Below are 284,135 nucleotides of genomic sequence, written 5' to 3' on the forward strand. Positions count from 1 at the left end.
GAAAGCTAACTGGAAAGCATACATCCTGACTACTAGACTGAAAATTAAAGACATTCTGTAGAATTAGCATTACCATATATACCTAAAAGATAGCTTATTAGCACCTATGGAAATTCCTTCCGTGGCTTATTAATACTCATAGAAATTCCTTCCTTCTTTTTGTATAATTATTCCCCCTCCCTTTGCCATACATACCCTTACCTTTGTCTTCTAAATGGAACACTATTTGGGTGTCTGGCTGAATAAGTGCTTCTAAGAATTGTAATTTCTTTTAATTTCAAATAAACGCTTGCTGCCTTTAACTTTAACCTTTTATTTTTAGATTAACAAATGATATAAAAACCACATTTGAACCAGGAAGAAAGAGAATTGACTAAAAAGTAAAAAAAAAAAAAAAAAAAAGTGGAGAAACAGCACAGAGTGTAGTAGAAAAGATATAACTCAAAGGGAAGAAAACAAATGAAAATAGGTAACTGAACCTCTTTCTGGTACAAACTTATTCTCCTTGTCTTCCTGAGCACATGGTTGCCTAGCTAGACTCTATTTTCCAGACTCTCTTGAGGCTACATGTGTGGCCACGTGTCCCAGACCTCACCAATGCAATGCGAGTGGAAGTGAGTTATACAAGGTACTTGCTTGAACAAGACTTTTGCAGATTTGCACTGTAGTCTGAGTCGGTTTCCATGCAATCCTCTTTATATCCCACTCTCCTTTCTGAAGTATCAGGCCAGTGTTCCACCTGAAGGCTCTTCCTGCCTACTCACTCACGAGTACCCAATCTAACTGGAAATGCTTTCAGTGTTTCATCATTGGGTGTGATGTTTCTTTAGAATATTCTTTCAGGTCCTGTCTGTTTCTAGAAGTTTTCATCATGAATGAATGCTGAATTCTATCTATGTAAAGATATCATTTTTCTCCTTTAGCCATTCCATGTGGTTAATCATATTAATTGCATTAATCTATCCTCTAATATTTAACTGTCCTTGAAGCCAGTTGATCATGATACTTTTAGAAGTCAGAATCCAAATGAGCAGGAAACACACATTCTTTAGAAACAAAGTAATTATATATTATAAATCCATTATATATTTACCTACACAAAATGAGCAATATATGGATATTAATTAATATTTTACAAAGTAGTTTTTAAAATGTTTTCATTGATTTTTTAGAGAGAGAGGAGAGGTGAAATAGAAACATTCATGAAGAGAGAAACATTGATCGGCTGCCTCCTGCACATCCCCTACTGGGGATAGAGCCAGAAACTCAGGCACGGAAACCCTAACTGGGAATTGAACCAGGACCTCTCAGTCCATGGGGCATTCCTCAATCCACTGAGCCACACTGGCTGGGCAACTGCTAAGTAGTTTTTTAACTTGAGTTGTATCTTTTATTTCTTGACCTCCACCAGTAATACAGTTATTTCTGTAATCAGTCAACAGCATTTGTTGAGCATTCACTATCTATGAATAAATGCCATTCACTCTTCTGGTACAAACATGACAAAATTTTAACCATTGCCATTAAGGAGCTCATAATTTAAGTGTGCGTATGGAGTATGTGTATGTGTGTGTTTTGGACCATTAGGATGAGGTTGGCACAGAGAGGTAGTAGAAGGAAAGGTAATGGAAAACATATATAGTAAATATACTATAAATGAATGAAAAAGTGCTAATAGAACTGGGAAGCACTTCCAGTCCCCATTCAAATCTTTGGACTTTAATCTTGAATAGCGATGCATGTTTATCACAAAAATGATGGTGCATAAGGAAACATTTGCAGACATTCGTGCAGGGTGAATATTTATCGGTATGTGTCAAGACATTATGGCCTTGGGGATAGTGAATAAATCACAAATATCTCCGCTGTTTTTGGCTTAAATTCTATCACCAACGGGAAGAAACAACTTGCGCAAAGAAAGGAATCCCCTGCTTAGGAAAGTTTTTGTATGAGCAATCAATCAGCAGTTCTGGATGATACGCCGAGCAGGGATACCCGAAGCGGGCTGCCTACAGGAAGACCATGCCAGAGTTTCTATTTATAATTTAGTTTAGTATGTAACTTACAAATTATTATCTGTACATTGGGAGTGCGGGCTCCAGTGCGGGATCCCAGAGGAGCTACCTACCTACCTATATATAGTTGTTAATAAAACAATTGAAAAAACAAGTTCTTAGACGTCGTGTGCGGGTTTGGGCCGTCACTGAGAACAACTCCAGTTTTACTTTGCATGTGTTCAGACACCGACCAAGTCGTGCTGGTTTGTGTTGCTCCGTACGTAATGCACAAGATCCGCCAGGTACAGGGTCCGAGCCGAATACCTGTGCACCTGGCGAACTCGGCCCCACGAGAGCAAAGAGGTTTCCGGCCGGTCAGCGCGCCGCGAGACTTCACTAAAGAGCCTGGAGCGCCCTCCGGTGCCAAACCCTGACCAGCCTGGGCCGCATCACGTGCCCTGCGGGTGCTGAACTCGCGCCTGCGCGCTGCTGTCCTGCACGCTGCTCTTCGACGGGGCAAACCCGCCTTCCCGCCGAATCGTCACTTCCGGCGGACGCTCAGCGTCATTGAAATCGTAACTTCCGGCCGGTGGCGGTGTGGACGGTGCGGGTCGAGACCGCCGGTTTTGTGGTTCTCCCCCTCCCCTACTTTCCTCCCTCCCTTCCTCCCTCTCCCTCCCGCGGCGGCTGTCGGTCGCTGGTCGCAAACTCCCTGACCCATCCCTAACCCTTTCCTGACCTCGGTGCCACCGGGTTGGCCTCCCAGTTCCGTCTCCCGGCCCAGCCCAGCGTCAGGGCCGGGCCTTGAGGAGCCGCAGGCGCTGCAGTTGAGAGAAAGGAACGAGAGGACCCCTGCTCCGCGCCCGCTCGCTCGGTTCGCCGCCGCCATGGCAATGAGGCAGACTCCGCTCACCTGCTCCGGCCACACGCGGCCCGTGGTCGACTTGGCCTTCAGCGGTATCACGCCGTACGGCTACTTCCTAATCAGCGCGTGCAAAGGTAAGCGGGGCCGCAGACCGGCCGGGGGAGGGGGCCGCTGTCCGGGGCCGGAGGCGTGGTGCGGGGCGCGGGGCGCGGCCTCGGGGCTGACGGCCCGGGGAGTCGTGGCCGGGATTCCGCCGCTGGCGCCCAGAGCAGCTCTCCTGACGCCTCTAACGAGGCCAGGTATTGCCTCCAACGAAGGCTTCTGTCCTTTTATTGCTGTTCCTGGAGAAGCGGGCAGCTCGCTTGTCGAGACGCGCCGCCCAGCACACTGGGACTCTCTCTAAAGGCTTGGGAAGTGGAGAAACGAGGCCAGACTGACTAATGCTTTACCTTGTTTTACAAAGACTTGTCACTCCCATTACCTCATTGGATGTTCCTTTGTGGTGCTAGCCCCATTTTTCAGATGGACACTGAGGTTTAGGTTAGCAAGTGTGTCCAAAATAAAACTCAGTTCCAGATTTTGATGCAGATCAGTGTTCTTCCCACCGAATTATGAGTGCTTCCCAGAGAACTCAGTTCTTCAGTTAATTAAGTTAATTTATTTAGTCAACTTATATATACAGGGTGGGACAAAAGTAGATTTCTAGTCGTTGAGTACACGAAACAGTTTATTATTACTTATTAATTGCATTCTTTTCCATTCGAAAAACTAAGCCTACTTTTGCCCTGCTTTGTAGTTAACTGTAAGTTTATTTATTTCTGGATGTTCCTTAGTGACCTCAGTGAGTAAGAATAGTTAGATAGCAAACGCAGTTTTTCACTTTGTCATTGAACATGATCATTTTGTGTTTGAATCTAAGATTTTACATAATCTAAATCACGTGTCTTTTAAAATATTTTTTTAGATGGTAAACCTATGCTACGTCAGGGTGATACAGGAGACTGGATTGGAACTTTTTTGGGTCATAAGGGTGCCGTTTGGGGTGCAACATTGAATAAGGATGCCACCAAAGCAGCTACAGCAGCTGCAGATTTCACAGCGTAAGTATAGCCAAAATGGCCAGCTTTGGAGGCCTCTCTGAGTTGTGTTCTGAAGTAATCAAACTTCCACCTCATTTATTCGTAAAATTGTGATTCAGTACCATCTAGACCACATGATGTTTGTTCTCACCAAAATTCCATCCTGATTCTGTCTGCTTCTTTTCAGTGGTTGTCAACATTTTCAGACTTAAGTGACTTTTTCTGCATGTCTGGGTTGGGACCTAGGAATCAACATTATTAACAAGCACTCCAGTTAGTGACTGTTGGTGGTCTTGTTTACAGATACTGCTCCAGTGTTTCCTGAGTGATGTACACTCGTATGACTTCGTAGTGTGCTGATGGCACCAGATTTTCAGCTGAATCTCACTCTGTTTTTGTTAACTGGCTTAAGTTCTTGATTTTTCCTTAACATCCAGATTTCTTTATCTTTGTTGTTTCTACTAGCAGAATGCTTCCTCACTACAGTGTTCCTTATGCCTGTACCACTGCCTTAGTTCATATCCCTGCCACTAGTCTCTGTCTATTCATCTTCCATAGTGTGGCCAGTTGTCTTCCTAAGAGCAGAATTCATCATGTCACTTCTCTCTCTAGTAATATTTCCGTCTTTCCTCTGCTATTTCAGTGATTCGTGACCTTGGGTGTACATTAGAATGACCCAAGAAACATTTAAAATATTCAGATGCATGTATCCAAGAAATTCTGATTTGGTCTGGGAATGGAGAGCCCAGCATAATTTTTTTCCCCCTTAAAGTTCTAGGTGATTCTGATGTGCAGCCTTAGAATCACTGGCCTAAAGGCTAAATTTTGGTTGCTGGCACTTTAAAATTTGGCCTCTTCTTAGTTCATCAGCATATTCTGGCACTGCACATCATATGCCCTACAGTCTAGCTCTATTGCTTGTTACCAGAATACACATTACCTATTTTGATTTTTGGCTTTTGTATATGTGATTAGAGTGGCTTGCAATACCCCACTTTCCCCTACTGGGCATGTATCATATTTATATAATCTTGGTATCTGTAGTTCCTAACTGTGTTTATGACATAGCAGACACTTAAATGTTTAAACTAGTAAAGCCAATGTCAAGAGCTATTACAATAGATTTTATTAGACTTTAGAGAGTAAAAGTGGTCCTGTTTTTTCTTTCTCTCTCTCTCTCTAATTGATTTCAGAGAGAGAGAGAGAGCGAGAGAGAAAGAAACGTTGATCTTTTGCACCCTGACCGGGGATCAAACCTGCACCTGGGTATGTGCCCTGACTGGGAATCAAACCGGCCACCTTTTGATGTACAGGATGACGCTCCAACTAACTGAGCCGGGGCTAGATCTTGATTTTGCTTCTGGAACATAACATTGTCATTGGGAATGAATGTCATTGATTTTATACTAAAGGTAGAAAATTGGGATTAGTAACTTTAGAGTTCAGATATTTATTTAAGTGGGTTTTTAAAATGTCATTGCTGAAACTAGGTCTCAGTCTGGTGGTGAAAAGTTAATATTTAGTAAAATGGTATTTTAAGTTAAATATAATTAAGTTATAAATGTAACAAGATTTTAGACTCTATGCATATTATCATTAAAGGAGACAAGGTCTTTTTGTTTGTTTGTTTGTTTGTTTCTGTATTTTTAGAGAGAGAGGAAGGGAGAGGGAGAGAGATAGAAACATCGATGAGTAGGAACATTGATTGGCCGCCTCCTGCATGCCCGCCACTGGGTATCGGGCCCACAACCTGGGCATGTGCCCTGACCAGGAATGGAACATCTGACCTCTTGGTTCGTGGGTCGATGCTCCACCACTGAGCCACATTGGCTGGGCGAGGAGACAAGCTTTTGAATTATAGTTTTGGAAAGATCATTTTTGTTAACCTCAATTCTGTGTTATCTGGCCTGTTAGGAAGGATGCCTGTCTATAAAATCTGTGAAGACTCTCAGCTGATACATTTGGCCAAATTGTAAAGCCAATCCTCAGGAAAAGGAATAAAGAGCATTAGATAGAAATTACTGTTCATGCGATAATTACTCTGAAATGGAAAGAGGAAAAAGTTGTGAAAAATGGCACTTGAGTCATGAAAAGAGTAGTCAGGATTTTATTTTGGTGTTAGAGGAACAGTTATCTTTGTTTTTAGGTCACTTACAGAGCATTAGTAACCAGAATCACACATTTGAAGATACGTCTGTGGATAGGTATTCAGTGTTGTTTCTGTGCCTTAACATTTCAAGTCTGTATCTGTATTTACAACTGGTATTAAAAGCATGAATGCTGGTTTAAACTTGAATTTGTACTTCATTTAAGAGCTCTGTATTTAACCTTGCTCACTTTCATCATCTGTAAAAATGAGAATAGTAATAGTACTTACCACATGTGTTGATTGTGAATATTAAATGAGTTTATATGCTCCTAATATTTAGAACATTGCCTAAAATCTAATAGCTATTTAAGTGTTACATGTGTAAGGTAACAATGATAGCTATGACCACCCCACCCCCCAAGCCCCAAATCATATATGTTACTTTGTAACTCACATGGGTAAAGCCATAAAACCTTTTGGTTTCATGCAAAGAAGCTTGAGTAGATATAAATATCAAGAAGGAATACTCTTTCTCCCCCAGTTACGGCTTTCAGGTGTCATGATACAGTGGAAAAGATGTAAGCCTTCACATTAGGCCAAACTGTGTTTCCAGTTTGATCATGGGATGCTTCTTAAACTTTGGTTTTTGTATCTGTAAAATGGGTGTATGACCTTAGTAGTTATGGTGAGAATCAAAGATCTTTCTCCACTTATATCCCTGCAGTCTGGCATAGTGTCTCTTACCTAGTAGGTGCTCTATAAATGGTAGCTGAGACTTACCCCATATTTGTTCTCTGTGGGAGTGTGTGCATTCATTGTCTATATTCTCCTCTCAGTGACTTGTCTGGGCTTTGCTTTTTTTTTTTTATCCTTACTCGAGGACATTTTTTTCCATTTTTTGTTCGGGGGGGGGGAGGGGGAGAGAGAGAGAAACATTGATGTGAAAGAGACACATTGAGTGGCTGCCTCCCGCACTGCCAGCCAGGGCTGGGGACAAACTGCAACCGAGGTACGTGCCCTTAGCGGGAACCGAACCCGGGTCTCTCTGGACTGCAGGCCGACGCTCTAACCGCTGAGCCAAACCGACCAGGGCTGGGATTTGCTTTTATGGAACTTGATCCATCTAAAGAATTGCTCCCTCAACTGACCTGATTAATCACAGTTGGTATAAATCATTTTTAGGAAGAAGTTTTTCCCTACTTCATTCTTATGTTTCTTAGAAAATTCATGATGTCATGTTTATCCAGGGGTAAATTTTGTTCTTGTTTCTTGTGGATAAAATATATTCTGCAGGCCGATCTGTGGGTCATAGACTGTTATCTTGGGATGATTTGAGTAGTCAAGTCAGGTGATGAGTACACTGTCCCCGAAACACCATCCTCTTTATGTTTTTTTAATTCATAAAGCTACTGTTGAGATTATGATTGTCTATCATGATCATCTTAACCTCCACTTTTCCTCCCATCAGTCATCTGAGAAATTACCAAGAGTAGAGAAGATTCTTCTGCTCTGTTCCAGAGAGTGTTTGAGTAGACCTGGGGTTGGGTCCAGGAATCTATACTTTAGATAATCAAAGTGTATGATTACTTTTTCTTTATTGTAAAAGTAAATAGATCTAATTTTTCTCTGAAAGGTTCTCAATAAGTCAAAGGTAGTATTATTTCCTTTTTTATGACTTGGTCAACATGGTAAGATAGGCAAATTTTTCCCCCTCAAATACTTTGTTTTGTTCAGGTTTTAAAGATGTTAAAATAGCCTCTCTTTTGAGACTTTTCGGTAAGTCCATTGTCAGAATATGAGAAGTATTGAACAGATAGCATTGATTATTGTGTGCAAGAAACTGGGGCTATAAAAGGTATCATTAGTTTAAGAAGATGACAAGTACTTCATGAGTTGTATATAAAATAAATGCTTCATCAGCTGATGAAAGGATATTGGTGATGATGCTTCATTATCTTGATTTGCATTCTGCAGCCAACTAGTTAATACCAGTCTCTTGCCTGGAGATAGAAAAATACATTAGGAATCATTTAGTTTATTCCAGTTTCTTTTGAGGACTCTAAGCCCTTTTTAGGACTCTTACTGTAAATTATGGAAATATGCCAAGGTTAGTACACGTGATAAGAACATGCTCTGTCAGAGTGTCATCCTCAATTTTTTAATAGTATTTTCGAATGGTGGCGGGGTAGGGAGAGAAGAGCTATACAGTAGGTACATTGCCCCTACTGGAAGATAACTGCTTTGCTCATGCCTGTTCTTTTTTCTTCACCTGTGAATGGATGTGGCTTAAGCAGAATCTTAAGATTTTAAGGAGGTTTTGAAGATTATGAATATATTTGAAATTAGTATTTCAAAGGACATTGCCCAGAGTTTCTTTGAGACTTGGTATCATTTGAATACCTAGAATAGAAATTTCAGGTTTGTTTGCTGTTTTCTTCACTTTTGACACTTCTGTCATCCCAATAGTCAGGAATCCTAATCTTTGTGAAATCTTATCCCTGATTTCTTTGAGATTAAAAGTAACCTTGCTAAAAATGAAAGCAAAGCAAAATTAAACACATAATCAATGTAAGCTGAGTTCTGTGGAAGAAAGGAAGGAATGGTTACTGGAGGTGAGGTAAATAGGTTTCATAAAATGATCATTTGAAATGATAGCTCTGAGGATGAGCAGAACTTTGGATAGCTGAGAATAATTTCAACAAAGACATAGGAAGAAAATACTGGCTTGTTTGAGAAATGGTTTATAATCTGGTATGACTAGATCAAGAGAAGTAGTACAAAATGAGGTCAGAAAGTAGGTTTGGCATCAAAGAGAGAGAACATTGGCCGCAATTTGCATGCCCCCTTTGGGGATTTGGTCCACAACCTGGGCATGTGCCCCGACCAGGAATTGAACTGGTGACCTCTTGGTATGTGGGTTGACACTCAACCATTGAGCCACACTGGCTGGGTAAATGCAGGTGTTCTCATCCCATCTTCCACTCTGTTGACACTGTTTTCTTCTTTTTCCCCAGATTCCTACCTTGCTCCTCTGCTATGCGTTTTCTTCACAGCGCAGCTTGCTGTCTATTGCTGAAAATGATTATAAGCTCTGCATAATATTAAGCTTTATTGTGATTATATGTAGGTTTCTTTTTTAAGCATACCTCCACCATTCTAGGGTCAAAGTACAGAATAGAATGCTATCTTTTATTTTATTTTTTTTACATGTTTCTTTTACTGTGTGTAAAAACTAGAAGTCTAAACCAGGCATGAACCTATTCAGCATTGACTATAATTGAACACAGGCTAAAAAGTATTGATGGGAGAAGTGATGGAGAGCACGAGTTCAATCCCAGGCCCAGGTTGGGGTGGTATGGGAGGCAGCCAGTCGATGCGAGGGAACTCACATTGATGTTTCTCTCCCTCTCTTCCCTCCCTTTCACTGTATGTACAAATCAGTGGGAAAATATCTTTGTGTGAAGATTAACGATAAATGAATAAATAAAATTTTATGCAGCTTGTGTCAGGGTCTTTTAGTCTCCTGTAAATTTTAATTTTTTTGCTTTGCATATATAGGAGAGTAGAAAATGGAAAAAAATGGAAAATTGAAACTAAAAATTGGTTAAAATGTTTGGCAGTCTTGCTAAAATATGGGCTGTGGGCTAAAATAAAAGTAAGAATCTGTTGGTTCATGAATCTCATTTACTTTAATTCAAAGATATTTTCTACTGTCAGAATTAGATTGGTTATATGGCTTTTACAGAGAAACTTCTTTTACCTTAGACTTATTTAAATATTTTGTCAAGCCCTGGCCGGTTTGGCTCAGCAGTTAGAGCATCGGCCTGCGGACTCAAGAGTCCCGGGTTCAGTTTCCGCTAAGAGCACGTACCTTGGTTGCAGTTTGTCCCTGGCCCCGGTTGGGGTTGTGTGGGTGGCAGCCAGTTGATGTATCTCTATCACATGTACGTTTCTCTCTCTCTCTTCCCCCCTCTCCCCCTCCCGCTCTATCTGAAGATAAATGCAAAAAATGTCCTCGAGTGAGGATAAAGAAAACGTGTGTGTGTGTATTTTGTCTTTGTCAAATGAACTCTAACAGTGGTGGGATATTAGAAATAAGGGAGATTTACAGTGCATTCATGTAACACTTCACATAATTACTTGGTAATTATCAAAATTACCATTATATTTACATTTTAATTTTACTTTCCATTTTTAGCAAAGTGTGGGATGCTGTCTCAGGAGATGAGTTGATGACCCTGGCTCATAAACACATTGTCAAGTCTGTGGATTTTACGCAGGTATCAGAAAATGAGTTTTTGGTTTTTTTTAAGGAGTTAAACTGCTGTTTGTATATATGGTTTATATTTGGTTTGTGGTTGGGGGGGATATTTTGTGTCTATCAGCTTATATTTGATATGATTGTAGGTTAAGCTATACTTATTTATTTATTTTTGGTTATTGATATGAGGCTTTTAAAGTACCCTGGAACTCTTGTATCAATTCTCTGTCAATAGCAACGGACATATAAAATATCCAAATAATGTTTTCCTACTACTTTGAGAAGGGTGAGGATAAATTTGAAATCATTGAAGAACTGCTACTCAGGAGAGTGGGGAGCAGGATCAGGGCAGATTGAGCATATTTCTGTAGTAGGTTGTGTCACACTTTCGGACGAGGAAGTTTAAAGGGCTTTGGCATTATGAAAAAGATGAGTGCTCTACAGTGTCTTCTCAGAAGTAATTGGCATGTGTTGCATCTCTTTGTGTTTTCAGGATAGTAATTACTTGTTAACTGGGGGACAGGATAAACTGTTACGCATATATGACTTGAACAAACCTGAAGCAGGTAAGCATAATTTATATGTTTATGGTTTTGCTTTTTTGTAATTTAAATTATTTTTCCTGATTAATTCATATTCAGTACTCAGATTTGGAAAAAAATGAAAACATAATTCATTATTCAGTATTAATCACTGTTAATATCTTTAGTTTTTGCTTCATATTCTTCAAGTCCTTTTTTCTGTGCAAATATATATTTTAGTATTAACTTATTTGCTATTATTATGCTTGTATATTCTTATAGTTTAAAATTTATACTGATAAAATTTTATGATATTAAGTTTTAAAAGATATTACTACCTTTTGGTAAGAAAGAATACTATCTATAGAAGGCGAGAAGAGGGAGAAAAGTCTCTGCGTACATAAAAGATTTTTAATGCTCACCTGAGGATATTTTTCTATTTATCTTCAGATAGAGTGGGAGGGGGAGAGAGAGAGAGAGAGAGAGAGACATCAATGTGAAAGGAACACATTGACTGGTTGCCTCCCGCATGACCCCAACTAGGGCTGGGGACGAACTGCAACCAAGGTACATGCTTGGGTCAGAATCGAAAACATGACTCATTGGTACGTGGGCCTACACTCTACCGCTGAGCCAAACTGGCCAGGGAAAACATTTAGATTTTTGAACCATGTGAATGTATTAGCTGTTCAGGAGAACTTTTTAAATCAGCTCTTAATAATTTTTTCATGTCTTTAAATATTTTGTCCACTGTTTTTAATGACTGTATGGTTCTTCATCCCTATGAATAAGTGAATTAACCAATCTTCTATTATAGCCTATTAGGGCTATTTAATTTTAAATGTAAGCATTGTTATCCTTAGCATCCTTATAGTTGCAGATATTTCTGTAATTGTTTCTGTACGATAACTACATAGACATAGAATTGCTGGGGCAAAAGGAGGTATACTTGAAAGCCGTTGATAGATATTGCCAGCAAAGTATAAAAATATATCTATAGCTAACCTTTTCCAGCAAACACTGACAACTAATTTTATCTTTGCCAATTTAATAGAATAAAATGCTTATTTTATATTGTATACTTTAAAAATTATTTATGAGATTAAAATACTGTTGAATTCCATTGTAATGTATTTCTTCATTTGTGAACTTATTGGTGGTTCATCAAGCCCTTTGCCCATTTATCTGCTGTGATATTTATCTTTTCTTACTGATTTTAAAGTTTATTGTTTTCTAATTTTGTCATTTGCTTTTAAATTTTGTTAATAAGGTTTATGATACACATATTTTAAATTTTTTGGTGGTGAAATCTTTTATTTCCTTTATGAATTCTTCCCTTGTACAGAAGTTGTAAGACACCATATTTTCTGTAGCCCAGATATTCTCCTCTATTTTGTAGTATTTTAATGCTTTTCTAGTCATAATATATACTTTTAAAGCTACCAATATATGACAAACAGAATTTTGTTGTATTTATTATATATTATCTGGTATCTTAAATGTATCATGGGCATTTATTGTGTATTCATAAATCAACTTTTGATGTTTGTAAGAAAGTCAAAGCTATATTGGAAATTATGCAATTCTCAAGATAGTTTTTCTAGAAGCAATTCTAAGGTGAAAACACAAACTAGATTCAAAGATTGCAAAGAGATTTCCTCTTCATTCTGTTTGATAACTTGATGCCTAGAAGAGAGTAAAATACTCTGATCACACTTAATCAACGTACCTGTCTGACTCAGCAAGGTATTTCAGGGCTTAGGGGATATTTGGATCTTCTCTTACCTTTCTCAGAGCTACGTTTTAAAGCAGCTCTTGTCGCTCTACTGGCAATAGAAAGAATAGCAATTAACTGAGCTTTTACTGTGTGTCAGACACCAAGTTAGAAATTTTAGATGTATATGCTCATTTGATGCCTAAACTCAAACTATGAGGTGTAATAACAACTGTTACCATTTTACTGTTGAAAAAATGTAGTCTTCAAAGGTTAAGTAACTTGCCCAAAGTCAAAAGTAGTGTTGAATGCCATTGCCTCCAGTATCTGTTTTTCCCAGAGATGATAAAGAGTGTTGATTTTTTAAAATCTTTTGAAGGGAAAGCTTCAGACAGAGAAATATTTCTGTTTATTTTTTGATGCTTTACTCTCCATGTAGAAATACAGGATGCGGCAAAAGTAGGTTTACAGTTGTTCATGTAGAAAATAATACAATAATTAATAAATAATAATACAGGAATAAACTGTTTTGTGCACTCACAACTGTAAACCTACTTTTGCTCCACTCTATATTCTTGGGAATACTGTATTTTTATTATCCTTTTCTCCTTCCAGCCTCTACAGTGCCCCCCCCGCCCCTTTTTTTTTCTGTTACTACTTACAGAGGCTTGGATGAGGTTCCAGGATTACTGATAGTACTAGGATTTGCTCAGGCTGTCTTGTTCATTGGTCCATGTTCTTATTAAATTATGCCACATTAATTATTTTTTTATTGTGATACAATAATGCTTTTGAAAGTTGAAAAGTAGCCTGGAGGGAGTAGTGTATTTACTTTTGCTACACAAAGCAGCATTGTTCTTGGGTTCTTGGTCATGCAGAAAAATGTTTGTTCCAATATAGAAAAATAAGGTGTATTCTATGTAGACAGTAAATTTGAATTGTGCAAGGCTTTATAAAGTTGCAGTCTAATTTAACGTGTTTTTTTCTTTTCTTCTTACATATTTAATTGTTCCAGTATTGATCAATTTTAGAGATCAAATGTTAACAAATGTATTTTAAATTGTTTCATGTTAAGAACCTAAGGAAATCAGTGGTCATACCTCTGGTATTAAAAAGGCTCTATGGTGCAGTGAGGATAAACAGATTCTTTCAGCTGATGATAAAACTGTCCGGTAAGTAATTTTTCTTTAATAATTTTAAGTTTGAAAAATATTTGACCTTTCTCTGGCCGGATAGCTCAATTGGTTAGAGTGTCTTCTCAGTACACCAAAGTTGCAGGATCAATCCCCGGTCAGGTACACGTTAGAATCAACCAATAAATGTATCAATAAGTGGAACAATAAATCGCCGTTTCTCTCTCTCCCTCCATTCCTCTATCTCTCTAAAATCAATAAAAAAAAATTTTTTAAAAAGAAGAAAAATATTTTAACCTTAGAGCTTATAAAAAATGTATAGCTATTATGTAGGAAGAATTATCCCTGAACATTGAAACATCAGTAGCACATATGTCACATTCTTCTGGAGGTATCCATTCACTATTATAAATAGAACATAATTCTCAAAACACTTAATTGAAACTACTGACAGATTTATAGGTAGGTCAGAGACAGGCTGGCTATAGGGGGTCAATGAAACCCCTGAAATTCTGTACACAATTTTGTGTGCTGATGCCCAATGTAGTTTGATGATGGCTGTTTCAAATTGACAAAAATGTCAGAACTATTATTTAGAGCCCCACTGAAGTTAATTAGATTAGGGCTAAGTGTTGTAACAGGGCAGTTTTGCTTAGTTGTTGGGGAGTCTATATAAATACTAAAATTGATTTTAACAACAGACTACCAAATAATTTGACCTTGTGTAGGAACCCTAAACTTCTCTGTGTGTCATCTGTAATTTATGAGTTGGAATGGAGATGATTGTTTAATCTGCAGGTGTAATTAGGATTTAAGTTTCTTTCTTAAATGAGTAAATACCATCATATTTTCTTCTTTCTTTTTTTGCAGCCTTTGGGATCATTCTACTATGACAGAAGTGAAATCTCTAAGTTTTAATATGTCTGTTAGCAGTATGGAATATATTCCTGAGGGAGAGATCTTGGTAATAACTTATGGGCGATCTATTGCTTTTCATAGTGCAGTAAGGTATGTCCAAGATACACTTTCATTTTATTGTTTTTTTGGTAACAAAGGACAACCTAGGGTACTTAAAAATTGGAAGCATATATGAAAAGGTATTTAACTCTAAAAGGCACATTTTGGTCTATGCTATAATAGCAATTTCAACCCTTTTCATCTCATGGCACACACAAACTAATTACTAAAATTCTGTGGCACACCAAAAAATATATCTTTCACCAATCTGGCAAAAATAAATAAATAAATAAATTCTAAGGGAAAAGAGGTCAATGCCCCTGACTAAATAGTCAGGTATAGCATGTTTTAAAAATTCTGAGGCATAACAGTGTTCTGCGGCACAGTGGTTGAAAATTGCTGCTATATGATATGGAGGGAAATGTTTCTATACCAATAATAATGTATTTTTATAGATTTGGTATAACCCTGGCTGCTTTGGCTTAGCAGTTAGAGCGTTGACCCGCAGACCACAGAGTCCTGGGTTCGTTTTCCGCTAAGAACACGTACCTCGGTTGCAGTTTGTCCCCGGCACTGGTTGGGGTCATGTGGGTGGCAACCATTTGATGTATCTCTCTCACATCGATGTTTCTCTCTCTCTCCCTCCCGCTCTATCTGAAGATAAATGCAAAAATGTCCTCAGGTGGGGATAAAAAAAAAAAAGAATTTGGTATACTTTAATCAGAGGAATTGGTCAAATTAATTTCTAGGTATTTAGGACATTTATTGGTAAAATTTAAGTTTTAAATTATATATTTTTTTAAATGATCACTGGACTGGTGCTATAATTAATGTTGTTCATTACTGTATAAAACTGATGTGACCTTGATTCTCCTATTTCCACTTTAAAATTAGTGATTTTTCCCCCCTATTTCCAAGTATGTGTAGACCTAACAATAAAAATAAAAAATAAAAAGATTTAATTTTTGTGACTATAAATATAATGAATGTTCTTGTTGAAAATTTGGAAAATACACTTCAAAAAATTTTACCCACAATGCTACAACCTTAGATTCTAGAATATTAATGGTAGCTATATTTTCTATGTCTTTTTTCTTTGTTATATGTGTATTTATATTTGTGGGGTTTCCCCTGCCCTTTGTTTACTAGAATCCCAATGAGTAATTTTTATTTTAAAGTATTCTTAGCCATTAAAAATTCTTGGAAAATATTTTTACAAGGTATATTGCACTACAGGTTGCACTAAATTATATGTCAGTTTCTCGACTTGAACACTGCTGTATTATGGTGCATCTCTGAGTGTTTCCTTACAGTAGAATTCTATAAGTAGCCCTAGCCGGTTTGGCTCAGCGGTTAGAGCATTGGCCCGCAGACCAGAGAATCCTGGGTTTGGTTCCTGCTAAGAGCATGTACCTCAGTTGCAGTTTGTCTCTGGCCCTGGTTGGGGTCGTGTGGGTGGCAGCCAGTCGATATGTCTCTCTCACATCGATGTTTTTCTCTCTCTTCCTCCCACTCTCCCTCCTGCTCTATCTGAACATAAAAAAAAAAAAATGTCCTTGGGTGAGAATTCTGCAAGTAAAGTTCAAAGGGTAGCAATATGTTTAAAGTTTTTAGTATACATGTTACTTAATTTCTATAAAGATTACACTACATTATACTCTGATCAGCAGTCCTAAACTTTTGTCTAAAGGGCCACTTGTAGAGCTGAATTTCACTGAATGACAGAAGGAAAGAGAAGGTAGTAAAAATGGAGGAGAGCAATTGAGAATGAAGGAATTCATACACACATGGTGAATTGATAAAAATAGAGTACTATTGCCCAGCACCATTAAATTGCACAACTACGTTAATTGGTCACTCCTGGATTTTGGCAACATGCAGTCCTGCTGTAGCCTGTTGCATAAAGTTGCACATTGGTGGCAGAGGTTTGCTGGCCTATTGAATATTCTAACATTTGAGCTGGAAAGTTCTATTTCATGATAACACCAAAGTCATGGCTAACTTTACTTTTCATGCTTTGTAATGTGTGGGTGTGGTAATAGGATGACGGCATTTAGGAGCTGAAATGCACTAATGTTTTGTTTTGGAGGCCTTTCAGGAATTTTGTGTTGGACTGGCAAAGAGCCAATGTGCAAACTCATTTATATTCGGGTGAAGCTGTTTTATGCATTGATTTTTATTATATAGCTTATAGTCTCAAATTTAGTTTTTCTTTTATTGCCTGATTGTAAAAACTGAGCCTGTTTTAGCAGTTTTATATTTTATGGGATTGAGAGCTTATTCTGTTGCAGAAGCTTTATAAATTCTCAGCAATTGAGAATAATGTATAAATAATCCTTTAATTACCTACTGTAAAAACATGTTTTTTGTTTACAAAGATGTGTGCTTGTTGTGGAAAAATCAAACAATACAGAATTAAATTTTTTTCAAAGCAAACATCCCAATATATTAGCCATACTATTTTAATTAGCCAGCACACACATTTCTAGGAAGACATCCATCCACTGCACAAAATGTGGATATCCCTCTATTGAAATGTCTTTGTGTTCTGGGATGAACCCTACTCGGGCATAGTATTCTTCTGAACTTTTCTTGCTAATATTATTTAGAGGTTTTATTTTTGTTTGTTTTAACATCCCTGTATTTGACTAAATGAATATTTACTTGTTCCTAGGGTTTCAGAATTTAGAACCAGTTAAGCATAACAAGTTATTTCCTTGTATTATTTATGCAATATTCAGAATTTATAAGTGTTCATTTAAATTTGTTCCAGTTTGGACCCAATTAAATCCTTTGAAGCTCCTGCGCCCATCAATTCTGCATCTCTTCATCCTGAGAAAGAATTTCTTGTTGCAGGTGGTGAAGACTTTAAACTTTATAAGTATGATTATAATAGTGGAGAAGAATTAGGTAAGTTGTCCTTTTTTTCCTCTCTTAAAATGATGTTACTTTTATCGAATGTTAGGTTTCAGTAATTAACATCTCAGCAAATTTTTCAGCTAGCTAAAGCCGGTAGCTTCCAAGTGAAAAAGTAAAGAATTTTTATCCATTTTGAGTTAAATTGTTTATAGAACTATAAACAAAGTATGCTGAACCCAATTTACCTTTTTCTTTTAAGTTCACCTTATTCTGACATTCTGTACAATAGTGTAGTATATTTTTGTGGGGAGGGGCAATCTTGTCAAAGTCATATTAAACAGATGCAAGGAGATTTGTTCTTTCTGAAACATAGTGCAGGTGTGCCTCATCTACCTAGCTCCCCCTCTCTTTACCAACATAGGAATCTCTAAGACTCTATAGTGAATAGTGTAGGGGAAAATAGCTATAACTTATTACAGGGATACCTTAAGGGTCTGAATTGGAGGAGGGTATTTTGGTTTGTTTCTATTTTTATTTTTTTGCAGTCTTGATTTTTGCTTCCACTTTCATAGTAGTCCTTAATAAAGGAAAAGGAAAGACATGTAGAATTAATTTGAAGTTAATGCACATACTAACTTTACATATATCTAACTAACTATGTATTTCATAGTATGGTTCTCAATATTTACTTTAGCTTTCCCAAATAGTTTTTGCTTTTTAACTAATATATTTAGTTTTTATACTTTTTTTGTCTGTAAGTTGCCACTTTGTTTCTAGCTATCCTGCTTTACCACCCAATGAACTAAGCTTGTTAGAATGCTACATAAAGAACCAAAGACAATTCTATGTTTTCTTGGAGAAAGCTGATGAATTTGGGTTGGATAAGTGGAACCTTGGTGGACGGACCATATAGGATCTATTGTAGTTGCTTACAGTTCACCTTTGCTTGAATATAAGTGACTTTTGTAAGAGTTTCTTTTTTTTTAATTTAATTTTTTTATTTAATGTCAGTTTTCAAAGTTTTAGAATGTTTTGGCCACATGTATTACTCTCTTTCAAAAAAGAAAAGTAAAGTTTTTGCCTGATATCTGAGGTCTCAGTGGATAACAAACCTTGGGCCCAGCCATTCTCATTCTAAACCTCTTATTCTTTCTATTCTCATGATAATTTTTACTCATGATAAATACTCTTAGGATATTCTCTGGTAGGACAGTGATAGGGGAAGATGGTGCTTGAAAGTCCTTGAGTTGCATAGACATGGAGACAGATGAAACATTGGTCCAGTAAAGAGCTTTGAAAACTAATAAAGTGATGAGGTATTGGAAAATAAATGAGGAAAGTTCATAAATAAGGGTATGACTTAAACAGACCACCACCACTATTAATATGTACATTTTTTCATTAAATTCCATAGAGTAAAATATGTAAGGATCAGTATTGATCCTGTATCTCAGTGTTCTGTGACAGGACCAGTGGACTCTAGATAGTCTGGTAGGAAGTTTAAGGGACAACATGTGTGAAAGAGCTCCATCTAGTGGTTCTGCATAGTCATAATTAAGAATTGGTTCCCTGGTAAATGGGCAGTGAGTTTAGGATAGGGAAATTGAGATTATTTTCTTAAGTATATCAATACCTAACCCAATACTTATTAAATTATCTAATAGCCCTTCTCCTTTTTCAGAATCCTACAAAGGACACTTTGGTCCTATTCACTGCGTGAGATTTAGTCCTGATGGAGAACTCTATGCCAGTGGTTCTGAAGATGGAACTTTGAGATTATGGCAAACTGTAGTAGGAAAAACATATGGCCTTTGGAAATGTGTGCTTCCTGGTAAGAATTTTTATTCAGTTATCAAATTAAACTTTATGATTTTGTGTAATTTTTAATCATTAATTTTATTTCAATGTTTCTCCTATAGATTTTAATTTATACGATATGATTTACGCAAAGAGAAGCCTATGATTATAAATTATCTACTGTGTTCTTTTGTTTAAATTTTTGTTTTTTTTATAATCTATTTTTGAATTGATATAGTGGGTCATTTGGTGAATGGAATAAACCTAATTCAAAACTTGTCAGGGCAAATATAAGGAATTTTTAAGTAAATATATTTAATCTCTGAGTAGCATTACTCCCTGGTCCTTACTAACAAAGTAGGCATTTTTTTTTTCTTTTTGCTATGTGCCCCTATTGGGAACCGAACCCTGGGACTCTCTGGTCCACAGGCCAACGCTCCAACCGCTGAGCCAAACCAGCCAGGGCTAAAGTAGACATTTTTAAATAAAAATACTTAGTTATTGGTCCCAACATAGTTGTATGAACCTAAAAGTAATTTTTGAGGAAAAACATACTATTATAATTACTAAAAATGTTGCGGTTCCTGTTATGTTTTGTATCTCATTGCTTGGAATAATCTTGTGTTACTCTTCTTACTTATTAAATACTTTCTATTACTGGTAATACTGTAATTCACATCATCATCATTACTCCTTTTTGTTTTTTTAGAAGAAGATAGTGGTGAGCTGGCAAAGCCAAAGATCAGTTTTCCAGAGACAGCAGAAGAGGAGCTAGGTAAATACTAATGAATTAACTTTTGTAGGCTCCTAGGGGACTTAAAATTGAAGAGTGATGTGAGTTTTACTCACTGACAAAAGGAAAGTTATTAAGTGAGAACATACTTAGTGGAAAATTTAAATATGTATGTATCTATTTATCTACACACATTTGTAAAACAAATATTTAAATGCCTACTGCAAAGTAGTAGTAGGCACAAGGATATATTATAGATATGGAGATAACTGATGGGGTTACTCTTGTTGAACTTAATATTCTAACTTAGGAGGCAAATGCTAAAATAAATAAACAAATTGTTACAATTGTGATTGTTATTTAACATTGATTAAACACTTATATACTAAGTGATGTTCCCAAATCTACAATTACAAATTGAGTATGCCCTGATTATATCATATTGTTTAGAGTTCAAATAAATAAATAAATAAATAAGGAGTCAGATCTTTCAAAGATATGATAGAGTCATTGGCGATTTGGATGAGGAGAGGGGCCCCTTGGAGGTTAAATTAGGGTGTAAAAGAGTTAATGGGAAAAACTCATTGCTTGTTCAGTGACATGAATCTAGTCATTAATGGTATGTACACTTACTCTCTTAAGAGTCTTCCCTCACCAGAACACTAGAAGAAGAAAAAAGTTTTTTATTCCTTCATTACACAGAAATGTAGATTTGCTTCTTTCCTTTATAGAGTTGACTAATACGATATTTTTGTTTTATAATTGTAGAAGAAATTGCTTCAGAGAATTCAGATTCCATCTATAGTTCAACTCCTGAAGTGAAGGCCTGAGTATCATGCATATGCCTCAAATAGTATGCAACGTACGGACTGAAACGAGCAAGCAGAGAAAAGCATCCGCCTTTCAGAGTTGGTCTCTGCTTAAGACAAACATGGAGCAGTAAATAATGAGGAGTATGAATTAGCTCCAGTGTGGACCTAACTAACTTGCTGTTACCTGTAAGTGAAAATGCAAGAGTATCAGACGAAGGCAGGTGGAGTTATGCTCTAGTAGTACGATGGCCTATTGTCTTTTTAAAGAATACATGCAAGCCAACATCCAATTTCTCTTATTACAGTTAGATTTCTTGTAGCTGTTTATGTTATTATGGAGACGAAAAATATATTGGCCTATTTTTCTGACTTTTCCCCTAAAGCAGAAAGCCTTTTTTGTGCTTTCATTGTAAAGAAGAGGGGGAATACATGATAAAGTAACAGGTTTTATTTCTCGTTCATCGTACACTGCTTCTGAACATCTGATTGTTTTTTAGTTGTCCAAATAAAATGCCTCTAAAATAAAACAATGTTTGTTTCTTGGGAAAAATGGATAGATTTGAGTTTTGTATGTGGAAATTGCCTACATCATAACTGTATCAAAACAATCTGATTAAAGAATCTGTGGTAAACATTGTTTCCTAATTTTGAAATTTAATTACTTGTACTGAATTTTTGAAATTTGCTGTGGTTGATTTACCTCCTCCTTAGACGAGATAGAAATGCTTGACCTGCCTTTAAGAAAAAACTTTCAGAATAGTGACTTATTTAAGTGATACATGCTAGCTAGAAGAAAAAAAATTCAGAATTAGCAGAAAGATAGCAGAAAAGTCATTCAAAATCCCACCATCCCAAAAATCTATTAGAATTCAGTGAACATGCCCATTAGTGCATCCCTGTGTGCATATAGACATAGATAGAAAAGGTTTTATAAAATGGGATAACTGCAGTGTTTATTTTATCCTTTAAGTTCAGATGGCATTCAGAAAGCCTTGTTACCAAACTTCCAATAAAATGGATCAACCGAATTTAAACATATTTATTTTTTAAATATGGAGGGGATATTAAACTAGAACTTTGGAAATACTTTTGAACACTGAATAACATCTCTGCCAAATTGTTTTCTCTCTTCCTATTCATCTTGTGAATGACCCTTGATATCTTTCCTTTAAAAGAAATAACCAACCAAAGAATATAACTTTTTGAAGATTTGTAGTAACCAGAAGAAAGCACTGGCTTATAACCACCTTGGAAGGCCAAGAGAGGTTTGCCAACTTACTGCATGTCTAGTCTCCTGCTTTATCAAAGCAGTATTGTCACTGCCACAGGTTGCCAAACTCTAATTATAGAGTCTTACTTATCCTATATAAAGTTGAGATTTATATGCACCTGATTAGAATCATGAAGTACCTTGGTATTTATGATCCAAGGTAATTTCTTTTGCTTAGACCCTATACAGATACATGCTGACACCATCACTGGGTGGCACATGACTTAGAATCTATAAAAGTTGTTTTGAGGTAAGATTGCAAGTTGAAGAATTTCCGGCCGTGAAGCTCTGTCATAATATGCCTTATACTAATGCGACTAGAATGTACATGTTGGTCAAATCTCTGGTTGATGAATTGGATAAGCTGTCAACTTGTGCTTTTAGCACGGTTTAAGTTACAGATTTCCCAGTTAAGTCATTTTAGGTTTCAACTTTTGCCCAATGAATAGAGTTGCTTATAATCATTAACTACTTTATAATCATTAGCAGAGGGTATGTTTTTAGGGATTTTACTAGTTTTAACTCTTTAAGGGTGACCGTGTTTTTCTTTATAGCCTTGTGTATCCTTAGTATCCAGACCACCTAGCGTGATGTAGGAACAACCAGTGTTTGGTATTATTTGCATATTGATTTTCTGTTGCTGCTGCTACAGTTGACTGCATATTTGGGGCTTAAAACAATACACATGTATCTTAGAGTTGAGGTCAGAAGTCCGAAATGAGTCTACTGGGCTAAAATCAAGGTGCTGACAGGGTTGCATTTCTTCCTTGCCCAGCTTCTAGAACCCACCAGCATTCCTTGGCCGATGGTCCTTCCCTCTGTCTTCAAAGCCAGCAGCACAGCATCTTCAAATCTGTGACTCTTCTGCTTACCCTCTTTCACTTAAAGTATTTGTGGTTACATTGAGTCCACCTGGGTAATATATAGCCCCAGTTCAAAATCCTAATTTAGTCACCTTTGCAAAGTTCCTCTTGCCATATAAGATGACAGTCACAGAATAGGACATGGACAGCTTTTGGAAGCCTTAGTCTATGTACCACACTTAGCAATGAATCCTACAGAATTTATTTCATCAAAAAGTTCAAGTGTATATCTACTATAATTGCACTGGTGAAAGTCTCCAGTGTTCATGTTTTATAACCCAGTGATTTCTGTCCTCATCTTACCAGCAGCATTTGGTATTTGTCTACTTTGTTTTTGAAATATTTCTTTCACTTCTATGAAACCATATTCCTGGTCTTATACCTTTCTGACTGCTCTATTTGCTATTTCATTTTCTGCTTGATTTCAGGTCTGGTCTATACCCTCTAGCTCTGTTCTCACCAAAGGAAAATAAAAGTCATCATTATGGCATTCCATGTCTTCTGTCTCTTCCAAGTTTGTGTATCCAGCCTGCCTTCCTGAGCACCAGCGTTTAATGGCATATTGAAGTGTTCCACCGTAACCTCTCATAAGCATCTCGGACTTACCTATCTAAAATATTTTAACTTTTCAATCAAACCTGTTTCCTTCTCAACTTCTTACCCATTCCGGTAACTGGCACTACCTAATACTCATTTGGTCAAACTAAAAGACAAAAACGTCCTTGACTCCACTGTCTGCAGTCCCCACATTTAGTCCACGTGGACGTCCCATGGGCTCTTCTGAAATATCTTGCCTCATCTGTGTTGCCACCAAGGCTGGGCTAGCTTCATTTCTCACTTAGACTTTTGCAGTGCCTTCCTTACTTCTTTCTTGTTCCTGCTCCCCCACCCTGCCTGTATCCCATTCATACTCTAGGAAAAGTAATTGCTTTAAGGTTTGAAGAGGCCAATTGACTGCCTCATTTACCTCTGTAGTGACTTCTCATTGTACCATATTTTCACTATGATCTGACTCCAGCCTTCCATGACCTTGATGTTTTTCCCTTGCTTGTACTGCTTTAGCCAAAGTTGCTTTATTTCTTTCTCAAGGCCTTTTCACTTGGCTTGCTGTTTCTGCCACTTGGTCCCCTCTTTTCTAAATATTTGCATGGCTAACCCTTTTGTGATCCAGGTCTCAAGTTCTGTATCCCTTATTTTGTCATTATTTTGTCTCTTCTTATTCATAGTTCTATCACTGAAGTTACCTTGTATATGTTTTGTCTTCACTAATACTACCTTTGCTTAGGAAGGGGGCAGGTATGTTGTGAACACTCAAAAGTTGTTGAAACAAGGCTGTAAATTAGCACCACATTTTATCAGACCAGGATGATTATTTTCCAGTTATCCCCCACGCAGCACACCATCCTCTCCACTGAAGAGTCAGACATGGCAGGAACCTACCCAAAGCCCTTGCTTCTATGAACCCTTCTGCCAACTTGAGTCACAGTTAATTACCCAGGAGTCCAGCTTGTGTGATGTAGTCCCCTGGTCTCCACCCACTCGCTCCTTCCCATTGCCTTCTTGCCCTGGGGCTTCCCTTTTATGTTCTATTGTCCAGTAGGTCATGGTAGCTCAAATTCCTGCCTAACTTTTAGTAATTTATGAATCATGACTTTTCTGGTTTAGTGTTATCCAGAGGTTTCTCCCAAGAAACCAGGATTGAGTGTGGTCCATCAATTCTCTTAAGTGCTTTTCCTGTCAGTAAATAAAGTTTAACAGATCCTTGTTTATGGCTACAAAATAGTATAGTAAAGATGTACCATAATTTATGTTAAATTACAGGTTACATTTTTAATAGTTTAAGTTCAATGAAATTATTAATTTACTGCCTTTTCTTTGAGGCTAAGGTAGGGGTGGGGAAAGGGATGTCATTTTTCAGAAAGCAACACCAAAATGGGGAGTTGAAAGTGCAGACCAAGGGAAAATATGTTTTTGGTTGGTAGCTTATGTTGTATAGCTGGATGTTTTAAAACAAAAAGTGCTTCTTAATGGATTACCATATATATTACATGTTCTCTTACTGGAGGGGAATTCCTGAAGAAGAGTCACATAAGCCAAGAGCATTCTCAGGAGGTTGGCTTCCTTGTTTAGAGGAATGCACACTTTTCAGTGTGACATCGTGTCACCTGGGTCAGTGGTACTTTAAAATCAGCAGAGTTCCTGAAGAAACAAATTTATCTGTGCAAACAAGGTCAAAGTATGCAGCTAACTGATGGCTAATGAGTAATATTATAGGTTGAATCACTTTACATGTTTAATGAGAGAATGGAACTTGGTCCAGTGGAAAATAACTGATTTGAGTGTACACACTGCACAGACGACGGTAGTCCCATAAGATTATAATGGAGCCAAAAAATTCTTATCGCCTAGTGACTCCTTGCTGTCTTATCTGTTGTAGTGCACGGATTACTAACGATTGTGATGCTGGTGCTAACAAACCTGCATGGCCAGTCACATAACTATAGCAATACAATTATGTACAATACATAATACTTGATACTAAGTGATGTTACTGGTTTCTGTATTTACTTATACTATGCTTTTTATCATTATTTTCAAGTGTATGCTTTCTACTTAAAAAAAAAAAGTTTGCTGTAGAACAGTATGCCATGCATCCCCAGCAGCAGTCTCATCTCGTGTTTACTGCATCTCTCTTAGATTACTGGTTGAGCTCGGCTGGTATGGCTCAGTGGTTGAGCATCAATCCATGCACTGGGAGGTCACCAGTTCGATTACTGGTCAGGGTACATGCCAGGGTTGTGGGCCCAATCCCCAGTGAGGGGCATGCAGGAGGCAGCCAATTGATGTTCTCTCTCAGCGATGTTTCTATTTCTTGCCCTCTCCCTTCCTCTCTCTAAAATCAATAAAGAAAAAAAATTTTTTTAAATACTGGTTGACAATCCATAGTCTAAGTGGATTGACTAAGTGGAATGACTGCTCTGAGAAATCACAGAATTAGAGACTACAGTCAAATGAAATTGGACTGGATAAAACAGTGGGAACTGTAAGAGAAGAGCACAGTACCATGCAATCATTTAACAAATACAGCCTACTATGGGCCAAGCGCAGTACTAGACGCTGGGTTTGTGACAAACTCAGCCAATAGTCAATGCCCTTCGCAATTTTACTCCTAGCTCACAGATGAGGTAGGTTCTTGAGGCTTCAAGATAAATATGACATATTCCTGGGGCTTTCATTTTAATTGAAGAAGGAGTGGGAGTGGGAAGACATAATTTATATGGCAATTTAAATTTTTTATTAAAAACATCAAGAAGGAAGGATGTGCAAAATCTTTATGGATTAAAATAATAAAGACAGTTTTACTCTTGGAAGAGTCGATTTGGGCTATAGTTCCAGATTGGCATGCATAATTTGCTCTCCTCTGCGTCTAGGTTGATGATTCTTTACATTTAGCTTGCATAAAAAGCATTGGAGGGAACTTGTTAAAAACAGATTCCAGGGCCCTAGAGATTCTGAAACAGCAGGGCTGTTGTGAAGCCTGGAATTGGCTTTAGAAAAAAACCTCTTGGGAGATTCCAACGTAGTAGTGGTGGTCTATAGATCCTTCTTTAAAAAAAAAAAAAAAAAGTTTTTTTTTCTTAATCCTCACCCAAGGACATTTTTCCATTTTTGTTCAGATAGAGCAGGAGGGAGAGAGAGGAAGAGAGAAACATCAACATGAAAGGGACACTTGGAGTGACTGACTGTCACCCACACGACCCAACCAGGGCCAGGGACGAACTGCAACTGAGGTACATGCCCTTAGCAGAAAAGGAACCCTGGTCTCCCTAGACTGCAGGCCGACGCTCCAACCACTGAGCCAAAGGAGCTAGGGCAGTTTTTTTTTCTTTACTGACTTTTAAAGAGAGGTAGAAACATCAATAAGAGATAACATTGATTGGCTGCCTTTTGCATGCCCCCTACTGAGGATCAGGCCTGCACCCTGGGCGTGTGCCCTGACTGGGAGTCAGGGCCAGCGACCTCTTGGTGCATGGGTCAACGCTCAACCACTGAGCCACACCAGCTGGGCTATGGATCTTTCTTTGAGAGGCCTTGCCTTAGGCAGTGGTTCTCAACCTTCCTAATGCCACAACCCTTTAATACAGATCCTCATGTTGTGGTGACCCACAACCATAAAATTTTTTTCATTGCTACTTCATAACTGTAATTTTGCTACTGTTATGTCTTAGGTGACCCCTATGAAAGGGTCTTTCGACCCCCAAAGGGGTCGCGACCCACAGGTTGAGACCCGCTGCAGGGGTTCTTCAGAAGTTTCAGAAGGCAATATATTTAAAAGGGGAACTCGCAAAGTGAATTGTGGCAACATTTCTCCATTAAAGAATGATTGTTGTTTTTTTTTTTGCATTCTATTACCAGTCTCTCTGAATACTGCCAATTTAACATACTTGCAAACTATAGACATTAATTCCAGATCAGTACTGTATAGCAGGTAAATTTTAGGGAAAAAAGTCCTTGAGAAACTCTTGTCAGATATTTTGCTAAAATGTTTGCTGTAGCAGGCTGTCCTCATTCAGATTTCCCAGCTAAGTTGGGAATCTCACAGCTTTTTGTTTTGATAACTTTACATTATACATGAATGTGTAATGCATGGCTTGGAATTTGGCTTAGAGTTGTATCTACCCCTAAAACTAGAATTCTATTTGTTGTCTTTGTATCTTTTAAGGATGTCAATGCTTTCCATTCGAAGACCACCAGGAACACACCTGTAGTTGGATAAATTTGGGTTCATTGGCTTATTGCAACAAAGGAGAATGCTTACCATGGGGAAACTGTGAGGTGTCTCAGAAAGAGGATGTTAGGAGTGACATGGGATTTGGCCTTGTTTTGTGATTTCGGGAAGGTTCAAAGAAGCGTTGCTCTGGATTGGGTTGCTGGCAGGAAGTGGTGATAATTCTATGACAAAGCATCTTAATTCTTACCTAAAATACAAGAAGAATGGGATTAGGCTAAAACTAATGGGTAAAGAAGTGTGACAGTCATGCCCTGGCCGGTTCGCTCAGTGGTTAGAGCATTGGCCTGTGGTCCAGAGAGACCCGGGTTCTGTTCCTGCTAAGGGCACGTACCTTGGTTGCAGTTTGTCCCCGGCCCTGGCTGGGTCGTGCTGGAGGCAGCCACTCAGTGTGTCCCTTTCACGTCGATGTTTCTCTCTCTCTCTCCTTCCCACTCTATCTGAACAAAAAATGGAAAAATGTCCTCGGGTGAGGATTAAAAAAAAAAAAAAGTGACAGTCACATATTAGCCAGGATAGGAGGAGGCCGTTAGGTCATTTTTGTGGTTTGGGCAATGTTGATGTATTTTTTTCTGTGTTCAGATATGATTATGAGTGTGTGGGGTCCACAATGCCTCGGTTGATGTTGGTGTTCTGTAAAATTGTTTATGTTTAACTGGAGAGCACAATTGTTATTGGTGAAAGTGGGGTATCCCTTTTCCCACGGAGTGCTGGTGGTAGAGTCCTTACGATATCTTGAGAAAAAGAATTTTCTGAGACTTGCATGGGAGGATGAATGATTTTTATTTCTGTAGAATTATATCTCTGGGTTTTTATTTTATTTTATTTACCCTCACCCGAGAACACCGTTGCATTCATCTTCAGATAGAGCGAGAGGGAGAGAGGAAGAAAGAGAGAGTGAGAGAAACGTCCATGTGAGAGAGACATGTCAACTGGCTGCCATCCACACAACCCCAACTGAGGCCGGGACAAACTGCAATCAAGGGTGTGTGCCCTTAGCAGGAACTGAACCCGGGTCTCTCTGGACCACAGGCTAATGCTCCAACTGCTGAGCCAAACCAGCCAGGGTTAACTCTGAGTTTTTTAAGTCCCATTTCCCTTAGTCCAGTCATAGAAGATGTGCAGCTGGGGATTCAGTGGAGCTAAAAGCAAAACCAGTGTTCAGAGTGCCTGTTCCATGTTGCCGCTGGGTTCAGTTCAGCATCAGGCTATTGTAGTCCGTTAGACCATTGTGTGTGGGTGAATGCAGGGGGGGAGGCGAGAGAGTGTGCCCCCTGCAACAAGGGTCCCAAGAGAACCAACAGCACAAAAGAGCAAACTCCTTTATTCAGGGAGTTACGTATCTCAAATCTTCCTGTCCCTGCAGTGGCCATGCCCATTCTGGCCAATGACCTATTCCCAGGTGTGAGTGACAGGCACATACCTTCCCTATGTCACCCAGACTTTACTGGACATGTGTTTATTCTCCCCACTGTCCAGTCCCTTCCCCCAGCAGTCTGCTGGGAATAGACTGGTGGCTCCCTAGAGAGGGTAAAGCTGTAGCTTTCTGGTGAAGCTGCCCAAACAACATGCCTATAATATTAGGCCTTCTCTTGTTACTCTTCTTTTATTAATGACTGGGTTAATTACAACAGTATCATGATGACGCAGTTGTGCCAGGCCAGCTCCAGGCTTTTAGGGCCTGCTTTTCTCTTCCTCAGGGTTAAAATTAAAATAAAGGGAAAATGTTATTTTATGGGTATGAACAGAATCTAGACACATCCAAAATACCACAATAGTTATGTGTGGACAAGCCTGAGAGGCAGCTCAGTGTAGGGGAATAAGACTGGGATTACTTTTCCTATTTAGTCCCCAAATTGCCCTGTGAACCTGACAATAACATTAACAGCTTCCATTTGCTGAAGCCTACATGCCTTGATGTGTCCTAGATGCGTTAGACATATACAACCACTTTACAAGCAAGTAATTTTTGATCATCCCCATTTTTTCAGACAAGTAAACAATAATCCTAGAACCACCTAGTTATTAAGTGGAACTGCTGGTATATTAAGGGGCTCTATGCATTCCGAACTTACTCAGTCTCCACTACACCAGGGTGCCTCAGAACTCCGGTCCCTGTAGGTATAGCACTGGAGCTATAGTACGTACTTGGCAGGACAGTTCTGAGGCGCAAATGCTAGCACGTGGTGCAGTAACTGTTCGTGGCAGACAAGCCATAACTAAGTTTTCATCCGGGAGGTCCTCCGATTGTGAGTACAGATGAACTGATTAGTGGCCTATGTAGAGTGACTTCAGACCATTTTACTCTTTGGTCACAGAAGTCAGACTGAAAAAAAAGTCTTGGTGCCACAGATTCAGAGTTTAGAGCTCCAAGACGCGTCAAGGCCATGTCTCACAGAGGAGGGAAAGGAAGGTGTGCAAGGCACTGGAGGCACCCAGTGTCACAGTGTCGGAGCGAGGCGGAGAATCCAGGCCTTCTCACTCCCGGGCCCTTTATTTTTCAGGCCACAGTGCTGCTCCCCTCCTGTATGCAATCTCACAGTTAGGAGTTTCTGAACGTCGTTACTCCGTGCACTCAGCCGCTGAACTCTTTCGAGACGGGTTTGGGTAGCGTTCCTCCCGGGAGCTCGGGCTCCGGTTCCGCGAGTGGTGGAGACGACCCGGGAGGAGGGGCAGGGTTTCCTCGCAGAGCCCCAGCCTAGGGTCCCCCGCGGCCCGGGGGCGCGGCCCCGCCCCGAGAGGGCACGGGGGCGGGGCGATCGCGTCCTTCTCGCGAGGCGGCGGGAAGGAGGAAGGCTGGGCCGAGGTGAACCCGGGCGGAGGAGCCGGCGACTGCTGCAGCGGCCCGCACCATGTCCGCGCACAACCCGGGCACGGAGCTCGGTAAGGGCCCCTCTCCTCGCCTCCCGCGCCCGCCTCCAGCTTCCTGCCTGCCGCCTCCTCCCGGCCAGCGGGCTCGCCGCCGCCGGAGCCCCGGTCCCACGCGGGCGCTCGCTCCCACCGCGAGGCCGAACCCGGGAGGACTGACTCTCGGGGTGTTCCGCCGGCCCCGACGCCCAGGCCTTCTTTTGCTAAGCGGAAGGAGTAGGAAAGGGCTCCACTTTCATCTGCCCATTTACCCCTTCACCGTCTAGCTCCTTGGTGGCAACGAACAAGATCCCGGACCCCAAACAAACAAAACCGGTGGGAACCTCCCTTGCCCACTTCCACCAGAAGCCCGGTGGATCCGATGCTGGGTTTCCACGGGGCACTTTCACAGCGGTATCCCCAGAGGGGTCTTGCTGGCGGAAAAGCCAGGCCTCTGTACTGCATAACCTACAGAAAACTGCGTATGATTGTAGGTACGAAGATTTGTAAAAGGGCCCCGTGAATGGTTTTACCATTTTTTATTTCATTGATAATATTAAATACTACTGGCAAGAAAACTTAGTTCTGATTTGTGAAAAATGTGTAATTCAAACAGCAAAGTCATGATCGTCCAAAGGTTGAGGATCTCGGTTTAAGCATTATAGCCTCGAAGTCTATATCCTGGATCTTGAATTCAGCTGTGTGACCTTGGGCACATTAGTTACTCAGTGCTTAAATTTCTTGATCTGTAAAATGTTTATAATAGTATTTACCTCATACAGTGGTTTGGCGATTAAATGAGAGAATGTAAAGTGTGTGATACATTGTGGATACTTATAAAGCGTTAAAAAATAATAGTGTACATAGAGAGTTCTGTTTTTAGGGCCTGATTTTGAGAAAATTACGTTTAAGTTATATAGACATACAGGTACTTTTTTCCCCTTTAAAAGTTTCTGTTCTAATTAAACAATCTAGATGTGGTCTAGAACTTACAGTTGATTTCCTTGCCAAATTGATTCCCCTCTTATGAGATTATGTTTTAAACTCTAGTTCTATCTATGGAATGTGGACTTCAGTAATAAAGGAATATTCCCTAGGTTGGAAGATCCTGAAAGATGGGGGCTGGGGGATAGGGATGGGGTGCAGGTCTTACCTGATAGCTTCAGGAATGGGACGGTGAGACTTTGTAACAGAGGATGCACCATTATTTCCCCTAAACTTAGAAGTTTATTATTATTTTCTTTCAAGAAGTACAGTTAAGTGCTCGCTTCGGCAGCACATGTACTAAAATTGGAACGATACAGAGAAGATTAGCATGGCCCCTGCGCAAATTCGTGAAGCGTTCCATACTTTTTTAAAAAAGAAATACATTTAAGCCATTTTTACTTTCTTTTTCAAAAATTTGAGATAATTGACATTTTTGCGTTCTTAATTTGCAAGAATTAGAATCATTTCCATTTGTTGAAAAGAAACAGTATAGACAAAAGCAATTGCTATGTAGAATAATAGTAAATGTGTTTTTTATGCAGTGATTTAAGTGATCATAGTTTTGTTTGATTTTCTTTTAAAAAAAAATAAAATCAGATACACAAGAGTGTTTTTCCTTCACTGATATTAATCATTAATCTATACAGGGATTTAGCATAAATTCTAAAATAAGTTACTTGAATTATTTATGTACTAGGAAAGAAATAATTCACTACTAATGTATGCAGTGGGTTATCTGGTATCTAATATAGTTTTCTAATTAAGTCTTTTAAAATATTATAATGTTTTAAAAGAAATTTTTCTTTTACAAGAGGAACTCATGTTTATTGGAAAATTTTTAGAAAATACAGTTAGCACAAAACCAAAAATTATTACTAATCCAATCCTATTTTATATTTTAATGTATATACTGCTAGTCAATAGATTTAAAAAAAAAAAAAAAAAAAGAGGTTTATTTGATACCGACCCTCATGATAAAACCCGTCAAGGAAAATGTTCTTTTACATAGCATTTGGATATGTGAAAGAAAGAACAAACCCTCTGACTTTAATGTTAACTTTAATGTCAGTGATTAATGATGATGATGAGTACTGTGTGCATAAGATTTTTTCTACTTAAAATGTTAATTTCTGATTTTCTCCAACTCAAACATGAAGCTAAAAAAACCTCTTTTTTTGGGCAATGTTTGCCCTATGTGAGTGGATGAGAGCTTGAGTGGTTTGTAGTCAGAAGGAAAAAAACCCTAAATTTGGAACTCCCACTGAGTAGCCCATGGCTCTGGCCAAGCTACTTGATTTCTTTGATCTAGATCAGTGGTTCTCAAAGTGTGGCCCCTGAACCAACAGCATTCACATTATTGAGGAGCTCGTTTAAAATGCAGATTCTCAGGCCCCATGGAGATCTTAATGAATCAGAAGCTCCTGGGTTGAGGCCCAGCATTCTGAGTTTTAACAAGTGTTCTGGGTGGTTCTGAAACACACCCAAGTTGGAGAACCACTGGCGTAGTGATCTCTGGCTCTGTGGCGTGCTTCTGGCTCTATGTGTCCTATTAAAATGGACCGAATCTCTTCTCTTTATTCTAGATGCCTCTGAAGTTTTACCTACAGTGTAGGGGCAGCATGAGCAGTGATGTTTCTTCTGTTCACTGATGTACCCCAGGCACCTAGAATAGTGTCTGGCACAGAGAAGGCCCTCAAACATCTGTTGAATGAAGGAATGGATTTAAAACTACTTGTTTGGCAGAGTTTAGGCAATCACCTGGGCAGATGTTGTAAAGTACTGGAACCTCTCCCTCTTTTCTGAGTATCATTGAAATTCAGTTTTGTTACTTCTCTCTTTAAAGATATCTTAAGAGGCTTATGAGGGATATTGATAGAGTAGTTTCCTTTCAAATGTTAGTTTCTTTAGAGGCATCTATAAATGGGGGTGTTGCATTAGGTGACTTCAAGGATCTCCCTGCCCTGTATTTGTATACCTGTAAGCTCTTGTGTGCAAAAAGGAAAATTTAAAGGATATCTGAAAAACAGGAAAAAGTAATTGAAGACTGATTTTTTAATTGGGAGAGATGGAGACTATTCTGTGGATTTCCTGTATTGTGTTAACAAGAGATTGTTTTAGGCATATATCCATAAATTGAAATCATCAGAGATCACCATTACTAGGAATGTAAAGATTATTTTGCTCTGTATAGGCGCTTTCTGTAATCCAAGTCAGAACAAAGAAAGAGCAGTTTATTTGTTTCAAACATGTTAAAGGAGATCAGCTTTGGCTTGTTGCCATCTGAGAACCATGATGGGATTTTGTATTTTACAAACCACATTCAAGAAGTAGTTATTGAGTATCAATTGTGTACTATGTCTTACTACCCTGGGTTCTGGGCATAAAAGGTGGACAAGGATAGTCTCCGCTTTTAAGGAGATAGATCTGGTTCAATATCTGGGCATCAAGCCAGAGCTATAATGAAAATAATTGCAAATATGATATGTAATTATTTTCCATTTTTGTCTATTTAAGAAATTAGATGTCTCTGGGAGTAGTACTTTGAAACTGTTTAGGTATCCTGTTACCCTGCAAACTTCAATTTATTTATGTTTGTTTATATTAGTATGTATTTGAGGTTTCCTGTTTCCCAATGGGTTATAATTGTTACTGTTATTATTTAATATTCAAATTGTTTCACATTTCGTTAATGGGACCCCCTTCAGCCTGGCTTTTCTCTGTTGTTTTGTCATGCTCCATTATTTTAAAAGTACTTCCTTATCTTCTAGTTTAACAGATATTCCAGGCTTATTTTATTCTTTCCCTGTCCTCACATTGGAGTCAAGGAGCATTTCTTTCAGTGGATAATGGATTTAGAATCCAAGCTGGAGCATGTATGTACTACACACACACACACACACACACACACACACACACTCACTCTTCTGTATTTATCTACCTGTCATCTGTCTATAGCTCTATATAGTGAAAACCGTGAATTCACATGAAACATGCAGTTCCAGTCCAACACCACAGGCTTTATTCCATTTTTCCCCCTTTCATATTTGAAACTCACATCCTGGGCGATACATACCCCACCCCAGTAGACATTCCTTTCAGTTTTCCAGGCTCTGACTCCCTTTTTCTGCTTGGGCTCTAACTCTCTGCACAGGCAGCTGACTTCTTTGATGCCCCCAGTAGGTCTATGGCAGTCTGTCAAGCTGTGTCCCCATGTAGATAGCTTCCTCATCATGCTCGTCTTTACTTCCCTAATTTGGCTGCCCTTTGTGCAGACTCCCTCTGTGTTATGAGTGGACTGTGGGCTACCCCTGTGTATGAGTGTCCCCTCACTTGTTTAGGCCCCTGTACCCCTCTGTGGGCCATAGTGGCTCCCCACCTTGGCCTGGCTCGAGTGTGTGCCTTGCTCACATCCCCTTCACCCCACACCAACATTTAGAACAATTGTTCAGGAAGTGAGAAGGGACCAGAATAAAATTTAAATTTATTTTAATATATTACACACATTTATATAAAAAAATTTTTAAAAACAAACTTAGGTGGAGTGCCCACTGTTCCTGGCACTTGTTATTTGTTGCTCATGCTGATGGTTGGGGTACCAAAGTGAGCATAACCCGGTCTCTGCTCTCCTGGAGCTCATAGTCAGCTAAGGAGACAGTTTTAATCATTACAGAAAGAAAAGTGACCATAGAGTGGTCAGATTGGAGAGGAGTTCACAGACCCTAGGGGAGGTCTTCTGGGAAAGGGTATTTTTGATGGGGGGCGGGGAGGAGTAGTTTCTGCAGAGAAACTGAGCAAAACCAGTCTGGCACATTTTATTAACTATAGGAACCCCATTTTCAGATTTCCCTTGTAATCTTCTCACTTTGCTCTAATGACAAAGAGTAATATTTTATTGAATAAAGAAGAAAACTCATATTCCGTATATTCCGTATATACACACAGTCAACACAATGATTATGGACATTTTTAGATTTTAAATTGGGCATCCTTTTATGAAACCAACTTTGATTTAACTTAGAAGTCTTTTTCTGTTTGATTATAAGCATGACTGATGAGGTTGTGTTTTATTATTCTGATACTGTTGATAAATAGGAAAAAACTACAAAGTAATCACTTGGGTTTGTTGTATAATTGAATAACTAAAAGTCCTCCATGGTGCCTGCTAAGTTAAAAAGACAATTTTTTTAAACGCACCTAAGCCCTACGGGTTTTAATTGTTAGGAAGGAAAAACGAACTTCAAGCACTCATTTAAAACAGGATGCCTTTGCCAGGAAAGAAAGACTAATAAATGAGACAGCAGATGGAGCCCTTGAGGATGCGCTGTGAGCGTGTCACTAGAAATTGTTTAAGTGGAGAGCTCTGGCCCTTTTAAAACACTCTCTGTCACTTGAGGATTAGGTCACCTTGAAATGTGTTCATCTTTGAGTTAAAGGCATAAAAAGGCACTTTGAAATTTTCAGTTAACTTTGGTGTGTGTTGTGTGCGTGTCTGCGGATGGACTTCTCCTCAGCCTGCCTCCGCCGTCAGTCAGTCCCCTGGAACCAGGGAGAAGGATAAATGTTTCATGTCTGCTCTGGCAAACTAGACAGATTTTTAAAAAATGTTGAGACACTCTGGCTGCAACTTCTGACTCTCTTTGTATAGGCAGGCCTACTCCCTAAAGCAGAGTCTCAGATGAGAGTAGCCCCTGGTAATTACTTCCTAAAGAGGTGTCACTTCACTGGTGCTTTGGTTGATTTGGAATGTGGTTAATAAAGATTGTGGTACTTTCAAGTCTGGTAAAAGTAGCCAAATTGGTGATGGAAGGAGACTTGACTTGACTTTGAGTGGTGAACACACAATACAATATATAAATGATGTATTATAGAAATGTACTCCTGAAACCTATATAATTTTATTAACCAATGTCACCCTAATAAATTCAGTAAAAAATAAATAAATAAATAAATAAATAAATAAATTTTTTTTAAAGTAGACAAATGAACTGTTCTTGTACTCCAGATTCAGATAGCTTTTTCACTGAACACATGGTGGTCATATTCTTTACTTCATGGCCACATGGGGAGTGTGTGTGTGTGTGAGAGATTAAAATGTCTAACATGACATTCAGCTAGGTATCTGGCATGCTTAAGGTGTACAGACTCTTATCTCTAATGTAGAGATCCTTGAATAAACATTACTTACGAGCCCTGGCCAGTTTGGCTCAGCAGTTGAGCGTTGGTCTGCGGACCAGAGAATCCTGGGTTCGGTTCCCGCTAGGGGCACGTACCACAAAAACAAAAAACAACAAGAAAACCCCCAAAACATTACTTATGAATATTTCAAACCCTATTTTCTGGAAAAATAATAGTGTCCACATTTATAGTTACTTTATTTTTTTGTTTTTTGGATGTCACAGTTTCATAGCAGGAAAGCATCTTAGCCATCAAACACCTTTCTGTTGCAGATGAATAAACTGAGATTCAGGGAAGTTAAACCTATGGTCCCATAGCTGGTTAGAGGCAGTACTGGAATTGAAACGCAGGCTCTCTCTGTGCTGGTTTATTCCGATGCTTTGCGTTACTTCTCTTGCCATTAGCTTTGTAGGGTGCAAATGGGCTGTGGCCCGGGAATTCGAACCACCTGAGATGCTTATTAAAACTGCACGTTCCTGAGCCCCATAATAGTTTCACCTGTCCAGGGGCTCATGGATCTGCATTTTCAAAAGCTCCCCAGATGGTTTTTAGGAACACTGCAGATTCAGAAGAACCCTGCAATAAGCTGTAGAGTTTCCCAGAAATTTGGAGAATCTTACCCTGGCCGGTATGGATCAGTGGTAAGAGCATCACCTGTGGACCAAAGAGTCCCCCGTTTGATTCCGGCCAAGGACATGTACCTCGGTTGCAGTTCATTCCCGGCCCCAGTTGGGGTTGTGCAGGTGGTAACCAATCGATGTATCTCTCTCACATCGATGTTTCTCTCTCTCTTCCCCCCTCTCTCCCTCCAGCTCTATCTGAAGATTAATGTAAAAATATCCTCAGGTGAGGATTAAAAAAAAAGAAGAAATTCGGAGAATCTTAAATTATTATATACTATTTTTTTATAAATCCTCAGTCAATTTTACCTTTATATTAATTATTTTTATTTTATTGATTATTTTAGAGAGAGAGGAAAGGTGAAGGAGAGAGAGATAGAAACATCGATGAGACAGAACATCGATGAGACAGAACATCGATTGGCCACCTCATGCACGCCCCCCACTGGGAATTGGGCCCACAACCTGGGCATGTGCCCTGACTGGGAATCGAACCAGCGACCTCGTTCGTGGTGCATGGGTTGACGCTCAACCACTGAGCCACACTGACCAGGTTTTACCTTTATATTAATATGTTTATTATATTTTAAAATACTTGGTTAGCAAAGTTTTAATAAGCAAATTTGGGGAGAAATTAGCCTTTTATTTTCTGATTAAAATAAGTGAAGAAATGTGTTAAAATGAGTGTGAGAAAATGGAAAAATCAGGAGGGTGTAGTAGTCAAGCAGGTGCGTATATCTGAAAGGTGCATTATGTTGGAAAAGGAGCATATTTTATTCAAACAGTGCCAATGGCCAATGGAAATATATAACCAGTGTTCTTCATGATGATTTTGGAAATTGATATGAGTGTGTCTTCTCCATAGTCTCAGAGACTGGAGAGGACAGACCCTAAAGATCTCCTATTACCTGAAAATATGAGGTTGTCTAGCAAAAAGTCACTTAGTTAATTTTCTGATAGAAAAAGGAACATTCGTGTTTCCTTGAAAAGTATTAAGTTTATGTTGTGGAGGAAGGTAGGTTGTGGCAATCCTCATTATAATTGTACTTGTTGAAGGAGTTTAGGCTCTGTATATTGTAATGTTTTGTGGGGAATTGTTTTTTCTTCAGTGTGTAGAGAAAACTTAAATGCTTCTGATAATTTTCTAGAGAAATAAGAAACATACAGGATGGAGCAAAAGTAGGTTTAGAGTTGTGTGTAAAATAATACAATAATAAATAATAATACAAGAACAAACTCTGTTTCACATACAACTGTAAGCCTACTTTTGCCCCACCCGTATTTAGTCTTGTACTTTTTTTTATAAGCAGAGTTTACTTTCCTTTTTAAAAATTTCAACTTGCCCTGGCTGCTGTGGCTCCGTTGGCTGGGCGCTGTCCCGCGCACTGAAAGGCTGCGGGCTCCCCAGTAGGGGGCGTGCAGGAAGCATCCAGTCCATGTCTCGCTTATCACATCGATGTTCCTCCGTTTCTCACTCTCTAAAAATCAATTTAAAAAATCTTTAAAAAATCGAGTTGACTCTTTAGGAGGTAATGGTCACTGTAATCTTAGACTCTTCCATTCAGCACGTATCCAGGGAGAGTGCCCCCTGGGTTCTCAGCACCGGCCACGTCCTCGGGAAAGGGACAGGAGCCCTCAAAGCTGGGAAGCCGCCCGCTGAGAACTGCCCTTCACTGAACTGGGAAGCGCACTGCTGTCCTCTCACCAGGAAAGCGACTTCGCTCGTCATCAGGATGCACAGTAGCCCTGTTTCAAGTGATGACTCAGCCAACCTTGTAATTTGTATTAACCTTTGAGTAATCATTGAAAAAATGCTGTGGGAAATCTCTTGAGCTAGGCAAAGATCTAACATGGGTGTTTATGAGTAAAAACACCTCCAGAGATCTGGCTCCAGGAAGAAAAATACTGCAGTTTCAGTCTGGAGACGAATGTTCTAACTGGTTGTATCATCGCACTAGTAATTACGTAATGGAAGCCATGGGGCGGTGAGGATGAGGTTGTCGGGTCCAGACAGTAGGCAGTGGTGCCAGTGATACCGAAGATGTTTCAGAGAAGAGCAGAGTTTACTCCCTTAAAGAAGGTGAAATCGTTCTGGTGCTTGACAATAGTGATTTTTACAGAACAAGTTGCAATTTGGCATCTACAGAATGAATGTCAGAGAATCCGTACTTGGCCCTTATGCTTCACCTAATGCATTGCGGTGTATCTGGAAAGGATAAGTAGGATCGGGACCCAGGCATTTGGTTCCAGCTGACAGCATCTGGCTGTGTGCCCGTAGGCAGGGGCTTCAGTGCACCGGTTTGTACTTTTCAAATCTAAACACAGAACCATGACGGTGTTGGTTCATCACCCATTCTGGTGGGGATGTTGGTAGTGGGGGAAGTTATATGTGTGTTGTTGGGGGCAAGGGGTAGATGGGGGATCTCTGTATCTTCTGTTCAATTTTGCTGTGAACCTAAAACTTCTCAAAAAATGAGGTCTTTTTAAAAAACAAAACAGAGCCTGGCTGGTGTGGCTCAATGGTTGAGCATATAGACCCATGCACCAAGAGATTGCCAGTTCGGTTCCCGGTCAGGGCATATGCGCAGGTTGTGGGCCGATCCCCCGTGGGGAGCATGCAGGACACGGCCAGTCGATGTTCTCTTTTATTAATGTTTCTGTCTCTCCCCGTCCCTTCCTCTCTCTCTCTAAAATCAATAAAGAAAAAATTAAAAGCAAAACAGAAAACTGACACATGATCTCTGAGAATCCTAGTTCTGATTTTTTATTTTTTGGAGTTTTCATTACTTAGAATTGCTGTTCTGTGGGATTGTAGGTTGTTCCCTGTGCTGGAAGTCAGCCTTTTCCTTGTCTGTCCATTCCAGTCCTCTCTGGCTTTCAAGGCTGTAAGTTCCAGGGATCAGTTTACAATCCTCCCCCTTTCTCTGATGATTGAACATGATTGAATACATTGTTATATATTTTCTCTTTCTCTAGATGGTTCATTGGTGCACATCTTGACTTCATAAATCTTTATGGAAGCAGAGCCTTTATTTTGTATTTGTTCCTCTGCATAGTATTGATTATAATCTTCCTCCTTCCTTCTATTCTTATGTTTGCCTTGTTCCATCACATACCTAAGTCAAAACGGTGGCCTTGCCCTGGCCGGTTTGGCTCAGCAGTTGGAACATCAGCCTGCGGACCAGAGAGTCCTGGGTTCGGTTCCTGCTAGGGGCACATACCAAAAAAAGAAAAAAGAACAAAACGGTGGCCTTGTACGTAGCTGATCTCTCTACTTCTGGTCCGGTCTTTTAACCAAATCTATAGTTGGTTAAACTTTTTCTTGTTGTTTGTTCAAACAGTACAAGTTGTAGTTATCTTTTCAGGTTTGCTATTTTAATTATTTGGTTACTTTAGAATACACTTCCATTGCATGTAATCTTAATCAGATTAATGGCATCTGTATCTCTAGTAGAAAGTAATGATTGACTTGGTGGGGACAGTCACATTGTGCTGTGAGGAACTGATGAGATGACTGTTAAATTCTGTTAAAATTGTATGTCAGCTAGATGAAATGCATAAATACGTTTTTCACTCTAAAGGTTGTATATACAGCTTTCTAGAAATAACTTAGGTTTGGAATTAGAGACCTGTTTAAATCCTAGCTCTGACACTTACTGTGTGACCTTGAACAAGTAATTTAATCTCTTTGAGCTTCAGTTTTCTCATCTGTAAAAGGACCTAAAGCCCACGTTGCAGAGTTAGTGTGAATATTCACTGAGAACATAGTTAAATCACCCTGAGCATGATGAGTGACCAATGAATGGTAGCCATTATTCCAGTAATATCCCTAAAATACTACTTTTATCTCCTCCAAGGCTTTTTGTTGTTGAAAGTATTACAGTTGTCCCTCCATTTTCCCCAGTGACGTCCTCCTACCTGTTCCCACCCCGCCTCCTGCCTTCCCCAGCCTAGTGTCCATGTCAATTGGTTGTGCATATATATAAGTTTCATTGTTTCTCTCTTCCCACCCCTTACCCCCATCCCTCTGAGGTTTGTTAGTCTGTTCCCTACTTCCATGATTCTGGATCACTTTTGGGCAACAACTTATTTTGTTCATTATGTTCCACAAATAACTGAGATCATGTGGTACTTGTCCTTCTCTGACTGGCTTATTTCACTTAGTATAATACTCTCCAGGTCCCTCCATGGCATCTCAAAGGGTACGAGATCTCTCTTTCTTACAGCTGCAAAGTATTCCATTGTGTACATGTACCACAGCGTTTTTATCCACTCATCTTCTGATGGGCACTTGGGCTGTTTCCAGATCTTAGCTATTGTAAATAGTGCTGTTATGAACATAGGGGTGCATATATTCTTCCCAATTGGTGTTGCAGGCTTCTTAAGATAAGAGGTTAATATCCAAAATATATAGAGTACTCATACAACTCAACAAAAGGAAGAGAGTCCAATTAACAAATTGGCAGAGGACCTGAATAAACACTTCTCCAAACAGGACATACAAATGGTCAAGAGACATATGAAAAAATGCTCAACATCTCTAATCATCAGAGAGATGCAAATTAAAATGACTATGAGATATCACCTCACACCTGCCAGAATGGCTGCCATCAACAAATCATCAAACAGTGCTGGCGAGGGTGTGGAGAAAAGGGGACTCTAGTACACTGCTGGTGGGAATGCAGACTGGTGCAGCCGCTGTGGAAAACAATATGATGTTTCCTTAAAAAATTAAAAATTGAACTTCCATTTGACCCAGGGATCCCACTTCTTGGAATATATCTTAAAAAGTCTGAACCAGTCAGGAAGAATATATGCACCCTAAGTTCAAGAAGCTTTTCTTTGTCTGCCCTGTCGGACTGTTCTCCACTCATCTCTCCAGGTCCTTTGCCTTGTCTTGTAGCGCCTACTGATTTCTGCCTTGTGTTTGCATATTGTGGTGATACTTTATTAATAAGCCACTGAGGGTAGGATCTGTGTATCCCTCATATCCCTTAGAACAGTATTTTCCATGAGTAAGTAATTGTGTTTATCCGTGTTTGCTAAATGAATGAATAAAGAAGCATCACTGCCATCTCTAGGAACATACAATGGCTTTTCACTGCCTTGGGTGCCAAACCCAAACACTTCTCCGCCCTCCGTCTTTGAGGACCTGGGGTCATTTGCACCTATCCTGGTACCACCTCTCCATCCTGGCAGGCAGCTTGGTCTTCGTTCTTTACCAAAGTTACTCCTGTTTGAATACCTATTAACATTGTTCTCTTTGCCTATGGGAGGTGATCTTTAGCCTTGGAGGTCAAGCTGAAATTTACTTCCATGAAATCTTCTCTTACTCCTCTTGTTTACGATATATTGTTTAACGCTTAATTATTTTGATTTTTTTTGTAAGTTTTTTCTCACTGTTTTGATTACGTTTGTTAACACCAAAGACCATTTCTAGTACATCTGGAAACTTTGGAGAATGAATTAATGTGGAGGTTTTAATATTTTAAATATGGAAGAAAAAAAAAGGCTAAAACTTATGCCATCTGGGATGAACTCTTTCTAAAAATTAAGTATCTTTAAACATTGTTTTTGTCTAATTATAAAGGTAACGCATAGTCACTATAGCAATTTTTGAAAATGTATAAATATAGGGAAGGACATTAAAATTGCTCAGGATTATCCCGTGGAGAGACAGAACTCGGCAGGTTTCCCCTGTCTGAGCAGAACTGAGTTGTTTGGGTGACTTGGAGGACCATCGTTCCAAGCATGTAATTCTAAGTGCTCAACATTGTAAGTACTCTGCAATTACTAACTTACAGTATGAAGGGTATAAATGGACTCCTGAGGCTGTTAGAGACTCATTGCTCTAACCCAGTAGCCAGGCTGCTTTGCTTCCTGGCTCACTGAGTGTGTTTGAATAGTTTTCTGGTTCCCCTCCTGCCATCAGGCTGTAACTCCTCTGCTGTAGGGATCCCCGCCTTCTGATTTGCTGTTTGCAGTGTGCACTGGGCTAGAAACAAGAGAACCAAGGTCACTAGAATTGTGAGCAAACTAAGAATAAGCGAGTTCGGAGTGGAGGTTCTAGTAGCCTACCACAATTGAGATCTGCAGGAGGATTAAGCCATACTGCCCAAGCACATCTATGAACAATGAAACAATACGTCATTTTCTCTTTTATGCATCTGGAAGGGTCCTAGTTTTCCACGGGGGGGGGGGGGGGGGGGGGGGGGGCAGGGGATGAGGAAATAGTCATTCATATCGTTTTTTAAAATATTCTCTGACTCAACCCTGGGTTGTTGGCTCAGTGGGTTGGAGTGTTGTCCTGTACACCGAAAGGTCTTGGTTCCATTCCCAGTCAGGGTGCACACCTAGGTTGTGGGTTCTGCCCCAGGTTGGGATGCTTGTGAAAGGCAGCCAGCCGATGTTTCTCTCTCACATTGATTCTCCCTCTCTCCCCAAAATCAATAAATATATCCTTGCCCAGTTGGTATGGCTCAGTGGATTGAGTGTTGTCCCATACACCAAGAGGTCGCTCGTTCCATACCCGTTCAGGGCACATGACCAGGTTTCGGGCTCAGTCCCCAGTAGGGGGCATGAAGGAGGCAGCCAACCCATGTTTCAATCTCTCTCCCTCTCCCTTCCTTTTTCTCTAAACATCAATAAAAAAGGTATCTAAAAATTTTTTTTAAATCAACAACATATTCTTGGGTGAGGATTAAAAATAATTCTCTGGTTCAGGCGAGGAACCCTGGTTGAGAAAGGCTGCTGGGGCTCTTTGAAGGAGTCAGGAGCATGAAGCCATGTCTGGACTCTGAAATCTCTATCTACAGGTCAAAGTCCTCGTCTTTACTTAGTCTTTGGTTCTTGGCAACATGCCGGAAAGGTAAGGCCGATGCCTGCTCGGTTCTTTCAAACAACGATTAATTCTTACCTTGTGGCACCAGTCATAAATTTAGGCCCCTAGAATGTTCTCAGTAAATGTATATTGACAGGCCAACTGATTATTTTTGACCTTTCATTTGAAGGTTTTCAAACATTCACAGGAGTGGAGAGATTGGTGCAATGAGCTCGCGTGCCTGTTGCCCAGATTCGGCAGACAGCAATTCGCCATGCTTGCTTTACCAGCCCTCCTTTCTGCTGCAGTATTTTTAAATAAATGCAAATGACATCATGTGATTTTGTCCCTTCTACTTTGAAATATATGTCTAGATAAACATACTGTTATATAACTACTTGATCGTTATCTTGCCAACAGAATTAACACTGGTTTACTTAAAAGGTTTTATATATATATATATATATTTTGTTGTTGTTGTTTATTTGTTTTAATCCTCGCCAGAGGATGTTTTTCCATAGATTAAAAAAAATTTTTTTTTTTCTTTATTGCTTTTAGAGACAGAGGAAGGGGGAGCGAAAGAGAAATAGAAACGTTGATGAGAGAGAACACTGATTGGCTGCTTACTGCATGCCCTCGGCTGGGGATTGGGCCCACAACCTGGGCACGTGCCCTGACCTGGAATCAAACTGGTGACCTCTTGGTGCATGGGTTGATGCTCAACCATAGCCACACCAGCCGGACTTTCCATTGGTTTTTAGATAGAGTTGGGAGGGAGGGGGAGGGAGGGGGAGAGAGAGAGAGGGAGAAGAAAGAAAGAAAAAAAAGAAAGGAAAGCGTCAGTGTGAGAGAGACACATCGATTGGTTGCCTCCTGCACAGCCCTGGTCGTGGCCGGGATCAAACCTGCAACTGAGGTACATGCCATTCACCGGGAGCTGAACCTACAGCTTCTTGGTCTGCAGGCCAATGCTCTAACACGGAGCCAGACCAGTCTGGGCTACTTAAAAGGTTTTTAAAAGGGTGACTTTCTTGCCTTCATGAAGATGGTAGTATGAATATTATAATAAAAGTTAATAGTTATCGAGTACTTATAATATTCAAGGCATTGTGCTAAATACGTGCATTAGCCTGTTCTTTAGTCCTCCCAACAACTTTATGTAGTCCCAATATTCTTTTTTTTTTTTTCATGATTTTGCAAATGAGGAAGCTGAATTTGGGGAGGTAAGGCATCTTGCCTATGGTCATATTGCCAGCCCGTGAGTGGTGAGTCGAGACTCAGTCTCGCCTGTGCAACTCTAGAGACTGTGCTTAACCTGAAGATTATATTGCTTCTATGTGCTCGTGTTTTTGGTTTTTAACAAAATTTTTTTTCTGTATTGATTTTTTTTTTTTTTTTTTTTGAGAGAAAGGAAGGGAGAGGGAGAGAGAGATAGAAACATTGTTGAGAGAGAACATTAATTGGCCCCATCTTACATGCCCCCACTGGAGATCGGTCCCACAACCTGGGAATCAAACCAGCGACCTCTTGGTTCATGGGTTGACACTCAACCACTGAGCCACACCGGCTGGGCTGTACTCATGTTTTTTATTATTCATGTAAACTCATAGTACATATATGACCAACTGTTCATTTAATTTTCTCAATTGAAAACCCAAATAGAAGATATATAGGAAATCTACAGATAATCTCCAAGTGTTATTTTAATTAATAATGTTTAAATTTCTTGCTCATCAGTCCTCTTATAGAGATTTTAAATTAAGAAAAAAATGATTAATATTTAACTCTTTATATATTTGCATTTGGACTATGTGGTAGACATGCCATGGGTAAGGAGTGGGAAGAACAGGAAAGACCAGCAACTTATTTGGATCGTGAACTCCTGAGTGAGGAGAGTCCGCTGCTGATAGAGATACCTCTTATGAGACAGGGGCAAACTTCTCCTCTGGGTGTGCTCCCCCTTGCTGCATGCTTTCCCCACCTATGAGGAGTCTACTTTGAGGGCGCCTTTTCCCCTTATTTAAAAGCTGTCTGGGAGAACAGAAATTCACTTCCTACCAAAATGTGAGCGATTGATGGTATAAAAAACTACTTTTTCTGGGGAAGGTGAGTTTAATCAGAACCAAGGAATGACACTTTAATTGTACAGTTGAAATACTTAACCATAGGATGTTGGGTGGCAGAGAGCCTTCTTGCTATGGCTGAAATCTTTCCATTTTGACTTCTGTCCACTCTGTTTGGTATAGTTGACCTTAGATAAACCTGTCAGCCTTCTAGATCTGTAGCTGTGAAATCCCACCCAGCAGGCAGGAGTCTTCTGTGAAAATTGAACAAGACCGGCCTCCTTTAGAGAGCTGACTCTGTCATGTGACTTCCATGGCTGATTCGGGTTCACCTGGCTCCATGAAGGGGAGGGTGGGAAGCCTGTGCTCCCGTTCTACTCCACAAGAGGGAGTGCTTCCAGACCAACGTGGCCCAGAGATGCTACTGTACCCTTTTGGACTTCTTTTGGAAGTAGGGTGGTGGTGCTTTAACATTTTTGATGACTTGTCACAGAGCATCTGACAGCACAGGGAAAACCAGTCATCACCTTGTCAAAACCTGTGCCACAAAAGAACCTCTTATGGAGAAACGCAGAAGGAGATCAGGTGTTGTGGGAAGCAGTGTTTTGAATCAGCACCCAGCAGGTGGTGATTTCCACTCAAATTTGGTTTTAAACAGATATTCCCAGACAGTGTTTTCAGTCAGTGTGCTGCATAATGTATCGGGGGTTTGTTTGTTTGTTTGTTTGGGGACAATATCAGCTCAAGCCCTGTCTGTTTACAGTCAGTATTTTAGCACCTTAGATGCCTGCTGTTTAAGGGATATACCTGCCTTCCAAGCTCCTTCTGCGTGTGTTTAAGAAACATTTAAACACAGATAAAGACAATACTGGAGAGCATGAAACTGGTAGGTAGGGATCGGAAAGCATTTGCTATTTTCTGCAAATCTAAGGATAGCGAGAAGGTGACATAAAACATGGATGATACGTATAGTACCTACACAATAAATATTTCTTTTTTTATTTTATTTTTACTTTACTTTCAAAACTTAGTTCACTTTGGTTTCAAAGCAGGATCTCCTGCCCAAGATTGAGAATTTGGTTATGTAGTTCTAGACTACCCAGATTAAAAATTTCCTCAAATTAATGCATATGTTGGGATGGTTACCGATTTAATTAAATACAGCTTCTTTTTTGAAATTGGACTTTGAATTCAGACTCCATGAGATATTTACAAGTAGAGCGACTGGCATGGTGCCTGAAAGGTAGTGAGCTGCAATAAGAATTATTTTCACAAGATTTACTAGGAATGTTGGGAAGTTCGGACCTCAGAACTAGAGAATAACTGATTGTGAACAAAGGTATTTGCTGAGTGGAGTATAACATAGAGTTGTGAGAACTTCGAAGGGTCGCAGGCAGTGAGCCCCATTGTATGGAGTGCAGTGGGATACTCAGTACCTTTCTAGTGATTTGCTTTCCTTCCTATGGGAACATATTAAAGGTATTTATCGTTAGGGGTTGCCCCCACCAACACGCGAATTTATCCACCCCAAGTTCTTTTGATTTTCTAACTTATTTTTGTGATCAATATCTTTAAAATTGATAAATAACAAGACTATCGAGTAAGTGTTCATTTGATAAGTCTTATTGGTGCCATCCTATGACTATTTTAGCTAAGTAATCACAGACGCGTGCTTATACAGTGTTACTTGAGAACTAGCAGTGTTTTGGGGTGAAAGTAGACACTGGTTTCAAAATTTAAATATACAAATTTTAATTGCAGAATTGGAGTGAGTCTCAGTAGGTCATTTACAAAATAGGTGCCCAAAAGCTTAGGTGTCAGGAATAACATGAGCTCACAAACTTTAAGAAATACGTCAATACCCCTCATAAAATATGTCATTCATAATGTACTGTATCTTAGAGGTCAAATGTAAAAGTAAATGTTCCTGGGAAAGGTCCTATATTAACCTCACTTCCATGGGTTTAGTATGAGTGACTGATAATAGGTTTTTCCTGGAATGAGGTTTAGGTGGGATGGAGTGCTGAGACAGCAGGAAGGCACTGAGTACAGGGCAGTGGTAATGGGGAGGAGGTTTCAGGAAAAATAAGTACAGATTTTACGTAACCATTAAGTTCCATGAACATCTTTATTTTTTCCCCTGGAGCTTAATATTTAAATTTAAATACAGTAGTTTTTATTATAACTTTTTGTTCTGTTGTGTAGTAGTTAATTGATGTTTATGGTATTTTGACAGGATTAATTGTGTGCAGATTTGTTTTCTCATGTAAGTATCCTTGCAGACTAACTTTTGTGATAGTACGACATCCGGCATGGGTAGCAGCTTTATGAATACTATTTTCTATTGATTTACCATGTGAACTCAATACATAAGAGGGCATTTTTGGACATTTTCAGATTTTAATTTAGGAAGTCTGTCATCAAGTCTTTCTTCGAGAGGAAAGGCTTAAATAGGTTTTCTCTGAAGCTCTTAGCTCCTAGAATAATTGACCAAATCTTCCCAAAGGGCTGAGAGTTGGATCTTTACTGAGCAGGGTGCCCAAGTTTTCCAGCTTCTTGATGAGTTTCTCTAAGGTCTAAAGATTCTTTCTGAACACTAGGTACTTTTAGGGGCTTGGAGAAACTTTGATCAGAGGTTTCCCCAGAATACATTAAATTGAAAGACTATATATTTGGCATTCCAAGTTTGGTTTAGTAAGTCTTATGGTGTATCTTTTTATTTTTTTTTTATTTTTTATTTTTTAATCTTTATTGTTGAGTGTAAAATGTATTACAGATGTTCCACATTTTTCCCCCATTGACCCCCCCCCCCACTCCCACCCCCAACCCCACCCCCTGCCATTTCCCACACTATTTTGTCTGTGTTCATTGGTTATGCATATAAGTTCTTTGGTTTATTTCTTCCCACCCCCCCAACCCCTTTCCCTTTGAGGTTTGTCAGTCTAGCAATGAATTTGTACTTCTTAATCTCTTCACCTTTTTCACCCATTCCCCCAAACCCCCTCCCAACTGGCAACCAACAAAATGTTCTCTGTATCTATGAGAATGTTTCTGTTCTACCTGTTCATTTTGTTTGTAGATTCCATTGTTGATAGATATGTATTCATTGCCATTTTGTTTGTTCATATATTTTATCTTTTCCTTCAAAAAGACCCTTCATCATTTTATATAATAACGGTTTGGTAGTGATGAACTCCTTTAACTTTTTCTTGTCTGGGAAAGTTTTTATATGGCCATCGATTCTAAATGACAGCTTTGCAGGATAGAGTAATCTTGGTTGTAGGTTCTTGCTTTTCATCACTCTGAATATTTCTTGCCACTCCCTTCTGGCCTGCAAAATTTCTTTTGAGAAATCAGCTGACAGCCTAATGGGAACTCCCTTGTAGGTAACTAGCTGCCTTTCTCTTGCTGCTTTTAAGAGTCTCTCTTTGTCTTGAACCTTTTGCATTTTGATGATGATGTGTCTTGGTGTGGGCCTCTTGGGGTTCATCTTGTTCGGGACTCTCTGTGCTTCCTGGACTTGTATGTCTGTTTCCTTCACCAAGTTAGGAAAGTTTTCTGCCATTATTGTTTCAAACAGGTTTTCGATTTCTTGTTCTCCCTCTTCTCCTTCTGGCACCCCCAAGATGTGAATGTTGGCACGCTTGAAGTTGTCCCAGAGGCTCCTTACACTATCCTCATTTTTTTGGATTCTTTTTTCTTTTTGCTGTTCTGATTAGGCGTTTTTTGCTTCCTTATATTCCAAATCGATGGTTTGCTTCTTGGATTACGTACTCTACTATTGAAGCTGTGTAAATTATTCTTTATTTCAGTTAATGCCTCCTTCAATTCTAACTGTGCATCCATGATTTCTGACTGGTCCTTTTTTATGCTCCTGAGGCCCTCACTAAGTTCACTGAGATTCTCACTAAGTTCATTGAGCATCCTTATAAGCAGTATTTTGAACTCAGCATCTGTTAGGTTGCTTATCTCCATTTCGCTTAGTTCTTTTCTTGGGGTTTTGTTCTGTTCTTTCATGTGGGACCTGTTTCTTTGTCTCCTCATTTTGGCTGCCTCCCTGTGTTTGTTTCAGTGTATTACTTAACGAGAGGTATAGGGCTAGCTGAGACCAGATGCTGCTAGTTCGAAAGAATTTAGGAAAAACCTGAAGCAGGATCCAAGACAGGCCAATCCTATGGTCAAGCAAGTGGCAACAGCTTGGGTGGGCCTGAAAATTGGGTGGGGAGGGGCCTCAGGGAGTTACCAGGGCGGGGCTACCAGTGTGAGCCAGGTTGCTGGAATCCCAGATAATGGTGGCTGTCTGCCGCCCCAGGGAAGGGCTCACCAAAGGAACAAAGGCCTCTGATAGCACATTTGTCCCGGAGAAAGCCCCCTCTCCAGCCCTCGCTCCAGTGCCAAACAGCTCAGTTCTTCCCTGTATGTCTCTGGCGCCCCTCGAGCTGCCTCCCCTCCGAGCTTAGAGGGAGAGAGTCCAATAAGTCCGTGTGCGGGCCCTTTAAGGAGCTGCCTGGGGCTCCAGCCGCTTCAGCTTTCCTGAGCCTCAGTTCCCGCTGGTTTTTCCAGCCAGAAGTTATGGGGACTTTTCTTCCTGACACTGGAACCCTGAGCGGGGCACCTGGTGTGGGACAAGGACCCTTCTGTCCTCAGGAAGGACCTTCCCAGCTGAGGTGTCCTCCTGATTTTTATCCGGCACACGTGGGTGTGGGACCAGCCCGTCTTGCCACTGGCCCTCGAGCCTCCGCCCCTCAGCCCCTCCGCCCCTCCTACCAGTCTGGATGTGGCTGCTGCTTTAATTCCGTAGTTGTAGGACTTCCATTCAGGATGATTTCAGGCGGTTTTGAATGATGGTTGTTCTGTAGTTTAGTTGTAACTTTGATGTGGTTGTGGGAGGACGCGATACCGCGTTTACCTACGCCGCCATCTTGACCGGAAGTCCTTATGGTGTATCTTTTTTTTTTTTTCTTCTTTTTCTTTTTTAATCCTCACCCGAGGACATTTTTGTTCAGGTAAAGAGGGAGGGAGAGAGAGGAACAGAGAGAGAGAGAGAAACATCGATGTGAAAGGACACATCGAGTGGCTGCCACCCGCACGACCGACCAGGGCCGGGGACAGACTATAACCAAGGTACGTGCCCTTAGCGGGAACCGAACCCGGGTCTCTCAGGACCGCAGGCCGACGCTCTAACCGCTGAGCCAAACCGGCCAGGGCTGGTGTATCTTCATGAGAAAGTATAGTAGTAAAATCAAGATCTGGGCAATAAGATGTAATGGGAAATTTTGTCTATTAGCAAATTTATTTAAGATGTTAATTTGACTGAAAAGCATGAAAGAACTAATTTTTAGATGACAATTTTTGAAGGTATTGTCAATTTGAGGATTAACAACAACAACAAAAGACTTGTCTATAAGCATTAATACAGCAAACTCCCATCCCACCTTCTACATCCATACTTCCTGCTCCCCAGAGGAAGCCTTTCTTCTAGTATTTACCTCCATATTTCTAAATAACATGCTTGTGCCGTTCCTCTTAATTTTCCAGTTTTAAATTTTATTCATTGACTTTCTGCTATGGAAGATAAAGATTTAGCTCTCTCGTACTGTATCGCCCCCTTCCTGCCCTGGGGTCCGTCCCTATGCCATCCTCTCATTATAGCTATATAATTTTAGTTAGATAAAATTTCAGTGTTTCTATTATTATGACTGTGTAAATACTCATTTATAAGCCATATGGTGGACTGTGATTACATTTTATTTTTTGAATATATTTTTATTTTCTCTGGAATTGTCTCATTTGTTCAGTTTTCAGTGTAGTTATTACTAGTTCAACCCTACACCAGCTGTCAGAGATGAACCTGCTTTTATGGTACATTCAAAGAGATTGTGTAATTTATTAGTTTTGTCTTTTCTTGGAGACGTCCCCCTAGTGTGCTCAACTTGCCTGCTTGAATCCAGCTTCTCTGTAGTCCTGCTGCATCCCTGGTACACTGGGCTCCCCCTTCCCTTCAGCCAGGGCTTTCTGGTCACATCACTATTATGGGTCCCCTGTTTTCCGGATTCCATGTCTTCCTTTTTGTGGCTTCCTTCCTGACTTGATGGAGTATAACCATCAGCGACTTCCTGGAAAGAAGGCTTCGAATGTCAAAAATGCTTTTATTCTTCACTCACATGTAATCAATAATTTGGCTGAGTATAGAATCCTGTGTTTCAAATTGTTTCCTTGGGAATTTCAAGGTATTCTTCCACTGCATTTGGCTTCTATCCAGGGTCCCTCTTGACCAATTTGATGTTCTTCTTGCCCCACTTTGTAATGTGACCTCCTTTATTTTTATTTCTGGAAGTTTAAAATTTTCCTCATGACCTTTGGTATTCTGAAATTTCATAGTGATATTATATACTTTGGTGTGGGGGCCCTTTTTAACTTGCCCTGTCCACCTGATGGGCTTTTACAATTATGAACCATACTTCCTTTAGTTCTAGGAAATTTTCTTGCATCATTTCTCTGATTAATTTTTCTCTTTCATTTTCTTAACTTTCTACTGGAATTCCTATTCCTTGAATGTTGGACTCTTTGGACTGATCCTTTGATTTTTATCTTTTTCCCCTTCTGTTTCCTGTCTCATTGAGGGAGAGGGGAAGGGAGGATGGGTTGTAGGGAGATAGTCTTCAATTTTATCTTCCAAGTCTTCCGTTGCACTTTTTATTTTTGCTGTCACATTTTTAATTTCTAAGAGCTCTTTAGTTTTCCGAATATTTCTTTTTCTTAATAGTGTCTACCTAAGAAATGTCCAAACCTGTAGAGAATTTTAATAAGAGTTTATTTGAGCCAAACTGACAACATATGCCTGGGACCGAGATCTCAAATGCTCAGAAGAATAAGAGTTTAGCAGCTTCTTTTATGCATTAGAAATTAAGGAGGGAGCCCTGGCCGATTTGGCTCAGCAGTTAGAGCACCGGCCTGTGGACCGGAGAGTCCCGGGTTCAGTTCCTGCTAATGGCACGTTCCATGGTTGCAGTTTGTCCCTGGCCCCAGTTGGGTCGTGTGGGAGGCAACCACTCAATGTGTCTCTCTCACATCGATGTTTCTCTCTATATATTCCCCCCTTTCTCCCTCCTGCTCTGACAATAAAAAGAGAAAAAAAAAAAAAAAGTCCTCAGGTGAGGAGAAAAAATAAATAAATAAAATTAAGGAGGGAAAGTAGGAAGTTTACCTAGAAGTGGGAGAAAGTAAGGTGGAGATTAGATTGCAGGATAGTTAATAAGATTATGTTCTCTCTTGAGTGTGGTTATTTCAAAGGTATGTTAACTTAGATCCACAGAAACAATGGGCAGGGCTTGCTTAAGGGAGAGATCAGCCATTTACTAAAGACATTATATTGTTTGCTGTGACTGTTCACCATCATATGCCTAGTTAGGAATTTATGATCAGATCACTCTGAGAGGTGACTTTCCATAGAATCCCCTTGGTTCCCCTGTCCACAATAGCTTTCTCCTCTTGTTTTATGGATGCCATTATTTATAGTTATTCTCAAGTTTTCTTCTGCTTCCTACAATGTTTTGTTGCCTCCTAGTGCCCTCTGCTCCCTCTACTCCGGTCCTGTTGTTTTTACTCTGCACCTTTTATGTTAGAAGCTTTCCTTCCATATCAGGTTGTCCCTTTGTTGTCCCTTCCTATTTAAGAACAAGGCATTTATATAGTAAAGAATTTAACCTTGTCCAAAGAGAGGTCTGGAACCCTTGGTTCCTGGAGGTAATCTCCAAACCCTTGGACTGTCCTGCCTGGTAAGAGTGTCTCTGTTTCCCCAGGGTACTTCGACCCAAGCAGAGAGTCTGATAGTGTGATTCCTGGTGACTGCTTGGGTCTGGTGTTAGCTCGACCTCCGCAGGGGCTGGCAACTGACTTCAGCCACCTGGAGGTTGACCATCTGTGTGACCAAGAACCACTACAAGCTCTGGACACCGAAGCTCCGGTGAGCTTCCTTGGTGGCAGTACTCTGTGCGTATTGTCACGCGTGGCTGCCGGGAGGAGTCAGCACTGTTCATTGCTCCGCTGAGAGGGGATGGTCGGAAGCCCTGAGCTTGGAACTTGTGCTGACATGTTCATAACCCCATAATTGATGATTGGTAAATTATTGTGCTGACTTGTTTATAGCTCCATAATTGATGATTGGGAAAGTCACTGTGTGCCCTCTAGCTGAACCTGTTTTGTAAAGAATTTAATCAACAGGATAGAGATCAAAATAACCTCAGTAAATTGGAATACTCCCTGAACCAAGAAATTGTTGGGAGCCTGCTATGTGACTGACAGAGTCCACAGAGCCTGGAGGTCTTGAGTCAGAGACTCGACCTCCCCCACAATCTCAAGGAATTAGGCTCCCAATTGTGTTTGTGCGGATCAGGGCTAAGTGTGACCCAATGTACCTTGAAATACCTGGGTGTGCCCCGTTGTTCCTGGGTGGGCCTGGGTGGGCCTGGGCGGGACTGGGTGTTACTGTTATCCTCAAGGCAAACTAATTCTATACAGCATTGTTGTAGCCCTAGGCATTATATCAAGAATAATCCTAAAAAAAAAAAAAAAAAAAAAAAAAAAGCAAGCCCTGGCCAGTTTGGCTCAGCGGTTAGTGCGTCGGCCTGCGGTCCAGAGAGACCCGGGTTTGGTTCCCGCTAAGGGCACGTACTTTGGTTGCAGTTTGTCCCCGGCCCTGGTTGGTCGTGCGGGTGGCAGCCACTCAATGTGTCCCTTCACGTCGATGTTTCTCTCTCTCTCTCCCTTCCTCTCTCTCCCTCCCACTCTATCTGTACAAAAAATGGAAAAATATCCTCGGGTGAGGATAAAAAAAAAAAAAGAAGAATCCTATTTTCTTATATCAGTACACTTGTGCTGTAAGGTATAAAAGGCATGTAATAAAGCATATTGAGGCTGACCTCCGAAGACTGTCACAGGGTGTTCTGAATCAGATGCCAGCTGGCTAATAAACGGCTCTTATTTGGACTTCAATTCTCTAGTGGTCTTTCTCTGACTCTGTCGCACCACAACAGAACTCACCTGGACTCTGCCTCTTATGTGTCTTCCTATGGCTGGTTTCAATCCATATCCTTTCTTTCTGTGATAAACTGTAAGTGCAAGTATAACAGCTTTCCAGCTTTCACTGAGTTCTGGAAGTCTTTCTAGCAAATTGTTGAACCTGAGAGTGGTCTTGGGGACCCCCCTTCACAACTTATGATTGGTATCAGAAGTGAGGATTGTCTTGGGAACTCCTCTAAACTTTGGAGCAGTGTAACACACATTAAAAGCTTTGGGGCACGAATGGGGCTTATCAAACATAGGATGGCCCTGGCCGGTTGAGCAGTTAGAGCATTGGTCCACAGACCAAAGAGTCAAGGGTTTGATTCCGGTCAATGGCATGTACCTTGGTTGCAGTTTGTCCCAGCCCTGGTTGGGTTGTGCGGGAGGCAACCAGTCGATGTGTCTCTCTCACATTGATGTTTCTTTCTCTCTCCCTCCCTCCCTCCCTCTCCTTTCCCCCCACTTTATCTGATGATAAACAGAAAAATATTCTTGGGTAAGGATTAAAAAAGATTAAAAAAAACAAAACACAACACAGGATGACCTTGCTGGCCCATTTCATTGCAAGACTCCCAGTTCAATATCTGTAGGTTTTTTTCTTGGCCTGGTCAGTTTTGGCAGAGATTGTCACTGGACATGCAGGGACTGGGCTCAGAGTGGGTCTGTCTTGGGCTGGATGGTAGTGAGTGGCTTCTTGACTGTGTGCAGAAAGATTTCACGAGACAAGTCCAAGTGATTTTGAGAGTGTGTTTAGTAAAGCTGGGGACAGTGAGACAAAGGGAGGGCTCAGGATAGAAGAAGCAACAGGAGGGAGCCCAGGCGGTGCTCTGCTTTGGCTCCCTAGAAACATCATAGGAAAGAAGTGGGCCATGCTGGGCTGCGTGGACTCACCGAAAAGTAGAAGTCACAGTGGCAGAAGTGAGCCAAGGCGGGCTGCTCTTAGCTCACTGAAAAGACAGAGAAAAGAGGGCCTTGGAGACAGGTTCAGGGGGTTAGCCACTGCCTATTGCTCCCCTGCTTGCAAGTCACATGGGGACCCTTAGAGTTAGAAGAGAAAAGTGAAGATGCACACCTGAGAGGGAAGAAAGGTGTGGGGGTGCTCCAGAGGGAACCGAGGAGGCTCTTTGTCTTGAGGGTTCTTCTCTGTTTTCTAAAGGTGGGAATTTTAGGGGAGCATCAGTAAAATATTCATCAGCTTGATGCTGATGCACCAAAACACGATTTATTCCCCTGACTTCATCTGTCCTTGGGTGTGGTGGGATTTCTGTTATCCATCTCCCTGAGTAGAGTGACTTAAGCTATTTTCCCTCTGGTTGGGGGAGAAGTGTAATACATTTACTCTTAGAGTCCTTGGTTAGGGAAGATAGGATTGTGCAGTTTACTAGACGGCTGTAAGCTGCTTGGCCATGTAGCTGTCTGTCTCAGTTTCCCTATTCCACTTGTCCTGGCTCACTAGCTTGTCTCCGGAGGAATCCCCTAGTCTTGTGCCTGGGGGAACATGCACCTGACTGCTAGTGTTCTCAGTTGAGTAGTGGAAGGGCCCTGGTGACAGCACTGAATATCGACTTTCCCTTATTCTCTTCTCTCTATGATAATCTTGACAGCATAAGCCGTACAGGGCGTTGAGGTCACACACGAACAGGGACGCCTGATGGATGAGGCATCAGGGAGAGCTTCGTAGAGAATGTTTAAACTGGTAGCTGAAGGATGAGTGGGAGCTCCCTCATGAGAATGGAGGTGTTGGAGCTGGTGGGAACGGCACCAGGTGTGAGACCGCTGGGGTCGGACTGAAGCTGGCTTCAGCAAGCTCAGTACTTGAGTTCTGGCTAGGAGAGAATTCAGAGCGAAAACCCAAATGATAAGTGAACATTTATTTGAAAAATTACAGAGGTAAAAGAAGTAATTTGTAGAAGAAATGGGTTTAGGAAGCAAGTTATAGAGGGAAAGGAAAGGCCCTTGGGTCTTAGAAGTGAGGAAGGCAAAGGTGGTGACTGGCCTAGGGGGAGGGGGAGACCGAGGGGGAGGGAGACCGAGGGGGAAGGGGAAGGGGAAGGCATGGGTGTGCTCCTGGGAGGGAGAGTGTACTGGGTCCTCTGTTAAGGTTTTAAGGGTGGGGATTTTGGGGGAGGTCCCAAAGGAATTTCTCAGTAGAATATTCAACAGCTTTCCAGGTGTGGCCTTTCTGGGTCTGGAGCCCCACTGATTGATTGGTTGGCCAGGGCAGGGGATCATTATCCAATGCAGTTGGTCCTGAGGTTAGCTGTCGTGTTGCTTGGGCCTAGAGCTGAAATACAATTGAGGCCTAAATGTTATCTGTTGGGAGAAAAGGTCAGGGGGTCCAAACCACATGACCAACGATATGCTAGGGAAGGAAAGGTCACCCTGGGGGTGAGGTCCCACCCTGCAATTTTCCTTCCCTAGGCACCCGGACTTTCTGCCTTTTGACCTTCTGTACCTGACCCATAGTCCTCGCTGTGCTCACCCTACACAGAGGGGATCATATTCTAGGCATATGGCTCATAAAAGTACTTGACTGGATGTGTCAGTATCACTTGGGGAAGTGGAGCAAATAAGGAGTCAGTTTGTCACAATGGTCCATATAATTGGAAAAACAGCACCAGGGATATAATACCAAAGGCTGTTGGTGGTTAATTATATTAACTAATTTATACCATGTCCTTTTCAGCTAAATAAATAACAGCAGTGAGGTTCTAAATGAAATTTTTGCGTAAGAGTCAGGATTTAAAATTGCCACATTGTGTGTGAGAGGTTTGACTTTGTGAAGACGTAAATGTTAGTCATATTTTTTTTCTTTATTACTATTAGAGAGAGAGAGGAAGGGAAGGGAGAGAGAAAAAGAAACATCAATGAGAGAGAATATCGGTTGGCTGCCTCCTGCATGCCCCCCCACTGGGGATCAGGCCCACAACCTGGGCATGTGCCCTGACTGGGAATCAAACCGGTGACCTCTTGGTGCATGAGTCCCAGCTCAATCACTGAGCCACACCAGCCAGGCTTGTCATAGTGTTTTTGTTAGTCATAATGTTTTGTTACTTTGTCTGAAGTCCTTTGTTGACTTTGCCCTCCAGATGGCATTTGAGGTTCTCTTTTTGGTAATGTTGTTCTGACCAATGAGAGTAGTTTTAAGTAGGTACTGACATTTAGATTCGCTGTTGCTTCTACCTAAGAATTGATGCAACAAAGGGATGGTTTGAAGAACCTCTGGGTTTGCCTCCTAGAACACTAGGCCAGATTGTATTGCACTTTCCAGGTTTAAAACTCTCAATGTCTCTTATTTGTCTGTTGAATTTAATAGTTTCAATCTACCAATCTTTGCCTTTCATGATCCTTCAGGCTTTGTTCTGTTTCTCTCTGATAAGGACTTGATTCTTCAGGAAAAAAAGTGAAAACAAAAGTTGTTCTTCCTGAACTAAATTTGAGTTCTTCCCCCTCAGGATCGTGCTTGGGGTGCAGCCGCTCTTTGCCTTCTCAGCCCCCCCCCCCCCACTCCTGCACAGCAGGTGGCGTAACTTCCAGAGGGCTGTGTGTTTTTGTTGTTTGTTGTTTTTTCTCCTCTCTCACCAGGCAGACTGTCTGTTTCCCTCCAACTCCAAAGCACCGTGTGCCTCATTTACTGTGATTTCTCATTAAAAATACAGAAGATGGGGAAAAAAAGGCATAGGAGTCCTTATTTTTACTCTTATTTTCACATCTCTAGGCTGCAAGTCATGTAACTTATTTTGGCGCCCAGCGCGATGGATTTGGTTTGTGTTTAGCTGACTTGAATTCAGATTACTGGTTATTTTCTCTGTGATCTTTTTCTGTAAGTTCTTTCAGCCCATGTTAGAAAATGATTATACGTTGATCTAAGTTATCCTTTTTCTAAATATTCCATCAGAATATGCCCATTTTGTTTACATCTTTGTTTGACGTAGTTTGCTATCAAAGGTAAAAAGCACATCAGCTTGGCCCTGTTTTCCCCCCTGGCTGTTTACTGTTTTCTTGTAACCTTGGCACCCCATGGCCCAGTCCAGTCGACACATAAAATTAACCATATCTAAATAAAACCAGCTTTGATGTTCTCCCTCCCAGATTTTCAAAGAAGTAAATGTACATTATACAAAATTGGTGGAAACTTTTCTGTAGTTTTTTTCCCTTTTCATTCTACCTTATATACCAACTGATCAAATAAACGAATTGTGGTCCTTCAGTATTTCAGGTCTCAAGTCCTGTGTCAAAATTGCAGGATTTTCTGTGATCTGAGAAACCTGACCTACACAACCATATTATTACTCCCAAACATAACTTTAAGAAAACTTTTGTTTTGGTTCTTTTCTTTATTAATTTATTTTTGTTACAGATATTTCTCCTTTTTCCCCCATTGACCCCCTCCTCCCGATCCCACCCCCACACCTGTCCCCAGCATTGTTGTCTATGTCCATGGTTGTGCATACATACATGTAAGTTCTGTGGTTTATCTCTTCCCTCACCTGCCCCCTGATCCCCCTTCTGAGGTTTGTCAGCCTGTGCCCTACTACTATGTGTCTGAGTCTGTTTTGTTCATCAGTTTGTTTTGTTCATTATATTCCACAAATAAGTGAGATCATGTAATATTTGTCTTTCTCTGATTGGCTTGTTTTGCTTAGGATAATACTCTCCAGGTCCCTCCATGTCATCTCAAAGAATAAGAGATCTTTCTTTCTTACAGCTGCATAGTACTCCATTGTGTATATGTACCACAGCTTTTTATCCACTTATCTACTGATGGACACTTGGGCTGCTTCCAGATCTTAGCTATTGTAAATAGTGCTGCTGTGAACATAGGGGTACATATATTCTTTCTAATTGGTGTTTCAGGTTTTTTAGGATATATTCATAGAAGTGGGATCACTGGGTCAAATGGCAGTTCAATTTTTAATTTTTTGAGGTAACACCATATTGTCTTCCATAGTGGCTGCACCAGTCTGCATTCCCACCAGCAGTGTACTAGAGTCCCCTTAAGAAAATTTTTTTTTTATATTTTGATTACAAGTTTACATTTGATGGTGTGTTTTAGTTTTGGGTATACAGCAGAGTGGTTAGACAATCACATACTTCATTAAGTATTCCCCCCAATATTTCAAGTACCCACCTGGCACCGTACATAGTTGTTACAATATTACTGACTATATTCCCTGTGCTGTACTTTACATCCCCGTGACTGTTTATTTTTCTTTTTTTTCCCCTTGTGACTATTTTGTAACTACCAATTTGTTCTTCTTAATCCCTTCAACTTTTCCACTCAGCCCCCCACCAAACTTCACTTTTGCCATTGCTATGTGCAGACCATAACCATTTCCCACTTTGTCTTTATTCATGTTACCCCCAATATCCGAAATATCTTCCCTCTCCTTGACTTGTAGTTAATTCTTAGTCATCAGCACTGGCCGGTTTGGCTCAGCAGTAGAGCATCGTCCCGCAAACCAATGAGTCACTGGTTTGATTCCGGCCAAGGGCACGTACCCTGGTTGCAGTTTGTCCCTGGTCCTGGCCGGGGTCGTGCAGGAGGCAACCAGTCGAGGTTTCTCTTTCTCTCCCTTTCTCTCTTTCACTCTCCCTCCCACTCTATCTGAAGATAAATAGAAAAATATCCTCAGGTGAGGACTTAAAAAAATTTTTTTAGTGATCATTAGGGCAAGTAGGCTTGTTGAAACCGATGGCCAGCCTAGTCTCCTCATGGTGGCAGAGTTGGAGCTACAACCCAGCTTCTGTCTGGTTCTGCACTGTCGTGCCCACTGTTTAGCACTGATACTCGGATGGATTGATTGATTGATTGATTTTAATCCTCACCCAAGGATGTGTTTGTTGATTTTAGGGAGTCAGGATGGGGGAGAGAGAGAGACATCGATGTGAGAGAAAAACATTCATCGGTTGCCTCCCCATGTGCCCTCATTGGGGAGCAAACCTGAAACCTGTGGGTACACTGGACGATGCTCAACCACCTGAGCCAGCCGGCCGGGGCTCCGATCAGTTGAGTGGTGACTGTCACACCAAGCTGGCTGGTTCTTTCCTCCTTGCCAGTGCTCTCTGACCCTGTGATTGAGCTCATCAGAGAAGACCTGCAGCATCATACCAGCTGTCCTATGGAAAAGCATAATAAGAAAGCTAACAGGGACCTGGCAGAGTCACTGCTCCATAAACAGTTGTCTTGGTTTTCCTGCCCAAACGCCGTGGTGACACATACCACAGAACTAGCCGTGGGATGCCTTTTCCCAGCCATGCTGTTACCCACGTGCCCCCGGGGACGTCTGTCCTTGCCCATCCAGGCCAGGCTTCAGTGGGTGGCTGTCTGTTCGGATGTGTTACTACTGTGCTGATAAAGTTTTACAATAAACTCACTTGGAAGTATAGTAAATTAAGAACAAACTGGGTGGGAAACTATTGGATGTTTTAGCTGCCTCTTTCTTTGACTGCTTGATTCAAGCCAAGAGTACATTTCTCAAGCAGCTTTGATATGTGGATTGCTGAGGAAAACTCTCTAGTCCCAACCTGGCAGGTTAAGACTCCTTTGAAATTGTTAATGAAATGCTGCATGCTGGGAACCTGGTGGAAATACTTAGTTTCTGAAAAACCATTTTATAATGCTTCCCCTAAGAGTTTAGGAAAAACACCAACAGAGTAAAAAGTATTGCTTTTTTTTTTTTTTTTTCATAGATTTAAACAATAGCAAAAAAGAGTACAAGGGAAAAGCTACTGTTCATTCCCCAGAGAGGTCAGTCATTGGTTGATGCTAGTGTTATTGTGGCAAATGGTATTTTCAATGCTAACAGAACTCTTTGGAGGAGAGCTTAGAAAAATGATTGATGGACATCAAGTTAAAGATACTTTGAAAAGCCAAAAATATGTTATCTTTGTAAATAAATTGAGCTGAATGTGAAAACATGGGTACCTGTTGCTATGCTAGTCTAACCTAGAATTTTACTGTATTTTTTAAATAACTATTTAATTGAGGTATGTCTTACTTTGTTCAGGCTGCTATAACAGAAATACCACAGACCGTGTAGTTTATAAACAACAGAAACTTACTATTTTTTTTATCCTCACCGAGGACATTTTTGCATTTATTTTCAGATAGAGTGAGAGGGAGAGAGGGAGAAAGAGAGAGAGAGAAACATCAATGTGAGAGAGACACATCGACTGGTTGCCACCTGCATGACCCCAACCGGGGCTGGGGACGAACCACAACCGAGGTACGTGCCCTTAGTGGGAACCGAACCCGGGACTCTCTGGTCTGTGGGCTGACGCCAAACTGGCAGGGCAAGAGAAACTTATTTCCCACAGTTCTGGAGGCAAGGAAGGCCAAGAACAAGGTGCAGGTGGATTTAATGCCTGGCGAGGCCCCACTTCCCCATTTAGGGCTGTCATTGCTGGAACCTCACAAGGCAAATGGATGAGGGATCTGTGTCCTTTTTAGGATTACTGATCCCATTCATAAGGACTCCACTCTTATGACCTGATCACCTCCCAAATACGATCTTGTTGGTGATTGTGTTTCAACATACGGATTTGAGGGGAGGGGCATTCAGACCATATCGAGGCACATATATATACAGTCAATTCTACTAATCTTAAATGTATAACTTAGTCTGTAGTATAATTTAATTTATACATTTGCATTGGTGGAGTGTTAAATAATTATATTTTAAGGTTTGAGAAGAAAAAAGTAAAATAGCTCCTAATTTGCCATATTATACTTGTGAACCAGTTTGCTAGTAAAAGCTTATTACTATGAAGTAAACTGCTTCAAAACTTAGTGACCTAAAACAGCAATGAGCATTTATTGTCTCATAGTGTCTGTGTGTCAGAAACTGGGAGTAGCTTAGCTGGGTGGCCCGGGCTTGGGGTCTCGCATGAGGGTGCACGTCCCCCAGGGCTGCTCGAGTCTGTGTGGCATGGCCCCTGGCTTCTCCCTGAGAGGGTGAGCCAGGATAGTAAGGCGAAAGCCACGATGTCTTTTATTAGCAAATGTTGGAAGTCATACACTGATATTTCCACAATATCTTGCTGGTCATATCGGTCATGCTATTTATTGTAGAAGGAGCATGAATACCAGGAGATGGGAATCACTGTGGACCCTTTCAGAGGCTGATTGCTACAGGCTCCCTTATTCATTATGTTATTTATTTTAGCTTGCTGTTGTTTTATAGTTTCTTTTTACAATTTTATTTATTGACTTGAGAGAGAGAGAGGAAAGGAGAGATAGAGAGAAACATGGATTTGTTGTTTCACTTATTTATGCATTCATTGGTTCATTCTTGTATGTGCCCTGAGTAGGGGTGGAACCCGCCACCTTGGCGTATCGGGATGACCCTCTAACCAACTGAGCTACCTGGCCAGGCCTATAGTTTCTTTTTACTACTAAAATTGTCAAATGTTCAGGAAAGTAGAAGGACGAATATAATGATCACTCATATATACCGATCATTTAGACTTAACAGTAGTTAATAATTTACCATTTGCTTTGGCAATGTTTTTCTGAAATATGTTAAATTAAAATTATAATCATTATGATATCACTCATAAATACTTGTTTGCATTTTTAAGGAATAAAAATGTTTTCTTATACCACTGTCATATTAACCAAATTTGAAATAATTCCTTGATATCATCTAATACCAAGTTCATATTTCAATTTCCCTAGTTGTCCCCAAAATGTACTTTATAACTGGTTTGTTCAAGCCAGGATCCAAGTAAGGACTATCGTGTTATATTTAATCATTGTATTTGTTTCCCTTAATCTGAAACAGAATCCCTTTTTTTTATTGAGTTTGGTGATAGTGGGTTATCTGACCTATAGACTGCCCCTGCTTGTGAATTTATCTGATTATTTCCTCATGATGTCATTTAACGTCTTTCTCTGTCTTCTGTATTTCCTTTCATTTGGAAGTTGTATATTGTATTGGTCATTTCTCTAGAGAAACATAACTAGTAGTAGGTAGACAGATATAGATACATATAAAGAGATTCAGTATAAGAAATTGGCTCACACGATAATGGAGACTGAGAAATCCGAGACCGGTAGCTGGCAAGCTGGAGGCCCAGGAGAGCTGCTGCTCTAAGTTCCAGTCTGAGTCCGAGGGCCTGAGAACCAGAAGAGTCAGTGATGCAAGTTCCCTTTCAAGTTCAAGTCTGAAGTCAGGACTAGACCAGTGTCCCAGCTGGGTCAGGCAGAGAGAGAGAGAATTTTTTCTTACTATTCTGGCCTTCACGGCATTGGATGTAGCCCACTCACATTGCAGAGGGCAATCTGCTTTCATCAGTCTACAGATTCAGTGGTTGATCCTGTCCAACACCTTCATGAGACATGCCCAGAAATAATGTTTAAACAAAGACCTGGGCACGCCATGGTCCAGTCCAGTTGACACATAAAATTAACCATCCCATATCTAAAGCTTGATTAGATTCAGATTAAGCAGTTCTAGTAGGAGTGCTTCATTAGTGGTGCTGTGTGCATTTCAGCATGTCATGAGGCACACACCCAGTGTCTGTTCTGCTGTTACTGACGTTGAGTTCGATCATTTGTGTAAAGAGATTGCAGCTACATCTACTGATTGTTTAATTTCAATTTACCCCTTTTGACCTGCAAGTGATGTATGAGACTGTACTTCAATACGGTGTGATTATCCAGTTTCCCCCATGAACTCAGTGCCTTTCGTATCCGTTGATAATGCTTGCCTGTATCAATTCTTTTATTAAGGGTGACAAAATAATGTAGTTGCTTTAATTTGAGTCTTTGTGTTGTTAAATCACCCATTTATTTCTCCCTTCCCCTTTGAGGCTAGCACTTCCTCCATCATCTTTGCTGTGTTTGAATCCTCCTTGTCCCCAGATGTCCCTTCCTTCTTACGTTTTCTTGTCAAATAGCAACTATGTGATGAATCTGGGTTTGATTCTGATATAAAACCGTTATTTTCTGCTTGTTTGTGAAATTCTGCTTCTGGAGCCAAAAATAGCTACTGTTTTATTTCTTATACACTCCAGGAAGTTTGCATGTAAAACGAGCAATATTTAGAGCACTCATTTTATCTAAAGGGAAAGTCATGCTTCAGAGTTTTATGTAGCTACCTTCTGAGGCTGTATTAAATTGTCATCTTTAGTCATCTTTAGGCACAGGCTTCTTAACATAACAGCTAATTTTTGAAGTACCTACAGATGCTTTTTAGCAAATTTGGGTCTTCTTGCAGTCAGTGATATCTCTGTAGAGCTATGTTGGCACGTGATAAATGTTGAAAAGCATTTTGTGCAAATTATAGATCATCAGCTTTCCTGAGAAATGGAAATTCAGAATTTAATTGTTCATTAAACATACTTTTTTTTTTTTTAGTTCACTGCTGCGGATAGATCTTGTTTTTGCAAAATAAAAAGAACCTAACCCCAAATAAGTAGTTTTAGATTTAGTGACTAGAAAAGTGACCTAAGTGTTGCTTTCCGTCTGCTCTCCTCAAGGATCCGAGAGATTCCCCCGACATATTCCACGTTGGCCTAACCTACGGGTTCAAGCGATTCTCGTGGCCCCACTGGCGTGTGGCATGGTGTGGATGTAGCTCTTGCAGTTTGGGGCTCAGGCCGGCACAGGTGGCTGCTCTGGCAGAGGGCCGCGAGAGACAGCAGCCCGCACACTTCCCGCCATCACCCGGACGGCAGGACTCGGCTGTTGCCAGCCACAGACACGTGCCCTCCGCTGTCGGTGAATGCCCTGAGTGCCGGCAGTGTTCGCTCTGTCTGTCTGGGAGGGTGGAGAAAGGTCAAGCTTTGGTTTCTTTCAGAGCGGAGCACACGTTGGGTGAGATCCACCCACGGCGCACTCTCCAACACGTTACTGTTGCAGACCATGGTGGAAGCTGGGGTCTGCCAAACCAAACTGGCTAGGTTTGTTTAAAACGAAATATACGAGACAAATGCCAACCCAGAGGGACGGGTTGTCCGCTGGGCACGTCCTGGTTGCCCAGGATGCTGTGGGCACCCCCGTGAGGACTGAAAGCTCAGCAGGTGGAATGTACTGGGAAGAGTGGTTAGATTTCACTCCAGTAGTCAAAGTGTGGAGAGGCTGGGGAAGGAGGCAGAGATCGGCCCTGATGGCTTGTTCTCATCTGTGAATCTCCACGTATCTGAGGATATTTATGGCTAGAGAGCAGGGGAAACTTCCTTGAATTTTGTGCTTTGTGAACCTTGGAGCTGCTTCTGGAATCTCAACTTTTCTTGGACGGTCCACTCTCCAGACGGGAATGATAGCACCAGAGAATGAGTAGCTCTTACTTGTCTGAAGGCAGATTTTGAAGGCAGACTAGAGCTGCTCCAGTCGGCGGACTGATAAAATTTTGCTCCTCTCTCCAGGCCACTGTTCTGGTTCAAGCCACCACCTGCTCTTGTGTGAGCCTTTTAATTGGCTTCCCCACAGCAGCTGGAGGCTTTCTTTTAAAATGTAAATCAAATTCTTTTAGCCCTCTGCCCGGAATTCTCTCAAGACTTCCCATTTCATTCCTAAAGTCCTTTCCATGCTGAAAGAGCCCTACTTAAGGGACTGTCTAACCTGGCCCTGTCGCAGAACAGGCTTTGTATTTTATATTGCCACACAGTACATGCCTGCATACATGTGATTAAAACAGAACTTCCGCAGATGCCCCACCTGTATTACATACAGCGTACCCTGATATTTGCTGTTTTATTCTGTCTCTTGTATGTTTTCTTGTCAGAGACTTTCCCTGACTGTGCCCATTTCTTTCTTTTTTTAATCCTCACCCAAAGACATTTTTACATTTATCTTCAGACAGCGTGGGAAGGAGAAAGAGAGAGAGAGAGAGAAACATCAATGTGAGAGGCACATCTACTGGTTGCCACCTGCATGACCCCAACTAGGGCCGGGGACGAACCGCAACCGATGTACGTGTCCTTGTCTGGAATCAAACCTGAGGCTCCTTGGTCTGTGGGCTGACACTCTAACCAGTGAGCCAAACTGGCCAGGGCCCCATTTCTTATCCTCTATAACTTTTCTTATATTCAATATCTGGTTATATGTTTATCTGTTCTCATTAGAAAAAGCTTCGTGAGAATAAGGACTTTGTTTTTTCATTCACTGTGGAATCTGCAGAGCCTTTAGCAGTGCCTGGCACCATTGTGGGGTACCCCCCTTTTGTGTTTGTTGACTGAATAAATGGAAGTCATAGTCAGACCTGGGAGATCTCTCTAGGGCATCCATGTCCCCGTTGGACACTGACCAATTTTTTGAACATTCCGAAAGCGCACTCTAATGCTTGTAGATGTGGATACAAGACATACTAGAAATGACAGCCAGTTGGAAGTATAAGCAGAGAATAGACAAGGTTGGGGCAGAGGGGTCAAATTGGCTTTTAACTTGGTGCCAGCAATTTTAGTTGAAGTGTTTCAGAGGGTGTCATGAACTCGTTACTCACCTGAACTTGGATTGATATCCTAAAGAGTGATCTGGTGGGTGATATATGTGTCTGGGAATTAGCAAGGAGGAGAGAGTGGCCCTGGGAGAGGACATAGCAGCAAGGCTCTGTGTGCTGTGCCAATATATGTAGTCAGGTTGCTAGTGTCTTGGTTTCTAGGGCATCTCTGGATTCTAAGGACTGCGCTTACACAGTTGAATGCTGGAAGAGCTGGCTAATGTCCAGTGGGGGCCTGGATGCCCTATAGTGGGCTCACTCCGGGTTATTGGATACTAGGCTTTGGGGAGAAGACTCATTCCAGACCCCACCTGCTGGTAAGGATCAGGCTCCCAGCACTGTCTCCGTCTCGTAGCTTATTGGCTCAGGAGCTGGGCGAGGCTGAGCCTGCTCAGTTATATAAATTGAATTATCTTCTGAGTCTGGCTGGAGCAGGTATCTCCTGATATCCAGGACTCTTTTTTCTAGCCAAGCTAACTTCTTCCATGGCTAAGGTGGAAAGACTAGATGTGTCGAGTTGATAGCAAGTGTCAGCGTCTGAAGTTAAAAGTAAATGGACTGTGACACTGCGGACTGTTGAGCAGCCCTTTTTGTGCCTGGCACTTGTACACAGGGGCGGGGGCGGCGGATCCTGGAAGTTGCAAATTAGAATTGAAAATAACACAGAAACAACAGACAATTAGGAAGAGGTCCTCGGTAATGGTCTGGTACGAAAACTGCACAAGAACATATCAGAAAATGGCTGGAGGCAACACTAGGGAACGAATTCAGGTGGGACCATGACATATAAAAACCTGGAAAGAATGAAAAGAGAAAACATGGGAAATTTGATCTTTTTTACTTTTCCAAAGTTTGGGGGTGGGAGTGATGAAAAGTCTCTAATAAAGTATCATAGTTTCTTTTTTCTCCATTAGGAACAAAGGTAAACTCGAAATACACAGTAAACCTTCTCTCCCAGCGTTATTGGTGTTACATGTTTTACATTGTGAAGAAGCACAAGAATATCCATGGAAACACCAATGGGGGTGATGGAAGGGCTACAAAGTAGATTTTTGGGGAAAATGATCTGTTTCCACTGAGACTCAAACAGGAAAAATAATAATAACAATAAAGAAGAGTATTTGAGAACAAATTTTAACTGACAGAGAGCCTGAAAGGCACCAGATGATATAATAAGAGAAACAGTGGGAATTTCTTCACTGACGAGTGTTAAGAAAAGAGTATTATCGCCTTCCAATTATGATTTTATATCTATTCTCCCCAAAGACACATGTACTTGAAACCCCTCCTAGCCCCAGAAGAGTGGATTCTATGGTCCTGATGAGATTGTGTGCATTAGAATCACTTCTCCTGGAAAGGAGACGCTAAAGGGTACTCGAATAAAATATTAAAAATTATGAAGGACATAACAAAGGCCAATCAGTTCTTTCTTTTCCCCAGACCCCGTAATATGAGAACAAGGGTTATTTGATGAAATTAAAGAGTAGCAAATTAAGTGCTAATAAAATGAGATAGTCACTTATAATTCATTACCGTGGGAGGTCACAGAGGCAAATTCTGTGGCTAGATTAAATATGGGGCTGGATAATTTTATGACCACTAATGATATTTTTAGCAGTAGAGGCCGATATTGTGAGAGAAGTAATCCTATCACATCCTCCAGGAGATGGCTGGCAGGGACCTCTGGCAAGTGGTATCTGGGAAGCATGAGCATAGGCCTTGCGGGTTCTGACCCTTGTTGGGGAATTGTACTAAAAATACATTTTTCAGGGGAATGTTTTTAGGTATCCCCTTCACGCTTCAGTCCCAACGTTTCCTCTGGAGATTCAGAAGTTCTTTCTAATCAGAAGCAATTGGGCTACAGAGTTTCACTGGACAAGATCCTAAGTTCTAGAGATCTGTCGTACAGTAACGTGACTGAAGTTAACCATGCTGCATCGTCTCCTGGGACAGTGTCATAGCATAGGTCTTACATGTTCTGAGCACACCCGCAGAAAAGTTAAATGTGTGAGGTGATGGATATGTTAATTACCTTGATTGGGGAAATTAATTTACAGTGTGTCTCAAATGCATATCAAAACACCAAGTTGTACACCTTAAATATATATCATTTTTATTTTTTAATTGCACCTTAATAAAGCTGAGGGAAAAAAGAGGAAACAGTAAAAAATAAAATAAAAAAGAAGCAACTTGGAAAGACTTCCAGAATTAGATTACTTCTGGACTTTGGGAACCATTGAGCTAGTTTATTGAATACCATCCATGTATTATGCACTTTGCTTGGATTTCTAAACACCTCTCTGGAGAATGAACATGTAGAGAAGTCAGTGCCCTTCAGCACGAAGGGGACTGTACTAAGATAGACTGCAAAGGAGCCCATGGAAGAACAAAGAGGCAAGAATAGTTCAGCCTTGGTGGTTCAGAGGAGGCTCTCGGAGAAGGTGGCATTGGGACTGTCTTTCCTTAAATTGAGGTATGATGGAGATAATACTATTTTCACGGGTACAACATAATGAGTTGATAAATGTATTGTTGTGAAATAATTACCACAATAAAGTTAGTTACTATTTATTACCACACAGTTATACTTTTTTTTCCTTGTGATGAGAACTTTTAGGTGACTTTTAAATAGACAGCACAGCATTATGAACTATAGTCACTGTGCTGTACTTGACATCCTCGTGGCTTATTCTTTTGTAACTGGACGTTCGTAGCTTGTGCTCCCACCTTCACCCATCTTACCGCCCTCACCACTGCCTCTGGCATCCACCAGTCTCTTTCATCTATCTATGAGTTCAGTTTCTTTGTTTGTTTTTTTTTAGCTTTCACATCTAAGTGAGATCATACAACATTTGTCTTTCTTTGAATGAATCCTTTCACTTAGCATAAGGCCTTCACAGTTCATATACAAATACTACGACTTTTTTTCTATGGCTGAATAATATTCCATTTCATTCATATATATATATGGCACATTTTCTTGATCCATTCATTTGTCAGTGGACAGTTAGTTTGTTTTCATATCTTGGCTACTGCAACTGATGCTGCAGTGAACATGGGGATGCTGATGTTTATTTGATTTAGTGATTTTGTTTCCTTCAGGAAAAAATTCAAGTGGAGTTGCTGGATCATTTGGTAGTTCTGTTTTTCTTTTCTTTTCTTTTCTTTTCTTTTCTTTTCTTTTCTTTTCTTTTCTTTTCTTTTCTCTTTCTTTCTTTCTTTCTTTTATTTTTTTTAGTAACCTTCACACTGTTTTCCATAGTGGCTACACCAATTAATTAATTTATTTGTTAATCCTCACATGAGGATTTTTTTCATTGATTTTTAGAGATAGTAGAAGGGAGGGAGGAATGTGGGGGAAGAGACAGAGAGAGAGAAACATCAACTGGTGCCTCCGGCACATGCCCTGTTTTGGGCCAGGGATCAAACCTGCAATCCAGGTACATGCCCTTGACCGGGAATCAAACCCTCAACCCTTCAGTATGTGGGCCAACACCTAATCACTAAGCAATACTGGCCAGGGCTGCGCCAGTCTACATTCCCACCAACAGTGCTCAAGGGTTGTCTTTTCTACACATTCTCACCAACACTTATTTCTCAGTTTTTTGATAATAACCATTCTGACAGGTGTGAGCTGATGTCTCATTGTGGTTATGATTTGCATTTCCCTGATGATTCGTGATGTTTAGCATCTTTTCATGTACTTGTTGGCCATCTGCATGTCTTCTTTGGAGAAATGTCTGTTCAGATCCTTGAACTGAGTCTAAGAGGTTGAGTAAGAGTTCACTGTACAGGTAAGATAAGGGAAGACACCGCAGGCAGAAGGAACCGACAGCATGCACAGGTCCAGAGCCGGGCATGATGGAATGTGTCGGTCAACTCCCACTACTTTGGAAAGCCTGTGCGACAGTGTTCGATTGGCAGAGAGGGCGAAGAGGGGCATGAGAGGAGGAGGGAGTCAGAAGTCAGAGACTGGGATTGCTAAGACCTCTTCCTAGCAGCAATGGCCATGGTGGGTGGGGAGTAGGAAGAGGTGGGGAGGAGCTTCCAGGAAGTGTCCCATGAAATAAAGGACAGCCCCTCAAAACCTGCCCACAGTCATAGACTTCCTTCTTTTAAAAATATATTTAAATATGTTTTTATTGATTTTTAGAAAGAGAGGAAAGGACAGGGAAAGAGAAAGAGAAACACTGATGTGAGAAAGAAGCATTGATTGGCTGCCTCCTGCATGCTCCTCCTGGGGGTGGGGTATCTATCCTGAAACCGAGGCATGAGCCCTGACCAGGAAGCAAACCCACCACCATTTGGTGTGCAGCACAACGCTCAACCAACTGAGCCACACCAACCGGGGTGCCTTCCCTTTTTTGACCACTGTCAACAGCTGCCTGGTGGTGAGCATTGTATATCACCCAAATGTTTGCTTCACTCAGTTTTACAGTCTGCCTGAAACAGTCTTTAGTGTGAAACTGATCACCATTATTAGTACTTAAAAAAGAGCCCCCTGCCTTTGGTTAGAGGGAGGTTCTTACAGGTCTCAGATTAATTGGGATGAGTCCAGTATTTGTCTCCAGTGTTTCTATTCCCTTGGGCTGTACTGGGAACCAAATCAGTTTTTGAGTGGGGAGGAAGAGGCAGATTTTATTTGCCTGACCTTGGACTCCCAATTCTCTGTGAAGTTGGTTCAGCAGACAAGCAGGAAAACATACAATGTCTTCGAGGAACAGATGGATTGAAATGTTAAAAATCTGTTTCTTAAACGATTTCAGCTAACAAAATAATTTAATTAGGGAAAAAGACACCCAGACTATGTTCCTTCTTCAGTGATATTTAAATAAGAATATCATTTCTAATCACTCAAATGCTAACTTGGAATTTCTACACCATTAAAATTGATAAGAAGAATCAAATGGAAATGAGAGAGAGAGAGAGAATGACTGTCTTTTGTAGAAACTGGTTTTCTTTGTAGTTTTTTATCTTTTTGGTGGATGCAAATAATTTATTTGTCTCAAACTGCAATCAGCGGTTTTCCCCATCACATTATAAATAATTGTTGAATTGTGACACATTTCCTAATGAGAAGGCTTTTCCATGGTAGTCCTTCAAGGCCCTTCTGAAAAGATTCTTTACAAACGTGAGGTTACCAGAGGGATAGAGAAGTGAGGTTAGTTACAGAAGGTGAATGGGTACATGCTCGGTTCCTGGGAGGCCACCTGTGCTAGTGTCAGGAGGTGCAGTTGAAATGCATGTGCACTGGACGCTGTGGTTTAGACACCCAAAGGTGAATAAGGTCATGACCCACAACATAGGAAGTACAAGAGACAGTTTTACCCCAACTCCAGTATGAGCAAAATACAAGTTCCGTAGCAGAGGTATATCCCAATGTCGGCTCTGTCTGGGAGAGCTGGCAGTGTTTTGACAAAGAAAAACATTTGGGCTGGGTCTAAAGTAGAAACTGCAGTCAACCAGAGAGACTGGAGGGTGGGATGGAGGTAGAAGAGAGCATTTCAAAATCGAAGCAACCTGGACTTTTGAGCGGCTGCTTTTCCGTTTTCTAACCTCTGTTCTATCAATGTTGTAATTTCTAATACATTCTGAAAAATTCCCCTTTGAGAAAAGAAGGGGCTGTATCATATCAGCATGTAGTAGATATTAATCATGTCAGCAAGGGGGTAGTGATCACGGATTCCTTTAAGCCCCAACATCAATTCCCTTAAGTGTGTTTTGATCATTTGCTCGCCTGGCCTGGGCACTCACACATAAGTCTTTGCTGTCAGAAGTGAGGCGCGTGGCCTGGGTAACACAACATTTCCCCCCACTGTCAGACGCGTCCGTGGGATGAATCAATCCAGGTTCTTCTGGTTCCAGGTGTACTTAACTTGACACAAAGTATGCCTTTTCACGACTGGGCTTCTTTCCACAACGTTATTTATTTGTAGTTGTGCGAAAAAGAAACAAGCTTTAAAAGACCTTTGATGCCAAATGATAAATATATCCTTTCAAGAATCATATTAAAAAAAAGGGGGGGGGTGAATATAATAAAACTTTTAAGTTTTAAAAAAGTATTCTTCATTCCCCTTTAGACCTCAGCTGGATCTCCAAAATGCAGGTGAATCAGCCGGCGGTTCTGCGGCGCGCACAGCAGGTCCAGGCTCGCAGGCCGGTGAAGAAGGAGTGGCAGGTGAGGGTCTCTGCGGGCCTTCCGCTCCGGGGCTCCGGGGCTCCGGGGCTCCCGTGCTCCGGGGCCGGCCTCAGCCCTCAAGGCCACCGTATTGAATTTCGCTCAAGATGCATCTGAACTTAAAAGATTGCAGCTGTCCATGACTTATTTTAATAATTCATAAATGATGATGATGGGTGGGAGAAAGATAGCACATTCATCCAAACAAGTTAAAAATGTTATCACTCTTGAGTGGCAACGCCGCAAAGGATGTCGAGGCATCTTTATTCATGAGTGTATTAGACGGCATATTTTCTCAGCACATCTATTCAGTTTCTTAGACATGCCTTCTTCGGATGTCTTCTATTTTAATTTTTAAACTAACATCTAAGCCTGGTGTGCCCACTGTTGAGGTCCTTAGGTGACCTCCTTTGACCATCGTGTTTCCCTTACTATTGATTTTCATAAGTCATTTTTCAAAATTCAAAAATGATGTTTTGTGGAGTACTTGGGGTAAGTGTACTCTCCCATGGATAACAACCCAGGACGTGCTGTGCATCGCAGGACTAAAAGGAAGTGAGAGTTTGTTTTACAAAGGAGGCGAAGTGTTGTGATTGGATCCTCTTGGCTGCCACCCCACATTTTGTTCATCTTTGGAAATATTCCGATTGAAAAGTTAAAAGGAAATTAATCAGAAGGAGTTGTGAAATATGAATATTATTTAAAAAATGGAATTGGATTTCATCGAAACAAACAAAGAAATTAGAGAATCTTTTTATGATGACTTATCTCAGAGGGAGATAAAATGTAAGATAGAAGTGCTCTTGTTTCTGCATTCTCCCACAATGGGGTACCCGTGAGGGGCTTCTTGTGAATGAGATGGAGAAGTCAGATGTGGGGAGACTTGTCCTATTAGGGATTTCAAGTTGGAATATCTATGGGAGAGACAAAAATTAAGGCTACTCTTTCCCCCTTTTACTTTATTCTATGTAATATTCATGTTGTTGGTCACTCTTAGCAATATTTATATAAGAAGGATATGCCTTTGAATAGTATAGATGTCAGATTTTAGAATGTGTGTTTGTCTAGTGGTTCTCTACTAACTAGCTGGGTTGCAGATTAATTTTGTTAACCTTGTTTTTATTTTTCTTCACACCAGGCTGCTTGGCTCCTGAAAGCTGTTACCTTTATAGATCTTACTACACTTTCAGGCGATGACACATATTCCAACATTCAGAGGCTCTGTTATAAAGCCAAGTATCCAATCCGGGAAGATCTCTTAAAAGCTTTAAATATGCATGATAAAGGTAATGTTACTGTGTATAATCTGTCTGGAGGTTACCTTTTTACAATACCGATGACTAAATCTAAGAGGATTTAAGACAGGATCAGCTGCTGAAATGATAACAGCAATAAAATCCATGATAGAATTGTATACACAGACATATAATTGAGATTCTTCTGTGAAAGACAGCAGGGAGAGAGTCTGAGTCTTATGTTTAAGTCAGTTCTTTCCATCATCGATTGAAATTGTTGGTAGAGAGTTTCTTGATTTTTTTTTTCCATTTCTTCAGTTTGGGGAATTTTCTGTCTAGTGACTCTAAAACACTGATTCTGCTTCTCTAACCACATGTGAAAAAGCTAGTCTCATTACTTAATAATCACATCTCATACATAAAGTATTTTCTGCGAGTAAATGAAATACTTTTGAGAATAGAATGCAAATGGGAAATATTGTATGCTTGTATATTAAGTTAGATCTTTTGAAAAAAGTTGTATTCGCTCTCTTAGTCTACATGAAAGAACTTATAGCAACTTCTTAAAGTTGCTGTAAGTATAGAACTTTAACATTTTAGAAATGGAGGAGACCTTTGAGAGTCGATCTCCTTATTTATAATGAGGAAGTCAAGACCTAGAAGGTGAAATGCTGGTTCCATGAAGATGTGCCCTGTGACTGTGCTCTGGTGTTAGGAGCCAGATCTTCCCAGGGCTTCATCGTTCCCGAGTGCGCCTGTCTGTCATGAGTGCAGCTGGAGATGTTGCAGTGGCCCAGTAATTGTAGACCTAAACACTCTGCGGCATTGTTTTTTAATCTGCATCTCCATATTCATTGCAGCACTTTTTTTCTTTTTTGATTTTAGATAGAGAGGAAGGGAGAGGAAGAGAGAGATAGAAACATCAATGAGAGAAAATATCAATTGGCCGCCTCCTGCATGCCCCCCACTGGGGATTTGGCCCACAACCCAGGCATGTGCCCTGACCGGGAATCGAACTGGTGACCTCTTGGTGCATGGGTTGACACTCAACCACTGAGCCACAATGGCTGGGCAAAACTCTATGGCTTTTGAAAAATATTTATGATGTTTCTGTTGAGTTGACAATAAAAACAGCACCTCTCAGTAGCACTTACTGGTAACAGCTTTGGGAGAGACGGGTTAAAAAAAGTAACAACTCTGTATAAGTCTTATGCTATTATGTTGTTTTGTTTTATAATGGCTATTTGACTTTTTAATTTTTTGTTTTTGTAAGAGCTTATTTCTCAAAATTAGGGTTCTAGATTTATATTTTATTATTTCTTATAAAAGAGGGGATAGGATTAATTAAATATCATTTTGCTATACTACCCTGTAAGATTCACTTATATTTTTCTTCATCCACTCTCAGAACGCTGTACAACTCTGGACTTTGCTAATTACATGACATAAGATATTTTTGTTGACCCAAGACCACCAAGTTTATTGTTTAAGAATTGGCATTATGTTAACTTCAAAAAACGATGTGTCACAGTTGTCTTATTCTATGACTGCAATGAGGAGAAAGTGATCCATGTTGTCAGGAACTAGAAGGGAATGTGGAAAATCAAAACCTTTAAATTTTTTGCAGCATCGTGGGGGGATTATTTTTTTCTCTCATTTTGATTTCTGCCAGTGTTGTAGTATAGTTCATAATTAAAAGCATGTTGCGAGACTCGAACTTCACATTCAGGAGGCTGCTGTGATTTCTGTCTTCATAGGCGTCACTACGGCTGCCGTGTGTGTCTACCCGGCCCGCGTGTGTGATGCGGTGAAGGCGCTGCAGGCCGCGAGCTGCAGCATCCCCGTGGCATCAGGTACCAGCGCTGTGGCTTCTGTCGATGTCCTGTGACAGGTCCCCAGCTCTTCCATGCAGACACCTTGGGGTATTGCGTATAGTTTTACAGTGTGATTTTACTTAGTTTTATGTATTTGGTTGGTTGTATTTATTTATTCCTTCTTTTAGTATTGATTAATCGCTTTCTAGTTAGCAATGAATGTTAATTAATTCATTACTAAGTCCTTTAATCGAAGGGAATCATACTCATTCCCAAGAGTATAGAATTGTATCCCTCTCCTTAAGGAAACTTACTTGTTTTGGAAGAATAGTCAAATTAAAAAAATCATAATGTCAGGTATGTAGTATGTTATACATATGTAAAATGTGATGATAAAGATTTGTGGAAGAGCCCTGGCTAGTTTGGCTCATCAGTTATAACGTTGGCCCTGGACCAAGGAGTTGCAGGTTCGATTCTGGTCAAGAGCATCTATCTCAGTTGCGGTTCAGTCCCTGGCCCTGGTCGAGGTTGTGCAGGAGGCAGCCAATCAATGTGTCCCTCTCACATTGGTCTTTCTCTCTCTCTCTCTCTCTCTCTCTCCCCCTCCTACTCTGTCTGAAGATAAATGGAAAAATATCCTCAGGTGGGGATTATAAAAAAAAAAGATTTGCTGAAAGTACAGTTGTAACTCCGAGTGGGGACTGATTTATTCTGCAGAGGGTTGTGACCCTCAGAGGGTAAGGGACTGCATCATAGAGATGATGATAACTGCATGGGTCGTAAAGGGTGAGAGGCGTTTACAGGGCCGATAAAGCAGGGAATGGCGTTTTAGATGGAGGAGAGAGCATGGGAGAGGCGCAGAAGTGTCCAGGGAACTGCAGGTGGTTCGCAGTTGTTGGATCCTAACCTGGGACACAGCGGGAGCTGTAGGAGTTGAAGCTGGAGATCTGACTGGGAGACTGTGCCAGGATGCGGCATTGGGGCTGTGTTCTCATGGGGAAGGTACTGAAGGGTTTAAGCAGAGGCAGGCCATGATCCGCTTCATGATGTACCGAGTTAGGGCATGGCAGTGGACAAATTGGAGAGGGCTGATTGGAGTTAGAGAAACTATCACTGACCATGTGGGAGATGATGAGAGCCACCCCAAAGCCTGGAGGATAAAGAAAGGGGGCATATTCAAGAGTTACAGACTTGGAATAAGGGAGAGAAAAGTCTTTTTAAAAGCTTCAATGTAAGTGTGTGTGTGTGTGTCTGTGTGTGTGTATGTCTGTGTCTATCTGTCTGTTTGCCTCTTACTAGGTGGATGGGTGGATAGACGTAAAATTAGATTCTACTTTTAAAAGATGTTGGAGGAATATCTTGATGCTTTAAAAAAAGGAATCTATAAAGATTATTAATTTATTTCATTAGAAATACATCAAAAGAAACATAATATACAGTATTTATATACCACCCATTTGTGAAGATTCCCAAAGTATTTGGCAGCCTCACCTTTATCGATGTGAATTTTTCAGCAGCCTCGGTTAATTCAGCTTTTCCTCTGTACAACAGAGAAACATGCTTTCTTCTAAGGCAGCAGAGCCAAGGAATTCAATAACATCAAGGTAACAAAAGATTAGCTTTAGACACCAGATTGGAATTAATGATGCACATGTAAGAAATGTTAATACTGTCCTGACCAGTGTGGCTCGGTTGGTTGGAGCATTGGTATACTGAAGAGTCTTGGGTCCGATTCCTGGTCAGGACACATACCTAGGTTGTGGGCTCAGTTCCCCAGTTGGGGAGCATGTGGGAGGCAGTTGGTATTTCTCTCTCACATCGATGTTTCTCTCTTTTTCTCCCTACCTCTCTCTCTCTTAAAAAAAAAATTAATACTTTTTCAAAAGTGTAGCTGTATTTTCATTTTTCTTTTATTTATACTTGGCCCTGTTCTTCCCAGCTCTGTCCATGTCCCAGTTTTGTTGACTGATCAGGTGATTTTTCTTTATTCTCTTTTCTTTATTTCTATCTGCTTGGCTGGTGGTTTTAAAATAAGCGGTGGGAGGAACCTACATTACAATTTGGTTACAATGGCTAAAACTGTGAATAATAAATCAAGAATACATTGATGGCCAACTGATCAAGAGTAGGATCCATAATTAGTGCCCATCAAGATAGGGCTGCAGCTACTGTTTTATGAGCATCATTGTGATGATAACCTAGTTTTAAATTGCTACTTACTCAGCACCCTCTTGAGTATCTCTAAAGCAACTTGATTTCAGGTCTTAAATGTCATTAATGCTTTGGTCTCTAAATGCCCATTTATTTTGTCTGAAATCCTTTATTGAGGTACTGATCACATGAAATTCCTTTCTTTTTTATTTTATTTTTATTATCTATTAGTGGCCACTGGCTTTCCAGCTGGACAGACTCATTTAAAAACACGATTAGAAGAGATTAGACTGGCTGTGGAAGATGGAGCTACAGAAATCGACGTGGTAATTAACAGGACCTTGGTGCTGACAGGCCAATGGGAAGGTAGGTGCATGTTCTGACCAATGAGGGAGACACAGTTCTTTCCTGGTGGATGAAATGGTTGGGATCTGGTAAGAGACAGCATGTTTTCGAAAGTATTGATCCAGATCACAAGACATTGGATCAGAGGGTGAACGTAGGAGAAATCGTGGCTAAGATTACTCATCCTTGTGCCCCTCACAGATCTTGGAAATTGCCTACCTGCACAAGCTTTTTAGATTCTTTTGAGTGCTTAGGTGGATAGTTATTTCCCTGCAATAGATTATTAACTTTTGTCCTATTTTGTATTGTTTTGTTACTCAATGCAATAATCGCTCTAGGCAGGTCTTTCATGCAGAGTTTATTTTAATATGATGAAGGAAATTTCCCTTTTATATGTTAATCTTTGTGGATTTTTAGAATGTGAAATTGTTAATGTCTGCTAAGTCTGTTTCTACTTCTTTATTTTTATTTTTTCCTTTATTGTCTTTAGAGAGAGAGGAAGGGAGAGGGAGAGAGAAACATCGATGAGAGAGAACATTGATTGGCCCTCTCCTGCATGCTCCCCACTGGGAATCGGACCCACAACCTGGGCATGTGCCCTGACTGGGAATTGAACCTGCGACCTCTTGGTGCGTGGGTCGATGCTCAACCACTGAGCCACACCAGCCGGGCTCTACTTCTATTCTTGCACATAACTCTTATGAATATTATTTCATGTTCACCTTTGAGATTCATGATTTACTATTACACTGATTACAATAAGATGTTTTCTATTCCAGTAACACTGTTGTTTTTTATAATTAGATAGCAAAGAAAAAATATTTTACCTCTATATATATCTTTTTAAAATATATTGTTATTGATTTTAGAGGAAGAGGAGGGGAGAGGGAGAGAGAGAGAGAAACATTGAGCGCATCCCAAACAGGGATCTAACCTGCAACCTGAGCATGTGCCCTGACCTGGAATTGAACCAGCGACCATTTGGTGCACAGGACGATGCTCAACCAACTGAGCCACACCATCTATGGCTGTCTTAAATATATTTTGTATACTAGAGATCATTGATTGCTAAAATAAGTATAATGATCTGTTATTATAAAAATTATAAAAAGTCGTTTAAAAAATTTTAACACTATCATAAGATAAAGCCAGAGTGATAAAATGTCTCTTTAGCTATTTTATTCTAATTATGGAAGTTATACCTGCTCACTGTTAAAAACAAAAATTCCAACCAGTAATAAGGAAGTGGATGTTCCAAATACTCATCCCCTAGGAATGACCCTGCAGTGTACAACTTTGCAGACTTTTTTCTCTTCACATACATACACATGCAACTCCCACTCTTTTTAAAAGTTTAAGTAAGCCTGGCTGGTGTGGCTCAGTGGTTGAGCATCAACCCATGAACCAAGAGCTCACCGGTTTGATTTCCCAGTCAGGGCACATGCCCAGGTTGTGGGCCCGATCCCCAGTAGGGGGCATGCGGGAGCTGCCAATCGATGTTCTCTCTCATCGATGTTTCTGTTTTTCCCTCTCCTTTCCTTTCTCTCTAAAAGTCAATAAAGAAAAAAATTTCTTTTAAAGTTTAAATAAAAAGGTAGGATTATATTTAATGTACCTTTTCTTAATCTACTTATTGGGCTTGCCAGTAACTCCTGGATATCTTTCTGTGACTCATTCTATCAACCCGTTTTTCTTATTGTCTATAAATTCTAATTCCATTGTTTATCCATTAAGAATTGCTTTTGGTTATGGAGTAGTAAAGATTGAGTTAGCGGTTTGAATATGTAGTGATTTATTCTCTAATGTAAAGTCTGGAGGTTATTTCAGGAGCATTGTGGCAGCCCCACAGAATCCTTGGAGAGCTGTGCTACTTTTATCTTCCACTTCTAAAGCCTGTGGCTTCTACTGTCCTGCTCAAGGGCACTTCATTGTCTAAGGCAGCTTCTGAAGGAAGCACCAGCCTTTACTCTCATCTGCTAGACAGCAGGAAAGAAGGGCTTGCCCTATCCCCAGATCACACACTTACTGACACCTCATTGCCACGCTGAGCTACTGGCCACGCGTGGCTGTGAGTGAGTTGGGAAATGTGGCCTTTTAACTAGGAACTACATTCCTGTGCATTCTTAATAAATGAGCTGGTGTACATTTCCGTGCCCAGATGGGAAGGAGTGAGGGAAGCGTGCGCACGAGTGAAACAGGATGTGACAAAAGCTTCACAGTGAAGGATCGGCTGAAACAAAACCAACATGTTGAAATAAAAAGATACATGATACATGAAATAAAAAGATACATGAAGTCCAAAGGCACAACACTCTGGACCAATAGCGATGAGCCAAGTCATGTCAGAGATTTCAGCCTCCGAGATCATCACTGTTCCAGGTTAATACAGTCAGGGTACAACAGTTCTGAATGTTCTAGAAAAAATGTTAGGGCCATTCTCATTGCCTTATACTCCCCTGTATACTCATCAATTCATTTTAGTCCTTGCCAGGTTTAAATTCTTGACAGTTCACAAATATCTTTTTACACCTTTGATTTTTGTTCCCTTTCTTATGGTCCATGTGTGTTTTGGCCTATTGCATTAATTCTTAAAAGGCCTATTTGAAATAGATGTCCCTTGTTTCTGTATATTAATTTTGCTTGTCTGGTTTTAGTCACAGATTTCAGTTAAGATTTAAGGCTGGAGTAAGAGAAAAAATGAGTACATGTAATATTTAAGATAAATTTATATGATTTAGTTGGATAAAAAACTATGCCCTTTATTTATGTCTTTTACAAAGAGTCATTTGTTTTTACTCTGGTATGTGGTATAAATGTATAATATTCAAATATTATAACTGCAGCTACTACAAACAGCCCTCTACCTATCGTTTGTTGGATACCTACTCATTTCTTCTGGGTGTACCACCTAGGACTGGAATTGCTGAGTCACAGGGCAGCTGTTAACTCTGAGAACTCGTGCAGTTAGAAATAGTTTTGGTAGGTTATATATCGGTTAGGCCAGACTGTGTTACAAATAAGCCTCATAACTTACGGTTTAATGTATCCAGTGTCTTCTGGCTCAGACAAGCCTGCTGGAGGTTAGGTAACTCCCCAGGGCAGGTGTCTCCCCTGTGGCCACCCAGTGATCGAAACTGCTTCAGTCTTGTGGCTTTGCCATCTCAGAAAGGCGGAGCTCACACCTCTGTCCTCAGTGCTTTGGCAGGAAGTGGCACATGTCACTTTTGCTCACAGACACTTGATCAGAACACATGGCCTCGCCTAAGTTGGAGAAATCTGGGAAGTATAGTCTTCTGGGCACAAGGAAGGAAAGGAAAAACAAATATCGGTGTAAGTAATGTCTACTCCACTCACATATCCAGCAATACCTCTTTCTAGTGTCACAGAGAAATGCAGGTTTGTCCAGGTGTTCAGTTCTAAGTACAAAGTAATTATTTTTTTTTTATTTTTCATCATTATATTTTTGTGCTGCTTGGTGGAAGATTTTCTCAACTTTACTTTCCAGTTATTTTATTGATTTAAAAAATTGTCTCTACTTTTATCTTTGTAATTTGTGTGAGGTTTTTGTTTGTTTACTTATTCTTCTTTTTTTTTATTTTTTATTACATCCTGTTGTTTTGTGGATGTTAATTAATAAAAGGTTTTATTTTTTAAGTTAAAAATAATAAGTGTAGATGTAGAAGTATAGTTTATATTGTAACCGGTGCATTTGTCTCTAGAATACCACTAGTTAGAAAATTAAATACAGTAGGCAATGGGTTTTGATGTAAGTGGCAATCCCTTAATGGACTAGGAATGGGTGTTTATAAGAACTGGTAATTTCCCAATAATAGGCATTCATGCAAAATATAATAACACATCTTTGGACTAGGAATGGTTGTTTTTAAGAACTGATAATTTCCAATAACAGGCATTCATGCAAAATATAACAGTACATGTTTTTCCTAGACCATACTTTTCTATTAACCCTTTTTTATGGTGTTAATAACCTCTTGACCCAAAACAAATTGAAAAGGAACATTTAATACTAGAAATTTAATTCTAAATCGAAATCAGCAATGACTTAGGATTTTCTCCACTGCAGTATTTTATCTTACTTTAGTTCTCAATTTGATTACATATTGTATTTTTTCAGTGTCATGTTTTAATATTAGCTGTTTATTAAAATATGAGTCTGAAATTGATTTCTTGAAATTTGCTGATGGGGATGTCTGTTGGGCTATTACACATTCAAATCTAGGTCCTTCTCCTCCATGCACTGAGAGTATGTAGGACTCTGGTTAAAGAGAGAATCCCATTTTAAAAATCTGGCCTTCGAAGTGCATCTGAAACATTATTTATAGTCCCAGGAATCGACAGGTTAGGATATGAACTCAAAGAGGGACCTGGAGGGGCTCATACTCCTCATCTTGGATTCTCCATGGTGATGATATAACGTCTCTACTTTTCTCAGACGTTTAATTCTTCTACCCATCTTGAAGCTCCTTCACTGACCTACCTGCTATTTCTCAGAGAAGAGAAACACATTTGACAAGGCCTCCCTCAAGGTCCTTGCATCGGATCTGCTTCTTTCTTTTCTTCCTCCTAAGTCCAGTCCCTCCATTGTGCCATGGTTCTCATTTTCTTCCACATTTGCAAAGGCCTTACTCCATTTTTTGGCCATTTTTTTTCTCCTGTATCTTTAGCCTCTCTCTACTTGCTTCATCCTCATCAGCATCTAAACAGATATAAGCTTTTCTTATTCGTTAAAAACACCCACGTACCAGCAATCCTCTTCATCCCTAGCTGAATTTCCCTTTCTATTCTCCCTTGATGGCTAAAATTCTTGAGCCAAATTTACTTGTTTTTTTTGAATCACTTCTAATCAAGATACTAATGACCTCTCATTTTGCTGTGCCCAGGGGATACTCTTCAGCTGTTTATTTTACAAAGTGGTCCCCCTAATATTTCCAGTACCCACCTGGCACCACACATAGTTATTACAATATTATTGACTGTATTTTCTATGCTGTACTTGACATTTCTTGTAATTATTTTTAACTACCAATTTTTACTTCTTTTTATTTCATTGTGGTATGTGCCCCTAGTGGGAACTGAACTCAGGACTCTCTGGGCCGCAGGCCGATGCTCCAACCGCTGAGCCAAACTGGCCAGGGCCCAGTTTTTACTTCTTAATCCTTCCTTTCTCACCCAGTCCCCCAACTCCTCCCCTCCACAACCATCAGTCTGTTCTCTGTGTCTGTGACGGACAGACATTTTCAAACTACTTCCCAGCTCCTCTCCTTATAGAATCTTGCTCCCCACCCCGCCAGGTATGCGTAGTGTCACAATTTGGGGTTGGGTGTGAGGGAAGAGTAGGCTCCTTGAGTGTGAAAATCACTTCAGGTGATGTTGATTCCACTCTCCCACCCAGAGTTCTGTGGAGAAGCCCTGACTTGCAACATTTTTTTTTTCATTTCTAGTTCTTGGTTCCGCCTGTTTTAGGTGCAGATAATTGAAGTGTTATTGAATGAACATACTGTTTAATTTGTACAAATCATATTTTCTGTATATTTCTATTTAGTTTGCCTGGCTCTTCAGTTAGCTGTGCACAGCTTTAGGAATAAAGTGTTACTGTGGTGAGTTTAGCTAAAAAGTGCATCTACTCCTGTGCTCGTAGGAAAAAGACAGTTCCCTTCCCCTGGGAAGACTGTGCTTTGGGACAAAGGTGGCAGCTCGTGGTGGGGTGGGGAGGGGCTGTGCTGGACTGCGGTGGAGGTGGGGGCACCCAGCCAGCCAGGGAGGCCAGTCATCGTGGGACTGAGTCAGACCCAGAACTGACCCAGATCGTGTACACTGTGGAGCAGCAAGGGAGGTGAGTGCCGGGAGACAGGAAGAGTCGAGAGCCGAGTCTCTGCATTAGACTGACCTCGGATGCAATCCTGGCACTGCCATCAGTAACCCTTTCCTCTGGGGCAAGTGACTTCTCTGTGCCTTCTGTTCCTTCTGCAAAGGAGCAATAATGGCATCTACTTCCCAGGGTTATAATAGGGATTAAATTAGATAATCTGTGTAAATTGATCATCCTGTTGCGTAGCCCAGATGACTCTCTCCAGGCCAACTGCATTTATTCTCTCTCCCCCTCTCCTTCCTGCTGAGGATGGTGTATTGTCAAGGGAAGGACCCGTCATACAGCACATGTGTTGATCCAGTCAGTGAAGGGGAACTCTGAGGGCTTGGGTTTTGGTCTTTGTAATTTTGCTAATTTACACCTAGTCTTTGGGCAAACACTTCTGTCTGGTTGCAGTTAATTAAGCTACCAATGAGGGGATAAGACTTCAGGATTTCTACAGCCTTTTAGAGCTACAATGGCCTGTGATGTTGTATTTGGTGTTTCATTGTCTGTGGGTATTATTCTCATGATAAGTGCTTGTAATATTGTGTTTTTTAATGATGATATTGAAGTTGACATCTAAGGTGCATCTTTAAACACTTCTTGGATGAAAGCATTCACCGGAAAGGGATTCATCATTTCATAAATCTTCCTGAGCAGGTTTCGAAAATTAAATGCATTCTATGTTCTGTAAATATACAGAGGTGTTCATTTTTTACCTTTTTATGACCTCTCTCAGCTGCATGTATTTACCTAATATATTACCAGTGACGTAGAAATGCTATCAGATTCTGCCTCATTCAACAGTCTTCTAGTTCCTTGAGCTCAGGACCTAGAGCTGGCTTTACTAGTGTTTAGAAACCAATTTCACCCTGGAGCACCAGCAGAAATGACTCCAAAGGCTGCTTCGGCTGAGACATTTTCCCAGAACAGTGTGTTTAGTGTAGCAATTGGAAAGATTGTTTGTCTCCTGTATCCGGAGCCTCACGTGCCTCTCACCCTCTCCAGTTCCGCAGCCCTGAGTTGTTCGTCTAAACTTGGTTTGTGAAGTACATGCCTCCCGCTGTCAGGCGTTTTAGGGTGAGAGAATGAAATATTCGGGGCAAAGCTACAATGTCTATCAGTGTGTCCTACGCTGGGGGATCCTGAAAATCTTGAATCTGGGCACTAATTTACTTGCTTATTGTCACATAACAGGGATGGTAGGAAGAACATCCCTTAAAAGGAATGGGTGTTTTTCTTCGTTACATAGAACTGTTAATCATACCACATGGGAAAAGCAATCTCTGCGTCTGCGGATCCTTTTTGGGGAAGAATCACATCAGCCATGATCTGTGCTTTCTCTGTTTTGGGGGTTGTTTATACCGGACAACTTCTGGAGGTACTTCTGGCAGCTGTATGCTCTTACGGTTTTTGTTTTTATGCTCTGATTCTTCAAAACTTCAAATACTATTGACCAAAATGTATGTGTTATTTCCTGTAGGTTATTTTACTGGCTGGTGTTTTAACTCATCTCTGTTTTACTCATACAAGATTAATTAGATGTCTTGATGGAGGAAAACTGTGCTTGAACATTTTGTGACTTTTTTAGTTTAAAAGGTTTCTGTACAATTTTATATTAAGTGTTTTACTGTACATATAATTATCTTAAGAGTTATTTTCAGGCCATTCTTGTGCAGTGTTGAACATCTTCCCGGTACTCAAAAAATAATTGCTTAGATATGTTCGTTAACAATTATTTTTTAAGTGCCTTTGAATAGCATGAACTATAAAAGGAAATCTACTTTATGACTTTTAGATAGGAAATACAGTCTTTAAACACTTGGATTCTTACTTAAATCATAATTTCTATATATGAAAGCTTTACTGACATAGTTTTCTGTCTGTAGCAGTGCTTTTCCAGAAAACTTAACAGACTGGCAGCAGCCTGAAGGTTAAGAATATATTCTCCTTTAAGGTGGAAGCTGGAGAGAAACAAGATAATTTTAAATAAAGTTAAAATGCTATAGATGCAAGTTCCTGCTGATACAGGGAGGCAGAAGGTAGAGCCAGTTCCCACCTGTTTTGGATGCTGTTTAAAACAGGTGCAAGGGTGGCCCTCACTGGGTATCTCAGTTGCTTAGTGTTGTCCCAGTATGACAGGGTTTCAGGTTCGGTCCCCAGTCAGGGCACATACAAGAAGCAACCAGTGAATGCATAGATAAGGAACAACAAATCAATCTTTCTCTGTGTGTGTGTCCTCTCTCTCTCTCTCTCTCTCTCTCTCTCTCTCTCTCTCTTTCTTTCCCTCTCTCTCTAAAATAAATTTTAAAAAAATTAAGACAGGTGCAGGAGGACTCACTCCACAGCTTGGATCCACATCGTCATGCACGTAGACCTTTCTCAGTGCAGCTAAGTTCTCCGATCCCCGTCCGTGAGTACTCCACCCTCACTCGTTTTTCAGCTGGGAATGAGGAGCAGAAGGCCAGGTTGTGACCTCCATTTCTCCTCATCCATGGGGCAGTAGTAGGAGTGCTGAAGAGGGACAGAAAGGAGACAATGCCTGCAACTGGTTGAGACACTATATTGATTAAGCATCTACAATGTAATATATCCTGGGTTTCTAGTACACCCACTTTCGCTACTCCTGAAAACCTCATTATAAGTCAAAACATTTATTATCAGGTTTTTAATGTGACATCACTGTGCCACTTCTCTGGTGTATGTGTTTTGTTAAATTTTGCATTATTCTAACTAATTTGCAGACGTGGTGTTTGAATTCCATTTTCATTTGTCAGTCATCTTTTATAATAGCCTTCCAAATTATTATTTTTCTGGTACATGCAAGAATTGTTTTTTCTTTCTTTGTTTTTAATGGGGAATTTTCAGTTTCTGTAATGTTTGAAATTTTAACAATGAATATGTATTATATGTGAGTCTGTGAGCAGAAAAGTTAATAAGTACTCCCGGGAATAAGGTCATGATGTATGCACAGACTTAACAGTAAGGATGTTTACTAAAGTATTATTTATAAGAGCAAAAAATTTGAAACCTTAAATATTCAGTCGTAGAAAAATGATTGAATAAATTATTTATGACCATGTGATGGAAGATTATATAGGGATGTTATTGTTTCTAAGTCTTTTCAGTGGACAGATCTAAGAAATACATGAATATTCACATGTACACAATATGCCCATGCAAACACACACACACCCGTACATATATTCGTCTGTCTGTCTATCTATCTATCTATCTATCTATCTATCTATCTTGCCAGAACCCATGAGTTCACACTGACAACTTTTATTATAAGCCAACATCACATGGTTTTTTTTTGCCTCTCCCTTCTATATTTACATCTCTCTTATCAGTGAGAAATCTTGCTCCCATTATTCTCAGTGTATTTACTTATTTGATCAATTTCCTTGTATATAACAAGCTCTTTTTCCTGGGAGCTGTCTTCTGGCCCAGACCACGTGCTCAGGCTGGTTATGCTTACCAAGTCCCCCAGAATTCCCAACCCTCACTGGCAAGAGTGTCCCTCGATGCATAGAAAAGTTTGAGAAGTTTTAAAGGAAGATGCTTTGAAAAGTTAGGGTTTTTTTTTTCATTCTTTTGAGTGATTATTCTGCATGAAGAATTTTTTTGAAAGAGGATCTCTCATACTTGTTACTTCGCTGGTACGTCACCCCACACGTAGAGTTCAGTCGCAGTTACATAAATCCACATCCTGCTGTCCTTCCTGATGATGCAGAGAAAAGCCACCCATTAACTTCCCTGTTGTTTTGCTTGTTTATCTTGAGGGGAAAGTGACAGTTGAGTGTGTTAAAAGGCATTATGATTTGAGATTGACTGGGTTACATTTCAGCCATCAAGTCATTTGATTTGCATTGATCATCTATCTAGTTCCAAGGTGTCTATCACCGTGACGCTAGGATGCTCAGAACCATCTAGACACTTCTAATATTGCTTCTCGTGGATTCTGTGGCTTGTGTTGGAGTGAGGTGGTCCATTTCTCTCATATGTAAGATCTATAAATTCAAATTATACTCTCCTAAATATTAGGGCAGTGCATGCTTTGTTTTGTTTTTTAAAGTTATTTTTGCATTTCTGGAAGTATGTGAGGAAAAATAATGGAAAATTAGTATCGAATGGCTAAATGCTTTATGCCAGGTGCTGTTCTAGTCCCACGTCTTCTTTTATTTAACCTTCACAAAAATGTGAGCAAACTGTAGCTCCCTAAGTAACTAGGCTAGAAAAATTGAGTAATTCCTACAAGTTTACAGATCTAGTAAGTAGCCCAAACTTTCTTATTATCTCAGAAGTCTATGCTATCCAAAGGAGCATGGGCTCTGAGTTTTAAACAAATTGTTTGTGACAGAGTAAACATTTTCCCCCAAACTGCTCTTTCGGTGCCTGGGCGAGCTGTGTGCACGGAGCAGGTGCCCTCGGCCTGTGCCAGCCGCTCTGTGCTCTGCCCGATGCGCTCTCAGCAATACAATAGCAGCGCCACCGCCGCTGCTGGCAACAGGGAAAGAAGTGGCTGCCGTTCCCCGAGTGTCAGCTGTGTGACAAATACTGTCCTTGGCACTTTATATGTATTAACCTATTTGATGCTTGAAATAACTCCATGAGCTGTTCATACCTCTATTATCCCCATTTTACAGATGAGGAAACTGAGACAAAGTTTGAGTAACTTACCCAAATCAAACAACAGATGCTTTTACAGCTAGCATGTAGACGCAGGCAGTCGGGCACCCGCTGTTGTCTGCTAGACCATCCTTCCTCAGTAAATATTTGGTACACTAGACTTGTCAGTTGGAAACAAATAAAACCGGTTCTGATTAAGTTAAGCTAAGGGGATTTATTAGGAGGATATACAGTAACTCACTGCGTCAGTAGGAAGCCTGGACAACCAGGCTTGGAAAACAAGTAGGATCGTGAAAGACTGGGAAGCAGAGGATATAGCCAGACTGAGCCCTGGGAAGAACTCAGCCACAGGGCTACTGCTGCTGCCGCCACTGGAGGAGCTCAGTCACAGGGCCACTGCTGCCACCACTATAGGAGGAGCTCAGCCACAGGGCCACTGCTGCCACCACCACAGGAGGAGCTCAGCCACAGGGCCACTGCTGCCACCACCACAGGAGGAGCTCAGTCACAGGGACACTGCTGCTGTTGCCACTGGAGGAGCTCAGCCACAGGGCCACTGCTGCCACCACCACAGGAGGAACTCAGCCACAGGGCCACTGCTGCCACCACCACAGGAGGAGCTCAGTCACAGGGCCACTGCTGCTGCTGCCACAGGAGGAGCTCAGCCACAGGGCCACTGCTGCTGCTGCCACTGGAGGAGCTCAGCCACAGGGCCACTTCTGCCACCACCACAGGAGGAACTCAGTCACAGGGCCACTGCTGCCACCACCACAGGAGGAGCTCAGTCACAGGGCCACTGCTGCCACCACCACAGGAGGAGCTCAGCCACAGGGCCACTGCTGCCACCACCACAGGAGGAGCTCAGTCACAGGGCCACTGCTGCCACCACCACAGGAGGAGCTCAGCCACAGGGCCACTGCTGCTACCACCACTGGCCAGTACGGCATCATGCTGCTGGCTGGTGGCTGCTGGACACACATCTGCTGCCATCGCTGATGCTGCAAGACTAATAAAAATCTCTGACTGTTCTTTCACTTTGTATCACTCATTAAGATTCAAAGGCCCAGGTTGAAGCATTCACTTGATGGAGCCCAGGCCACATTTTTTTTTTTTTTTTGATCCTCACCTGAGGATATTTTTCTACTGATATTTAGATAGAGTGGAAGGGAGGGAGGGAGAGAGAGAGAGAGACATTGCCATGAGAGAGACATATCATTGCCTCCCACACAACCCCGACTGGGGCCAGGGATTGAACTCGCAACCCAAATACGCTCCCTTAACTGGGAATCAAACCCATGACCCTTTGGTCCACAGGCCGACACTCTTAACTGCTGAGCCAAACTGGCCAGGGCCTGGGCCATGTTTTTAAAAAGCCAGATTTGATATGCTGGTTTTATTTAACTGTTTTGGTATACCCTAGGCAGAATAGTAACAGAAAGAAAAGACAACTTTCCCAAGGTTGAACTTTAAAGATTATAATATTTACTCAGAAAAACTTGACCCTCTTAATGTGTTGAAATAGGTCAGTAAAATGATTTGAGGAGTTGACAGTTAGAGACTACGAAGGCACTGCTTGTGTATTTGCTAAATCCAGTTAAGCTCTAAGTGATCATTTGTGGTTCGTTCTGTTGAAGCATAAAATACATCTGGGTTTTCTGGTTGATTTTAACTGTAGGTGAAGAAATCCACTGGATAGCAAAAGGTAATACTCTTTAGAAAAAGGGTGGTAGTTTTGTCCATAAATATAATCAGGATCAGTGTTTTAAGAGTTTTGTTATGGAGGCCAACGTTCACTTTAATAAATGCTGTACTAAAATATTTTCAAGCCCTATCTGATGGCTCACTGACTGTAAGCACTAATCCATATAAAAAATTTCATGTAGTACAAGGAGTTGGATCAAGCCATGAAACAAAATTTGACTTTCATCACACAACACTTAATGGAAACTCATTTTACTAGTATTCTGAGCTTATGAACGATTACATGATTTGAGTGCTTATAAGCCAGGCAATGTGAAGAGTAATATATATATATATATATATATCTTCCCTTTTAATCCTCATAATAACCCTATAAAATGAATGTTATTATTGACACTTTTAGGATGGTACTGAGGCTAAGAGAAATAACTTGCCCAAGGTCACACAGTAAGTGGTGGAATCCATATTTGTCTATCCCTAGCTAGTGTGGCTCAGTTGGTTGGACAAAAGGTTGCCGGTTTGATTCCTGGTCAGGGCACATGCCTGGGTTGTGGTCTTGATACCCTGTGGGGAGCATGCAGGAGGCAGCTGATCGGTGTTTTGCTCTTTCATCAATGTTTTTCTCTCTTTCTCCCTCTCCCTTCCTCTCTCTCTAAAAATCAATAAGTCCAGCCAGTGTGGCTCAGTGGTTGGGTATTGATCCATGGACCAATAGGTCACCAGTTCAATTTCCAGTCAGGGCACATGCCCAGGTTGTGAGCTTGATCCCTAGGAGGGGGCATGCAGGAGGCAGCCAATCGATGTTTCTCACTCATCAATATTTCTCTCTAATATGTGTGTGTGTGTGTGTGTGTGTGTGTGTATAATTAAATTTTTTTAAAATCAATAAAAATATTAAAAAATAAATACTGAAATGAAAAAAAAAAAAAAATCCATGTTTGTCTGACTCTCCAGCCTGCTTTTTGTACCACACTACTGTGGAAGAAAAGTCCTAAATTAAACCACAAATTAACTCTGGATTAGAATTCTTGAATTTTTAGATCAAGAGATTTCCTTGTCACTATTTCTTAGAGAACAGCTTTCTCTTTTTAGATTCAGTAACTCATTCTCTGAGTTAAAAGAATATAAATTGTTCTCGTCACAATCTTTCACTGCTTGTGTCATTCTCACACATGTCGTATTGGATGTGAGGGTCATGATTTTCTCCGTCTAGGATGGATGGGCAGGGTAAGGAAGTTAGGGGTGTGGCATCTCGGATCATTTCTAGTACTCAGAACTATGGAGTATTAGAGATTTGTGGAAACATTCTATCTTTTCTTGAAAAATCTGAGAGACCGTCTCTGGTGGCTGCAAACACTGAACTTGACCAAGCATCTCATAATAGAACATTTGACTTGATTCAAGTTGTTTTCACTTTTAGCTTCAAGTGAAGTTCAGCTTTTCTAGGATTGGGAAGACAAGTTTTGTTCCTCTTGTTATAACTTTCATGGATTTAACTGAGCTTCTTGACCTTTAAGTACTTTATACATGCTGTAGGAAATTTATGAATTACAGAACTCTCATTTTTGTATTAAAAAACACTTACCCTAACCCTAACCCTTGCTATGAATGTTTCTTCCCTGTTCAGTTTAGTCTGTGTGCTTATAAAACACACAGAGGAAAGAAAAAGCCCTGCCCTTAGCCCTGATAATTTGCAATAGTTCAAGTTCGAGAAATGAATATGGCCAACCTGATGCAGGGTGAGAGCCCAAATCCACTGGTGTCAGGACAGGAGACTGTCAAATATTTTTCCAGAAAGTTTATACTTATTATACTGGTATTGTTTACTCAAATTCGGTTACTTTGAATATGAAATGTTCTTCCCCTTGACTTTATTTTGTTGTGAATAGTTTTTTGTTTTTTTTTCCTTTTTCTTTATTGATTTTTAGAGAGAGAGGAAGGGAGAGGGATAGAGAGAGAGAAACATTGATGAGAGAGAACACTGACTGGCCGCCTCCTGCATGCCTCCTACTGGGAATCAGGCCCAAACCTGGGCATGTGCCCTGACTGGAAATCGAACCGGTGACCTCTTGGTGCATGGGTCGATGCTCAGCCACTGAGCCACAGCAGCCAGGCATTGTGAATAGTTTTATATGTATATAATCAAGCTGCAGGGTGCTATATAGAGTCCTAGAAAGCCAGATGTGGTTTGAAGGTCAACGGATTCAAGAGGCTGCACCTGTCAGTTCGTCTACGGCTCATTCTGCACACATACATCCAGTACCACCTCAACACCTTTTAGTCAGAGACATAGACACGCACCCTGGCCGACAGTGTGACTAGCTGTCATGACTTATTGTCATTAGCAGAGCTCTCAGGAAAGTCCTGCTTTATAGTCCAACAGGAGAACTTACGTGTGAATGGAAGAATTAATAAGGACCTGAGGAATTTTTTTCTTTAGTTTGCAAAGTGGTACACGCTTGTATAAGTGGTTGGTAAATTTCTTTTTTCTTGTAACTAACCGTCATCTGGAAGAGGTAGAAATTATTTGTAATTTGCCTGTCCTTATAATGATATTTTAAAAGCTTCACAGCTCTGGACTTTGGGCCAGGACTTGGAAACTGTTTCACGGTAGCAAACTAAGCATTGCTTGTAACAGAATGTGAACTGCAACAGCATGCTCTAGGCGATATTAAATTGGGGTGATTTTTAGAAAGTGACAAATGTTTTATATTTCCTAAATCTGAGATGGGTTCTACCAGCTCTAAACGGCTGCCAAGTCTTGTTATCACTTGCCTGCTTTGTAACCGCCTCAATTATTTCCTCCCCCAGCCCTGTATGATGAGGTTCGACAGTTCCGCAAGGCCTGTGGGAAGGCTCATCTCAAAACCATCTTAGCAACGGGAGAACTTGGATCTCTTACGAATGTCTATAAAGCCAGTATGATAGCAATGATGGCAGGTAAGCATATTATTGTCACATGATGGTATAGACTGAATGGATGTTTTTAGGTGAAACAAGTGAAAATATTTGGCTATTAGCTTCCAGTGCTAACCACCTGAATTGGGGGGGGGCGCAGATACTTTGTACAGTGTGAAGTGTTCAGATGATTGGCTTCCCTCCACATGCGGTGGTGGCATTTCATTGCTGCACTATCCTAGTCAGGCAGCAGGTGGCTCTCTTGTTAGTGAATTGCCTACTGCGTTATTGTTTGATTATTCATTCATCAACACGTTAGACAGGACATTTCTCTAACTCTGACTTATCCTTCTCTGTAAATTTAAGTGTTTGATGTTTCTTGGTGATGATGTATCCATACTGTCGAAGGCAACCTGTGTCTTTGTGTTCATTCTTCTTAAATGTAGTGGACTATCATTGTTTGTGATGCTTTCAAATGCAGGTTGACTTATTCTTTATCTCCGTGGACAGGAGGCCTGTCCATTATACATCCGAGCTCGAGGCCTGGGAGTCGTGCTTGATTCCTTCCTTTTCCCTTGAATCAGTGAACAAGTCTTGGGAGCTGGACCTCTTTACTGTCTGCATGGCAGCTCCTCTGTGGGAGGCACCGTCATTCCCTCGGGGTCTCCTCAACAGTCTCCTCACGGGTGTTCCTGTCTCTGCCTCTGTTCCCTTCTAATCTGTTCTCCACGGTGTGGCCAGAGTGATCTTTCACACATGCTAATTGGATCGTGGTGCTCCTTGCTTAAGTCCTTCAGTGGCTCTCCTTCGTCTTCAAGGCAAACTAACTTCCTTCAGCCTGATTTTGAAAGTGGTCCTTCCGGAGACCCTGCCTGTGCCTCTGCCACCTCCCCATGCTCCCTTCAAACCATACGCTCTAGCTCTGTGAAATTACTTGCAGTTTTCTGCGGATGGCACCGTCCATCCCTTTTGAGTCTTGGTGTGTGCTGTGCCCTCTGCCTTAAAATACTTTCTGCCCAAATAACTCCTTAACGTCTTTGGACTCAGCACAGGTTCACTCTCCTCGAGAATGTGCCAGGACCGCTTCCTCCTCCACCACGTGATTCCTTATCCTCTCTGTGTGCCCCATAGCGCTCTGTTTAACCCTCCATCAGACAACTTATCACACTGTTCTGTGACTGTGATCGCCTGTTGAATTTCTAGGTGTTCTACTAGTGGCTCCACATTTCAGGGAAGGTACGACACTTTTTAGGTCTTAAATGGAGCCTCTGTTGATTTTCATACTCATGTACTTTTATTATTATTATTTTTAAATATGTTTTTGTTGATTTTTTTAGAGAGAGAAGAAGGGAGAGAGAGAGAGATAGAGACATCGATGTGAGAGAGGAACATGGATCGGCTGCCTCCTGCATGCCCCCTACTGGAGATGGAGCCTGCAACCCGGGCATGTTTCCTCACAGGGAATCAAACTGGGACCTCTCAGTCCGTGGACAACGTTCAGTCCACTGAGCCACACCAGCCGGGCTATACTCATGTACTTTTAGAATACTCTGTCAGACCTATTCCCTAGAACTCTATTGAAGATGAGCCTACGAGGCATTAATGACAGTATTGTGGTTACTGCCGCTATATCCAGATCTCTTCCGGTTGTCTCATTTAGAGCAAAATCTTGAAAAGCTAAGGATAAGAAGGAAAACGTGTTCATCAGTCATGTTGGCACTTCAAAGATCTATAGTAGTAGAAGACTCTTTGCAGCTCTCAGGAACCTGGGTAGAGCCCCTTGGAGGCATCAGTGAACAAGGAGCCTCCCTTTCATGGTCCTCGTCAGGACGAGGAATTGTTTGCCCGGGATGCTGTCGTTCAGGTCACAATGAAAGTATATTCATTTTGGGACATCGGCCAACCCTGTCCGAACACTGCACCTACTTCTCATGATAGGAACATAGCATTTAAGTCCTCACGCTTGGAAGCCTCTTTCCACCCTCTCCTCTGCCCGTTCACACACGAACATGACTCAGAACAGGCTCTCCCTGTATCTTCCTGTCTGTGGTTTCCCTGTCCATGGTGTGGGTTTTGTCCTTCACTTAATCAGAGTCTATTTTAAAATAATATTTCAAATCTTCACATCAGTCTTTTAGTTGATGAAATTTAAAATTAAGTGAATTGCCTGCGGTCACAAAACTAAGAGATCACTAAGAGAGCCCTAGCTCGTTTTGCTCAGTGGTTAGAGCATTGGTCCGCAGACTAAAGGGTCGTGAGATCTATTTCAGTCAGGCGCATGTACCTGGGTTGGAGGTTCGATTCCCAGCCCTGGCCGGGGTTGTGCAGCAGGCAACAAATGGATGTGTCTCTCTCACATCAATGTTTCTCTCTCTCTCTCCCCCTCCCTTCCTTCCTCCCTTACACTCTCTCTAAAAATCAATGGAAAAATATCCTCTGGTGAGGATTAACAAAAAGAAAAAAGAAAAACAGATCATATACAGTCATTATTTAAATCCAGGTCTTCTGGCTCCAGCTTTTTTGCTCATTCTGTCTCCCAAGGCACCGTGCTAGAGCATATCTTTGTGAAGTGTCATCTGTGAAAGCGTCTAGCATACTTCCTGACCCACAGTTATGCTTCCTATTCTGTTAAGAAGGTATATAGTGTCTATAGCCATACCACCTGAACGCGCCCGATCTCGTCTGATCTCGGAAGAAGGTATATAGTAGAAATGAAGCATTTTAAAAATTTTGAAGAATTTTTATATTTTTAAATATGTTTTTATTGATTTTTTTCGAGAGAGAGAGGGGAAGGGAGAGAGAGATAGAAACATTCATCGGCTGCTTCCTGCACGCCCCCTACTGGGGATCAAGCCCACAACCCAGGCATGTGCCCTGTCCGGGAATCAAACCAGGACCTCTCAGTCCATGGGACAATGCTCAATCCACTGAGCCACACCAACAGGTACTGAAGAAATTTTAAAATTTTAAAATATTTTGAACTAAATTCACATTGCTTTCTATTTTTGTGGTATTTTAAAATTTTTTCTTAAAAATCAATTTTATTGAAATAAATTTATATTCAATAAAGTTCAGGTGTACAATATGATGAGTTTTGACAATGTGTATATTTCATCATCCCAGAAATATCATGTGCCCCTTTCCAGTGAATTCCGCTTGTCTCACCTTCTACCCCACATGCAACCACTGATCTGATTGCATCACCCGCCATAAATTAGCTTTGCAAGTTTCAGAACACCCTAGGAGATCTCTGCTTGTCTCAAAGAGACATAGCTGTGAGATCTATCCCTGTTATTCTGTGCATGAGTTTGCTTAGAAGTATTCCATTGTACAAATATACTGAGTTGATAAATTTATTGGCATAAAGTTGTTTTTTATGTCTACAGGGTCTGTAGTTATATCTCCTTCTTTATTCCTTAAATTGGTCATTATTCTTGTTATTATTTATTTATAGAAAAAGAATCTTGCTAGGAGTCCGCCAGTTTTATTTTTTTCAAAGAGCCAGTTTTTTGCTTCATTGTTTTTTTTAGTATTTAGTTAAAAACATTTTCTAATTTACCTTGGGCTTCTCTCATTATGTAGAATATTTGCATGTTATTAAGAATGAAATGTTTAATTATCAACTGTTTTATGCTTTTCTGGATATCTTGTTGTTGACTTATAATTTTTTTTTTACCCTCACCTGAGGACATTTTTGCATTTATCTTCAGATGGAGCAAGAGGGGGTGGGGAGAGAGAGAAATATTGATGTGAGAGAGACACATCAACTGGTTGCCATCAACACAACCCCAACCGGGGCCGGGGACAAACTGCGACCGAGGAACGTGCCCTTAGTGGGAACCAAACCCAGGACTCTCTGGTCCACAGGGCAACACTCCAACTGCTGAGCCAAACCTGCCAGGGTTTGACTTATAATTTTAAATTCCGTTATACTCAGAGATATCTATTTAAGAATCTTTTCTCTTGTAAAAAATCAGACTTATTTTATAACTCATTTTAGGATATTAGGTATGTGCTTCAAGTACACTTGAAAAGAATTTTGTGTATTTACAGATATTAGTGGTAGTGGTCTGTCAATTAGGTCAAATGCCAATTAGGTCAAGTTGGTTGGTAGCATTTTTCAGATCTGGTTTTATTTTGTTTTGGTCTACTTGTTCTATGCATTACTGTGAAGGGTGTTAACATCTCCAAAAATGAATGTGGATTTGTTTACTTTTCCTTTAGTTATGTCAGTTGGGAGTATATAAATGCATTTTTCTAAATGTATTTTGGAGCTCTATTATGTTATATATTTTTAGGAATGTTAACCAGCACATTCACCATCATAACATGTCCCTCTTTGTTTGCTGTCAACTTAGCCACACCAGCTTTCTTGTACTTACTGTTTGAATGGTACATCTTTTTTCAATCCATCTGTTTGAATGGTACATCTTTTTTCTATCCATCTGTTTTTAGCCCATTTGTGGTTATGTATTTGAAGTTGATTATCTCTTATAGGCAGTCGTTTTTGTAAATCTATTGTGATCATCTATGCTTTTTAATTGGAATACTTTGTCCATTTACCTTTCACATATTATTGATATGCTAGGATTAAATTCTGTCATCTTGAACTTTATTTCCTTTTTTTTTTTTTTTTTTTTAATCCTCACCCGAGGACATTTTTTCCATTTTTTGTACAGACAGAGTGGGAGGGAGAGAGAGGAAGAGAGAGAGAGGGAAACATCGACGTGAAAGGGACACATCGAGTGGCTGCCACCCGCACGACCAACCAGGGCCGGGGACAAACTGCAACCGAGGTACGTGCCCTTAGCGGGAACCGAACCCGGGTCTCTCCAGACCGCAGGCGGACGCTCTAACCGCTGAGCCAAACTGGCCAGGGCTCCTTTTTTTTTTTAATCCTCACCTGAGGACATTTTTTTAAAAAAACTTATCTTTATTGTTGAATGTATTACAGATGTTCCTTCTTTTTCCCCTATTGCCCCCTCCTCCCTGCTCCCACCCCTCTCATGGCTTTTCCCACACTGTTGTCTGTGTCCACTGGTGATGCATATATGCATATAAGTTCTTTGGTTTCTTTCTTCCCACCCCTACCCCCCCTTTCCTTTGAGGTTTGTCAGTCTAACAACCAATTTGTACTTCTTAATCCCTTCACCTTTTTCATCTATTCCCCCTACACCCCTCCCATCTGGTAACCAACAAAATGTTCTCTATATCTATGAGAATGTTTCTGTTCTGCTTGTTCATTTTGTTTGTAGATTCCATTGTCGATAGATATGTATTTATTGCCATTTTATTATTCATGTTTTGTTGTTGTTCTTCTTCTTCAAGAAGACCCTTCAACATTTCATATAATAATGGTTTGGTGGTGATGAACTCCTTTAGCTTTTTCTTGTCTGGGAAACTCTTTATATGTCCATCAATTCTAAATGATAGCTTTTCAGGATAGAGTAAACTTGGTTGTAGGTCATTGCTTTTCATCACTCTGAATATCTCTTGCCACTCCCTTCTGGCCTGCAAAGGTTCTTTTGAGAAATCAGCTGACAGTCTTATGGGAACTCTCTTGTACGTAACTAACTGCTTTTCTCTTGCTACTTTTAAGATTCTCTCTTTGTCTTGAACCTTTTGCATTTTGATGATGATGTGTCTTGGTGTGGGCTTCTTGGGGTTCATCTTGTTTGGGACTCTCTGTGCTTCCTGGATTTGTGTGTCTGTTTCCTTCACCAAGTTAGGGAGGTTTTCTGCCATTATTGTTTCAAATAGGTTTTCAACTTCTTGTTTTCTCTCTTTTCCTTCTGACACCCCCAAGATGCAAATGTTGGCACGCTTGAAGTTGTCCCAGAGGCTCCTTACACTATCCTCATTTTTTTGGATTCTGTTTTCTTTTTGCTGTTCTGATTGGGTGTTTTTTTGTTTTTGTTTTTTGCTTCCTTGTGTTCCAAATCAATAGTTTGCTTCTTGGCTTTACCTACTCTACTATTGAATTTGTGTAAATTATTCTTTATTTCAGTTAGTGCCCCCTTCATTTCTGACTGGTCCTTTTTTATGCTCTCGAGGTCCTCACTAAGTTCTTTGAAGTTCTAAGTTCATTGAGCATCCTTATAAACAGCGTTTTGAACTCTGCATCTGTTAGATTGCTTATCTTGTTTTGTTTAGTTCTTTTCCTGGAGTTTTATTCTGTTCTTTCATTTGGGACATGTTTCTTTGTCTCCTCATTTTGGCTGCCTCCCTGTCTTTGTTTCTATATATTAGGTAGAGTTGCTATGTCTTCTGGGCTTCCTAGGGTAACCTATTGTAGGTGTCCTATAGGGTCCAGTGGCACAGCCTGCCTGCCTCCCAACTGGGCCCTCAAGGTGCACCCTTCATGTGGTCTTTACACCCTTCTGTTGTAATTGAGTCTTGATTGCTGTTGGTACATCAAAGAGAGGGTTTTACTCAGGCTGATCAGCTGCAAGACTGGCTATGCCCACTGACCACTGGCCTCTGACTACCCTGGATGATCAGCTGTTCAGAGGCCCACCACACAGAGCAAGACTTACTTCAGCAGGGCTCTGATACCCACTGAGTCCATTCCTTGAGTGTGTCACTTGAGATGGTTGGGAGGTGGTGCTTCACATTGTTCTGAAGCTGTCCACTGGATGTGCTGGCTCTGGGGCCAGGTCAGCCACTGCCGGTGTTCTACCTGGGGCCACCAGGCATAAGCTACAAAGCAGTCTGCAGATGGTTGCTTCTTGTGCCGGGCTTGGAGGTGCCCAGGCAAAGCCAAGATGTGAACCAAGGCTGGCTGCTTCTAATGCCAGTCCCGGGGCGACTTAGCGAGAGGTATGGGGCTCACTGAGACCAGATGCTGCTTGTTTGAGAGATTTTAGGAAACTCTGAAGCAGGATCCAAGACAGGCCATTCCTATGGTAAAGCAACTGGAAACAGCTTGGGTGGGTCTGAAAGTTGAGTGGGGCAGGGCCTCAGAGAATCAGCAGGGCGGGGCAAACAGTGTGAGCCAGGTTGCTGGAGTCCCAGATATGGCTGCCGTCTGCCTGCCTCATGGGGGAGGGGCTCACCAAAGGAACAAAGGCCTGTGACAGCAAGTCTGTCCAGGAGAAAGCTGCCTCCCCAGCCCTCGCCCCAATGCCAAACAGCTCAGTTCTTCCCTGTGTGTCTCTGGTGCCTTTCGAGCTGCCTCCCCCACACAGGAGCTCAGAGGAAGCAAGTCCGATAAGTCCGTGCACGGGCCCTTTAAGAGGAGCTGCCTGGAGCTTCAGCAGCCTCAGCCTCCCTCAGCCTCAGTTCCTGTTGGTTTTTCCAGCCAGAAGTTATGGGGACATTTCTTCCTGGCACTGGAACCCTGAGCTGGGGACCTAGTGTGGGAAAGGGACCCCTTACTCCTCAGGGAGGACCTTCCCAGCCGAGGTGTCCCCCCTGATTTTTATCCGCCACACGTGGGTGTGGGACCAGCCCGTCCACCTCTGCCCCTCCTACCAGTCTGGATGTGGCTGCTTCTTTAATTCCATAGTTGTAGGACTTCCGTTCAGCTCAATTTCAGGCGATTTTGAGTGATGGTTGTTCTGTAGTTTAGTTGTAATTTTGATGTGGTTGTGGGAGGACGCGATACCGCATTTACCTACGCTGCCATCTTGACCGGAAGTCCGGATGTGTTTTCGAGGACATTTTTTTTTGCATTCATCTTCAGAAAGAGCGGAAGGAGAGAGGGAGGAAGAGAGAAACATCGATGTGAGAGAGACACATTGAGTAGCTGCCACCCACACGACCCCAACTGGGGCTGGGGACAAACTTCCCTTAGTAGGAACCGAATCCTGGACTCTCTGGTCCGCGGACCAATCCTCTAACTGCTGAAACAAACTGTCCAGGGTGAACTTTATTTCCTTTTCTGATCTATTTTTTGTCCCATTTTTCCTGCCACCTTTGGGTTTATCAAATAATTTATAGTATTTTATTTTATTTTCTATAGCTTTTTTGTGTACAACCTCTTTGTATTTTTTTTAGTAATTGCTCTAGCAATTGCAATATGCATTCTTAACTTATCACTGGCTACCTAGAATTAACATTGTTCTACTTCACACTTGCATTTACACCCTCCTCAGTCTTTTGGATTATTTTCGTTTTTCTTTCAGCTACATTATCAACTCCTTTGTGCAATGATGTGATTTTTGTTTTAACAATCATTTGTGTTTTAAGGAAATTAAAAGAAAAAAGTAAGCAAAGCTAGTCTTTTATACTTTCCCACACATATGTCATTTTCATCCTTATTCTTTCCTGAAGTCAGCTGGTGATTAATTCTCTCAGGATCCACTCATCGAAAATGTCTTTATCCCCCCACCATATTTTAAGGATAGTTTGCTGTGTATAGAGTTCTGGGTTGGCTGTTTTATTTTTATTTCAGCACTTTCATTTCTTCTCTTCTTGTTTTTTTTTGTTTTGTTTTTATTTTTTGGTAAGTACTATCTCATTTTACTGTGAGTGTGGTCAATATGTATTCTCTCTTTATTGTTGTTTTTCGCTAATTTGATCATGAAGTATCTAACTATGGTTTTCTTTGTATTTAATCTACTTGTAGTTTACTGAACTTCTTGGATCTGTAGGTTAATGTTTTCTACCCAGTTAGGACTTTTTAAAAATTACTTTTTGCCGCATTCTCTCTCTTTTCCTTCTGGTCCCCCAAGTACATTAATGTTAGATATTGTCCCACAGATTCTTTTGCCCCTCTGTTCTTTTCACTGCCTAATTTACGTGGATCTTTCTTTGTTTTTTAAAAAAATATATTTTTCTTTATTGACTTTAGAGAGAGAGAAAGAGAGTGAGAGGAAGAGAGAGAGAGAGAGAGAAACATTGATGAGAGAGAACATCAATCTGCTGGCTTCTGCATGCTCCCTCTAGGGACTGGCCCACAGCCTGGGTATGTGCCATGACCGGGAATCAAACTGGTAACTTTTCAGTACACAGGATGATGCTCAACAAATAGAGCCACACCAGCCAGGACTATTGCACATTTTTTAGTTTTAGAATTTTCTTTTGTATATTTATTATATTTTTCTTTTCCCAGCTGAGCTTTTCTATTTTTTCAGTCATTGAGATTATGTTTCCTTTTAAGTCCTTAAACTGCCAATGTATATCTGCATTATCATAGAATGTATCTTAAGCTGCCAATTTTCCAGTGCCTGAAAGTAGTTGCTTTATATATTTTGTTCGTTTGTAAAGTTATTTATAGCTAGAAGACAAGTCTTGGTAACACTTATTCTATCATGTCTGGAATTTTTTATTGCTTTTGTTTTCCTATTAATTTAGCATAAAAATCTCAAAAGAAAAGAGGTTATCATTTATATTCATAATTGATCTTTTAATTTTGATAACCATTTAGATTATTGCAAAAATAATTATCTGGAGGAGAAAGTAAGGTAGAAATATATACTTACGTTAATCTGGTAATATACGTCAGTGTAAGTATAAAAACTTAGTTAACCAGGGTGTTTGCATTTTTGGTTAACTAAATGATTAGTAACTTACTTTTGGTTTAATGTTGTTTAGGAATCTTTAAAATGTCTTAAGGGAAGAAGCATGGTCATTGGTGTTGGAAGACCTACGCTCTTGTTCTGTCTTGCATGTTTTGTGACCTTGAGCATATACATTAATCTGATTATCAATTGAAATAAAGTAACTTGTATGACTGCATTATAAACTATTAATTAAATACTTTGTAAGTTACTAAAAAAAATATTAGTATACCTTCCTACCCCACCTCAATAAGAAAGGAAAATAATTGAACCTTTTTTCCCCTAGACTATTATGAGGCATTATTTAGGATATCAGTTTTCAAAACTGTTGTAGCTTTAGGAAATAGAAGATACTGAGCTGGCTTTCATTCTGTACTTATACCGAAGCTTGCTATGTTGGTAGGATTTTTCAGTGAATCTTAGATGTGAACTTGTTTTGTCAACTCTTGACTCTGTCTTGAAAAAGAAAGGTATAAAGAGAGTCTGATTTGTTGAGAATAACAATTAGTTGTGGTCCAGCTGCTTTTTTGTTGTTGTTGTTTTATGGTACACTTCTCTGCTATGCTTATTTGTCATCTGTCCTAATTCTTTTTCCTGGAAGCTACAGCAGCCACCTCAGCTCTTTAGGTGTGTATCTAAATACAATGTCATCTAACTGGAAATCGCTGACTCAGCAGCCACAGTGATCCAAACCAAGCCATGAGCCAGGAGAAAAATGAAATACATGTGATGTAATGTATAATAAAATAATAACAGCTAACATTTTTTGAGCATTTACCATATGCCAGGAACAAAAGGGATTTATGTACATGTACATTTATTCTTCACAATAACTCTGTGAGGTAGATGCTCTCCTATGGTAAAACAACATCAGTTCAAAGGATATTTTAGCATCTATTCCATATGGTCATTATTGATTATTGATCATTGGAAATGTTCTAGGTATTTCTGTCTTTGCTAGCTATTATTTTCTCCATCTGTTAACAGCCTTCTTCTCTCCCTTAGCTGTTTTTAAAGATTTTATTAAAGTTTCCAAGCTCTGTCAAATCTCTCATGATCCTCTAAAGGTGGTATTAACTAATTGTTCATACTGTTGTGCTCCTAGGACAGTTGTAACTACCAGTAGCATTTGTGACATAGTGTTACCATCAGTTGTTCTACCTGTTAGATTTTTTGCAAAACGGTGAACCTCCCTGAGACCAAGGAGGTTGTATTCCCTGTATTATTATCTGTATTCCCTGTGATTATTACATGCCTGGCATCTAGGAGATTGCATTTTGGAATATACAAATGAATGAATGAATGAATGAATGGGAAAGAGGGCGATACAAGGAAAAGTGAAAACAGGCAAAGTGAAATGTGAAGATCTAGATTCATCTGTCCAGATGCACCACCACTTTGCAGAGTCTGGACATGTTATTTTGAGAGCAAACCTCTCCCAGGAGAGTATGTATCCACTGGCGTTGTTTAGGCTACCCAAGTAGTGGTATGACATTAAAGGTTTGTGAGGATTTTGAAGTAGTCCTGGAGGCAAGAAAGTACTAAGAAAACTTTTGACTTTTCGTCAGAGAAAATGAATCTTCCATTTACATTTAGTGGAAATGTGGTGAGAGAGATACAAATAAAGGAGGAGCTGAGGCATGAGGAAACAGTTTGAAGGAAATACAATCAGGGAGGAGAAAGAAGAGCCATATATATATATATATTTACATATATATATATTTTTTAATCAAACTATGTAAGAACAGGGTGATAGGAAGTGAGGTGGAAAGGGAAACATGCTCACAGGAAAGCGAAGTCTAAACGCACGTGTCTCCTGCCGAGGGAGTTCAGCCCAGCAAGCACACACGTGGAGATGATGCCGGCGTGTAGAAAAGTGGCTTTATCTTTCCGTACTGGTGGACTGTTCGCACACTCGGAACAGTTAACAAGCTCTGCTCCGAGGTTATTCTCGACCTTATCTTTGGAAATAATGCAGGCCTGATAAATAAGGTTGGAGTAGAAAAACACGGAAGATGCAATCATAATGTCATCAGGTTTGAATTGCTGATGAAGGTCTGTGGGAAGAGTACTAACAAAAACATGGGGCTTGAGAAGAGCAGGCTTTGCAGGGATGCAGAATGCGTTTGGAACTTGGCTGGGATTTTGTACTGTGTAGAAAAAAGAAAAGAGAGAGAGAGGAAAAAAACCTACACATAAAACTAGGAACCAGGGGAGGTAATATTCAAAATTCAACCCAGTAAGATCAAAGTCATACCAAAACAATGAGATGAAGCAGAGAAATAAAAGAAAATATAAGGGAAGCCATTAAAGAAATAAAATAAAGGGGAAAATAGTGGGAACCTTGCTAAGACTGAAGGAAGCCAAAACCGTAAAAAGATGCTGTGATTAATAACAAATTAACATCTAAGATTTTTTAAAAAAGCATGTAAAGAAACTTAAATATGAATCAATAGTAGAGTAAATGACAGTGTAGCTGTATATTTCTAAAGATTGTCACAAGTCACACTGAGTCCTTCGTCTTAAGCTGCAAATCTTTGTATACTCAAGGAGTATTGACCCAGATGGCACATCCAGACCCCTCCGTATTACGGCTTTTTTTTTTTTTTTTTTTCATTTTAAAGTAAGATTTGCTTTTCATAGGAAAAGCATTTCAATTTCTGACAAGGTGTGCTGCAATTGAAAGTTCATCCCTGGGGAAGGCAGAAGACTATGTGTGTTAGGTTAAGAGTTAAAGGATCTAAAGTGTACATTTATTTGCAGTTCCTTAAACTAGCCTTGACAATGATAGCGCTTGTAGGGTGAAAATTAATTGCATTGACATCTAATTCAGGGAGTAAATTTAAATTCAGACCCCGAAGCAAAAATTTCAGAAAGTGTACCCCCATGTATTCCTGCCCTCCCCGTCCTTTGTGGAGCACAATCAAGAGCTCCTAGGGAAAGAGGCTGTATTTCCTGGCCCCCACAGTACAGGAACTCCTGGGAGTGATGGTATATGCGCATCATGTTCATGAAAAGGGTAAGTCTGTACATTCAAACCTAAGTCCTTTTTTTTGCCTCCTTGTAGCTGGACCTCGGGGGTTAAAAAAGTAAAGAAAAAGCTTATAAGCTTAGTTTTTTGTTTCTTTTTCAATGTGGTGTATTCTAACCTGTACAATTTTATTGTATGAAAATTGTTAAAACTGAAATCTGTCTGATTTCAAAATCACGTAACTGCCTTCTGCAGACCTGGCTTGCCTAGAGAAAGTCATGGCACACAGGCCAACCCCTGGTAAGTGCCTAGGAAATGCTTGCGAATGGGTTCAGTTATTAGTTAAAGGGGCATCAGTAGAAACATGTGTCAACAACATGTATAAAATTTAACTTTTTAAGTAAATCTGTATTTTCCCATTAAAACCTTAAGCAATTATTTCTCAATGGAATTGTACGTGACGTAGGTGTTTAGACCTATAGACATTTGCTCTTGTCTGAGATTATGTTATTTATTTGTCTTTAGTTCTTGACACATTGACTGTGGTTATGATTCTTTAATGTCTGTGCCAGGTACTTACTGATCTGCTAGCAAACTTAAATGCTGGGAAATTAGAATTCTTGAACGATTATACTTGATATGCATGTTTGTTGAGTGATGAAATAAATAAAGGTTGATACATCATGTGAAGTTAGTAGTTTACATATTCTTTCTGTGGGTGTTCTGAGGGGTAAATAGGAGAGTGCCTTCTCTTTTAGTCGATGAGAACCTCGAGGCTCAGAAGTTAAGTGACTAGACCAAGGCCATACATTGAGGAGGTGGCAGAATTCTGAAGGACTCTTGACTCCCAATCCCATGCTTTGCTTACGGCACAGTCCTGTTCTCCCTGCTGCAGTTGATCTGTGTGTAACATATTATAAATAAGCTGTGTTCAACCTTTGGAGGCACAAATGTATTTCTCGAGTCACTGAATGAGTTTTATAGGTTGAGCTGTACTTCTCTAGCGAGGACAAGGAAAGTAAGACTATAGGGAGAGAGATACAAGTTTTTTGGAGAAAAACTATAGGAGGTGATAGACATGAAATAAACATAAAGAGAAAAATAAAAACAAGGCCATGATAGGCCACAGAAAATGCTTGTTGAAATGAAGAGAAAGGATGCCAAGAGCACCTTTACCTCAGGCACTGCCACTCTTTGTGTGGGTGTTTTATCCTCACCAGAGGACATTTTTGCGTGTATCTTCAGATAAAGCAGGAGAGAGAGAGAGAAACATCGATATGAGAGAGACCCACACGACCCCAACCGGGACCGGGGACAAACTGCAACCAAGGTACGTGCCCTTAGTGGGAACCCAACGCAGGACTCTCCAGTCCATGGGCCGACGCTCTAACCGCTGAGCCAAACCGGCCAGGGCTCTTCTATGTGTATTTACCTGCTCTGCTGACGGTGCCAGGACGATGCACTGGGAACATTAGCAGGGCCATGAGTTAACCTGCCCTTGAGTACTCAGGCTCTTATATGTTTTCAGATTCCCCTACCTGGGGTACTGAGAGAACAGCTAGGGAGTGACAGTAAAAGCGGACCTTTCTTTGTCCTGTCCATCTGATGAAGGAGGAGGAGAGATGTCAAAGATGAGGGCAGTCTGAAGATGAAGAAGCAGAAGGGGTGAGATAAAAGGGTATGGGAGTGAGGAAGTGGTATTGGTATACGCAGAAGAATTTCCCAGCATCGAATAGGGGGAACTGAAAATTTTCCAGGAAGACTGATAGAAAGAAAAGTGGATGTCTTATTTAGGACAAGAGCAATCATTGGGGTTGTGATGTGTTCAAATACTTGTACACACACATGCACACGGAAAGAGGATGATTGTTCTTTATTACCCTAAGGTAGGAGCAGCCAACTTTAAGAAGCTACGGAATGATGGATTTGGCTTGATATAGAAATTGGATGAGCTACATCAGGAGGTAGATGTTCACATCATAGTCGGATGTCAACCTGAAGGAGCTACTCTTAGATTAAGTGGTACTCAATGACCATTAGGGATGCTTTTTCTGTTAGTTTCCGTGTGTGTGTGTGTGTGTGTGTGTGTGTGTATGTTTGTGCATGCATGTGTGAAATAGACAGGGCCCTGAAATGTGGAAATGATGGAAAAAAGGAGGGTATTGGTTTCCTAGGGCTGTTGTACAACAAAGTACCTCAAACTGGGTGGCTTAAAAAAGCAAATTTATTCTCATGGTTCTGAAAGGTAGATGTCTGAAATCAAGGTGTCTGCAGGGCCGTGCTCCTGAAATCTATAGGGGAGGATCCTTCCTTGCCTTTTCCAGCTCTTGGTGTTTGCTGGCAATCCCTGGCATTCTTGGGTTTGTAGATGTGTCAGCCTCTGTGATCACGTGGCCATCTTCTCCCTGTGTGTTTCTGCGTCTCGTCTTTTCTTGTGAGGACACCGATCATTTCATGCCCCACCTTACTTAGTAAGACCTCACCTTCACTTAACTAACTACTTCCGCAATGTCCCTATTCTAAAATAGCTCACTTTCTAATGCCCTGGGGGTTGGAACTTAGCCATATCTTTGGGGAGGGGCACAATTCAACTCATAACAAAGAGAAATGGGGTTCTTGCACCGTGGTTCTATTATTTCCTGTAAAGACGCAAAGACGTTAGAGAAAAATGCTCTGAGTCAAGCCAGCAAGCTCAAATTCAGGTACAAAAAGATTTGATTTTTTCCCCCCCCTGTATGCAGTGTTGGATGGTTTTGTGGGTAGGGGAAATCTAGTAGATATTAAATATTTTTATCTGCAAAAGGCGTTTGGTAAGGTTCTCAATGGGAGATTAATGGCTAAAATAAAGAATGAGGCATTAGGAGATAAATTTGCTTATGAGCAAGAGACAGAGACTAACAGCAGAAAGAAATACTTTTTAGATTGGACAGGAATGACATACAACACAAGCCAGGAATCAGTTTTGGGACCTATGGGTTTTTCACTTTATTTTTATTAGACTTTGTAATAAAAATACAGATCTTCAAACAGTCCAAGACAGAGTGAGTAATATTACAAGCATCAGTAATCAAAAGTTATTCTCTATCATAAACTAAATGACTGATAATAAATACTGACAGAGACTACACAATGTACCATAATATTATAAAATGGAGCCTGTGATTCTCCTGTGTTCTCTTTTCTTCTGCATGGGTGCATATTTCTTTATTTGCTTTTAAAAAAAATATATTTTCAGGATTCTGGGTATAGTTTATAAGCCAAATAAATGAAAAAATATTTTTTTAAACGTGGAAAGATGTAGTAACTGAGGGAAAAATTGGTTGAAGGAAGACAAAGGTTGCATTGCCATCACAAGCATAAAGAAATTAGGGACCCTGTGTGTGAAATTGCTCAGCAAGCCACACAGTGAACCGACTCGAGAAGAGAGGGGGCGTCATTGAAACCATCGGCTGATGCCTTTAATGGAAGCATGTGCAAAAAAGTCATTGTTAGCATGATGAAACTACATGTCTGAGGGAGTGAGAGAGTATGGAACATTTTTTTTTTCCTTCTTAAAAATTTTAACATAATGGCTCTCAAAAAAAAAAAAAAAATCCATAAACTTCAGTGATTGTGTGTGTTACTTTGTCCTCTCAGGAACTAGTTAGTATGTGGGAAACACACTTTTCATATTGGAATCCTGCCTGCCACTCCTTTTGTCTCAGTCACTAAAAGGGTTTTACAAATCCATGTCTGTTTTTCCTTGATTTGTACACTGTCAGAGAAGCCAAAAGAAATGGAGCAACTAAACATTCAAAAGTTAACTCATAGACGTTGTAAATGCTTTAGCAACCAAAACGGATTTTAAAGTATAAAGAAGTCTCATTAATTGCGAAACTTTCATTTTATAGGTGGGAAAACCAAGCACCAGAAAGGTCAAATTCACAAGGAATTTGCCCAGAGGTAAATAGTTAATGTCAAAACCCAGTTTAGAATGAGGTTCTCAACCCGGCTGCACATTAGGATTTCCTGAAGAGCTTCCTATATAAACCCCTGGAAAGATCCACACCAGAGGGGCTGCTCCCACGTGGTCTCGAGTGGAGCCAAGAGAACCAGTCCTTTTAACACGTCCCCGGTTGCTTCCACCGGGGAGGCGGGAATGAGGGAACCTCTGGTCTGGAATCTGGGTTCTAGTATTAAGACATGTGTTCTTTCCTCTCTCACTGGTAGTTTAGAAATTATTTAGAGAGAAAGGTTAACATTCTAGAGGAGGAAGCCTTTAGTAGAGACAGGCCACAATGAACAAACCGAGTGTCCTGGTAGTGAGTGACCTTACAGATGGCTTGTCAGCACTCTGTATATTCCCACAGAAACAAGATCATACATGGTGTTCGGTCTCTAGGCTAGACCAGGGTTTAGCACATAGAATGATTCAAATTTGGCTCTGCAGCAATCATCCTGTAGGTCCCAACCAACACATGACAGTGTTTTGTTTTGTCTTTTGGAAGGCCATGAATTTATATTTTAAATAAAGTCTCTCAGAACATTTTTTTTATCATTCCACCACCTTGGTAGTAAGATTGAGGTTTCTGCCCTGGCCAGTTTGGCTCCGTGGATAGAGCGTCGGCCTTCCGTCCAGAGAGACCCGGGTTCAGTTCCCGCTAAGGGCATGTTCCTTGGTTGCAGTTTGTCCCCGGCCCTGGTCGGGTCGTGCGGGTGGAAGCCACTCGATGTGTCCCTTTCACTTCGATGTTTCTCTCTCTCTCTCTCTCCCTCCCACTCTATCTGAACAAAAAAATGGAAAAATGTCCTCGGGTGAGAATTAAAAAAAAAAAAGATTGAGGTTTCTCCATTTTCCATGTTCAGTGTATTAGGTTCAGGATTTGAATGGGGACTCCCCTGATTTTAAGCAGTGCTGGGGGTGGGGGTAGGAGTGTGGAAGGAAATGAGGGACGAGGGGGTGGTGAGGGCTGCGGTGAAGACTGAGGAACTGGGGAGAGGGAAGGAGGGGAGTCACAGAGAGGAGAGCTGGGGAGATCTCATCTTCAGGCCTGGGAGCATGTCTGTCAGTTGAATAGGCTCACCCAGCAATTATTTAACAAACATCTAATGTTTATCAGACACTCTTCTGGGTACTGGAGGATCAGAAGAGAGAAAAGGGAGAAGAAAATAAGTAAGACATAGCCCCTTCCCTTTAAACACTGACAGAGACTCTGAGTCTGGTGAGGAAGGGAGAAGCAGGTTTCTGATGTGCCCTGTCGGGAAGGCAGGAGCCATAGGGACATGTGTGCCCCATGCTGCAGGAACAGGGCCAACCCTCTGTGGAGAAGTCACAGAATGGTTTGCAAAGCAAGTGGCATTTGTGTTGGAGTCATTACGTGTGGACGGGGAGGCCGGGCATCTTGGGCAGAGCAGTACATGGGTCGTGAGAGAGCGTGTCCTGGTGAGAAAGCCGGATGGTTGGGGTGACGGGCGAGTGGTGGGAAAGGTGGAGGGTGAAGCTGGTGCGCACATGGGCCTCGTGCTGTGCTAGAGAATCTGGGTTTCCTGTTGGCAGGTAGGGAAAGTTCTTAGCCTGAGAAATGAATGAGTATCACAGGTTCTGGGATAATGTTTTGTTCAACGTCGTTTTGTTATAATGTTGATGAAGAAAAACAATTAGTTCCTGGCTGGGGTCGCCCTCTGTGTAGAGCTTGCACATTTTTTCATGTCCGCGTGGGTTTTCTCCCGGGGCTCCAGTTTCTTCCCGCATCCCAAGCTGTGGGTGTCTGATGGCCCCAGTCGGAGCATGGGTGTGGGTGGGCGTGCACCCTGTGAGGGAGGCCAGCCTGCCCAGAGTGGGTTCCCACCTGGGGCCCTGAGCTGCCAGGAGAGGCTCCAGCCTCCTGCAGCCCTGAGCCGGAGTACAGGGTTGGAAAAGAATATCTTACTTGTTTTTATTAATCTTTGTATACATATATAGCTTACATATATTTCAATGTTTAATATTAGAAGTGTTTTGAGTCTTTATTTAGAAGTTCAGTGATGTTTTTGTGACCAGAAATACGCCGGACGAGCCTAACTCTTGTTCATATCCACCAGCCTATGGTAAAATGGGTTTCCTTGTGTGTCCGTTTGCTTCAAGTCGCAGTTTCCAAGAACCCATGAGTGATGGTGGAGTGCAGACTGACTCTAATTCCCCCTCCACTTCTCCACTCTGATTTAGTGAAGTCTGCTGTGCCAGGTACTGGCATGAAGGCCTTCAACAAGACACCCTTACTCCAAACACTGAGATGGTGGAGATGTGGTCAGATTTTCACTGGAACAACCTTTGGGCGGTGATGGTAGGCTGGAGATGGGCCCGTTAGGAAGCTGTCGTCCAGCAGAGCATGAGGAGTTGACCTGTGGTAGTCCTGCAGTGGGACTGGAGAGGGGTGGGCAGCCACGGGAAGTATTTGAGGTGCAGAAAGAAGAGACTTTGGTGAATGACTGTATACCAAGCAGGGAGGGAGCGGTCGAAACAACACATAGTGAGGCCATTTGTCAGGATAGGGAATTCAAGAGCAGCAAAGCTTTGGTCCAGGCCAGGAATCCGAGTTTCTGCAGCCCTTTGTAAGACCTCCTCCACCTGTCCGTTCTATTTGAAAAAAAATTTTTTTTCCCTTTTATTGATTTTAGAAAGAGAGGAAGTGAGAGGGAGAGAGAGATAGAAACATCAGTGAGAGAGAACATCAGTTGGCCGCCGCCTGCATGCCCCCCACAGGGGATTGGGCCCACAACCTGGGCGTGTGGCCTGACCAAGAATCGAACCAGTGATCTCTTGGGGTCAGTGCTCAACCACTGAGCCACACCAGCGGGACCTGTCCATTCTGTTGTGGGCCGACTGCAGAAGGCAGCACAGCCCACCACGTTCCCTCTCCTCCTTTCTTCTGGTGACAAGGAAAACCCTGTTCCACATTGTTAAGGGAATCTGATTCAGACTATGAAGACAGAAGAAAGAGAGGCTATCTTTCTGTTTAGAAAACATTAAGCAAGACAAGGCATGGAAAGCAAAATGGAGCACTAATACAGTTGTAGCGATTCAAGAGGAAAAGGAAATTCATATTTTTCCATGAATTATTGGAGCGATGCTTTGTTTTGATAGTGACCCAAGAATGAGCGGTATAGGACACATTTTGTAAAAAATTCATCACCTGGGGCATCTGAAAAGATGTTTCCTATGCTGCAAAGCTGCTAAATTGGGCAGGAACAACAGGGGAGGCACTGAATAGTCCATGAAATCGGGGAGAATTTAGATCATCCAAGTCACACAAAGCCAGCAAAAGGTTGTAGAATGTTAGCTGCTATCACACTGGTTTGATATTAACATTCTAGTGAATAATTAAAATAGTCCTGCTTATTTTTTAATAAAAAGAAAAGGCATCTGAATTACCTCAGAGTTGGTAATGTTACCTCTGTTTGCATTCCCAGATGTTGAGGCGTCTGACGAGGACTGCAGGTGTGATAACTTAGACAATCAACAAGCGCGGTTTCTTCTGTCTTTCGCCGCATCCTCCTTTTACGGCATTCATTAGTCTAAGGCCTCCCAAAAAGGAAAAAGAAAAATCTTCAAAACTGCTTGGAGCATTTCCATTAGAAATGGTAGTTTCTAAAGTGAGCAGTTACTAAATATGTTCCCTGCTGAAATTATTTTTGAAGTACATTTCTCATTTCCGTCTCCTGTCCAGTAGCACACAGCCAGGCGTTGCTGATCCTGTTTCTTTCTGCTCTGCTTTCAACGTCCGTACTGCCAAGGGGTGAGCAGGCATGCCCTGATAATTGAATGTGTTCAACCCACCCCCTGTGCTGACTGATTTCTTCAGTTGCTCCTTCAGCAGGCTGGAAAAGTTCAGGGTTTTCATTTGAGACAGTTGACTCCGAGGAGAAGCAGCGCACACAGAGACGGGAAGGAGATTCATGCTCAGAAACAGAGACAGGCGACGCCTGTCCTATGACGTGTGTGGTGTGGCACTTGATGCTCTTAAAGGTGTGCAGCATGAGTGATTCCAGACATATGTAGATTGCTGGACCTCACATTTCCAGGGCACCTGCCCGAATTCATGGCTGTTGGATGGTGGTCACAGTGTTGGCAGAGGACATGGTGTTAGAGGAAGAGTTCCCTGAGGAGGGAAGGTCCTGAACTGGGGGCATATTACGGCGGAGGCCCTGTCTCCTGCTCCCCAGGGTCAGAGGTTGCTGCACGTAGGGGGAGGGGCGGGGGGTTGGCTAGAAACTTGTTGACAGTCCAGGTGCTTCAAAAAGAAATCCCAGTGTGGATCTTTCAGTCAAACTGTCCCTTTTCTAAGTTCCCCCAGTAGGTAGGTTCACTCAAATAAAATTAGGGTGATGGTTGCCAGGCACTGTGTCATACACTCTAAATACTTGCTTGAGGAGTTGCAGCTGTAGGACCCAGTGTGTGTCACCTTGACTTATATGTGGCTCTCACCCATGGCCAGGAGCTGGCCAGAACACTGGCAGAGGACTGGGGAATGCCCCTGCTCCTCAGAGATGCCCTGTGGGCGCTCCCTCTTCTTCTCTTTTTCCTCAGCTAGCTGCTGCCTGTTTCTTATCCTGTCCTGAAACCACCTTGTCCTGGACAGGCAGGCGTCCCCTTCAGCTCCTCTCTGCCACCGTGGCTCTGCCGGGCCTGGCACTGGTTTCTTGGCCGCGCTGTCCTTCCTCATCTCATCTCATCTCATCTCATCTCATCTCATCTCATCTCATCTCATCTCTCTCTCTCTCTCTCTCTCTCTCTCTCTCTCTATTGATTTCAGAGAGAGAGGAAGAGAGAGGGGGAGAGAGAGAGAAACACTGATGAGAGAGAACATCTGTTGGCTGCCTCCTGCATGCCCCCTACTGGGGACTGGGCCCACATCTGGGCATGTGTCCTGACCGAGAATCAAACCAGCAACCTCTTGGTGCATGGGTCAATGCTCAAACACTGAGCCACACCAACTGGGCTCATCTCATCTCTTTATCAGCCCCCAGCTCTGTGGTGAAATACCCCAGAAATTTATTGCATCACAGTTCTGAAGCCTGAGGTCCAGGTGTTGGCAGGTTGGTTCCTTCCGAGTGCTGAGAGGGAGGGTCTGTTCAGGCCTCCTCCAGCTCCCGGTAGTATGCTGGCTTGTAGAAGCATCACTCTGAATTCTGCCTTCGTGTTCACATGGCATTCTCCGTGTGTGTGTGTGTGTGTGTGTGTGTGTGTGTGTGTCTCTTCGTGTGGCATTCTTTTTATATGGACACTAATCATATTGAATTAGGGGCCCACCTTACCTACTCCAGTTACTAATTACATCTGCAATGACCCTCTTTCCAAATACAGTCACATTCCAACCTGCTAGGGATTAGGATTTCGACATATGAAATATGGGGAGGACACAATTCAAGTCATAGCAAATGAGTTCTAAATAAGGAAAGCAAAGCCCGAGTTTAGGGAGGACACTTTTGCTCATTTTGCTCATTCACCTAAGGATGAGTGCTTGTTTGAGGTAGAAGAGAAATAATGAGGTTTTGTCTCTCTGTGATGGTGAGCTGCATACCAGCTAAAACCACCAGTAAGTGGCAATGGAGAGGGTTGCAGACTTGAGGGCTGATGGAAGAACGAGAGTGAGCCTGTGGTTGGGGTAGGAAGGGGGTATGGGGTCGTGCCAGGAGGCAAGAGTGACTAGGACGTAGCTCATGAGTGAGAAGTATTTCTAGTGATTTGTGCCTAAGAAGCTCTCAGCTCCCATAACTCCGCACACTCACTCCCCCCAACACCTGGACACCCAGCCCTTCTCTCCTTGTCATATTGCCGTGCCTTGTCCAAATGCAGGCTCCATTGGTAATTTGAAGCTCAGAGTGACCCCATCCCCAACCTGGCAGATGACAGAGGTGATGGGTTGTAGAGACTGACAGTCAGATGTGTCACCTGGCCCTTGTTTGTTTCCCAAGAAAACACTGCCATGCAGAACACCTAGGAGGGATTGGTAAGATTTAGGTTCAGGGAAAGTAAAACACACTTACCTGGGCACACCTGGGACTTACTAACAGGTGAAATAGTGTTTATCTGTAGAGGAACATTTTAATTTCCAGCCAGCTATGAATTTACAAGCTTTTGGAATGCATTCCATTTCCAGGTTGGAAAATTATGTATTAAACCGCTTGATTTACTAATTAAAGGTAGAAAATGTAACTGGTTTATCTGTGTAGTCAATTAGCAGTTTAATATAAGGAGATCATTTCAATCTGAATCTAAAACGGAGTATTCAAAATCCATAAATAAAGAGAAAAAAAATTAAAAAGCACACAATTCCCCAAAGACCGTACGTAGGACAAAGGGACCTGCAGAAAGCAAAGTAAAACAAAGCTGAACTAAAAGTCTGACAGCTGCCAGAAACCTTGCCCCACCAAGTCTGTGCTTGTCCTTTGATTTATGAATCTAGACATCTTATAGATTTAATAAAAGATTAATTTTAAATGCAACAATTCTCAATTTGTGTTAATACATTGAAAAAAGAAGAAGAGGCTCATGTGGAAAAGGGTGGGGACAGTATTTTTCGACATAAAAAGGAAAAAAAGAACCAGCTATCTTACATTTTTATCACTAATCTCTGTAGTGTGTTAAAGTGTGTGCTCTCTTCTAAAAGACAAAAGGGTATTTACATATGTATCCTTTGTACAATGGCAACAAATGACTTAATTGGGCTTAGGTTTTTTGTTACATTCTTTTTTTTTTTTTTTTTCTTTACAAAAATTAACATGGATTATGTTTATTAATTTTTTTGAGACTTAAAGAAAATTTTATTATAGATTAAGCTAGAAATACCTTGGGAGTTTCCAAACTCAAGTTTAGGAAGCATTGATTTATAAATTAAAAAGATCATCTTCGTGTGTGTGTGTTTCTTAGTGCAAAGGGTTAGAAATCTTTTGATAACTTAATGGGATTTATGAGCCTATTTTAAGGCCTAGAGCCTGTGAATAACTAGATAAAGAAGAAACAGCACCTGAGGATTTGGTTTCATGCCCTGTAGAGTTCAAATTGGATTTGGCTGAAACACAGTTTTAGAAGTTTAAAAGGTGGTGTTCTTTCTTTTCATGCAGTCTACTATAAAACACATTTTCATTAGCTAGCCAATATGATGAACTCGACAACACTCCCTCGGATGACTGGGAGTACTGGAGAAGCAGTGTCAGAATTGAAAAGGTTACTCTGAAGACCAGCTTGCCTCCAACCAAACGAATAGAGAAAAGTTATTTTGGGGGGGTATAATTTTTAGCTAAAACAATGATTTCCGAACTGTATCCTGTGACAATATTTCAATGAAAACGTCTCTAAAAACGAGGTCACGTGGTCATACAACTTTGGGGACACTGTGTACATGTACCCCTGTAGGCCGTTCACAGTGCGTATGCACTTAGAAAAGACCCTGGAAGTTGACAAAGAGGAGACTGTGTAGTTTTAAGCCCATCATACCACACTTATTTTTATATATGGCAAAGTTTTTCTCATGTATCATTGTTAATATTTAACCAGTGACTAGAGTACATGAGTATTATTAGGTCCTTTCAGATCCTGTAGACATAGAAACTTATGCTTGTGGTAGTATACATTTATTTCTTATTAAATTCATTCATTTTTGTTACAGATGTTTCTCCTTTTTCCCCCATTGACACCCTCCTCCCATTCCCCCCCTCCCCCCCAGCATTGTTGTTTATGTCCATTGGTTATACTTATATGCGTAAGTTCTTTGGTTTATCTCTTTCCTCCGCCCCACCCCCTGCTCTGAAGTGTGTCAGTCTGGAGTATACGTTTCTAAGCAGACAAGATTACATTGAACACGGGACTATAGGAGCATAAGCGTGCTGGTATATGTGGTCCCTTTTTAGAAAACCTCCTGGTGGTCTCTGAACTCCACCCCCTTCCTGTTGTTCCTGTGGCTGATGTCGGAAATTCCACCGTTAGAGCTGCCTTCTCTAGTTTAAGCCTGTTAAAATAGAAATCCATTTAAAAAAGTAACAGCTTTAACAAAGAACCTATATGCATAACCAATGGACACAGACAATAGTTTGGGGAAAGCAGGAGGGGACTGGGTGCAGGGAGGGGGTGGGCAGTGGGGGACATCTGTAATACTTTCAACAATAAATAAATAAGCAAACAAACAATAATAATAAAAGAAGTAACAGGTTCCGTAACTGTAACATTACCTGAGCAAAACTGGTTGATAGATGAAGAGAACTAGATGTGGACTTTGTGAAAATATTTGATTCAAAAAATAACCATTGAGTTGAAACCATGAGGTTAGAATCTATTCCTCACACTGTACCCCCTCCCCCCTGACCCCTGCCATGAAAAGAAGTCAGGACATTTGTTCAGCCAAAATCAGACACTCTTCAAGCAAAGGGAAGATTCCTCTTGGCTGAAAACAGTGTTGCCAATCCAGATATTTTGCATTAATGCTCTGATTAAATAAACAGCTTAGAAAAAGAGAGCAGAAGAAATGTAATATAAATTTGCGACGTTAACGGACTGAAACTAGGACTAAAAGCAGCAAAACAAAACCCAAAGTTGACCAGTGAGTGAGGGAGGAGCCCATATTCAGAGGGCGCTGGATAAACTGCTCTCTCCTTACATGGCTCCCCTGACTCTGCCCCCCCAGAGAAAGAAACCTCAGCATCCACTTCCTCACATCCACCCCTTGTGGACTCCAGGTCTGTCCCTGTACCTTGATTGCACCAACTGTCCCCTCCCCTCCAGCACTTGTACTCGCCACTTAGCCTCTCTCAGACTGGAGCGGTTTCTAGCTAGGCAAGCTTATGACTCCCCGTCCAGCACCAGCCTAGAACCAGCGTCATTCACAGAGACTGGTGGCGCAGACCAGGTTGCAGAAGGTCCCTAGGCCAGGAAGCATGAGCTTCTTGGATTCTTAGCCTTAAAACAGGTCTATCCCCACCTTATTCCCAAACTTTCTCAGATAGCTTCAGTCGGAGCCTCAAGTGTCCGATAACTGCTGTATTTTTTAATATTTGTCGGGTTCTTGATAAAGCTCTAAGAACAGTACCCAGCGCATGCTAAGTGCCACAGAAAGTGTTTCTTAAAGAGATTAATTCAATAAAAACCCTGTTATTTATACAAGTAGACAGCTGTGGAATCACTGAAGGGTTTAGTTGTGTTCAGTACAGACATTATGCTTTATTAAAGCTTACCTCATACTGAATTTACTCAGATTTTGTATTTGTTAAGCCTGCGCTGTGACCACCGCTAGCTCTATGGTCCGTACAAGCCAGTGAGTGAGGGGCCCTGACAGAGGGCGTCGCTCACGGGGATGGGCAGACACACTGAAAACTGTTTCAGCTTATTCAGGCCCAGTATATCCTCCAATTAACTTGCTAGGTCCTGTACCTTCGTTTCTTCCTCTGTCTTCTACTATCGCTAGAATTCCTTATATTCTCTGTGTGTTGATAAAACAGTTCCTGTCTCGGTTTCTTCAATAACGTGTTCAGACAGATGTGTAGATGTTTCATTCACTAGTCTCTCGGACGGTTGCTTCTCCAACAGAAGTCTCTGTTTTTCTGTGGCTTTTCACGTTTAGCGTTTCCTGATGATACATACAGCTTCCTAGGATCCCCTTTCACCTGCTACTGTTCCTTTCACATTTCATTCCGGGGGCCTCTGATCCTTCTGTCTGATTTACCAGTGTGGATGGAGTGGGAGCTGGGGCCTGGCGAGGCGTAGCTGGTGGTATCCAGGGGTATCAGTTGGCAGAGGAGAGGTGTGTGTTCATGGGGGTGGGCTACTCTGTGTCCTTGGTTGCAGAGTGATGCCCAGAGGAAATGAGTAGATGTAGTGCCCCACTGGAAAATGCCATGTGCAAACCCATCTTCTCTGTCCATTCCGTTTCCAACACTTCTTAGCCCTTCACACCTAAACATTTTTGTGCTCTTTAGTTTTCATGAATTAAATATATAAACTGGCCCAGTCAACCCAGAAAGTCTTCTTTCTCAAGAGTCAATTTATGATACATGTGTCAGAAGCATAAGTAAATGGATGTCCAGCAACTGTCTCTAACTCCATTTTCAAGATGCCTTTTACCTTATAGGTTATCATTGTGAGTCCCAGATCCCAGCTGAAATATATATATATATATATATATACATTTTTTAACTGAGGCTTTACATTTTAAGTTACCTATGTATTCATTTTGGATTTGACATTTAATAACTCCCAGGAAATACCTGGGAGGAGTTACATCTATGATTTAACATGTACTTTAGGGGGAGGAAATAAATGCCACACTCAGAGCACTTATACAGGTAGTATTAAAAACATTAAATATGTATCAGAAATTTTAAGTGTCGATTTAAAAGGAAGGTAGGTGAATATCTAATTATACATATTAAGAAACTATTTATATTCAGTTTTCTGACGAGGGAAATCTAAAAACGAATAGCCTTTAATCAAACCTATTAGTCTTGTAATAGGAGGTTCTTTGAGAGGCAGATAAAACCTCTGTATTAAGTGTGTAGTGTAAACTATTTGTCTGAAATATGTATCACTACCATATGGTTATAGGTAATTTATATTTAAGACTATTGGAAAGGGGACCCATAGTCCATCTGCTATGAAGGAACTACAGGATATGAGCATACACACACACACACACACACACACACACACACACACACACAGTGCTTGGCAAGGCAATGCCTTAAAAAAATGTGTAATGCCCAGGGAGATCCTAGATGATTTCCAGTGACTATGCAAAATGGATCCAGCTTGCAGCATGTTGTGTTACTGATTCATAACTTTTTCAGTGTCTAGGTCAGGACCATTCTTCCTGCCCAGTGCACAAGCTTCTTTTTTCCATCCTTTCTTCCTGCTTCCTATTCTCAGGAATTTGTCATGATGCCCGTGACTCGGCAGAAGTTTGAGGCGACCCTTTCTGACTAGACCCTTACCCCTAGCCTCCTTTGCCAGCATGCACCTCTTTCATTAAGGAATCAAGGTCTCTGGTGGTGGCGGCGTGCAAAGGAATACAGATAAAAATGAAGGCGTGACTAGTTGAAAAATACAGACAGGATTTTAACTTGAAAATTGTTTGTGAACGGTAGGAGAGAGGCAGCATTGTTTCTGTAAGTGGTTGGTAAGTGGCAACCGCAGTAACCCACATGGCCAGCCCGAGAGCTGCACATGGAGAATTGTTTCCATTCAGAGCCTTTTCAAGGTTCACCCTCTATACCTCTGCTAATGGAAAGCACACGCGTCTCCAGCTACAGTGAAACAATCACCTCGAGATAAAACTTCCTACAGAAAAATTAACACAATTTTTTTTTTTTATGAAAGACAGGTCACTAAAAAGTAACTCTACAGACATCATCAATTGTTGAAAGATGTATGATGACATTGAGGTAGGATCATCTCAAAGATGTTCCACATTGTTTTTAAAAGCTTTGTGTTTAAAATTCATAGCACTTTCTGATCCTGATAAAGTAGCCTAATTTTCCAGCTTGCTTTGTTCAGTGAAATATATTTCTAAATCCATTTTAAGCAGCTATTTCTTCAATTTGAGTAATTTTCTCTCACGTTAATAGATTCCACACAAGCATACCTGACTTTTAATGTTAATGTATACTATATATTCCAAACTTGTGTGTGACAATGGGAAGCACAATCAAAATGAAATCTAGTTGTTTAAAGCATATCTAGCCTGTTATTTTGTTAAAATGCGTCTTCATTTTACTCTTCTTTGCCCAAGTATAGTGATACCAAATCACATTTTACCTCGTATTGAGGTTCCATCTCTCTCTTTTCTCCCCGCAAATGAGAAGGAAAAAGGAATGTGTTAGATATGGTTGTGTCATTTTAAGATAAGATGACTTTAAAACTACCATATCAATAGAAGACATTTGCTTAACATAATAAATCCCTGCACCAGGTAGTTCAGCTGTAACAGGCTGGCCCAGAAAGGAAAGCAGTTTGATTTTCAGGCATTTGGCATCATAGCTTGATTAACAGATTGGTGTTTTCATTTTAGATGGAGTCTAAAACCCTTTGCTATTTCATCCAAACCATTACACCTATACAATAACAAGGCCTGTGGGCATTTCTGGCATTTTCTTTTGATCATGGGGTACTAGCCTAATGTCATGAGTCTTATTTTCCCCTTTTCAGCCGTGGCACCAGCTCTCTGAAACACAGAGGGTGATGTGAAGGAGACAGATAGAGATTTTTTTTCTGTAGGTAGCCAGACGGACAGAAAACAAATCACTTTTATAACTGAGTCAGTGTTGCCTTCAACAGAGGCCCATTAAGGACCTTCTTGTCCTGTGTGCTGCTGTGTCCCCGGCTTGTACACTGGTACCAGCACACAGCAGGTACTCAGTGAATATTAGCTGATTGGGTGTTGAAGGATTGGGTAAGGGAGTGGTTGGCTCGAGCACAGAGCTGTGAGCACAAGTCATACGCAGTCATGAGCTGTAAGTATGGTTTGGAGTTATTGCTCTAAGTGTGTTTGAAAACTGAAAGCTAGGCTAATTTCAAATAGGATTAAGGGGCCAGCCAGCTGGCCAGTTTCCCAGGGTGCTAATCCATAAGAGGCACTGAAACCTCTGAAAATGTTGAAGACAGAGAAAATTGTATTTACTAGAATTTCTCTAGAGTATGTGATTGGGATTGGGCACCAGACACAGGGACAGTGTTCTTATGTTCTCTAGACGTTCACAGCTTTCTAACGGGGGCGGGTCCAGTTAATTACAGAGCTTTTGTTTGCTGAGTGAAGTATTGAAATATGGGGACAGAACTGAATTGTTTGAATAAGAGAGAAGAGTTACTTGCTGTCACCAGGGAACTTCTTACTGTACCTCTGGGCAGATTTAAGCCTTTTTTCCCTAAATAAGTTAAAGCTAACACTTAAAGGATATTAGTTTAAATGGACATCAAATTGTAGCTTAGGGGGTGTGAATACAGATTTCAGTGTCTCATTGAAGCCTTGGACCAGTCCTGCCTAATAGAGATTTACGATAGAAAAATTTTTAATAGCCACATTAGTAAAGTAAAAAGAAACGGGTGAAAGTAATTATAATAATAAATTTTATTTAGCCCAGTAAATCTATAATATGTCATTTCAGTGTATAATCCATGTAAAAATTATTAGTGAGATATTTTACATTCTCTTTTTCGCATTAAGTTTTCAAAACCCCATGTGTATTTCATGCTTATGGCACATCCCAGTTTGGACTAACCAGGTTCCAAGTGCTCAGTGGCCACATTGGTGAGTGGCTGGCACATCACACAGTACAGTCGTCTTCACTGGGCACAGGGCAGAGTCAGTAACTCTCAGCTGGCGTCACTGAGCTGGTCCTAAAAGGCCCTAAATTAGAATTCTGTCTTTGGACGGCATGAAATTCTCCCTGTTGATGCCACTTTAAAAACCTTTTTAAGGAAGTATAATGATAGATGTGTTGAAGTATTTTTCTTCAAAAGTAATGCTTTAAGTAGTTTAATGCTTGAATATGAATGCTTTTCATTTCGTTAACCTTATCTACAGAAGAAAACATCATCAAAAGTAACCATAGCCATGTAGACCAATGATGGCTAATGTTATGCTGTGATCATTGATGAGGATTGGAGAGGAAGCCTGGGTGTGGATGCCACACCTGGGAAACCAGTCACAGAGAAGACTAGGAGTGGCCTTTATTATTTTGTCTTATTTTTTTACAGTGTTAATATTACAGGTTTTAAGAGATGTAATGGACATTTGGAAACTGATGTGGGGAATGGGAAAAGAAGGCCACTCAAGACAGATAACAGTGGTTGTGGGAATAAGGGAAGGTATGAGCAGGGGTGCGTGTGTCCTGTAATTTTCTCCAGCCTCTTAAAAATCACTACAAAGTACACAATTGGTCTTTAAAATATTTTGCAAGCACTGTTGATTACATTTATTAAATGGAGTTGGATTTGCAATGTGCCATGAAGAAATCAGCCAATCCATTTATTGGTTAAAGTATATTGTGCATATCACTGAAAAAGTTATCACTACTCTTACAGTTATTGTTTTGATCATGTATACATTCAAAGTTTGCCTTGAACATTCTCTGGGAGAAAATGTGGAATAAATATAAATAATCAAATGAAAAATAGAGTTTTACAAAATCATACATAAGTAAAAAGAGAATGTAGAGCTAGTAATTCCTTACTAATTATGTTTAGGAGATCATTATACTTCAAGAAATAGTCTTTGAGAACTGAAAAACTTGTCAAGAACCAAGAAACTGAAATATATTTATCCACAATTTGTCAAATGATCCAAATCACTTCAGTTTAAAAAACATTTTTTTTCCTTTATTGATTTTTAGAGAGAGGGGAAGGGAGAGGGAGAGAGAGAGAGAAACATCAATGAGAAAGAACATTGGCCACCTCCTGCGTGCCCCCCACTGGGGATTTGACCCACAACCTGGGCATGTGTCCTGACCAGGAATCGAAGGCGACCTCTTGGTGCTTGGGTCGATGCTCAACCACTGAGCCACTCTGGCCAGGCTCACTTCAGTTTTTATCATTCTATTCTCTTCATATCTACCTTATGCATAACACACTCTGGTACAAACTACATACTCTCACTGGAAAAAGTATGTGTGGGTATATTCATATTTAAAATATTGATTCATTATTTTTCTCAAAAATATAGAAGAAAATATAAAATAGCCCCTATTCTTACCATCATCTTTTTTTTTTCTTAATCCTCACCCGAGGATATTTTTCCTTTGATTTTCAGATGGGGCGGGGGAGGGGGGAGAAAGAGAGAGAGAGAGAAAGAGAGAGCAATGTGAGAGTGACACATTGATTGGTTGCCTCCTGCAAGACCCCAGCCAGGGCTGGGGATTGAATTGCAACCAAGGTATGTGCCCTTGCCCAGAATTGAATCCGTGATTCTTTGGTCCGTGAGCTGATGCTCTAACCGTTGAGCCAAACAGGCCAGGGCCTTATCACCTTCTTTTTCATTATTAAGTAATAATGGGGAGGATTGACAAATAAAATTTTATATATTTAAAGTGTACAAAATAATGATTTCATATATATGTCTACACTGTGCAATAATTACCTAGATTAAGATAATGCGCACACCCATCTCCTCACATAGGTAACTGTATGTGTGTGTGTGTGTGTGTGTGTGTTTAGAATGCTTAAGATCTCTCAGAAACTTTCAAGTATACAGTACCATATTATGACCCTCTTGACTACTATGACATATACATGTAATGACAAATAATATAAAGTATTATATAATGTTAGAAAATTTATATGAATGAAACTGGATTACAGTTTATCCCCATGTACAAAAATTAATTGAAAATGGATCAAAGACCTAAATATAAGATCTGAAACAGTAGATTACATAGCAGAAAACATAGGCACTAAACTTATGGACCTTGATTTTAGAGAATATTATATGAATTTGACCCCAAAGGCAAGGGAAGTAAAGGCAAAAATAAATGAATGGGACTATATCAAACTGAAAAGCTTCTGCACAGCAAAAGAAACCACCAACAAAACAAAAAGGCAACCAGCTGACTGGGAGATGATATTTGCAAACAACAGCTCCAACAAGGGTTAATATCCAAAATATATAAAGAACTCATAAATTCAACCCCAAACAATCCAATTAAAAAGTGGGCAGAGGACCTGAACAGACACCCCACCTAAGAAGACATACAAATGGCCAACAGATTTATGACAAGATGTTCAACTTCACTAGCTACCAGGGAAATGCAAGTCAAAACTAGGAGTCACCTTTAGACAGGAGTTCAGGAAAAGGGGTGAAGGTCTACATGATTATATACACTTGATTTGTTAACTAATTGATAATTTTATTCAGAGTTAGTTTTACTTAGTTTTTTTTTTATCCCCTTTCTACATCACAAACACACTCTCCTTTTTTTAAAATTTTAAATGAGATATAATTGTCATGAGGTAAAACTCACCCTTGAAATATACAGTTTAGGGTTTTTTAGTATATTCCTAGAGTTATATGCCCATCCGCACTATCTAATCTCAGAAACTTGTTTTAATTACAGATCTTCTAGGGCTCACTTACCCCTAACTCTCCTTTCTTGATAACCTTACTCAAAAGAAGAAGGAGGGGAGAAAGGTGAGAATTAAGAAGTGCATCATGGTATTTTGGGAACCCATTTCTGAACTGCTAACTCTATGTAGATATTGGCAAACACCCTCAGGGGCACTAGTATAACCTTAAAAATTAGAGGCCCATAAGCTTAGTTTAGGAAACATTCTGTAGTTTCCCAGTTTGACTCTTGGTCTAAAATGCTGACAATACGACCTTGTAAACATTTGAGTTAAATAATCCTTTTATTTTTCCAAATTTGTAAAAAAAAAAACATTTAGAGTTGTTTGGGAAAAAATCAATGAACAATTTAAATTCACTCTCAAATAGATATTTGCATTGATTGGTAACTCATCTCTAATATCATTATAGTTCTGATGTTCATTTCAAATAAACTAAATTTTAGGAGCTAAAGGGAACTTCTGGCATATCAGATATACCTCGAGGACTCTTGTTTGTGTCAAGTGATTCTATCACATATCTTTGTATGGTTAACATAATTGTTTAAAATAGTCTCCCAGGGACATTACTGTCAATTACCAACTATTATATCGTCAGAGCCTCCACCTTGTATTCCATTTGAATCATACTGTTTTGCATTATTTTAAATGGCCACATTCTTATTTTTATTGAGGCAAAGGCAACTACAAGGAATGTGGTTCTCATGAGCTAATCTTACCCTTGGGGTATTTGGGATATGTTCTAACTCTGATTGCTTTCTGATTGCCATCGCTTCCACATGCATCACTGCTTAAATATGCTGCGCTGCTGCCTGTCTCCTGTGATGGACTGGACCAACACAGAGAAGTATTTCTAGAGCTCACTATTCAGATTGAAGAAAGAACAGAGAGTGGGCGTTTTTATTTTTTCTTTCCTTCTTACATTTTTTTCCTCTCTCTTTTAGAAAACATTCCCCTCTTTTTCTCAAGGTTAGCTATTATTTCTGGGTCTTGTAAAGATGTCTTTGGGGTATGATTGGTCTACAGACTGAGTACTAGCACCATATTGATACCCCACAGGGGCCTTCTGCTTTCTTCGTGGTCAGTTCCTCAACCATAACACTGGGTCCTTATCTCTCCCCAAATTATGTTCAGGCCTGTGTTGAGTAAAAGATAATATCAAAGAATATGTTTTAATTTGGGCTCATATTTTATATGGGGTGTGTGTGTGTGTGTGTGTGTGTGTGTGTGTGTGTGTGTTTTAAAGTTGTCCTTGCCTGGCCCAGTGGCTCAGTTGGTTGAGCATCATCCTGTGCATTGAAAGGTTGCTGGTTCAATTCCCGGTCAGGGCACACATTTGAGTTTCAGGTTTGATGATGTTTATCTCTCACATCAATGTTTCTCTCTCTCTCCTTCCCTCTCTCCCTCTTTCTAAGCATATCCTTGGGTGAGGATAAAAATAAATAAAATAAAAATTTAAAAAAGGTATCCCTCCCTGGCTGACTGGCTCAGTTGATTAGAGCATCATCCCATAAACTGAAAGGTTGTGGGTTTGGTTTTTGGTCAGAGCACATACCCAGGTTGGGGGTTCAATCTTTGATTGGTGTGCATACAGGAGGCAACCAATCTAAGTTACTCGATAATACTGATTCTCTCTCTCTCTCTCTCTCTCTCTCTCTCTCTCTCTCTCTCTCTCAAATCGATAAAAACATATCCTTGGTTGAGGATTAAAACAAAAAGGGGTGCCCCATTGCAGAGTGCAGGTCTAAATTAGTGTCAGAATTACCATACAAAACTCTCTTGCTAAAAACTTTAATCAGTAATTTTTTAGAGAATGATAGAAAACATAGTGCTAATGAGTAATGTGCCCAGAAGTTCTTATTATTGCATTGCCATGAATTCCACTTAATGACAAGCCTTCTCAAGCAGCAGCTGATTTTAATCCTATTTTTCATTAGTGAAGTATAAAATGTTAATACTTTCCATTGCGCTGTTCTTTTGTAGCATAGTAGCATATATCGTCCATGTTCACCAAGATCCTACTAGTAACTTCCTATCTCATAAATAAGAGTTGTTCAGGAAATAAACATGTATGTTTTCCCATTGTTAGCTATATGTTTTTCTAATAATCACATCTGAAGCTTATTATGCAGTAATAGCCTTAAGATACTATTTTTTTTTAAATGTACTACTTTGGTCTTAATACTAGTTTTTAATCTCTTCTTGTTTCTATGAAGTCTGAATGAGATTTTCAAAATTGAATAATAATTTGATCCGTTAATCTTTTGAAGCTAGTAATTTTATTTTCCTCTCTTTGCAGTCTCTGAGGTTCGCAAATGAATAGAGCTTCATTACTGCAGTCTGCATTTAATAACCATTATCCATTATCTTGTAATTAAGACTCCCTGTAACGAATCATGAGGACAATGCAAAAATACATAGTACATTTCTTTAATGAACTGGAAAATGTTCATCTTGTTCTATTTAGTAATGAGTTGCTGAATAGTCATTAAATCCACTGGAGAATAGAGCTAGATGGATTTTGAAGACTGTCTTGAGTTTGTGGTTAATCTATTAGAATTAAAATTTCATCTTCTATTTTTATCAACAGCTGATTAGAAGTCATTCTGTTTGACCAAATTGATTAGAAGACCATATACAAGGGCAGCTGTTGTTTAATGAAAGTTTTTAATGAAACTGTACCATGGAGAGTTGTAATTATGGGCCTTAGGAAAGCTTTGAGTTGCTTTAGACCACAAAAAATTATTGTGCTAAAGATTTCAAATTAGGAAAATAAAAAAATACGATTTAATATAATACTATAAATTTATTATTAATTTCAATTTCAACTAATTACAGTTGAATACTAGTCTATTTAATGTGTTACTTTTGACTTTCCAGACCTTTTATCTTCTAAATTAGTCATTTCATTGAAATTGTGGGCACTGATGAAAGAACATTTATGTGGATAGCTATTCTAATTGTGAGATATTTTCTCCCCCAAGCTGAGAAGTGAGCTTGGTTAATGTTGGATTTACAGAAGCACTGAGGAGTCTCTATGGTGTTTTGTGGTGTTGGATATTCAAAATCTAGCATTTATTTCTCTAAGGTAATTTTGTTTTAGCAGAAGGGCAAAGGAAGCAATGTTACAATAAGAAGTGAAACAAAAGTATGTGCCCACTTAGTCCCATGGAAAACCCATTGTTCTTTTGACAGCAGTATATTCCTAATGTACTTGCAAAGCATTTTGGGTCATTAAAGCCAGGTCCTGTTCCAGTGCTGCCCCCATGCCTGCACTGCTAGGACAGTGTCTCGTGTGTTCTCTGACTGTTGTCTTCCCTCCACCTAGCCAACGAGACGCCAGATTTAACATCTTAAACACGGATTTCAGAGGACCAGACCTCACGTTGAAGACACTTTCATAGTCACATGTTCGAAAACACATATTAACACACTCACACCAACTATCACCATCCCCCAACCCCCATGCTCCCTGCCCCTCACAGAGATTCCTTAGATGGATCCATTTATTATCCTTTGGGCATGTCTTATACTTTCTGCCCTTGTCATGTTTCTTCTGATGGTGTCGTCCTCCTATCTTCCCTCTCTTCTTTACATTTTATTTCTCCTTCAAGGTTTATACCAAACTCTGCCTGTGTCATATCATGCTAGCTAAAGTGAATCTCTCTGAATCTTTCCAATTTTAGTTGACCTTAATAGTTCCTTGGCATATGTGTGAAGTAACTTAAATACCATATATAATCTGTATCTCCACCCATACCTGATTTCTAGATAATAAAGGCTGCCCTTAATATTTAAGGACTTCTGGTTTCAGCTTGAACAGGTGAAGAGTTTGGAAATTGTCATTCCTGTCCTTTAGAACATGAAAAGGCTGGATAAATGCAAAGTCAGTAGCTTTACTAAGACCCATCAAGAACTCAGGCAGAAGGGCAAACTGCTACCTCGAAATCTAGAGAGAAAGGCAAACCCTAAGAGTCACAGTCTAGATCTGCTCACCTGCTAGAGCCATAAGCTGCTAGGAACACTTAAATGGTAAATTTGACAAATTGTTGGAAGCTGAGCATGACCCCAGTACTTTTCTGGGTTTTACCTCCAGAAGCCCACAATATGACAGTGAAGAACCAAGAAAGATTCCCTCTTAGTTCTAGCAGGGGAAGGGGTAGATAATCATTGTGAAATATGCCTGGAGCGTTCTCCTTAACAAAGGCTTAAAAATTCCTGAAGTCTTCTTTTACCTGAGAAGGCATTTCTGTCTAGCCTTCCTACCTTACCAAAGTAGGGGAGGAAAGCTAGGACACACTTGTGAAGGCCACAGCCCAGGGACACAAGCCCACTAAAAGACTGAAATTTAATTATGAGGCTATAAAATACTTCCTCTCCCCATTCATTACCACCACATTAACAGGGCTCCAATCATCCTGTGAATTACAGTTACAGAGCTAAAAGAAAAAACACAAACTCTCTGAGGGGGAATATTTAGGAAGCCCCAGGTAAGCAGGGAAGAGAAAACCAAAGATACTGTAGGAATTGAAGATTCTGGTACCTATGGCTACAGCAAACATTAAGCACAGCCCAAGACCTGGAGAGACTGACATAAAATCATAGGCCTGTTAATAAAATAGTTATATCCTACTACCCAATATGTCATATCCGGATTTCTTTCTTTCTTATTTTTTTTTTAAAATCTTTGTCGTTGAATGTAAAATGTATTACAGATGTTCCACATTTTTCCCCCATTGACCCCCTCCTCCCCACTCCCACCCCCCTCCCGCCTTTTCCCACACTATTGTCTGTGTCCATTGGTTATGCATATAAGTTCTTCGGTTTATTTCTTCCCCCTCACCACCCCTTTCCCTTTGAGGTTTGTCAGTCTAGCAATGAATTTGTACTTCTTAATCCCTTCACCTTTTTCATCCATTTCCCCAACCCCCTTCCCAACTGACAACCAACAAAATGTTCTCTGTATCTATGAGAATGTTTCTGTTCTACCTGTTCATTTTGTTTGTAGATTCCATTGTTGATAGATATGTATTCATTGCCATTTTGTTTGTTCATATATTTTATGTTTTTCTTCAAAAAGACCCTTCATCATTTCATATAACAGTTTGGTGGTGACGAACTCCTTTAACTTTTTCTTGTCTGGGAAAGTTTTTATATGGCCATCGATTCTAATGACAGCTTTGCAGGATAGAGTAATCTTGGTTGTAGGTTCTTGCTTTTCATCACTCTGAATATTTCTTGCCACTCCCTTCTGGCCTGCAAAGTTTCTTTTGAGAAATCAGCTGACAGCCTTATGGGAACTCCCTTGTAGGTAATTAGCTGCTTTTCTCTTGCTGCTTTTAAGATTCTCTCTTTGTCTTGAACCTTTTGCATTTTGATGATGATGTGTCTTGGTGTGGGCCTCTTGGGGTTCATCTTGTTCGGGACTCTCTGTGCTTCCTGGACTTGTATGTCTGTTTCCTTCACCAAGTTAGGAAAGTTTTCTGCCATTATTGTTTCAAACAGGTTTTTGATTTCTTGTTCTCACTCTTCTCCTACTGGCACCCCCAAGATGTGAATGTTGGCACGCTTGAAGTTGTCCCAGAGGCTCCTTACACTATCCTCATTTTTTTGGATTCTTTTTTTTTTTTGCTGTTCTGATTGGGCATTTTTTGCTTCCTTATATTTCAAATCAATGGTTTGCTCCTTGGACTTACATACTCTATTATTGAAGCTGCGTAAATTATTCTTTATTTCAGTTAATGCCTCCTTCAATTCTAACTGTGCATCCATGATTTCTGACTGGTCCTTTTTTATGATCCTGAAGCCCTCCCTAAGTTCACTGAGGTTCTCACTCAGTTCATTGAGCATCCTTATAAGCAGTATTTTGAACTCAGCATCTGTTAGGTTGCTTATCTCCATTTCACTTAGTTCTTTTCTTGGGGTTTTGTTCTGTTCTTTCATGTGGGACCTGTTTCTTTGTCTCCTCATTTTGGCTGCCTCCCTGTGTTTGTTTCAGTGTATTAACGAGAGGTATGGGGCTAGCTGAGACCAGATGCTGCTTGTTTGAAAGAATTTAGGAAAACCTGAAGCAGGATCCAAGACAAGCCAATCCTATGGTTAAGCAAGTGGCAACAGCTTGGGTGGGCCTGAAAGTTGTGTGGGGCGGGGCGGGGCCTCAGGGAGTCACCAGGGCAGGGCAACCAGTGTGAGCCAGGTTGCTGGAGTCCCAGATATGGCTGCTGTCTGCTGCCCCAGGGAAGGGCTCACCAAAGGAACAAAGGCCTCTGACAGCACGTTTGTCCCCGAGAAAGCCCCCTCTCCAGCCCTCGCTCTAGTGCCAAACAGCTCAGTTCCTCCCTGTATGTCTCTGGCGCCCCTGGAGCTGCCTCCCCTCCAAGCTTAGAGGGAGAGAGTCCGATAAGTCCATGCGCGGGCCCTTTAAGGAGCTGCCTGGGGCTCCAGCCACCTCAGCCTCCCTGAGCCTCAGTTCCCGCTGGTTTTTCCAGCCAGAAGTTATGGGGATTCTCTTCCTGGCACTGGAACCCTGAACGGGGCACCTGGTGTGGGACGGGGACCCCTCAGTCCTCAGGAAGGACCTTCCCAGGCAAGGTGTCCTAATTTTTATCCGCCACACGTGGGTATGGGACCTAGCCCGTCGCACTGCCGCCCCTCGCGCCTCCGCCCCTCGCGCCTCCGCCCCTCGCGCCTCCGCCCCTCGCGCCTCCGCCCCTCGCGCCTCCGCCCCTCGCGCCTCCGCCCCTCGCGCCTCCGCCCCTCGCGCCTCCGCCCCTCCCCTCCTACCAGTCTGGATGTGGCTGCTGCTTTAATTCCGTAGTTGTAGGACTTCCATTCAGCTTGATGTCAGGCAGTTTTGAATGATGGTTGTTCTGTAGTTTAGTTGTAACTTTGATGTGGCTGTGGGAGGACACGATACTGCGTTTACCTACGCTGCCATCTTGACTGGAAGTCCCCATATCCGGCTTTCAACTAAAATGACAAAAGATGCTAAAAGGCAAGAAAAAACACAGTCAATAGAAACAAAACAGTCATTAGAATCAGATTCAAATATAACAGAGGTGTTGGAATTATCAGAAAGAAATTTAAAATAGCTATGACCAATATGTTAATGACTGCAGTGGGAAAAACAGGCAGGAAAATTATAGGTAATGTAAGCAGAGCAATGGAAATTCTAAGAAATAATCAAAAGGCAATTCTGGAAGTCAAAAACACTAGAACAGAAATGAAGAATGCCTTATGGGCTCATCAGTATGCAGCACTGAGTCCTTGGTAGAGGCTCACCAGTGACTGGAAAGAATCAGTGACCATGAAAATAGGTCAAGGGAAGCCTCCTAAAGTGAAATAGAAAGAGAAACAAATAGACTAAAAAAAACAGAACAGAATTTCCAAAAATTATGGGATAATTTCAAAAGGTGTGACATATGTGTAATTAGAATACCAGAAGAAAATAAATAAAATGGAGCAGACAACATATCTGAAGTAGTAATGGCCAATAATTTTCCAACATTAATGACAGATGCCAAACCACAGATCCAGGAAGTTCAGAGAATACCTAGCAGGATAAATATAAAATAATTACACCTAGAAATATCATATTCAAATTGAAGAAAAGCAAGGGCAAATAGAAAACTGAATAAAATAAAAACAGAGAAAGAAAATACTTTAACTATAGAAGAAAAAGGAAATAATTACAGTGGTCTTCTCATTAGCAACCATGTCTGCAAGAGGTGAATAGAGTCAAATAAAGTGTTGAGAGGGGAAAAAAAAAACACACAAAAAAACAACACCAACCTAGAAACCTGTGCCCAGTGAGATTGACCTTTAAAAGTGAAGTAATTCACATTTTATTTTCAACCATTATGGTTTTTTTTGTTGATTTTTTTTTTTTGGACAGATAGAGTGGGAGGGAGAGAGAGGAAGAGAGAGAGAGAGAAGCATCGATGTGAAAGGGACACATTGAGTGGCTGCCACTCGCACGACCAACCAGGGCCGGGGACAAACTGCAACCGAGGTACATGCCCTTAGCGGGAACCGAACCCGGGTCTCTCCGGACCGCAGGTTGATGCTCTAACCGCTGAGCCAAACCTGCCAGGGCTCATTATGTTTTAATTTTAGCTTTCCTTCTATAAACAGAATTTAGTGGATTTTTTAAAAATTCACATTGAGAATGTTTTTATTATTTAACTACTACTAAATTATTTCTATTATACTATTTGGGGAATTTAGTTTGTTTTTAAATTTAAACAAATTAAAAATTTTAATTTTATGTAAAATACAAACTAGTACAGTTACAAGGAGATAGATGTAGGGGTTGCAAAGGGTCACAAGGAATCTTTTGGAGGTGATGGAAATACTCTGTAGTTTTAGTGTGGTGGTTTCACAGGTTATAACAACAGTCAACATTCATTGGAATTGTGCAGTTGAAATCAATGAAAGTTATTGTATGTGAATTATTCCTTAGATCTGATTAGGATAGAAATTCCAATCCTTTCCTCCCTTATTCAGAGGTAATCACTATTCATGAATTTTTGTGTGTGTTTCTGGTCCATTAAAAAACACTGTATAGCCCTGGCCAGTTTGGCTCAGCAGTAGAGCGTCAACCTGCAGTCTAATGAGTTGTGGGTTCGATTCTGGCCAAGGCCACGTACTCCAGTTGTGGTTTTTCCCTGGCCCCAGTCAGGATTGTGTGGGAAGCAACCACTTGATGTTTCTCTCTCTCTCCCTTCCACTCTATCTGAAGATAAATAGAAAAATGTCATCCAGTGAGGATTAACAAAACAAAACAAAACAAAAAAACCCCACTGTATAAATATATTTATTGAATTCTGTAATTCTGAGTGTTTTAAATGTAAGCAAGTGGTATGTATCATTTTGAGTTTACTTTTTTCCACTTAGGGTTTTGAGATCTATTTGATTCATTTTTAGCTATTACTTATAGTTTTCCATTATGTATTTTATTTCTCCCTTGCTTTGTCTGAGGATACTGGGTTGTTAGCAGTTTTATGTTATTACTGTTTTTTGTTTGTTTTTATTACATGACCAGTTCTTTGAGGGTGGTAATTCTGAGCCCTTGTATGTCTGGAAATGTTCTTTTGTTTTCTTGGTTGATTGATATTTTTGTTCACAATCATTTTTCCTCGGTTTGGAACATCTTGTTTTGTTTTTGCCTAATGAGATCTGATATCTGTTGGATCTCTGCCTTACATAACCTGTTTTATCGTTTTAGAAGGTTTAGGAAGTTTTCTCTTTACTTCTGGTGTTCTGAAATTTCACCTGTTTGTGTTTTTCAATATTTTTCAGTCTTTGCCAATCTAGACACAGAATTTATTTCTTTGAGCATTCTTCCTCCTCCTCTTTTCTGATGGAATTCCTATTTATAAATTTGTTGATATTCTAGTGCTATCCTCCATGTCTCAACAATTTTCACACATATTCTCCCTCTCTGCTGTTTTGCCCGGTGTTGCAGAATACCTTGGCTTGATCTTTCAGCTCCCTGATTTTTTGTCTTTGTCTGGTCAGTTCCCTAGGTTAGTTCTTCCAAGTTTTTGAGGTTTTTTTTCAACAGCTTTATTGAAGTACAATTGACATACAGACATACAGTCTTTTTTTTTCCTCACCCGAGGACATTTTTTTTTTTTTTGCATTTATCTTCATATAGAACAGGAGGGAGAGAGGGAAGAAGAGAGAGAGAGAAACATCGATGTGAGAGAGACACATCGACTGGTTGCCACCCACACAACCCCATCTGGGGCCAGGGACAAACTGCAACTGAAGTATATGCCCTTAGCGGGAACCGAACCCAGGATTCTCTGGTCCGCGGGCCGATGCTCTAACCACTGAGCAAAACCGTCCAGGGCCAGACATACAGTCTTTATTTAAAGTGTACAACTTGAGTTTTGATGTGCACTCATATATGCACATACATACACTGTACTCATGAAACTATAACTCTAATCAAGATAATGAACATTGTCCAGTCAGTGTGGCTCAGTGGTTGAGCATCAGTCCATACACCAAGAGAACAATTGAACTGGATATGTGCCCAGTTCAATTCCCAGTCAGGGCACATGTCCAGGTTGTGGGCCCTATCCCCGGTGCGGGGCATGCAGGAAGCAGCCAATCGATGTTTCTATCTCTCCCTCTCCCTTTCTTTCTCTAAAATCAATAAAGAAAAGTGGAAAAAATTTAATTAATAAAACATTGCTCTCTCTTTTTCTCTCTCCTTTCCCTCCCTCCCACTCCGTCAATAAATAAAAATAAATAAAGCATCAAAAAGTAAATAAATAAAAGTAAAGGAGCTCAGACCTACCAAAACTGGGGGAATTTGTGGCCAGCAGATCTGCTCTGTAAGAAATGTTAAAAGAAATGTTAGGGAGTAGGATAATGATACAGATCAGGAACTCTAATCTATATTAAAAAGGGAAGATGTCAGAGAAAGAATAAAAATAATTTTTCTCTTTCAATTGATCTAAAAGATAACTTTTAAGTAATAATAATAGCAATGTATTGGGTGACTATACCAAATAGATAAGTGAAATGAATGATAGCAATGTTATTAGGGATAGAGGGAAGGAATTAGGAATACTTTGTTAAAAGGTACCTGAAGTACCTGTATGCTGGTATCGTTTTAGATGAAGGTAGACTTAGATTGTTTTGTTATGTTTTTTTATCCTCACCTGAGGACATTATTTTTTGTTTTTTGTTCAGATAGAGTGGGAGGGAGAGAGAGGAAGAGAGAGAGAGAAACATCAATGTGAAAGGGACACATCGAGTGGTTGCCACCCGCATGACCCAACGAGGGCCTGGGACAAACTGCAACTGAGGTACATGCCCTTAGTGGGAACTGAACCTGGGTCTCTCTGGACCGCAGGCCGACGCTCTAACTGCTGAGTCAAACCGGCCAGGGTTAGACTTAGATTGTTAAACATGTATATTGGAAACTCTAGAGCAGCCAATAAAAAAAGATGTACAAAAGAAATTTAATTGATATGCTAAGAGGACATAAAATGGGATTATATAAATGTTTAATTAAAGCCAGAGAAGGCAGAAAAAGAGGTGTAAAATTTAATAAAGAAAAAACACAACAAATCTAAAAGTTATAAATATTATAGATATTAATTCAACTAAATTAATAATAACTTTAAATGATAATGGTCTAAATATAGCAATTTAAAAAAGGTTGTCAAAAAAGAAGACTCTACAATGCAAAAACATTGCTTAGAGAGAAATTTATCACATTAGATGTATATATTAGAAAACAGGAATGGTCTAAAATCAATAATCTCAGCTTCTACCTTAAGAAAATAAAGAAAGAACAACAATTCAAGCCTAAGGCAAGCAGAACAGAAGAAATAAAAAAAAATTAGAGCAGAAATCAATGAGATTAAAAACAAAGCAACAGAGAAAATGAAAAAAAAAAAAAACCTAAAAGCTGTTTCTTTCTTTAAAAATCAATAAAATTGATAAACCTCTAGACAGACTAACCAAGAATAAAAGACATAAATTAATATCATAAATGAAAGACGGGGATCATTACTATTCCTATGAACATTAGACCAATAATAAAATACTGTATGCCCACAATTTGATAACTTAGATTAAACAGATAAATTCCTTGAAAGATACAAACAATCAAAACTCATACAAGAAGAAAAGGTCTGAATAGGCCTATAACCATTGAAGAAATTATTTAAATTTATTTGATAATAATTTCATAAATTATTAAATAAAAATAATTATAACCTTACAAAAATGCAATTCAGCTCTAGATGATTTCACTGATGAATTCTACCAAACATTTAGGGAAGAAATATCAGTTCTCTGTAGTCTCTTCCAGAAAATAACCAAAAGACTGTGAGACCACAATTACCCTAATACCAAATCCAGATAAAGACATTGCAAGAAAGGGAAACAATAGATCAATATCACTCGTGAACATAGACGTAAATACCTTCAACAATGTATTAGCAAAATGAGGCCAACGATGTATAAAAATAATTATATACCACAACCAAGTGGGATTTACTTTATAGAGATTCAAGGCTGGTTCAATGTAATGTAATCCACCATGTCAATAACCTAAGGGAAAAAAATGTTCATCTAACATACTTATGAGAAACTGGATGCTTTTCCCCTAACTTCCCCTTAAGAACAAGGAACAAGTTTCTCTCTCACAACTTATATTTAGTTTAATATAGATATAGATAGTTACATATGGAATTATTGACTGATATGTATACATAAAAATGGGTTAGTATACACACATAGATTTCCTTGCTTAGTCAGCTGAGAGGGCCTAAAAGCATGACTCCTACAGTAGCAATGAGTACACCTAGCACCAAGATCTTGGTTTCTAATACCATTCTCCCCTAAAAGGAGCCAGGGCTCTTTGGAGAAATGACTTATTTCAGGACTGGGGCAGAAAACATGCAAGGAGAGCCTGGAGCATTTGTTAGTAACAGAAAGTGCTTGAAAAACAAAAAATGCACATGGTGGGGCGGGGGTGGGGTGGCGTGCTAGTGGAAAGGAATCCAGGAAGCAACTGAAAGAGCTCCAGTGGCCAAAGCTAGAACCATCTGAACAACAAAAATAGTAATTCTGGCTTATAAACCCAAGTATAAAATAAATATTCTTTGAGTCTGTATTGATGTAAATAAATGATTGTGAGTGAGTGAAAAAACAAATCTCCCATGCAGAAAATTCCAAAAAAATTCTCCCCTAAAGGCGGTGGATTGTAAATCCCTATTTGTTAAGTGTGGGACACATATAAGTGTGGGACTTCTTCCCAAAGAGTACAATATTGAAAATGGGAAAAGGGGCAGCTTTACAGTGCAGAAACCTGGCAAATGCTACCTCCACCAGGTGCTCAAGGTCAACATCAACCCGTAGTAAGTCATGTTGATAGTGACATGGTGAAAATGGTGTGTTACTTCAATGGTGTTCCTCCAGAGAAACCCATAACCCCAGTGCAGTCATGAGAAAAACATCAGACAAGTCCCAGCAGAGGGAAATTTTACAAAGCACCTAACTAGTACGCCTCAAAATTGTTAAGGTCATCACAATAAGGACAGTCTAAGAAACTGTCACATCCAAGAGGAGCCTGTGGAGACATGACAAATGTAGTATAGTATCCTGAATAAGATTGGATTCTGAGTAAAACTGAAGAAATCTCAACTATGGATTTTGGTTAATAATAATATAATATTGATTTATTAATTGTAACAAATGTACCATACCAATATACGTTGTGAATAATGGGGGAAACTGGGTATGAGATCTATGGATACTCTCTATTATCTTCACAATATTTCTGTAGATCTACATCTGTTCTAAAATTAAAAGTTTATTTAAAAGTAAATAAATAAAACAATATTATCTTCTGAGCCACCTGCCCAGCTTTGATAATGGGCCTGGAATGAAACCCCAAACTGTCTTTCTTTCCCCATTAGTCATTTAAAAGTGGAAAATAGTTTGCTTTTTCTTGGTAGTTGTGGCCAGTCATTCATCCATGCATCCATCTAAAATTTATGAGCTTCTTATGTGTGTCATACTCCAGGGACAGGCACTAGAAAGATTAGCATTTGCCCTCAGATGTGCTTATAATACAGTCAAAAAAGGGGGACAGATAGACAAACAATTTGCAGGATACTATCACTACTCCTGTTTCTACCGTGGTAGGTGTTCTGCTCTGCTCCTCCTAGAAGGAAGGAGAGCCTCCTTATCCTGCCTCCAAACTCTGCCCAGGGTGGTTGTCTCTTGGTTAACTTTAGATGGTATGCTTTTTAAATGACCATCTTTTTTAGACCTCCAAATGTGGTCTCTGTCTTTTATATCAATAACCTTATTTCTAAGATGCTTAAAAGACTCCAGATGATAATCTAGTGTTATATCTAAAAGCCTTCCAGTCAATCCAAACACAGTGTCACACATACTAGAAAACACATCCTGGTCTCATTGTGGATTCTTTTGGGATGTTCCCCTCACCTTCTTACATCTATTTGGAGGCTTTAGTCTGTTCTTTTTGCTTGTCTTCTGATGTTGTAGGAGCCAGGTTCTGTAGTCAGTCAGTCGTTCATTTATTAGTCAGCTCAGCACATGCCCACTTCAGGGCTTTTGCACTTGCTCTTTCCCTGCTTATGAGGCTCTTTTCACAGAATCCCCGTATTCACCTCTGAATTTCACTTCTCAGAGATGCCTTTATGAGGACTCTATTTAAGTATACCTGTCTCCCCCCAAATCTGTCATTCTCATAACTTTGCTTATTTATTTTATAGTGTTTATCTCCACCTGGCCTTTGTTATATATTTGTTTGTTTATTGTCTTTCTCTTCTAGAAATTAACAGAAGGGCAGGAACTTTGTCTATTTTGTTTCGTGGTTTATTCCTAGCATCTAGAACATAGTAAGCATGTAGTAAATATTTGTTGAATGAATGCATGCATGACAATTATGTCTCCATTTCTCCTGAATGGACCAACCTACAAACCCAAAGAAAAAAGGCTTCCAGTGACCTGTTCTGATATGTCATAATTCCTGTGGTATCTCTACAGACTGCAACCCTACCCAGGCCTTCTCTCCATTCCTGTTTTTATAAGACTTGACAGTTTTCAGAGTACTTTCACATAGATTGTCTCTTTTGATTCCTTGAATAACACTATGAAGCCAGTAAGAATTTTCAGCTCCATTTTACAAATGAGAGAGATTAAGAGATTGAATGTACAAGGTGAATTCCAGAGCTAGAGTTTGCAACCAGACCTGCTGACGTCTAGCGCGTCCAGTGATTACCCAGGATTATGTTTCATTCCACTTGCACGTAGAATGTATATGGTGTTGAGAGCGAGGGTTTGGATGACTGTTTTTATATTTTTCTCGGTGCTTTACACACAGTGCACTTACTAAAGGTGTATCAATTTGAACCTTTCAACCCACCAATTAATTGTGGATACATCTTTTTCCATTGAAACTAGAGGAGAAAGTTTTGGCCACTTTTCCCCTCCACTTCCAACAACCAGTTCTTTGGTAGACCTTGAGAGAATCTCAGAGGTTTGCCTTTCCTATGGATCCAGAGAGTCAGTGGGCTGGGGCCGTAAGTTTGCACAGGAATCATCTAAGAACCTTGCTGATATTCAGATTCAGATTCAGTTGGTCTGTGTAGGGCCTGAGAAGACTGCATTTTTAACAATCTCCCTGGAGGTACCCGTGCTGCTGATCTGTGGTTCACAGTTTGAGTATTTTGGGAATAGGTAACCACGTGAAAGACCGCATTTCTTTTTGGCTATCTGACTGTGACCTAGGTAAGTTTCTTGGAGACACTGTAGCATATTGTGTCAGCTATGTTACTTTGGTTAAATTTCTACCTCCTCTGCTTACTACGCAACCTCAAGCAAGTTATTTAACCTTTTGTGCCTCAATTTCCTCTTTAAAAATGGGGATCATGTGCCCTGCCCATGTGGCTCAGTGGATTAAGCGTTGTCCCATGGACTGAGGGGTCCCTGTTCGATTCCCAGTCAGGGCATATGCCCAGGTTTCAGGTTCAGTCCCCAGTGGGGGGCGTGCAGGAAACAGCCAATCAATGTTTCTCTCTCACGTCGATGTTTCTATCTCTCTCCCTTCCTCTCTCTCTAAAAACAATAAAATAAAAATGGAGGTCACTTGAGTGCTTCACTTACACAGCTGTCGTGAGACTGACTGGGTCGGCGCTTTCAGCGAACCGAGAGGAGTGCATCTTGACTGCTGTTATCCTTGCTGTGTCTCCTTGTGTTGTTCTGTTAAAACACATCAACAGATAGAAGATATATTTGAGAGCGAGGAAGTCATTTAAAATATTTGCAAGTTAGGAACTAGCAGGGTGTCTTCTGTGAAATCCTAATCTGATCAGAAGACAGTACATGTTAACAAACAACACGGTGGACATCAGCTAATGGTGATTTGTCTTGCGTTGGACGCGTACTTTCTACCACGAGTGAGGAAGAGAGGGAAATGAGTTGGCACTCCAGTTCTTTTTTTTTTTTTTTTTTTTTTTTTTTTTTTTTTTTTATCCTCACCCGAGGACATTTTTCCATTTTTTGTTCAGATAGAGTGGGAGAGAGAGAGAGAGAGAAACATCGACGTGAAGGGACACATCGAGTGGCTGCCACCGCACGACCAACCAGGGCCGGGGACAAACTGCAACCGAAGTACGTGCCCTTAGCGGGAACCGAACCCGGGTCTCTCCGGACCGCAGGCCGATGCTCTAACCGCTGGGCCAAACCGGCCCGGGCGGCACTCCAGTTCTGTAGTAAAGTGTTACATGATGTTAAGCACGGGGAATAAAATTGTTCCACTCATCTCAGTTATGCATTAAATAAACCAACTTGATTTTAATTGGTGATGTGGAAATATAGAGGCAAGAGCCCCAGGGGTGTGTGGGAATCCATTTGGTGCTTAATTTAATTCATTTTATAATAAGGAGAAGAAAAAGTATGGAAAGAATTATTTTAAAGAGATAATTTTTTTTTAGTCTTTCCACTAATTCATGTGTTCCTCAGGAAAAAAATGTACACAACTCATTTCTTCCACTGACTCAAAAGTGTAAAAAATAAGTTTTAAGATTAACATACAGTGTTTCTTCCTTTTGTTTTAGGATCGGATTTCATTAAGACTTCTACTGGAAAAGAAACAGTAAATGCCACCTTCCCGGTAGCTATAGTAATGCTACGGGCCATTAGAGATTACTTCTGGAAAACTGGAAACAAGGTACGTTATCAGCAAATCCTCCTTCAGAGTAAAGATAATGTTATTTATAACACTAGTTACAGCCACGATAACTGTCTTCATATGCAGAAGGTGTGAATGTGTTGCCCTTATTAAGATAAATGTTTAATTTACTTTTCATTACAAAAGAACACATTCATGGAGCAAAATGTGTGATGAGCACAAAGTGAGTGTGAGTGTGGGAGTAAGTGTGTGTGATCAAGATGTAAACTTACTTTGTGTCCTTTTCTTAACCGAAGACAATTTTATCACTGACAAGAAATTCCTAAATGGATTCTTTAACGAACTAATTCTGCTGCAACACAGAGGCTTCCTGGTAAGGCGTTGGCCAGCAAAAACAGGTTAATGCAGAAATTAAACTTCCTTGAGGAATGGAAAGAATTGCAGAGTAACATTTATTGAATGATAAGCTGTGGTGGTGATATGAAAAGTATGCAATATAATGGGAAATAATCTTTTCCTGTCATTATTGAAGGACACACATAAATTGGTTTTTCTGTTGGGAAACCCCCGGTCCAGAAAAACTTATTACTTTTAATAATATGAGGTGAAGAGAAAATTCTTGAGGAGATGAACTTATTAAACAAAATAATGAAATGCTGTGAAACAGCAGGGGAAAGGTAGCTAGACGTTATATAGCTCTTGAATTAAATATCCATTTTTGCGTTTTATGACTGTTAGATGTGCTCTTTGGAAGACTGTTAAGCTGAGGAGGGTATATGCTGGCTTTTGTCAGCTTTTCGAAAATAATACATATTTTTTTGAAACATGAAGTTAAAAGGGAAAATGCGTATGAGGTGTTTTTTAAAATGAGTTTGCATTTTCCTTTTTACTTTAAGTTGCTTGTTTAGTTGCAAATTATCTCAAAGGATTTTTTTTTTACATCATTGGAGAGAAAGGTGATTTTTTTTTAAAATGAGACTTTTCCTTCCTCAGAAGACATCTTTTAAAACCAATCTCTTGATTTCTGCAGAGTAGAACCCCCCTAAAAGATCTTTCATCCTTTGCCAACTGGATGTGATGACTTTATATATGATTGTAGCTTTCATTTATTTTGGAATCGGAGACCTTTTTTTTTTAATTTTATTTATTTTTTATTGATTTTAGAGAGAGAGGAAGGGAGAGGGGGAGAGAGATAGAAACATCGATGAGAGAGAACATTGATTGGCCACCTCCTGCATGCCCCCCACTGGAGATCAGGCCCACAACCTGGGCATGTGCCCTGACCAGGAATCGAACTGGAGACCTTTCAGTGTATGGGTCAGTGCTCAACCACTGAGCCACACCAGCCGGGCAGAATCGGAGACCTTTTTGAGAGTGTGCTAGGTCTGAGAGGAAACAAACTCCTTCCAGAATTTTCTCCTTCAGAATAACTTCATATCTTAAAAATGTACAGATAGGTTAAGTACCTATTGTAACCACAATATGAAAGTTGACCCAACTTGAATAACCTCTATTTGATAGCCTTTCTACAGTGATCCAAATTTTCAAAAAAATTAGGCAAAGCTGTGTGAGAGAAATCTCTCTTTGCTCCGCCGCCCCCCAGTTAAGTAAGTGGGCCCACCACTTACTAGACCAGCACTTCTCGTTCACGGCCCAGGAACATCCGAATCGGTGGGAAGCTTCTTCCTTGTAGGGTCCTGGGCCCTCCTGCCTGCAGTTCTGTAGCAGGGGCAGTCCTCGGGCGTGTCCACATTTCAGAAGCTCCACAGTTGGAATGAAAACTCTCCATTGGGAACGCAATCCTGTTTTTATTTATTAGTTTAATTTTTTAAAAAAATATGGAACGCTTCACGATTTGCGTGTCATCCTGCGCAGGGGCCATCTAATCTTCTCTGTATCGTTCCAGTTTTAGTCTATGTGCTGCCAAAGCGAGCACGCAGGCCTGTTTCAGTCTCAACAATCATCCATTGAGTCATGAACATGTACCATGTTAACCTACGTCTATGTCAGGGACACAAAAATGAACACGTCTCTCCCCGGGAGATCCCTTAGACAACAAGCAAAGAATTTCAGTAAATGTTTTGAATGCTCTGTGTTCTAGACCAGAGTAACAAGCGAGGGACATTTTGCTGCCTTTCAACACTTTCTTTTTGAATTGTGTTGACCCTTTCCTCAGCTAGTAAACAAAGTTTGCCCCAGTTTCACCAAGATACCGAGAGGCACAAGTCAAATTGTGTTTATTTCCATCACATGTATTTCACACAGTGAAGCGTTGTCTGTGTAGCTCGCAAACCACGTGCCTCCTTTCAGGTTGACAAGTTGCCTGGGTAGCGCGTAGGCTTTAAAGTTTCTACATCATTGATGTAAGGGGTGTTTTAAAATGTGATCAGCTGCCTTCCAGACCATGATTAGCACCACTCCTGAGAAGCAGAGGTTTAATATTTTATAACTGATTTCATTGCAGATTTATGTTTTCCATATTCTCTGCCTTGAAAAAAAGTACAGACTTAGGCTAGAACCTGCCTTTGGAAGCATTGCCGAACAGACTTGCTGACACAACTGAATTATATAGAAAAATCTATGATGCGGCGCTGCCTAATTGATAGAAGTGCCCCTGTGATTAACATGTATGCTAGTGTCAGCTAATTGATTTCTTTTGGCCTCTTACCAGTAAATAACCTCATCCCACTTATCTGCCCCCCTCTCGCCAGCTCCCCTCACTCTTACAGTCACTTGGGTTCCAGAGCAATAGGCATATTGGGGTTAGATGTGGTTAGATGTGGTTAGATTCTCCACACAGCTGCTGCTTCACCGTGTGTCGTTGCGTGATTGAGGCAGGGGAACCAGCTGGGGGACCTTTACTGCTCTTCCTCGTGAGAACAGATGGGGGTCTAAAACAGTGAAAGTGAGAGTAGACAGGTAAGTGTGCACAGGCATAGAGCAGTGAAGAGTTAGGATTGGTAGGGCTTGGCTAGGGATCGATTGGGTGTGGTGAAGAAATGGTGGAGCCCAGGTTAGCTATAGGTTCCTAGCTTAGGCTGATAATGGGGCAATTGATTATTGTCTCCCTTCTCTAGTTTTCTGTTAGCAGTCACCCCTGCTGGTGCTGCCGATGAAACCAACAGCTCTGAGTGGTCGTGTGTGAGCTTTAGTGCTTGGGCCATGGGGTGTTTCCTTGGTTGCTCCCATCCGTAGTCTCTTCCCTACTGCATAGTCAAGTTCTTGAGACAAGGGAATCCAGAGAAGTAGGCTTTACTGTGTGTGGAACACATTTATCCTTTCTAATGGACTCAGGGCCGCCTTTTGTAAACATCAGTTATTGGCTGAATTGTGCTGTTTTATGGTCACCTGCAAAAACTACTGAAGCGTGAAGGGCCCCTACACTGTGTTTTTCTACTGTGCTTAGTTAACCCGTCTGGCTGCGCTGTATACAATTCTGTCTACTTACAGCTTAGGGGAGGAAAGTCCTGCAGTTAAGCTCATTAAAACAACTGTCAACTCTCCTTGCTGATTGCTGCCAGTTTGGTTAGTGTGACCTCGCTGGTTTGCGCCTCTTGGTTTAAATACACGTATGTATCTTTTGCACCCCGAGAAGGGCTGAAAGGTGTCTATCCAGGCTTACTTGTAGAAATGTAGAATGAATGGGCTTCCGTGATCTATTTTTCTATTTTTGACATTTTTGTGTTTATCCCAGGTTCACAGCTCTCATCTAGATGGTTGGGGTTTATGACTTTCCAATAAGTGAAATGTTAATGAGGGCTATTAACTCTCATTAGTGTCTCCTCAGAAGCAGTGACATTCTTATCATTAGTCTTGGAAACGTCATTTTGTAGTGTGAGTGGGCGTGAGTCGGTGATCCGAGCCCTTTTGCTGGGTGAACTGAAACAGACTAAGGAAAGAGAGCGAGAGGAACGGGACCTGTGTTAACGCAGTACCATTTTTAGAGAGGACTCCTGTAACCGGGCACCTTGTCGTCTTCCCCGCCTTCCCTTGCAGGTAGGCTTCAAGCCAGCAGGAGGCATCCGCAGTGCGAAGGATTCCCTGGCCTGGCTCTCTCTCGTCAAGGAGGAGCTGGGAGACGAGTGGCTGACGCCGGGCCTCTTTCGGATAGGCGCCAGCACGCTGCTCTCGGACATCGAGAGGCAGGTAATAACCCGCTGTCCTCCAACAAACCCACAGGTGTTTTGGAGAAAGAAATGAAGTCACCTCTAGGGCTGTGTGATCTAGAGATGCAGACTCATCTGACTTACGTCCTCCCACCCAAACCTCTGCCTTCTTCCGAGCAAACCTGCCCCTGAAGTAGGTGGGATGGAGATGTCGCTGAAGTGCATAGGAATGGGGCTTTATAATGAAGTGTTAATTATTATATAAAGTATAATTATGCATTCGTTTGTGTGATACTATAATAATGACTAATTAACGAAACTGCTTTCCCCACAGATTTATCATCACGTGACTGGGAGATATGCAGCTTATCACGACCTTCCGATGTGTTAAATCCACAACGAATTCCAGAAGAGTTTTACAACGTTTAAAAATCATTTTTCTACATGATTACCGAAATTTATTAATAAATGGCAGAATAGGTAACTGACTCTTTTTCCTTAAAATTTCCATTGAATTTAATTCAAAGAATGAAAGAAAAATACCAACCAATCCACACATGCTCCTATTCCAGGCCTATCTGAAATGCTCTTAATTACGAGTTCTGCACTGTTCGTTTTGTGAGGGTTTTCTCTTAAAAACCCTGAGTACAATGTTAATGATAACTTTGACAAAATTAAATTCCAAGGGAAAAGAAAAAGGGTTAAACTGCCCAAGACACGTGCTCTAGCTAAAGAAACGACAGTGTCCCTGACCTGCTGCTGGCCTCTGGCGACTTTGGGGGCCACGACTCGGCGCTAATTTCCTGCGGTGGAAACTCATCTTTAATTTTTTCCAGAGATATGCTCTTTTATTAATTGTTTTGTTAATGAAATGTCTGTCATTATTATATGCAACTATGGATATCGCTGAACTTTTTAAATAAAAACATCCCTGGAATTGTTTTTTAACTTGAAATTGTCACAGTACATACTGAAAAACGATTAATCCATGAAACATATAAAGAGCTTCTGTCAGGGACTTACTGAATCCTGAATCTCTCCGTTAGAGTCCTTGGGTACTTAGATAAAGCACCCCCAGCCCATTATTAATGAATACAACTTACGTTTACATTCTGAGACTTTTAAGATTTTCTGGTATAGCAGATAGGGGTAAAATAGCAGACACTGACATAGCTCTTAATAGGTGCTAAACTCTTTATATACAAATTTATCCAATCCTTGCTTAATCTCTATAACAGTTATATAAGTACATTAAGGTTTTAAATCTTTACAACAATGCATATTATAATCCTTTTATACAGATGAGGGACTGAGGCACAGAGAGCTCAAGTAACTAACAAAAGGTCACAGAGCTTAAACTTAGCAGTCAAGAACCAAGCCCAGCAGACAGTGTGTGCTTGGGTGTGTGCCTGTCCCTCAGCACACACAGGCACACAAACAGCTCCCTGTGAGCTTGTGGAACGGCAGCCTCCCCTGTAGTCTGCTGGCTCCTTGACCCGCTGACATCTCTCCCAACTTAACACCTCCACCTGTTTGCTTGCTAGTACCCTTACCACATTATAGAACTTGTTTTTTCTTTTCTTTTTGTATTTCAAATAATTTACTTTGATACTGTTAATTAGTATTTCTTTTTGATCCGAAGCTGCATGAGGAAACGGATTGCATTTCCAAATCGACATTTACTTAGTTCCTACTATAAAGCAGGTACTCTGGAGGGCACAGTGTGGAGATGCTGCAGGGCATTCGCTCTCTTTTCTTTTTTCATCACCGTTTATCCCCGCTAGGCCCCTATTTTTTCTTAAATGGTGATTTTTATGGAGTCTTTTCCTGCCTGAATAAATCTCCACCTACTCATTAATGAGACACCCTGGACCGGGAATCAGCTGTAGTTGCGTCTCTCACCTGCCGAATTCTGGCCCAGCCTCTTCCTCTTTCCGGCGCTGTGACCTTGGTCCAGTCAGTTCACGTCTCTGGACCTCAGCTTTTTTTCATCTGTAAAATAAAAGGATTGAGGCAGGTGATATCAAGGTGCTTTCGGCCCTAAAAATTTTAATACCCTAAGGATAATTATAACAAATCCAAGAAAGTGTTTTATGGCTATAAAGATAAAAAGTTTATTACAGCACTCGGAATTAGAATTTGCCCGTCAGGAGTCAGGCAAGTCTCTCAAAGCATCTCTAACTGTAAATGAAATGACTGAAGTAAGAACAGAAAGTAGTCCTGCTTTCTTCTGAGCAGAGAGCTGGCTTTCGGGTGTGGCCATTGGCTCTCAATGCCACCTCCACCTTCAGAACATGCTGGCCCAGGTGCCCACCAGCACAGTGGTCAGTCACCTTTGGAGAAGAAACTCTGCAAAAAATAATTACATTCTATCACCTTTGAAGCTATTCCAATTTCACAGGGGTTTCTGTTTTCCTCCCATTAAACCCAGCTGGTCATTTTGGTTGATCAAGTGAACAGGCATCATTATCTTCAATTCTAATTTATATGAGACATCCACAGAAATTGACCTCTGCGGACAATTACAGATTCACATAGGAAATTAAGACTGGTGAGTCCCTCAAACCTATTAGAGGCTGATGAGCATGCCCTGATCTAAAGGTAAATAATCTTGGATTTTGGGGGACATTTTATTCCAAGGACTATTGGCCTCTTCATCAGGAATGTCTGCACTTTACCTGCCTCTTGAAATCAAATATAGAGGACTTTAAAAGGAAGACCTCAGTTCATGTTGATTGCTATGAAAACATAAGAGGAAGAGGTCATATCTGAGGTGACTGATTTACTGCAAGCAGATTTCTCTACTTGAGAACACAGGAGGCAGATACTTTATACAATCAGAAAATGAGTTTTGCTCTGTTGTGCTGAAAGCTAAGTTCATAAAGGCAACCTGCCCCCAAATTGTCACAATTGTTCAACAAAGCATATTAGGTTTTAAAGTTCTTTTAAAACAACCAATCATAAAGTTTAGGGACTTAAAGTGACTTTAGGGAATAGCTCATTCTCCCCATCATATTTTTACATGAGAAGAGAAACTCAAAGTGGGAAGTCACTTGTGCAAGGTCCCATAAAAAGAGCTGAGTCCGGCCGGTGTGGCTCTGGTTGAGCGTCGACCCATGCACCAAGAGGTCACCAGTTCAATTCCCGGTCAGGACATATGCCCAGGTTGTGGTGTCCTCTCTCATCGATGTTTCTATCTCTCCCTTTCACTTCCTCTCTCTCTCAAATCAATAAAGGAAAAAATAAAATAAAGTTCTAAAAAAAGAAGTCAGAGTGGAGCCTAGAAACTAGGTCCACATCATGCCATGAAATATTCTACAAGACATAGCCAGGACTTTGGAATAGAAAATTTCTTGATTGTTTATAAATCCTGCCATACCTAATATATTTGTCCGCATGTGAACTTCAGACTCTCAAAAGACTCACTTTTGCCTCTAGGGGTCTTCTGAATGGTGTTTTGGAAGAGATCAAACATCGAAATCTAGTCCAAGTGATAGTGTGGTTAATTTTATCTGTTAGACGTTTAGAACTTTTCACCTCAAGACTGAATTTTTTTTTTTTTTTTTTTTTTATCCTCACCCGAGGATATTTTTCCATTTTTTGCACAGATAGAGTGGGAGGGAGAGAGAGGAAGAGAGAGAGAGAGAAACATCGATGTGAAGGGACACATCGAGTGGCTGCCACCCGCACGACCAACCAGGGCCGGGGACAAACTGCAACCGAGGTACATGCCCTTAGCGGGAACTGAACCCTGGTCTCTCCGGACCGCAGCAGGCCGATGCTCTAACCGCTGAGCCAAACTGGCCAGGGCAAGACTGAATTTTTTTTTAAAGGAAGTTCAATGTTGCCTTTTTAAGAAGAAGAAGGCAAAAAAACCCAGATGGGGGCTTGTTTGGATTCTAGTTTGGCTACAAATGGACTAGTGTAGTTGCAAAACAGTTTGATAATTGCAGTATTGTTGCCTCACTGTGGATGATTTCAACACTAAGGAGAAATTTACCCAAACTAGTTTGTATGAAATACAGCCTCTGAGGAGACCTGTGCAAAGCAGGAACCATTTCAAATATTGACCTGGAAGTGTGTGCTCACAAGAACACAGCAGTTTACTGTGTCATACATCTATCCCTAAGCCCAATCTAGAAAAAACAGGCCATTTCTTTGGAAAAATCAACTTGCACTTCTAGAACAGAGGGAGACCAGTATTAATTTTTCTTCCATCAACTTGATCATTTTTTTTTTCCACACAACACAGATAGAGCCAGGGTTGAGAAATAGAAGAAAGAATTTGAATAGGTTGTATGTTTTAAAGAAATGAAATGTTATGCCCATTTAGACACTATCAAAAAAGTATTGGGTGGAATCAATTTCTACAATTGTTTTCCTGATCATGTGCAAGACTCTTGCCTCCCAAAGGAACATATATATTTTATAACTACCACCAAATGATCCTTTCCAGAAATGACCACAGGTAACATCTGGCTGATATATAAAATATGTAGTAAAAATAATCATTTTTAATTAACTAAAACCTGCTCAGGAGAGAGAGTCAGAGGAATAGCCATCTGGTCAATTCTTATTTAATAGGGCAAATGAGGCTTGGAGTTTAATGCAATATATGTGAAATACTTAGTGACCTAACGATGAACTAAAACTTTTTTAGGAAGAACAGAGGTGAGGAGGAAGAATCAGGATATCTAGAAAGAACAGACAAAGTTTGATTTTTTTATTTTAAGAAGTATATCTTGTGCTGTAAAATGTAGGTAGAATAGAAGAAGCCTAGGTTTTGAGGGATTATTTTCTATGGTTCAATGACAAGTAATGAGTTTCAATTTATTTGAGCAGTAAAATGAGGTTGTACTTTATTTTGGAGTTTGGCAAGGATGATGAAGAGTTTTCCAAAGTCATTATAAATAAAGGTAAAAAGACCTGGGAGTAAATGGAAGGATACTTGGTGTCGAATGGTCTCAGGAAAGGGTTCTTCTATATTAGACCTTAATAACCAAGAATTCTGTATTTTCTCTGTAGAAGAAGAAATGAGTTTATGCTACATGTGAAGTTAGTTTAGTTCTAGGGAAGGATTTCTTAAATGCTCTGAAATGTGTTACTAAGAAGGCACATTTACTATTCTCTTCTCTGAAGTAAATTCTCCTTTGTTTGGAGTGGTTATTGTGATGCCAAAGAAAGCAGCTCCCTAACCACATTCCCAAACTAGAGTACATCGGAAATATGGGAAGCGTTTATAAAACGCGCAATTCTGGCCCCAGCTCCAGAGTTTCCATTTCAGTAAATAGGCTATGGGGCCCCCGAATTTGCATTTCCAACAAGTTCCCGAATTTGCATTTCCAACAAGTTCCTGGTGGTGTTACTGCTATGACCGGGGAACCACAGTTTGAGAACCACTGAGCTAGAAAGCCTGTGCTCAACACCTAGATTTCATAGTAAATGCATCTTTCAGTAGTAAAACCCATCAGCTGCAGCACTTCTCAGTCATGAAACTCCAGGATGTATGTGTACATTTTGTTGCTTTTCATAGCCAAGAACAAGAGACAGAACAATGGAAATGACATTATCCCTTAATCCGTTCACAGTAGGCAGTGAACTTGATTACACTCTGGGTTTCAAAGCAAGCTTTGGAGCCTAGAATAAACATTTTAGATGAGGTTAGAATCATTATCCACAAAATCTTCCAAGGGATTTCAGCAAGCCAAGATAGTAAGATTCAGCTGTATGTGATTTTTTACCTATTGGAATGCCCTAACTTTTGGTGATTCCAGTATAATCGCACTTAAAACCAAGACCTATTTTAACAGAGCCCATTCTTTAACTGGTATTTAAAATAGATAAAATGTTCTGGGGAAAGGATGTTTCACAGATACTTGGCTTCTTAATTTGAGGCTACTGTGTAAGTGATCTTCGGGCTGGGGGTGGGGTTAGTAATGAAAACATTAGGTCCTTGTTCCCTTTAATACAAAAGGAAGTTTTAAATTTGTTTTAGTTTGCTTTTTTTTTAAAAAAAATGTTCTTTGTTGATTTTAGAGAGAGAGGAAGTGAGAGGGAGAGAAAGATAGAAACATCGATGAGATAGAACATCTACTGGCTGCCTCCTGCATGCCCCCCACTGGGGATTTGGCCCACAACCTGGGCATGTGCTCCACCAGGAATCAAACTGGCGACCTCTTAGTGCATGGGTCGACGCTCAACCACTGAGCCACACCTGCCGAACTAGTTTTCTTTTTAAGTGTGTATTCTGTCAGTCTGTACATAGGCAAGCATGGTTCTTCATTGCAAGTAACAGAACTCCCCTCTCCCTAATGTAAGCAGAAAATATATTTGTTTTGAAAGCATATTGAGTATCTAACAGAATTGCAAGGCAAGCTTGTTGGGCATAGAGGCAGCCAGCTAGAAGTGACACCCAACCCCCTCCTTAGAACTGCTCCAGTGAAGACAATGCTACCACCTCTGGACACTTGGTACCCGAATCTGTGCCTTTGCTGCCCTGGGAAACTGGAGCCCTTATTTATCACAGTGGCCAAAGATGGATTCTTCCATGGCTGTCCTGGGTAACAAACTCCTGTGTGGTTGTCTTTGCTTGAGCCTCAGTCCCATGCCTGTACTCTAGCTGCAAAGGAAGCTGGGAAAGCACTTTTGGCCTTCTTGGGGGAACTAGCACATAGTAGATATGATAGGTGTCAACCAGTATATAACAAGGCGGTACTGGAGAGATGGTCCATACTTTGCAGTAGGAAAGGACTCATTGACCCTCGGCTGCATTTCCACTTCCGGTCAGTCTCTAAAGCTGAACTCTGTAGTCACCCCTTGTCTCTTGGCTCCATACAATGGATCTAGAGAAGTCCCATGAAGTCCTTACACTTACTTTCACCAGCAATATAAGACAGTGCACTTTTCCCATCTCTGTCTCTATCTCTAGACAGCTATCTCTTGACTTCCTACCAGGAGTAATGATGAAATTCAGTTTTCTCCCACTTTTTACCCCCCATCTTTTCCCCAAATGCACCTTATTCTTGATGATTACATAATTTTCATATCATGTTCTTTAAACTTTGAAATGTACTTACAGCTCTATTACATGATTGATCGGCTTCAATAATCTTTCTATCCTCTGCTCTACCAGATAAGAAAATCAGCATATTGACATTACTACCTGCCATCTGTCCTCTTCCCCTCCAAACCTTTGCTGTATTATTTCTACATCATTAGAGTTTATAACATGTCATTTTATTCTGGGACCATAATCTCTGCAATCATTTTAGTTTTAGTCCTACAGTTAAATGAAGTCAATGCTTAGGACCATTTATCTCTTTGCTGGCCTATTGGAGTTTCTTCAGGAAGGGTTTGGGGTATATTACCTGAGTTTTCACAAGCTCAAAAAATATCATTTTCATTACGTGTTAATGACTCTTTGGCTATGTACAATTCTTGGGTCACACATTTTATTTCCTGAGACTGTTCTGTTGTTCCAATGTCTTCTAACATTGACCACTGCTGTGAAAAGGAACATTCTGACTTAAAGTTTTTGACTCAATGCACAACAGTTTTTTTATTTTTTTCCTTTCAGTTCCAGTAACTTTACTAAAACATGATATAGGGTTGAATGTTTTGTATCAATTTTCCCTGGAGTTCAGTGTGCCCTCTCATTCTACAGAGTTATGACTTGTATTTCTGAAAAGTGACTTTGAAGTATATCGTTAACATTTTTTTCATATGTTATTATTATTTTTTTTTATCTCATCTTTTGGATACTACAGGTTATGCAGGTTATTGCATATGGAAAGGTCTTTTTATCTGTTCTATCTAGCTATTATTTTTTCTTTTTCTGCTTCATTGATGTGCACTCTTTTTCTATTTCTCACATTCTTGTTCCTTTCCATGTTTTGTAGCAAAATCTGCTGCCACTGAAATATATGTTTCCTGGGCTCTGCCAAGTCACCTTTGATTTCCTGTTTTCTTGCAGTATCTTCCCCAAGCTCTTGTATATTTGATATGAGCTCTTGCTTTATAGATACAATAGCTTTGTTTAGGTCTTTTTTTAAAAGTTTATGGCAATACATTTGGCCCAGATTTTCATCTGCCCTATGGAAACATTTTTTCTGGTAAATATTTTTAGTCTTCCATTTTATCTCTGTTTATTTCCTCTCTGATTTCTTGCAGTAGCTATGCATAAATGAAGTGAATTTTTTTTTTTTCTGAATCAGCCTCTGGCAGATTTGTGTGGGAGAGATGCCAAGTCCATGCCCTAGGCCAGCAGGAATTCTTACTGTTCACAGACAGACACATAGTTACTTATGAGACAGATTGTGTGTTTGAGTGAATTATTCAGGCCTCAGTTAGTTACCAGAGATCAATGGCTTTAGTGCTACTCACATTGCAGTTCTGTTTTCTGGTCCTGCCTCAACAACAGGCTGCTTCCTGCAAATATGGGGTCACTGTACGAATTTTCTCCGAGCTCTAACTCCTCTGCTTCTCTTCGATGCCAAACTGGGTCCAAGGAAACTCGTGCTGCCAGTCCACGCACCTGTCCCTTTGACCCATAGATCCACCTGCCTAGGGTGTGATACCTACTTTGATCTGCTGACTTTTTCTGAAGTGTAAATGAATTTGTGCAAATGTTACATTCAAATCGAAAGAGTTGCTAATTGTGTCGGGATGAATATAAATTCTGATTTGCTTTGAAATCAGTAGTAGAAACAACGGTGACTCTCACAACGGAAAGTGCTGAAAAATGGGGGTTGAAGCTACAGTGCCTGCGGCATCCGGCGTGAGTCACACCTCTCCTTAGAGCGGCTTCCCCGCTGCACTGTGGAGGGGAAGAATAGTGAAGCTGAACTTGGAAAGTGTCTGGCATGTAGAAGCTGCTCAAAAAATTTCAGTTATTCTTTCTACTACCGTGATGGCACTACAAAAAAAGGTGGAAAATCAGCTGTGTAAAAATATACTATTTTGGTGCTACAAATCTAATCTTTTTATGAGTATAAATATGCTTCTCCTGCTCCAGTTCCTCCTGCTGGGCATCCCGAAAGCCCATCTATCACTAAGCAGAATCAGAAAAGAAGATTCAAAGTCAGGAGCTATTTCTCTCACTCTCCTCACTTACCAGTAATAAATGGTTTCTATCCTTGTTTCAATGATTATTATAATAAAATTATTTCATTGTGTCCTTTTCTGATTCTACTTTTATGGAAGGTTTGTTTTTGGGGGGGACAAGGGATGGGGAAGGGGGTGCTCAGTAGGTATTGTCTGTCATCCGAAGCAGGACTGGCTGACGGATTTCTTACCTGGAGCTCTGAGAGTCTGGGACATAAGGGTGGAGAGAAATCCGAGTCAGCAAAGAGGCTCTAAATGTGTCTCTCAGCAAACAGCCAGCCTGAGGTGGGTATAAGGAACAGAGTTCAAACTAGGAGATCAGAGAATAAGAAATTAGGGACAGGTGGCAAACAAGGGTGGTCTAGGACAGAGGTCTGGTTGGCCTGTGTATTCCCTCTTCATTATGGTGACGCAATGCCTAGAACTTGTAAAATGACAGGGACAGAGCATATAGTCTTGTGTTTGGGCCACCTGTTTGCACTGCCTTTATGTCCACCCTGAGTGGGAACTCTGATGGCAAACCTGCTGTAACCACTCCAAATCCCTGAAGATATCCAATAAAGTACCTTAAAGAGAGTAGGTGCTCTGAATTAATTTGTTAAATTAATTTAAAAGATACTTATTACTTTAGATAAATACAAAGAAGGAATGATTATAAAATGAGACTGCTCCACAAGATAAGCACAAAAAAATCAGTGCCATCCAGGTGGACAAAATACCACTTTGCCAGTGAACAGAATCCCTAAATAAATGCATAATCCATATTTTCAGAGGAGTTTTTCATAAAATAACCACAACTTGAGTTTCACACATTTTAATTTTGGGGGACAATGATGTATTTTATTCATTGTTTCTATAATTTCAGACTCAAAACTTGCTGGATGAGTTGCAAATGTATGAAAAATGGCTTGTGAAAACAATTTTTATTCATTAAGTTGTTTGTTTTGATAGATTAAAAGGCACATATTTTTTAAGGCAATGTTTATTTTATGTTTTGAGTGGCAGCAAAAATAATTGCATGTTTGAAATCTTTGAAATATGTTTTAATGCTTTTTAAATGACTTAAGAGCAAATGTGCCAAATGTACCCACTGCCTAAGCCATTCTGTGTTTGGAGGTTCGCTTCACTTCCTAAGCTTTGGAAATATTTAATGTTGTTTGATTCTATCTTTCAGACTGAAGTCAGTGTCTGTACCTGGTGGAGTGATTAGAACATTTGACACACCTCCAGCAAGTTTTTGCAAAGAAGAGATATTATAGTTCTGTAAATGCTTGATTTGAGCTCTAAAAAAATGGAGGTAACTATTTTTTAATATAATAAAATTATGCAAGCATAGTCTTGGAATAACAGGATGTCGCCCTGGCCAGTTTGGCTCAGTGGTTTGGCTCACAGTGTCGGCCTGTGGTCCAGAGAGACCCGGGTTTGGTTCCTGCTAAGGGCACGTACCTCAGTTGCAGTTTGTCCCCGGTCCTAGTTGGGTCGTGTGGGTGGCAACCACTCGGTGTGTTCCTTTCACATCGATGTTTCTCTCTCTCTCTCTCTCTCTCTCTCTCTCTCTCTCTCTCTCTCTCTCTCTCTCCCTACTACTCTATCTGAACAAAAAATGGAAAAATGTCCTTAGGTGAGAATAAAAAAAAAAAGAAAGAATAGGATGTCATTGGTAGACCCAACATGTGTATACCTGGTATATATACTGAGAATTACTTTTCCTAAAAAACTAACTGCTTTTGTAACTTAAAAATCTTTTCGATTTAATGCGACAAAGTATTTAAAAGGATTTGAATAAGTCTATAGAGTTCAGATTCAAGATTAGTCTCCAGTGTTTCTTGTTAAATGTATATTTTAAGTTCCTGGGATTTTATGGAGTATTTGCTGGTACTACCTGGTAATTCATAGTTTATTGTGCACTTCATATGTGGTAGGCACTGTTCTAAGTGTCTTATATGTGTGAACTAAATCCTCACAACATACTTATGAGATATGTAAGATTACTAGCATTTTAAAGATGAGTTAATGGATGCAGAGACACATGAAGGGCTTTAAGGTCACACATATAGCTGAGATTTGAGGTTAGTTACTTACCTTGGCTCCAGTATCTGTACTTTTAATGATGGTGACAGATTGTGTACCAGGCACTTTGGTAAAATGCAGCCTTTGTGCCATAATTCCAAGAAAAGGAAACTCATAGACTTTCGGGGGGTAAAAAACACATCCCCAGTGGTCATTTAACCATCCTGCCAATGGTCATGCTCTCAAGCAGTCTGCAGGCTGCTATGGATATGGGGGAAACAGCTATGCAGTGGAATCTCTGTAATGAGCTGTTCAGGGACAGAAACGGTGCCCTCCTTATAGGCTAAACATATTATATTAGGCTTTTATTATGTTTTCTGCTGGGTCTTGGGATCTGGGATTTGGCCCATGTTGTTTCCAAATCCTTATATAATGAACTGTGTTGCTGTAGGTTTCTACGATTGTAGCTATAAATATAAAACAATCGGACGCACAAAGGCATCCACCCAAGTATAAAATTACTAGGAAAATGGGAAGGGTAGAAAAAGAATTGTTAGGTTTGGGGGATAATTACTGGTGGTCCTGGTCTGATTGGATCTTGAGAGCAGTTTGGAAAAATTTCAGGGGCATCATGAAAGTCAAGTACAGATTTGTGAGGGTCAAATGATGCAGACAGATTTCAGATGGTGCAATGACATGGATAAATTGTTTCACAGAAAAAGGGTGCCTGTGTGCTTAGTGCTTCCAAATTTGTCGACAGAATAAATAAAGAGGATAAAAATCTGAGAGCTGTATCAGAGATGCTGTCATATATATTGTTACCCCATTTTTTTGAAGGCAGAAATATGAACTGATTTGCATTTGTAGCGTTGTACCTTGCATGTAAGAGTTGATATCAGTTGTTGAATTTATTTGTATTTATAAAGAAGTAAACAGAAGGAAGACTATGTCAGGAAGTTAAATTAAGCTGCATGCCATAGGTGATGTTTGAGGATGACTAGGGGTTTTGTCACTAGAAAATGCTGGAATTTGTAACTCACACTTGTCCATATTGAACCTCCAGCAATTCATCAATTACAGTTCAGATTTTCCTACCACAGCCCTGGTTCCCACAGTGGTTTCAGCTTGTGAGTCTTTGCCATGGCCCTGTTTGCCCATCTCTCAATCTTGGGGATAGTGGTTTGCCCTGGGTCCTCTCACTTATGGATCTAGGAATAGGTGTTGATTTTTCAGCCTCTTCAGCTTTTTGCTTGTTAAGATGGAATGGCCACTTCCAAGTTGCTCACATGTGGAACTAGAAACCAGAAGTGGACATTTTTTTAAAAGGTAATAATAAATGCTTTAAAATTTGTCTAAAATCTCCATTAGTGAATTTAAACAGAAATGAAGAAATCCATATAGGTCTGTAGTCTGTAACTGGTTAGTACCAATGTCAATGTCTTAGTTTCGATATTGTACTACAGTTGATGTAAGATGTCTCAATGCAGGAACCTTGACGAAGAGTGCATTCTGTACTAGGTTTTGCAATTTGTGAATCTATAACTACTTAAAATAAAGGTTTTTTTTTAAAGTAAAAAATCTCAAAAAAATATTTGCAACACAAGAAAAAAATCAAAGCTTTGATATATAAAATGCTTACCAACCAATCAATAAAATGCTTACTGATCAATAAACATTATAGTAAAAAAGTGGACAAAAAACGAGTAGGTATTTTGTATAATGTACATACTAAATTTATGAAAAGTTCTTCAAACTCAATGAGAGTCAAGAAACAGCAAATAGAAGACATCAATTTCTATTTATCAGCCTGGCAACAATTAACTATGGACATAACAATACCAAATGTTGCCAAGTGTGTGGGTAATTAGGTATTCCATCTACTTCTAGTAGAAAGGCAATTTGGCAAAATTTGGTAGGAAGCCAATTTGATAACACACAGACAAAGACACCAAAAGTTGCAATTTTATAAAAGAATTTATTTTAGGAAATAAGGATGTGCACAATATTCTTATGGGTATATAAGAATATTCATCAGCATTATTTATAATAAGAAATTCTAAGTAATAATAATAAAAATGATTACATAAACACAAGAGAATATCATTGTGGACGAATATTAAATGACATGGGGAAATGATATCAAGTATAAAAAATCAGAGTAAATAATAATATGAAAGAATATGTACAGTATGGTGCCAGTTATAGCTCCAAAGGTTATACATAGAGGAAAAAACATGGAAATAACAAAAAAACAAGTTTATTAAACTCTCATTATTTTAGATCGGCAGTTCTCAACCTGTAGGTCGTGACCCGTTTGGGGGTCGAATGACCTTTTCACAGGATTGCCTAAAACCATTGAAAAACACATATTTCCGATGGTGATTCATAACAGTAGCAAAATTACAGTTATAAAATAGCAACAAAAATAATTTTATGATTGGGGGTCACCACAACATGAGGAACTGTATTAAAGGGTTGCCGCATTAGGAAATTTAAGAACCACTGTTCTAGATGGTACAGGAACAATACTCTTTTATACTTTTAAAGCTTATAATCTAAAGTAAGGTATTATGAAAATGGTAGGTACACCTAACCATGCATATAACAAGTAAAGCTGTACAAGAGATCTAAGAGGAAGTCTGTGTGAAGAGAAGAATGTGAACTTGGCAGTCAGACAGATCTGGCCTAAATCCTACCTTTACTGATTTTTTTTAAAGTTCCATTTTGTTAGTTAAAATGTGGATGATAATTCCTGCACCATCTGAGTTATAATGAGAATTAAGTGAAATAAGGTACATATATGGCTAGTATACAGAATGTGTTCAATAGTCGTGTTTCCTTCGCCAAAGAGAGTTCTGGTAACGAAGTATGTCTTGGAAAATTTGGAAACAGAAAAAACACTCAAAGCTTCTTACTTCCCCATTCATTTACGACATTTGACTATCACCGATGCTTTTGAGGTTCTTTATTCTGTTGAATCTGTATCGTATACAGCAGAAATACTATATAATGATCACAGCTGCTCATCTCTTCCCAACTTCAGGATAAATGATGTCATGTTGGTACCTTGAATTTATTCAGTGTGGAAGTTTTTACATCATAGGAATTAATAAATGCTGTAAATCAGGGCGTTTTCCTGGGAGAATCCATTTTTAAACATTACCAGAACACTGCTGCTCTAAAAAACAGATACCTTACCACCACAGAGACTCATGGGAGGGAATCTGGTTTGTAGATATTCATGGCCTGGAGACAGAAAATGTGGCCAATGAGGGGTGTCTCCATGGTATAGTGGGGCTTCCGCCACTCTATGAGGCTAAGAGGAAAGGCATTAGTCCTCGAGGGAGGGTGACCAGTAAGGACAGAATGGGGAAGGGCAATCAAAGTGACAATCATTCCTGAGACCTGACACACATATACGTGTATACACACATTAATATGTGTACATATAAGGACATACATACATGTATACTTAAGGGGGCTTGATATCAGTCATTCTCCCATGTACTCTGATGCTGACCAATGGGACATCCCATGTCCCTTTGCTAATCCTAAATTCTGGGACCTGGTGGCCCAGGGGCAACCACTAGCATCCCATATATTGCCTTGGGTGAAGCTCTCCTTGCCCACTAAGTGATACGATGCATATAAAACACCTACCACAGTGCCTGGCATATAGAAAGCACGCAAAACTTTAAAATTATTTTAATTGATTTAATCTTGATGTAATAATTTTACTTTCCGACATGCCACAAATGTGTGTGTGTGTGTTTATGTGTGTGTATGTCAATAGATATGTATTAAGAATAGGGATGGGCAACAGTCTTTGTGGATGTAATAGCAGAGTAATTAACACCAACTTGACATTCTGTTGTCTGGTTTCCTTCAACAGGACAGTGACTGTGAGCTGTATCCATCCTGTTGCTGTATCAAGAGATTTCTCCTTTTTATGACGGAGTAGTATTCGATTGTATGACCATACCACATTTTATTTATTCACCTGTGGATGACATTTGGGCTATTACCAGTTTAGGAATATTAAAAATAAACTTGCTATGAACATTCTTATACAAGTCTTTTTGTGGATATAGGTTTTCACTTTTACTGGGTAAATACCTAGAAATGCAATTGTGGGGTCATTGTGTAGGTTGTGTCGAACTTTATAAGAAAGTCCCAGTTAACACTCTCATAAGCAATGTATTTTTTGACCGCCTAACACCTTCGCCCACCTTTGATAATGTCAATCTTTTTACTTTTATCCATTAAACTGGGTGTGTAGTTATCTCATTGTGGTTTAATTTCTGTTTCTTCTGATGAATAATGATGTTGAGCATTTTGTCAGGTTCTTCTCCCCTGCACTGGATTCTATGTCATTGATCAGACGGTAAGGACAATAACTTAAAATCAAGCACAGTAACAGTGGCAAGTACCTCCTACAAACAGTTTGCTGATTAGTTTACCTTTATTCTCACCCTGATTCAAGTATTGTTATCTATACATCTTTAGGACATGTGTGAGTTTCTACCTCTTCCATGCATTTTCTTTCATTATTTAGCTGGATTTACTACAAAGTAACTGCTCCATTGGTAAAATCCTCTTGATTATTTACATGAAAATCATGAAGTGGAGCGTTTAATGCCTGGCGTTTGGAGGCGTGCCTTTCTTCAGGGCGCTCACAGCCTTTCGACGTTAATATTCACAACGTCTGTGTGAAGTGAGTGGCGAACACCAGGAGAAGAAACACATTCCAGAAAGTGAAGTGTCTTAGCCCAAATTTTAAAGCAAACTGGTGAAATTCAGACTGTAAGTTAAATCAAGTCACGATATATGTCACCAGACCTCCTGCAAGCTAGCAAACCAAGGTCCCTCTCCTCTTGGGGTCAGGCTGAGAAAGGTTTCAAATAGAGCCGAGTCATTTCATCTGCTGGTATGGAGCTAATATAGTTTCCCCCCAAATCCTTCAGAACTAGAAAGTTATCATGAGCTGTGCCATGGAGGGTCTCTGTGGATTTGTGAACTGATTGTTATAAAGAAAACCCGAGTCATTCTGCCCCACGGAAAAAGATGAGTGAGAATGCAGTAATGCAGGGGAAAAAAAAGTTTCAAAGAACAATGCACAAAAACCTCCTATCCTCTCACTCACACATAAATATTTTCAAGTAAGAAGACTCTATGTTTTGAGAAAAACAACAAAGGAAAGTGTAGGACCCCTAGCAATAAAGAAATAAAACACACCGCTGTTCCAGGTTGGTTTTTCCGATATCTAAACATATTGCATATTTCAAGAGTCACTCTGAAGTAATATGTCTGATGTTTAATAAATATGCCAGAATTCATACACCCAAATGGGTGCTTTTTTTCCCCTCAAAGTAGGTATCTCGGGATGTTTATACACTTCAATGTCCCTTTGTCACGGATAAAAACATTTGTGGAATTGCTATTTTGGAATTGCCTTCAGAGTCTTAGAACATTCTTTTGAATATCTTTAGGCTTCTGTGGCTCCATAAAAAAAAAAAAAAAAGTGTGTTTCAAATAGTCTCACATCATTCCATTGCCTTAAGTCTTAGGCTTCGTGTCCCAGGTCTCTTCTTACACCCTATTGTCACTCTGTTCTGCTCCTCCTGGTTTTTGAGTTCAATATGTAAATTCCCTATCTTCTAAATCAGACATGACAATTAGCTCCACAATTTTAGCTGTAATCTTCACTTCTCTTTGACCATGATCTTGATTTCTCTCTTGCCTACGGGCAGCTCAGGCGGAAACCCTCATGGTCCAGCTTGACCCTGGGAACCCTGATCCCTTCCAACCTGCAGATATACGACTACACACCCAACGCACCCATCCATCATGCCCGTGAGCGGTGGCTGAAGACTCGGTGGCAGTGATCCTCATCCTCTAAGAGCGAAATTAATTTGTTCAAACAGCCTGAAGTCATTTGCCCATGACTGACATGCAGTGAATGACATGTAGGCTCAAGCAATGTAAGGAAAATAAAGGATGACAAAGTGGCTGTAAGGTGGCGAGACTGGATCTCCCCTGCAGCACTGAACGCTGCATTGAATTACTCACCATGGGCCACGGAGCGCCGCTTCCACCCGCAGCAGGTCGACATCCTGCTGCCACTGCATTTGGGTCAGCGCCGCTCTGCTCCCTGTGGCCCGCCACTCTGGGGTCTGTGCCCGATAGAGGAATACGAGACAGTGACCCACACAATTTGGGGCCTAGCGAAACTGGCATAAAAACACTGCTTGCCATAGATGGTTGAAAGGAAAACTAATTTGGATTTATTTTAAAAAGGTAGATTTTTTTTGCTTTGTTTTAAATATCCTTATTGGAGGAAGGGTACTTAGGTTCCTTTATATCACCAGAAACTTTGAAATATTTACACTGTATAAGAAAGAGTCTATATAGGTAAATAAAAACACCAACAATAAAAAGATATTAGTATTTTCTTTTGGATAGTACATTTTTAGAGTGGCATTTATCAATTTATTTTCCTAATTGCATTGTGCCTGAATTAATATAAATATTGGTTGTATTTTACAAGTGGGGAAAAGTAGATTATCCCAAATGCAGAACTGTGGTAGCTGAGCATGTCTGTGTGTTGGTTTGAAACGTAAGGAGTTGGGGGGCGGGGTCTGATACCCCAGCCACAAAAGAAAGAGGCAGACCACTCCCGATTATTTGGTGGCAGTTCTAATAAACAAGGGAATTCACAAGAGAGGCTTGTCTTGGTGCCTGCAAGACGTCAGTTCTCCGAACGGGCAGGCCAGCATCTTAAAAGTTTATGTAGAGGCCTAACTGGGTTCAGTCCTGTATACATTTCAGCAGCACGTTCCCCTCCCAAGGTGGCACCCCTGAAATGGTTCTGGCTAGGAACACAGAGGGTGGAAGGTACATCCCGGGACAGGGGAGGGAGTCAGGACCTCCTGGTGTCTGGTCCGGTTCTCAGGTCAACCGGAGGTCACGTCTTCTCGCAGTCATCCTCCACCACGGTGATCAGCGCTCCTGCTCCTGCTCCGCTCCCAGGGGACCTGTTTGTGGAATTCCTGGGTACCATTCACACGGGTGACAAGTCAGAATCCAGCACATGATTCGCAATATCCCCGTGCGGGATTCACCTGAAGAACCCGACTTGAAACCATAAAGAGCCCACCTACTTAATCAATCGCTCAGGGTAGGTGCCAGGATCTGGACTGAGGTCTGGGAGGATCACGAGGTGCTCCAAGGCGGGGGGGGGGGGGCAGGAGAAAATCGGGGAGGCCTGGGCAGCACCGTCTCCACCAGGAAGGCTGCTCGGACCCTCGCGAAGGGGAGAAGAACAGTTCAGGTGGCAGTCACGCTGCATTCTGCCTTCTCTGCACAGGTAGCTCAGGTTCCCGACACGGGGGAGGACAGGAGGGGCCTCTGGCACAGCTCCGTCGTCGCAGTCCTCCGTAGGAAACAGGCTTGAAAAGCCGCAAGAAGGATTTATGACTTCGGGGACCCTTGTGAGTCCTTTTATGAGCCTAGTACATCACCTCTCTCCCATCTTCACGCTGACAGCCCTCCTCAGCCCTCCTCTGATTTCTTGTCAAACCGGACAACTGTGTAAAATGACAGGCGAGGGCGGGGCCGGCCGGCTGATTCCTGGGTGTGCCGAACACGAAGCAGTTTGGCTCTTCCAGTGAGGGAATCTTGGATTGTTTCTGACAACTACGTGTTTTTAAAGAGGTTTATTGTTCTTATAATGGTTTTCCTAAGAGCATAAATCAACATGTAAAGGGAATAGCACGCTAGCCTGAATAGTTTTACAAAAGTCATTTGAATGTTGGGAGAGTCTGATTACTGTGACTTGGCCCACAGTCAGTAAATGATGTAGGCCCTTTCCTGCTGCCTCTGTGGCTGGCTGTTCCTGTCACTCGTTACTTATAAATGCAAAGTGAAGGGACAGCTCAAATGTTCTCTCCTCTGTAAAGTCTTCCTTGATTCCTCCAAATCGAATTAATTTCTCCCTCTTTGTATTCGAATAACAAAACAATAGCAAAACTGCGAGTTGCAAAAATGTAGTGAACATTTATGTGTTCTATAGGCATTGTTCTGGGCACATGAGTCACTGATTCTCTGTAACAACCTCAAGATGTCTGCACTGTCATTTTCTGAGGCTCCGAAGAGTTTAAGTGACTTGCCCAAGATCACACAGCTACGGAGTGGAAGAACGTGATTTTAACCTAGACGTAGGCTGTCTAGCTCCAGAGCATGCATTTTTAGCCTCTGCTTTCTACTGCACCCGTTTTATACTTTTAACAGCATAAACTTCAGGAACAATCACAATAATAGTAGCCAACTTTTCCTGGGTGTTGAGTAAGTATCAGACGCTCTGCCAAATGGTTTCACAATTGCAAATGCTAAGAGCAGAGATGGGTACATAATGTGTGGAGATATGGAAATGCAGAGTCCTTTATTCAGAAAAGTGGTGAAATACAAAGCTTTTCCCTTTCTTCCAGGCTCTCTCTTGACTTGGGCATGTTGTTTTTTTATTTGCTACTTCATATCATTCTAACTAAAATCTTAAATTAATTATTTACCTTCATCTTCATATTTATAAGCAGTTTTACATGCAAATATAAGAAAATGTATCTCATATGCAGAATTACACAGATTGTACAGCTTGTACTCTGCATCTCATATATGTCTATGCATTTTGTTTTTATCAGAACAGCAGAATTCTGTGCAACACTAACTTGAGTGTTTTTATTTCACTTCTTGAGATATGCACATTCTTCCACACTCTCTACCTTTGGTTTACTAATGAGTCTGGAAGGACTGAAAAGAGACCCTGCGGGTTGCCTTATCTTTTAATTTCCTTCACTGTCATCATTTTCAGAGTAAGTGGTTGGCTAATTCAGGGAAGTAACATTCACATAAGAAAGGATATGATAGGCTCCATTGGTTGTTTCTGCTTGTTTGAATGCACTTGCCTTCTTTCTTTATTTCAAAGAAATTCTGGCTCAAGGGGCAAGAACAGCCTCTCAGGCCATCAGTTTTCCCATTTATTCACTCACAGACCTAACATGCTTATCTTGCACTTACTTTGAACTTCCCTGAACCCCCATGCATGATGGGTCCACTGGAATTCTGTGCTCATGGGGTGTCCTGAGTGTTATCTACAAATGGAGTAGCAAGGACTTCAGGTAGACACCCATATTGTGAATGTCTCCTCTTTTCACGTGTTTGCTCCATTGTCACACTGGACTTCTCTTACAAATCACAAGTTCAAAGATAAAACTATGAATAACTTCAAGTCAGTGATAGCAGAACATTTTTTTTTTTAAATCCTTACCTGAGGACATTTCTCCATTTTTTGTTCAGATAGAGTGGGAGGAAGAGAGAGGAAGAGAGAAAAACATTGATGTGAAAGGGACACATTGAATGGCTGTCTCCTGCACGACCCAACCAGGGCCGGGGACAAACCACAACCAAGGTATGTGCCCTTAGCGGGAACCAAACCCAGGTCTCTCTGGACCGCTGGCCGACGCTCTAACCACTGAGAAAAACCGGCCAGGGCCATGATGGCAAAACATTGAAGCCATGTGTGGAGCCCTTATGAGCAGGGGTTCCTGTATCAGTACTCAGGCTGCATGTCTATAAAATCAGCCCTGGATATGATATAGTAATCTATTTTTTGTTTTTCAGATTAGACCCTGATGATGGGAGAGGTTAAATAACATACTAAAATCAAGCAAACAGAAATTGTTGATGTCTGGATTTGATCTCGGGGCTATCTGTCTGATCCGAGAGCTCACATTCTTAAATATTCAGTACTGTCGTTACTCAGCTCTGCAACTGCCTATAACCATTGGTGGATTTTAATCATCTAAAAATAATTATCAACTGTGAGTTACAAAGAGTCCAAATTGTTCTTCCTCTCTACTCATTCTCCTGTGGATCACTTGACCAAAGTACCTTATCTTGTATCACACTTAATAGTTTTATAAATACCTTCTTTCCCGATACATTACCTTCCTTGATCATCATTACAATCTTAGGAGAGACTTAGGGTCATTACTGATTTTGTAGGTGAGGAAATTGAGGCGAAAAGGGCATGAAGTGTCTTTTCTAGGTTACACTTTCCATCAGTGGTAGAGCCAAGTCCGGAATTCTCTTTACAAGTCACCTCTTGAGCCAAAATTAAAATAAATAGCAGGACTTATGGCCAAGTGATAAGGAAAAGAATACTGGCTCATAAAGTAAAATGTTTTCAGAGTTCGCTGATGTAACAGGGAACAAATGGAAAGAACCTGCGAACTGAGGTCACAGAGGATGGGCTTAAAGCATCTCTGCCACCTACTAACTGGATACACTCGGCAGCTTTCACTGCCAAGCCCCCACATCCTCATGCAAACAGGGGCATTTATTTCTACCCCGAAGGACTGTTGTACCAAATGAGAAAGTTTCCAAGACTCAGTAAATGCTAGTTTCCCTGTCCCTGCTGGTCGTGATCTACTGGTCACACAGAGGGTGGAGAGCTCAGTCTTACATCCTCTGTTCCAGGGAGGCCATGCAGACCGAAGAGGAATTCAGTGTTCTTATCGTATGCCCTTCTTCAGTTTCACACATCCTCTGCTTCTGCAGAAGACGAGACACCACCAGTTACTATGATGAATACATACAAGATGTGCTGCGTGTATGAGGCCATTCCAGTCTTTATATAATACCTATCCGGACATTTCATTGTGAAGTCACTTTAAAGTATGAACTGATGGGTACTTAGGCCACACTTACTAGATTTGAAATCATTATTAATTTCTTTAGTATTGTAATAACATTGATTTAGATGAACTTTTATAACATGGAAAGTGTATAGTATTTAGCAGTAATTAACATCCTTTAATTAGGAAGAATTGCCAAATAGTTTTCTCTCTTGGCTGTGTTGTAACTAAGTGCAGCTGGATGAAAATTCAGCTTAATCACAAAGGGAACAGCTTGTGTTTTATGTTAAATTTGCCCTTAATGGATTAAAAAATATTCTTTGGTATTATATTTTATCATAAAAAGTACAGTTTTATCACAATGTTATAGAATGTGAATAGTCTAAATGCCATAAACCTTACAGATTAAACCATTCATCTACAGATACATACATAGAATATAAAATGACTGTAGAAATTTGATATGTCTGTCCATATGCTCATTGAGTTGCGCAGGTCTTAATACTGGCATTGCTATTATTATTCCTCTAGAATCACAATATAAAATTTCACATTTTCATGTGCATTTATAGGAAATGTTACTCCTTGCTAACCAGAGAGGCATCTAGGCAATTGCTGGGTATGAAAATTGCTGACATTTTGTGAATTTCAAATGACAAATGAGATGCTCCAGTCAGTTTACTGTGTAACTTCGTAGCATATGGTGCTTCTGCTGGTGGGTGTTATTTCATAGTTTGCAAATCACACCCTGAGAAAGTCCCTTTGGTAGGCTCCTGGAACATTTAGCAACTGTGAATCTGAAGTGACAGTACAGAGGGGAAGAACTAAAAAAATAGCTTTTTTTTTTTTGACAGAACAAAGTGAATAATAAGTTAATACAGAGAAGTGAAGGTGCAGGGACAACAATCTAGCAAAGGAGGAAGAGGAGGAGGAGGAGAAGGAGGAGGAGGAGGAGGAGGAGGAGGAGGAGAAGAAGAAGAAGAAGAAGAAGAAGAAGAAGAAGAAGAAGAAGAAGAAGAAGAAGTTGTTTTCCCTTTTATAGGAAAACCAGGAAATTCTTTAAGTTCTCTAAACAAAGTGTATAATTTTAGATTTCAGAGAAAGAGTAAGAATTGAGACACTGACTAGAGTTAGAATAATTGTCAACTATGTTACACAGAAGTTTAGATATGGAGGGGAGATTGTTTCAAGGGATAGAGAATGGCGCTAAAATGATAGCTACACCAGAAATCACAAAGTAACTCAAAATAATGATTTGAAAAGAAAGCCTCTGCTATTTAAAATAGGTCAGCTGATTTAACACCAGCTCCCAGCAGAGCATTGTTTCTCTCATTGCAATCTATTTTCTTGGGTTACCTTGCTTTGCTTTGTTCAGTAATGCCCACATTCCAGGGTGCTTCTATACTGTGGTCAAACTACCAGCCAATTAAATGAAACTAACAGACTGGACAGTTCCATTACTGTGGTTCAGCCAATTGCCCTAAGGACCACTGCCCAAGGCTCATTTTTCTCTATGTCCCTCCTTGGAATCCCAAAATTTCCATTGTTTATCAACCACAAAATTTTTAATTTTATGCCTAAAGAATACAGAAGTATGAGTGACCTAAAATGGTATGTTTCTAAAAGAGTTAAACCTCTCTTTCCTCTTATTCTGGAATCTTTCAATATTTTTGCTGCCAAATCTACGGAATAGTAAATGTTTCATGTAGGAAAGGAGAGACTATCCCAGTAAAATAAGGAGTGTGGTGAATGGTGTTTCATCTCTAGGTTATTGAACTTACAGGTGTTAGGAATTGGCTCCAGACCATAACAACAAACAACAGTAGTAATGATAATAGGTAAAATGAATTGCATTCCAAGCACGTCATGTGAAATAAATGATATCGTCCTCACAAAAAAACTTACTACCCCATTTCATGGATGAGGAAATTAGGGTCAAGTATCTTACTCAAGTTTCCATTGGAAGTAGTGTAGCAGCAACCTTCTTCCAGTATTAATGTAGAATAGATATTGGCTAAACTGCCTTCAGCTCCCCTTTTCCCCATACACTCATCAGCCCTAGGTTGAGCCATTACAGCTGTACATTTATATTTATGACTCTAACCCTCTCTCTGAGGTCATAGATAATTGAATATAAGGGTGAATCATCCAAAGGCTGGATGGGATAATTACCTGGCAGGGGAGATACAATGATCACAGAAGCTGGATTGGGCCAAACATTACCTTTCTCCCAAGGCTGCTGGAAATATTGGAGTTGGGTGGCCCAGAGTCACCTGAGCAAAAAGAAGAGGGCAGTAGGCAGACACAGAGAAGAATCACTGTAAAGAGCAGTGGGAATGAGAGGGACCACTGGTGAGAAACAAAGAGAAAACTCTATCAACATTTTCTTCCCCAGTTCTTATCTGCAGGAGAGTTGGATGCACTCTTGCAGTTGAGTTTCACGAGAGGCCCTTAAGGCCTTCTACAAAAACCCTTCTTATTTTTTCTTCACTGTATTTGATTGGGTTTCTGCTATATAAAACCAAAGGCTTCTTAAGAAAACCATGATTCTTCTTTGAGTGGGTCTCTGTTCTGCTTCACCCAAACCACTCTGAATTGCTACACCACAACACATGTTTATTCAGGCTTTCAAGACCTCTATTTCCATTACCCAACACTGATACTGTCATCAGAAGGATTGACAAAGGGTAAAAATAATGACGAGAAGTTCTGCTCACCACACACAATATCGGGAATGCGTGTTAACAACACAGTATATATCAAATCACCTACCACGGTGCTTGGCAAATCAGTCTCTTAAATATTTTCTTTTTGTTCCCATTTATTAAGTAAAGATTAGCAACTAAGGGTTTTATATTTTATAGTTTAATATTAACGGAAATCTCTTGTTCGTCCATAAATAAGTTAACAGGTGTTAAAGAGTGTGCCTCTTTTTTCGGTGGGGGAAATATTTAGGGGAGCAGAGTGGTTAAAAGGGGAGTCAGGCTGATTGATAATAACAGTATCCACCTGTGATGGTTAATTTTATGTCAACTTGACTGAGCTAAGGGATGCCCAGATAGCTGGTAAATTATTATTTCTGTAGGGAGTTTCCAATCAGCAATTAAATTGGTAGACCGAGTCAAGAAGATAAGACCTCACAAATGTGCGTGGGCATCATCCAATCGGTTGAGGGCCTGAATAGAAGACAAAGGTGGAGGAAGGGCAAATTCACTCTCTTCTTGAGTTGAGATGTCAGTCTGCTCCTGCGCTTGGATATCAGCATTCCTAGTTCTCAGGTATTCGGACTTGGACTGAATTGCACCCAGTTTCCCTGGGTCTCCAGCTTGCAGACAGCAGAGCATGGGGCGTTTTGGCCTCCATAACCACTTGATCCAATCCCTATAATAAATCTGTCTTTCTCACTCTCTACATATATACATATATGTGTATACATACATATGCTATATATATGTGTGTATATGCATGTATATATATATATACACGCATGTGTGTGTATGTTCATATATGTATATATGTGTATGTGTGTATCAGGGTTCTCCAGAGAAACAGATTGGTTCTATTTCTCTGTAGAACCCTACTACACTACCTAGACAGAGACTTAGAACAGTGCCTGGCTCACCGAAACAGTTCAGAGAGTACTAGTTGGCATTATAATGATCATTGTTATCATCATTGGACCTCTGACCCCTTTCCTTTCTCAACAACATCATTCCTACATTCGTTGAATTAGTACTAATCTAGCTTATCCTCTAAATTCCGTAGAAAGACATCATTGCCGAATAAATTTGATTTATAGTAGCTGTTTGTGTTTCTTTTCTTAAAAGTAATGGTTATTAGGCCCACTACCTTTTATTGCTTGCAAATCTCGCTTTTTCCTTTATGTCTCCCAGAACCACTGTGAAACACTCATGCTTTGTAGATTTTTGTTTTGTGTGACATTTCTCTTGCATATGAAAATTGCTTACCAAAGACAGTTTAATAGAACTAGGTTCAAATTTACTTCCCAACTGTTTACCTTTTCCAAGATTCTTTCGTAAATGAGCATGTGCATCTCAAGATTAGGAGATGGTTGTTTACAGTAATGCTCAACAAAATCCAGCTAGTCAGAGGGTGCAGCTCTCCAGTTTTCTGCTTTCATTTCATATCAAAGTATGATAAAAAGAGGAGAAATACTGGGGGAAAAAGTGTAGTGTACAGAATCCCACAGAAAGCTATGGCAGGAAATATTAGATTGTATGTTACTTTAGGGCAAGAATACAATCTTCTTTCTTTGTAACTTCACCAGACTCCATAAATGTTGACTGAACCAATTGACATTGATTCTGCCCTTAATACTTTAGAAATAGAACTTTTGTTTCAACATATAATTGGCACATTTCTTCAGAGCAGTAGAATAAACAGAGACTGCTAGGTATTTCATTTTATAGAAAAGTAATACAAATAGAGATGATAAACCATAACTCTATGCAAGTATCTATACTATTATATTCCTGTTAGTGAAGATACTATTGAGATTTGATGCCACAAAACATTACCCCTCTCTGACAGATATTGTAAACCAAAATGCTTTTACGAGCCAGTCAGCCTTAAAATGATAGAAGTCCTGTATCCTCATTAGATCCAGCATTGTAAAAGGTTTCATCTTTCATCTGTCACACTTACTTGATATACATAACATCAACTGCAAGGGCCACATTTGTAACAACAAGCTGTCCAGGTGTTCTATTGACATCAATGCTCAGAGCGTACAGGCTGCTGTATGGTGGGAAATGAAGGCACCAGGACAGGGGATCAATTGCCATGTCGATGAACTCAGGCAGGCCAGAGGCACGAAGGAGTGACAAGAGACGACTAAATTCAGTTTGAAGGCGTGGTCAACAGAAATAGCTAAGAGATTACGTTAGCACGCATTGTCTCTGAGAAGCAGCCACCTAAACAGAGCTGTTGCTAAAATCAAATCAAACTCAGAGCAACCCTGGGACAAGCAACTACACTAAACCATGTTTTCACGAGTCTTTAAAAAACCACTAGGGCTGCAGAGTGCTTCCTAATTGCATGTGCCAGTTCTCAACCTCTCATGTCCTCTCAGTCACAAATCCACTCTTCATTGTCCTGCTGATGACACTCGGACATTCCTCCCATGCCAACTAGCACTGTTACTCTTGTCAATAAAGAGCGCTGGAGGGACACAGGTGGAAGAAGGGGGTTCTCTTCCTGGCTCCCCTTTGGCATGAGTGGCAGCTCCTCATTGGCATCTTCCTCCAGTTTGCCCGAGGATGGCTTCCCAGCGAGTTCTGCCCATGCTGCACCTCAGCAAACTTCCCTGCACATAGTGGAGCCTGCCATGCTCTCTCCAGCAACACCTGTCTTTCAGTCCTGGTGGACAGGGAGGGGTCTTTCTGAAAAATGTGTTCCTTACTTGGGCACGTTGCCTCAGTGTAGAGGTAGTGGCTGATCCCTCTATGTTACCTTGTATTGTTGAGACTTCTCTCTACCTTTAGTAGCCAACCCCCTACTACTCTAGTCCCCTATTCTAGATACTTATTCTTTATATATTAAACTAACTTTCCCTGTATGGTTTCAGTTTCATGGATGGACCCTGATTGACATAGAGGATGAATTAGGATGGTGACCCTTTGACAAGATTTAGTGAGTAAAAGTGCTTTTCTTTGTGAAAAGTAAAGAGTGCCCCTTTCTTCTGGTGGCAGCAGCCCTGACCAGGACACTCTGCTGGTCGGGTGAGCAAGGCCTGGAGCTCCATTGCGTCAGCACACTGGGCAGGCCCTGTGAGCAGTTGTACAGCCTGTAGGGTCATTAGGAGGGGCCTTCTCTGGGCCACTGAAGTTCTGTACATGAAATTAAAAGGTAAATTGCTTGTCACTGCTTTCAAGGTGACCTCAGGCTAGCGGAAGAAGCAGACCAGTAAATAGACAACAGGAGGTAGGTTTTGATGGAGGGAAACACAGAGCATTATGGAAAATAAAGAGTATCCTGTACCTGTTGCTGCATAACAGTTTACTCCAAAGCACAGAGGCTTAAAACAACAATAAAGCCCTGGCCGGTTTGGCTCAGCGGTTAGAGCGTTGGCCGGTGGTCCAGAGAGACCTGGGTTCGGTTCCTGCTAAGGGCATGGGCCTCAGTTGCAGTTTGTCCCTGGCCCTGGTTGGGTTGTGGCAGCCACTTGATGTGTCCCTTTCACGTCGATGTTTCTCTCTCTTCCTCTCTCTCCCTCCCACTCTGTCTGAACAAAAAATGGAAAAATGTCCTCGGGTGAGGATAAACAAAAACAAAACAATAAATACTTATCTTCTATGAGTCAAAAATTTGGGAGCTGTTGAGCTGAATGTGATGGGCTCAGGGTCACTCACGCGGTTACAGTCAAGGTGTCAGCCAGGACTGCAGTCATTTGAAGGCGTCATGGGGCCGAGGACCTGTCTGTGGGATGGCTCACGCACACGCCCGGAGAGCTTCACCGCACTGACCTTTCCATGGGGCTGATCCAATGGTTTCAAGGTATGGCAGCGGGCTTCCCACAGAGCAAGTGATTAAAGAGAATACGAGGTAGGATTTACTATTTTTATTACGTCCTAGCCTCAGGTCACACATTTGCCAATTTCCTTCGGTTACCTGGTCAAGTTTTTTCAGTGTAGGAGGAGACCAACAGAGTGTGACATGAGGAGGTAAGCCCACTGGGGGCCCGGGGAAGGCTGGCTGCCGCAGACCCCTCGACCAAACTGGAGGGACGAGACTTTCCTGGGGAGAGCAGGAGAGTGAGCCTGCAGGCTGCATTAGCGAGGAAGGACTACGAGATGTTCCAAACCAAGGTGCTGGCGTGGGAAAAGGCCGGGGAAGATCAAATGGCAGCAGAAAGTGTGTAACTCAGGAGTCAGGAGGGTGTTGGTGAGCGCAGTGAGAAATGAAGCTGGATAAATTGTCGGAGGTAAAATCATAAAGAACCTTGTCTGGCAGCCAGATGCCTCCAGGGTGCGCCTCCCGCCTTCTTCTCTGTGTTCTCTCGGTTTCCTGCTCCTTAGACACGTCTGAACTGGAAGGCCGTGGCCAGGGTGAATGGACAAGTTATGGTCCAAGTGTGTCGCATCTTCCTGGGAAGTGCCCTTTACAGTCTGGAAGGCTTGCTGTGGGTGTGTTGCAGGGACTCTGGTGGAAAACAGACTGATATCAGCCTTAGTCAGTGACAGTGCCTGAGTCAAGGGACATCATCAGAAAGGACGTTTTATACATGTGTCAGTGTGGCGGATCAGGTGGGGATGCTTTAGTCCTTTCAGCTCTAAACACAAGAAAAATGTTGCTGTCAACATTTCAAAGGTGAAGGAAATATATATATATTTATATATGTGATATATATATGTATACACACACACACATATATTTATATTTATATTTATATTTATATTTATATTTATATTTATATTTATATTTATATTTATATTTATATTTATATGCCAGACCACACATCAATTAGGTCTGGAACTCTAGATTAGAAAACATTATCTGTCTCTTCCAGGAACATATGCAATTCATTAAAATCAATTTCTATTTTCTAAAGAAGAAATAGAAATAAGACAGAAAAATTTTAAAAATTCTTACCTAATTCCCCAATCTTATTTTCATTAATATTGTCATTTTCTCTCAAAGCACCCTAGGTATAAACTTGTAGGTTTACAAGTAACACATTACCTAATTTTAATCCCTTCCACTAACTCATTCGTATACCTTGGTAATTCACTTTCCCGTCTTAAAACAATTGGTTAACCCACAAAATTAAGGAGTAAGCATGGTTAGCTTTTCAGTCTCTTTCAGACTGAGAAGATCCCCCTTTATGAATTTCATATTTCAAAGCACACTCTTATTGGAGGGGGCAGTGGATACGGAAGTGTGAGATATGAAAGGAGATATAATAATTCACAAGCCATATAATCAGTCTCTGAATAATTTAAAATTTCATATACTACTAGACCTTGCGTTTTACTTGCTATTGACATAATTCACATAATAAAGGGAGGAGTCATCAAAAAACTCTTAATGAAGTGGAAATCCAGATTGCTGATTCCTGGTTTAAGTCTTTTTCCAAAAGCACCGTAACTGTATTAGTACAGCTCTTAGAAAAGATTATACACATTTAAAATTCACTGTCCATTAAAAAAAAAAATATATATATATATATATAAAATCTTTTTTTTTAAGATTAACTTGGGGCCATGCACTTTCTATTAGGTCCACTCTTCCCAAGATCTTTCCAGGTTCCTGATATGTTTTCTCAGTACCTTTCTGCTGACATGTGCTGCTCAAGATCTGGCGAGGCCCAAGGATTGAGGAACCAACCCAGCGGCCAAGAAAGATACAGGAAACCTGGCTGTCAGGGGCAAAACCCCCAACCAGGAAAGACAAGTAGAGTTCACAAGGCAAGGGCAGGGTGGAATGAAAATGGTCTGATGGATTACTGAATTACCCCCCAAATTTCTTCCTTAATTACAGCTATATGAGTTGACTGTGGACCAAATTTCAAGTGGAAACTTTTTTTTTTTTTGGCAAGCATGATAGTTAATTGTATGCATCCATGTGACTAGGCCATGGGGTGCTCAGGTATTTGGTCAAACATTACTCTGGGTATTTCGCTGAAGATGTTTTTGGATGAAGTTAACATTTACATTGGTAGACTGAGTAAACATGATTGCCCTCTCTAATTTGGATGGGCCACATCCAATCAGTTGAAGGCTCAACTAGGAGAGAAAGGCTGACTCTCCCCCAAGTAAGAGAATTCCTCCTGCCTGTGGGCAGAACTGGCTGCCTAGGTAAAATGTAACTATTTGGGGGTAGGGTTGGTCATGGAAAGCTTTTTCCTACCCCCACAAAAGTATTCTTTGTCTACTGAAAGGTGCCTAAAATTCTTCTTCCTTCTTTTTTTCTCTTGATATGTTTCCAAGACTTCCAAGAATATAGCAATCAAATGGTTATTTATGGCACTTTTGGATAAGTTAGGGTCCAGAAAATTGGAAATAACATTAAGTATTTCAGTAGAGGAAATTTTAAATAAAGTATTGCTGCCCTGGCTGGTGTGGCTCAGCTGGTTGGATTTCTGGTTGGTCACATGCCCAGATCCCTGTTGGGAGGGGGTATGCAGGAGGCAGCTGATGGATGTTGCCCTCTCACATCTATGTTTCTCTCTCTCTCTCTGAAAAACAAAAATCAATAAAATATATATATATATAAAAGAATTGTTTCAACAAATGTTGGAAGAATAAAAAAGAACAAGATAAACATTTAAGTAACACCGAGATAGTAATTACAGAATTAACCATCACTCAGGGCCCCAGGAACAAAGGGAAGAGGTTGGAGTTATCTAAACCTAGAAGCTTAGGGAAGAGGCCCTGCTGCACTGGAACTCTGCTTTCTCAGTAGGGGGACTGTCTAGAAGCTTCTGGTATTTCATGAAGTCAGAAGAGTGGTCCCATTAATTTAGGACTCAGAACTTTAAGGAGAGGTCCTTACCAGCTGGTGCCTCTAAGGTATTTGGGGATGAAGAAGTAATCTGAAGGCTGGGAATACTGTTACCACTAGCCAGTAGCTGGCAAGAGAGAACAACCAACGCATGAAAATCAAGCCCTTATTCCCTCTCCCTCTCTACTGCCCTCTATTGGTCATGCCTAACCGACAAAGGAAAAACAGTTTTTGCAAAGTCCTAGCCCTAGCATCATAGAGAACAGAGGGATGCATTTCGATATGAAAGACAATAATTTAATAAACAGCACACTTATTTTAAAAATATATCTTAATTGATTTTTTAGAGAGAGGAGGGAAAGGGAGAGAGAGAAACATCTACCGGCTGCCTCCTGCACACCTCCTACTGGGGATCTAGCCTGCAACCATTTGGTGTGTGGGTAAATGCCAACCAACTGAGGCACACCAGCCAGGGCTTAATGAAAACATTTGAAAACTGGTTTTGATATAGAAGAAAACCTGAGGAAATGGATTCTAATGGAAATGGAGGAGGACATAAATAAAATTACTAGGAAGGTGGACAGCAGAATAGGAAGTTATCCTTGTGACCGAGATATTTGATCTCTCTAGATAATGTTAACAAAGAAGGGTTTAAGCTAGTTGTAAATATTAGTAAGTATATAAATAGCAAAATATTAATACACATTTATGTTTAAAATTTATATTGCCTAACCCTGCTAAACATAGTACAGAAATAAATTATACCCACATTAATATTTTGTAATCTTTAATGACTCTGATAAAAAACTTAAACTTATTATAGATATAGAAAATAACTATAGTTATTTCTATAGTTATGCCTAACTGAAACACTAGAACAATCACTTTAGGAAATTTTACAATATTCAAAATATTTAAAGAGTTAATGTTGGAAAATTACCATGTGCCTGACAATGTTTTAAGTGCTTTATGTGTATTAACTTACTCAGCTTTCACTGTAATCCTATTTCTCTTATTTCCCCCATTTATTGATAAAATGAATATGACAGAGAGAGGTTAAATGACTTTCCAAAAATCACATAACCCTAAGTGACAGAGTCAGGATTTTAATGCAGTGTTCTGATTCTTAAGCTTATCATGCTACCTTCTTAGTAAAAACATTTTTGGATTAAAAAAAAATTCCTTCAAGTCATATTATAACCCTTAATTTTCTTACTATAAATAGTGATAATTTTTCCATGATAGGATTGTTGTAATGTTTAGGTAGCAGAGGATTTGTTAAAAGTTTTACTATAGAATTTGGCAGGTATGAAGTCCTTAATAAATGGTAGCTATCATTTATATTTCTGAATAACTTCATTGAGGTAGGTGAAATGTAAGTCATCTGGGAGTACACATGATATTTTGGAAATAAACAAAAATATCTATCTTCTGTAATCAAGATTAATGAGCAAGGGGAAAGATCACCCTGGCCACTAATACAGCCTGATAAACAACATGATGTTCTGTGAAGGATAACATAGATTTTCCTATGTGCTTTTTACATGGCTAATTACATTAATAGATCGTTATCTGAATAATCATCTTAACTTTGAAAACCTCCATTTCCCAAATAAATGGAGAAGCAACAAAACAAAAAAAATTACCAGCAGAAGCTTGAAAGAGGCCCATCTTTTGGCTACCCTACTAGCCCTACTCATTTTTCATTCAAGAGGGAAAATACAGTTTTGGGACTGGGACAGTAATGGGCTGTAAGGTGATTTATTTCTCTGTTTGCTTTTAAAAAAAGAGAGATGAGAGTGTAATGTAATGACTGCATTGTATAATTGTGGATAGAGCAAATATAATGATATGCTTCTCTAGCACGAAGCAGTGATTCCTTTTCATTATTCTAGAAGTGCATGAACATGTATATACAAATGTTCTAAATGAAAGCCTTGCTTTGTAGGGTTATTTACTGAAGAGACTTTGTACAAACATCTCTATAAGGCTAGGCCTCCATATTGGTTAACACTTCTTAGATAGGCCACGAAGAAGAAAAGAAAAAATGCAATACTTTGTTCTTGGGCTGTATGGGGATGTTTTGAAACATGGCTAGAACTGTAATACTAAAATACTAAAGCATCTCAGGTTTGTAACCAAGGCAACTCTTCTGTCTCTGTGTCCATGCTTTCCTGTTGATTAGCTATTATAATACCAATCAATTGCATCTGAGAGAAGTCTCTTTTTGTAGTGAGAGACAATTAGTACTTGAAATAAAATAACAGATTTAAATAAATTGGGGACTCAACCATGTGACCAGATCTCTTAGGAACAAGCAATTGGAATATGACTGAGTCTGGTGTTTGCAGCAGCCTTCAGACTGAGTGTTGTCATCCAAAGCTACTTGAGGTGTTATTGCAGGTTACTCTAGTGGTTTTGGTAGAAAACCATTTGTTTCTTTTTATACTATATTGGAAAAGAGTTTAACAAGTCCAAACCTGTGAGAAGGTGATACTAAATTTTCAATGATAGGCTTATTCAAATAACTTGTCTCTACATGTAATGCTACGTTAAAGATATTTCCTCCAATCATTGTCATAATTGCTCTTCACTGTTACATGGACTGTATTTTGAATGACTGTTTATTTTAATTCAGATGTGCATGGAAAGCTTGCAACTCTTGACCTACATATCTTTGCCTCACCTGCACTTTTTGCTTTCAAAATAAAATCACCATTAGTATTATGGCCAGTTACTGAACCCATTACATGGCACACTCTCTCAAAACCAGTGGACCTATAGCTCTTAGAGAGTTTTGGGGAAGTCTCAATAAACTTCAGTGTTCCAAGGACAAATAAGTTTCCCCTGACTCAACTCTACTTATTTTCAGAGTCTCATTTGTTATGTGTATAAATAATCACTTTGGTCCCATGCTTCCATGTGATGGGTTTTCTGCTAAAACAATACTCCTGACAAGCTTCTCCCTTCAGCTACTTCGATTTGTTTTGAGTTCAAAAGAAGACACTGAACACGCCCGACTGCAGCCTCTTCTGGACTTTTCCTTTTCAGAGTGAACATGTCCACAGGATTTATGCATTCTTGTCAGCCCTCTGTCGTAAGGACTCTGTTTCTGGCTAAAATGACCCGCAGCTGTCAGACTACACCAGTGAATAAGGAAACAAGTCTTTTAAACTCAGCAATAAAGGAAGATCTGAGGCCACTTTCTCCAATCAGCTTTAACAGTAATAAAACTGCTGGTTTGATCTCCATGTGTCTATCTCTTCTATCTCTAAATTGTTTCTGAATTCATTTGGGGAAGAGGTGTTGTTTATTGGCCACCTCAAACACCTAACATATGTTTTCCATATAAAATGTAGCTGATAAATATTAACGAAGGACCAAGTCATAGAAAGTAAATTCCATGAGAGCAGAGCCCTTGCTGCTTCATTCACTGCTATTTCTCTAGTACACAGACGTTGTTAAAATTTTTTGTTGTTGTTGAGTGGCAAAAACTTCTCTAGATCAGAGCACAAATATTCTTACTCACATTTCCGAATAAAGCATGTGAGGTACCTCATATTTCTGTGATACCCTAAAGATGAATGAAAGAGGATCTCAGCGTAAATGAGAGGACTGGAACCACTGTAGAATCCCTGACATGTTCACAGCAGAGATCGGCAATGTGGTGCGCCATGGATTGGAACGTAAGCTCATGTAAGTAAGTCTTGTTTTCTGGCCCAGGACCATAGAACTTGGAAATCTCAAAGGATGGAAAAGAAATAAGAAACCTGACAAGGTCTGCAGTACAGGCTGGTCCAAAGGAACACAAGGGAAGGATGTGGGGATGGGAAAGGTGGATCACAAAGCGGAAATGGAGCTCACATGAACCTGGGTATGAGAGGATCGAAGAGGAATGTTTCTGAGCCACCACGTCTAACAGGATGTGTAGACAGACAAACAGTACTGTGGCGTGGGACACTGGGAAATATGGTTTCAAAACAGAAAGCCCTTCTTGTTGCCCAGGAGAGTGGACTTTGAAATCTACACTTTGATCCTCTCTGCCTGATGGGTAGAGACTGATGGGTAGAGAAGGCTCTAGCAGAACAAACTAGTCTGAGCCCAAACCAAAGAAATTGAGGAATATAGAACCTCAAATTCTACGTCTTAGAGGGGGAAGAAAGTCCTCATAAACGGTGTATTTAAAGAGAACTACAGGCATTTGCAAATAAAAAGACCAAGAATTCATCCCAGAGACCTCACAACCCAGAAAGACATTCCCAGAACACAAGTGTAGAGGAACAGGGACACCACTCATAGAAGAATCGAGACTAGAACAAAGCAGAGACATGCTCTTCTTTTGCTCACAGTCATCTTCACTGTACAGTTTTTCTAATTTGTTGTCTATAATTAGGCTTAAGAATAGCCAAATGGATGTAGCTCTAGTTCCTGTGCATGGATTGAAGCATTCCCCAGAAATCTCTTAATGAAGTCCCGAGGCTATATCATTCTTTTGGATATTGTTATATATAGGATCCATCTATTAGAGTTAACATATGGTGCCTAACCTGGGTAAGAACACGCCAACAGAGTTGCATAATTCTGTCTTAGTCAGGCATGTTACTTAAGTAACAGAGTCCTTGGAATTTGGAGTGGTGCCTGAATGCAGGCTCTGGAGTTAGAGCCCTTGAGTGTGAACTTGGCCTGGCCACTTACTAGCTAGTTGTAAAAACTTGGGTTAGCTATCCATCATTTGTAGTTTCATTTTTCTCATCTGTATAAATGTACAAATAGGGATTATAATAGTACTTACATCATAGAGCTGCAGCAAGAATTGAACAAGGTGAGCCACATATATTAAATAAGTATTTATATAAAATGAATTGATTACCTGCTCATATACATTTAATGGGTTCTTCCAAATAGATAATTCACATAAAAGCTTTTGCACAGTGACTGGCATGTGACCGAGTTCATTCAAATAGTGAGACATTTCTGTTAGTGGATCCTGTAAACACAGACTGAATCCCTGTTGCGTACCGAGTGACCAATGAAAATCTGCTGAATATCCAGCTAAAGTTTTCTAACAATACTGTATATTTTATGTTTATTTGGCCTCTTTTAAAGCTGATACTTTTCCTTTTCTCTATAATAGCAATGTTTTTTTTTCTTCTTCCAAAAAGCATAAACACTGTATGATTGGGGTATGTCTCCCAATCTATGGTGCCTCTTGCCATAGACAGGCAGGATGGTCAGTGAACCCTGGGTCCCCTGCTTTTCCCCTCCAGGTGCTATTCAAGGACATGTATTCCCATTGCTTATTTCCTTCCCCTTTCCCTCCTGCCCTTCCTTCTTCACATATTTTAGCTGTCTCTTATGTATGTGGTATAATGTTAGGAGCTGTAGAAATACTAGTAGTGTGTGTGTGCCCACAGAGATAGCTTTACTCAATAGATCATGAAGAGGTAGAAATGACATAATTCCAATGATGCTAGATGAACTTAATACCTTAAACGGGGATAAACTAGAGATCTAGTGAAGGAAATTTAGTATCAATAATAGTTTTGGAAATTGATGCAATTATTTGTTAAAGGGGTTCTCAAAATCATCACCAAATTCCCATGGGGGTTTTAGGGGCATAAAATGTGAAGAGAGAATTTGCTGACTAATGCACAGAATTATTTTAAATAGTGATGTTTCGATAAATGGAGCTAATGTATTTGGAAAATGTGATATGAAACACAGACGCTCATAAAGGAGGAAAAACTTAGAAAGTAGTAGTGCTAAATGGCCTGGGGTGATAACTCGTAGCAAATTCATATGAACACGTAATGCAAAAGGGTGCAGAAAAAAAGGCAATATGACTTTCGGTAGACTAAGCAAAGAAATCACATTATAGATCAAGAAAAATATAGGCAAGTCTGCTTATATCTCCTTGGTGAAACACTTTTGGAATAATACATATGATCTCAGGATTGCAGCACAAGGAAGATGTTGAAAAACAAAGGAGATTCGGATGTGAAAAGCACAACCGGCTGCCAGATTGATTTATGAGGTATGAATGGCACAACAATCACCTAAATATGTGCATATATGTGCACATCTCTTAGAGAAACCCAATGGTTATCAAAATAATTATTGTCTTCTTTTGCGGTTCTATTGTCAGGGATAAGCAGTTGTTGGCTTAAGTAAGATCCCTTGCCTTGAAGAAGAGATTATTTTAAACTTTGTCATCAGGCAGGCCCTATGCAGGAAATAAAATTGGCGCAACTCACATGCAGTTGTAAAATTCAAGCTCATTTGTAATAAACTAAAGAGACTATAGTTCTAAAAACAAATAGCTGTAGTGGTAATAGAAATGAGAAATAACCTTAGCTGACAGATAACTTGTAGTTGTTGCTGGGCTTATTCTTGGCCAATAGCCCAAGTGCAGGGTTTAAAATTTTATAAATATAATATCTTAAAGGGAGAGGTGATTAATAACCTTTGGAGAGAAGAGGTAATAGAATGAAAAAAAAAAAAAAAAGCCCAAAAGGTTAAAGGATGAGATGTGCTCTCAGTGACATAGTTTTTTAGAAAAGGTGAGAAAGCTTGAATTAATTTAATTAGCATCAGAAAGGTGCTTAAGATTACCTTGTTCATTTTTTAAAGGACGGCTATATGATGTCACAAATTACTGACTTTATTATATGAATATATAATGAAAACATGAATGTTTTAAATGTGGGAAAAAATAGATCTTGTTACAGATACTATTTGCTCAAAAGGCTGACTATGCATATATAAATGTTATGAAAGAAATAACTTTAAATTCATTATGTAATCAATTGACATTTTGACATTTTATATAGTGAACTGCAAAAAGTCAACAGCAAATGCGAAGAATCTTGGAATACATATATCTCAGAAATGATTGTGTTTTATTTATAAATGGGCTTTAGAATAAATTCAGGATGAATTATTTTTCATTTGGAAATAATTGCCTATAAGTGCTATAAAGAAAAGGAAAGTTATAGGCAAACACACAACCTGTAAAAGCAAAGTATTTTTAATGATTTGTTTCCACAGATATTTATGCTTGAGTTTATGGGAAGTGTTTTAAAATTCATGTAGAGTACTGAAAAACAGTTATAGGACAAATGATTCATATTGAGGTCAACCAAGTTATAAATCAAAATATAAATGTACTTCACAGTACATTTATTTCCAACATAGTTTATAAAATAACCTGTTTACTTGCTGAAACAAAGTGTAAAAATTTTATAATTTACTTTAGTCAGAATTAACATCTTTTGAAAAAGCCAAAATTAGCTACCATCATATCAGTCCTCTGTAAAAAACCTTAGCTTGTTCACCATTGTTTATTGAATCCAATGAACAATTTTCAGCTTACGGGTAACTCACGTTATATTTTCTAATCTTCTACACAATTTACTTTTCCTATTTCATTAATCCATGGCTTATAATTTAATAATCGGTCACTTCTTTTTGAAGTGAACAGAATAACTCTAACCACCTTTCTAATCATATTGAAGTTGTTTCAGATTCTTGGAAGATGTCTGATGGGTTTCTTCTGGACTGGTTGTTGCAAGTTCAAATGCCTGTCAAGGGCATGTAGGTAACATCAGCAGGTGCAGTGGATCTGGAGGGGACTAGACAAACAGAAAAGGACACCCTAAGGGGCAGACTCTACACAGCTCTGATTGTTGGCATACCATGATGGTGCCCCTGGTTACTAGCTCTTATAGTTCTTTTTTTTGTTATCCTCATCCGAGGACATTTTTCCAGTTTTTGTTCAGATAGAGTGGGATGGAGAGAGAGAGAGAGAGAGAGAGACATCGACGTGAAGGGGACACATCGAGTGGCTGCCACCCACATGACCCAACCAGGGCCGGGGACAAACTGCAACCAAGGTACATGCCCTTAGCGGGAACCGAACCCAGGTCTCTCTGGACCATAGGTCAATGCTCTACCGCTGAGCCAAACTGGCCAGGGCGCTCTTATAGTTCTTTAAGAGGAGCTAGATATCTAATTCCTATGTGAAATTTCCAACTTTTTTTCCCTTTATTGACTTTAGAGATAGAGGACGGGAGAGGGAGAGAGAGATAGAAACATCAATGAGAAAGAACATCTATCAGCCGCCTCCCACATGCCCCCCACTGGGGATCTGGCCCACAACTCAGGCATGTCATCCTGACGGGGAATCGAACTGGCAACCTCTTGATACACGGGTTGATGCTCAACCACTGAGCCACACAGGCTGGACTGAATTTCCATCTTTTGAATGTAGGAATGATTCAAATAAAAAACAACAACATGTAAACCCAAAAAGATAATGAAGTTTCCAGGCTGAATCTGGCTCATGGAATTCTAGTTTTAACCTCTGTGGCAAACTAAACCAACTAAACTCCTAACCTCTCGTTTCATTTTCTGCACCAATCTCCTTGTTCATGCTAATTCATGGGCCAGGACAGCCGCCCTCCCTCTTTCCTGTCCATTCACTTCGAAACTTCCCCAGATCCTCTTCAGGAAACCTCCCTTCTTTTTCTCCAGATCTCCTTTAATCTCTGAATCCATGTAATATTAAAGCTTTTTCTACACCAGATTCTGCCATGTATCTTACTTATAAATGTTTTATTCTTATTCTTAACAGTATAAACTCTCTGAAGGCAGAGATTACTTTACTATGTCTGACACTTAGGAGAGATTCAGTCAATGCTTATTGGGTTGAATATGGAGGATATCATTTACAGATGCTCCATCAGCAATGTTTTTCATGGAGACTCTCATTTGAGCTGAACAATGTAGAGTTAATATTTACAAGGCTAAAGTCTAGTGAAAAAAAAAATCAGTTAAATTGTGTTTCCTTAACAGATGGTGCATCTGTCTTCCCTAATGCAGTATCCTGACTGTGTATAGTTGTCATAATTAAGTCCTAGTTGCCTGCACAGTCTTTGGTAACTGAAGAATCTTTCCTATATATGGACTCTAATTATGTTTCAATCCTGTCCAAATACCTATCCTGCATTGCATTCAGTGCAGACGTTTTTGAAGTAGATTTTCTTCTTTGACCCCAAACAATTGATGAAGTCCTTCTTGGTTTTACTTAGGGAAGGCAAGCAGTTCAGCATGAACTAGCAAATATGGTTAATTCCTGAAATGACCCTGCATTCAGGATGCAGTCTTTTCTGGCTTTCTGGCTCACTAAATGCTTGTTCTAATGCTTGAGTTAGTATCAAGGGGTTACTCAATGGAGTTTGAAGAACGTTGCTCAATTTTAAAAAATTCTTGAGCACTAACCACACTTATCTATCCATGGAACATTGTTTAAAAATTGTTATCATTCGCCCTGGCTGGTTTGGCTCAGCGGTTAGAGCATTGGCCTGTGATCCAGAAAGACCTAGGTTTGGTTCCCGCTAAGGGCACGTACCTCGGTTGCAGTTTGTCCCCGGCCCTGGTTGGGTCATGCGGGTGGCAACCACTCGATGTGTCCCTTTCACATCAATGTTTCTCTTTTTCTCTCTCTCTCCCTCCCACTCTATCTGAACAAAAAATGGAAAAATGTCCTCAGGTGAGGATTAAAAACAAATTGTTATCATTCACACTACTTTTTGTCTGATCTATATGAAGTGCATTGTTTATGAGACAGTTGGATGTGTGGTGGAATGATCATTGAAACAAATCAAGGGATCAGCTTTTTAATTTTGAAAAGCAAAAAGTTGCCTGAGTACCCTGAATCTAGCTTCCTCATATCTAATTTCTTGGGAACATTTTGAGTCCACTGGACCCAAACCGGGCCAACTCCATTGGTTTATATATTATCTGCGGCTGCTCCACTCAACAAAGGCCACACTGAGTAGTCATGACAGGAATCTTAGGTCCCACAAAGTTAAGCATAGTTAATATCTAGTTCTTTACAGAAAAAAAAAATGTTTGCTGATTCCTGAATAGTTTTTCCCTTGCAGGAGATATTCAAATATTTGGCTTCCAGTCTGAACTTGAGGAGCACCACAAGTAGACCTTCTCATATTTACTGTTTATTTTTCCTGTAGTCACAGGGCAGGACTGAAAACACCTGTGGGATTTGGGACCAGAACAATAATTACTTCTCAGTCTTATCTCCTGCAGCCAGAAGAAAACATCTGTTTTTTAATTCAGCAGAGAAGGGCAGAATGAAAACTCCACAGGAACTTGCGCTGTATCTCTGGCACGGAGAGGGGGGTAGAAGGCGGGCCGGACATTTCCGGTTTCCCTGAACACAAGCAGAGCGAACGCAAATCAAATTAGCTGAGGGTGAATCCTTGGCTTTAGAGTTTAAACCTAAATAGTTCTCATTGCTGTTCTTGAACCGATGGATGGATGCTGGCAAAAGTCCCACTACTTCTTTGATTTGTTTAATAAAAGTTATTTTTAAAAAATCAAATAGATCGCTGAGCAGGAATTTGACCAGAAACACCTTCCGAGTGATAATTAGCTTGCCAATTTTTTTCTGAGTTTTATGTTACCATAAATATTCATGACACATTCCCCATCAAAATGTAAGTTCTGCAGGAAACACTGTTATCAGTTTAAGAAGAACACGAATCAGACTGATAAAGCTAATTGGTTAGGGTTCTTTTTTCTCCTTCATTTTCAATAAAGCTGTCGAAGGTTCCCAGGGTAATGAAGAGCTGTGTTGTTATGACAACTGCTTATTCCTTTCTCTTTGAAGAAGCTTGTGATGCGATAGGCAACACATCAGGAATAATTAAAACAAATGATAAGCGAGACACATCTGTTTAGGGGAATAAACCAGCACACACTTCAACCATTTTACTGGTTTTCTGTTACTATTTTCATGGCAAGAACTTCACATCATCTGAGCCAGTCATTCGTGCCAATTTGCACCATTCCCTGATCTAAGAATTGGGTGACTCTGAGAGGATTTAGAAATGCACTAAGATTTTTTTTGGTATGTTTTTAGAGAGAGAGAAACATCCAGTTGCCTCTCGTACACAACCTGACCGAACCCGTAACCCTATAACCTGGGTATGTGCCCCAAATGGGAATCGAACCGACAACCTTTTGGTACATGGAAGGACCCTCAGCCCACTGAGCCACACCTGCTAGGGCCACACTGAAATCTTTTTTGTCCAGTGCTTCTCACTAGCTAACCTACTCTTCTCTAGATGCAACACCAGAAGCAATGGTCTATCAGGGCGATGGAACCCACTCTAAAATATGCTGAAAGCCCACTTGATTTACTTACCCTGATTTCTTCAAGTAACAGGGAATTTGTGCTATGGCTTTCGAGCTCCCTCCCTGTTACCAGGACACAGCAGTCACTTGTGGCCTGTGCCAGGCCCTCTCACATTTCCTTCCTCCTTTAACCTCTCCACCATCTCAGGGAACTCAGAGATTCTACCTGGTTTCACAGAGGCGAAATACAGTCTCAGAAAAGTTAAGGGGCACAATCAAGGTAATCAGACTGAAAGCAGGTAAGTGAAAATTCAAACTCAAGTCTTTTGACTCCAATTGATCTTTACAAGATGCTAGCTGTAGCTGAAGGAGAAAATTGCTTTGAATAATTAAAATATGGCAGATAATTACGTATGCTTTTACTGACTCTAATTCTTCCTCATTTGTGTTTAGATAAGAAGCATTCAAACCTGTAGAGAATTTTTATAAGTTTATTTGAGCCAAACAGATGACATTTGCAGCTTATTCTATGCATTTGAAATTAAGGAGAGGACGTAAGAAAGATTAGAAAATGCAAGGCAAGGATCAGATTATAGTATAGTTGACAAGATGATGTGTTCTCTCGAGAGTTAATGCCCCCTTCAAGGGGTATTATTTCTGGTGTTTCAAAGGTGTGTTAACCTAGATGCCCAAGAACAATGGACAGGACTGGCTTAAAACCCTTCACTAAAGAAGTTACCATGACCTGCCCAGTTAGAAATTTATGATCAGATCAGCCAGTGAAGTTACTTTCCATAGAACCCCCTTTTTTGGTTCACATTTGCTTGCTAAACACTTAGACTAACTAGCGTAATGCATTATTACCCTAACTCCAGGTCATGAGCCATTGGGGGTTATAAATTAAACACAGACTCTTTTCTTCTTTAAAAAAATAATGACAGACTGGGTTATAAAATACTAGGGTTTTCTTACATATCGTGAGGGTGAGCATGGGTCTAAGGAAGTCGTGTCTAAAATGTTTGATAGCCACCTTCTGAATTCTATCATTGTTCCGCTACCGATTCCCCCACCTCATTCTGCTTCTCTTTTTCTGCACCCCTGCCCCCTTTGGTGCCTGTGGACGTGAAATGCACTGGGAAATATTTGTCTTTAATAAATGTAACCGAAAAACAGACTTGGCTATCTCTCCCTAAAATAATAAGAAGAAAGGTATGCTGTCCTTCTTATATGAAATTAGAGATTCTGTTTTGCCACCATGAGGGTCAGGGAACTAAGACCTTAAAGAAAATGATGCTGCAGCCGTCGTAGTCAAACTGTCATGTACAGATCGCCAAGCTTTGAAAAAATATTTTCTGTGGCCCTGGCTTGCTGGCTCGGTTGGAATGTTGTCCCGATGAGCTAAGGTTGTGAGTTTAATCCCTGGTCAGGGCACATACAAGAATCAACCAAAACATGCGTAAATGGTGGAACAACAAATTGATGCCCCCCCTCCCTTTCCTTCCTCTCTTTCTCTCTAAAATCAAGCAATACAAATTAAAAAAAAATAAAAATTTCTGTGAACCTCTATAGTTTTACTGAAGGGTTTCTGGAGCTTAACTGCTGCTATTCTTGCAAATAGTCACAGAGAATTGAGAAGGAAGTTACATGAGAAGAATGAATAAGAAAATGTATTGGATAGATGTAAATATAGAGCAGACTTCTAAAAAGTATTCTCGCCAAAAAACATTTAACCCGAATTCATCAAGCCTTAACCTAATCTGCAGTATAGAAGAAATACAGGGGCTGGAATTGCAAGTTAAACAACACCACGGAGGAATAGACACATCAGGGGTGTGGAAGACTCTAAAAGACAAGCGGCTTAGATTTCCAAACAGAAAATGTCATGGGAAAGAGTAGGGTTATGTCTTAGACTAAAAGAGACGAAAGAGACAGTTAACAACCAAATGTAAGTGAGAGACTTGATTGCATACTGTTTAGAAAAAGAGTTGATAAAGTAATTTTTGGCATAACTGAAGCAAATTAAATATGGACTGGATATTAGATAATCAATATAGAATTATTGTTAATTTTCTTATGTATGATAACATTTTAATTGGGTAGCAAAATGACTTTATTCTTAGAACCCACAAGGTAAAGTATTTAAAAATGGGTTTTCATGTCCATAATCTATAATTTACTTTTTAAATTATCTATCTATCATCTATATCTATCTATCTATCTATCTATCTATCTATCTATCTATCTATCTATCATCTATCTATCGGAGAAAGAGAGATTAAGTAAGTGTGGTCAAATATTCATAACTAGTTTAATGATAAGTAACTCAGAATAGCCACCCCTCAACAGAGACCAGCAAGATAAAAAACACAGGGACCCACAGTCAGGTAAGCAATTACCCTCCTTCATGTACTTCAATGGCATCTTAAAGAAAGGATGGTTATGATTTGAATTGTGTTCCCGCTAAAAATATTTGTTGAATTGCTAACCCCCAGTACTTCAGAATGTTACCTTATTTGGAAATACAGAGATAAATAGTTTAAATGAGGTCATACTGGACCAGGGTGGACTCCTAATCCAATATGACTAGTGTCCTTATAAGATGGCCATGTGAAGACAGAGTCACACACAGGGAGAACACTAGGTTAATGCTACATGAGTCTTTTTTGTATAATCTTACAATTTTTTTCTGTAGATGTAAAAGTTTTCAGAATGAAAAAGTTGGAAGAACAAAGAATACATATGGAAGAATTCCATTTATCTAAGATTCAAAAATAGTCAAAACTAGTTTATGGAGTTAGGTGTTGGGATATAAATGACCTCTGGAGTGACTGAAGGGATTATGATGGGGAGGGGACACAAATCAACTGAGGTCTAAGATTTTTCTAAAACTTGGGAAGTGGTTATACGGGTATGTTCCCATTTAGATAGATCACTGAGCTGTGTACTTATTATTTGTGCATGTTTTGTATACATCTTGTACTTACAAAATTAAAAAGACAGAATAGAAAATAAATATTCTAGCAAATCTTGTTTCTGCTAGGGGTGAAGTGATTTGAGAGTGGATGGAGCTCAGGCAGGTTAGGACGAAGGCGGGATCAGTGGGTTAGAATCTGCTGAGACTCAAGGGGCAGAGTAGCAGCTGTGGGGGGTGAGGAGCACGGAGCCCGCATTTCTAACCAGCACTGGGGCTGGGACACACAGCTGCTCCTCCTCAGTGCTGGGCCCTCTGGAATCTGGTGGCTTCCTCACTTCCGCTTAGCAGACAGAATTCTAGCCCATGAGCCTCCTGCGTGGACTCCCACTCTGTGCTGAGACTTCTGGGGAGACCTCACACTTTGCGGTGATTTTCCAAGGGGTCTCTCACCTAAAGAAGGCTGGAAATCACAGTTCAAGAGGATTCTAAATATAGCTCCAGGGACATTTTTGGGGGAATGGACTGCACTGTGCAAGCTGCTTCTGCCTAAAGGCCCAAAGCGGGAGGAGGGTGGGGGATGAGGTGAGACAGCATTAGTGCCCAGAGGAGGTACTGTTCCAGCAATCCCATGTGAGCTCCTTTAGGAAAGGAGACACATTGGGTCTAGGTTGAAGAAATAGTTCACTGACCAAGGAGACTGGAGGGGGCTGGCAACTGGGCTAGGCAAACTTGGGCTGGAGGGCGTCAGTTAGAACAGGGTGCAACCTCAGGGAAGAGGGTCAGAATTTGGAGGACAAGGCTCAATAGAGGCATCAGAGCTCACTCTGACTACTGCTATCCACTGGCTGAAGAGAACGGATGAAGAGGCGCACTCTCTTCTTAACCATCTTGGCTTGAAGTGATGCCTACCACTTCTACTCACATTCAGTTGGCAAGATCTTCCTTAGCCTCTAACTCCAGAGGCAACTGGGGGCAGAGCAGGGAAGGCTTCGTGGGCCTGTGACCTGTGCAGCACAGGGCTCCATACTTACACAGGCTCCATGCTGGGTTTAATGCTCTGCTATCACAATCTAGAAATTCGTATTAATTAAAATTTTAAAAGGGTTCTTCATTTTTCTTTTGTCATGGGCCACACAAATTATTTAGCATGGCCTGGGGTTGAGAAGGGTAATCTCGGACAGGGCAGCCCCTTCCCAATAACAACTCTACATCATGGAAGCAGGTCATGAGTATGTGGTGGGCAGGGAGCGTATCTACCACCCCTGAGGATTGTTTCCAGGTTGGAAGATCAAAGTTCATATGATGCTTAAAAATATTTAGTATTTAAGAATCCCCAGTAACCAAGTGAGAACAGTCGGGCTATATCCTGATAGAGTGGGCATCTTCCACACAAGGTCCCGAGCAAAGATAAGGTGGCACAGATTTATGTGACCACTGTAACCACATGCCAGTTTTTCTAGTACTCTGGATTCAAGGAATATTTAATAAGTATATATAGTATGTGTCAGTCATACAGCTGTGGTTGGGATACTGCAGTTAGGACAGAAACAAATTTCTGCCTCATAGAGCTTGTATTTAATGCCATTCTTTTATATGTTAAAAACAGATTTATAGAAGTGTAGCTGACATGCAACAAACTGCATATATTTAAATGATATAATTTAACTTTAAAGCAATATAATTTAGCATATACACATACTTGTTAAACCCCCTCCCTACTCCATTCAATTCCCAAACAACCGTTCATCTGCTTTCTGTCAATCCATATTTTTTGTATGTTCTAGAAGTTTATATATATGTATATACTATATTTTTGTCTTACTTTTTTCTCAACATAGTTATTTTGCTATTCATCCATGTTCCTGCATGTATAGAATTACACTGTATGAATATGCCACATTGTTTATCAATTTATTGTCAATAAACATTTGAATTGTTTTTAGTTATTGACTATTACAAATAAGGCTGCTGTGAACATTTGTGTACAAGTCGTTGTGTGGAGATTGGCTTTCATATCTTTAGTGAACACCTAGGAGTGGAATGGCTGGTTGGTGAATGTTAAATTATGTAAGAAATTGTTAAACTGTTTCAAATTGGTTATACTATTTTACATTTCGTCCAGCAGTGTACGAGAATTCCAGTTGCTCTATACCATTGGTATTTTCAATTTTAGAGATTTTAGTAGTTGTGTAGTGATATTTCATTGTGATTTTAATTTGCATTTTTCCTAACTACTAATGATGTTTAAGATCTACAATGCAGTTTTATTATTTTTGCTTTACTTGCTAATTATATTTCAGGAAGAGTTATTTAATAAAAAAATGTTTTTATATTATCCACATAGTTTCTAATGCATTAATTCAGCATATGCATTTAAAATGTATTTTGCCTTTATTTTTTTCAATTAGCAATAATCAGGCCTTGGATAAACCTCATTGGCTACAATACTGACACTGCGCAAAGCTTACCTTCATTTTTTAAAACATATTTTTAATTGATTTTTAGAGAGAGAAGAAGGGAGAGGGAGAGAGAGACAGAAACATTGATGAGAGAGAACATCGATTGGCTGCCTCCTGCATGCCCCCCACTGAGGATGAAGCCTGCACCCTGAGCTTGGGCCCTCACTGGGAATGGAACTAGAGACCTCTGTCCATGAGTTAGTGCTCAACCACTGAGCCACACTGGCTGGGCTGCCTTCATGTTTCAAAGAAATTTTACTGGATATAAAATTCTGTGTTGACAATTTTATTCTCCCAGTACTTTAAAGATGCTGTCCCACTGTCTTCTCATTTGTCTTGTTTCCGATGAGAAATCTGTCATCCTCCTGATTCTTTGCTCTTCTGTACATAATGTGCTTTTTTTTTCTCCTTAATCTCTGGCTGCTTTAAAAACAATTTTATTATGACTGACTTTAAGCAGCTTAATTATGATTTACCTTGGTGTAGTTTTCTTCATATGTATTGTGCTTGGGGTTTATTGAGCTTCTAGGTTTGTGGATTTATAGTTTTGATGAAATTTGGAAATTCTTCTTTCTTCAGATTTAGGTAAATTTAATTGAAGATAATGAAACACACAGACACAAATAGGTGACTTAGATTTGAAGCATACAAAGAGGCTAATGAACCCTTAAAAAAGTAACATGGAATTTTTTTCCACGTGCTTTTGCAAGCTTCCTTCCATGGTATAGGCCCAGATGACTACACTCCAAACACTAATGAAGAACAAGCTGGCCATCGGTAAACCCCCAAATTTGAAAAATTTGATCATTATACCTTTAAATATTTCATCTGGCCTCTCTTTTGTGGATACCAATTATGTATATATTTAGCCATTTGAAGATGTTCCACAACTCCTGGAAGCTCTATCCTTTTTCCCCAGTCTTTTTTCTTTCTGTGTTTCTTTTTGGATAGTTTATAATTCTATGTCTGAAAGTTTATTAACATTTTCATCTGTAACGTGGGATCTGTTATTCCTGTTCATCTCAGGCGCTGGAGTTTTCATTTCTACAAGTTTGACTTGCATCTTTTATATATCTTCTTGTCTCTACATGTTCAATCTTACCTCTAACTTACTGAACATATAAAATACAGTTATAACTCGCAATGTCCTTGTCTACCCCTAATCCCACCAACTATGTTATTTTGGGGCAGAATTCTCTTATACTCCAGGGAGACCCATGTAGATCCCCAGAGCTCTGTCTGTCGCTCCCTCCTTTCTGGTTACTCTTCCCTGTGAATTCTAGCTGCTGAGGCCTACTCAGACTTCCAGCTCTGTTTCCTCAACTCAAGGACACCTGTGGGCTCAACCTGGACTCCCCTTTTCTGTGCTGCAGCCTGGGAACACTCCCCAGTTAGGAAGCCAGGGAAGTAGTAAGGCTCACCTCATTTCCTTCTTGTCTCTTAGTGATCATTGCCCTTAATTTTCGGATGTCCATTTTTTGAAAACTACCTCTTTAATGTATTTTGTTTGTTTCTTTTTATTTAGTTGTTTCAGGCAGAGGGGTAAATCTGGTCACTGCTATGTATCTTGGCTGGAAGTGGATGTCTCTAACTCATCCTTTTTTTTTAAACCCTCACTTGAGGATATTTTTTCATTAATCTTCAGATAGAGGGGGGGAGAGAGAGAGAGAGAAACATCGATGTGAGAGGGCTACATAGACTGGTTGCCTCCTGCACCACCCTAACCAGGGCCAGGGGCCAACCACAACCCAAGTATGTGCCTTTGACTAGAATTGAACCTGAGACTGGTCTGCTGGCCGATGCTCTAACCACTGAGTCAAACCGGCCAGGGCTCTAGTTCTGTCATTCTTGACCATCCTTTAGAATTTTACTACCCTGGCAGAGATTTGAAGAATATATATTTCTTGCCGACAACTGATACTCAATAAATGAAAGAAGTACTGTGTTTGGAAGAGATATTTTTTTTGGGAGAAATGCAGAGGAGGAAGAGAAGCAAAATTGTATTTTCCTCCTTTAAACCACATCTTGTGGGTGGGGATAACAGAAACAGCCTTCGATGATGTCATTCAGCAGATATTACTGGTTTAGAAAGTAACAGTGGCAGGTGTACACACCAGTGAAATGAAGCATTGCTATTTAGCAGAATGGGAACACTTCAATTTTTCATGCTAATGTCTTCACAGGAATAAAAGAAAACACATTTTAACAGATACTAAAAAAAAAAGTCGGGTGAAATTTATAGTAGCTGTGGTGTAAAATATTCTTGGATTGAGATGTGAGGCTTGTGAAATAATGTCACAGCACTTCAAAGACCAGTCTCTTGCTGTTCTGATTCCACCCTGAAATTTCTTATTTCCTCACCAATAAAGCAGTGTGTTGCATGAATGTGGTGATGTTTAGGGAGAGCTTGGTATGTCAGTGTAGGGCAGTATCTTAGCTGTGTGGAACAAGGAATCCTGTCACCTGGAAAAAGGGACACTTCTGTGCCTACCAGCATTACTGTGAGCACACCATTCTCCACATAACGCCGAGGGCCACTTCGAGTTTGGAAAAAAAAAACAAAGCATGGACTAAGCTAGCTAACTATTATGTAATTCTTGAAATATAAACTGTCCTGCACTTTTCTTTTAAATCTACTGAAGTACCTGAAAAGCTTTAAAAAGAGATTTTAATGACTTACTGCAAGAATTGTCCACAGCATTTGCATGTCTGAAAAATTTCCCTTTCTTCTTTGAACTATTGAATAAAAGACTATAGAGAGTTTCTGAGGTTGAGATGTATGGCTTATTGATATAAAAACCATGTATCACAAGGGCCATTTCAGACAATGAGAATGTATCTTCATTTTTACGCCTTAGGGATGGGCTTCCTTTCCACTGGCTTACACACCATAGGCCATGTCACCAAGCCAGCCACCGAAAGGATTAGCTAAGAATATGGTTTCTATATAGTGGATGATAAACACTGTAATCTCCTTAATATGTTTTTAAAATCACAACAAGTACTTCTTTACAGTTCCTCTTATATCATGAGGATCCTGTGTCTGCTCCTCACAGGCAGCATGAGATGGTTGCAGACATCCTGGATGAACCCCCAATCATCCTCACGTGTCATTCATTTGTTTTTGTTAAACGGTAACCCCATTGACCTGTCAATGTGCGACTCTTCCTGGGAGAGGTCTCCCACATCTCATACTGAAAGTTTTCATCAGATCAAGTTTTCTCTTTCAAAAGGAAACCAGTCAACACGAAAGGCCGAGTGACTTGGGAGAGAAAGGAATAATAGAAGGAAGGGGGAAAAGGAAGGTGGGAGCCAAAGATACACCTCCTGCTTCAGCATTTTGCTAAGGAGCAGGGATGCCATCATCCATTCATTTACGTATTCAATTCAACAAGCATTTATTGAGTGCGAATATATTATTTATTATTTTGCATCCTTCCTCTTACCAAACATATTTTTTTAATAAACAACATTTATTTTCTCTTGAGTAACAATATCATACATATTCCCCCAACATAGTTACAGTAAAACGATTTTAAGAGTTCCTGGGGGGGGGGGGCAGATATAATATTAAAACCAATTATAATTCTTACATTAAGACTATATATTTTACGTGTTTATATTTAGTGACATAGAAAGATGTTTATAGTATGTTGTTGGCTCCAGGTGGCCCTGCCCTGCTGAGGGCTGGACAGAATCTGGGACAGACTGAGTTTTGGGGCTCTGGGGCAGGGGCCGTTCCTCCCACTTTCCTGATGTTAACCGGCTCATCCCCCTCATGGCACCATCCCCGCCCTCCTGACTCCCTGGAGCCGTGCCCTGTTGAGCTCAGGATCCTGGCAGAATCCTGGCTAGACTGTTGTGGGGCTCTAGGTCAAGGGCTGTTCTTCCCTCGCTCGCCCGACCAGTGCACAGCCCTCCCTTCACATGGCCAAATCTTGGTCTGTTAGGGCCCGATCCACTCTGCTGGCCTCCCCCTGACAGCTCCCTGAGACCTCACCCCTAAAACAATTTTCGTGGTATGGACTAAGGACACAAACCCAGCTCCCAGTGTGAACATGAAATAGACCCAAAGGCCACAGGACAACCTGTTACAGAAAAGTGTAAAAAGAGGCTGATTATAGTTCAAAGTATAACGTGTTCTATGTGACCGCATCACAGGTTGTGACAGGAACAGCTCAGAGGAGAGGAGAAGTCTCAGGGGAAAGGAGTAGTATTTGGTGGGTCATTAGAAGCGGGAATAGTCCCAAGGTTTCTAGCTTGGGCAGCCAAGAGTCATCATAACTGAAAGATAAAATTTAGGCAAAGGCACAAATTCTGGAGGAAGATCATTTCAGTTTTGGAACTATTGAGTTTGAAGGCAATGTTCAATTGGTGGTGGTATATACTGGCCTGGAATGAAAGAGAGACCTTTTGAAACCAGAGGTAGAGATTTTGGATTGATCTGTTTTTAGGTGGCAGTTTAATGTGTTAATTGATAGGGTTGCCCAGGAAGATCAGATACACTGAAAAGAAAGTCAAGAACAGTGACTTTAGTGGGCAACACAAGCAATGTGGACAATATGAATTGAGAGGTGGGGCACAGAGGGGCAAAAAAGAAACCCAGGGACAGTGACATGACAGAAACCAAGAAAGGAGAACATTTCATGAGGGAATGGGGGAGGGGATGGGATCAGTGGTATAAAATGCTTTAGAGGGGTTAGTGAGACCAATGTAGAAGTTAGAAAATGGAAGATAATTTATATACATTCAGTAATGTAACGGGAGTGGAAGCCAGAATTCAGTGGGTTGAAGAGTGACTGTTGGGGAAAGAAGTGTAGATGTTAAGTTCACCTTCTCAAAACTGGTTAGCTGTGACTCTATTAAACCCATCCAAACTGTGGTCTCTGGCCGAGAAATTGTATTTTGTTGCTAGGAAATTATCGGAGACATGCACAAAAATGTACGTACATAGTTACTCATTATAGCATTACTTATAATGCTAAAAAATTGGGAAAAATTTAATATTCAATTATAAGGCATTAGTTATTTTATTTTTATTCATTCATCTACCGATGGGCATAAAAAGCTGTGGTACAGTTTTACAATGTAATACTATGCAGCTGTAAAAATTACAGATCTATTACCCTTTGAGACAGCATAGAGGGACCTGGAGATTATTATGCTAAGTGAAATAAACCAGTCAGAGAAAGACAAATATCACATGATTTCACTTATGTGTGGAATCTAATGAACACAATAAACTGATGAATAAAATAGAACCAGAGATATGAAAACATGGAATAGACTGACGAATCTTATAGGGAAGGGGTGAGGAGGGTGAGGGAGGGAGGATGAGGGAAGAGATTAAACATAAATGCTTTGCCCATGGACACAGAGAATAGAGTGGTGAAGGCCTGAGGCAGGGTGGGAACCAGAGGAGGGGAATGGGGGAAAAAGGAGGAACATCTATAATATTCTCAACAATAAAGATGAAAAAACTAAGGCATTGGTTAAGTAATTTATGGTGTAATCATATAATAAAAAAGTTGCCGTTAATATTATGTTCAAGAAATGGACAAACATTTAAAAATCTTGTGAAATATGTTTTCTAAGACTCCCATACTGAGACTGTATTCATTTGTAATTTGGGGGAAAGTCATGAGAAAGGCTGCGCATGCCCAGACTGAGCCTGGCTATGGATGCAGGACAGTGGAGGGGATCAGTCAAGGATTGGCTCTTTCTCCTCTAGCCTCCTTCTCGCCTTTTAATTAATTAAAGACGCTGGGTCATACATATTTGCTCAGAGGAAGGAACCATAGAGAAAGGTGTAACATACTGATGGCTGGCAGCGGAAACAGGGAAGAATAAGCGAGATTCATGTGAGGTTGGGAGAAAATGTGATCCAGTGAAGGGAAGGTGTGATATCTCACAAGAAGGAAGATGGTCTGGGGGAGGAGATACATACATGGGGATATGTAGGTGAGGGACAGAAGAAAGTTTGAGAAAGGTTCATTCGATGTGCTTTACTTTTTCTGTAAAAGAAAAAGCTAGATCATCTATCTGCAGAATGTAACGGGTTGGGTGGGGGCGCTGAGGACTTCAGAAGGGTTAAATCATAAGAACAGGACCATTTGTAGGGAGTGAGTGAGAACACATTTTTTAGTCTTTTGAATGAAAATTTATAGCATGTGCCTTATTTCCTTTGACACTGATTCCATGTTAAGAAAAAGAAGAAAGGGGAACAGAGTGCTCGTGTATTAATGATAGGAATTTGCCTGTGTAAATGTGTGAGCAAATAAGGTTCTGCCTCTCCTCATCACAATCATTAAATGTACTCATTGAATTCTTGTGATCAAAGCACGGACATGATTGCAGAAAGGATGAGATATGGTGTCCATTCTTATGGAACTTACATCTCGTTGGGGAGTTGAATCATAGCCACTTGAAGAGTTAACTACATTACAAGGTAATTTTGCCATAAGTGATATAAAGAATCAGGGAAATGATAGATCACTTACAATTGGAGTAGTAAAGGAAGATTTCACATTATTTTTACATTGTTTTTGTGTATTTACTTACTTCTTTTCTGTAGAACAGGCACTGCTATGATCCTCTTCTGCACCCATCACAAACACCTTCGTGGAATGAATGGACTAATGAATGAATAAATAAACAAATAAAGTAAGATTTGCATGGGTGGAGGGGTATAAATTTATTTCAGCAAGGTTATGGTAGCATATAAAAATATAAAATAGCCCAGTTGGTGTGGCATGGTGGAGTGAGCAATACCCCAAAGGCTGAGAGGTACCAGTTCTATTTCTGATCATGGCACATGCCTGGGTTGCAGGCTCCATCTCCAGTAGGGGGCATGAAAGAGGCAGCTGATGGATGTCTCTCAGATGAATGTTTCTTTTTGTTTTTTTTATCCTCACCCAAGGACATTTTTCCATATTTTATTCAGATAGAGTAGGAGGGAGAGAGAGAGAGAGAGAGAAGCATCGACGTGAAAGAGACACATCGAGTGGTTGCCATCCACATGACCCAACCAGGGCCGGGGAGGACAAACTGCAACCGAGGTACGTGCCCTAAGCAGGAACCAAACCCGGTCTCTCTGGACTGCAGGCCAACGCTCTAACCACTGAGCAAAACTGGCCAGGGCTCAGATGGATGTTTTTCTCTCTCTCTCTCTCAAATCAATTAAAATATTAAAAAATAAAATAAAATATAAAATAAAGGAGAAAAGAAAATAACATTTCCTGAATATTTCCATATCAGACATTATGTTATGTGCTTTCACCTGTATTACAGACTCATGTAATTGTTGCTATAATCCTGTGAAATAGATCTAAATATCGCCCCCTTTAAAGAGAATCAGAAATATGGAGGTGACTTTCTCCCTTAGTGAATAAGTGTCAGCGCTGGGACTGAAACCTCTGAACCCAAGGCTGGTTCTCGAGGAGAGATGGGTTTTCACGTACTCTCGGGGAGGATGTGGCTCATGCCAGCTTGGCTACAGCACATTGTGCTTCTGTACCTTCAAGCTCCTGTAACATAGTGCTGTTCATAGCCTGAGTTCCCACTACCTGAGTCAACAAGTTGAAAGGATAGTCTTCAGCACCACAAAAATGTCCTAGCTGGCCTGGCCCCTGTTCCTCCCTCCAGCCTCATTCCCAGGTAACCAGCCCTATTCACCAATAGCCACGCTCCAGGTTTCCTGAACAGTGCTTGCTCTTCATGTTATCCACCTTCCCTTATTCTATTCTCTATGTCCCAAATGCCCTTCCTCGTCTTGGTACCTATTCATCTCGCAAAATTTAACTCCTGACTTGCAAATCATGCTGGTTATAGAAAGAGGTACTTCTGTCTTCCCGAGTTTCCATCACCTTCTCTTCTCTTTCCCTGCAAGTATCTGTTAGTGGATTCTTGTCTTCTCTCTCCTGCTCTGAAGAGGCCCTTGGATAAAGTGCAGTTAGATATTTCCACAGTTATATGTGGCCTCTATACTTTAATACCTTGAACCACAAAGGAAATTTGGGCATTTATCTCTAAGGCTATGACTGAAATTTTGTACCTTCTCTAAGAATGGTGTCTTCTGTAAGCATCTCCTAATCTCATGGGATAAAAAGAAAAGAGAATTGGAGTTGTGCATCTATATATTGATTCATTCAGAGCCTATATCATTATTCAGTTTTATCAAGCTCTGGAATTTGTGAGATCCTCTATCGGCATCCTATCCTAGCCCTGCTTACATTTCTATCCATTTTGGGGGTATCTACTGAGTCAGACAAGTAGAGAGGACACCTCTGCAGGCTGTGCCCAGAGGTGGCAGGCAGTGTACAACTGTGCCCACCTCCTCCAGAGAGTTTTTGCATTTTGAAGCTGGTGAGAAAAATGTTAATGCCCCAAGAGGTTCTTTCTCAGAAACAGCATGAAACAACACCCATGTGTAGCTCCAGGGATTAATTAGCACTGCTCTAAAATAAATCCCTTAGAAGAACTCTACTTCTCTGCAACAGAAAGCCATGTTCAAATTTGGACCAATTTGCTACTACTAAATGAGACATCGTTTTCTTCTGGAAGCAGCTCATGACTGCAAAGCGAAATACCACTGTTACTACAACTGTGACTGGGCCTCGCCCGCAGGGCATGCAGGTATCATGGCTGGGCCTGGAGGTAGTATTCCTGGAGGTGGTAGTGGAGATTGATATACAATTTAACCTGACTCAAGTTCAGGAATAGTCCTGTCTGGATAGAAGGCCAGAAGGAGCAGGAGGATGGTTTCGGGAACTCTTAGGAGAGTCTTTGCTGGCCCCCTTCTCTGTAGTTGGATGGCAGCTGGAAGGGTGCAGTCAGCCAGCTATGCATCCATGGTCCACCAAGAAGTTCAGAAAGATTCTCAGCTTGTCCCCTCCTCCTTCTCCTGATGTCCCATCTCCCCTCAAGGACCACAAAGCTCTCTGAGGAGCCCTAACCTGCAGCTCAGCCCCTCTGTTATCTTGCCCTAGTAAAGTGGTATCGCAGAACATTTGTAGGTGATCGCTTGTACTTTATTAATTTTTATAAAATCTGACAAAATTTTTGCTTCTTATCTAAGAGAATAAGTGTTGTCTTCTAACAGGTACACAGGCCAAATAAAGGTGTGAAATTAAAACTTGTGTCAAAATTACATTTTTAATGCAGTTGCCAAGAATCACCTAGTCCTAAATTCTTTGTGTCTTAATAACAACTAAAAGCCACAGGTAACATAAATACATGTCTAAACTTTCTGTGAAAGCCTCATGGTTTTTAGAAACATTTTTGGTTTTGTTTCTTTTTGAGTTCAGAAAATAAAAATTGAGGCCTACCGGAAACCCATTTTCTATATAAAATATATTCCCTAAATTATAGGAGGTGCAATAACTACAGATAGTACAAATAATCCAAGTTTCCAAGAAGTGTTAAAGAAATAAACAAAAGTAAAAATTCAAACACCATTTTGGCTACATGTTTGTGTACAATTAAAAGTATTTAGGATAAATTCTTAGATGGGAGCTTGCTGTTTTAATTATATAAAACTTTTATAGATATTACCATTATATTGCGGTTTCCTGTTCTCAAGTTGAATTTACTTTAACACACTTATTTAACACATTAGCATTTAACACACTTTTGAGTCTTTCCCACATTCAAGGGATCTCATTAGGGCTTGAGACAAAAAGGTAGAGAGAATGCAGTCCCTTCTCCGAAGGAGTTCCCAGCAGAGTGGGGGACATCAACATGTGAATCAACCAGGACAAAAGCTAGAGAATGTATCGGGCACTATGGACAGTTCATGGGAGCAGGGACTGATTATGCCTGAAGGTGTTGAGAACAATCTGCTCAGGACAAAGTGACATTTTAATGAGGGCTTTGAATGGAAAGTAGGAGTTCGCCAGATTTAAAATAACTTGGCAGAGGGAGAGCAGAGTCACCAAGAAAGAGGAACAGCTATGAACTCCTGGTTAGGCTGCATGTGGGACATCTGGTGGAGTGACTGGGAGGAGCTGGAAGAAAAGGTTTGAGTCAGAGAGATATTTTGTTCTTTGGATGATGGGGAACCCTAGAAGTCATTGAAGCAGAGGAGGGGTACTCTCCATATCTTTGCTTACAGTTAACACCTCCGCTGGCAGTATTGTGACTATGGAGGGTGGAGAGACAGGAGGTAGGAAGGGACACTAGGGAGGCTGTTGTCATAAAGGACCAGAGATAAGGCAGAAGAGTAAGGAAGAGGATGAATCAAAATAATGTCCATTAGGTAAAATAACGAGGATTAATTAAACCCTGAACGCAGGGCTGTGCTAATGGAAAGAAGGGTTGAAGTCACTTTGCATTTCAGTTTAGATAACTGGCTTAATAATTATGATGATGATTATGAGAATAAGGTGCTTAGTCTTGAATGTATTGAGTCTGAAATTCATGCAGGTATTCAGGGAAAAACACCTCTTAGACAATTGGCAAAATGTGTGTGGATCAGGAGGATACAAAACTTACGTAGATAAAGACTTGGGAGACAAAGCAAATACATGGTAGTTGAAATTGAAGGCGTGGGTAAAATTCTTTGAGGGAACATAGTAAGGATAAATAAAAAGGAATTACTATAGAATATTAAGTTTAGTGTATAGTTAGGAGAAGAGGATATTTGATGAACTGGAGTTAGAAAGTAAGAAGAGAGGACAATACTAAGGGAGGAAAGAGTTTGGTGAACAATATCATATACCATAAATAGGTAAAGTAGAATTAATTTGGACATAGTGATTGTATGAGTCAGCATTCTCCAGAAACATAGAATTAATAAGATCAATGTAATCCATCTATCTATCATCTATCTATCTATCTATCTATCTATCTATCTATCTATCTATCTATCATCTATCTATCATCTATCTATCTATCATCTATCTATCTATCATCTATCTATCTATCTATCTATCTATCTATCTATCTATCATCTATCTGTGTATCATCTATCTATCTATCTATCTATCTATCTAATCTCTATCATCTATCTATCATCTATCTATCTATCATCTATCTATCTATCTATCTATCTATCTATCTATCTATCTATCTATCTATCTATCATTATCTGAGTCCAAAGACAGAAGACAGATATCGGAAGTCAGGCAGAAAGACAGAATTCTCCCTTACCCCACCTTTTATTTTACTCAGGCCCTCAAGAAATTGGATAAGACCTACCCATTTTAGAGAGGGCAACCTACTCATTTTATCAATTCATCTAGAAACATCTTCACAAACACACCCAGAATAATGTTTGATTAAATATCTGGGTTCTCCATTGGTCAGGTAAGTTGATACATAGAATTTACCATCAAAGCAATGAAAAATCATTTATACTTTATTAAGAAGAGTTCCTGTTGATGGTTCTAGTGATATTCAGATATCAAAGGATTGAGAAATAAATAAGAAATTAGTAAATAAGACAATATGTGAAGACTTCTCATTCAAGAAAGTTAATTGACTATACAAACAAGAGAAGAGCTAAAGCAATTAATTCAGGAAGAAAATAAGTTGTGGAGGAAATTTGAGTAAGTTTAATATTTACCGGCCGAGGCAAAGGCACTTGTGAAGAGCAAGCGATTGAAGTGACAGATGGAAGGAAGAAATCATTGATGGGGCAGGGTACTGAGGGAGGTAAGTAGGAATGAAGTTTGTATGCAAACAATTAGAAATAAAGCAATCTAATGATAACAATAACAATAACATTATAAAGTGATACATGTGTCCCATTGCCCAAGAATTAGGTTTAGGTTTTTTTTACTTACTTTTAAAGATTTAAAATTTATTTTTAGAGGAGAGAAAGGAAGAGGGAGAGAGAAATATTGATGTGATAAGCAAAACATCGATCAACTGCCTTCTGCATGTCCCCCACCGGGGATCATGCCTGCAACCCAGGCATGTGCCCTGACCAGAAATCAGACTGGCAACCCTTTGGTGCATGGAACAAAACCCAAATGAGCCACACCGGCCAGAGCAGGTTTAGGCTTTAAACACGCAGACGTGTGCATAATCCATGGAGAATCGTATCCCAATTTCTGTTCTATGTATTTATTAAAGAAAGTGAATGATATCAAATGATTACAAACACAGGTGGCGTAATATTTTTCAACTCTCCCAGAGTGTGAAACTTGATCATTATAAGGATGTCAGGAACGCTCTCTTGAATTGCTGTCTAAAGCCCCTGCCTAATTTTTCTGGCTACAATCTCAAATAGATATCAAATCAGTGCAGCCACTTAACTCAGAGAAAAAATGTCCCAGAAAAACCTTGCAGTGTTATAGATTTTTCAAGAATGACATAATTATCTCCCATAGCATTCAACCCCAGAGTGGAAGTGAAATGAAAGATTAACATATGCAGGATGTCATCATTATGCTGAATTGAACAACACCAATGGTGAGCTTTAGCTAAAAGGGGACTCTGTTCCTACTGCTTAGCTCCCAGGGCTTGACACCTAGAAAGCATTAAAAGATGTTGGTTGAATGAGTGAATGAGTATGTTGTGATCCTAGGAATGTGTTGCAAGTCTTCACGTAAATTTTGATATGCACAGAAAAGTCTTCAGAGGCCAAGCTTCTAGACGTCTCTGGAACTTTGAAATAATACTCCACTTGAGAATATAAGACCAAAAGGTACTGACGGGCCAAGGTGAGATGCAAGTGAAACTTGTGGAGGCCACGCATGCCTGATACAGGACTGACGCGGCGTGAGGTGTGGAACGCTCTCGGGCGTGGATGCTGTGGTCCCTGTCCAAATCCTCCTTAGGACCCAGGCCCTCCTGTCCCAATGTCTGGGAATATTGGTGGCTGACAGCTCTTAGCTGAGTGGCTCTAAGATAATTACCCTCAAGGGAAGAGAACTACTTAGCCTAAGGTCACAATGCTTCCTCAGGACAACCCACATTCAGTGACTGGTTAATGGGGTGGTGCTGGTGGGTATAAAGTCTCATGCCTCTTGCCCCAAGTTGGAACAACTCTGAATAGCTCCAGAATTCTCTATAGGATTGTCTGAGGTCTGTGTTTTGCCTGCATCACAGTTCCATTCTTTCCTGTGCCCAGTTCTTCCTTCACCCCTTCATAGATGTTGGTTCCCATGAGCACTCCCCATAACCCTCATGCATGGAGCCCTCTCTCTTGAAGGTGGCCTGCTGTGGAGCCGGGCCTGAGACATTCTATGTCACATCATTTCTAGATAGAAAAGAGGTGCTCTTTTTAAAAATGTTTTTTTCTTTATTGATTTTAGAGAGAGAGGAAGGGAGAGAGAGATAAAAAACATCAATGAGAGAGAACATCTAGTGGCCATCTCTTGTGTGCCCCTCACTGGGGATCGGGCCCACAGCCTGGGCATATGCCCTGACCTGGAATTGAGCTGGCGACCTCTTGGAGCATGGGTCGACACTCAACAACTGAGCCACACTGACCGGGTGAGAGTACTCTTTTAAAAGCTAAAACATTCCAGGGAGAAGGTGGGCTTCAGGCCTTGGTTCCAGCTCAGTGCAGACACCCATGTAGTCCAAAAAGTTAAAAATGGTAACCAGAGAATGAAGGAAGGCTAGGTTGGCATGCATGGGTCAGAACAAGTGTTTTTATGCCCTCATGCAGAGCGTGTCGCTTGCTCACACCAGCACGAGTACTGAATGTCCATGACTCTCAGCACCAAACATACCTGGCTGGGTTTTGATTTTCGTATTCCAGTTCTTGCAAAGGTTATTCCTGATTCTGCTGTTTTCATAATCGATAGTTAGTTCTCTTATTCTTTTAAGAGTTCTTGTTCTCAAGGGATAGACAACTTTCTCTTCTAACCCAAAGAAACAACCAGAATTCTTTAATTTTATATCATCACTGTCAGTTTCTATGATTAAAGCCAAATCTAGGTATTTCCTGAGACTTTCTTACATCATCTTAATTCTGAATCTCTGTTTTCTATCACTTAGCTGCTTATTATTTTGTTAGGACATTTAAAGATGTTGTCAGTTAAGTATAGAGCTGATATTTACTTAGCATGTCTTTGTTTGTTTGACATTTCTATTGTAAAATAGAACACAGATGCAGGTAATCACACAGAAATGCCTAGGTGAATGGGAGATGCGCTTCTTATAACCCTTACTCAGTTTTAGAAATAGAACTTTGTGGCTACCCTAGAAGCTCCTCCATGTACCCCAAACCAATCTCAATACTCCTTCTCCCCAAAGTAACCACTATCTTGATTAAATAATAGCTTCTTATTTTAATGTTAGTTTTTTAGTTTTTGTTTTTTAAGAAGGATTTTTCTTTCTTTCTTTCTTTCTTTCTTTCTTTCTTTCTTTCTTTCTTTCTTTCTTTCTTTCTTTCTTTCTTTCTTTCTTTTTAGAGACAGAGAAATATCGATTGGCTACCTGCTGCACACTCCCTCCTGGGGATGGAGCCCGCAACCCAGGCATGTGCTCTGACAGGGACTCGAACTGGGAACTCTCAGTCCATGGGATGATGCTCAATCCACCAAGTCACACCGGCTGGGCATTCTTTGCCTTTCTTTATACTTTTGTCAAAAGTGTACATCCCTAGACACTATAATTTTGTTTACCTATTTAAAAAAAATGTCTTTTAAATCTTTTTTAATTGATTTTTTTTTTTTTTTAAAGAGAGAGATGAAGAGAGTGGGAGAGAGAGAGAGAAACATCCATGAGAGAGAAACATCAACATTGATTGGCTGCCTTCTGCACACCTCCTGTTGGGGCAAGCACATGCCCTGACCTGGAATCAAACCGGCAACCTGTTGGTGCATGAGTCAATACTCAACCACTGAGCTACACTGGCCAGGCTTTTAAATCTCTTTTAATCTGCAGTTTCTCCCTCCATCCCTTTCTTCTCCTTACAAATGATCTATTGAAGAACCTGAGGTATTTGATCTGCAATTTCTCATAGTCAGGATTTTTTACTTTGACACTTTTTTCCTCTTTTTTATATTCCCTACAAATTGACGGCTGGGTCCGGACACTTGACCCAACTTGTATTGTATCCCTTCTGCAAATGAAGCAATGTCAACTACCATTCTGTCCATTTAAATATTTCTTACTGAAGCTCAAACTGTCCCATATTTATCTAGTGGGCTCTTCAAGTTGGTTTCTGAGTTCTTCTAATGTGACTCTTTGATAATACCTTTGCTATTCAGTTTGGCAGGATTTTCCAGGCTCATCTGGTACATTCCCTGCTCCGGACATGGTAGTAGTTACTTCTCTAAGAAATCTTGGGTGTTTTTCAGGGGAAATGCTATTTCAAAACCACAATCTGTTTGCTAGAGATGGTCATTGTTTCTAGGTCTCTTTAGTGGACAGTTACTTCATGAGTTTATACTGATAATTCTAATTTTTTAAAAAAATATTGATTTCGGGAGAGAGAGAGAGAGAGAGAGAGATTTGTTGTTCCACTTATTTATGCATTCATTGGTTGATTCTTGTATGTGCCCTGATGGAGGATTAAACCCACAACCTTGGAGTATCGAGATGACTCTCTAGCCAACTGAGTGATCACACCAGGGCATCTGATAGTTGTAATTTAGATTCAGGAACACAGGGTTTTTTAACTTCTTTTTTTTTTTTTTTGGTACATGTCCCTAGCGGGAACCGAACCTGGGACTCTCTGGTCTGCAGGCCGATACTCCAACCACTGAGCCAAACTGGCCAGGGCTTTATTTAACTTCTGTATTATATTTCTATATCCTTTTTTTCATACTAAAATCTGAGTTCTCAAGGACACAGAGGATGATAGAATGAAAGTATTTCATCATTACTTATTTACTCAATTTTAATATTATATACACAAATACTAATACTACCACTGGCAGTATGATCACTAAAAATAACAACTTTTTTACATACAATTTCCCCATCTTCCATTAATTTTTATAGCTGTACTATATCTATATTGCCTAAGCATATAGCCATTAATACTATACTTTCCCTTTTTAATGCTCATTTGATCTTAGTTCTATAATAACTATATGTTTTATATATTTAGTCCTCACCATCAGTTCTTGTGTCCATGTCTCTCTAGTGATTTTGGTTCTCTGAAGCTCTTTTCTAATATATTCCTCAGGAAGGGCTCATGAGAATGGTATTCCTTGAGCTCTTACATGTTGATAACAGTTTGTTTGTGCTCTTTATATCTGAATGTCATTTTTGCTGGATAAAAATAATCCTTTTCTTTATATTTACTTTAGAAATTTCTTTCCTTGCATATGTTAATTAGGTTGCTCTATTTTTTTCTCCGTCACAAAGCATTACCGTTGTAAAGTATGATGGCAACTTCATTTTTCCCCCTTATGAATCCTTTGCCTTTTTTCCTTGGATGCTCAAAGAACTTTTTTTTTTTCTTTAAAAATCCGATGATTTTATTAGCATATGCCTTGCTGTTGGTCATTCTGAGTTGACAGTCCCAGATGTGTGCTATGTTCCTTCAATATATAGCTTCAATTAATTGTTAATTTCAGAAAAGTTTTCTTGAATTGTTGTGTTTAGTGTTTGTTCTCTTTCTTGCTTTGGTTTTCATCCTCAGGGATTTCTACCTTATCGTCTGTAATTTTCTTTGTCTATCTTCTCTTTGATACTTTCTCTTTAATCCTGTTTATCTCTTTCTTTTTTCTTTTTGAAATATTCCTTCTTTTCACCTTCTATTTTTAAAGGCATATTTTGTGTCTATTTGCTTTCATGTTTCTTCTAATTTAGTCTTCATTTCTGAACTGTCTTTTTATTTATTTATAATTCTTTCCTATGCTCTGTCATCTCATTCCTGAGCTTTCCAAATTCTTATTTATACTGTTCTTTTATATCTTGTATCATTTGCTTAATGTCTTTTAGCTCATTTTGAAATAGGTTACAGTTTTGATCTGTCCCTGTCTTTCTGATATGTATTTACTATCTATAGTGATATTATTCTGCTGTTTATTCTCTTTTATCTTTTAATAACTTTGCAAAGGACTTGACTTCGATACTTTCCTTCTGTTCATTTTTGTTGTGGTTGTTGTTAATCCTTACCCAAGGATATTTTTACGTTGATTTTGAGAGAGAGGGGATGGGAGGGAAGGAGAGAGGAGAGAGAAGGGGAGAGAGAAAGAGAGAAACATTGATGTGAGAGAGACACATTGATTGGTTGTCACCCACATGACCCTGACCAGGGCCCAGGGATTGAACCTGTAACCAGGTACGTGCCCTTGACTGGGAATCGAACCCACAACTGTTTGGTCTGTGGACCAAAGCTTTAATCACTGAGCAAAACTGGCTAGGGATCCTGTTGCTAATTTTTCGGTGAAATTAGTTTTCTGAAATTGTAGAAGCTTGATTTAGGGTAGGTGTTCTAACTTCAGAGACTTTTCTCTTTTGTTGTTTTCTAAGACTTCCTGGTTCTGTTCTCTTCCTCCACTTTAATCTTTATTTTTTCACCCTTTGTCTCTATTGGGTCCATTATGTTCAATTTTGATTACATCCCAACAGTTTCTCCTCAGTGCAGGGTCCTCTATGAGCTGCTCTAGAAGAAAGTTCGTAGCCTCGGTTCCGCCAGTCCCTCCAGTCCCCACCGAGAGCTCCCTTTGCTCTCGTCCTTACTGGGTCCGTGGCGAGTCCCAAACAGGTTCGTGGCACATTTCGTTGTTCCTCCCTGCTGTCTTCTGCACAGATGCTGATACCACGTGGGTGTGTGGCCGTGGTAGTTTTTCCTTGCACACTTTTGAGGCCTGTAAAGAAACCTATCATCTAGTTTTATTGTAAAGACTGACCATGGCTTTTTTGGTTTGCTATCTAATTGCTTTGCCTGTTTTAATGTAGGGATTCAGAGAGAGATAGGAGAATATACCAAGTCCACTGTCACCATCTTCTTCTGAGTGATAAGTATTTTCCAAGCACTCTACTCAGGTCGTCTCATTCAATTTTCAGGACATTGCAGAGGGACTTGACTTGACTGGCATGTAAGAACAATCATTACTCTGATTTTACATACAAGAAACCTCAGGCTCAAGAAGTCAAATAGCATTTAAGGTCACCCAGCCAAGTGATAGTGCTGGGATTAGGGTTTATGTCTGACTCCTAAGTCTGCAAATGTTTATTGCAAAAATATTTTAAAATCAGTTCTTTAATTTTAAAATATACATTACTATAGAAAGTTGTCCTAACCAAAAGGTTGTAATTTATGGCCCTGGCAGGGTGTCTCAGTTGGTTGGAGTGTCATCTTGTATACCAAAAGGTTGTGGGTTTGGTACCCAACTGGGGCATGTATAGGAGGCAACCAATTGATGTTTCCCTCTCTCTCTCTTTTTTAAACTGTTTTCCAATCTTTATGCTTTTATTATTTTTTTATCCTCACCCGAGGACATTTTTTCATATTTTGTTCAGAGAGAGTGGGAGGGAGAGAGAGAGAGAGAAACATTGACGTGAAAGGGACACATCGAGTGGTTGCTACCCGCACAACCCAATCAGGGCCGGGGACAAAATGCAACCGAGGTTCCCTTAGTGGGAACCGAACCCGGATCTCTCTGGACTGCAGGCCGACGCTCTAACTGGCCAGGGCTGATATTTCTCTCTTCCATCAGTGTTTCTCTCTCTCTCTCCTCCTCTCTCTCTAAAATTAATAAAAACATATCCTGGGGTGAGGATTAAAAAAATATTGTAATTTATGATTAAGTAAATATTAGAAAGCATTCCTCTTTGAACATAAAGACTTAGATGATTGTTTTCTTTTGCACACATCCATAGATTTCTCTGTTAAGTATATATTAACTTTAAATCGAAAAACTCAATATACCTTATTTTAAAAATTACAGTGAGCAGTTCCTTGGCTGAGTAGTTCCTTGGCTAGTCTCAAAAGTTTATTTAAACCATGATGTACCTGAAATACAGTACAAATAAGTGTGTATAAATACACATTATGTACACATAGAAATGCACACATTTCATTAATGTAACACGTCATGCACCTGCAACATTAATAGTTACAGCACAATTGTTAAGGTGCATATCGTTAAAGATGCATGGCCTGGGTTCAGACAAACCTGGATTTGAATTCTAGACCTCTGTCTTATTTGAGTTTCCTTGAACAGGTGACTCTGTACAATGGGGTAATTTCATAGTGTTGTCCTGAACATAAAATGACATAATGCATGTGAATTGAAGCACTTAAGACAGTGCCCATCAAGAACAAGCACTCACTAAATATAAATATTTTTATTGAGTACTTAAACAAACAAAAATAATAAGAAAACGGAGCTTAGTAAGGGTAGTAGATGGAGGGTTATTTCTGTTCTGAAAATAAATTGTATATAATATCAAGCCTTTAGAAATAGATGGCTTTTGCACTGGTCGGGTAGTTCAGTTTGTTAGAGCATCAGCCCAAGATGCCAAAGTTGTGTTCAGTCCCTGGTCAGGGCACCTACAAAAAGCAACCAATGACTGCATGGATGGATGGAGGAACAAATCAACATCCCCCCCCCACCCAAATCAATTTTTAAAAATTATTAAGAAATAAATGGCTTTTTTGCGGGGGGGTTGTTTTAGAAAGAAAAGATTTTTTTCAACTTATCAATGACCAATGAGAACCTTTAAAACTTTTTTCACAACAAGGGGAAACCAGAGTTAGAGTAAGAAGCCTTGGAGTAGGTGGTCCAGTGTGGAAATGACAGCTCACACATCACATAAAAGGCACGTTTAGGTCCGACACTTGTTGTAACTTGGAAAATGACTTCCTGTAATTTTCTGGGGTAAGACTGGAAACTGCCCTGCTGGGGCAATATGTACTTGATGGAAAACTTTGTCAGGCCCCCCAGGACACAAGCTGGATGAACATTTTTAACCCTGATCATTGTAAATAAATTGTACTGAAGTGGTTACTTGACAAGTGCATTGGTGAGAATTGTTAGAATATTTGACTGCAAGGAGTTTAGTTGCTTATAAAAGATGGTTCTTGTACAGTGCAGTACTTACCCCCATTCTTTCACCGAGTTTACTAGTTTTTGAAGTTTGCTATAGAGATAGTAGAGCACTTAATTGTAGTGATCAGACATGTGTGATCTGAAATGCGTCAACATGGAGGCTCCTCTGATTTCTGACTATCACATCATTTTCAGTGATAAGATGCCTGTTATCCAGAGGCCAACGTAGAGGTCATTTTCTGTGCCCAGAACCTGGGGAAGATGGAGAAAAGTCGGCTATGATGCATTTACTGCAAGAGAAATCACCTGGTGCCTCAGGCAATGTTGCCAGTTGAAGTCCATTCCTGACAATCAGGGACTGCACGAACGGACGTGCCATTCCGGTCTCTCTCCCAGTCCCTCCCCTGAAGCCAGCCGGGAAGTCCTGAGTGTGGACGGTAAGCAGGGGTAAGAACAAGCGAGCTGCCTGGGCTCTGGTGCGCTCCTGTGAAGCAAGTCAGAACGCGAAGGGGACCTGCTGGTTAATGTTCGGTGTGGAAAACCCGCTACACATGTTAGGCGAGGTCCAGACAAAACATGATTTTCAGCTTCAAGAAAGACTCTTCACAGGTTCCCAGTTCCTGGAAAGGGTGCTTTATTTGATTTTATTTTTTGAGCAACTAGTTGTTTTTATTTTCTGATAAGTCTTCTGTGAATTTTGAAGCAAATACCGGTTCCCCCTTTGTTCAGGGCAGTCGCACGTGTGAGCCATCTCCACAAGTCCGAGGCTCTCTAAGCTCCAAAGACAAGAGCTTGTACGCAGTCAGTTATTCGGAGAACAGGGGTCTATCCCTGGATGTTTCTCTCTTCATTGTGATGACCTCATCCATTTTTTATTTTCTAGTACATACACCTTCCTGTAAGTCATTTCAAATCTTTCTTGAATCATGTTAAACCAGATCTACACCTAACGTTTTCCAAACCAGAACAAGAGTGCAGGAGGCTGACATTCCTTCTCGTAGTTTGATCAATAATGAAATCTGCACTCAGTGAAGAAGATGGAGTTGCAGGGGTTTCGTATGGCGTGTTCCGTATGTGCGGGGAAAAAAGTTCTCTTGGTCATTTGTTGATCAGTAATTACATCTTATTAAATAAATAATTTGGAAGGTCCTGCTTTTGAGTTCTATGTGTGGGTATAATATAGTTTAAAAAATATTCTTTAGCCCTGGCTGGTTTGGCTCAGCGGTTGGAGCCTTGGCCTGCGGACCAGAGAGTCCCGGGTTCGGTTCCCTCTAAGGGGCACGTACCAAAAAAAAAGTTCATAGTAGTAGAGTTCAATATCCATTATCCATCAGGTCGCCAATGAATAAAATGATGTTATGTTTTACATATGTAATGTCTAGCCTCATTGTTCTCAACTGGGGATATTTTACAATATCTGGAGACAGTTTGGTTGTCACAGGTAGGCCTGGGGAGGAACTACTGACATCTAGACAGAAGCTTGAGATGATGCTAAATACCTTATCATGAAGTGCCCCTGGCCCCCAACCCTCAACAACAACAAAAAAACCCAAATTATTTTTCTCAAAAAGTAAACACTTCGGGGGTTGGGAAATCCTGGTATATATTTTTTTATACGATATATATACATACATATATGTATAAATTATACACACACATAAGAGTAAGGTTGTAAAATATTTCTCAGCTTACCATGTGTAATGTTGTATATATTGTCCTAATTTGTGAGTGCCTCTGGAACCATGAATTGGAACACAGAGAAAAGCAAATAAACACTTAGCATTACTGGGAAACAATACTTTGTTATACAATAATCTATGTGTTCACGCTACCTCAGAGGGAAGATTTGACAGGTTAATTAATTTGTCTTGTCTCTTAAGTACCTCTGCCACTGCAGTCTCCTTCGCCCATTCATCAGCACTGGCACAACCCACAAACTTTTACGATAATTGAATGAAGTCACCTTTTGTGTGGAGGATATGGGGCAAGACAGGAATAGTGTTTCCATGGGATCTTCACAGCGTTGGTTATGAGGGTGGATGTTTAAAACACAAGTTGTCCTGTGCCAGCTCGAATTCTGGGAGACAGAGGCACCCATGCATCCTTAATAAATTTATTTGTATATGTGGGGGGCGGGGGCGGGGAGGGCAGTGTACTATGAGCACCCAGCACAGAGGCTCCTTGTGCTCAGATCTAAGAGCAGTAATGACATAAATACCTCTGACAAATGTGTGAATTCGAGGCCTTGGATTTTCAGCTTGAAACCAGAAGGTATTTAGGTGGAAACCAAGTCAGACATAAGTGGAGTATATGGTGCTATTAGAAGAATTCACTTTATCCTTATACTTGAATATTGTAATGAAGGAAGAATATTTCTGTGTGTCTGGTAGACTCCTGAGTAAAGGGCAGTGCATGTGCAGACTAATCCCAGAGCAAGATTAGAGGTGAAAAGCCAGATGTGGGTGAGGCCTGGGGGCATAGGGACCCTTGATCCTGAAGCTGCCTTTGCTGATTCTCCCCAGGGGATCGCAAGAGAAAGAAAACTTAGGTTTAAATACTTTCACTTTGCAGGATCTTATTTCCCTTCCCCACTCCAATTTCCCTGCTTCATTTTCTCTTAATTGGTCCTGATTGGAAGTCGTCATAAATCAGAATAATTTCTCTTTCATGCTCTTCAAATTTTAACTTACCAAAATGTCTTTAGCTGGAAATGTCCATAAAAAATGAATGTCAGTGGTTTCATCCCTAACAGGGAGAAAATGAAACGCAGACATTTTGGAGTCACAGTCAAACTACCTCAGAATGATTGTGAATTGATTTATACAGGGCCTTTAAGAAACTTCATGTCCTTTTTGGAATATACTAAGCAGGAATCACTCTTTCACAAATCCAGAAATTATAGCCACCCGTGAAGTTAAATGCTATATCTGTCTTAGCCTGGGTCTGTACGAGGCTGATAATTTATTTCCAGACTCAAAAAGGTGATTTGACTCTGCTGTCTAGTTCTCAAATGACTTACTCAATGCTGAGTATCTAGATAAAAGCTAAAGATTCCTTCCTTCCTTCCTTCCTTCCTTCCTTCCTTCCTTCCTTCCTTCCTTCCTTCCTTCCTCCCTCCCTCCCTCCCTCCCTTCCTCCCTCCTTCCTTCCCTCTTTCCTTCCTCTCTCCCTGCTGTCCTTCCATTATGCAAACCTACATGCTGTGGGTGACAACCTGGTGACCGTCTGCATCGCATAGAAGATGCATGGGAAATGCCAGTTTATGTATGGATAGAGGTTACACATGTTTCCTTTGCTCCAAATTTGCAAAAGGGAACAATCTCTTTTCTAGTAATTTTTAGTTATTATTTGGGTAATTTAAAATCTAGTAAGTTAAAGACATTTATGCATCAGTATTTATGATTTGTTAGACACCAGTGATCAAATCCTGATTGTTGAGATTAAGAAGGAACAGGGTATGTATAAGTTACTTCATTTCATTTGCCTAGCCACTGAATTCCATTCCTTTAACTCCTTCAAGTAGTAAAATCTGGGGATGAGCTTCAGAGAAAACTTGAGAAGACATTTTAGTGAAACAAAGCCAAGTACCCAACTTAAGTCATAGGTGAGTCTATTTTTTGGAGATAAACCATGAAGGTCAACCCTACAGGTCCAGGAAAAGTTAATGTTAAGAGAAATAAGATTTCCATTTTGGGATCAAGTCTCATTCTTTGTCTAGAATTCAATAGAGACATGTCATCTCAGTGAAGGTCGATAGGAAGGCTGCCTTACATTATTTTTTATTGTATGGGCATATGACCTTGAAGAAGTCCGGAGCTTCAGTTCATCTATGGATAAAATGGGGACAACAACTGCTTTACTTGCTTTGTCGAGCTGTGAAGCCTAAGAGTGGTAAACATCAGTTATAATCCTAGTCAGACACCAAGCTTTATACTGATGCACAACAGTAGTATTATAACAAACACCAGTGATTCTGAAGAATAGTGGTGACAGAACAGTTATTTCATTGAAAGCAAAGGGTGCAGGATAGACTCCTAGGGTTAGGCAGGTATGCACAGAGAGGCACAGAAAGAGGAAAGACAAAAAGGTGAAGTAAGTTTTTCCCACTTCAAATTTTGCTCAGGCTTTGACTAGCATTTAGTTATTCCTCTCACATGATAAGGCCAGTTATTCTCCATCCACTGAAGGAAAAACAGATTTTTGAGTCTTCGGATTTGGGGAGTGGCACCCATATGAGATATAGATGTATTTTCGTCCACAGGATGCATAAAAGACTATATGGCCAGAAAACCATGTCCTTCCTCTTAGCTTCCCAACACTTTATAGAAAGAGTTCTAAGACTTCTAAGTATCCCTGTCTTGAATAGAATTTCTCATCCTACCTTCTGAGCTAAAGTAAAGTAACTGGGTTTATAAGATATTCTTCTGCCTACTTTCTATGCCTGTTCTGTAAAGCAGGGTGGTAAACGAAACAGATGGAAACAGAAGGGAAGGGACCAAACAGAGGAGAAAGAAGGGGAGGGAAAGAACTGACATGTACTGCGCACCTGCTATGTGTTCAATGTGGGATCAGTTTATATTTTAGAGACACAATATAGTCTGGTACTTTCTTTGCCTACTCCAATGACTATTGGCTATTTTAGACTAATATGTTATTTTCAGATTAAGTGGTAATAACTTAAAAAACCACTTTCTATCTCTCTAAGCCGAGTGGTATCTTTGAAAAATGTCTTAGTTTTGGTTGCTATAACAAAAATACCATAGACTGGGTGGCTTAAACAACAGGTGTATTTCTCATAATTCTGGAACCTGGGAAGTTCAAGATCAAGGTGTCGGCAGATTTGATATCTGACAGGAGCCCACTTCCTGGTTCATAGACAGCCACCTTCCCACTGTGTCCTCACATGCTGAAAGGTGCCGGAGAGCTCTCTGGAGGCTTCTTATCTGTGTCCACTAACCCCATTCATGAGCTCCCCCTTCATGACCTAAGTACTTCCCACAGGCCCTACCTCCTAGGGCCATCACCTTGGGGTTAGGGTTTCAACATATAAATTGGGCAGGGGTCACACAACATTCAGTCCCTGCCTTGATAAATAGATAAAGGATAATATTAAACCAAGCATTTGGTCCTCAACGGTTCAGCTCAGCAGCTGAGTATCATAGGCTCTGACAGAATGTTGGAAGTCCTGATGAAACTACTCACCAGCTCTTGAGAATTTTTCTGTTTCCTCCTTAGGAGCAGCTTTAGTGATAAGAGATAATAGAGGAATAAAGCCTAGAGGCCAATTAACAGACTAGATGTGCCTTATCTAATCTGACTGCGACATTCAAATAAAATACTTCCCCTGAGTGCCTGCCTAGAAGGGGTTTTGTGGAGAACACACATGCTTAAAAATGAGCACCTGCTTTTTAGTTGAATACCTGGGATTACAGATCTGATTCTTTCTGAGTTGATGAAAGACCTACTTTAAAAAAAAAAAACGAGTCCTACCTTTGGGCTAAAGAAATTTGAAGTCTTCAGTGAAACTTTTTTTTTTTCTTTCACATTTTAGATAAGCTTTCACTTGACTGTACTGGCCTGCTGGAATTCATAGACCAAACAGAAAAATAAGGGAAAGAATGATAGGGATCAAGCTGAATGGGCAATCCAAAGGATTTGTTTCAATAAGCATGGAGGCTCACCCACAGGGTCTGCTATTGAAGTGTCCGGTGAGACCAGGTCTCTGGATAAAAGGTCCCAAATCTCCCCTTCTTGTACAAGGATTATGAGCTTTGGTTAAAGCAATAGAATCCTGGGGCAGAGGTTATTTTGACTTTCTACCTGTCCTTTACTTAAAAAGACCTCTCTCGCCCTGGCCGGTTCGGCTCAGCAGTTAGAGTGTCGACCTGTGGACCAAGGAATCCCGGGTTTGATTCTGGCCAAGGGCAGGAACCTCGGTTGTGGTTAGTCCCCAGCCCCAGCTGGGGTTGTGCAGGTGGCAGCCAATCTATGTGTCTCTCTCACATCAATGTTTCTCTCTCTCTCTCTCTCTCTCTCTCCCACTCTGTCTGAAGATAAGTGTTAAAACAAAACAAAAACAAAACAACAACCCCCAAAACCTTTCTCCTCCAATGGACTAACATCAAGAATGTAAGAGATGGAGCAGGTTTAGGAAGGGGTGGGTTGGGAGAGGGTAATGAAAAATGAATTCTGTTTGGACACATTGAAATGGAAGGGCTCACATGGAGCCACTTAATAGATCGATTTAGAAACAGTTCTGGGCCTCAGAAAAGAGGTATGGGTGAAGGCAGGGGCTGGCTCATCTGGGGCTGTGGCAGTGGACAGCGCGATGGTAGGTGAGGTTTCCTAGGGGCAGTGATGCATCGAGAGCAATGGAGTCCGGGGTGAGACTGTGGAGGGACACCGAGCTCTTGTGGTGTTGATGGCAAAAGAAAATCAGTACGAGAAAATGACCACTGGAACACGCGGTACTGGGCTGGAATTGAAATAGAAATCTTGTCTAAACCATTTCAGCCATCTTCCTAAATTATACTCTGAGATAGATGGTCTAATTAGTGGTGGTTGTGGCAAAACAGGAAATCTTTCAGAGTGCAAGACTGCGAAGGGATTTGTGTGCGAGAGGGTCAGGGAACCAGAGTGTGGGAGAACGAGAGAGGTAGAGAAAAATATGCCTAAAAGGAGGGGAAAATAGAGGTATATGTGTGTGTATGTGTTTGTGCATGTGCATACAGAATTTGAGTTGCAGAATATTCAGTGAATCCCTTTATACTAAATAATTACTTATAAAACTAATAAATATTGCAAACAAAAATATACTCCAGAAATAATTGATTATATACTTGATTCTTTGGCCACATGCATCTCTCCAGTAATCTTCATTACTATGAAGTCCAAAATTAGACCCCCAACATTCATCTCTGTCAACAGTGTGCATTTAAAGTTATAGAAACTCAAAATATGAGGGTACCTACTCTTCCTTGGGTTCATTTATTAATTTTTTAATATGTTCATCAAATATTTATTGACTTCACTTTTTATCCAATGTTTACTTAAACATATACAGAATCTGGGAAAATTATTTTCTTCTTATTGGGAAACAGGGTCACAGAGCAAAGCAGTGCTTGGACACGGAGGTGAGCAGGGTGGAACCACCTCTTGTGGCTTCAGTGTGTCCTTCCTTAGGTAGACTTCCCCGGAAGGTTAGCTCTAGGTGCCCAGGTCAGATCTTCAGACGACCATAGAGTCTGTACAAAAGCAGGCTGGATGAGCTTGAGTCCCAGCACAGCTAAATTCTGATTCTTTATTTTCTCTGCAATTTCTCCTCCTCCCGAATTTACTTCTCTTGTGACCATATCATCATCCTCTTAGTGTCTTCCTGAGTGCCTTCTAAACGGTGACCCATTCCTGGGTTGTTGAAAGAGATATTCACTGAATATTCTGCAACCCAATTTAGTGGTTTGTGACCAGCATTGAAAAACAAAATTGAAAATATCAGAGTGTGATGCATATAGTAGGTCAAAATATTGTTGTATACAACTTCATTTCTAGTTACACTCAATTGTGTATGTATGTATGATGTGTATGTGTGATGTGCATGTGTGTGTCCACTGGTTCTCAATGTAAAATGCCTCTTCATGTGGGTTGCAGTATACACTTCTGAAAGCTGTTGCTCTCTGTCATCTAGCAAAGAAATCTGGGGGTCACATTAACTTTCTCCCGATTAGATATATTTCTTTCCACGCCTTCCACTGCTGCCTTCATTCAGGTTTCCGTTGGTTTAGTGGGATTGATTGCAGCAATTTCCTGACTGGTCTTTGTCTCCAGCAGTGCCTGTCTCGCACTCCTCACTGCCTGAAGGAGCCATCCTTCTGACATGCGTGGCCTGGCTCCAGCCCGTTTCATGAGCCCCATCTCTTTTACTGCTTCTCATCGGGCTTTTATATCAGTGATACAGAAGGAATTCCAATGCCCTGCATGCTCTTTCTTGCCTCTGTACTGAAGCTCACATTGTTTTCTGCCAGGAAGGCCTCTGCATTTTTCTTATGTGCATTTGATTCCTACTCTTCTTGTCGGGCTTAGCTCAAGGCAATTGCTTCTGATGAATACCTCCCAGCCCCTCAGTCTGGTCTTCTTGCTCTTCTTTTTGCTCCAAAATGACGTTGTACACCTCCTTGAGTGTACTGCAGTGTGTCTGAATATAGTCCACAACCTATGAAAGCAAAAATTATAATTAGGCTAAACTTCAATTTATACATTATCTTAAGGTGTTGGACATTCAATGTCAGTCAGTTTGAGGTTATCCTTTACCTGGAGTTGAGGCTGAGTTTCGGGGCCCTTGTGTGGTGCTAAGCCTTGGGCAGGGAGGAGGGTCTGGATAGGGGAACATATGATTCTTGATGTCCTCTCTCAAAGCCAGCATCTCCTAAACATCCATCACTCCATGTCATGGGTTGAATTTATGTCCCTCAAAAATGTATTAAAGTCTTAACCCCCCATACTTGTGAATATGACATTTGGAAATAGGATCTTTGTAGATGTAATCAAGGTAAAATGGTATTATACTGGATTAAAGTGAGCCCTAAATCCCACGACTTAAGGAGAGAGAGATCTGAAGACACAGCAGAAACACAGAGAAGTCAATGTGAAGATAGAGCCAGTTTGGAGGATTTGCCCACAAGCCAAAAGATGCCAATGACTGCCAGAAACTACCAGAAGCAAGGAGGGAACGTGTAACATGGCCATGTTGACTGCTTGATTTTGGAAGTCTGCTCTCCAGAACTGTAAGACAATACATCTCTGTTGTTTTAAAGTGTTTGTGGTGCTTTATTATGGAACCACTAGGAAACAAATCCACTCCATTGTTCACATGACCCCTTCAGGCCCCTGCTGCTGCCATGCCTAGCTATGTAGGAAATCTTTCAGATGTCTGTTGTTCTATGTAGATTTACTCTGCAGGGTCTCATGGTCTCTCCTCTCCCTTTCTGCATTTTACTTCAGTTTGGAGAAGTTATTTAAAAAATAATATCCTGCCGCATAATTAAGACACTTTCCTGTAGTCCACGAATTTCTTGACTCTGTCTTGAGCAGGGAGATTATATTTTTTTAACCTCATAGCTGATGTGTGTTTAATAAGTGAGTCTGGTTGGCAATACGTCTGAAGGAGAATAATGAGCAGAGGTTAAACATCTGTGTGTGTCAACACCCTTTGTAATTTCTGGAAACACATTTTAGGGGATTAAAACATATAAAATTGGACTGGCCAGCATGGCTCAGTGGTTGAACGTTGACCCATGCACCAAGAGGTCGCTGGTTTGATTCCTGGTCAGGGCACCTGCCCAGGTTGTGGACCAAATCCCCAGTAGGGGGCATGCAAGAGGCAGCCAATCGATGTTCTTTCTCATTGATGTTTCTATCTCTCTCTCCTTCTCCCTTCCTCTTTCTTTCAAATCAGTAAAGAAAATGTTTTTTTTTTTTTATTTTTTTTTAAAAAAACAACCATATAAAATTGATTAAATAAGCAAATTGGGAAAACTGAGGGAAAAAATGTTCATTGTTATCACACTACTTACTTGCAGCCTACATTCATCATTATAGGACTGTTTACTGCCCTGACTATATTTTCTTATTTATTGATGAAGCAAAGTTCTGACAATTTTAGTAATCACATGACATGAGATCACAAATATACTCACTGTAATCATATGTGCAAAGGAAATATAAATTCTTAATTTTTCAATAGATCTGATCTTCTCACAAACCCCCATCCTCTGGATAGTGAAAAAACAACAACAACTCAGCTATATTTTAGTCTAGTGTTTCATTTTTTTATGTTAATTGGCCTCTGTGTAGATGACTCAAATAAAAGGCTCAGTCCTTTGGAACTCCATCTCCATTTCCATTGTATTAATTTCCCAGAGCTGGTGTAATAACATACCACAAACTGGGTGACTTAAAACACAGACATTTATTATCTCACAGTTCTGGAGGCCAGAGTCCAAAGTCAAGATGTCAGCAAGAACCCTGTTCCATCTGCGACTTTTAGGAGACACCCTCCTTTCCTATTCGTAACTTTTGGCAATGTGCTAGCAGCCTTGGTGTTCCTTGGCTCGAAGCCATGTAACTCCAGTGTCTCTGTTCATCATCACATGGCGTTCTCCCTGTGTTTTTCTGCCTTCACATGGACAGCAGTCATGTTGGAGTAGGCGTCTACGCTGGTCTAAGATGACCTCATTCAAACTAATTATCTCTGCAATGACCTTATTTCCAAATAAGGTCTCATTCTGAAGTACTGGGGTGAGGAATTCAACAAATCTTTTTAGGAGAGACATAATTCAACCATCATAACCATCTTTTCTGGAAGACAGCAATGAAGTACACAAAAGAGGATAACTGCTTACCGAACTGTGGGTTCCTGTGTTTTGCATCTTGCTGGTCTCTGCTGAGGGGACGCTGTTCTGAGTTGCTTATGGGATCGAGTGCTAAAGTACAACTATTCCTATTCTTGTTCTAACAGTATCCACTGCTGAGTGTGATACTGTTGCAGCCCATGATCTATTCTCTTCTGCTTGGTTGAGACTCAAGGAATTTTCTAGTTTTCCTCTGGGGGCATGTGGGAAACGTGCGGTCCAGTTTCTTAGTCCATCTCCACCATGGGGGTTTGTGAGGGTGGTCAGGACAGCTGAACACTGGCTGTCCCTCTGCCCGATGGGATGGGCCACTGAGACTGCATACTGTAGCCCGCACAGATAAAGCAGCCTCTTCCCAGAGTCTCTTAGGCTCTTAAACTCTAATTTAGGTTTCTCCACCTTTCCCTACACCTGACCCGCTCTACTTCTTGATGGTCCTGAGAAAGGTGGGGTTAGGTAAAGGAAATCATAAAGGACTCTGCTATCTGCCCTTTATTCTCTACCTCTGTCTTCCAAACTTTTTCCATAGTCTGTTGGACTGCAAGCAGTAGACCTTTTTTTCCTGTGTCAAAGGCCTTCTACCTTAGGACAATATACCTATTGCCAGATCATCATGGCAGCAGCAGGCATATGCCCTCTTCTGTATGGAAGGAACCCTATGATCTGAGTCCTACAGACATGGATTTAATATGGGAGCATGAAGATGTCTTTGCATTGGGAATAACAAAAGATTACCAAATAGACTGGGTTTAATGTCACCAAACTATCATGTGCTAGTAACTTGAATTACAGTGTATAAAAGAAGAGATTGAGCTTTGGAGTAAGGATGCCTGGGTTCATATCTCAGTTCTAGCACTTACTCTTTGACATTGAGAAAGTTACTTCATCTGTATGAGTCTCTGTTTCCTGACCTTAAAAATGGGAATAATAACAATACTTCCCTTAAGGGTTATTGCGAAGATTAAAAGAGCGCCGGCCGCCTAGCGCTTGCCCAGTGAACATTGCTGATAGCTCCGCTGCATTTACTTGACGTAGCCTAGGCTGCTGTTGCGCGCAAGACGTAGCTCTGTTTATGGCATTTTATCTGACAAGACATTGCCTATTGCGCAACAGTGTACATCCTCAGTTTTCAAACAGCTGCATTTCATACTTGGATCACAAATTGCTATGTCCGTGGTCGGTTCGCATCCCATCAGGGTGTGGTGAAGGACTGCCTGAGAACCACAGACCCAATGTTGAATAATCCCGTGTCCAAGCATAGCCATGAGCTTCGTCAGAGGACAAATGGTCAGCTTCTTAAATGCTAAAGTATACATGACATCATTTACATTTTGTTTTATTTTTTTTGGTCTTATTTTAAGCAGTGCTTGTCTTTGTGTTCCAAATATATAGAAAAGATGACATTGTAGGACAGTTTTCATCTTTCTGTGTGATGTATGTATCAATATAAAATACATGTAATGAAAAACTTTATGAAACAAACCTTATCCTTGCTGGTGGGAAGAGGATGCTTTGATGTCTGATTTTTAATTCACACGGCTATATAGAAAACCCCCTGATGATTTATTGACTTTGAGAGTAAGAGCGCAATGAGAGGGAAAGTCCTAGAAGGACAGAACTCAGATTCATATTTAGCTTGTTACTTTTGACAAAGAACTTACTTTATTGGTAATATAACATGGGACTTTACCTAGGAAACATTCTTGTAGCATATGTTGGAGAATAATGAAAAGTAATTCATGACAGTTCTCTGTCTACCTTGCGCTGGTAAATGCTTATTGAAATAGAACTAAGACTACCGGTTTTCTTTCTGGAAATTACAGGGTTTGGAAATTATTGAACTAAGAATTAGCAAAGTTCTGCTCTATTTAACACAAGTTTCCCCAGCTAAGGCTTAAAAGCCATTAATTCTTGTTCTTTCTTTATGACTAATGAAAATAATTGATTCCTGTCTTCTTTTTACATTATCCAGTTATATATTTTTGTCCATTAAGCTTTCCCTTTGAAAGTGATGTTTTCAAGAAATGCCATGTAGATGATCTGTCAGTAGAGGTCCTGGTTATACTATTATGAAAGGGTGTGTAACCTTATTTCTGGGTCATTAAACCAGTTGGTGGAATTGGAATGAAACAAACATCTTTTCCATCTCAAACTGGACTATGTCTGTCAGATCAGAATAAAATGCTTTGCTTAATGCTTTTCATTTTCTTACCCACTAATTACTTGAGCCTGTTCTTTACAGAATTTTAGAGCAGGAAGTAGTATTTGAAACTGTGTGGTTCAATTTCATCATTTTACAGATGGCCCAGGATGGTTACATTCTTCCCAGCCCCAGGTTCTCTCACATGCTTGGAATGCTTTCCTCCTCATCCTATTTTAAAAATAATTTTTCTTTATTGACTTTAGAGAGAGAGGAAGGGAGAGGGGAGAGAGATAGAGACATCGATGAGAGAGAACATCAACTGGCCACTCCTGCATGCCCTCCACTTGGGATCAGGCCCATAACCTGGCATGTGCCTTGACCGGGAATCAAACCAGTGACTGCTTGGTGCATGGGTCAATGCTCAACCACTGAGCCACATTGGTAGGGCTCTCCTCATTCTTTAAATGGCTGCCACCTTCTTATCTTTTGTATCTTAGCCGAAAGCTTAAATGTCGAAATTCACCCCCTTAAAGAGACCTTCTCTTACTCTCCTGTCTGGGAAGGCTCTTTGTCCCTCCCCTATCCCTAAACATAGTTGATTTTCTTCTCTTCACTTACCGCATGAGTCACGACATGCTGGGCACTTCCCCACTCATTTTCTGCCTTTTCTGTTCCACTGCAAGATTCATGAAGGCAAGGCTGGTGATGGAGCCAGCAATCACCAAGTGCCCAGAACCTAGCACGGTGCCTGACCCTGTGTGGGAACTAGATATAAGAGCTAGGACCAGAACTATAGCTTCTGTATTTTCTTCTTTGGTTACACACGAACATACACACACCCCCTTGATATAAACCAGCAACATTTTTACTTACAATTCTTGGTCATGTGACTGCCATTAAGCTTTTGCAAATAGTGTTGCATACTCAGTTCACATAAGAGTTCTTATCTTAGTATTATGTGGAAGGGACTAATACAATTGTACAGAAATCATTAGCTATAGCATCTGAAAGTGCAGTGGTCACAATTTTTCTCCTAAAAGGGAGTATAGATTCTGAAAATGAAATATGTACGGTAAGCTAAAGAACCAACTTTCAAAGCAGCGTATAGACAGGTTCATATAATAAGCTGGAGCCAGTTACCCTGGAACTTGGTTGTAATAGGAAACTGTGCTGAACCATAGTTTACAACTGTAGGCAACTTAAAATCATCTGTCAAGTTTTTTAAAACTTTTATTGGTTGCCTCCTGAGCGACCACGACCACGACCACGACCACGACCGGGGTCAAGGATCAAACCCCAACCGAGGTATGCGCCCTTGGAATCAAACCAGCAACTCTTTACAAAAACATTTTTTTCCCCTTTATTGATTGTAGAGAAAGAGGAAGTGAGAGGGAGAGAGAGATAGAAACATGAGGGAGAATATCGATTGGTTGCCTCCTGCATACCCTGGGGATCGGACCCACAACCTGGGCATGTGTCTTGACCGGGAATTGAACTGGCTAACTCTTGGTGCATGGGTCGACGCTCAACCACTGAGCCACACCAGCCAGACAAACCTGCAATTCAGGTCCACATGCTGACGCTCCAACTGCTGAGCCCAAACAGCCAGAGCATTCTAGAGTTTTTGAAACTTTGTCCTGGTTCCCCTTCTGGATCCACTGGGTCAGAAACTCTAGTGGTGTGTCCTGGTACTGTATGTGTTGAAAAATTCCCGCTCGTTGTTCTGTTGTGTACCAGAGTTTAGAACAAAATAGAAAATGTACTTCGACCCCAGATAAGCAGATTTGTGTTCAGTATGTTGAGTATGTCCTTTTAAAATCAATAAGCCAGTAACCATAGTGAATGCAAGATTATCTATGACATTTAAATTTCTTCATTGAGACTATTTTGTAGGTAATCATCGGTAGTATTCCTTTAGGGGCCATAGTCTATATGATTGTTATAGAACAGTCCTGAAAATGGTTCTGACTTTTTTAGATTTTTTTCATTGATTTTTAGAGAGAGAGAGAAACAGGGATGTGAAAGCAAAACATCTATGGGTACCTCCTGCATGCCCCCTGCTGTGGATTGAGTCCACCATCCATGAATGCACCCTGACTGGGAATTGAATCAGCAACCTTTTAGTTCACAGGATGACACCCAGCCAACTGAGCCACACAGGCCAGGGCTGACTTGTTTTAATGTGGTCCACCCACATGGTAATTTTGTCAGCACAATTACTTTTCCCGGGAAGATGCCAATTGTGTTTTCATGTAGATTTGTCCCTCCCCTCTGCCCACTCCCCACGTGGATTCCTTCTCCCGGGTTAAGTAAGGGTTCAGGGCTAGTCTCCCTCAGAAAGCTTTCCATAGCAGCTGTGTCTATTCTCCCTCTGGACAGTCTGGCACACTGATCCCAATCTTCCTCTGACTCGCTGTGTCCTATGCACATACTTCTGTGAGTTGCATATTAGTTACGATCTCACCTTAGTAGCCAACCAACAAGTTTTTTTGGCCAATCCTCACCTGAAAATATTTTTCCTTTTTTTTTTTTTTTTTAAGATAGAGCAGAAGGGAGGGAGGAAAAGAGAGAGAAACATTGATGTGAGAAAGAAACAGAGATACATGCCCTTGACTGGAAATTGAACCCAAAACCCTTTGGTCCACGGGCTGATGCTCTAACTGCTGAGCCAGACGGGTCAGGGCCATTCAGCAAATTTTTTTTTATTCCTCACCCGAGGACGTTTTCTCAAATGTCCTCAGATAGAGTGGGATGGAGGGAGAGAGAGGAAAATAGAGAGAGAGAGACACATCAATGTGAGAGGGACACACCAAATGGCTGCCTCCCGCACGACCCTGACCAGAGCCAGGGACGAACCGCAACCCAGGTACGTGCCCTTGACTGGAATTGAACCCGCGACTCTTTGATCTACGGGCTGATGCTCTAACTGCTGAGCCAAACCAGTCGGGCCTCAGCAACTTTTTAATATGCATTACAAGGCCCCAAACACATATGGTCTCAGCTGATGAATGTACCGTAATTATCTGTTGACTAAGTCAGTAGTCTGCTCATTCCAGGTGAGCATTTTTACAAGGGCAAGTTTAAGGGAAAAAAAGTGGGGGGGGGAGGTGTTGCTGGCAGTTTGTTCCTGTGAAATAAAAATGAAATAGAGTTTTCTTTTTTCTTGTGGCTGATTTCCTTTCACAGGTTTCTTCACCAACTGGCTAGTGTCCAACTTTGTCAGAGCTGAAACATCAGACAGCGAGAAAAGAGGTTCTCAGTTGATAAATATTTGATTTACAAGGTATTGAGAGGTTTAAAGAAATGGAAGGGAGTTTGCCTAATGGGAGTTGTGTTTAATATAGTGAGGAAGAGCACCAATAACCAGATCTGTTTTTCTTTCCAGTGGCTAGTGGGTACCTGACTTGATCCGCCTCGTTGTACTACAGATTGTTCTGGGCTGAGCTGACAAACAAGCAAAATGAGGAGGACTGGGATGCTCCTGGGTCCACAACAGAAACACAGCTGAAGGGAACATTCTTGGGTTTTCTTTTCTTCTTTTCTATAACCTGTGATAAATATTGTATGTCTCAGCAGCATAGGGAAAGAAATGATTGATCCTTTCTCAGTGATATAGCTATGTGGCTGGATGTGTTATGCACAGAATGAATGATTGAGCGAGAATGGGGGAGGGGGCGAAGAGAGAAATGCAAGCCACTATGTATGGGATTGCCAATAGCAATCTATCAAAGGAATGTCAGGAGTGCTAGACTAGACGGTGAATTTTATCTCTAATTTAATCATTTGTTGGTTTTCTGTTGTCAAAGTTTTGTTTTCTTTTTAAATTTTACTTCTCTCTCCCTCCCTGCCCACCCCTAAATTTCAAAGACATAGAAACCATTTTCTGGGGGGGAAAACAGATTGAATTAAATGTTTAAAAAAATAATGGGCTGCCTTTTATATATGTTGTGAAGCTCATGTGCAGAGATAATACTACAGATCCAGCCTTGCATTCTAAGAGCATGACACTTACAAGTTTTCCCCATTCTCAGGAGGATGACATTGCCCCCCAAGAGAGCAAAAATTGGTTTTGGGGCAGGGGTGGGCCCGAAATTATTAGATATCCTTATAGTGTATGACCCTCCAAAGGACTATGGTATATACATAGATATACAATATCTGTCTTTTATTTTTATCTTGCCTTATAATGTACAGTTTTAACTATTGAAATTTTTCTTCACTAAAGTATTATTTTGGAGGAGATTTAACCAGGTACTTTTGCAAGGATTGGGCTTTGTTGGAAACTTGGTTTCAAGACTAACAGCAGAAAAAAAAGACTTTGTGTAGGCTTGCGAGTGTAAATATGAATTCTTCATGGATTATACAACTATGTTAGTCTCCTCAAAGTTTTGGAGAGAGTAGGAGTACGAGTGAAAAATGTTCATTGCAATTTTGGAAAGGTGTGCTGATATTTGATTATGAACACTTTATAACTCTTGAAATGTTGGCAGCTAATATACTTGGGCCTCTTTATCCAAGCAGTGGTGATGGGCTTATGAGTTTTTAGCAGGACATTTCTTGCTCCACCTCCCCTAGTGTGAATCTCATTCGGTACTTCATCGGCGCTCTCAGAGTTGTCTGCACCGAGCCTCCAGCGATACGTCAATTACAGTTCATGGTTTGCTCCTCTGCCCCAGTTCCCACGTGGCTTCTGCTTGTGAGTCTCTGCGCCGGGAAGCTGTGACTCCCTCTACTCGCATGTCGTCTGGTATTGGGAGCAGCAGTGTGCCTTGTGTCCTCCCCACTCCTACAGGTCCAAGAAGAGTTGCTGGTGTTTCAGTCTGTTCAGGTCTCACTTGTCAAGATGAAGCAGTGACTTTCAAGATCCTTACTTGCAGAATCGGAAACTAGTGCTTCGATGAAGTCAGCAGTACGTCAGTGGAGATTTTTCTTTTGCTCACTAGTATTATACGTGCTTATCTTGTCTTCCCATCAACATTTTGCACTCTGAAAGAGAATGCAATGGTATATTATGTCAGAAAATTCATGCAGAATCATAAAACACTAGAGAAAATGAGAAGGAATTTAACAAAGCCAAAATTCAGTATTTTATTTATTCACTTATTTATCATTCAACAGGTATTTATTGTGCACGTATCACATGACAGGCACTATGCTATAACTTTGGGAGATATAAATATGAATTAGTCATCAATTAGTCATGTTTACAGAGAGTTTAAGTCCAGTAATAGGAATAACACATTTTCCCCCGTGACTTAAAATTTCTTCAAAAATTCCAGTTTTTGATGGCTACATTTTGAATGAATATACCATGATGTGTTCAACTCTTCTCTTATTATTAGACTTTTTAAGTCATTGTTATAAATAACAATGCAAGGAACATCTTTACATTCAAGATAACTCAAATTGTTATTTCTAGCATACATTTCCTGAAGTGGAATTACTAGACTCTAAAGTATGGATCCTCTAAAATGTCTTGACTTTAATATTCTTTTTATATTGCTCTCCAGAAAATTTTTATGAATTTGCACACCTACTAGTTAAGTGTGAATGTGTCTGTCTCACTATACCCTCACTGGCACTGAGTATTATTCTTGTGGAAATCTTAGTTAATTTACTACAAAAGAGAAAAAATAAGTTACTTAAAGCTAAGAATGAATGCAGAGGTTTCTGCTTTTTAAAGGAGGTGGCATAATTCAAAGTAATGAGAAAATAAAAATCTAAACCATTCCATTATTTTCAGAGAAGCTTGAGGAGCCAACAGAAGGGAAAGGCAGGAACTGTATAAGTTTCTGCCAGTTTGAGTTTTCTATGCTGAAGGTGGGGCACAGAAAAAAAATATTATTAAGGGAAAAATATACGTGACTCACAATGCCTTGAGCCAAGTAGGGGGTGAGAACTGGAGGGAAAAGTTTCGATGCAGGTAGGAGACTCAGAGCAGAGGTGTGTGTGTGTGTGTGGGGGGGGGGGTAACAGTGAAGGAGTGGGGGTAGGTTGAGTTCTAGAATTAAAATTCTGAAAACGGGGCAAGGGAGTCTTTAAAGGAAGTAAAGCTTAGAAAAAGAGTGACTCACAACATCTCTGTCACCATAATTCTTTGATCACTTTGTTATTTGTATGAAAATGAAGGGAAGGAGATATGGTCCAGGGCTGTGGCACCTTGTCTGCAGAAAGGACAGCTTTAGGAAGGGCAGGATGCTGTGTCCAGGCACTGAATTGACGGAGCGAAAGTGGACTATGTTTAGAAAGAATCGTAAGTAATTCTGAAGAATTCTGTGGTATTAGGAAGGGTTTAGGCTTTTCCCTGTGAAGACTATATTGGGTTTTATGTCATTGATACTTAAAGTTGGATTTTTTATTAGTTATGAGGCTGGACATTTTTTCATATGGTTTAAAACTTTTTGTGGCTGTTCAAGTTTTCGTCTGTGAATTGTCCTCGCAGATCCTATGCCACAGACATTCACAACTTGCATGAAAATATTATAACTGGGCTATAGGAGAGCAGGGAAAAGCAAACTTCTCTCATGTCAAGAGCAAAACAGGTTTATAAGTGATACTTAGTATTCTGTCAATGATGCTACTCTGGATGTTCTTTCTTGAGGATGAGGGCTGGTGAATGCCTGTACCATTGTGGGTTTCCAACAGTTATTTGTTGAATGTGTAAGAAGATTACTTTGGTTCTGCTGAATGCCTCATGCTAGGGGAAGGCTAAGAGCATCCCACTCACATTCCAACAGCAACAACAAATCCCACCGGAAGCATTATCTCTTAATTGCAAATTGGTCATGAGGGTTCGAAGATAAAGTGCCTTCTCCACTGGCTAAATATCACATGCATTTTTCTATTGGGCAGGAGTGGAGGAAGTGCTGAGACCATGCTTGCGTTCGGCGTCTAAGGACAACTGAAGGTGGGCAGCCTGTATTAGGGAGACTACTATGCCCTCTACCCAGGAACACCCAATTTTGGAGCTAAATGCCAGACTACTTTGTTGCCCCCTTCTCTCCCCATTAATGAGGTGTTCAGTTTTCAGTGAAGTGCATTTCACAAACAAGAAAACCCAAAGGTGACTTTGTTTTGCTTCTGATGTGAACACTATCAGAATATCCATGAAAATAAAAAGTCAATCTCAAAAGGGGCTTATCATCATAATAGCAATATTTAAAAAGTGATAAACTTCAAAGGCAGGATGTGCTTTTGTTTGTTTTCCTGCTGGGACAGATAATGTCCCTCAGGGTCTTCCTTTGGGAATCCTTGTCAGAGGATGAAAAGAACAAGGTGGATGTAGGCAGTGCCAGCTCCTATTTCCTTCAAAAAAACAAAAACAAACAAACAAAAAGTTGCCTCTTCCTGTAGTTTGCCAGGTAGATAGAGTGAAATATCAGCTCACCTGTTATTCATTGACCTGTGTGAAAAGAAAATAGCTTTATTTTAAAAGCTATTTAATGGATGCATATAGTTAAGATTTTGCTTAAATGGGAGGAGTCTGAAGAAGGATAATATTGAGATCAAAATCCCTTTGACCCCAGATCACTGACAAATTGATTATGACACTAATCAAACCCCCACGCTGGAGAGCAGGAAACCTGGGGACAGATATATTAGGTTTACACGAATAAACCTAGGTCTTGGAATTACCACTCATAGCTACAGCACTCTAAGAAGCAGAACAGAGCTAGACAATCTGACTCAGATTGTTTTACAGTCTTTAAGAAAATCCTGCTCTTATACTCCCCGAAATTGTGAGAGCTGGACAAATCTCACTGTTACTAGGTGGGGACAGATTTAAAAGTGCCAGTTGCACCTGAAAATAATAAAATGGAGTTCCTCCATCAACTTAACTCGAAAGAAACTGAGAACCAGATTGCGAGTTCATGGGCATCCCTCAGAGAGATGAGGCTATGGGAACGATGCACGGGGTTTGTCTCACTACAGATCACTTCCAGATTGTCATCTGGCGTTTTCTTCCTATGGGTAGTATAACTCGAACCATCTCCTCTGTATTAGACTTTGATTTACAAATGACAGAAAACCCCTTTAAAATCTACTGAAGCAGTCAAAGAAAGAGTTTATTGGCTTGGGAACTGCAAAATGTCAGGCTAGAAGTAACTTCAGATAATGCCTTGATCCAGGGTTTAAAACGAGGCACTCAGGGCCAATTCTCCCATCATGTCTTCACCTGCCTTCTTCATTGGCTGCATTCACAGTTCTGTGTGGAAGCACGTGGGGAACGTGCAGCTCCAGCCCTACATCCTCCAAGGCGCATGTCTCATGGAGAAGTAGAATTCCATTCACTAAACAGTCTAGACACAAGTCTTGGGACTATATCCAATGAACCCAGCTATGGTCCTAGGCGAAACACTAAATAAATCACTGTGGCCAGGAAGATGGAAATGTCTTCTTGTGCGTTCTGAGTTACACGCTTATCTCTAGCACTAAGGGGTGATGTCAACTACACCAGAATTCCATACTAGGAGAATGGAGAAGGAGGTGAAGCAAAGGAAATGGGGAAGACACTGGTACTACAGAGGGGGCAGTGAATGGAGGAAGTGGCCAGCTTTCAGTGTATCTGTTCATGGTTGTGCGTGCTTCCTAAAGAGACCACGAAGAACAGCTTCCTCCAAAGGCTAAAGACACAGATTAAATTAGAATAAGAAATTGCAAACTAAGGTTCTCATGGGAAGACCTAGTGCCCTGTGCCTCCATGGAAGCAATTGGAAGACAATCACATTTCTTTCCAGCCCTTCAGAAAATAGAAAGTTCATCTCTGGGAAATGGACTGCTGACCTCAAAAGTAATGGATGTGTAAAACCCTATCATTTCATGTAATACACTTTCCTTTTTTGCTCTGTAGCCAGCATGAAAATTGAGGGCCTAGTATCAGTTTACTGGGATGTTGTCTATTGGAGAGCATTATCTAAGTTTCAGAGGCAGAGTTAGATCTAAATAAATGTGAAACCACAATAAAGATGTTTTCAGACACAAAAAACACCATTAATCTTGCACCAATATCAGTAAATAGTTAGTTTCTTAGGGCCTTTTCTTGATCTTCTTTGTGTGACACACTTTCTCTGAAGGAGATCATCCACTTCCAAGACTTCAAGTACAGTCATATACAGATAGAAGCTACTCATATCTTTCTTCAGACGAGATTCATATCCTAGACCCAAACTATAATTAAACTCCCCACTGACATCTCAAACTTATCACCCTTAATATTGAACTCAATGTCTCTAGTCCTATTTCACTTACTATGCTCTCTCTTGGTTTTCCAAATCATCACCATCAGCCCAATTATCCAAGCTGTAATCTCTTCTTCCCCTGTTTCTTGCATCTACCTCTCAAACAATCATTTATAGAGTTTGCACTTGAATATTCATTTATTCATTCCAATGACAATTAATGTGTTTTAGGTGTTGAGAATACAGTATGAAAAAATAAAGGTCTTTCTCTTATAAAGACTCTATTTTAGTAGAAGAGAAAAACAATGATAGAAGAAATGCAAATAAAACAGGTAAGGGGAACAAGAAAAACTGTGAGTGGGAAATCACTGTAGGTTAGTCATGGAAAATTTCTTGAATAAAATAATATTTGACCGAAGACTTTAATAAAGTGAACGAGCCAACAATGTGGCCACTGGGGTAAAATGAGGTTACATGTATGGAAGAGCAGGATGTGTAGAGATGCGAGTATGTGCAACGAATAGCAAGGAGTCTCTTGGGGTCAGAGTGGAGGGAGAAAGGGGCATAATGGTGGGAGATAAGGTCAGAGGGGCCAATAGTGACCGGGTGAGGTAAGGTCAGGGGAGGACATTGTAAGGTTTTGGCTTTTATGGAGTAAGATGAGAAGTCATTGGAAGGTTTCCAGCCCAATATTGAGTTAATTTGACTGACATTTTAAAGGAATCAGTCTGAACACTCTGTGGAAAACAACTATAGTTTTGGGATTGTTTTGGATTGCATTGTCCCTCCAAATTCCTATGTTGAAGTCTTAACCCCAATGTGACTGGATTTGGAGATAGGGCTTTTAAAGAGGTGGTTAAGGTTAACTGAGGTCATTAGAGTGGGGCTCTAAGGACTAGGAAGAAGCAGTGACACCAGGGACCACTTTTCTAGATGGGCACAAAGGAAAGGCCAGGTATGGGCATGGCAAGAAGGCTGGCATCAACAAACCAGGAAGAGCAGCAACCAGAAAGTAGCAACCCTGATGGTATCTTGATCTTGGACTCCAGAGTCCAGAACTGTGAGAAAATAAATTCCTGTGGTTTAAGCCACTCAGCAATAGTCTTATATTATGACTGCCCTAGCAGATTAATACAAGGGTTATGCCCTGGATGATAACAAAGAGACCCCTAAATATAATGGAATAATGATTCAAATGGAATATGTTTCTTTCAGAACAAGCTGAGTTCCAGATCGATAGACACTTCTACTCCATCCCGTTATTCGAGGGCTCAACTTTAAGAAAGCTTCCTTATCAAGGTTAAACTGTTGTCCTTATCTGCATTGTTCACGCTCTACTCCGGTGTCCTGCCAGACTCGTGGGAAGAGAACAAGAGTGTGAAGGGGGCAAACTCAGTCTCCGAAAGGCTCTGTCTCAGCAGTGGTCTGTACTCCATTGCCAAGAACTTTGTCACATCAGTGGAGGGAGACTGGGAGATGTAGTGAAACTGGCCAGTCTTATGCCAGGCTCCAATTCTATTACTATGGGAGCAGACGGGAACAGATATACTGAAAGCTGGTTATCTCTGCCATAGCCTGCCCCTTCATCCACCAAACATCTCTGCACACTTCTCGTATAAAAAACACATTCACTCTCTCTTCAAGAAAGACAACCAAAGACCCTCAAAGTTTTTGCATCTACATCAGAGCCCAGAACCTCTAGTTAAAGAACCATTTTGTCCATCAGATCTAGTTGTACTCCTGAGAGCTAAAAACTAAAAGACAAGTTGTTTGCATACTCACATTGCAACCAGCACACCTACATAGAGTCATGGAGTGGGAACAGGATAGCCACATTAAACACTTCCAGTTAGAAATAAAAACCAGCCCAGGTCCATGCAGCGATGAATCTTGCTAGGTAGGAATTGCTTAAATGCCATGCTCTGGCAGTGAAATTCTTTGTTTAGACACTGGTTTTGCTTTCTGGGAAGAATTCCCTGTTCATTTTCCTCCAGGAAAATATTGAAGTGCCCTCACTGTGGACTGTACACTTTTGCAGACTGCTTTTTGCTTGGGCAAGTTTGGCAGCCTCATATTTGCTTAAAAGCTCAAATAGTCACAGCACAAAAATAAACAAACAAAGAGGACTGAAAAGCGTGGCGAAAGAAATAAGGAGAGAACTAAGAAATTAAGTTTGCCTGAATACAAGAGAAGAAAGTATTTCAAGGAGGAGGAAGTGGTGAACTGTGTCAGATGTTGCTGATTCTCAGTGAACTTGAAACTAACAATGACCAGCAACGTGGAGACCACTGGTGACCTTGACAAAGCTGTTTCATTAAACTGGAGTGAGTTGAAGAGAGAATGGAGAAGAGGAAATAAAGACCAACCATGGGCGAATTTTAGAGGAGTTTGAATATAAAGGGGAGTGGTGAAATTGGTGACCTGCAGGAGACTGTGGGAACATGAGAGGTGTCTTTTAAAATGAGAGAGTTTTTTTTTATCCTCACCCGAGGACATTTTTCCATTTTTTGTTCAGATAGAGCGGGAGGGAGAGAGAGAGGGAGAGAGAGAGAGAGAGAGAGAGAGAAACATCGATGTAAAAGGGACACATCGAGTGGCCGCCACCAGCACGACCAACCAGGGCTGGGGACAAACTGCAACCGAGGTACGTGCCCTTAGTGGGAACCGAACCAGGGTCTCTCTGTACCGCAGGCCGACGTTCCAACCGCTGAGCCAAACTGGCCAGGGCTAAAATGAAAGATATTCAAACAGATTTATGTTGGTGGAAATGACCCAGCAGAGAAAGGAAAATATCAGGATTTGTAATAGAGAAAGATAATTGTTGGAGTGGTCCTAGGAGGTGAAACCTACTGTTCAAGTGTGGCTGTTGGTCTTAAACAGGAACATAGACAGTTCATCCATTGTAACAGGGTAGGTAGGGTATGCTGGAGTAAACAGAAATATGTGGATGCAAAGGAGTTAAGAGATATGACAATAGAAGGGTCTAGACAGTCTTCTGACGACTTCTACTTTATCAATGGCATAGGAAACAGGGTCATTAGCTAAGAGTGAGGCCCAGGAGAGAGCTATTGGAGGGTTGAGGAGAGGTGAGAAGATGTGGAATTGTCGTGTAGAATCACTGCTGATATCTGTGATTGTGGCTTTAGAGTGAAACCGTAGTGAGAATACAGTGTTTATCTTCAGTCTCTTCAGCTTTGAGATTCTAGGTGCAGAGTAAACAGAGTTGGTTTGATCAGCACTAGGGTTTAGCCAGGTGTTTCATTTAGGGTCGTCAGAAGACAGAAACCACACAAGGACACTGGGGAAGTCCAACATAAACAACAATGCCTATGTGAGTAGTGGCCAACTACCAAAGGGGCTAAAAGAGAACTCAAGGTTCACAGAGGTCACACTGCAGAGAGCAGCTTCCAGTTCTCTCACTAAAGGGCAAGTGAACCAGGAAAGGATGGGAATATGTGGAGGCGGGCCACACACCATGGCTGGCTGCTGCAGGAGCTGGGTGCTGCGCGGCGATGCTTGCTGGCCAATGGTGCCACGCGAGGAAGGCTGCTGGGTCACCTACATGCTAATCTGCTTGCCCCACAGGATAAACACCAGAAGAAAAAGTGCTTCTTCCTCCTCCAGGTTTGCCGCCTCCCTCCAGCGCCCTCTATTGGCAGAGCCTATCCTGGAGCGGTAGGTAGGCAAAGAAGCAATGGGGTCAGCAAAATCCAGCTCCGATGTCACCAAGCAGGGCAGAGAAGGGTGGGTTTGGAGCTGAAATGCAATAACTTACTAATGGGCACAATCAAGTGAGCCCAAAGTAGAGGGTGGGGTGCAGGAAAGTGGCATCTGTGTGCCAGAGTGGTCATGACAACGATTCATGGAATCTGATCTGGAAACGGAGGGAGGCGAGGAAAAAGGAGGTGAGGGGCAATAAAAAGTAGGGTTCAGGGCCACCATGTACTGTAGTCCATGTGAATGACACTCCCTGGAGGTAGGCAGGGCATGACCTGCTCACCTGTTTGCCAAGGCCCTGGGATGCACTGCAGGACCCAGTGGGACCAAAGAAAGGTGGGCAGATGGTCCTAGCCAGGAGCAACTCTGATCTTGTTCTGCCACTTTTCAAAACCATCATAACGCGCTATGAGATCGATTCTGTTGAAGGTGTAAAGTGGGTGAACTAATTCCCACTAAGGCATTTCCATTTACTGTAAGGACCATGGAGAAAGCAAATTTCCACCTAAACTATTATTATCCAACATTGCACATCTCAGGCATCTTTCAGTGCCTTTCTACTTTATTTTCTAAGTTATGAAAGATAAAACCAAGAGATTTTTCTCCAGTAATTGTAGAACCAAACAGTAAAGTATTAGATATGTTTTCTAAACTACATGAAAATTCTCATATTCCCCTTCTCCCTCGTTGCCTCCATCGCTTCCCTCCTCCCACCCTCTTGAGAATCATTGACCTAAACATATAAACGTCTAATAGGGGAAGTTCAGGCATCTGCTAGAGGCCACACAGGAAGAAATCTCACTAGTGAAGCATTTTACCCAACTAAAATCATACTAGTAGCTGACAGCCAACTCTGCCTGCCGGTAATTACAGCCTGTCAGAGTCCACAGACACTCCCATTTCGCAAGGATGAGCGAATCGCACACATCTTAACGTTTCTTAGCAGGGGTCTGCCCCACGGCAATATTTTTACAAAATGACACTTCTCAGGAAGGTATAGGATCTTATTTAAGTGAAAAAATAAATAATAGCAATAATAGTTATTCTTTACCATGGGACTATGAACGAGGAGGTGATTAATGAATTTGCAGAGTCAGGAACAATGCTGTGGACACTAGCTCAAGTTTGGTTTGGAGTTGTCTATTTACATGTCCTTAGGTGACCCCGGACTCATTTGGGGTGACAGGCAGTGTGGTCTTAATTTCTTCATCACCTCTTTTTTTTTTTAAACTTACTCATCAGATCTCCTAAGGGTAAGCTGCCTCTTTTTAATCTACCTATGCAATATAAAATTAAGAGCCAATTACACCACCGTCAAATACAGGAGGGCTCCTAAAGGATAACTGGAGAGTGATATACAAGGTTTCCTAATTGCTACAACTAATTGCAAAGAGGAGTAAAGAATTTTTCATGAGCATCTGAACTGTTATTAAGTACAATAATCAACTATGGACTTTCCATTATTTTAATAGTGTGTTCTCTGAGGCAACTATACTTTTCTCAGGAGGAAATAGCTTACTGTTTGTGGTAAATCAAATGTGTATGAAAAAAGTCATATAACAAAGTAGGGAATAAGAAAGATAAGACTCGAAGAAAGTAACTGTAAGAACTCCTGAGTCAAGAAAAGGTAGAAGAAATTTTGTAGGCTAAATGGAGAAGGATTAAATGAAAGAAAACCCCAGATAAACATAACATAGAAGGAAGGAGTAAGTTCAGAAGCAGACTAAAACGGAGGTATAGAGATCATATCTTTAACCTGCTAGTGGAAGTTCAATGGAAAAAAATCAACTCTATAATTTGACATTTGTGTATACTTTACAGGGCTCACCACCAAAGATCTAGTGTCTATCCATCTATACAATTGACTCTCTTTAGCCATTTCACCCTCTCCCCCACACTGCATCTGTAAGTTTGATTTTGTTTTGTTTGTTCATTTTTTAAATTCCACATGAGTGAAATTATATCATATTTGTCTTTGACTTAGTTTACTTAGCATAATGCCTTCAGGAGTCCACCCATGTTGTCACAGATGTCAAGATTGCAACTTTTATATGGCTGAGTAATATTCTACTGTATGTGTGTATGTATATATCACATCTTATTTATCCATTCATCTATTGATAGAAAATTAGGGTGTTTCCATATGTTGGCTATTGTAGATAATACTGCTATGGTGGTGAGCACACTGTAGTGTTTCCAGATGTCAGATTATGATGTTGTACATATAATATTATAAACCAATGTTACTTCAATTAAAAAATAAAAGACAGAAAGATCCATGTAGGCTGTTTAAAAAAGGAAGCAAATTTTAACCTGGACATCATTAGAAAATTTTTCACTTGATGAAGACAAATTCAGATTGTAATTCTTCTCTGCACAGTAGTTGACGACTAGACAGATGAGTGAGGTACATTCAGGGCCGGAGTCCTCGCTATGGTGGGAGTAAAGACTCTAGAAGGAAGGCTCTCCAGTGGAGGTGAATGTGGAAAATGCAAAAGTATTCTTTTTCTTCTAAGGTCAGGGGATTCATTTATTTTTCTTTTATTTCACACTTTTTTGGCATTTCCCAGGTACTAGGCCAAAACACTTTTTCACAAGTGTGAGTCAGTCCAACAAGTTTGTTGCTTTCATGCTCTTTATTTTTTTGGCCAAGTAGAAAGACAATAAACATACAAGTAATCAAGACAATAACAGGTAATAGTATCTGCTATGAAGAAATTATAGCAGAATGCTGAGATAGAGTATACATTTTCTTATGTAGAATGCATTATTTGATGCTTGCTGTCCTTTTCTTCTCTCTTGATATCCTTTACTTACTCCTATCCATCCCCCCCCCCGCCACATTTAATTGAGCCCATAATATGTGTCAGGCATATCTAGTTTAGATACTCTCCATCTTCTTCCCACGATAAAAAGTACAGTGTTTTGCACCTAATAGGCACTTACTAAGTTGTCTGGAAGATTCGGTTTTTCACAAATTTAAATTCTATTAAATAAAAAACATATATAAAAAGAGAGAAAAGAAAAAAGTTAAGCATAATCAACATAGAAACAGGTTAAAATTAGATGACAGTGAGCCTTATTGGCACACGTAATGACTCTATCAATATGGCATTTGAAATAGCAAGACGGTGTCATTATCTCACTCCTGTGTCTCATCTGTCTTATGAATTTGGAAAAAGCAAGGCATTTTGCCAAATTTAGAAGCAATTAAAATTTTACATATTAAGAATTTTGACTGAAACTTGTGTATGTCTGTATTTGAGCTCTGATTGCTGGCAAGATAAAGCTTCCTAGTTAAAAGAAAATCAGTTCTCAGGACTCTGAAAGAGGGAGAAAGATGGAGAGTAAGAGAAAGAAAGAGAGAGAGAGACAGAGAGAGAGAGAAACGTTGATGTGAGAGAGCACATCAATTGTAAAGAATCAGAAACAGATGGACTGACATCTTCTTACTGATTGGAAGGGAAAACAGCGATGGGTAGAATGCAATTTGCAGGTTATTGCCTTTGACCACAGAGCCTTAGTATTGTGCGTGTCTAACAAACTTAGGTTGATTTCACTGGTAAAGAAGCTTTGGATGACATAAGGCAAACATTTTCCCTCTTAATTCTCTTGGTAATAGCAATTTATCTTTTTCAAACAGTGGTGGAAATGGAAGAATGCACATAAATGCAGATACTAGACCTCTCTGCCCACCTCATATGTAAATATTATAGCAGGATTTACCTGACTTAGCAATACAGTATAGTGGAGGCACCCAGAATTCGTTTTGGTTCTTACCCTTACTCACAAAACTTTGTAGGAAAGATCAGCACTAAGCAGAAAAATGCCATACTGACACTTTCGGAAAGTGTGGGTTTACTACAAATATAAACCAATCCAAAATCCTAGTTAACTTGTGGGATCTTAGGATAGCAACGGCCGATCCACAATTGATTTAGGCAGATGTTGCAACTGGTATTATCTTGCATTTCAATGTTCACGAATAAATTCCCTCAATCTAAGGCACATAAACACACATTCATGAAAGAACCCACACCACTCTTTATTTTTAGGAGATTACATAAAATATTTATGTCCCACTGTCCTCCTAACCAATTACTTTCACTAAGAATAAAAATAATACCTATGAAATGTGATTAAAAATTTACCTTGTAATAAATAACTGGCAATTAACTCATTCATTTCCACATTTCTTCTTTCTTAGTTACAGCTGGGATGTATTGTAAAATACCTATCACTTTTGAACCTTTCAAACTGGAAATACACCATATCAATGGTGGCAGGCAAGTCAAAACACAGTGTAGATTTCCTATCAATCAGAATGTCAAATGATCTCATTAGAGTTTTAGGTCTATATGTGGGTGCATTTCAACACTCTGCTTCTCCTGCATAAAAGTTTAGCAAAGATTAAGTCATTTACCAGCGACAGTTGGCTGAGGCAGAGAGTAGAAGCTTTGATGAAATGTGTCAGTCATTTTCCAGTAATTCTGCCTTTGACAGTAGACTATCAGAGTAACCGCTGTCACTGAGCTATTGCCAATATGGCTGGAATTCTTCTGACAGAATATTCCTTCTCCAAATTTCCTCTTTAAGTTGTTTGCGAGTCTTTTATTTACTTTTATTGTGTTTATCATTAAAATGAACTTTCTGAACATCAGAACCTGGAATTATTTTTTGAAAATAATTTTGGAGTATAATGAATTGAAAAGATGGGCTTTCGAATTTGTATTTGTTTGTTTTTAATGGTTTTTTTGGTTGATTTTTTTAGAGAGAGAGGAAGGGTGAGGAAGAGAGAGATATAAATATCAATGAGAGAGAGAAGCATTAACATCAATTGGCTGCCGTCTGCACACCCCCTACTGGGGATCAAGCCTCCAACCTGGGCATGTACCCTCACTGGGAATCAAACCAGTGACCTCCTGGTGCATAGATCAATACTCAACCACTGAGCCATACCAGCTGGGCAGGTTTTTGAATTTGTATAAAGAATAGTACGTTCCCTGGCCAGTTTGGCTCAGCGGTTAGAGTGTTGGCCTGCGGACTAGAGAGTCCCAGGTTCAGTTCCCGCTAGGGGCACATACAAAAAAAAAAAAAAAAGAAATAATAGTACGTAGGTAGTACTATTAAACAATGAATGCCACGTACTATCCTATTTATATAATATTTTGTTTCAAGCTTTACTTAAAATAAACTACCTACCCTTATTTAACTTAATGCTGAGAGTCGTGGGAGTCAAATATTGTTTCTGGTCTTGTCCCTCTCATAAGCCTGAAGCAAATCCAGATGTCTGGGGGTGCTGGTACACGGCATAAACTCTAAGCATCTGCTTGTGATATACTTACGTAGAGCAGGAAAATCTTGGCTTTCCGAAGGTCTCAATAACAGATCACTCCAAGGACTACTTCAACTGTCTCACATGCTGAGCTTCCAAAATGCTGCGAGAACTTTTGTGTCTCTGAGGAATTGGTATAATCAGATTCTAACAAAATTCGGAGTCTCTGAGCATGTGAACACAATATCACATGAAACAATAAGCAATTTAACACATAAGAAAACAAATTTGAAGTAATGAACCTCTGTTATTAAAACAGTGATTTTACCTAATCTTTAAATATTTTTTTTAAACTAAAAGAAGCTACTTTAAATTTGACTTATATGAAAGATCAGCACAAGGAGTATGAGTTCTGTTTGAAAGTGCCTGATGAAATTCTTAAGCACACAACACTGTTTTTTAGCTAAGAATTTGCTGATAACTGGGTAGACTGACTTTTTATAATGAAATGTATTAACCTGGGCACCGTTGCCATCACTGGACACAGCACTTTCTACTTTAAAGCTGTCCTCTTAAATTAGCTTATGTGTGTTTCAAAAGTCGAATATTCATTTTAGAATTTTAGGTATTGATTTTAAATTTCATTGAAAGGCATGTAGTAAGAAAACTGAACTAAAAAGTAGAAGTGTTGTTAAATATTTTCTAAATGTAAAGGAGCTTTATTTTGGGTTAATTGTTTAAGGAGACAATTTTACTTAAAAAATTGTGAGTTGTGTTTTGAAATCTTGAAAACTTTTGGTAGGTGAAGAATCAAGTGGCATTGATTTGAGGGGGAAAAATGACATGTCAACAGATAATTATAATAAAATGTGATGAGTGTAATATAAGGATTTGTGCCAAGTCCTCTGAGAGAGCTCCTCCCCTTCCATATGGGAATTTTGGCAATGACAGAATCCGGGTGTGGGTGAATTTGCTGAAGTGATTGCAATCAGGTCAGAGAATTAAAGAACTCTTGAAGCAGAAACTTAAAACAGTCTTCCTACCAATGGTATGTTGAATATGAAAAAATTAATGTTAAATGGGATTTAAAAAAAGATATTATTAAGATTATCTATGAACTCACTCTGGCATTCTAATTGAAATTAAAATTCCACCTAAAATTGAATGCAGTTACAATGCTTAAAATGTATATAACACTTTGTGCTTTTTCAGAGTAATTGCTCACTGTTAGCATTTGCCTTAAAAAGTAATTTAATTTTTAATGTATTCATTTATATACCATCATTAATTAATTTATCCAGTAAATATATTCTTTGGCAGATCCTGTGTTAGGAGATGATAATTTCAGGTGGAACAAGACACACTCCTGTGTTTACAGGATTGTACTCTTGCTAGAATGTGAATATCTTTGAGGGCAGAAGTATTTGTAACATAAAGTTACTCATTACATGTTTTTGGAAAGAATAAATAAATGCATGTTTTATCAAGTTGGCAAATGAAGGGTTATTTGAGCAAACAGAAGCTTGGGCATGATAAATTCATGAGTGATGGCGTCAGAAGACCTGGTTTTGAGTTTTAACCTGGGTATACTAGTATGATACTAGGAAATTCACTTACCCGTTTCCAGTCTCAATGTCCTCACTGTGGTATGAAATAATATCTCTTTCAAGGTTACTATTCAGGAATTAGGTTATTATTGTCACCTAAAATACTGTTTAGATGTTAGTCATTATTACAAATAAGATTCAAACGTTCTACATTATCGTTCAACATTTAAAGGGAAGTGGCTCTATATGGAATAAAGCAATACAGTTTTTCCAGAATGGGTAAATCAGGAGTGTTAGTCATGGCGAGACGCCAGATACCCCAGAAGAAATTACAGCAATGATGACAAACAGGGCAAGACAGAGGTCTCGATGTAGATGGGCAGAATAAGAGGATCGGAAGTGTTGTGACTTGGGAATGGCACAGATCCCAACTAGTTGTAACTGAAGGTACAAGGTTTTAAGTCTAACAACGAAGTAAACTTGCTCCAAGGTCATGAATGGTCCAAGCAGTCACCACTCAGGCATCTGAATCTTGTTTCCGTTATTCAGACAATGTTTGGAACTCCATTGAATAAGAAGCAAGGAAATGGGTGAGTTTATTGATAAAAGGGTTCCATATTTGTTGTTGTTGTTGTTAAAAATACATGAAAGCAGAAGTAATTGAATTGAGGCAGGCTTATAGAGGCAGTGGGCTGGGTGACAGATGATAATCATGATACTGCTGCCATCACCAGCACCAATAACTTTATGTTGACAATTTACCAAGCATTCTCCATTATCTCTGTTAATACTCATGAAAAACTTATAAAGCATGTGTTTTCAATCTATTTGATAGATAAAAGCATACATTCAGATACATCAAATGTCTAGGCCATATTGATTCAGCTCCTGTAAATCCAGGTCCTCTGTTATTTCATATAAGATGCCTGCCTCTTCATGTCAGGGTGCCAGGATGCTAGGGTGCCATGCAGAGTGAACTTGGGGAACAGACACTGCTGCAGGAGGCCTCAAGTTGTCTCTCACACTTAGGTGTTTTCTCTCTCATGAAGTAAAAATTCTTTGAGAGAAGAAAGCATATATAAAAAAAATAATATTGAAAGAGAACAACAACAAAAACAAAAAGAGAGAAGTAAACATGATATTTTTCTCCCTTTTTATTCCGTGAAGCTCAAAGGCAGTATTTGTACCTAGTAGACTGGATCAATACACTTTAACAATTATTATTATTATAAGGAATGATATCTATTAACTGTTTGCTTTTCATTCAAGTAACTTACTTGTGAACTGTTAGCCAGTCCTTCCTCTGTGGCAAACATGCAGATTTCACTGCTGAGACCATTTCTGTTCTGTGGCGTGTCCCCAACCAGCACATCGCGGCAAGTCCCACGGCGGGCAAGGAAGTTCCTGAATGTGTCTCCTGGCCGACGCGTTGCCCATGGCAGTGACACTCCTTCCTATACACACGGCACATGGCACACCTAATCTACAATACACTATCCCATTTTGTTTCTTTGCTTGCTTCTCCATTCTTCAAACTTAGCATTTAAAAACCGAATGTTCACCCTGGCCTTTGTGGTTCAGTTGGTTGGGCATTGTCCCATACACTGAAGGGTTACTGGTTGGATTTCCAGTCAGGGCATATGCCTGGGTTGTGGGCTCGATCCCAGGTGTGGGGTGTGCTGGAGGCAGCCGATTGGTGTTTTGCTCTCACATGGATGTTTCACCCCCCCTCTCTCTCTCTAAAAAAATAAGTCAATAAAAACCAAAACAAAAAACTAAACATTCAACTTATTAAAGGAAGGGTACACATAATAGGTAGAAGTAGGATAGTTGAAGAAAAACAGATTAAATAAATGCTGGATTTGAAAACATTACTTGAATTCAAAAATAATTTGTTTGCCTTATCTTTAACGACTAGACTATCAGCTTATTCATAGAATGGAAGCTTAGGTGAGGCCAGAATATGGGAAATTAATTTTTGTTGTTTATAAAGCTGCACCTGGTAACATAGGATCTGCCTGGCTCTTGTTGTCATGCCTAACTAGCTCTTTCTCTCCTGGACTGATCTTTCTTTGTAACAGGTAGCACGGGCTTCAAATGGTGGCCAAGTAAAATGACCGAGCAGAGACAGGTGACTGTAAAATAGCCTTACTCAGCAGTTCTCAACCAGCAGGCTGTTACAGCAACACCTTGGGAGCTTAGCAAGCTACCCAGGCCCACTAGTCCTCTCTTCAGTGAGATATCAGAATGTCTTGTGAGGTGGCATGTAAGATTTGAAAAAGCTTCCTGGTTGGTTCAAATCCCTCTGTCTATCACTGCTCTGACAATTGCTGGCTTAGTGGTTAAGAAGATGGTTTTTTGGATACAGTCACTTCTGGATTCAAATCTTGGCTCGGCCACTTGCTAGCTCTGTGATCCTGGATGAAATATATTATCTTTCTGATCATCTTGTTCTCTCATTTAAAAAATGTAGTTAAGCCCGGCCAGTGTGGCTCAGTGGTTGAACATTGACCCATGCACAAAGAGGTCGCCGGTTGGATTCCTGGTCAGGGCACATGCCCAGGTTGTGGGCCCAATCCCCAGTGGGAGGTGTGCAGGAGGCTACCAATGAATGTTTCTATCTCACATTGATGTTTCTATCTCTCTCTCCCTTCCTCTCTCTCTCTCTCTAAAAAATCAATAAATCAATATTAAATCAATAAAAACATATTTAAAAAAATTAAAAATGTAGTTAATAGTTTCTGAAATACTTAGACAACATTTGCTGAAATATGTGCAAGACTTGTACAGTGAGGAATAAAAAGCATTAAGAGAAATTAAAGAATACCTAAATATAGGGAAGATATATAATATTTATAGGTTGGAAGATTTAATATAGTTAAGCACAATTCTTCACAAATTGATATATAGAATCAATCTAATGTCAATAAAAATCTTATTGTGTGATTTTTATAGAAAATGGTGAGTTGATTTCAAAGTTATAAGTAGAAGCAAAGGATCTGGAATAGACCAAACAATTTTGAAAAAGAGAAATGAAGATAAAGAACATATGCCAGTTGATCTGAAGACTTACTATTAAACTGTTGTAATCGGTACAGTGTGAAATTGGCATAATGATAGACATATAGATTAATGGAACAGAATAGACTGACACATACTGTCAATTGATATTCAACAAAGGTGCTAGTATAATTCAATGGGGGAAAAGATAGTCTTTTAAATAATTTTTTTCAAAACTGGCTAATTGTATGAAAGAAAAATGAATTTCTATCCCCACTTTACAAAAAAATATACTAAAATAAACTGGAGATGGATCATAGATCTGAAGATGTGATAAAACTTGCAAACACTAAAAGAGAAATAGGAAAAAACATTTTAACATTGGAATAGAAAAAGACTTCTGTAGGCCATTAAAAACATACAAGAAAATAGTTGATACATTGAATTACATCAAAATTAAAAGCTTCTGGTACAGCCCAGCCCATGGGGCTCACTGGTTAAGTGTCCACCCATGCACCAAGAGGTTGCTGGTTCAATTTCTGGTCAGGACACATGCCCAGGTTGTGGGCCCAGTCCCCTGTGGGGGGCAAGCAGGAGGTGGCCAATCAATGTTCTCTTTCATGGATGTTTCTATCTCTCCTTCCCTCTCCCTCTCTCTCTATCTAAAATCAATAAAAGAAAAAAAAAATAGTTAAAGCTTCTGCTCTTTTTTTTTTTTTTATCCTCACCCGAGGATATTTTTCCATTTTTTGTACAGATAGAGTGGGAGGGAGGGAGAGGAAGGGGGAGAGAGAGAGAAACATCGACGTGAAGGGAGATGTGAAGGGACACATCGAGTGGCTGCCACCCGCACGACCAACCAGGGCTGGGGACAAACTGCAACCGAAGTACGTGCCCTTAGCGGGAACCGAACCCGGGTCTCTCCGGATCGCAGACCGACGCTCTAACCGCTGAGCCAAACTGGCTAGGGCAAAGCTTCTGCTCTTCAAAAGACAACACTGAGTGAATGAAAAGGAAAGCAATAAACAGAAAAAATATTTGCAATATCTAAAAAAGAAATAGAATTCAGAATACATCAAATATTTTATAGCTTCCTAAGAGACAAACCACCCTCCAAAATGAGCAAAATATTTGAACAGAAGATGTGTCACAGTCAGTAAATACATAAAAAGCTTCTGAATATCATTAGTTATTAGGAAAACTCAAATAGCAAACAAAATAAATTCTACTTCACATCCCCTAGAATGGTTAAATGAAAGAGACTAATAATACCTAGTTTTGGTATCATCAACAATAGACATGGAACAATGGGAAAAAAGAAAATTCTTTTATTATGCTGGTGAGAATGTAAACTAGTACGGTCACTTTGGAAAACAGTTTTACAATTTCTTATAAAATTAAATATGTATTTACCATACTCCCAATAGATACATACAAAAATGTTTATAACAGTTTTTTTTTTGTTGTTTTGTTTTGTTTTTTGTAATGGCCTCAAACTGAAAACAACTCAAATATCTATCCACAGGTGAATGGATGAACAGATGTGTTATAGCCACACGATGGGATAAGAAGAAATGAAATACTGATATAGCAATATTGATTCATCTCAAAATATATTATTGAGAAAAAGAAACCAGACACAAAAGAGTGTGTACTGTATAATTCTGTTTAAGTGAAATTCTAGAACAGGGATAAGTAATACTTGTGGCAGAAATTAGACCAGTGGTTGACTGAATGGGAGCAAGTGAAGAGGGTTGACTGAAGAGTAGCTCAAGAGAGTATTTTTAAATGTTTGAGCTTAGTTAGTCCCATGGACTGAGAGGTCCCAGTTTGATTCCCAGTCAGGGCACATGCCCGGTTGCAGGCTCGATCCCCAGTACGGAGTGTGCAGAAGGCAGACGACAGATGTTTCTCTCTCACATCAATGTTTCACTCTCTCTCTAAAAAATCAATAAAAACATTTAAAAAAAAATTCTTCCTTCTGTAATTGCTGTGAGAAAAAAATTTATACACATATGTGACCATATATATATTTACATATATATCACATATATTGTTAGCTATTAATAGCTCCTGATAATATATATAATTATATAAACTTGTTTGATACAACTTATCAGAGTTGATTTTAAGTATACACATATATATAAATAATATCACTTGGCAAGTGTCTTGCATATAATAATCGGATAAAAATAAATTAAAAAAAATGTATATAGTTGACCCTGGGACAACTCAAATGTGAGGGGCACTGACCTCCATACAGTGGAAAATGTGCATTAAACTTCTGACTCACCCAAAACTTAACCAAATGTGTCCCTCAGTATCCTGGGGAAACTGGTTCCACGACCCACCCCAGATACCAAAATCTAGTGCACACTGTAGACTCTTCACCTCTAAGGACTCCCAACCATGGGTGTACAATACTCTTTTCCATCTGCAGTTGGTTGAGTCTGCAGATGTGAAACCTAGGTATATGAAGGGCTGACTGTATAGTTATTGAAAATATCTGCATATAACTGGACCAGCACAGCTCAAACCCATGTTATTCAAGAGCCAATTACATTTAATCTACTCTTACTGTTGTCATCGGGAGACTGGAATGAAATACAGAAATGTAAACTATGATCTTACAGAGTGCCAGCAACTTATTGACAAAGAATTTGGTAAAACAAACAAACAAACAAAACCCCACACAACTGAAGAAGCAGATATTTTGTTAGTTTAACAATCATTTAAGGTCTTTAATGAGAGTTGGTTAATATTAGCAAGATAAAAGTCTGTTGGTCTTTTAGATTCTTCATTTTGAAGAATCGGGAAGACAACCTTTACTATGCATTGGTGCCTTGTCCATACCAGAGAATGGGTATCATGACTTAAGGTACAGTTGTAGCACCAAAATACAGGTAGAAGTTTGGGAGTGGGCCAGCAGTGAGAAGTGAAGCTGGACACCTCGCTGAGGCAAACTCTGAATAAATTGGAAGGCAAATCATCCGGAAAAATAAAGTAATAGAATAATATCATCTTCTACATTCTGTATGTTTATGATAGGCTAACAATGAAATAGTCTTGAATCTGGTGATGGACTTGATTGACTCTTGTTCCCTTCCAAGCACTAACTGAGTCCTCACATTTAGATAAAGAACAGAAATATACTTGTTTATAGGATGGCTTGAAAAATGTTTGTAGTTTTAGTAATTCAATGTTTGATCCAAATATTCAGAGTTGATTTTTCTACTTAAAATAATCTCAGCGATCAACCATACACCAACTAACCACAACATAAAAATCAGTTGCTCACTCAAGCTGCGATGATACCTCGTCTCTGTACTGAAACAGTCAGGTAAGAAGTGGGGAAGTTGTAAAGATTTCATTAGGGGCTGAATAGGTTAGTGAAGAACATGGAGACTATCTTGGGTAAAGAATGGATGAAAAGAGAAGGATCAACTATTTGAAAGTCTGTCACGTAGCAGAGAGAACACTTTTTTCTTTGCAGCTCCTAAGGCTGGAAACAAAGCCAATGGGTGGAAATTACAATGTGGGAGATTTGGGCTTGAATCACTGTACTATATGGGTTTTCAGATGTTTTACCTTTGTTGGAGTATTTCTGGGGCAAGGGACGTGCTCACCTCACCACAAGGCAGCTCAGTCTTCAATGACTGGCTCTAGTTGTTAACAGTGAAGAGCCATTTCATAGCTAAGAGAGTGGATTGTAGAGTGTGAATTTCATCTCTGCCATGGACTAGTTACATGACTTTGGACACATTGCTTAACATTTGTGAGCTTATTTTGCCCAACTTTAGAATGGTACTTATAACATTTTTGTGAAGAACTAATACATAGATGATATTTAGAAAAGGATCTAGCACTTAGTAAGTGTGCATTAAATGTTAACTACTAAGTATAATTATTCCCTTTCTGGGAAATCGAGGTAGAGATTTCCATGTGAAGTAAGAGGCTGGGCAAGAGAATCTCTAAAATTTCTTCTAATTCTATGTTTCAGTAGGTTCAGCATATTGGGAAATACCCTACTTTTTAGAGGTTTGCAGATCACTGGAAAGTGATATCCATGTTTGAATGTGGAATTACCTTCCATAAAGATTTTGAAATGTCATCAAGGTATAATGTCCCATAAATTTTCAGGCCAGCTAAAACACTTGCAGATGAGTCTGGCTCTTCTATCCAAAAATTTTTTTATTCATGTTTTTGGGTTAGTTTTCATGTGTAATAACATCAGTTAGAAGAGAGTGGGACAGAACGCGTTTTCTATTTTTCCCCCTGAGCATTTTACAAAAGTATGAAAAGCACAGTTGCATGCTATGAGATTTTATTAGAGTATATTAACCAACAGTCTAAAATAGATAAATATCCACTCAACTATACATTAATAAATATTTATAGAACACATACTATACGTATTGTGCTAAACAACAAAAATCATATTCATCATCTAAAGTGCAAATAAAATACTACTTTAAAAATCTGATCTGGACAAGTATTATTGTTACATGACTGTGTAACCAAGCATTTCCCAAGTCAATGATATTTGTCTTGGACTCAGCCAGGCAGTTCTTCTGGTCTTCATGGTGGTCAGCTTCATTTTGGCTAGGCAGCTCTGCATCTGGGGGTAGGTTAGATGTTGGCAGTACTCACAGGGGTGACTGGACCAGCTAGCTCTTATTTTCCCTCGGGCTAGCCTGGGTTTGTTCTCATTGCAGAATCAGGGGTTAAAGAGAAAGAGTTGAATGTGCAAGGCCTCCGGAGCCTAGACCTAGAACTAGCATACCGTTTTTTATTTATTTTTCACCAGACCTTGTTGACTAAAGCAAATCACAAGCTAAGCTCAGATTTCAAAGATAAGGAAATAGATTCCACCTCTTCATGGGAAGATCTGCAAATTTACATGGCAATGAGCACAGATACAGGGAGGCCAACCATGGGGCCATCAGTGCAATCAATCTACCATACGATGCCATCATTAAGTAGATGAGAAATGCTAATATAACCCTGCTACAGAGTGAGACCCTCTGCAAGACACTTTAAGCGATGAACTTCACTCACTGTACAAAGTTTCCTGGAGGTAATGGGAAGGTGAGACCCACTGGGCTCTGTCAGTCTGACTTTGTTTTTACTTAGTGTTCCCAAGAGGTGTCCAAGAAGCTGATAAACTTATAAAAATTTTAAAGCAGCAGATGATATCAATTATAAAATGATAGTGTCCAGAGTAATTGAACCAAAGGAATCAGAGTAAATAGCCAACCATGTGAGCGTTCTAGAGGAATGAAGATTAATTACATAGTGTGAGAACCGGGGACTTCTGTTTACAGACAAGGAGTTAAACTCTCACAGCAGCTCCACAGAAGACTTAAATTAATGGCTAATTTCAAACAAAGTATTTAATGTCACCACTTGAAATGTTTCAGCAATAATTCAAATGGTTTAATTCTAAGCCACTTATGATTAAATTTCAAATATGCTAAGGTATTATTAGGCATTTAAGGGAAAAGTCATTTTTCCCCCCTGTAAATTAAATGTTCTTCTTTGACAATGATTCAAGTTATGATGGGGGTCCCTGTTTCCTTTTAATTATAGCCCAAACACTTATACGGATAAAGCGCAATATGATCCCTATTTCATGTTGGAGTCATTATTACCGAAATGCAAAACGTCTCAATCTCTAGCCCCCACCCCCTCCCCCTAGGTTTTCTTTTTAATCCCATAAAAGCATCTGTCTTTGATTTCAAGTGGAGTACCTGCTGTGCAGGATGCAATGCAAATCCAATTTGTGTGTAACAAAACCAAATGGGCTGAAATGAACTCTGCATTTTAAAGATGTTTTTGTTTAATCATCGCCATCACTCGTCTTTAATGAATGCATAATCAAGTTAAACTCCAGGCAAGACATGGAATGGCTCTTCTTAAGACAGAGGAAGCAAATTCCTGTGATATCCCTCATTGCTGATCTGACTCCTGTTCTTGTGTTGGCAGGAGAGAAAGGAGAAAGTTCTTCCAACGCACTTGATGGCAAACTGTGGAGAACCATGGCGTAAGCCGCAGCACTGCTTATTATTATTTTTTCTGCTTTTTCTAGAAAGCATTATAATTATTGTGTAGGGCAGAGAGTGAGAATGCAGGATTCCTGGGTTCTCCGTTCACCCTGCCTTTTTCTGCATCTCTCGGAAGATAGGAGGTATAATAAAGTCCTTTGGGAGTTTAGAGGAGGATATACTACAAGACATTTCCATCGTCTAGTTTAATGTTGGTAATAATCCCCTTAGTACAGAGATTCTTTCTGTTAACGTAACTTCTGTGGTTCTTTCTTTCAGAAGAAGAGAATCTTCTACAAAGAGCTCAAGGTATCAGGTGACTTTTGTACAGTCATCATACTAGACAAATAGATGAGTTACCAACAAGAAAATGGGACGAGAGAATGTCCTATAATGACAAACCCTTAGAGTTTATCTAATTTACTTATTTCACAGATGAGAAAGTTGAGTTTGAATGTGTGCGGACTAATGTGGGGTCAGATGGTTAATGACTGAGAGAGTCAGAGCTGGAACCCTGGTCTCTTGATCCTCTGTCTCTGCAAAGCAATCTTGAAATACAGTATTGTGTTACCACAAAAGAGATGGCAGACCTCAGAAAGAAAATATATTCTAGAAGAATCATTATGTGAACCGTCTATATGAGCTTTGTATTCAAGGTGGTCTTTCCTCATGGAAAGATTTTCATTCCTAAATTGCACTGGCTAGTTGATGAGACCTCTTGACCTCTCCAACTTTTTCATTTTTCTCTGTACTATCAAAAGGAGAACTCCTTTCAATATTGGTGTACCATTCACACCGGAGGCCAGAAGGTCATTCATATAAATGGACCAAGTCAAACAGTTTATTATGTTCTCTCTCTTTCTCTTTTTTTTTTTTTTTTTGTAGAAGAAGTTAATGTCATCATGTACTTTGGTTTAATGTGTTAGATCATTTTGAGCAGTGGACTATGACCCAGTTATTCAAAAACATGATTTTTGAGGGCAGATATACTTGCCAATTGAAATCTAAATACAAGTAGGCTAGCTACCAAAGGATCCCATTTACAATAATTTAAAAATGATCAAAACCAAAAATGTTCAAGACCCTTTGCAGCCCAAGAACTTAGATCAAATCATCACACATCATTGTAGTGCTATTTCAGTTGTTATCAACCTTCATGGCCACTGGATGGCCCCACTCCTCCTCAAATGCAGCTGAGGCAGCACTTAACTGGCTGTTACAAAAACAATGCATTTTGCGGGGCACTTTTAGAAAGATTCTGCACAGGTTCTGGTGTGCTTGGCAGCACCGCCTGCACCTGCCGACTGCAGAATGGACCAGAAGTGGGAGACTTGGAGACTGAATGCAGAGGAAGAAATTCTTTGGGTCACGTCACTCTGTGTCATTGCATAATTTGTTCCATAATCTTCTCCCATTACTCATTTTTCTAAAAAGCTCTAAAAACAAAGAAAGCCTGAGGATATGGCTGTTACGATTCCTGCAAGTGAAACAAGCATGAACTGAGGAGAATGAGAACATGGGAGCATGCTAACCTTGCAAAATACATGAGAAACTGCTACATAAGAGTGAAGGACATAAAAAAAATAGGGGATTATTCAACTTGGTAGAAGCTCTGGATTTTGATCACTTATTTATTCTCAACAGTTGTACCTACCCAGGCAATAACTGTAGGACAATTGACTGAATATTGAATTTAGAGTTAGGATGCCAGGATTTGAATTTTATTTCTATTACTAACTTGCTTTGTGACATTGGATGCACCTGTTCTGCGTTCCAGAATCTTGGGCCCTTGTTTGTAAAAGAGGGATAACAGGACCGTCCGCAGAGTTGTCAAGAAGCTTAAGTGATATTTTTTTTGTATACAAAAGAGCCCAAGACATGGTGGTTAGAGAACAAATGTCAACTCTATTAGGAATCTGGGAGTCAATTAAAAGCTAAAAATGTATTTTAAATCTTCAAAGATTGTTGGTCTAGTTAAAATGGAAAATAGATTTTGTTTTATTCACAATGTGTTTTATTATCTACCGTAGAGTTAATGAAAATTCATTTAACTACATCAGGTCTACCTTTTGTTGGAAGGGAGGGAGGTTTTCTGGGAGGGAGAATTATGCACAGCGACTGAATGCTTCACCTAAAAAAACAAACAAAAACGCCTTGGAAAATGCAACCCTCTTCACAAAGCAAAGTGCTACACTTAGTTCTCAGGATTTCCGAAAGAGGGAAGGAGAGTGCACACGAAATAAGCTGCTTTCCTGATGACAAGCTCAAGCACAGAATGCTGTGCGGATGGAGGAGAGGTCCCGGCTCTGCCGGTCACCGGGCTGAGCAGATGTCCCCCGAGAGGACAGGCGGACTGCCCGGGAGGCATCGCGTCTGTGCTGGAGCCCTTGGCGGACCCAGAGAATATGGAAAACTGAGAAAATGTCCTCTGCAAACAGTGTTTGATCAGGCTCCCAGATGAAGTCTTGTTTCTCTAATTCCATTTTACCACCAGACTATTTTATCTTCGCTGAGGGAAAACAATACAAAGTGCTGGTAACTAAGGAGCAGTCGCGCCCGCAGCGCCCGCGGGGAAGCGGTGCTCAGCCCATCGAGTGGCAGAGCCTCCGCTCACTCCCACGCTCCCGCTCCAGGCTGCCGGTCCGCATTTCTCCCAGGAGGAGGCCGACTCCGTTTTTTTTTGGGTTATGTGTTCTCTACAACAGCGCCAATATTTCTATATAGTTTGGCAAAAAAAAAAAAAAAAAATCAGATAGTACTTCTGGCATTGGCAGCTTAAATAAAAGTTAATTCACATTCAGGGATACTGTCTGATCTGACTGACTGAAAGTAAGATTCAAAGGTTTTATGAGCATTAGCCTGGTTGAGAATGAATCTAAACTGCTGTGAGGTTTGGAAATTCAGGAATTGGGTGGATGAAGAAATCATACTGATCAAGGTCCATGGCTGAAGCACAGCTCTTGTACATTGGCTTTGACTCGCCCACTGAGAGCTTGTATTGACCCTGTTTTGTAAAGAGACTCCACCCACAATGCAACCAAGTAGGATGTGAATCATGGGCTCTGCTGCCTTTTTGGACCTAAGACACAGGCCCGAGTTAACGAAGAACTGGTGTATATTTCACTGATGGTTTCCTTTTGGGACAAACCAATACTGCATCTTGATGATAAGTTAGGCATGTTTACTCACTCAAGAAATGCCAATGGAAAACATATTGCTCAATGTGAATAAAAATAATACGCTCGAAATTAGTTTTCCAGTTTGGGTAATAAGCTTGCTTTATTTCTACAGACTGTTTCTCCACTTCCCCATGTTCTCTAACTGTTTGTAGTTTGAGACCAATGAATAAGTAAAGAAAGGGAAGGAGTGAAACTGCCAAGTAAAATTGACCCTTCTGTCTGAGAACTGAACTATAACCAAAATTGCTCAAACTAGCTGAGCTAACTAATCACGAAGTCTAAATTGAGCTCAGAGTTTCGTGTGTATCATAATCATCCAGGGGGCTTGTTTAGAGCAGGGTTGGGCATCGTCTCAGAGACTTTGATTCAGTGACTCTGTGGTAGAACCCAAGAATCCTCATTTTAAATAAGTACGACTGGTGATACATCTTCAGATAGTTCCTGACCCAAAGTGTAAGAAACAATGGTACAATGCAGATGCGATTTGAATTCACTGGAGACTAATCAGGATGTTATGAGGAAACAAAGCTTTGCCTTGCTCATAAGGAGAGAGAAGCAATAAGGGCAGAGAAACTGAAGGGGAAAAGGGGACAGGAAGTAAATGAAGTCGACTAAACTAAACGTCTGTTGTGTTGACGGCTATCGTCATGCATCCTAGAAAAATGCATGAAAACTTTCTCTCACTGTTAGAAACTATTATTCATTGTCCACTTAGGACTGTGGACCTCACACAGTCTGGAGGGCAGAGGGACAAGAACTGTGACCAGACTGTCTAGATTGGGCTCTTGGTTCTGCCCCTTATTAGCTGTGTGGTTTTAGGGAAGTTACTCAATCTCTAAGTGCCTCTGTTTCCTATCTATAAAACAGGAATAATATTAGTAATTATTTCATGGAGTTATTGTGAGGATGACATGAACGAATATAAGTAAAAGTGCTCAGAAGAGTGCCTGACCCTTAGTAAGCTGTAGATAAAAGTTAGCTATTACTGCTTCCCCAATCCATTGCTTTTCTGGGAAGGGAAGAGGATGCAGGCGGAGCTGGGAAGTGAAGCAGTGGAATGGGGTTATTCAGAACAGCAACCAGAAAAGTAGAGCTGGTGAGCCCGTAAACTGTGCCAACCCGTTTTGTGATTAGACTTCAGTTATTTTAAGATGCCTCTATCTTGTAAACTTGTCTGTGTTTGAATGTCTACATTTTCAGTATTTGTCTTTTATTTTTATTTTGCTTTGCTTCTTGGGAAAGCCCTGTATGAAAAACTACCACATTGATATAAAGGAATGACTGTCCTAGAACATTAATTAATTCTTGGGTTTGAGGGGGGTCGCCGAAGTAAAATTTTGCTTATATGTACTTAAGTGCATTTGTGTATACCAGGTTAAAATAAATTCCAAACAAATTCTGTGGGAGTCCTGAGCCACCATGAAGGCTAGGAGTCATCCTCGGAGAGCCAGCTTATCTGTGGCCTCTTCCTGACCCCACTTTCTATGACCTATAGGAGTGGTTCTCAACCAAGGGCAGTTTTGCCTCCTCCTTTTCTGGGGGCATTTGGCAATGTCTTGACTGTCACAACTAGTGGATGCTATTGGAATGTAGTGGGTAGAGGCCAGAAATGCTGCAAAAAAACCTACAACATACAGCACAGCCTCTGAAAACAAAGAATTATCCAGTCTACTATATCAACACTGTTGAGGTGAAGAAACTTAGCCTTAGAGGAAATGTCAGTAGAAGGCCAGATGGAGACCAGAGGCAGATAAGGAGAAGCTGGCACTTGGTGAGAAGCGCAGAGCTGGGGACCGGGGAGACACACCACTCCTTTCCTTCTGGGCTGTTCCTTTAAAAGTAGCTTGGACTTCCTGCCCTGTGGTGCTATGCCAAACGCCAACGGCAACTGATCGTTTAGGTACAGAGATTCTTTCACCAACACCCTCTTTGGCTCTTTATGATTTGGTACTAGGGGGGTACACTTCTGTCATATTGAGTCTTAACATTTACTCTACTCATAGGTCAGATATTAAACTCACTTAAAATTCAGATGTTTGATTCATAAGCACAGGCACATTTACATTTATTTTTTCTATAGCACAGATTTTATCAGGGGAGACATTTCCTCACTTGGGTAATGGAGTCCCTATAATAATTAGCACTAATTGAGATCCAAATAGTCTGTTTTAGTAGAAAGGCTGACAACTAAATCACTCATGGTGGTGACCTAGGGGACTAGCCCTGCGGGTCCTAGTTTCATCATATGAATGAATGAGAGAGAGGCAGAACTGAATGAGATTATTGAGTTCGTTTTCAGAAAGCATTAGATTTGTTTTAAATAGCAAACTATTCATTTGGGTTCAGTGCAGTGATCCAAACACTCACACACTCACACACACACACACACACACACACACACACACACCTTCTCAAAGAGAATCTGATAGGGAGCAGAGGGTCAGCAAGGTTATTCTTTAAATAATATACAGGTTCTGTTTAGTAGCTTGGGGACAAGATCACATGGGTCTCAGTCATGTCCCTAGTATGTCTTTGTGTGACTTCTACTTAACTCTTCTTCAGTTTCTCCAATGGCCTAAACCTTTGTTGCTTCCAGTTCTCTGACAACTCTTCCATACCTCAGGAGAACTACATTTGTGGGCAAGGTCAACCTCAGAGAGAGCTGTGAAATCTAAAGAGATGTGAGTTCATTAGCTTTCTAGGGCTATATCTTAGTTTTCAGGAAACAGAGTAAGTGTGAAAGAGAAACTTATTTAGATGAGAACATTTCTTTTAGATGGATCACAGATGAGAAAAAGTGCAGTGAAAAAACCGGAGGAGTCAGGGTGCTTGATATGGAAAATAAGACATCAGACTTTGGCTTTGTTACATCGACCTAGGGAGTGGATGCCAATCAAAATTTGCAGGATTTTGACAGCGTCTCTCTAATATTTCTCATGAGAGTAGAGAATAAGAAGTGATCTGGATTGTATGAGGGCAAGTTTTCCACACTCCAAGACAAATGTGGCTAATGCCAAAGCTATGAGAGTATCAGTAATCTCTGCCCTGTTCTTGTGATTTTTCCATGAAGAGAGAAAACAAAGAATGATCTGAATTCTAGTTCCAGGGTTGTCACTCACTAACCAAAAAAAAAAAAAACAAAAACAAAAACACAAAAAAACTTCATAGTCCAAGAGGAAGGGATTATTCTAGATGGCATCTATGATCCCATTCAGAGCTAAGTTTCTCTAAAACTTGACTTTGGAACTTTTTATGACAGAAGTTTCTAGGAGAAATAGAGCAACATTTCTTTAATTTATATCTCCGTAATTCCCAGTTCTGAACAAGATCTCAAACTTAGACCTTTTCCTGCCCAAATTCATCACTAGAATTAAATTACTGCTAGTGAGTGCTATCTCTGAGTCTAAGCTGCTGTCACTGAAGACGGTGGACACATCTCCTTTTGTCAAAATCAAGCCAGTGAGATCACTCCTCAGGAGCCTGCTTGCATAGCAGACTGTCAACTCTGTATTCTCTGTCCAGGGAAGAAATCTGGGAAAAGAGTTCTAGGCACCCAAGCTTGCTCTAACTACCAGCCTTGGTAGTTGAAAATGTTTTGAATACATAATGCTGTCTATTATTTCTATTTGCCTGTTTCCACTGATATCACAAAAAGACCTACAAGTGCCTGGCTACTCTGCTTTGGTATTTGTGTGGCAGAATAGAGCGCAGAATTGGCAAATTGTTTTGCTGGGTACAAAAGTGTGGCTTTAGCAAATTGAAAACTTCAGAATATAGACTCTAAGAGACTTTAACAGAGTAATAGTGTCAGGAGCTGTCAGGAGACCTAGAAGTTCCCACAAGGGTATCTGGTAGTGGTGGTATCTGGGTGGTGTGCTCTTGGGCACACGGAAGCAGGACACGTACAGTCGGTGGCCTCACTGTGGGCACATGCTGCAGCTGTGGCAGAGAGATCCTCTTGGGTGGCTTTTTAGGGAGTATGTGTGCGGGGAGAGGTGGGACGCAATAATTGCTTTTCCACATGGGGTGGAGAAGGCTCTTCCATGAGAACTTGTGAGTCCCCCCAGGGTAAGACTTTGAGTAGGGAGATGCTCCAACGATTGCAGGTCCAGGCATGATAGACCAACATGGTGTATAACTAGAAATGGGACCTCGTTTTCACTCTCTGTCCTCTACCTCTAATCTCAACCTCCTCTCATGGTCACCTCCTTGTCCCCAGCTGAAAAACCACTTAATCAGAAGTAAAATCTCATGGGAATTCTGAACCGAACCAGGCTGAAACAGCTGCAGTGCTGGCTACTGCAATATTGGAAAGCAATTCTCTCATAAAAGTTAGAAATAAAAATGATATTTTGGGGTCCAGGATAATTTGATGACAAATTTGTGATGATAATGGTAGGAATGCAGGGAAAATACCAAAAGAAGCATCAGAATGAGATATCCTGGAAGGTTAAGTAGAGACAGATAACAGGAAAAGAGACATTGAGTTCTGATGCTCCAATGAGCTCTCCAGAACATCATATCATGGGACCAGGACTGATTTCATGGATGCACAGAGCCCGGTGCTCAGAAGGAGCCTGTATTGGGTTAAATGCTCAACTATTGCAATCTTGGAAATCTTAATACATTTTATTTTTGAACATGTGCTTTGTAAGCGAAGTTCAATGGGACACTATTGCATGCATGGGGACAGAGGAGTGCATGTGATACTGTGTCTGCTGCTCCTTGCCACCCCGTTTGCATACAGCATTAACAATGAACCAGAAGCACAGAATTCTAGGGAACCCCATGATGTGCAGAGGTTGAGCGAGACTTAATGAAAGGACAAGGTAAGCCTGGTATGTTTGTGACTGAGCAAGCAGGGGTGCTGACAGTCCCGAGAGGCCATGCTTTCCCTTCGAATCAGACCGAAGGAAGGCAGGGGCATTCCAAGAAACACAAAGGACCAAAGCACCCTTTCAGACCATCTCACTTGTGTGTAACTTCCCTGTATTAATTAACCACTTACACTGAAAATCATGCCATAGAAGAAAAAGGAAAGGGAGAACAACCTTTCAGTCCTTCCATGCACAATGATACATCTAGAATAGCAAGTGTGGGTAGAATGCCTGTGTATCAAGGAGTGAAATAAAAGCAGTTGAGTTAGTTTCTTCAGCGTTTCCATTGTTCTGGTGAGAATAACATACATATACATGTATAAACTACAAAATACTAATTGTGAAATTTTGGTGATCCTGAATGTGAGTTGTGTCCTTACATTTGTATTTAAAGTTGGCATTGCATACCCTGGCCAGTGTGGCTCAGTGGGTTGAGCATGGTCCCATGTACCAGGTCACCAGTTTGATTCCCAGTCAGAGCACATGTCCAGGTTTCAGGCTCAGTCCCCAGTAGGGGTCTTGCAAGAAGCAGCGGATCAATGTTTCTCTCTCTCCCTCTCCCTTCCCCTCTCTCTAAAATCAATAAAGACATATATTTAAAAACTGGTATCGCACAGTATATAGACGAATCCTAATATTCAGACTACTAATTTAACATTTCAATTTTCTTGGAATCACTTAAAGAGCAAAAAATAAAACAAAAACACTAAAAACAAAACAAAACGAAACAAACCCAAACAACAAAACAACCATGACAAGTTAGAGGAAGGCCAGAGAAGAGGGGGATACAACCATGTTTTAATGTCTTTAGTGGCATTTTTTCCTGCTTCTTGAAGCAGGGGCAGCACATTTCATTTTTCAATGGGTTCTGTGAATAATATATTCAGCCCTGCAGGGGACTTGGATTACTTTGCTAGGGTTGCTATAACAAAACATCAGATTGTGTGACTTAAGCAACAGAAATTTATTTTCTGGAGGCTGCAAGTCCAAGATCAAGGTACTTTCCGGACTGGTTTCCTCTGACGCCTCTCTCCTCGGCTTGCAGACGGCTGCCCCTTGCTGCCTCTGTGCCTGTGCACCCCCGGAGTCCCTTTGTGCACCTAAATTTTTTCTTCTTATAAGGGCACCAGTTAGATTGGATTAGGGCCCACCCACATGACCTGATTTAACCTCAAACATCTCTTTAATGTTCCCATCTCCACATGCAGCCACATCGTGAAATACTGAGGGCTGAGGCTTGAACACGTGAATTTTGAGGCAATACCATTCAATTCATAACTAGACTTTTCAGTGGCATAAGCCAATACATTCCCTTTTGTGTGTGTGTGTCGAGTGTATTGGAGGGCCTGCAGCTGGCGTATTGAATTAAGAATATACAGATTATGAGGAGTCACTAGCTGCCCACATGGGGTTGGCAGGAAGCTCCCTTGGTATATGAGCTCCCATGTGGGGGAAGTGAAAACCTCTGGGTCATTTTGATTAAAGGTGCAGTTTCAGTACATTTGCTCAAAGGAAGTAAAGTCACATTTATTAGAGATCCCAGAGACTGGGTGGGGTAGGGTTGGTGGGTGCACGGGCCTAGGAAAGGGCAGTTCTTAGTCCGAGGTCATGAGTGAGCAGAAGATAGAGAGGAGGGAAGGAAGAATCTATTACTTATAAGGTGGTTGGGGCAGAGGTCACTAACTTTTATTGGGCCCAAATGTAAGTGGTTATAGTAAAAGGATAAAAAAGTTATAGTATACTATTATCATAAAAAAGAATGAAGTCTTACCTTTTGTGACAGCATGGCTGGACCTAGAGGGCATTATATTAAGTAAAATAAATCAGACCAAGAAGGAAAAATGCCATACAATTTCAGTTACATGTAGAATCTAAAACAAACAAACAAAAACAAAATGAATGAACAAACCAAATAGGAACAGACTTATATAGATAAAGACTCCAGACAGCTGACAGAGGGGAGGGACGGTTGGGAGGCTGGGTGGAGAACATAAAGGGACATAAAGGGATTAAGAAGTACAAATTGGTAGTCACAGAATAGACACAGAGATGTGGGTTGCAGCATAGAGAATATAGTCAGTAGTTGTGGTGGCAACGTGTGGGACCAGGTGGGTGGGTGCTTGAGGTGTCAGGGTTGGGGGACCACACTGTGGCGTGCCTGGTCCTCTGGCCACTTTGCTGTGCATCTGACGCTGATGCAAAGTACTATTGAATGTGAGCTGTAATTGAAAAATTAAGAAAAAAATGATTATGAAAACAGAACATAATCATTTGGGAAAACCAAAGAACTCGTGATGGAATCCCAAACTAAGGTTCTTACCTAAATGTCCAGACTCGGGTGTGGGCAGTGTTGTCGTATGGTCAAATGTACTGTCAAATGCCCTGGCATCAATTCACAATAGCTGTTTTCTCATCACATCAAGTTGTTTATTTGTTGATTTTGGGGGGGACAGGTTTTGTCACTTAGAACTTGGGTCTAAGTGGGACTGCTTCCCAAATGCAGCCTCTCATCTCCACTCCTCAGTACTCTGCTCTCCATCACAAAATATTTGTTCAAAAATTATTATTTTTTTATTGATTTTAGAGAGGAAAGAAGAGGGAGAGAGAGATAGAAACATCAATGAGAGAGAACATCAGTTGGTCGCCTTCTGCATGCCCCCCACTGGGGATCGGGCCTACAACCTGGGCGTGTGCCCTGAGGAGGAATGAAACTGGTGACCTGGTGCATGGGTCTATGCTCAACCACTGAGCCACACCAGCCAGACCATAACAAGATATTTTAATGCTCTTAAGAGACTTGGAAATGAAGGAAGAGAGACAGATAAAGTTGCCACGAAGTGCAAGTAGGTGCTTATGAAAATATACCATCACACTTTGTGCATGAAGCTCCAAAAGTGTCAGTGGTAGTGGAGATCAGGTATTAGCCCCTTCATTTTCACAGATGGCACAGACCACGGCATGGTGATTGCCAGGGGAATGGGGTGGCGAAGGTAGAGGAGGGCAAAGGGGATAAATGGTGTCCGAGGGAGTCTTGACTGGGGGTGGTGAGCACACAATACAATATACAGAAGATGTGTTGTGGAATTGTATGCCTGAAACCTATATAATTTTATTAACCAATGTCACCCAATAAATTCAATAAAAATTAAAATTAAAAATAAATAAACAAGTGAGCTTGGGAAAGTTAAATTAAATCCAGATATCTTAGGAAGCAAATCTTAAGAAGCCACATTTCCTGATGCCTAGGATTCTTTCCACACTACTCAATCATATTTACCTTAATTGTCCGTAGTACAAAAGAGTATAATTTTGACCCCTGAATTAACTCACCTGTTTGATAAAAACCTCACGTCTCAAGTGGCCTTTAATTGCAAATTTTGTTTTAAACAAGGATCATTTGAATGAAATATGTACCAATATACCAAGATTCCTAGCTAAATTCAAACTTGCAAAATATGTGCTATAGGAGAGTGTTTTCTCATTTATAAACAACTTTTTTTTTTTTTTTTGTATAGAAGTAATGCAAATAAGTGCATTTCTTATTCAGGAAAAATCACAAATGCTACAATCTAAACTGAGATCTTTGTAGATGTGACTTCAATTACAGTATGCGAAGGGTAATCTATGATTGTAGATGTCAACTTCTCTGAGGCAATATCGGGCCTCAGAACCAGGACTGAGATTTGAAATTTAGAACACCCTCTACCATCCCTGGAGTCACTTCCACATGCACGGCATAGACTTTGGTCTCGAGAATGAACAGGGAGCAGAAAAACACTATTTTACTTGCATAATTTCCTAAAGAGGAATCACGTACAGGGTGGATGGATATTTTTTATTTATTGAATGTTCTCAGCATTTCTCATTGGTGTCTCTAAGCAGCAGAACTAAGATCAATAGGAAGGCATAAAGTTGTAAGATGGGAATGAAAAATGAGATTAAGAGTAATGCTTGTAAAAATGCAAAGATACCCGTATGAGAGACAGTGCAGGCTACGTGACTGAGACTCTCACAAACTATGCTCTCTTCAGGCATAACAGCACCTATGCTGTGGCTTCCTTGAAAAAGCTCTTTCCAAAGTGTGGAGAAATATAAGACATTCTGCAGACTGAGACCGTGACAAAGAGCCTGTGATTTCAAGGGATATAGACATTCAGTCAAAGTTGAGATGTTTGTCACTGCCCTAAACACCCATGACTATAAAGTAACGTGGCCATTTTTTGGATTGGTTCTTGTTTTTCACCAAAATACTAATTCATCTAAATGAAAGTTTTCATTCATAATAGTCACCTAGACAATATTTATTACAAAACAGTAGCCATTGTTGAAAACAACTTTGGGATTTCCTCAGAAGATGGGGTGGGGGGCACGAAAGAGATAAACCACAGAACTTATATGCATGTACGCATAACCAATGGACATGGACTACAAAGCTGGGGATGGAGTGGGGGGGGGGATGGGAAGGAGGGTGTCAATGGGGTAAAAAAGGAGAAACATCTGTAACAAAAATAAAATAAACATGTGTTTCTTGGATATGGCCTGTGCCAAGTTTGATGAATAAATCCATGATTTAAGTCAATCACTCTTTCTCTCTACCCTACTTTATTTCTTTTACAATTGGTAATCAAACATGGAGAATCAATATAAACTAATGGAATTGATTTTTCCGTATGGTTTATAAAATGATACTGAAGGCTTAAGAAAGAGTTTGAATAATGACCACATTGTAAATAGATACAAATAAGTGGCTATTCTAAAAGGTCCAATATTCAAGTCCATTTGGTTATGTATGTACATGCAGACACACACCCGCACCCACACACCCACAACTTGCATATTGAATGCAGTATTTTCAAGTGTCTTAGTTGTATAAAAAAATAATTTTATTTTATATAATTCAACTAAGTATACATTCAAAGACACCATTCTTTTTTTTTAATTAGTTAATTTATTTTTGTTACAGATGTTTCTCCTTTTTCCTCCACTGATTCCCCCCTCCCTCTCCCTCCCGCCCTGTCCCCAGCTTTGTTGCCCATGTCCATTGTTCATGCATACATGCGTATAAGTTCTGTGGTTTATCTCTCCCCCACCCCCTCTTATTAGGATTGTCAGTCTGTACCCCACTTCCACGTCTCTGGGACTACCTCATTCCTCAGACTGTTATGTTCATTATGTTCCACAAATAAGTGAGATAAAATGATACTTGTCTTTCTCTGTTTGGCTTATTTTGCTTAGGATAATACTTTCCAGGTCCCTCAAGTCATCTCAAAGGATAAGAGATCTCTCTTTCTTACAGCTGCATAGTACTCCATTGTGTATATATACCACAGCTTGTTTATCCATTTGTCTACTGATGAACACTTGGGCTGTTTCCAGATCTTAGCTATTGTAAATAGTGCTGCTATGAAAATGGGGATACATATATATTCTTTCTGATTGGTGTTTCAGGCTTCTTAGGGTATATTCCTAGAAGTGGGATCACTGGGTCAAATGGCAATTCGATTTTTAATTTTTTTGAGGTAACACCATAGTGTTTTCCATAGTGGCTGCACCAGTCTGCATTCCCACCATCAGTGTACTAGAGTCCCCTTTTCTCCACACCCTCGCCAACACTTGTTTAATAATTTGTTGATGACAGCCATTCTGACAGGTGTGAGGTGATACCTCATTGTTGTTTTAATTTGCATCTCTCTGATGACTAGTGATGTTGAGCATTTCTTCATATGTCTCTTAGCCATTTGTATGTCCTGTTTGGAGAGGTGTCTATTTAGTTCCTCTGCCCATTTTTTAATTGGGTTCTTTATCTTCCTTTTGTTGAGTTGTATGAGCACTCTATATATATTGGAAATTAACCTCTTATCTGATATATCATTGCAATTACACTCTCTCATACAGTGGGTTGCCTTTCCATTTTGATGATTGTATCTTTTGCTGTGCAGAAGCTTTTGAGTTTGATGTAGTCCCATGTGTTCATTTTCTCCTTTGTTTCTATTGCCTTAGGTGATGTATCAGTGAAAATTCTGCTTCGTATGATGTCTTAAATTTTGTTTTCTACATTTTCTTCTAGGATTCTTATGAATTCATGAGTCACATTTAAGTCTTTTATCCATTTTGAGTTTATTCTTGTATATGGTCTAAGTTGATGGTCTAGTTTTCTTTTTTTGCATGTAGCTGTCCAATTTTCCCAACAGCATTTATTAGAGAGGCTATCTTTACTCCACTGTATGCTCTTGCCACTTTTGTCAAATGTTAATTGAGCATATTGCCTTGGGTCCATTTCTGGGTTCTCTATTCTGTTCCATTGATCTATCTGCCTGTTCTTGTGCCAGTACCAGACTGTTTTGATTACAGTGGCTTTGTAGTATAACCTGAAATCTGATAATGTGATCCCTCCAACTTTGTTCTTCTTTTTCAAGATTGCTGTGGCTATTCGAGGTCTTTTATGGTTCCATTTGAACTTTTGAGGTACTTGTTCTAGTTCTGTGAAATATGTCGTTGTTATTTTGTTGGGTATTGCATTGAATCTATAGATTGTTTGGGTAGTATGGATATTTTAATGATGTTAATTCTTCCAATCCATGAACAAGGTATGTGCTTCCACTTTTTTATATCTTCCTCTATTTCTTTTTTCAATGACCTGTAGTTTTCTGTGAATAGGTCCTTTATTTCTTTGGTTAAGTTTATTCCTAGGTATCTTATTTTTTTTGCCACAATGGTAAATGGAATTGTTTTTTTAGTTTCTCTTTCTGTGGGTTCATCATTGGTGCATAAGAATGCATCGATTTCTTGACGTTAATTTTATATCCTGCTACTTTGCCAAATTCATGTATTAAACCTAGTAAATTTTTGATGGAGTCTTTGGGGTTTTCTATGTATAGTATCATGTCATCTGCGAATAATGACAGTTTTACTTCCTCCTTTCCAATTTGGATTCCTTTTATTTTTTTCTTCCTGTCTGATTGCTGTGGCTAAGACTCCCATTACTATTTTAAATAAGAGTGGCAAAAGTGGGCATCCTTGTCTTGTTTCTGTTCTTAAGAAAAATGCTTTTAGTTTTTGCCCATTGAGTATGATGTTGGCTGTAGGTCTTTCATATATGGCCTTTATTATGTTAAGATATGATCCCTCTATTCCAAAATTGCTGAGCTTTTTTTTATCAGAAATGGATGCTGGATTTTGTCGAATGCTTTTTCAGCATCTATTGATATGATCATATGATTTGTATCTTTCATTTTGTTTATGTGGTGTATCACATTTATTGATTTGCGAATATTGTACCAGCCTTGCATCCTTGGGATGAATCCCACGTGGTCATGGTGAATAATTTTTTTGATGTATTGCTGGATTCGATTTGCTAGTATTTTGTTCAGGATTTTGGCATCTATGTTCATCAGGAATATTGGTCTGTAGTTTTCTTTCTTCGTAGTGTCTTTTTCTGGTTTTGGAATTAGAGTTATGCTGGCTTCATAAAACGAGTTTGAAAGTCTTTCTTCTTGAATTTTTTGAAATAGTTTCAGGAGAATGGGTATTAGTTTTTCTTTGAATGTTTGGTAAAATTCCCCCATGAAGTCATCTGGGCTTGGGCTTTTGTTTGCTAGCAGAATCTTGATTACATCTTCAATTTCTTTTGTTATTACTGTTTTTTTCAAGTTTTTTTTTTTATTTTTATTTTTTATCTCTTTCTGGTTCAGTTTTGGGATACTATGTGTTTCTAGAAATTGATCCATTTCACTTAGATTGTCAAATTTGTTGCCGCATAATTGTTCATAATATTTGTTAACAATCCTTTGTATTTCAGTGGTATCAGTTATTATTTCTCCCCTTTCATTTCTGATATTGTGTATTTGGCTTCTCTCTCTTTGTTTCTTGGTGAGTCTAGCTAAGGGTCCATCAATCTTGTTTATCTTTTCAAGGAACCAGCTCTTTGTTTCATTGATCCTTTGAATTGTTTTTTTGGTCTCCATGTCATTTACTTCTGCTCTGATCTTTACTATTTCCTTCATTCTACTTGCTCTGGGGTTTTCTTTCTCTTTGCTTTCTAGTTCTTTAAGTTGTGAGGTTAGATAGTCTGTTAGAATTTTTTTTGTTTGTTTGTTTTTTGAGGTAGGCCTGTAGTGCTATGAACTTCCCTCTCAGAACTGCTTTCACTGCATCCCATAGATTTTGTGTTATTGTTGTTCATTTTCATTGGTTTCCAGGAAGCTTTTAATTTCTTCCTTGATCTCCATGGTAACCCATTCATTGTTCAATAACATGCTATTTAGCCTCCATGTTTTCAAATGTCTTTGCATGTTCTTGTTGCAATTGATTTCTAGTTTCATGCCATTGTGATCTGAGAAGATGCTTGATATGATTTCAATCTTCTTGGACTTGTAGAGACTTAGTTTGTGCCCTAACATGTGGTCTATATTCGAGAATGTCCCATGTGCACTTGAGAAGAATGTGAATTCTACAGTTTTGGGGTGTAATTCTCTGTAGATATCTATTAAATTCATTCGATCTAGCACTTCATTTAGAGTCTGTCTTTCCTTGTTAATTTTTTTGTTTAGAAGATCTCTCCAGTGATGTCAGTGGGTTATTGACGTCCCCTGCTATGATTGTATTGCTGTAGATTTCTCTTTTGAAGTTGTCGAAAAGATTTTTAATATATGTTGGTGCTCCTATATTGAGTGCATATAAGTTTACCAAGTTTATATCTTCCTCTTGGATAAATCTTTTCAATATTATGTAGTGGCCTTCTTTGTCTCTAGTTATGGCCTTCATTTTGAAATCTACATTATCAGATATGAGTATTGCTACCCCAGCTTTTTTTTGCTTTCTGCTTGCTTGAAAGATTTTTTTCCATCCCTTTACTTTCAACCTGTGTGAGTCTTTTCTTGTGAGGTGGGTTTCTTGTAAACAACATATATGTGAATCATGCTTTCTTATCCAGTCAGCTACTCTGTGTCTTTTTATCGAAGCATTCAAACCATTCACATTTAAGGTGATCATTGATATGTACTTATTTATTGCCATTTTTGTTTAGTGTGGTTCTATTTTTCTTCCTATTTCTTCTTCTAATTACAGCAGTCCTTTTAACATATCTTGCTTTGCTGGTTTGTTGTTAATATATTCTTTTAGCCTTTTTTTTTGTCTGGAAAGTTCTTTATTCGACCTTCTATCTTGACAAAGACACCATTCTTTACTCCGTGCTTATGCACAACACAATCTAAGTCAATTATGAGTTTTATTTCTGGTTTAAACTCCATCAAGTCCTAATTTCTTCTTTTTCCAGGGACTAATTTAAGCTGTAATGTTTTCAGTCTGACAGCAACCATGAAGAAACATTATCTACTCCTTGGTCTTTGCTTGTCCTGCACTGTTTTCTCCTGAGATGTACAATTTACCCACGTGGTCCTCCGTGCTGTCTCCTGCTTCTGTGCTCCTTATCATGACTGCAGGGCCCACTGGGGGCATTTGTTCTCATACCTTTCTTTCAGAGATGACTTCTGTAACCCAAATAGGTGGAAATGAGGGGAAAGGTCAATGTGTCTCCCATGTCTTTTGAAGTGCTAGAGACTTGGAGCAATCTTGGGACCTCTGCCCCAGAAATCCCATGCAGCCATTTGGCGCTACTGCCACTTTGCTTTATAGGGCATAAAAGAAAAGCCCTATAAGATTTGCTTGGCACACAAGGATCTCTATGAGTATTGTTGGTTGCTGACTGAATGAATGCAAAAGCTGTGTCCCAAAGTTCCAGAAGGGACGTAGAGAGTCTGTTGTCACTTCTTCCGCATTCCCCAAATTACCCAAAGATTCTATCTTTACTCCACTCTCTTTGAAACTAACCCTGGAATGGGAGTAGAGAGAAGAGGATGAGACCCCTTGCAAGAGACCTCGAAATAATAATTTTAGATCTCCAAGGACTACTTACATCAAATATTCATTTGAGGAGGCTGCCAAATGTCCCACCTTGTTTGGTTAAATTATACCCATCTTTTAGGAGTGTAATACTTTTCTGGACTGTGTGCCCCATGAGAACTCCTTCCTGTCTTCATCACCAATGTATTATTAAGTATTGAACTTGGTATATGAGCAGTCAGTGTGTATCTTTGAAATAATTAATGTGAATGAATAATTGAGCTATTTGAATCAGGCTATTTTGATATTCCAGAGGGTTACTGATGTTTTCTAGCTTTTACTAGTTCAGTTATCTCAGAAGACAGGAAGTATTGTTTTAGGGCTGGCTACATCTTTGCGAAGCTGAAGATAGTGGCTTAAGAGGGAAAGGTTACTATTCCCCAGTAAATATCTCTTTACAGCCCAAACACAGGGAGATGATCTGTTTTTTAGGATATTATTTATTTAACTTTTCAGATAGTTGTTCTAAAAAAATATTTTGCACACATTTAAGATTCTATTAGAATGTTTTGGGACAACTTGAGATCTGACAAAGTCTGTAATCATGTAAATTTTTAGTTATATAACCAACAATCCATTTCTTAGAGTTCAGATTCCTCAGTGACCATAAATGACTTTGAAAGGAAAAGTAATCCTCACCAACTAGTACAGGGAAATCTCCAAAGGACACTTTGCACAGTGAAGATTAGGAATGGCTGGTAAATCTTTAATGGGCAATTGGCTCCACTCTTCATGGGTTTATGAGAACATCTGCACCAAACTTACTAAATTGAAATGTTCTGCATTCTGCTGAGAAGGGTCAACTTTTCCTTCTTTCTTCTCTTCCTCCTTACATCTTGCCATCCCCGTCCCTTCTTTGCTTTTTTTTTTTTTTCATTTTTATTTTTCCTATTACATTTCTAACCCCCCATGTCTTTAAACTACTTAACTAAATTTGCACATTTAAAGTAATTCTATTTATGATAGGCGTGTGGGGGTAAGAAGATTACTCATTTCCATTTGTTAAACCTCATCCACATCTAATTCAGTAGTACATAGGAGCTAAGTCTTTTTAGTTTGAAGAGTAAAACCTAAGGATGATACCAGTAGACTGGGATTTTTTCTGGGCATATGTGTTCTTTTTACCAGATAACAAAGACAGAGAATTCTTATATATCCTCAGAGTCAAGACAAAAATTCATCATACGTATGCAATATTTTCCCTTTATTAATTTGGGTTCATCACAACAAGGCGGCACAGCCAGTAAGAAGAATGAGAATTAGAAGATGATAATCTTTTAATTTAGATTGAGGCAGAGTATTTAACTATAGTTTTAAAATCTGGAACTTCTTTCACTGAGGCAAGCATATACATTCAATATGGTTTTTATTTCCTATTTTCTTTCCCTTAGTTTTGAAAGTGGATCTTCCAAACATTAAATGAAAAAAAAAAATTATTATCAAGAGTCATCTATTAAGCACCTAATTACATATGTCATTGACATACTGATAGCCTTTATAACAAGCACATTTAAAACAAAAGTTTTTGGCCCTGGCCGGTTTGGTTCAGTGGTTAGAGCATTGGCCTGCGGTCCTGAGAGACCCGGGTTCAGTTCCCACTAAGGGCACGTACCTCGGTTGCAGTTTGTCCCCGGCCCTGGTCGGTTGTGCGGGTGGCAGCCACTCGATGTGTCCCTTTCACATCGATGTTTCCCTCTCTCTCTCTTCCTCTCTCTCCCTCCCACTCTACCTGAACAAAAAATGGAAAGGTGTCCTCGGGTGAGGATAAAAAATAAAAAAATAAAAAAAATTAAACAAAAGTTTTTGGCATGGGATATTTCAAATATACACAAAAATAGTGAGGATGAATTAATGAACTTCCATGCACCTAATCCCAACTTTAGTATTTCTCCACTCATAGCCAAATTTGATTGATCTAAACTCTCACCACTTTCCCTAACCCTAAATTATTTTGAAGCAAATACTAGACATCATGGCATTACATCCATAAATATTTCTAAGTGCATATCCAAAAGATAAGAATTATTTAAAACTAAATAACTACTATGCCGTTATTACACCTAAAATTAACAATACTTTATTAATATTATCAAATGTTGTCAGTGTTCAAATTTACTCCAATGTTTTTTCAGTTATAAGTATACAAGTCCTTAGTTAAGTTTATTCTTTTTGTTGCTATTGTAATGGGATTGCTTATCTAATTTCATTTTCAGAAAGTTAAGTTTTAGTATACAGAAATTCAAGAAATTTTTACTTGTTAAATTTGTAACCTGCATATTTACTAACTTTGTGTATTAGTTATAAAAGTTTTTTATTGAGTCTTAGGGATTTTCCATGTATAAGATCTTGTCGTCTGCAAACAAGGACAATTTTACCTCCTCCTTTCTCATTTGGATGCTGTTTATTTCTTTATCTTGTCTACCAGAAGTGCGTAGCATTTCTAATACTATGTTGACTAGAAGTGGTGAGAGTGACATCCTTACCTTGTTTTTTTTTTCTTGAGGATATTTTCCCACTGATTTTTAGATAGAGTAGAAGGGAGGAGGAGAGAAAGAGAGAGAGGGAGAGAAAAACATCAATGTAAGAGAGACATATTGACTGATTGCCTCTTCCACAACCCCGACCAGGGCCGGGATCGAACTTGCAATCCAGGAACATGCCCTTGACCAGGAATCGAACCCATGATTCTTTAGTTTATGGGCCGATGCTTTAATCGCTGAGCCAAACCAGCTAGGGATTTACCTTGTTCTTGATCTTAGAGGAAAAAATTTTAACTTTTTGCCACTGAGTTAACAGTATCTATGGGCTTATATATATTGCCTTTATTGTGTTGAGGTTATTTCTTTCTACTCCTAGTTTGTTGAGAGTTTTTATCATGAAAGAGTTTTAAATTTTGTCAGATGCTTTTTCTACACCCATTGAGCTAATCATGTGACTTTTATCCTTTAGTCTTGTTAATGTGGTGTATCAAATTCATTAATTTTCATATGTTGAGCTATCCTTGCACTCCAGGGTTAAATCCCACTTGGTTTTAGTGATTCTTTTAATGTGCTGTTGGATTCAGTTTGCCAGTATTTTATTGAGGATTTTTGCATCTATATTCATGTGACCTTACGATCCTACTAGCATTTTCAGTGTATAACGAAGAAGATAGTGTTGAAAAGTGTTCTCTGAGTAAAGGATTGCACAGCCACATGCGTTTAGAAAATGCTGAATAGCAAATACATTTTTTTTTTAGTGATTCCCAACATACATAATAAAGTTTCGGAGAAGTCCTGAACAAATCATACTAAATTTTTAGTTAAATGCAACATTTGACTATGAACACTTTTCTTCTCTGATAATTCTTTGGAGAATCCATACTCTACTAAGTTGGCTCAGATTTAGAAGTACCGGAAGCCTCACCAATTAAATAGGTGTTTATCTATGGACAAGTTGCCTCACCTCTGTCGGCCTAGATTTTCTCAGTTATGAAATAAAAATTTATGCTCGGCTGATATGGCAGGGTAGTTGAGCATAGACCCGTGCACCAAGAAGTTGCTGGTTCGATTCCTGGTCAGAGCACATGCCCAGGTTGTGGGTCAAATCCCCAGTGGGGGGCATGCAGGTGACGACCAATCTATGTTCGCTCTCATCGAGGTTTCTATCTCTCCCTCCCTCTCCCTTCCCTTCTTTCTGAAATCAATAGAGAAAAAATATTTTTAAAAAATTTAGCTAGATGGTTCCTTAAGGTCTGTTTTAAGTATAAATGCTTTATGACTCTGAAAATGATAATAATTCCAAAATCATAGAGTTAGTGAAAATTATATGAGATGATTAAATGCACAGTGGAAATTCAATAAATGGTTTCTTCCTATTATCCTCCTTTTGAATCTCTTATGTTCTCCTTTCCCTATCCACAGTGCTGTCATCCTAATATCAGACCTCATTATCTCTTACCAATATTCACTTCCAGATTGTCACCAACCAAACCTAATTCTTATCTAGTCCCTACCAATTTATACTCTACATTTTTTAGTGAGCATTGTGTTAGAAACACAAATCTGTCACATTATTCTGCCCTTGAATTATGTGCTCCAGTCAAACAAATGCTCCAGTCAGAGGTCCAAATGACTTGTAGTTCGCAGAATAAGCTGTGTTGTTTCACACTTTGCTATTTTGCTTATGTTCTTTGCTTATGTTATGTGTTACCATTAGGTACTTGAAGTGCTCTTGCCATTGCCCTTTGTTTGTCTAACAGATATCTGTTCCTCTCTAAACTTAAAATGCCATAGCAACATTTCTGGTCCCAGCTGAATTTCTAGCATCTTGTTCCTTCTCATGAAGAGATGGAGTTTATTTCCTCTTTCTTTAAATCTAGACAGGACTTTCTGATTGCTTCAACAAATAGAACACAGAAGTGAGGCTGTGTAGCCCCTGAGTAATCTTTTTTGTGAGGTGTTTCATAAAAAGCAATAGTGTTTCTGCCTGGATTTCTTTCTTTTTTGGAGGATATGTGCCCTGGAATACCAGCCACCAAGCTCCAAAGAAGCCCAAAGTAGCCCATGTACAGAGTCAACATGAAGAAGTCCAGGCACAGAGGTTCTTAGCCAACAGCCAGCCTGAAATTTTCTGTATATGTATATGTATATGTATATGTATATGTATAATGGAGACATATATGCATAATGTGTATATATATATGGAGACATACAGATCTACAAAAATGTCTGCCTTTGTGGACCACAAATCTATGACTTTGTGGCCATGTGTAGGAAATAAAGATGCTGTAGTAAAAGAGATGTCCTCAATGAGCAAGAAGAGAGGAAAGTATCTTTTTAGATTGACTTACTCATTAATGTGAAAAATCATTTACAATTTAGCATAAATTAGAGGAGAAAGATGGAAGGAGAGAAGCCCTTAGATTTTTTTCCACCTGCTCCTCTAGGCACGGAACTTCATGGAGAGTTATGCATTCCAGCTCCTTCGTAATGCAAGCCCTTTCTGTATGCTGCCTGTGGTGATCTGAGCTAGCCGTCTGGGCTGTGACTCCTGCTTCAAGAGTAATGATCAAGTTTCTAGCACTCGCTGTGGTTGTGGGAAGCAGACGGTTGTTGAAGTGTTATTATTAATGAGAATTACTGCTGGACAGCTTGAACTAGAGGATAATTTATTCTCCGTGAACTTCTAATTGCAGTAAAATGGTTCATTCATTTCCACACTTGTCCGTCTTGCTTGTTCCTGTCGTTCAGGCATGGTTGACTGCAATGAAATAGGGAGAACTACACAAGCTGCACGAGAAACGACGTCTGTGTTTCTGGAGACATGGTGGACGCTGGTCAGAAAGGTTTAACTCATGCAACAGAGACTGGGGGAAATGGTAAAACGCATTCTGGCATGCTCAAAGGGTCAGAATCTATCCCTATGAATCGAGGCACCTACTGTGTGCAATGCATTATGTCCAAATGGAAAGTCAGTGCTTCCCAATAGCCTCTCACAGCTCTTGCTTTCAAAGCTCACACTTTCTCCCCAGCATTTCTGACACAGAGTTCTCTTTCTTAATTTTAAAATTTAGTATATCCTCTCTACCACTCTGCTTCAATTGATTGCTTTGGGAAAATGAAAATTGTCCACGATGCTAACATGTATGTTTTCTTCGTAGTAGCTTTGATGTGGTGGTGTCTTCCCCCTGGTTTTTGCCAAATTTCATCCTCACATCGATTCCATTTTCCTCCATCTTTTATGCCTGGCAGAACGGTTCCTTGCTATTTGCATAAATGTCATTAAATGTGCTCATGACTTGCTGCTACCATGGTAATAGACACTTGTCATAGGCTATTGACTCATTACTGTATTTATATGAGATCTGGCCACTTGTGGTTTTGCAGGCTTAAGAAACAACCTGATTCCCAGCCAGTAAATGGATTCAAACCTGTCTAAGATGGATGATAGATTAGGGTTTGGGTGCTATCATTATTTAATAGTTAGTACGGTCTCTGAGTGGACTAGTGACAGTATCACCTTGGGACGTGATCTTGACTGTCAAATAGTATCTATTCTAGACAACCTTAGTGGGACACACAGCCAGAGAAAGAGAGAGAGAGAGAGAGAGAGAGAGAGACAGAGAGAGAGAGAGAGAGAGAGAGAGAGAGAGACAGAGAGAGACAGAGAGACTGAGAACAGGCCTGGAGGAATTCCAGGGGATGTCTGTGCAGATGTTAAGGAAGTGGAGAGCTAGTTGACCTCAGGTTCCCATCTTGGTCCAATGATGACTGTTTTGTTTGAGGAAAAAATGGATTACATTACAATTTAAAGAACACTGGAAAAGTATCATTCAACAATTCTTAGATAGATATACTCTCTCCCACAAAACCTGAAATTCTGCCTTTAGAGTTCTACCTTTGAGTTTAAGCAGAAGACAATCATTGTTCATGAAAGGAAGGGTTAAGCATTTCTGTTGTTTCAATCCAGCAATTCCTGGATGGAAGGAGTCATATTCTTGTGTGTTAGGACAGAAAAAGTGAAATCTGTTGGGCTAAGGCATTGTGTTCCCTGGACTCCCCCTGAGAGTATGTAAATGTCTAAGGTAGACGACAGCTGTGCTGGAGGCAGTTCTGTAGACGGGGTGGCCCCCGAATTTTGAAGCCAGACTCTCTGGGTCCAAAGTTTTACTTTGTCCATAGTGCCTGTATAATCTTTAAAAAGTTATTAGCTCCTCTATGCTTCATGTTTCTTAGCTGTAAAATGGAGTTAACAATTGTACTTAGCTCTGAGGGTTATTGTTATGATTACATGAGCTGATACACTAAAAACACTTAGAACAGTAACTTGTTCTTAGCAAGTGATACAGGAATCTTCGCAATTATTAATGATAGTTTTGGGGGTAAATTTGTTTTTCTCAAATCATTCTTTTCAAAGACACTTTGGAATTGACTATAGTACATCCAGGGCATTTGCTAAAAAGGATGTTTTTGAGCCTGGACGTCATCCCTCCCCCCTGAATGTGGTCAGTCTGAGTGGGTCTTTTCAGTGAGGTGTTTCTGACAGCCTGAGGTCCACATGAGGACAGTGCACACCTCACAGAGGAAGTTCAGTGAAGGGGAGGAGATGTTAGAGAGAGCTTGTTTTCGTTAACCACTTTATCAGGGTCTCTAAGTCCCAGTGGTCTTTCCTCTTATTACTGCTCCCTTGTGGATGATGTAGACAGTGTTTTGCCTAAGTGGTTGGGGATGGTCCAGCGTTGGTGACATTTTGAGTGCTGTTTGTAGAAGGAGCTGGAACTATAGAGGCAGACCAAGGTTCAAGTCCTATCTATGACATCAGTCTCTGTGACTTGTGCTAGATCATTTAATGTCTTGGAGCTGCAATTTCCCACTTAGAAGATGGGCATGCCAAAATGTGCATATGCCAAAATGTGCTCACCTCCCAGGGAGTGGTGCTAACCAAAGATGATATGTGTGACAGCATCTTATAAGCTGTAGAAAGGGACATAAATATGAGTGGTTCCTTTAATTTCCCTGTTCTCCACAAGCAGACCTGAATTGTAGCAGCACCTGTGTGCTGTCATCACTTGGCTGTTGATTTCATCTGAAGGCTTTACTCATAAGCCGGTGGCTGGTCATTATACTCTGGCCTCTCTAGCAGTAGAGATGGTATATGCTCATTGCCGGACTGGTTCAGGGTACGAACACTGAAGCCCTGTTCTCATAAAAGAAGGAAACTTGACAGTATTCAGAAGGGGTGGCTCTCCTTCGATTTGCAAATCACACAATAGTAATGGGAAGCGTTTTGGAATCATGAGCTATTTTTTTTTGTGATATCATTAATCTAGTAGTCAATAAAACACATTCAGAAACCAAGAGAATTAGAGGTTGGCCAGGACAGAGTGAATGCTATAAATCAAGATTATCTGAAGAAGATATAAGAAATAAGGAATTAAGTCCTGGCCAGTTTGGCTCAGTGGTTAGAGAGTCGGCCTGCAGTCCTGAGAGACCCGGGTTCGGTTCCCGCTAAGGGCACGTACCTCGGTTGCAGTTTGTCCCCGGCCCTGGTCGGTTGTGCGGGTGGCAGCCACTCGATGTGTTCCTTTCACATCGATGTTTCTCTCTCTCTCTCTGTTCCTCTCTCTCCCTCCCACTCTACCTGAACAAAAAATGGAAAAATGTCCTCGGGTGAGGATAAAAAAAAAAAAAAAAAGAAATAAGGAATTAAGCCAAGCAAAGAGATAAGAAGGGGAGATATCCAAGAACCTGGGCAAATTTACCAACTTCTAGGAGGGGATATCTGAGTGCTATTTTTAAAAAATCACTCTGATATCCTAAGAAGCCTGAAACACCAATCAGAAAGAATATATGTACCCCTATGTTTATAGCAGCACTATTTACAGTTGCTAAGATCTGGAAGCAGCCCAAGTGTCCATCAATAGATGAGTGGATTAAAAAGCTGTGATACATTTACACAATGGAACACTATGCAGCTGTAAGAAAGAGAGATCTCTTATCCTTTGAGAAGACATGGAGGGACCTGGGGAGCATTATGTTAAGAAAAATAAGCCAATCAGAGAAAGACAGATACCACATGATCTCACTTATTTGTGAAATCTAATGAACAAAATACGCTGATGAACAAAATAGACCCAGAGACATAGAAAGAAGCACGGTTCAAACTGACAAACCTCAGAGAAGAGGGAGGCGGAGGAGATAAACCAAAGAACTTATGTGCATGTATGCGTAAACAATGGACATTGACAACAACACCTGGGCGGGTGGGGGGTGGGGGGGAGGGGCATCTGTAACAAAAATAAATTAATAAAAAATAAATAAAATGAATAAAAATTGCAAAAAAAGACCCCCCAATCACTCTGATAGAAACATTATATAATAAGAATGTGGTTTTCTAGCCCTGGCCGGTTTGGCTCAGTGGTTAGAATGTTGGCCTAAGGATGGGAGGGTCATGGGTTTAATTCCTTGTCAAGGACATGTTACAGGTTCAATCCCGGCCCTAGTCGGGGTCTTGTGGGAAGCCACCAATCCATGTGTTTTTCTCACATCGATATTTCTCTCTCTCTCCTTCCCTCCCTTCCAATCTATTTAGAAATCAATGGAAACATATCCTCGGATAAGAATCAACAAACAACAACAACAACAACAAAAGAACATGGTTTTCTTAATTTTTGTATGCTTCATGTAGTGACTCTTGGCTGCACTGGATTGCAGTGTTACAAGGGAAAAAGAGGAAAGAGATGTCCCTGTCAGTTGTGGATAGAA

General features: G+C 40.2%; 2 protein-coding genes, 2 non-coding genes and 1 pseudogene across 7 annotated transcripts; 3 read left to right on the forward strand and 2 right to left on the reverse strand.

Annotated features, from left to right (window-relative positions):
• The first annotated feature begins 2,587 nt into the window (after positions 1 to 2,587).
• LOC118624617 (serine/threonine kinase receptor associated protein) lies at positions 2,588 to 21,419 on the forward strand. The gene is made up of 10 exons (XM_036253014.1): positions 2,588 to 2,996; positions 3,827 to 3,962; positions 10,229 to 10,310; positions 10,785 to 10,857; positions 13,602 to 13,698; positions 14,530 to 14,667; positions 17,390 to 17,526; positions 19,157 to 19,306; positions 19,982 to 20,047; positions 20,774 to 21,419. The coding sequence occupies exons 1-10, from the start codon at positions 2,885 to 2,887 to the stop codon at positions 20,833 to 20,835; spliced, it is 1,053 nt and encodes a 350-aa protein (XP_036108907.1). The 5' UTR covers positions 2,588 to 2,884; the 3' UTR covers positions 20,836 to 21,419.
• Positions 21,420 to 30,520: 9,101 nt separating this feature from the next.
• DERA (deoxyribose-phosphate aldolase) lies at positions 30,521 to 148,391 on the forward strand. 4 transcript variants are annotated; one of them, XM_036252865.1, is made up of 9 exons: positions 30,521 to 30,622; positions 73,841 to 73,938; positions 75,077 to 75,224; positions 76,931 to 77,026; positions 79,370 to 79,504; positions 94,500 to 94,628; positions 143,736 to 143,848; positions 147,806 to 147,955; positions 148,250 to 148,391. In XM_036252865.1, the coding sequence occupies exons 1-9, from the start codon at positions 30,592 to 30,594 to the stop codon at positions 148,304 to 148,306; spliced, it is 957 nt and encodes a 318-aa protein (XP_036108758.1). In that variant the 5' UTR covers positions 30,521 to 30,591; the 3' UTR covers positions 148,307 to 148,391. The 4 variants fall into 4 exon arrangements, with proteins under 4 accessions (XP_036108758.1, XP_036108759.1, XP_036108757.1 ...); XM_036252864.1 differs by lacking the exon at positions 30,521 to 30,622 and adding an exon at positions 30,813 to 31,080; XM_036252867.1 differs by lacking the exon at positions 30,521 to 30,622 and adding an exon at positions 34,345 to 34,446.
• Positions 31,847 to 31,940, forward strand: LOC118624810 (annotated as a pseudogene).
• LOC118624802 lies at positions 145,642 to 145,745 on the reverse strand. The gene has a single exon (XR_004958471.1). It is a non-coding gene; the product is annotated as a U6 spliceosomal RNA (small nuclear RNA).
• Positions 148,392 to 195,572: 47,181 nt separating the features above from the next.
• LOC118624931 lies at positions 195,573 to 195,716 on the reverse strand. Its single transcript, XR_004958570.1, has one exon. It is a non-coding gene; the product is annotated as a U4 spliceosomal RNA (small nuclear RNA).
• Between the last annotated feature and the right edge of the window lie 88,419 nt (positions 195,717 to 284,135).

The sequence above is a fragment of the Molossus molossus genome, unplaced genomic scaffold (assembly GCF_014108415.1).
Source record: "Molossus molossus isolate mMolMol1 unplaced genomic scaffold, mMolMol1.p scaffold_m16_p_10, whole genome shotgun sequence".
NCBI classification, from domain to species: Eukaryota; Metazoa; Chordata; class Mammalia; order Chiroptera; family Molossidae; genus Molossus; species Molossus molossus.

Excerpts from the sequence above, each read along its gene's own strand:
- DERA (XM_036252864.1), top strand. The coding sequence starts at position 30,969 with ATGCTGGGTTTCCACGGGGCACTTTCACAGCGGTATCCCCAGAGGGGT. Across the intron at positions 31,081-73,840 it reads AAAACTGCGTATGATTGTAG|ACCTCAGCTGGATCTCCAAA; the intron begins GTACGAAGATTT and ends ATTCCCCTTTAG. Across the intron at positions 94,629-143,735 it reads TATGATAGCAATGATGGCAG|GATCGGATTTCATTAAGACT; the intron begins GTAAGCATATTA and ends CTTTTGTTTTAG.
- LOC118624617 (XM_036253014.1), top strand. The coding sequence starts at position 2,885 with ATGGCAATGAGGCAGACTCCGCTCACCTGCTCCGGCCACACGCGGCCC. Across the intron at positions 2,997-3,826 it reads CCTAATCAGCGCGTGCAAAG|ATGGTAAACCTATGCTACGT; the intron begins GTAAGCGGGGCC and ends ATATTTTTTTAG. Across the intron at positions 14,668-17,389 it reads GCTTTTCATAGTGCAGTAAG|TTTGGACCCAATTAAATCCT; the intron begins GTATGTCCAAGA and ends AATTTGTTCCAG.